General features: G+C 38.5%; 24 protein-coding genes, 2 long non-coding RNA genes and 1 other non-coding gene across 39 annotated transcripts; 13 read left to right on the top strand and 14 right to left on the bottom strand.

The window, feature by feature from the left end:
* Positions 1-9,735: 9,735 nt before the first annotated feature.
* LOC108083922 (calcyphosin-like protein) lies at positions 9,736-12,606 on the top strand. Its single transcript, XM_070287188.1, has 5 exons — positions 9,736-9,890; positions 9,984-10,132; positions 11,866-11,985; positions 12,059-12,116; positions 12,173-12,606. The coding sequence occupies exons 1-5, from the start codon at positions 9,873-9,875 to the stop codon at positions 12,485-12,487; spliced, it is 660 nt and encodes a 219-aa protein (XP_070143289.1). The 5' UTR covers positions 9,736-9,872; the 3' UTR covers positions 12,488-12,606.
* A 29,526-nt stretch (positions 12,607-42,132) lies between these two features.
* beat-Vc (beaten path Vc) lies at positions 42,133-86,300 on the top strand. Of its 2 annotated transcripts, XM_070286924.1 has the most exons (8): positions 42,133-42,277; positions 47,293-47,376; positions 47,457-48,019; positions 75,419-75,578; positions 77,847-78,055; positions 84,707-84,840; positions 85,372-85,648; positions 85,748-86,300. In XM_070286924.1, the coding sequence occupies exons 3-8, from the start codon at positions 47,971-47,973 to the stop codon at positions 85,810-85,812; spliced, it is 894 nt and encodes a 297-aa protein (XP_070143025.1). In that variant the 5' UTR covers positions 42,133-42,277; positions 47,293-47,376; positions 47,457-47,970; the 3' UTR covers positions 85,813-86,300. The 2 variants fall into 2 exon arrangements, with proteins under 2 accessions (XP_070143025.1, XP_017035401.1); XM_017179912.3 differs by having other exon boundaries at positions 47,293-48,019.
* LOC138928806 (uncharacterized) lies at positions 58,110-59,196 on the bottom strand. Its single transcript, XM_070286863.1, has 2 exons — positions 58,463-59,196; positions 58,110-58,402 (listed from the first exon to the last, which is right to left on the bottom strand). The coding sequence occupies exons 1-2, from the start codon at positions 59,077-59,079 to the stop codon at positions 58,300-58,302; spliced, it is 720 nt and encodes a 239-aa protein (XP_070142964.1). The 5' UTR covers positions 59,080-59,196; the 3' UTR covers positions 58,110-58,299.
* A 7,021-nt stretch (positions 86,301-93,321) lies between the features above and the next one.
* On the bottom strand, positions 93,322-94,901 carry LOC108083925 (C-type lectin 37Db-like). The gene is made up of 3 exons (XM_017179923.3): positions 94,685-94,901; positions 93,889-94,069; positions 93,322-93,825 (listed from the first exon to the last, which is right to left on the bottom strand). Exons 2-3 carry the CDS (start codon positions 93,956-93,958, stop codon positions 93,371-93,373), a joined length of 525 nt encoding a protein of 174 aa, XP_017035412.1. The 5' UTR covers positions 93,959-94,069; positions 94,685-94,901; the 3' UTR covers positions 93,322-93,370.
* Positions 94,902-100,124: 5,223 nt separating this feature from the next.
* On the top strand, positions 100,125-100,709 carry LOC138928719 (C-type lectin 37Db-like). Its single transcript, XM_070286234.1, has 2 exons — positions 100,125-100,194; positions 100,258-100,709. Exons 1-2 carry the CDS (start codon positions 100,125-100,127, stop codon positions 100,707-100,709), a joined length of 522 nt encoding a protein of 173 aa, XP_070142335.1.
* An 11,961-nt stretch (positions 100,710-112,670) lies between these two features.
* Positions 112,671-123,286, top strand: Men (Malic enzyme). Of its 3 annotated transcripts, none has more exons than XM_017179943.3 (4): positions 112,671-112,812; positions 115,736-116,465; positions 121,239-122,167; positions 122,229-123,286. In XM_017179943.3, exons 1-4 carry the CDS (start codon positions 112,751-112,753, stop codon positions 122,902-122,904), a joined length of 2,397 nt encoding a protein of 798 aa, XP_017035432.1. In that variant the 5' UTR covers positions 112,671-112,750; the 3' UTR covers positions 122,905-123,286. The 3 variants fall into 3 exon arrangements, with proteins under 3 accessions (XP_017035432.1, XP_070142740.1, XP_070142741.1); XM_070286639.1 differs by lacking the exon at positions 112,671-112,812 and adding an exon at positions 114,817-114,960; XM_070286640.1 differs by lacking the exon at positions 112,671-112,812 and adding an exon at positions 115,393-115,445.
* A 785-nt stretch (positions 123,287-124,071) lies between these two features.
* Positions 124,072-126,499, top strand: dind (diamond). The gene is made up of 5 exons (XM_017179933.3): positions 124,072-124,209; positions 124,265-124,312; positions 124,389-124,789; positions 124,846-125,047; positions 125,104-126,499. Exons 1-5 carry the CDS (start codon positions 124,195-124,197, stop codon positions 126,220-126,222), a joined length of 1,785 nt encoding a protein of 594 aa, XP_017035422.1. The 5' UTR covers positions 124,072-124,194; the 3' UTR covers positions 126,223-126,499.
* A 38-nt stretch (positions 126,500-126,537) lies between these two features.
* Positions 126,538-131,914, bottom strand: LOC108083933 (leucine-rich repeat-containing protein 70). The gene is made up of 3 exons (XM_017179936.3): positions 131,454-131,914; positions 129,552-129,812; positions 126,538-128,446 (listed from the first exon to the last, which is right to left on the bottom strand). The coding sequence occupies exons 2-3, from the start codon at positions 129,573-129,575 to the stop codon at positions 126,851-126,853; spliced, it is 1,620 nt and encodes a 539-aa protein (XP_017035425.1). The 5' UTR covers positions 129,576-129,812; positions 131,454-131,914; the 3' UTR covers positions 126,538-126,850.
* On the bottom strand, positions 128,801-129,532 carry LOC138928777 (uncharacterized). The gene is made up of 2 exons (XR_011445126.1): positions 129,042-129,532; positions 128,801-128,962 (listed from the first exon to the last, which is right to left on the bottom strand). It is a non-coding gene; the product is annotated as an uncharacterized lncRNA (long non-coding RNA).
* Positions 131,915-132,129: 215 nt separating the features above from the next.
* Positions 132,130-133,179, bottom strand: LOC108083920 (mitochondrial import inner membrane translocase subunit Tim22). Its single transcript, XM_017179915.3, has 3 exons — positions 132,810-133,179; positions 132,539-132,732; positions 132,130-132,329 (listed from the first exon to the last, which is right to left on the bottom strand). The coding sequence occupies exons 1-3, from the start codon at positions 133,057-133,059 to the stop codon at positions 132,174-132,176; spliced, it is 600 nt and encodes a 199-aa protein (XP_017035404.1). The 5' UTR covers positions 133,060-133,179; the 3' UTR covers positions 132,130-132,173.
* A 187-nt stretch (positions 133,180-133,366) lies between these two features.
* Positions 133,367-135,734, bottom strand: LOC108083940 (myosin-9). Its single transcript, XM_017179946.3, has 3 exons — positions 134,040-135,734; positions 133,877-133,973; positions 133,367-133,825 (listed from the first exon to the last, which is right to left on the bottom strand). The coding sequence occupies exons 1-3, from the start codon at positions 135,627-135,629 to the stop codon at positions 133,422-133,424; spliced, it is 2,091 nt and encodes a 696-aa protein (XP_017035435.1). The 5' UTR covers positions 135,630-135,734; the 3' UTR covers positions 133,367-133,421.
* Positions 135,735-135,775: 41 nt separating this feature from the next.
* On the bottom strand, positions 135,776-137,253 carry Gos28 (golgi SNAP receptor complex member Gos28). Its single transcript, XM_017179947.3, has 4 exons — positions 137,113-137,253; positions 136,827-137,035; positions 136,325-136,713; positions 135,776-136,026 (listed from the first exon to the last, which is right to left on the bottom strand). The coding sequence occupies exons 1-4, from the start codon at positions 137,132-137,134 to the stop codon at positions 135,924-135,926; spliced, it is 723 nt and encodes a 240-aa protein (XP_017035436.1). The 5' UTR covers positions 137,135-137,253; the 3' UTR covers positions 135,776-135,923.
* Positions 137,254-137,361: 108 nt separating this feature from the next.
* Cpsf73 (cleavage and polyadenylation specificity factor 73) lies at positions 137,362-139,834 on the top strand. The gene is made up of 5 exons (XM_017179944.3): positions 137,362-137,566; positions 137,636-137,797; positions 137,860-139,151; positions 139,206-139,648; positions 139,710-139,834. The coding sequence occupies exons 1-5, from the start codon at positions 137,499-137,501 to the stop codon at positions 139,797-139,799; spliced, it is 2,055 nt and encodes a 684-aa protein (XP_017035433.1). The 5' UTR covers positions 137,362-137,498; the 3' UTR covers positions 139,800-139,834.
* On the bottom strand, positions 139,826-141,317 carry CstF64 (cleavage stimulation factor subunit 2 CstF64). The gene is made up of 2 exons (XM_017179945.3): positions 141,073-141,317; positions 139,826-141,010 (listed from the first exon to the last, which is right to left on the bottom strand). The coding sequence occupies exons 1-2, from the start codon at positions 141,207-141,209 to the stop codon at positions 139,873-139,875; spliced, it is 1,275 nt and encodes a 424-aa protein (XP_017035434.1). The 5' UTR covers positions 141,210-141,317; the 3' UTR covers positions 139,826-139,872.
* A 523-nt stretch (positions 141,318-141,840) lies between these two features.
* On the top strand, positions 141,841-151,643 carry LOC108083927 (uncharacterized). 4 transcript variants are annotated; one of them, XM_017179927.3, is made up of 6 exons: positions 141,841-141,888; positions 144,214-145,209; positions 145,274-148,027; positions 148,089-148,213; positions 148,774-149,783; positions 149,842-151,643. In XM_017179927.3, the coding sequence occupies exons 2-6, from the start codon at positions 144,418-144,420 to the stop codon at positions 150,618-150,620; spliced, it is 5,460 nt and encodes a 1,819-aa protein (XP_017035416.1). In that variant the 5' UTR covers positions 141,841-141,888; positions 144,214-144,417; the 3' UTR covers positions 150,621-151,643. The 4 variants fall into 4 exon arrangements, with proteins under 4 accessions (XP_017035416.1, XP_017035414.1, XP_070142674.1 ...); XM_017179925.3 differs by having other exon boundaries at positions 141,862-142,297; XM_070286573.1 differs by having other exon boundaries at positions 141,868-141,991.
* Positions 151,644-153,295: 1,652 nt separating this feature from the next.
* LOC121502124 (tudor domain-containing protein 1-like) lies at positions 153,296-157,093 on the bottom strand. 3 transcript variants are annotated; one of them, XM_070287247.1, is made up of 2 exons: positions 156,955-157,093; positions 153,296-154,179 (listed from the first exon to the last, which is right to left on the bottom strand). In XM_070287247.1, exon 2 carries the CDS (start codon positions 154,174-154,176, stop codon positions 153,475-153,477), a length of 702 nt encoding a protein of 233 aa, XP_070143348.1. In that variant the 5' UTR covers positions 154,177-154,179; positions 156,955-157,093; the 3' UTR covers positions 153,296-153,474. The 3 variants fall into 3 exon arrangements, with proteins under 3 accessions (XP_070143348.1, XP_041630952.1, XP_070143347.1); XM_041775018.2 differs by having other exon boundaries at positions 156,936-157,079; XM_070287246.1 differs by having other exon boundaries at positions 156,683-157,069.
* Positions 157,094-158,341: 1,248 nt separating this feature from the next.
* Positions 158,342-232,262, bottom strand: qin. Of its 2 annotated transcripts, XM_017179924.2 has the most exons (10): positions 231,989-232,262; positions 230,679-231,286; positions 230,518-230,598; positions 167,424-167,627; positions 167,225-167,358; positions 166,409-167,134; positions 166,214-166,351; positions 165,713-166,155; positions 163,212-165,655; positions 158,342-159,225 (listed from the first exon to the last, which is right to left on the bottom strand). In XM_017179924.2, the coding sequence occupies exons 1-10, from the start codon at positions 232,101-232,103 to the stop codon at positions 158,521-158,523; spliced, it is 5,598 nt and encodes a 1,865-aa protein (XP_017035413.1). In that variant the 5' UTR covers positions 232,104-232,262; the 3' UTR covers positions 158,342-158,520. The 2 variants fall into 2 exon arrangements, with proteins under 2 accessions (XP_017035413.1, XP_070142819.1); XM_070286718.1 differs by lacking the exons at positions 230,518-230,598; positions 230,679-231,286; positions 231,989-232,262 and adding an exon at positions 167,759-167,938.
* On the top strand, positions 171,759-186,406 carry LOC108083929 (uncharacterized). The gene is made up of 4 exons (XM_070286721.1): positions 171,759-172,489; positions 184,548-184,742; positions 185,584-185,694; positions 185,762-186,406. The coding sequence occupies exons 1-4, from the start codon at positions 172,432-172,434 to the stop codon at positions 185,986-185,988; spliced, it is 591 nt and encodes a 196-aa protein (XP_070142822.1). The 5' UTR covers positions 171,759-172,431; the 3' UTR covers positions 185,989-186,406.
* On the top strand, positions 187,552-187,623 carry TRNAP-UGG (transfer RNA proline (anticodon UGG)). Its single transcript has one exon. It is a non-coding gene; the product is annotated as a tRNA-Pro (tRNA).
* Positions 197,154-230,512, top strand: LOC108083931 (uncharacterized). 2 transcript variants are annotated; one of them, XM_070286719.1, is made up of 8 exons: positions 197,154-197,232; positions 224,127-224,662; positions 225,425-226,002; positions 227,621-228,172; positions 228,324-229,132; positions 229,190-229,395; positions 229,545-229,687; positions 229,747-230,512. In XM_070286719.1, the coding sequence occupies exons 1-8, from the start codon at positions 197,175-197,177 to the stop codon at positions 230,318-230,320; spliced, it is 3,456 nt and encodes a 1,151-aa protein (XP_070142820.1). In that variant the 5' UTR covers positions 197,154-197,174; the 3' UTR covers positions 230,321-230,512. The 2 variants fall into 2 exon arrangements, with proteins under 2 accessions (XP_070142820.1, XP_070142821.1); XM_070286720.1 differs by lacking the exon at positions 227,621-228,172.
* Positions 201,910-202,507, top strand: LOC108083930 (U-Kazal-Dg21.2). The gene is made up of 2 exons (XM_017179931.3): positions 201,910-202,307; positions 202,372-202,507. The coding sequence occupies exons 1-2, from the start codon at positions 201,923-201,925 to the stop codon at positions 202,419-202,421; spliced, it is 435 nt and encodes a 144-aa protein (XP_017035420.1). The 5' UTR covers positions 201,910-201,922; the 3' UTR covers positions 202,422-202,507.
* Positions 222,577-223,927, bottom strand: Tssk (Testis-specific serine/threonine kinase). The gene is made up of 2 exons (XM_017179929.3): positions 223,786-223,927; positions 222,577-223,719 (listed from the first exon to the last, which is right to left on the bottom strand). Exon 2 carries the CDS (start codon positions 223,674-223,676, stop codon positions 222,774-222,776), a length of 903 nt encoding a protein of 300 aa, XP_017035418.1. The 5' UTR covers positions 223,677-223,719; positions 223,786-223,927; the 3' UTR covers positions 222,577-222,773.
* A 641-nt stretch (positions 232,263-232,903) lies between the features above and the next one.
* Positions 232,904-252,591, bottom strand: LOC108083936 (E3 ubiquitin-protein ligase RNF181 homolog). Of its 2 annotated transcripts, XM_017179942.2 has the most exons (4): positions 252,438-252,591; positions 247,779-247,796; positions 233,293-233,609; positions 232,904-233,151 (listed from the first exon to the last, which is right to left on the bottom strand). In XM_017179942.2, exons 3-4 carry the CDS (start codon positions 233,599-233,601, stop codon positions 233,017-233,019), a joined length of 444 nt encoding a protein of 147 aa, XP_017035431.1. In that variant the 5' UTR covers positions 233,602-233,609; positions 247,779-247,796; positions 252,438-252,591; the 3' UTR covers positions 232,904-233,016. The 2 variants fall into 2 exon arrangements, with proteins under 2 accessions (XP_017035431.1, XP_041632041.1); XM_041776107.2 differs by lacking the exons at positions 247,779-247,796; positions 252,438-252,591 and having other exon boundaries at positions 233,293-233,692.
* fray (oxidative stress responsive kinase frayed) lies at positions 234,511-252,724 on the bottom strand. Of its 2 annotated transcripts, XM_041776104.2 has the most exons (3): positions 252,590-252,724; positions 247,779-247,796; positions 234,511-237,911 (listed from the first exon to the last, which is right to left on the bottom strand). In XM_041776104.2, the coding sequence occupies exon 3, from the start codon at positions 237,466-237,468 to the stop codon at positions 235,801-235,803; it is 1,668 nt and encodes a 555-aa protein (XP_041632038.1). In that variant the 5' UTR covers positions 237,469-237,911; positions 247,779-247,796; positions 252,590-252,724; the 3' UTR covers positions 234,511-235,800. The 2 variants fall into 2 exon arrangements, with proteins under 2 accessions (XP_041632038.1, XP_017035429.2); XM_017179940.3 differs by lacking the exons at positions 247,779-247,796; positions 252,590-252,724 and adding an exon at positions 243,385-243,611.
* An 11,201-nt stretch (positions 252,725-263,925) lies between these two features.
* On the top strand, positions 263,926-265,050 carry LOC108083923 (uncharacterized). The gene is made up of 2 exons (XM_017179921.3): positions 263,926-264,062; positions 264,170-265,050. The coding sequence occupies exons 1-2, from the start codon at positions 264,055-264,057 to the stop codon at positions 264,357-264,359; spliced, it is 198 nt and encodes a 65-aa protein (XP_017035410.1). The 5' UTR covers positions 263,926-264,054; the 3' UTR covers positions 264,360-265,050.
* Positions 265,051-268,464: 3,414 nt separating this feature from the next.
* Positions 268,465-269,823, bottom strand: LOC108083914 (uncharacterized). Its single transcript, XM_041774683.2, has 3 exons — positions 269,685-269,823; positions 268,993-269,623; positions 268,465-268,666 (listed from the first exon to the last, which is right to left on the bottom strand). Exons 1-3 carry the CDS (start codon positions 269,758-269,760, stop codon positions 268,507-268,509), a joined length of 867 nt encoding a protein of 288 aa, XP_041630617.1. The 5' UTR covers positions 269,761-269,823; the 3' UTR covers positions 268,465-268,506.
* A 4,855-nt stretch (positions 269,824-274,678) lies between these two features.
* LOC138928865 (uncharacterized) lies at positions 274,679-275,424 on the top strand. Its single transcript, XR_011445266.1, has 2 exons — positions 274,679-274,901; positions 274,963-275,424. It is a non-coding gene; the product is annotated as an uncharacterized lncRNA (long non-coding RNA).
* Positions 275,425-285,223: the final 9,799 nt, after the last annotated feature.

Below are 285,223 nucleotides of genomic sequence, written 5' to 3'. Positions count from 1 at the left end.
TAAAAAACGGCTATGAAATTGTATTCGCATGTCGACTTCCCGGTCCACATCTATAACGTCCGCTATTAAAGTCCCGCTCTCGTTTGAAATTTATTGTTGCAGATGCCCGGACTGGGATCCTGTTCCCATGTGTGGCGCATATGTTTCGCCTTTTTTGCATGCAATATTCTATTGAAATATTTGCAAATTACTCGGGGATCTCACCATCGTTGCCGTCGTTGTCGTCGTCCTGACAACGACGTTGACGCCCTGCCAGGACAATGGACAATTTGCGCCACAGAATCAGGTATTTAAAATGTGCACTTCATGTGGCTCTAGTTAGGCAGATTTAAGAACACATATAGGCACCACCCAGTAGAGACAATGCCTGGCCGGCAGCTAGCAGGAGGAGCTGTCTGTGGCCATAATTTATTACAAGGAACAAAGTTATTTTAGGCGCTGCACACGCACATGTACATCAGCACACAGAGTGAAATATTGCTTAAAAATTACAAGTTTCCATAGATAATACAGAGGAAATATGTAAATATTGCACAACTGTAAGCAATTTAAGGAAAATTACTAATTATTCGACTTTTTAAAGATTGTAATAATACGAAAAGATATAGATACTATATAGAAAAGAAAAAATCTTATTTTAATATATCTTAAAGTAATAAAATTTTCAATAAATCATTTCTTGCTGATACTGTATCTCAAAATGTTCTCAGTGCAAGTGACAAGACCATATCCTGTGTCCTGCCGAGCCGGAACATTCATTAAATAAAATAAAGTTAGCTTGTAGTAATTGTCAACGACAGTTTGATGTTTTTGTGAAATATTACAAGTAAATTGTTTTGCCGGCAGCTCCTTCGATCCATGCAGATTCCCAATAAGAAAATATATTCAGGGCAGGTCCTTTATGGACAGTGTTGCAATTTGCCAAATTCGATTACCTCATGCATATGAAAGGGCCTGCCAAGCTGGCCATGATGTATGAGCCGATTCGTCCGCTTTGGCCATGATTAATGATTCGCCGTGTGATTGTTGCCAAAGCAACGGAATTATGCGAACAGAAGAGTCCTCAATTAAGTATGCGGCAAGGTCAAAAACCAGAGCAAACTCAATTAATATAAGCGGCGGGTCAACAAGCAACAAAACCGCGACATTTCCACTTTTCCACCGACCCGCCGGGCAGGATTTTCCTTTCAAAGGCCATAAAACGCGGCTTTAAAGCCAGCTTATGTCCTTGGCTCGTCGCTGTTATTGCACCAATGGGCGGTGGGCGAAGGGGGCCATGGGTCGGTGGGGTCGCCATTTCACTAATTAAGCAAATATTTACTGACCGCTCTCCGCGGCGGGGCCTTCGCTTCGATTCTAGTGGCAAGTTATCTGGAAATTTCAGAAGGCAAAAGCTGGAGTCGCCGCCTATCCTCTGGCTACCACAATGGGGACTAAGAATAATTCCATGTCAACACACTCATAAATAATGGACTGAGGGCTGGACCAGCTCCCCATCCCCAGACCCATATCCAGCCCCATCATCATCAGCATTGTCAGATTCAAGTGGCCAGGTACAGACAAAGGCAGCACAGTATTTATCATAAGCAGGATGAAAAATTTAAGGGGCACTATTGGATACCTTAGACCTAGACCCCTTTTGAAATTAATAAAATAAATAAAACTGAAATGAAAAATACAGAATCTAGACATTAACTATTAAATCAAAATAACTTTTTGCTGCTGCTGAATCACTAAACGATACGCTCTTGAAAAGAGATATAATTTTAAAAATTAACTATATAATATTAAAATTTACTGCTTTATTTTCTCTATAAAAAGTACTCTTTTTAAGGGCATCTGAAATCTTGTAGAGTAATTTTAATAGACGACAAAATTTATCAGTGCCACAAAATGAGTTTCACTGACGAAGTCTCCTCCTCTCCCCGCAGCACAGCTTCCACCATTTCCACCTGGCGACGATTTGTCATCTTTTAAATACAACAACTTCGCAGAATGGCTTTGGAGGGAAAGAGAGGCGGGACGAAGGACAAAGGACAAGGCAATAATGCGTCGCAGCATAAATTTTATTTATTTTATAAGCGCATAAAGCTCTTGCCATGGCCAAGAAAAGAGGTGGGCTACACGCAAAGAAATCAACAATGAATCTAAACGGAATTTCTAGAAAGATTTTATACCAATTTCAAGCTGAAACTTTAATTTATATTTTATAGTATATAAAATTAATAATGTATTTGAATAACAAAAGGCTAAGCAACACCTCCATTTAAATTTTTGATTTTTTTTTCAGTTCCCTAAAAGGACAAATAGTACACACCCACCCTCGCCTTTTTACGCCCGATGGCTGGCAACTTTGTTTGTCTAATACCTGGGATGCTTGGCCAACACTTTGTTGCCGTGGCGCGGTATTCAAAATAGGTTTTTAGTAGACTGTCCTGCTGAAAGTGGAGTGCCGTGACGGTAGCCGCAGGAGCAGGAGTGCCACACCCGCTCCTTGTGAATGGCCAGGCCCGCCCCCCCCACTGCGACTGTGTGTGACTGTGCGTGATATGAGCAGCAGCCAGGCATCGCTGGATCTCAGGATCTCAGCTACTTCATGTCAGGCTTTGGGCGTAATTTTTCTTGGGAAAAATAACTTGAGCAGCGTCACTAAACGAGCTTTTTACGCTGTCCTTGTTATAAAAAAAAAATGAAAGAAAGGGGAAGGGGTGCTGAAGTAGGGGCCGGGTCGCTGATGTCGTGGCAACGACGCGCTTGTAAAAGTTGAAAGATTTGCATAAGTAATTTGACAAAATGTAGTTGACAGTAAAAAGCAGCGAGCCATGCACACATGCACAACACACCGAAGAATTTCTCTGGCAAAATGATATGTCGCGGGGTGTAGGGGAAGCTGATGACAGCGGTTGGCCAACGGGAAGGCGCCAATCCCCCCTTCCACCACATCATGAGGCTATTTTTCTTACTTATAAAACCCAAGAAGGGGGAGCAGGAGTCGTTTCATTACCCCAAATGAGAAATGCGACCAAGGCACTGACAGACGGGATATTAAAATATAGAAAAATTGCTTTAAAGTTTACATAATATTACTAAAGGGTTAGAGAAAAACAGAGTTTGTTTTAGAAAATTTACTTATGTAGACAGTTTTTTAAAGGGATTTTCAAGCATTTAATGTATAAAAATACTTTGATTTTAATACAATCAAAATAATTTATTTATATACTCTTGAATTCTATATTTATATTCCAAAACAGGTATTGATTAATGGTTAATAACTTTAAAAGCTATCAATACAATTCACAAGTTTTATGGCAATACCTTTACCTCGTTTTTTATTCCAAAACACTTGTTTGTCATATTAAAAATAAAGCACACTGACATACAATAAACCCCTGGGAATTATTCTTATATTAAATTTATATATAAAGAATGGACTTACCTAGTTTAATGGTAGTAAGAATTCTCTTTCAAATGAATTACTACATCGAACTTTATATTTCCAAACACTAAGTAATAGAAAACCAGTCAAGATTCATACTCCACAAACCACAAGTTATAAATCTTATAATTCCTAAAACATCCCTAACTAAATTTATTTAAAATATTATACATTAAATTTGTATTTTATTATCAATTCAATCTGTTCGCTTATGCAAATTAATGGACTCCTTAAAAGAGTATTCGAAATATAAGTAAAATACAACTCATAAAGCGCACATCAATTTGACATAACGGAAGCATGATATGCGCGCATAAATTTTATGCACTTCAACACCACAAAAAGCGGTAATGATAATGCCATGTCGCGTCATAAAAATGTGATACACCCGATGCCACCCTCCTGGGCAGAAAAAATAAAAGGTGAGCACCCCAATAATAACCGGAAAAGAGGAGCCGAAAGAATGTACCTAAACAAAGTGCGACAACAAGCCACAAAAGCTCTCGTAAAAATGTATCTATGCATCCGTTGGCGATTGGCAAGGAAATAAGTGTGTTGCTAAGCTTTCCTTACCCTACACTGCGAGAATAAAGAACAAAGTAGCTGAATAACTATAGGTCTCCCTCCATGAACATTTGGTATTGATTCAACATAAACTTTGATATCGCAATCTAATCTTATTTTTTGCAATATAAATAGTTGATAAAATTACACTTTTCTAAAGGTTTTAATAAATATTTCCAATATCTTGTATAAACTTAAATCAAATCAAAAAGGATAACAAAATTGAAAAATCCTTTTAAATTCAATAAATAGGTACATAATTATTTAACTAAATCATTTTATACATTAATAATTCAACCTTTTCCTATTCTCCCTGTGCATCTGCTAGTTGGGTAAGGACGCCGCTTATGGTAATGGGTGTGGTGTGGTGTAGTGTGGGTGGGAAGGTGGGTGGCTTGACAGCGGGAAACTATCCACAGCTGCAACGGGTGAGTGGCTGCCCCGGAGGTGGTGGCTTTTCCTCATTCGTTGCCAACGCTCTGCTCACGCGACACGTGCGTGGAAAACTCGACTCCGTATTGTTGCGACATTGTGCATTGTGTTGTGAAAAGTTGGAGCTGTTGAAACTGGAATAAAATAATAATAGACACCGAGTGTCAGCAGCTGCCGGGAAAGGTAAAAAGTGTGGCAAAGAAATAATCGACATGTCTGTTAATTATGGTGAAAGTTTTCCGCACACACGTCGCTCCTTTTGCTGAGCTGACTTTTCCTTTTCCGTCTTGTCTCTTTATATTTTCTCTTTATTTTTTCATTTCCCTTTTTTTTTTGAGCGACAGCTGGCGGTGTCAGTAGCCGATACTCGTACTTTTGCTTGTTAGCGAAACAAGCGTCCCGTCATCGCGTCTCTATGTATAGTATCTGCAGCAGTATCCCCGAATCTGGTCGGTGTCATAAAGACACGCACAAATCATGCTTAAACTCGGCCTGCTCCAGGGTCCCTTTGCCGGCTTTTAGCGCTGTCCTGGCTGCCTTTTGCTTAACTCGCAATTTATGGTTAATCGATGTTGTCTTTGAACGTGACCTATTTGCTTTATTTGCCATAGGTCTTCAGCCGTTGTCCTGTGAGTCCCTGTATCCTGTGTCACCAGTGCCTCCAGTGTCTCTGTATGTGCCGCCATTATCCCTGTCGCACTCGGCGTCCTGCTGACGTGTTAAATCGTCTTTTTGTTTACCCTTACCCTCAATAAAGCCATAATTTATTTTTCATGTTCTATCGCAGTTCGTTAGCATCTCCCTCCTTCGTCCTCCCCATTTCCTTTTGCCTTCTACTCGTTAGCTGTCGCTTCGCTTTTTGCATACGTGGCGTATGCGCTATATTCGGTGTGCAGGGAACATCTCAAAAGAGAACCTGGGCCAAATCGATACTACGGACGACCTTGACTTCCACCGAGGATGCTGCAGTTCGCCAGTTCCGGTGCAACATTTGTTGCCAAGGCCCGGGAAATCCCCGCTGGCAAAGCTTTGCAGTTTGGCAAGCTTTGGAAAATTTAAAACAGCTGGGCTTCCCAGTGCCTCTAAAATTTGGGAATAATAATTTAAATACTTGATATTTAGAATCAAAGAATTCTTTTTGCTTAAAATATAAACCCCTTAAATAATTACCTTTCCAAATGATGTCATGCTTATAGTATGCCAATTTAGTTTTTGGTATGGGATTTAAATTTATTTTTTCCTCTGCGACCTCTGACTAGACCTGCGTGTGCCATCTAAGGACACCAAAGTGCCACCTGGGGCTCTTAATTAGAGCACCATTCACTACTCAGGCCGTATTAGTCGTGACTGTCTAACAGTCTATTTAACGGGGTCATCAGCACAGGGAGTCCCAGCAGATATATATAATTATATATACATGTGCACATAAAAAGTTGGAATAAAAGCTTTGTGAGGTTGTTCGACATGCCAGTTATTCAAATCACATAAATCGATGTAATTTCGTCCTCGAAAGGCTTTCTCGCAGTCAAGGCCCAGTTGCTCTCCGATTCCGTGTGTTCGTTTGCCTTCTGAATAGCCAAATCAATGTTATTGATTCGAAAGACAAACATTTGACAATTCAGGGCTGTTTACTTCATTACCGACGATGACTACACGAAATCAAACGAAATTGGGAAATTAGTCGCCTGGGTCGGGGCATAATTTCAATCAAAATGATATAGAAATATTTTGTTCTTTGTCAAAGCAGCCACTACGAAGTCAAAGGAAATGCATAAATAAAAAGAATAATAAAATAATATACTCCTTGCTAAAGTCATAAGTCAGGAGTTTTCTGGAATACACCGTGTCAGGACCATGCTTAGATTACAAGTAGGTATTTAATAATATAAACAAATTGTGATTTTCAATAAAAGCTATTAATACAATTTAAAACAAGAAAGGAAGCTAACTTCGGCACGCCGAAGTTTGTATACCCTTGCAGATTGGTTTTCATATTTATATCATAAATTATAATGCCGAAAACAGACACTAAACAGAGTTTCATAACATTTTACCTATACTTATTATGTTTACAGTTTGAAAGTTACAGTTATACATTCCCAGCTTTACATTTTCTCTACATCTACGGATCGCTTCTATGGCAGCTATATGATATAGTTGTCCGATTTTCATAATATTGTTACCAAAATTCTGAAATAAGCTCATGTCTTAAAGTAAATGAAAATACGTTGAAAAACAACGAAGTTATAATTTTGTCTATTACTTTCCCTATCGTTCCTATGGCAGCTATAAGATATAGTCGTCCGATTTTCATAAAATTTATACCAAAATTCTGATAAAATACCAGAAGCTCATGTCTCAAATTAGATTTAAAATTTTTTTCTAATATTTTAACATATTTTTTTAGATTTTTAAAATTTTTTTAGAATTTAAAAAAATTTTTTAAATATTTTAACTGCAAAATTTGAATTTGAATTTAACTGTCAAATTTGAATTTAGCGACGATCAGTTTCAGTGTGCCCAGGTGCAGTTGTAAAATAACACCTAAATTTGGATTCAAAAGGTTTGAGTCTCCGCTTACTTCCGCCGGCTCCGAAATGGTTTGAAACTTGGACTTTTTATAACAGTTTATACCAGTTTTCAGTTGCTTGCTGCTGGTTTCTGTTCGCCTGTTACCCCAGTTTGGAAAGCGGCCAAATCGAATGAAAAAATTTGCTCACTTGCATCAGTGATGCTCATCTCCATCAGTGATGCTCACTTCCATCAGTGATGCTCAATTCCTTCAGTGATGCTCACTTCCATCAGTGATGCTCACTTCCATCAGTGATGCTCATCTGCATCAGTGATGCTCATCTGCATCAGTGATGCTCATCTGCATCAGTGATGCTCATCTGCATCAGTGATGCTCATCTGCATCAGTGATGCTCATCTGCATCAGTGATGCTCATCTAGCTATATTGCAATATTGGGAGGCTATAAAATCGGGCTTAATGGCAGTGATGCTCATCTGGCTATATTGCAATATTGGGAGGCTATAAAATCAGACTTTGCATCAGTGATGCTCATGTAGCTATTTTGCAATATTGGGAGGCAATATATCAGGCGTAATAGCAGTGATGCCCATCTAGCTATATTTCTTTATTGGGACAAAATAGATAGATGAGCATCACTGATGCAAAGTCAGATTCAGTGTGCCCAGGTGCATTTAAGCAACATTTTAGCCAAAAAATGTACAATATGGTCACATCTGGTTTGAGTCTTCGCTTACTCCAAGATCAATGGTTCGAAACTTGGACTTTTTATAACAGTTTATACCAGTTTTCAGTTGCTTGCTGCTGGTTTCTGTTCGCCTGTTATCCCAATTTGGGAAACGGGCAATTTGCATGGAAAATTTCAGAAATTTGTATGGACTGCTGCAGGGATGTTGTTGTAAAGGGGTTGTTGTTGCCATCAAGCTGTTGTTGTCGGCAACAAATAGGTATAAATGCATAAAATGAAATATAACAGTTTATACCAATTATTATATTTGCACAAAAGTTTTTATAACAGTTTATACCAGTTTTCAGTTGCTTGCTGCTGGTTTCTGTTCGCCTGTTATCCCAGTGTGGAAAGCGGCCAAATTGAATGAAAAATTTTGCTCACTTGCATCTGTGATGCTCATTAGCATTATTATAAAATTAAAGCATACTTTTGGGGTTTTCTATTAAAAACGTGGCATCTTTTAGGCGGAAGTTCAGATTACAGTTTGATAAGCACTGGTCCAAGTGAGATTCAACTTTTACAGTTTGACAAGCACTTTTCGGATAATATAAAATGGCCATATCTAAAAAATGGTGCAAAAATGTTGAAAAACAGCTAAGTTATAATTTTTTTTCTAAAAATTTATCGAACATTTGTATGGGAGCTATATGATATAGTCGTCCGATCCGGCCCGTTCCGACATATATAGCAGTGAGAGTATATAGAAGACTATATGCAAAGTTTCATTCAGATAGCTTTAAAACTGAGGGACTAGTTTGCGTAGAAACAGACAGACGGACAGACGGACAGATGGACAGACGGACAGACGGACATGGCTAGATCGACTCGGCTGTTGATGCTGATCAAGAATATATATACTTTATAGGGTCGGAAAGGTCTCCTTCACTGCGTTGCAAACTTCTGACTGAAATTATAATACCCTGCAAGGGTATAAAAACAAGCATTCAACATTATTTCTGTGCTTTCTATATTTATGTTATCTTCTTTTCTTATCTGATGAAATTTACAAACTTGAAGGCCAATGTAATCCCTTATTAAATCCATGACTTTCTAAATGAGGCGTCCTAATGTTAATTAAATGCTTACAAAGCTTGGTGGGCAAATTTTGTCATCGCTCATACATATATGTAGGTGAATCTGGCATTATTGTGATGTCATGCGTGAAATATTGAGGTGAGTGCACACACTTGCACCCGCCCGCCAAATTGAGTGCTAATCAAACTAGTTTGGACCCCGAGTCGTCACAGTTCATTGAGCCAAGTGCCACCTGGCCAGAGTTGATCCCCCGCCCGTGTGGGTGGCAGCTCAATGGAGATTGCGGCCCAAATTAGAGGTGTGTTTTTCCACACAGCGAGAAATGACAGAAAATACGTTCACTATCAAGAATATATTATAATTTTAGAGCTTTCTTATATAATTTGTTCATTATCTACCCAAAGTTCAATTAATCTAAACGAGTTCTCAGTACTTGAAGTGTTCTCTTAAGGTTAAGCTCCTGAGACAATATTTATTTTCTTCAAATCCACATTTAAGAATTTTAAATTAAAATAGCGAACAACTGGCAAGCCTTTGAGTGATGTGAAGCGTAAACTCGATGTGCCATAAGTGGCTGGCAAGTCATATTTGGCCAGATTAATTTAAAATGCAAATCAACTCGGTAAATTACAGTGCGTACTTTGGTTTCCTGGAGATCGGGCATAATTAGGCGCCTTTGAGCTAAAGTAAATCAATTCCGGGTGTAGTTGCCCGCGGTCATGGCTGTCATAGCCCTGGAAACCGACGCCATCGCAATTGCCGGTGTAAAGTAAAAGTATTTGCCGTGCTGACAATTATTGTGGCAGCTTAAAAACAGAAATTAAATATCAAACAAATTCTTGTTAATCGCCCTGGGCCATTGACGGCTCTTAAGTCAGCTTACAGAGAGGGAGGGAGGAGGGGAATAATAATTAAATCCACACAAAAATAGATAAAGGAATGGTAAACAGTTTTCCTTTCATTGACAATATTGAAGTTTTGCCTTAAAGGTTTCTTTGAGTCTTGATATTTTTAGTTGGCAGTGTCATACATGTCAGATTTCCATTGGGAAAGTATTGGTTCATTTCAAAAGTTTGTTTTTAGTGCCATTTAAATATCCAGTTATAATTTTTATATTTTTACCAGAAATTTCAATTGGACAAACATGGCTCCCTCTTCAACAGTATATAAAATTATATTTGGCTCTCATTGCTTTATTAAAACTAACATCAAATGAAGTGCTGGTCGGTTTTAAATCAATTTGTTTCTTCCGCAGATGCAACGTGAGAGCGCCTACTCGAAGGAGGCCGCCCTGATAAACTCGGCCAAGCGCGAGTTGGCCAATGGCCTCGACAAGGATCCAATTTACAAATTGCGCCTCCAGTGCCTCAGTCGCGGCGCCACTGGCATCTTGGGCCTGGCCAGGTGAGTTACCGAAAACCACGACATCCGTTCGTTTCCCCCTCCCTTTCGATAGGTTAACTTGATCAAGGGTTAGGTGAGCTCGTTCTGTTTGCATAATGTTCGAGAGAACTGTAGGGTTAGTGGACTGTTTGCTATTTGTTTCTTATCAGCACACTTGTTGGGAGTGGCTCTGATTGGATAGCAGAGATAATACCCTTTAATCTTGTTTATGAAGATAAAAATTATATCGAATTTAACCAAGTTAGGATACTCGAATTTTGTCCAATTTATCCCCCGTTCGTGTGGCCAAGATGCATACATATTTCCCAAAAAAATACTCCCTGCTCTGATGAGCCTCTCGTGAAGCGCAACATGGCCGGGATGGTGTATTAAAATGATGAAATTGTTGAGTGTCCGACAAGTGACGAGAACGGGAGCAAGAACACATAGTATAGCGAGGTGTAGGGTAGGTGAAGATGGTCGGTGGCAAATAAAACTGAAACTTTGCGGGGTCTGCCTGGTGCTGCCCCTGATCCTGCCGCCGCTGCTGCTGATGATGATGTTAAGTTCAGGCTCGCCTAGGCGCATGTAAATACGAGCCTGCCGAGAGTTCGAGTGCATGTTGAACTAACATTCTCGAAAGCGCTTTCAAGTGTGTGCAGGCCGGGCAGGAAAAAACACAGGGAAACTGCATAGAAAAAAATAGAGAAAAAAAAACTATAACTATGATGCTGGCAGTGAGACTGAAGCGAAGGCTGAGTGCGAGTGGCAAAAATCGCTGACTGAATGCAAACAAACATAATTGGATTTCTCTAGTTGCTGGTGAGTAAAGCCACACTCGAAGAAAATCTATGAATTAAATAGTACAATTGGTGTAGGAAACAAATATTAGCAAATCAAGATTAATAAGTTTTGAGTTCACTTTAAAAGATTTTACGAAGATTAATATTTATTTTAATGGTATATTTGAGGAAAGAAAGTACAATTGTTATACATTTTATCAGGAAATATGTATTCTTTTGGCCCAGTTAAAATAAGATTTAAGTTTTGCATTTATTTTAAATAATATGGCTTAGAACACACAAAAATCAATAATGAAATCTTAAAATTATAAAGAAATATTGAACATTAAGTTCAAGTAATTAAAGGTCGATCTCAGGATCCAGGATTCAGGATTCAGTTTTTCTGACAGTGCAGCTACATATGTGCCCACAATCCACACAGTATGGGGATCGGCCCACTGTTAGTTTTTATTTCAATTTGAGCTCCGAGGAGCCAACCGCACCCACCTGCCTGCCACCTGCCCCTCCATTTTCCGCTATACCGTCCTGGCCGTCCCGCTGTCTGCTAACAAATTTCCGTTTTGAATATATAGACATTTTGTACAAAATCCTCGCATCTGCAACATATGTACGGCGCGGCGTGTGCACTTGTTTGTTTGTTGGTCGGATGGTGGCTGCGCCTATTGGCCTCGTCCTCGTGAGCGCGCATTTTCATTTGTATTTATGCAATTTGTTTGTTTGCCAGCCGGAAAATTCAATGCATCGAATGCATAGCTGAATGAGCTCGCCTCCCACAGCCGCCCACACTTTTCTGAGCATCTATCAATGGCATATTCTTATCCGGCGCTCTTTGTCCCGCGGCAATAATAGGAATATATTTCCATTTCGCCAGCCATATTGAGAATTATTTTTGTGGTCTTCGATTCGCCTCGTTATGGTGGTATGATCTTTTTTCTATTTTCAATTTTCCAGGACATTTCGAGTGATGGACGATGATGGCAGCAAGAGCCTCAATGCGGAGGAGTTCAAGAAGGGAGTCTCTGATATCGGCCTGGAGTTGAGTGACTCTGAAATTCAGCAGATGTTCAGCAGGTTGGTATTTTACCCCATTTCCTATTTATAAATATTTTTAAAGAATTTAATAAATATTTATTGTACTTTACAGCTTCGATACTGATGGAAGCGGCACCATCAATATGACCGAATTTTTGGTACAATTAAGGGTAAGGATGCTAATAAAAACCAAGAGTTAAATGTATTCAAATATTGTCCTTTACAGCCTCCCATGAATAAAACCCGAATTGCTTTAATCGAAAAGGCATTCGCCAAGATGGATGTCAACGGGGATGGCCAAATAACTGCTGTCGACTTGAAGAATGTCTATTCGGTGCGGGACCATCCTAAGTATCAAAGCGGCGAGATGACAGAGAACGAGATTTTCACATCCTTTCTCAAGAACTTTGAGGCTGGTGCTCCCAATCCGGATGGCATCGTGACCAAGGAGGAGTTCATCAACTACTATGCCACAATCAGCGCCTCGATTGACAACGACGCCTACTTCGATCTGGTGATGCGACACGCCTACAAATTATAGATTGTGTTCCTCTTAGAGTTCCAAATTTAACGTCCATTTGCCGTCTTTAAAGCTTGATCAGCGCACGAGAATAATAACTAAAAGCCAATGTTTTAATTAAATTAACTAGTAATGTTGAATGCCTAGTTGTTTTATTTAAAAGAAAGTATTTACTACATTGAAAAATGTTGCTCTTGTCTATACTTAAAAATGTACCCAAAGCCAGTAGTTTCCATATTTCAAATCTATTTAAAATCTAATGCCCATTTTAATTTTTTTCATGATTCCCGACAGCTGTTATTTTCGGCTTTAAACCGCTTTAACTAACCTAATCTTTGGCTTTGCCCAGCGATTTGCGAAATGACAACGCAAATCAGTCGAGCCGTAAACATTCGATGTCCACCTCCTTCTCGCGACCGAGTTGCGTGTAGTTTTGGCCAAATAATGCGCTATAATAATTTATTAAATTAAAGCCGCGTGCTAATTAGCATAAAACTAATTAGATTACTTGTACATTGTGAAGCCGCAAAGCACGGCGTAACACTCGCTGAGCAGCGTGACAGGATTGGGGTTTGGATTTGGTTGTGGGTGTTGGTGTTGGTGTTGGTGTTGGCGCGGCATATGCGGCGTATGCGCAATCGTTAGCCGTGTTTTTGTCGCTTTTAATAAAAGTCAGTTTGGCAAAAAGTCAGACCAGCTAACACAGACAAAACAAATAAGCCTGATTAGCTGGTATTTACATGTGTGGGGCTGTCTATAGCTGCGTTTATGCGATCTATAAAATGCTGTTGAAAATTCAACTCTTATATTGGGAGTTAAGATTATTTTACAGAAAAATACAAAATATACTATATTTATGGCCCAAAAACTACTTTAAATTCTTTATAAAATATTTTAAATATACTTTTTTTATTCTCATTACATCTTTAACATAGAATGTCCTTAGTGTGAAGGCATAAACCTGTTCTTGAAAAAGGCAAGTGAGAAAATGTTGGTTGACAAACTGGATTCCTGTAAAGCGGTTAGATACACTTATCCGAAATTCTGGCCCCCAGGGAGAAAACCTACAGGCCTGGCCAAATGCTTAATTAGAGGGTTATTAGGCCATGGCGTCGGCGGCAATTGGCAAACTCTAATTACATTCATTTCGCATCAGTGATAAGAATACCACATCTGATTATAAGCCGGGTAAACATGACGCAACCTACACCGATATCGATAACAGCTCGGCAAACGTCTTTTCGGCCTGATTACGCAGTCAAGTTTTTGTATGCCATGTAGGCAATGTTAAAAGTTTGCCTAAGTAATTAAATCACTTCGATCTTTGCTAATTACAAGCCAAGGAACATACAGTTAGTGTGTGTGCGCGTGCCTCCTTAGCTGTGCTCCGTCTGCCCGTCTGCGGGTGTATCTGTGAGCAGCTTGTTAGACAAAGCCCGCCAACGCCGACATCCTACATCCTACATCCTACAGCCAACAGCCGACATCCTCATCAGGCCAAAGGGGCCAACAGCGCTGGGCAACAACAACAATGTTGACAAGTTACCTGCCAAATTAATGCAAACATGAAACGTGCGGCAACGGGAATATTAATTAACTAACTACCTGGGACACACACACACACTCGCGCATACATACACGTAACACTGTCAAGTGCACTGAAGAAAATAATAAGGATTAGGATTATATAACAAATATTGTTTCTAGGCTTCCAGGCTTTTATAAATAAATAAAAATATATATTAAAATAATGATAATTAGGTAAATTAAATGATTAAAATGTTCCCAAAAATTACTGATTATTATTTTGTTAACATTTCTTAAAGTGCAATTCAAGGCTCTCAGCTCTGTCTGTGTGCGACTGTGTTTCCCTCGTGTTGGCAGTTGGCACTTGGCATTGTCAGATTTGAAGGCACATTCCCGGTTACGTTGTGCCAGCTCTGCTAACTAACTTGATCCCTGGCCCCATATCCAAAATAATTTCGAGGCTGAGCCAGCAGCCCGGCGCTGCCAAGTGGCGTATGATTAATGAACGTTTCATTAGCGCCACTCGCATTACAAACAGGGCAAAAGGTAGCATTGGAGTATTTGCATTTCCGCAGGTTGCCGAACGTGATCACAATATTATCTCTTCATCAGCAGCCTGTCCGGTGCCTCGGAAGAATGTGGAAAACTGTGGGAAAATGCAAAGAGTTTGCTATCCGCTTTTCCTACCAGCCATCAGTGATGGCACAGGGTCGTCTTAGTCGAGCAAACCGAGGTTCTTATTCAAGGAAGCTATCAATTATTTAATGTAATTTTTTTAAGTTTAAAAATAAATTATAGACTTATTTTATGGATGATATTTATTGAATAATGGATAACATACTTATTCATAAATTTTATAATTCCAACAAATCAGTATAAAAAATTTTAATTAATTAAAATGCACACTGTATCTCTAATTAGGCTTAAAAGTGATACCTTTTCCCTTCACTAAATGCCCAAGAGCTTGAGCTATCCTCTTTTTTTTTGGCATGACTTTCAGCCATCTCTGCTATCCTTGCTATGTTCAACTCGCTTTTTGCCAGGTAAGCCCATGTGTAGTTGTTTTTCTTTGGCTCCATGTCGATGGTTGGCAAGTTACCTGGCAGCAGCGTTAACGAGTTACAATGATTTTCGTGCTAATTAAAATGGTTTTTGCATTTAGCTTACCGCATTAGCATTGCGTTTAGCAGTTGAGCAAGCACCTGCAACATCAATTACGCATACGCAGCGTTGGCCAGAAGTCTCTATGTGTCGCCTAACGAACTCTCATCTCTTTTGTCACATTTTCTCCCACCTTTTAACCCACAAATGTGTATGCATGTGGAGCTATCCATTTCAGATTCTCTGCACTTTACAATGCAGCCTAATTAGATGTTTGAGATGGTTTGACAATCTCGGCTGGCTGGGATAGAACTCGTTAGTGGTTTTCAATTTCTCGACGAAATGAAGCTTTTATCCTTTGAAAATGTATTATTATCCAAACTCTGAAAAAATTAGTACTTAAATAGGAAAATGTCTAACATTAGCTATCTAATAGTAATTAACTGAATTAAATATAAGATTTTCTTTTGAAATTACACATACCCGACTTACCTTCTCGTATACATTCCTATCACTGAACGAGTTATCTCCAAGTGCAGGCCACAAATATGGACCGAGTACTCGTTTAATATCAAAATCCAACTTGACTAAACTGCTGCCACTTATGGCCCAATCTAAGTGAAGTTATACTTTCGAAAAATGGCTTACTCGATGCTCCGGGCACATGCCGTAACACGTGTTGCAAACTTTCTGGCAATTCGGATAAAGTTATTTTTTGGCCAACAATAAGCAAATGCGGGAAATGCTACCAAGTATTTTCATAGCTCCTAATGCAGGCATTTTATTGTTGCCGCACACACATATACACACACACACCCAGAGAGATAGTCGGGGCTCCGAGATGCGAGATCCAAGAACTGGCAACTCGCATGCCGGACACGTGTAAAAGTTCGGTTTTAAACACTTGCAAACAGCAAAATGTTTTCGATTTTTGAAGCGTTTCTCGCTTTTGTTTTATGAATCACAGCAGCCGAGCAGAGAAATCCCCAGAGCAGGAAAAAACTTTTAGTTTCGTATCGCCCACGTTTACTGTCAATAAAACTTTGCTTGAGCCGGCAAAATGAAAAGGGAACGAACGGAAAATCCCTTTTAAAAAATAAATCGTACATGGTGTGGGTGAAACAAACACAAAAGGAGTAGCACGGACTCTGCTGGAGCGACAGAGATAGACGGTGGGCAGAGAGATGTCTTATAAAACATGCAAATGCAATGAAATTACACGTTACGTATACGCCCCGTGCTGCAGTCAGAGAATGTTAAGAAAACAGCTACAGCAAGTAAAGCAAACTCCATACACCAAAGGATTATGCAAAATTATGCAAAAAAAAAGGAAGGAAAGCAGAGAAATGCGAAAAGCAAAATCCACGCACATTAAATTAAAGTGCTTTCAATAAAGTCAAATCGTGACTTTGGCGCTAATGACGAGGACAAAGGACAAGCCGGCAAATCTCTTTTGGCGCTTGACAAATTGACTTGCAAATCTCTTTTCACTTTTTTTTTTCTTTATTATTATTATTATTCTGATTATTATTATAATATCTTTGATTTGGCGCAAGTATTTCATAATTTTCGATGGGCGTAGCCAAAGCGGATGCCGCACTAAAAGCGCACTCAGCTCAAAGACAACCAGCGGAAATAGTTGGAAAAGCGGGCTGGCAAAAGGAGAACAGCATACACTGAACAAAAATCCCCAGTCACTTAATATAACCATCTATTTTAACACTAAATCTTTATCTTTAACTGAAGTTAGAAATGTTTATTTTTTATAAATTTCGAGATTTAAAATAGATTTTAATGTCCTGCTTCGCTCAGTGTGTACGTGCCATGGGCCATACAAAACACGCGACCTAGACGAGTCATAAGCAGCTGAAAATCAGGATCCGAGGCGGATCGGGCTGAGGAGGCCTGAGCCATTTCGGTGGCCGACAATGACCCGGGACCGTGCAACCGTGAAGCCGTGGGACAGGGCCGAGGGGTAAAAACGAAAGCCGCAGCCAGACGACCGCCATTTATAGCGAATGGATTCGGATTTTTCGGATTTGCGCACAAGATAATGTGCAGCCTTAGCCCCTCTACCAACTCCCATATATCCCTTACCCCTTTCCCGATCGCCGAGTTGCATGCGAGAGGGCTAAGCAGCAGCTCGAATGCAACGGAAATAGTTTTGTGTGAGATTTATTGCCACTCTGGAGAGTCATAAAACGGAAATTGTACACAAAATCCTTTCGGATGCTCGTTTAAGTTGCCAGCTGACCCCCAGCCCCCCTCTGCAGTGACTGTGTGTGTGTGTGTGGTGTGTTTGAGCATTTTTATGTGTTGTGTCATTTTTGTTTACTTTTCTCTGCTGTTAGCTTGTCCAAATGTTTATGTAAGTCATCGCTTCGTTTATTCGATGACCCCCAGCCGCCCTTCCCCGGTTTGCTATTTCGGAATTATATTTTTGCCCATTTTGTGGAAAAATGCTTCTGATTTTCTGCTGGCTAAAAACTCTTTGGCCTGCAATTGCAATTGCAGTTTATTTAGTTTATTTACCACCCTTTTGAGTGGGTCAAATGCATTGTCCACTTGCTTCCCCCTCCTTCCATAAATTTACCCTGGCAGAGACACAGATTAAAATGCCCACTTTGCTGAATTGGTTTAGAGTTCAGAAATAAATAAAAAATAAAGCAGAGCCGGAAAGCGCTTTGTCAGGGGCAATATGGAAAAGTGCATAAAACTTTTAATAAGGTAACAACTCTGCAGAGTTCTAAATGAAGAACCTAAATCAAAGGAGTACCAGTTTTCTCTATGTACAAATATTTGTTCTTTAAGTTTGTCGTTTATTATTTGATTTTCTGGTTAAGATAAAATATCCCAAAATACGAATAAAGCAAATTGTAAATTGAAAGCCAAAATGTAAATTCGATTGGGTTTTGAGTACTTTGCCGTTGCAGTCATTACGAATTTGCCAGCGTAGCAAAAGCTAAAACTCGTAGTTCTTCATTCATTTTAATTCCAAATCAGCTCCGCCAGTCCCTCTCCTGTTCGTTTTGCTCCTGCCCGATCCGAAAACAGTTTCGAGTAATTTGGCTGAAAACCAAAATCCCTGCCAGAGAGTCGAAGACTTTGCGACCGATGTCTGGCAGACGCTGGCTTTTTGATGACAACCCAAAGATATCGCGCTGGAAAAGTGGCTGGCCAAGTTACGCAGTGAAAACGCTTTTCTATGGCCACCGAGGAGGAGGCCATTACCATATATCTAACGGTGAACTTATAGACAAACGAGTAGTTGCCCCCCCCAGCTGCAGCTCCTTTGTCATCTTGCGTAAACAGCAGAATTTTCTCGGATAAAAGCGGGAAAATCGAGGGGCGATGTGATGCGAGGTCCCCACCATCTCGGTGCTAACGGGATTTTGGACCAGGAGAGCCCAGTCTCCAGTCTCCAGTCTGGTCTCGGCCTGGTCATTTCCATTTCCGTGGTTGACAACATTTTTGGCAAACGATTTTCTGCTTATTTGCCACAAAAGGAAGCGAATCAAATAAGAGCTAGAGATGGAAACGAAATTCATTTTGTGGTCCAGTACCAAGTAAAGAATTTTGTATTAGTATCCGTATCCTGTATCTTAATTGTTTTATGTATAGCTCTGACATGAAAGTATTTATATGCTTCTTATTCAAATAAAGTAATAATTATTTATACAAGTTCCCTTGATAAGTTTAAGCTTTATGAAATGGGAAAGATTTCTTGGTGTTTTCTTGGACGCCTTCAGTGAAACTGTATAACCTGAGGGGATGTCCCGTGTAATACAAGCTTTCTTATATCTTCAGGTGTTTTTTTTTAACTTATCTGCATGACCATCTCTAGCCAAATTCATTTATCTCCCTTTAATAGAGTTGGCCAGACCCGGCTGCTTAGCACGACGGACGAAGGCAGCAAGAACCGTGGACTGGGGATTGTTGAGCTGGCACTGCAGACAGCCCGGCAGGATAATCATTTTTTCATAAAGTCATTATTGTTGTGGTTGCAGTTGGAGCCGCGTTTCCCCTCCTGCTTGCCGCTCATTTTCTCCCCTGGCAACTATTGTTCTCAAGTGTTTGTCGCTTGTGCGATTGTGGCAAGACGAGAGAAATTATGTAGCCGATGGCCAAGACAGCCGCAGAAAACAATTTCCATTTAGTACATTCCTTTTGCAAGTAAACACGTTTCGTTCTTCTTTTTACCTACTATTTCAAGGTTCTGGAGGGGATATAAAGGTATATTTAATTGCATTACTATAACAAATTTAAGGGATACTAAAATTATATCTCTGATCTGTTTCCATTGATATATTTAAATGGTATATACAATATCTAAACCCACTTTAATAGGGTATCTTGAAGTTGGAAAACCCTCAATGCTTTCCCCAAGAATGTGCTGGCATTCTGAGTTTGCTTTTCCACTCTGTTCATCTCGATGCTGCGGTGATGAAACTGGCGACAGCCGCAAAGTAAATGAATAGAAATTGGTAAGGGTAAAGGTTCAGAGGGGATTCGGATTGAGATTGGGATTGGGATGAAGATGGGGATGGAAAACGGCCACGAGGACGCCTGGCACTGTTTTCTTTTCCATCGCTGCTGTCGCATTGGCAATTAGCCCCTCTATATCTCCAAGGCTTAGCCCTCAAAATTAATTGATCGAGCCGCTCTGGCTGAGTAACCATATCACATTTCAGGCAATTAGCCAGGCGCTTAAATTCGCACTCCCGGCCAAACTAAATATTCATTTTGAGTCATTTGCCGCAGTCAAATTCTAATAGGGTCAACTGCAATAATATCATTAGGAAAATTAAACACGAGCCGGGGAAATGGAAAATAGAGGGGCGGGCGGCAAGGGCGTGGGGTGTGGACAGGCGACTGAGGAGGCCGCAAAGTTTTAGCCGTCGAGCAACGACACCCGGCCAAGTCGAGCGTATTATGCCTAATTGGGCGCTGCCAGTACCAGGGAAAAGATGCTGGAGCACCTAGCTGTCGCCTGTTTTCCACTTTTCCGCCGGAAAATCCCAGCCCAACGTGTTTCCCCCCCCCCCATTCCCCGTTCCATCGCCATCGCCTTGGCTTTTGCACGTTTTGTCTACGCGAGTAATTAACTTTAATTGCGGCCATTAAAATAAATTGGCAGATACCTTTAAATATTGTTATTGTTGCATGCTTAGGCCAAGGGAAGGCGACGGTGGTGCCATGTCCCGTTTCATATTAGCACCGTTGGAGGAGGCCACCAAGGACTGGGCGGAAAATGGGGGATTTACCCAAGAGCGAGGATGAAAAAATGAAATTAAAAATACGCCCTGCTGTCTCTTGACCAGAGGAGTGCAATTCTGTGGGCCATTTAGAGAGGGAGAATGTCTTGGGAAACGCTTTAAAAATGTAATAGTTCTGGCTTTAATAGCGGAATTGAAAGAATTATATAATAAAATATGGGAGAATGATTATAATGATCAACCAATACGAAATGAACAGAATTTCATTGATGTTTATGATTATAAACTAATAAATAAATCTATGAAAATAAGGGATAAATAGCTAAAAGTATAGCAAGTCTGGGTGATAATTGAAAGTTAAATGTTTGTCATATTTAAATTCCCTTTCTGTGGAAACAGAATCTCAGGCTGGTCTTAAAATTACCTTCCTGCTGCCTTATCGCTGCACACTTGCAGTGACACTCGCAATCAGCAATTGAATATGCATGAGCCTGTTGTTCTCGGAAAAGCCAAATATTTTGCCGCATACTTTTCGGCGTTGCCTATGATGGCTTTGCCATTCCGCCTCACTTGGCAAAAATGCAAAATATATTCCGTGTTCCGTTGTTCGCCTTCTGTGTTACTTTCTGTTGTGTGTGTCAGGGGACGGAAAGCGGAGACAAATTGCAAACGCAAAACTTCTTTAATTTTGTTGAAACGCTGCACTATGGGGTTTTTGACCAGTTTTTGTGGCATTAATTAATAACTCGATCAGTTTTGAAGATATCGACATGAAGCTTTACCAATCATCATTATTTGTCCCTAGGCACATATAGTATGAAAATCGTTCGGATCAGGAAACTATATCCTATAGCTCCCATAGGAACGATCGGGTAAAAGTAAAGATAAATTAATGAAATTTAAGGAGCTTATATTTGTTGCTATTTTAACACGATATAGCAATTTTGAACAAAATCGGACAACGCTTTCCCTAGGAACCAAAATAACCAAAATACCGGAAATCAGGGTTTTTCCATACAAACAGCTACCAAATTGGCTCTGAAAACAGTGAGGTTATCTGAGAAAAATTCAAATTGCTACAAAAGTGCGGAAAAGTGCACGATAAGACTAACTGCTTTTTGCTCAGAATTGACAACGCTACAACATACACTTGGACGCATTGAAAACTAATGCGAACTTCTATTTCAAAACTCTTCCCAAAGTTTAAATTTGTTTCTCAAAATTCAGCTTAAGGTGCATTTATAAAATGACAAAATGTCAGTATAAACACGCACAATTTAAACAATTAATACCTTTAACATGTAGTTAAAACCTGTGAAATCAGTGTCCATTAGTTTTTTCCTTTGCAAATTGTGTCTTACACGAATAGTTTAATTTCAAAGATCACTTCGTAAAAATTACAAACTTAGCAGACGTGCTTTCGGATGCAACAGCTGACTTTACAGCTCTGTTGCTAACATATGCTGTTAAGTATTAACATTTTGAGTATGAGGCATAACAGTTCGATGTTTTGTTAATACAATCCCACTATTTTTTTTTTAATTTAAGAACTTTTAAAAAATGATTAAATGCCACAAAAAGTGGTCAAAAACCCCATAGTGCGCTGTAAGCAAAGACTCGGCTCGGCAGACAGTGGAAACTGAAAATGTTTGGCCTACGGCAATAAATGTCAAACAAAGTTTTCAGCGCAGTTTTTTCAATTAGAACTATTCATGGCAGCCGACAGAGATATGAAGAATTTGTTATGCTCTTCTAGTATTTTTAAATATTTTTTAAAGCAGTTTTATTTCGTTTTCCCTTCTTAATAAAGCCTTAGCAGAAAGCCATGAACTTTGTCATAGTTTTATAAGGCGTTTTTGATAGTATACAAAATGAATTTTAGATTGTCATCCAACTCTACCTCGTGAGCGTTTAAAAGTGCTAACAAATCTTTATAATATAGGCCTTGACATGCCTTTGGTCACACTATTCATAAGTCATTTTTAATTCCTGGCAACTACTTTCTAGCAAAAATCGAACTAAAAACAAGATGATGCCGATCCAGACATCTAATCTAGTCATAAAACAGGATAAACCCGAGGATGACGAATTGCGTCTACAGGCCGCCAGGGTGGAGCGGCAAAGGAACGAAGTAGCGGCGATCCAGAAGCCAAAGATTCACATCCAGCTAACGCCAAAACCCCAAGTTTCTGGCGAGCCGGCCTGCTTCGGACGCTTTGGCTGGGCGGAGCTGGAACCGACAGACCCCTTTCACTCAGGGCCCAATCTGAGGGTGATTCCCTACCTTTACCGCGACTCTGAGAAGGTCTGTTGTGAGCGCATGATCCAGCTGAAGCTCAGGAAATACCCCCTGCACCCGGACATCGGCAGATGCAGCTCCAACGTGCTTCAGTTCAAGATCTTCACAACAGAGATTCGGCTGCTCAACGAAATCAATTTCGAGCACTGCGACAGACAATTCGGCGGAGAGTTTACTCAAAACGATCGGATGATAAGCCTCAGAGACGCCTTGGATTGTTACCAGTTCCATGCGGAATGCCATCGGATGTTGGCCTTCTCCAATACCCCTGAATCGAAGAAGTGTGGCTTCTTGAGGATAAATGATGAGAATACGGTGCCCTTCGTTGTGAGCAATGGGCTAACTCTGGTGCCTGTTTTTTATTTTCATAACATTCCTGAGGAATTTATGGCCAAGAAACAGGTGCTTAGTGGCTGGGATTTGGCATATCTTAAATTTTGCTGCACAGTGCAGGGCATTCACCCTAAATACTTTCATAACGATTTTGTAATTGTAATCTCGTTGGATGTGATCAAGCAGGGGATCGTGGCATTCAAGTATTGCTGGCCCACCTTCGGGAAGACCTCGGCGTTCCTTACTGGCTTGACTAACTCGCAATGCTATTAAAATGGACCGAGTTGATACATATATTATGAAATGTATTTATTAAGAAAATTATCAAACACAGTTTCCATTTATTGTATACAATAAACACAAAATATAGAAAATGAAATAAACTAAAGTTCTTTCTCAAAGGGTATACAGTCAGAAAAAATGGCACAGGGAGCCAGTGAATAGAATATATATATAGAGTGACAACTGAACCATGCACACACCATATTTGTACATATATATACACATGTGCACTGTGACATCAGAGTTAGAGGCGGCAAAGGGCATGCAAATAACTAAAAGCCAAAAACAAAAGCCAAGCTGCCCCCACCGGGAACCGGAGACTGATATATCAGACGCCAAGCACTTTGATATATAGAAACTTCTGGGCGAAATGGAATCTCAGCCATTATTTGTTTTGTGCCCCAGACAGAGCGAATGTGAAGGAAAAGGTAGCCAGTGAGCTGCAAAAAGCAAATACGAATCCGCATCCGAATTCGAATTGCTATTGGAAATACGCAGCGCACGCACAAAATTCGCCGTTCGATGGCAAACTTCCGTTTCCGCTTTTAGTTTCTAGCTGTTCCCCGAGTGGAGAGCCGCAGGCGTTAACTTGATATTTACTTTGTTGCTGTTTACCTATACCATCCAGCCCGCCGCCCATCAAAGTTTTCTTGGCTCACTTCCGTCCGGTGTCCATTGTCCGCTGTCCGTCCTGCAAACGCGTCCATCAAACTTACGGAAAAACCCCCGACCACGCTTGACCAGCAAACTACTCGCCATCACCATCGCTCCGAAAATGTTTTCGTTGATGAAAAAACTTTGCCTGCCTTCAACACTTCTCAACTTTTGTGTAGTTTTGTCCCTTCTGTCTCTCTCTCTCTCTCTCTGTCCTTCCTATACTTATATATATATATATATATATATGTTTTTTTTATATATACCATAAGCCTATCCGTTGGTGTTTTCTTGACCCCGCCCTGGCCATGATTCGCTTCATCATTTCGGTGTTAATTGTTTTCGTTTTCATCACAAAACATATATCGAAGGGCCATTAATGGGTCGCCGCCCAATACGCATACGCCGTGTGGATCGTCTCGGTTCCAGTTTGGCGCCACCAATAAACTCGAGATGAGCTTCCGCTGGCACTCAAGCTGGGTACACTTAAAAAAAGGAGAAAAGTAAAGTATAACTTGAGATATTTATGGAATTTTAATCAAGATATTTAGCAAAGAAAGAAGCATTCCCCTTTTAGTATTAGATTATTATTTTTTCAAACAAACATTAAATTAAACTCGCGAAATTTACCCCAGTGTCCGGTTCTTCTAACCGCCATTGTGTGTCTCTGTGTGTGTAGAGCAAATGCGCTTAATCACTTCAAGGATACTCGCAGGAAAATAGGGTCGGTCACCAAGTAACCGAATAAGCACAGGCCAGGCAAATGGGGGAAAACAGTCCCTTCGATGATGAGGATCCCACAGCGAGTGTATGTTTGCTTGTGCAGCCCAAGATTGTGAAACTATGCGCATAGAAATTGAGAGAGACACTAATTGCTTTTCTTTGCAACCAACTCTTTTCTTTTCTAATTACTATATGCATGTGACTGCGGTGGGGTGGGGCCGGGATGGGGACGGACTGCTGGCGACTGTCGGCACACATTCTCCTAAGTAGGAAAATGATAGTTTGAATGCTTTCAGACGGGGCGAGGGGGGAGAGCAAAGGGAACTGGGGCCGCAGACGGAGACAACGACTTGGACGCATTTAAAGCACATAATTCGGTTTTGATTATGTTTTGGTCTTAGCCGCCATGGCTCCTCGTACTCTTGCACAGCCATTGCCGGCGCACTTCAGAAGTTAGCAACTTCATTATGGCTAAAACCCAAATGTGTTGATATTGCGGTCGGTCGGACGGAGTGAATGGCATTGGGAGTGGCTCGCATGGCGGAGGTAGTGGCCCCCCCCCTGCCAGGGACTTTGCCTAAATGAGTGGGCCACTGGGCTTGTGGGCAAATATGAGCGTTTGTGATTATTTGCAGCTTAATCCATGTTTACCGGCAGATAACAGGAGCCCGTCCTGAAAGAGTTTTTCCCAAGCATACTCGCTTACAGGCACTGGACGAAAAGAGTGAGTAAAATTAGGAATTTGGTTTTTTAAAAAGAGAAATAAAATAAAAATATTTAGGTACTGTATTAAGTGTAAAAAGAAATGGTTAATTAGTTAAATAATTTAAATATTTTAAGGTATTCATAGATATATAGCAAATCGTTATTTCCATTATGGTTTTGAACAACTTGTGAGAGATATATTAATATTTAGATAGGTTTAATTACTTCTTTTTCTTTTCTTTCTATAAATAAACATGCACTTTCATTTCTCTAAGTGTACTTCCACTGAAAGCCACAATGAATCTGTCAATATGGGAGTAACTAAGAGGAGGCAACTCCAATCCGAATTTCGGTAAATGGAACTTCTTTGTATGGCGGTCATCAGTTCGCTTCCCTTTGAAAAAGGGTTATTGACTGTTTTTGTTGAGCCAGGGCACCATTCAGACTCTCGACTAATTACTTTTGGCTGTAAAGCTAACTGCGTTTTGCAGAACCAATCTAAGTTCCCTACCCTTACCCAATATCTGCGTGCAAGTATCAAACTTATATGTTTTAGGGGTTTGAAAAGAAATTACTTAAAGTTAAACAAAAAATATATCTCTCTATTTATAATTATTTCAAATGTTTAGTACATCTACACCATATTTTAGGTTTTTTTTAGTAAATATATTTCGCCTAAACAATTATATTGAACTTTAAAGTTGACTTCCTGCCTGAATTTCCCTTATTACTTAAGCCCCTTTGCAGTCACATAATTTAAGCTGTTTATGCGCAACCTTCCCTATAAATTATGTACTAAAAGCCTAAGCGTAAATCAGCACATCATTTCGGTTACACGAGGCTCCCCGAACGGGGGATTCCCCTCGAGAGCCGGGAGGCTCCCTCGACGGAAGTGCGTAAAAGTCGTGCAGGAAATCGGCGTAAACAAAAAACACCGAACAACAGGAAAAAGGTTAGCGCCATAATTTTGGGAGAGAAAAAAATAAAATGTTACAGAAACCAGAGTCGCGGGCAGATGCTAAATGAAAAGCTGTCATAGGCGTGGGAACAGGGCACGCCAAGGGATTGCGGAAGAAGGTAGGGGAAAGGAGGCTCTAGCTGGGGGATCTGAAGGCCAAAAAGCAACAAAAAAAAGGGTAGCGTACAACTGTAATAATCAGAGCCACGCGAGATTTTAAATATTTTATGCCTCTCAAATTGGCGGCCAACTGAAAATAGCCGGCAAAAATGTGGCAATGGAGATAATGCCAGGCAGAAATACAGATCGACTACAAAAGTTACTTAATTATATAGATTGAAACATAAATATATGAAAATATTTAACTACAATTTTTACTGAAATTTATTTAAGATATGCCTTTAAATTATCTTAAACTCAAGGCTTTTTGCTTATAGTATTTATTATCATAATACAAAATATTCCATTAATTCCAACCTATTGTTTTATGTTTTCTCTGATAATTTTCCTATTTTCCAACCGCCAATCAATGGCTTTCAACTTTGGTCCAATATCCTTTCGGTCCATCCAATACCGCGATGAGGGAAAAAAGGGCCAGAAAAGCGAAGCAACAGGCACGTGCTAAGCTGAAGGCGGGGTAAAAATCGCTGGTGACATGTACGAGGCGGGTGGGGGTGTTTTCCGGAGTTTTCCGGGGCTCGCTGGCAACTTGAGCCACTTTGATTTTTGCTCAAGCGTAATTACAAGTTAAATGAGGCCAGGACCGCGGCTGGGACTTGGGACTGAAACTGGGAAAAACCAGGGGAAAATGGAAAATGCGGAAAATGGTTAGGGGTACGGTAGTATAAGAGTGTGAGAGAAGGGGTGACCGGGAGCCTGGGATACTGGGATACTGGCAGCGGTTATGGTGGCCGCCAAAAACAGTGTCATCATGCGGAAGGATGCGCGGCTGGCAATGAAACGGAAGGAAGGAAGGAAAGACGAGCCAGCGGAGGAGGACAAGCAGATAGACCAGCGGATGATGTACAGGCGGCGATTGCAGGACACCATCCCGGAATGGCAAGGACCAAAGGGACACAGGACACGGGACAGTGGCCAGAGACAGTGCAGCCCCATGAAGATGGCAAAATGTTGCCAAATCATGAAAAGAAAAATAGGAAATGGAATTTTTAAATATATTTAAGAAGAAACTTTTGAAAAATATAAATTAAATAGATAAATTCGAAATTCCTTGGCTGATTTTTGACTTGTGAATGAATTTATAGATATTTTAAAATATTATTTTCTGAACTACGAAATTTCCCAGATTTTTGTCCAGATGGCGTGGCCGAGCTGCCACCACTGGCCAGGACAACGCCATGCTGCATGCAACCAAAGCACTGGTAATGAATGGGTGGCATTGTCCTTTGCCCATGTCCTTTCGCCCATCCTGGGCCCAGAATGAAAAATTGCGCCTGGCGACTCAAGCTTGTTTGGCATCCTGGCCGCGTAGTGACGTTGTTTGTTTTCTGCTGAAAAGCGCCGCTCGAAGGAAGTATGCAGAAAGCGGAAAACAGAATAAAGGGCAGAAGGCAGGGATAGCTGAGCAGAACTTAAAACAAAACAAGAAATAACGAAGCGCAAAACAAAAATTGCGAAAACAAACCGCATTAGTGAGAAGATAGGCCAGCACCACAAAAAAAAAAAGAACAACATTTATTGTCTTATTTTAAAAAGGTTCTTAAAGGGAAATTGATGACCATTAAATACACTTCTTTTCAAAATATCAAAGGTAAATCTCTCTAATCTTTTAATAGTTTGATTAATACCATAATTTTTTGCAGTGTGGCCACCACGATAGAGATGAAAGTGGAGCCGGGAAGGGAGCCAGCGCTGGGGCCATGAAATGTCCGCTGATGGAACGTCACGTCAGGCCAGCCAACAGCGGACAATGGCGACAACGAAAGTGATGAGTCCGCGGGCCCAGGACCGGCTGCAGGATGGTGCTGAAAACATTGTCATCGCAGGGATCCATTCCGGATTGCCCAGGAAACGGCAGCTGCTATTTGCCCAAGCCTCAGTGGCAGTTCCAGTTCCAGTGGCAGTCGCAGTCCCCGAGTCTCTGGCTCCAAGAAGTTCATTTTGCAGTCATTAACAAATTGTAAAAAAAAAGAGAGACTGAGAGAGAGAGGGCGCCTGGCCAGCTGGCAGTGCATTTTCGCCGGCCAAGTTTGTTTGAGCGTAAGAAATTATAGATGCTGATGCCCCGATCCCGATGCCAATCCCCAGCCGCCCACTTCCTTGATGATAGTCAATTGCAAAAGTTCGCTTGACTATTAATATTTTATCCCGTTTCACTTCGTCCTCCATGGCCGGTCCATTGTCATCGGCACTTGTTGGGTTTGTCAAGTTAAAACTTTTGCACAACTTCAAAAAATAGCAGCAGAGGAGAAGGGCTATGGCTATGGCTATGGCTATGGATGGAACTGCAAGTGGAACTGATGTCTGCAAATGGAAGTTATTACAAGCAGCAAGCCAAGTTTTGATTAGTTTCCCAGCCGTTGCGACTCGAGTCGGCGATTTGTGCAATTATCATAGAAATTGTGTGGAAAATAATTCCCACTCGGGTTTCTTTCTGAAATGAAATCTATAATTTAGGAGCTGGCAGAACCTTAATTTTGTAGAGAGGTTTTGCAGCAATTATTTCAGATAAATATTCTTTTTGGCAGGCCTTCTAGAGCCTTCTAGAGTGTCAACTTTGCCACTACCTTGGGCCTTCTTGAGGGTTCCATAATTAAGCGACAAGTTGCTTGCTGGCGGGTAAATAAAAAAAGGGGGTGTACCAGTGAAAAGGCGGTAAGCCCTGAGAAAAGGTGGCATGCAAAAAAGGCGCAGCCAAATGGCAAATGACAGCAGCCGTCAGCTTCGCGCGTTCACACTCCATTCACATTCTGCTGGTTTTTCCTCGGGTTTTTTCTTGGCTTTCTCCTGCCAGTGTGCTGCACATGTGGCAGCAGTGAGCAGTCTGCTGTGTGCTGTGTGCAACTTGCAACGTGCAACATGCAACACGAGACATCGGCTGTGACAACGCCGCAAAAGCCATGTCAACAAAAGCGGCAGCAGAAAAGATGCCAAACTGCCGGAGAGTTGGAAGCTGCAATTCTGACACGAGCCCGCAGTCGTTGGAGTCGGTGGAGGTCTGGTCTGGGAGCTCAAGGGCTCGAGGGCGCTCTTCCTGGCCAAATCCCGTCCTGATGCTGACAGACACTACTTGGCATCTCGACTTTAATGCCGAGTGGCTCTCTGTTTATGAGGGCTTGCCAGTACAACGGACAGTTACTTGGCCAGATTTCCACAAATTAACATAATGCATTGTGTGCGGATCAACAAAAGCCGCAACATTTGCGACTGACATGGAGAGGTGTTGAACTGAAGGGCGGTCTTTGTGGTCAAGTTCTTCGGATGCAGTGGAAAGTCGGAAAAGTGCTCTAATTAAGATGAAAATTCTCGGAAATATGGTAGTTGAAACTTGATTATTTTGAACAGGGCAACAGGAACTTGTTTAAATGCTAAAGGTGATATAAATAGTTTAATTCTCAGCATTCTAAAATTAATTAAAAATTATATGTAAAAATTAAACATTCAATAGTTTATTTACTTAAAATATAAGTAGGTTTGGCCCGAACATTTTCCCGTAATTTAACTGATTTTTTTCTTATTTATTGTGAGTCAAACATGGCAAAGGAGTCGCCAAAGTTGCAGCAGAAAGTTTTCCCCCAGACACTCGCACCGTGGATCGCTGGCTATTTGTTTTGCTCTCCGCCACTTAGGCACTTGTGTCACCCACTGTGCCACTGCCGCCAATTTGCATGGCTCGTCACTTCGGCGAAACGCGAAATCTTCGCGCATTTTGCATTTTAGTTGTTTCGCTTCGTTGCATAAATAACTGCAAGCAGCCGCCGCCCCCTTTTCAGTCAGTCAGCCGCGCCCTTTTTATTGTTTCAATGCGCCATTTGCATGTATGAGAGAGCAGCCTTGCCCCCGGTTTTCCCTGCATTTTCCACCCTCCTTTTCCCCACCCCCGAAAAACTCCCGTTTCACAGTTCTAAGCGCAAACAGATTTTTGTTTGCAGAAACTTTATGGAAAACGAGGGGGCCAAAACGGGAAAATAAGACTCCCGAGTGCAGCAGCTTTTGCAGAATTTTTCTGCTTGACTCGGCAAAAGTGTCGTAAATTTTTGATTTCATTAAAATGCGTGCCCAGCAAACAGACCCCATCTACAGAGGGAAAATGGGTATAAAATATTTTTAATTAGTTATGAAATTTGGGAATTTAGGTAGGTAATGCTGGAATGTATAGTTATTTCAATTAGAATGAAACACAATTTCCTAATTCTATAATTATTTGTATCCTTTTGAGATACAATAGTAATTGCAATATAAGCCTGTTTTAATATTCATGTTTATAATACAATAATTTATACCCTTAGATAATCTTTTGCATTCATTAGCAAATCCAAAATAAATGTATAGCTAAAAGAAGTACCTATTCCATAAGTAGAACCCCATTTTCTTGCAGTGCTTAGCCCCAGCTTAGAAGCCAATTGGAGCATAAAACGAATACTCTCATCTCCTGGCCCCGAGTCAAATTCGAACTCTATCCAATAGAACTGCATAATTAAGACAATAATTTGATTCGAACAGTCGAGCCGGGACGTCTTTAAGGTCCCCCCCGATATATAAATCATCCATCCTGGGCTCATAAATTTGTCAATTACGAACACAGTCCGGCTGCAGTGGCCTGGAACGCGTCCTGCGAGTCGAGTGAAAAGTCGGGGCAGATAACAGATTTGCCAAAAATCCTTTTGGCACTGGCTCAAAAGTCTCGCCAGAATCGCCGCAGCTGGTTAATCGGGAAATGTACGGCAAAAGAGCGAAGCGGAGAGCAAGCAAAATGCCGCAGAAAATCAACTGGAGGAATCATCTTTGAGCCAGTTTTCGTTATGGTCGCCTTGCCAACTGATTTGCACTCGCTTATCGGAGGCTTTTCCAACGATTTTTCGCCGGCAAAAATATGCCAAGCGCCACGCCCCAGGGAAAACCCCTGAATGACGCCCACTTTGCTGCTGTTGCTGTTTGGCCAGCCAAGTGCAATGGCTTCGATAAAGATTGACGGCGCTGTAAATTCTCTGATTCTGTCACTTCGGAAATTGGTAAAATTTCCGCCAAAAGGCAAAACTGCCGACTGGGGGGAATGCGTGTCGTCAATAAATAGTACTTAAATATGATGTAAATAGGGGAAATATACTCAGAGTTATGGGTTTTGGAATAATTCTTGGAAACGGTATTAACTGCCAAGAGGATCAAGAAACATGATGCTATATTTTAAAGCCTTGCAATTATTATTTTCTTTCGATAAAAAAACATTTGCCTGCAAATTGAAATTTTTTTGTGCACTTGGTGGTGGCGTTGCCCCGGGCGAAGATCATGAAATATTTAAAAATCTTTCACCGATACAAATGCGGGCAAAAAAGCAAGACACAAGAAACAGCCAGCAACAAAATGGCAACGACAATGGGGAAAATAGAGGATGGCCGGACGGGACGGAGGGGGTGGCAAATGGACGACGGGGAATCCCCAAAAGGAAACGAGAGCTAACGTATGTTCCAGCTTGTCGTTTGTTTTGCGGACAGGGCGAAAGGCGTCGAGTGTTTGCACCAAAGTGCAAATAGAACACCAACAATAACAATTGGAAAGAATTTAAATTTGCATTTTGCGCAGAATTGTAAGAGGCTGTCCGTCCCTCGATTCTCGTCCTCGTCCCTCTCTGGTAGTTGGAAATGTCGTCATTAAAGCGAAGAGGTCCGGCTTGGGTCTAGTCTAGAATTTTACATTTGTATCACTTTTTTTTATCGCCATTTAAATGTAAATTGTTACCGTTCAGGGGGCCCCACCCGGGCGAGGGGCGGTCGGGTCGCAGTTTATGTGAGTGCGACGACTTCCGACCGCAATTGAATTTTTTAAAAGCGCTGAGCATTGATAACCAAAACAATAAAAGCGGGGACACCGCACACTCGGGCACACACCACACACACACGGAAAAAAGGAGAGTAACGAATGTTTTAAAATCGCTTAAATATGCAACAAGCTTGTGCTACAATTGCGGTCAAAAAAGCAGCTCTCGAGGTGAAAGGGTTAAAAAAAAAATGACTTGTATATAGGATACATGTTTGTCTTTTATTTTAACTAAGAAATGTTAATCTAAAGTAAATGAAACCATTATTTATAATTAAGAAGGATTCATTTTTAATTATTTGTTTTAAATTAGTATTCAAAATCTCTTTATTTTTAATGGTTTTATTTAAATTTGTTTTCAAAAAAATTATAAGAACATTACTTTTAATTTGGAAAAACATTCTTTCACCATAAATGCTTATAAAAATGTTTAAAATATTTTTAAGAGGTCTATATAAACTATTTATTATTATTTATTAATTTTATTTCACAAATCAATTTAAATCTCTTTAAAGTTTTCGTTCTATTCTTATCTACTCAACTATAAGTCCAAAAAGGGCAACCAGAAAGATACGTCGCAAAGGCACAAAGCTCAAATCGGCCTATAACAAAATATGTGTGTTTGCCTACAATATGTCCTTTTCCCCTGTCTGTGCTTCTGCGGGTTCCTTTTTTTATCATTTTCACAAAGCCGCCTTCTGCCTCCCACTTTGTCGATCCGTTTTACCACCCACTTGGACAGCCCCAAAAAAATACATGGGTTTTCGGTTGTGTCTGCGCCATTGTGAGGAGCCGTTAAATTTTATATGCATTTTGCAAAAATTTTTAGAAATTAACAATGAAACGTGACCGGGCAAAAATTTCGGACAAAAGTCAATTGAATATTTAATACGTTTATATACACATTCAGATCGATTGCTTAAATTTACGTTTTAAATTTATTGATTTCGATAGTTACTTTAACAAAATAGAAATCCGTTTATTTGCTTTTATTTAGATTCATTTATGAATTTCACAGATTTTAAAAATCTATATAAATTACCAAATAATTTGTTAACTCGTAAATAATAGCATCAGGGATTAGTAAGCAACTCGGGGAAAGCAAATTATTCACTTTAAGGCGGGGATAAAAAGTGATTTAAAAAATAATTTCATTTTGCACTCGCAAAGCCCCAAATATAATTCGCGTTACAAATCTGAGGCAATAAATAAGCTGCCAAAAATAATTATTATTAATTATCAGAGGCCATAATTATGCATTAAAGCCGCCGAAAACCATGTAAAAGCCCGCAAATGTGCATTAAGCTCAGCACGGAACTCGCGCATTCTTTATTCTTTTTTATTTTCACCACATTCAATTCTATGAAAACTGAAATTATAAAATTACTGCAATGGGTTTTGTTTAGCTTGGCATTTAATGCGCCATAAATAATAAAACTGCAGCCCCGGGAGGCCGGGCCGGGCCTTCTGCAAATGTCAGCAGGCATTACGCTTTAAATATGCTAATTTGCATTCATTAAGTTTTCGGTTATTTTGTTTAAATAGTTTTTATATGGTTTTTTATATCGTTCGACAAATAAGTACAACTAGCGGCTTACTGATGAACACCAGCAATTTGCAGGAATCCATTTAATTTAAATAAATGGAAAGAAATGATTTATATAAACAGGGAAAAGCCAGTTGAAGCTCAAATATGTTAGTTTGTTTGATAATTATTTTGTAAATATTTTACATAACTTTAAATAATACAAACTAATAATACCCATTTATTTATATGCCTAAAGATATTGGTTTTTTATAGCCAAATTAAATCACTTTCCAAGACCTAAAGCCTCTAGACAGGGCTAGTGAAATTGAAGCACGCCTCTTCTAATTGTTTTCGACCATTATAATAGGGCTTCCCGCACTGATTCAGAATTCATTCGGCACAGGGCCAATCATGAAGCTGGTTAATACCCAACTGTCCAGTGTATCTGTATCTGCATCTGCAGCATTTGAAAGCTGTCTGCGTATTTTACGCTCCTTAACAATAGACGGACATCCCGTACGTGGCCTGTGAATGAAATGAAATAAAATGAAGTGAAATGACAGGACAGGACAGGACTGAGCTGAATAACAGGACAGAGCTGAGCGGCAAAAGAACAACCCTGTTGCGTCCTCAGTGGCAATGTTAATTGCTTATCTACGTGATTTCTTACCAAATTAATTTGAGCAAATTGCAAATGGAGAGTGGCGAACGGAGCATAAATCAGTTAAGTTGCTGTATTAACATTGAATACATTTACCTAATTTAATCAAGACCAACTCGGTTGAAAAGCTTTTCTTTTAATTGGAAAACTAAGGGTGTTACTTATATTCAGGATTATTAATAGAGAAAAGAGCAAGTTTCATTTCTTCAACAGAACAAAATAAGGCATTTAAGATAGAAATATTGATGGCAAATCTGATTTCCTTTTTCTATCTTTCACTGTATATATTGTGACCCCTGTCGGCACTCGACTTTGTTTTCCTTTTATGATTCTGTTTAACTGAATTGAAACGACACATGCGCGCATAAAATGCAAAGACAGCAAAACTAACATTAAAATCAACATCAATCTGCGCCCTCCAGCTTCCACAAAAAATAAAGAAGGCACCGCCGTACTCTTGTTTAGATAGGGTTAGCTGTATGGAGCCGGGGCATCTGGGTAATTTGTTTGGAACATATTACGCATATGAACAGCAACAGAGACAGTCAGGGGCCAATGAAAATAGGCAACTCTCTCGTCCTGACAGGACATGCCATCCATATGAATGCCGCCTGATGTTGACAAAACATCTAGTAAAAACATTTAGTCCACCTAGGATCGAAAAGGGAAAGCCCGGATGCCAGTGATGGCAGCTGACAGATATGACTTTAAATAGCTAGAATAGCTGGAAATAAATTATTTTTTAAAATATAAAAAATTGTTTGACAAGTATATAAATAATACCAAAACTATGCCTTCATTTTATTATTTGATCATTTATAAACAAGGTATTTTCAAGTTGTAAAAAATAATGCAGTTTATCAAGTATACGCCTTAATGCTAAGTTACTCTCTAGTTTCTTAATATTACACACTGAAAATGTATTTAAATAAATATTTTAAATTAATTTATTCACCCCATATTTAGGCTAAAAAAAGGCCGAGTTGCTGGCACTGAGAAAAGGAAACACAAACAGCACACGCGGAGAGCCGGCGGGAAAAATAAACAAAAACATTGCAGCGAAATTATTTTGTTATCGTTATGCGACATCAAAACAATCCGTCGAGTGGCATATGAGTTTTCTGATTACTCGCTTCGTTGGCAGCGCCGTGATTTATGCGTTTATTAAGGCTCGCCCAATCATCGGTCTGCCAATAAATTCTTGCCACTGCACTGGCACTGGCCAAGAAAATGCAACAGTTCCCGGTGCTCGGTGCTCTGTGCTCGGCCCCTTGGGTAAGTAGATCAAGTGGCTGCTCCATTTCCCTCGTCCCGGCTACAATGGCTACAATAATATAGCAATCTCATTCTTCTGGGCTCTCTCCTCTCTCTCTCTCTCTGTGGCCCATCAAATGCTTAACCCATTCAGCGCCACTCCCTGCACAATGCGATTTCTGTAGCATACTTTAGCGCAGCTCTTGACACTGATAACACATGTCGTCTGGGAGACTGAGAGACGGAGGGACTAGGAGTCCGACGAGGTCCAAAGTCCACTGTCCGAAGTCTAAAGTCCTGGCACATTAACCAGACAAAAGGTTCTGGGACACGGGGGCTTGACATTATGCAGCCAGTTATCCCTCTCCTGGCACCGTGAGGTGAGCTTGCCTCAACTCGCAGCTAATTAAGTCACTTGTGATGGAAAGGCTTATCAAATAAAACTTATACTAAAGTAATGCATAGAGTTTAGAGCTTTTTAAGATAACAAAAATTATATTATAACCGTTACAAAATCTTTAAAATTAATTAAGTAAAACCTATAATCTATTGAAGCCTTTGAACTTTGTTGAATAGTTTAATGTTCTAAAAGGAAGTCATTATTTTAATCATTTGTATTCGATGCTGAACAACTTTAGTTGACTTTTTCAAATTTAGATATCAATATCTATCTTCTTATAACTATTATATAACTAGAATTAACTTTAAATACAATCAGAAATGTATCTTAAATTAAATTAAAATTAAATATATTCAATTTAACTCATTATAATTGTATACCAATTATTTATAACCTATGTAGGGACCAACTTCCATGTCTTATAAGTAAGTTTATTCTTCATATAAGCAATTAAAACCCAACCTGTGTGAGATGTCAGCTGGCGTGTCACTGTGCCAAGTAGCAATTGAGGTCCTTTTTCCTTTAGCCTTCCTGTCACATTGTGCTCGACTTGTTTGTCCTGTCCCAAGTCCTTCGTCTCTCGTCTCTCGTTCCTCTTCCTCCCCGTCCAGCTGGGGAAGTGTCTCTCTGTCTTTTCTTTTTTAGCCGCCTTTGTCCCGATGTTGCATTCAGCTGGCATTCAGCAACGAGTATTTACTTTACTCACAGCATTTGCATGGCATTGTACAGCGCGACTGCGGCTGTAACCTAATTTTGTGCACTTAATTGTTTCATTATGGCGCCGCATCAACAAAGGGACCGGGCCGAGAGTGCTCCAGTGGAAATGGTGGAAATGTCGAAAGAAAAATGGCCGGCAAAGTGCAAGAGAAGATTTGAAAATAACGTAACGTGTAATGTGGCTTTGACTTGATTGGGCGGCCTTTTGTGTTGTCGTCGTTGCAGGGCAACCGCATGCAACCTACTTTGTGCGGCCATTGTTTGTTTTTAATTAGCCGCAATAAACGCACACAAACACAGAGCGGAGAGAGAATCACACACACACACACATACACACCACACGCACATTTACGTGCAATGGGCCCACTTAAAATAAACAATCGCAAATTCCATTGCACTAAGCAATTGAATTGGAGCCAAGGCCTTGAAACAATTTGTGCACAAAATGCGAGCAGTCTGTGGTTATTGTTGGTGTTGTAAATGCACTGGCAGAAAATAGGGGTGTCTCTTTATAATCTAGAAATATTCTTCAATCAATTAAAAATCTAAAAATATGATCAAGCTTGAAAAGAAAGAATACTTACCATATATTCCATCTCTTACAATATTTTTAGCATAAGAACATAGTTTTCAATTATAGTTTTTAATTAACTAAATATCCTTTTCCCTTGGTGTATTCTCTCTCCCGTCTGTTTGTGTTAATTAACTTGCACAACATGTCCCTAACTTTGAATCCATTTCCATTTAAATGCGCTGCCCCCGCCTCTTTTTCTCCTTCTCCGCTGTGTGTGTGCGGTCTCAAAATCAAATTAGTCCGATGGCGCGTAGTCGAGAGAAATATAAATCTGCTGATTTACACAGAAATACGGCCAAAGTCGACCGCTTTCGGGGGCCATAAAAGCAAATTAAGCCAAAATGTTAAATAAACAAGTTGCGTTGAACCCGCTGACAGACATAAGCCAGCGGCTGTCTTCTGCTCGGCCCAATAGAGACAAAAGTTATCTTATTAATTCTCCACTCGCCACATTTCACGCACTTTTCCCCTTGATGGGGAGGCGATTTTCCCTCCCCAGAAAGAGTTTTCCCTGTCATCACGCCCCACTAAACTTGCCGTTAATACGCACAATCAAATGTGATAAATATAACGGAATATTGTAGCATAATTTTGGGGCCAAACTAAGCCGACAGAAATAACACTTGAGCAAATATTAGATCAGCCTTGGCTCACAATTTTAGCCATCTTCTTGGCCACTCCACTGCGTTCAGTCACTCACTCCCCCTAGCCCTTTTCATTGGACACACACATTTCGTTTTTCCATTTGCCAGCACTCGAAGAAAAACTATTTGCAGGAAATGCTAAAGAGAACATTTGTATTTCTGAAATATTGAAAAATATTTTAATGGTTTTTAGAATCAGGAATTTAATATATATGTTCTATGATTTATAAATTTATAATTTTCGACAAATTTTTAAGTGTTTTATCTATACCATTTACATAGTTTTATGTATTTTATCTCATATTTTAAACATGTTATTTTTAAAACAAGAATTTCTATTCTGAAAGTTGAAATTTCAGTGTACCTATTAGGCAGTGTTTGTTGTGGCAATTTCTGTTTTCGCAAAAAAAGCGGGGAAAGGGGCCAGGCTTGTGGACGGGGGAGTCATCTATGTATGAGTAATCGCTTTCATGCTTGATGACCGAAATGATTAATGGATTTTGGGGAAATCGAGCCAAGTCCAAGATTAAACGCAACAGTTTCCAGAATTGATCATTTGTTACGTCCTACACAAAAACATCTATCCAATTCGAGGAATTTTTTTCAGATAGAGCCTGTGCTCAGCCCTTAAGCCTTTAAGTGGCCCTTAGAAGCTTTAGTACCACTTACAATGGTTCTGTATAAACTCTCATAGATTTTCCTTTGAAAGTGTAATCTAAATTACTTAGCTTTATGAATGCAAGTCAACAAAATAATAGAACTATTTAAAGAGCCTTAAAGATGCGTTGAATATATATACTAAATTGTAATCGTATAGCCATAGCTCTCTTCGAAATTCACCAGGTCTTAGTCAGGCCAGGTTTAAACATTCATAATTGTCGGGCTGAGTATTGGGCATTGTTGCATTTGAATAATTTGCACTTTGCAGGCGGCAGGCAAATGCAACTATGGCTCCTTATTCCATGAAAGGATCAGTAGGCCATAAACAAGCCAAATGGGAAAGGCAAAAAGGACTCTGTCTTTGGCCTTCTGGTTCCTGCGTCCGTCTTTCTAGCTTTCCCTAGACCAGTTTTTCAGCATTTCCCAGCCGGCTCACAGCAGTGGTGGCATTTCGGTTCTGATTTTTGGCGCTCCGTTGTTTTGGGCCACTGGTTTTGTCATTGTTTTTGGCTTGGCATTTGCTTGCCGCTGCTATCTCAGTCTGCAAGGATTAATGGGGTCAATTTGCCAGTGACACGCACCCCCAGCCACCCACTTTCACCATCGGCGTCACCAGCAGAGCTGCAAATGCAACTGGCTCATAAAACATACACCGAAAGAAATACTATGCTTATGAATTACAATTTTTCAGTGCTCTTTTGAGCTTGATCAGTTACACAACATTTGTATTTACCCATACGCTTATTATTAATGATTTTTATAACAAATTTTAATTTAAATAAATGTTTATAAGAGCTTTTGACCGTGTAGATGCAGCTCATTTCACTCTAGTGGCGAATGCACTTGGCATCAAAAGCAAAAGCCTGGCCAACAAGCCGTCGACTGAGCCAAAGACGAGGATTCCGTTTCAATTTTCTTTTTTAAATTGCAAACTTTTGCGACAAGTTAAAGCCGCCACACACACACATACACACACAAAGCCGCCACCCACATAGAGATACATTTTTTGGAAAAGAGAAAAACAAACATTTTCAGGACTTACACACACGCACAGCGCCAATAGCACGCAACAAGAGAAATGTGAGAAGAAAGTTGAAAAACGAACCCAACGGAAAAGCGACAAATTCAACATGTCCAGCATTAGAGAGAGACGGCTAGAGAGCGAGAGCGAGATGGGAGATGGAGAACTGTCACGAAGATGAAACTATTATCCACGGAAATTAGCGAGTTCCAATGACAAAAACACATGAAATGCAAAAACTTTCAGCCCTTCGCTTCAAGCTCAATTTCCAAATTGTTGACGACATAGTTCCTTGGGTTTTTGGCCAGGATCCTGTTGCTTTAGCCGCCTTGTTGTTTACCCATAAGAGGTCTTGTCTCTCCAGGAAACTTCCTAAAGCGAATGTGAGTACATCCCAGGACCTGAAGTATCCTTTTGCATATTTGCCACATAACACCAAGTAATGGAATATAACCTAATAGTTTGAAACAAAAGCTATTAATTATATCACAAGACTAGTTTTGAGTTGAAGGAAAAGACAGTAGAATGTTCAAGTAAAAAGGTAACTTAAATGCCCTTATTTATAGCTTATATTTACTTACTTAGCTTTAGTATTTTTCATAGCTATGGCTCATATTTTAAACCATTATTCCCTTCTTTATGGGGCAAACATTTACTTTTACGGCCCAAATAAGTGCTGCTCCTTTATCGAACCCTTAGCAGGTCATGATGCCACATATTTAACTAGAAATAATTGCTGCCGCACTCAATCGTTTCCCATTTGCCAAAGCCAACCTCTTTAAAGTTCGTTTTATATTTATAAGTACATATATGTATTTCTGCTGGGCTATTTTGTATCTTTATTTGTGAGTACATCTCGAACGACACGAGAATTGCCCGGAAGGCTGTTTCCCTTTGACTTTGAGGCCATAAAACGGCCAAAAGGCAAAGACAACCGAGGGGAGCGAAAAAAAGTCAAGACAAAAAAAACAAAACGGAAAACGAAGGCACATAAAATATGCGTAAAATATATGCGCAAAAATAGTTGGGTCATCTAATGGCTGAACCAAGTCCAAGACCAAGATAATTGCGCACTCCCCGAATCTGTCCTTCTTGCTTTGCATTTTCCACTTGGAAATCTCCAGCTCCAGCAGATACACTCAAAATTTTTACGACCCCAAATGGCATTAAATATCCAAACGTACTTGACGCGACTTTCTTGGCTACGTGGAGTTCTCAGCTCCACGCTTTGCCTTCTTTGTTTCTTCTTTTTTTTGGCTACATCTGGGTTAGTTTTCCCAGTTGCAAGTGAAAGGGCCAGGAGTTGGAGGAAGGAGGTCCTGTAGGGTGGGCCCTCTTTTATTGCCGGCCATCAAAAAATGTTAAAAGCCCCGATTTCCATGCCCATTGTCTGGAGTCTGTAATTGCTTTGGCTCTGGTCCACTGAGTGCCGGCTTAGAGGGAGTTTGAGTTAGCAGGAGGAACCCATCGCCATTCTCTTTGGCATAAAACTAATTTCAACGTATATGGGTACTACTTTTTATGGGCCTGAACAGCATATGGCCAGCCAGCTGAAAGAACCAATGGAATAATAGGTATTTGATGAAAAGATTTTTTCAATGTGTTAAATAGCCAATATTTTTTTATTTAGTTCTAGATTTAATTCCCAAACAAGCTTTATGCTTTCCTGTAACCGAAAAGTATTGAAAATCTAGAGCTTTAAATTGTTTGTTATATTAAAACTATTCTTTGTTGCCGAAATTGTGAATAAAAGTTGAACATTTACATAACTCTGTTATTTGTCTCTGCTAGGAACGTCTGTTAAAGCATCACTGTTATACTCCTGTTAAGTTACCCTAACATTTTGGAGACTTTTGCTTAGCAGTGGGCTAACATACTTACCAGTTAAAAGCTACTTAACAGAGCAGAACAGGCATGTTATTAAAATTTAACTAAAAATAATAAAAGTTAAGAAAACTATAATTTAAAACACATTAACCAAAATAGCAACTAAAAAAATAAATAAAATAATCTTAAAACTTGAAAATTTTATTTAAAAACATTACAAGCTTACCATTTAAGCGGGCCAAGTGACCCAGAAACGAGCGACGCGCCTAAGAGAGACACCGGCGACAGAGCGACAGAAGAGTGGCCGGCACTCTTGATTCCGTCACGAAGTGCTTAACTTCGTCCTTGATTTCGTCAGCATCAGAATGCTGGCCTGCGACAATATGTTGGACTCACTATATGGCCGCTTGGCTGGCCCCTCAGCTTACTTCTTCGTGCGGCAAAGGACGAAGGACCTATGCTCATGACATCAGCGCTGCCGCTGCCGCTGCGCTGCTCCGAATCGAATCGAAGTACGGGAATCGCAGCCGGAGTATCGCAGCATCGTGGCGGCATCGGTGCTTCAGTCTCGAAAGGCCTGCTGTGCGTGCAGGGGTTTTCAGCGCGCTACATACGCGGCGTATACGTAACGCGGCCAAGTAATCAAATAGCCAAAAAGACGAAACATTTTGTGCGGGACCCGAAAAACATCGGAGCGCAAACAAAAATATATCGAGTCGTGCCCCAAGAATGTGTGAGTGTTTCGGCCTTTTTCCCCATTTTATCGTTTGCCGGCTACCGGTTTTACCATCTGCAATGAACCATGCCAAAGGCATTGAACTGTGGCCAGTTGTTGTTGTTGTGTGCACAGAGCGAAAATGAATAAGAATTGGGAAATTATATTTGATTACATGTGATGTATATTTTATAGAAATGCATATTTGAAATGTTACAAATTACCAACTCTTTCTCTAAATAATTGCAATGACAAAAGTACTAAAAAGTATTGTCACTTATTTTCTTTAAACATCATTTAATCATTCTTTGATTTATTGAACTACATAATAATAATATAATAATATTTTATTTTAAATAAAAACCACTTAACAAAGTTGCTTATTTTTCCAACGTTTTTTTTTTTCTGTGTCGGGTCTTTTTTATAAATAATTTTTACTGATTGCGACTGTGTGTCAAGGACTTATTTCGAATGCTGACACAATTAAAATAAAGTGGCTTCTTCTATTTTTAACACAAAATTATTTATAAAAAATTTTTTCAAAAAACTGAATTAATTATCTTTAAGGAAAAGATATTCCTCTTCTGAATTCTGAACACATTTTAATCCCAGTGCCAAGGAATGGAATGAGAATCGAAATCGATGCCCATCGAAAATTCTTAACAAGTGTTAAGGACAAAGGTGGGCTTAACCCTCGCATCGAATGCTTCTGACAGTTTTGGCCGCCTTTCACATTTATTTTTTCATTTCTTTTTGAGCGGCCGTGTTCACTTGTCTTCTCGAGTGTCGGCAAATTAATTAACATGACAATGACGAAGGTGAATTGCGTGTTTTGCAAATGCTCCAATCAGCTTCCGACAAAACATTTCGCCGTTTTAAATGCGCCAGCCTTTTAACTTCCTCCTTTTTTTATTTTCCATCGTGTCGATCCCTGACAAGACTCTCGTATTTTCTGAGGCGTTTACAAGTTTTTAATTAGACCCTTTGACAAATTACCGTGCAGAACACGGCACAATGGCCGGTAATTAAATGTTTATTGTCGTCGATTTTTTTTGGGTTCGGTAAACGTGATTTCGAGGTGGTTCACGATGGGCGGGCTTAATTGTCGGTTTGGATAATGGTGGATAAGTGAACCACTCGAAGGGGACTTCATCAGGGGCTCGATGAAGGGTGGATTATTCGTAGGGTGGAGAAGTACTTGAGGTCTTAGGACCTCTGTTTATTATACTTATACCCTATAAATTATCAAAATATTTAAACTACAATGGCATACTAGCAATTAAAGGCAATCCTCCTACAGAAGTCACTTGAGTTCATCAATTTTTAGACCCTAAGGAATACCACAATTTTCTTCTTCCGCAAAATTAAATTTCTAGCAAAACGTTAAAGAATAAAACCTTAAATGCTGGACTTGGCTCACACAACAAAGCAAAATTTTTGCGTGAAACATTATTTATGGAATATCGAAATCAATATCACATTAAATTTTCATCCTATTGCTGGTTCCGCTTTGCACTGCCCCCAGGACTCGCCACGCTTTAAACTTGCTTCTCCCTGGCAACGGGGAGAAGTTTCCTGTCATGCCCCATTCCTCCCACACTCCCAAATCTTGTCCCATTCCATCGTAGCTCTCATATTTGTCTAGAGTTTGGGGATGAGGACTTGAACTGCTGCTGCTGCTGCTGCTGATTCTCCTGGTTCAAGTGTAGCCACTTAAACCCTTTTGACAATGTCAGCCATCAGGCTCAGATGATGATGACGATGATGATGGCTGTGGCGATGACGATGACAAAGTGGATGATGATGATGTGGCTCAATTCAAAACAGCCGTCGCACGAGCTTGATACAAAAAAAAAAAGGAGCAAAAATACAGGCTGCTTCCATGCATGGAAAGAACATTAAAAAACGAGTGGGAAAAAAGTGGCTGGCTGGTCCAAATATATCCTCGAAACGGCTCAAGGAACAGAAGATATGCGGATGGTTTCCACTCACTTTAGCTTCACTTGAGCCCCGGTTGCCTTGGCTTTGTTAGCCCGAATTGTGCAGATTTTCAAGCATTTGGCTAATTTATTTTGCCAGCGAAAAACTCATTAACTCAGACATTTTTGAGGCAAACAATGCACACACGCACATTTTGCTCTCAGAACTCAAGTGGTATTCGCTTAGAGAGCGGAGCCGGGGGCCCGAGTGTTTTGCAATAATAATTTATAAATGAATGAATAAAGGGCGCACAGCAGCGGCAGAGGCAAAGGCAGCCCAAGGCAAATAAAAATAAATAAATAAAAATGGCAATGCGGCATAAAATGTGCCGAGAAGCCGAGTTGAGCCGCTGCCATTCCATACTGTTCTATTTTTTGGTCTGAGTCGAGCCGGAAATGTAACTGCGACGCGTTTATTTTATTGCGTATACGCGGCGCAGCAAAGTAGGCAACAATTTCTGCCCCGCTCCGAATGTGCTCATGTGTGCGTGTATTACTGGTGTGCTGTGTGAGTGTGTGTGTGTGTGTTATATGGCCGCCACAGCAGCGGCTTAACTTATTTTCCACAAAATTAAACCATCAAAAATTTGCCAACAACAATGCTGGGGTAATTTATTTGACTCATGTGCTGCTGTTAGCTCGCCTGTTGTTTGGCCATAGAAAGCCGCAGCAGAAGCAAAAGCAACAGCAACAGCGGAATATCAAAAGAGCACACAAACTTGGATGCACTGGGGGAAAAATCAAGGGGTTTAGGCATTTATAGGAAGATACATTTAGCAGTTAATGAAGAACTGAAGATGCACTGAAGACTTACCAATAAAAACTATTTGAAAATACACATTGAAATTGAAGTATGTTTTATTTTATATACATTTTTTTAAGAGTGTACACCCAACACTCTCACAGGGAAGCCGCTGGCGTTAGTTGTGGCTATGCTGGTGACGCTGCCACAGCCGCAATGGCTAACACGAACACAAACAGAGAAGAACTAACACATATTACAGTGCATTTTCCTTAGAAGTAACATAATAATGCTGAGATGGTATAGGAAAATTACAAAATGTATCGAAAGTAGACAGAAAATTAACTGGAAACACTAAAAATATAAAACGAAATTATCTTCATAAAAGAATTATAAATTGCACATAATCTAGGAACTAAAAATAATTAGAAATATAAATCCAATAAATTAAATATCTGTTGCTTTCGGTGTATGCTTCTGTTTCACTGTACCAAGTGTTCTCTGTAGTTCATACATATACTAAAGACTCGGTCCAACTCAGTCACTTCTTTATTTTTTGCTGTCGAAATTAAATAAACAGAACCGCATCACAAGCAGCTAAACGCCCTCATCCCTTATTCTTTAGAGACCTTCACCCCCTTGCCACGCCCCTTATCCCACCTCTTACGCCCCCTGTGATGATGAATTGATGATAATGCCGCCTGGGGACTTAGGCAAAATAATGCACAAAACTCGTTGCTTCTTCCTATAAACGTATATACATATTTACTGCTTTTTTTTTTGCCCCACGAACTTGGCTTTGAAAAGAGTTAAGCGTTTATTTATTTACATACATTTTCGGTGCTTTTTTTCCGGCTCGTGCAGCCCGGCGGGCTCAGTTTATTAAGTCTCAAGTGGTGGATCCCGTACTCCGCCGAATGCCGAGCAAACTCGGCTCACTCCATGTACACTGGAGAAAAGTACATACGTAAATAGTGTTAATAAATATTGGGACTAATGCTGGGATAGGTTTATATGATATTATATATTTGTTTTCATATTAAAAGAATATTACAGGACTAGAGGCTTAACTTGTAAATATTTAGCTGATTCACTTTTAAATTGATTTTAAATTTAATGTAATATTTAGTGAATTTACTCATTCAACATATGTAATTTTAGAAATATTTTAAAGCTTAGAATTCCATTTCAATAATAATATTTTGATTTCTAGCAGTGTCCTAGACTAAGTCCAAGTCAAAGCCGGCATTGTTGCCATTGCCGTTGGCTTAAACACAGCCAATTTCATGCAAAGTTGAATGCGCCCCATTCCGCTTCCTCCCCTGATCCGTTGGTGACCTGCTCCTCCTGCTCCTGCTCTACATCCTTGATGGATGACTTTTGACGCCAGCCAACGTTTGGCGGCCAATTTGATTTGGTCCGCTCGGAAGGTGGGAAGGGAAAATGGGAAGGGAACAGGTCCTTTGGCTGGGCCTGCAGCGTACAACTGTCGATTTGTCAGACGCTTGGCGTGCGCCCCGATGCCGGGGCCAAAGTGACACGGGAAAGCGGCGCAGACAGAGCCCAGGCCCATGGAGCCAAGTAGCCGGCAGTGTATTACAGATTGAGTTTTGAATCGCTGGCATTCCTGTGTGCTGGAGCCGAAGCGATGAGACGGCACAAGATGAATGTTCTGGGAGCCTGACACAAAACGGAGCGATAATATAGCAACTGGGTCCGTTTAAGGTCCAAGTCCTTGGCTATTGCCAATCTAAAAATAAATACTTGAATTAAATAAATAGTCGCTCCTGTTTAAAATTTCCCTCATTTGTTTTTTTGTAAATCCCAGGACAACTGTGTGAATCACCCTTAAATTGCCACATACTCTGAGATTTACCCTTCCGCTTGCATTCGCTCACTTCGTGGTCGCTCACATGGCACAAAACAGAATCCGCATGACGTATACGCCACATGGGTCACGGGTGTCACGGTAACTGGGGACTGGTCTCAGGGATTCTGGGTTATGGGATCCTGGGAATGGCAGGTTCTCCCTCCAACCTTCTTCGCATGCCCCGTCTCGACTTTAAGCCAAGGCTAAAACAGCCCAAAGCCAGCGTCTGAAAGTCAGGCAACGTCGGGACAGACGCTAAATTCCGAGAACGCAACAGTGTACACAGCGAGAAACTACAGGGGCGAAAAATAAACAAGAAATAGCTCTTAAAACACTTATAATTTCCCAGGGAAATGCAATAATTTAGAAAATAACCTTGTAAATATGCTTTTAAAATAAATTAAAATTTATTTAAACACTTTCTTTCTCTTTTATTTTGCAGTGCAACCATAAAGGCATAAAACAACAACACAAACCCTGGCGTGGAGACCAGAAACGATAAATCTTTAGCGTGGATTTCATGCATGTAAGCTAGCAAAAGTCTCCCAGCCAGGAGATGATGCATGTGCCAAGTGCCAGCGGGATTAATATGCAAACTCCTTAAAGGCGCAGCTTCGCCAGCAGTGAAAGTGCAGCCGCGCCGTTAATTTGCCCAATAAAATGCAAGCAGCCAGGAGGGGCAACTAACGTGGCCATAAATATCATCAGCCAACTGAGCGACGGCGAGCAATGAAACCAGAATTCTCCGGATTCAAGACAAAGGAAAACCAGGGGGGGAAATCATTGGGAAAAGCCGGCAGAAACGACACCCAGCGGGTGGTGCGCCGCATTTAAAGCCAGGCAAACTGGCAGCCATCGGGCGCAGTGCTTCCTGCGCTAAAGATTCTCATCCCGAATCTGAATCCGTGTGCGACTCCGATTCCGAGTCGGAGCCAGCTTCTGCCACCCGACTACCTGCTCTGGCTCCTGCTCCAGCTGCTGCTCCCGCCTCCTTGAGCCGAGTACTTCCGCTTCTTATCGCGGCAATGTAAACGCGTTTCCGGCGACGACTCAATCCCAGTCTCATTTCTTAGCTAGCAGCTCGGCGCTGGATTACAAGTAAATTGGAAAGGATTTGAAGATGAGCCTGCTGCGCCTGCTTGGTGCCCTGCTGCTGGCTACGCTCAATGGTGAGTACACCCCTGGGAAAATATTTTATTTGGGTGAAGACTTTACTGGGTGTTTTACATGTATATACAAGAAGATATTATGTTATTATTTATTTTTTATATTTTAATATTTATTTTAAGTAAAGAGACCCTTGGCAATACCCCATTAAAGTAAAAACCAGCAATATTAATACGGAAGGTTAAAGGAAATAATAAGAGGAATAACTAAAGTAATTCAAAATCAGGCTCTCTAGGAATATATTAATATATTTATTAAGTTTTTTGAGTAATTACAGACAATACGGATATTATTCATAATGCCAAGGTCGTTAGTCGATATCTTAGTACTGCGATACATGTGCGATATCGATTAATAACATTTTCTGATATTTGTGTTCATTATATTTCATTATTTTCAAATATACATACCTAGTACGAGTTTAACATATATTTTATAAAACAAATAATTTAAAATGATCGATAAACGTTCATAATATGTAACACGAATATCTAAATAACCGATAATTTCTCGATAAAAATTAATAATACAAATACCACAAATATTTTATCTTCAGAATTTTACAAAATGCTTTTATCATTACGACTTTTCTTGAGCTCTTTTCAACATCCCGCAATCCACAAATTTTCTTTCCATGCAGATGAAAGAGTTACCCAAAATTTATGAACCCGATTAACGATAAACCCCTCCAGCTCTACCCAAAAGTGTCATAAACGCTCGGCTATCGCCTGCGAGCTGCGATTTATTTGCGCTCGCAATTTATTTGCACAACTATTTACGAGCGCCAACATTGGCAGCGGCATCGCCATTGGCAGTCATAATAACAGCAGCAACAATTCAATAAATGTTGCAATTTGCATCGACAACAACAATAAATTTATCTTAAATGAACAAACATTTTTCTTGCAGCTTTGCCGCCTGGCTGGCAGGGCTTATCGATGCCACAAAAGGCTGTGCCTGGCCGTGTAGTGCCGGCAGCAACAATAAGCACGAGTAATAACCAAAGCTGCACACAAATTACACTATGGGAGAACCCTCGACTCGACGGCACTCACAATGCATTTCAATTTGTTAAAACACTCACTCACTCACTCACTGACTCACATCCATACTCCGCAAAAAAGATCCAATAAAAACGGTTGGAAAAAAAAGAGATACGAGACTTGGGCAAATGTTCAGCATGTAAATTACGGAATTCTGTCAAGCATATTTGTCCAAATAAAACACATGTGTGTGTGTGTGCACTCGGGATTTTCGTATTTGGCTTTGAAGTTTTTGCTAACAAAAAACAGGGCAAAGGGTCAGAAGGAGAGATAGAGAGATCCCCAATCGAAATATTTATCTGAAATATTTCGATTAAATTGCAAGATAATCTTGAGGCAAAATGTTCAAAGAATTTTATTCGGTTTTTCACCAAATCAAAAATGACAATTTATTGACAACTATTATTTGAGGGAAAATAATTGTTATTTTCAAAAAGCTAACTGCTTCGAAAGGTTTTTGATTTCATTCAAAAACTGAAGTCAAAAGGGAAGCAAATTTTAGGCGAAACTTAAAGTATGTATTACGATTTAAAAATAAGTATAGTTGGTTATTATGTTTTAAATTCTCTTAGTTAAATACATTAACAATGAGTAAAAGTATATACCAATATTATCGAGTCTGATTTCCTAATAGAATTCATAAATAAAGAATCTTTTCCCCATCAACTTGGCTTCTGTTTAACAATAAAACAACGAATATTAATGGCATTAAATAAGCCCAATGCAAAGAGATTTTTCTGATGATTATATGGCCCAATATGCTGCGTCTGCGTCCCGAACCAATATCACAATATTTGCATGTTGAATAAAGTATTTTGATTTCTCTTGGCTCCATAAAAATATATGTCAAATGCAAATTATGCACATAAATACGAGTAAATATATGAATCAACAAATAAATATGTCGCATAACCACGAGATTCGAGTGTGTGCGTTCGGCACCCGCATCTTTGTGTAAAAGTCAATTTGCTGAAAGTCGAAGCTCGCAACTCGCAACTCGCAACTCGCAGCTCGAAACTCACAACTCGAAACGCGAGAGTCGAGGGTCGCCATAAACATGGCGAAATGTGCGTGAGACCGCAGCGCCGCAGCAAACGCCATCTGCGAATAAATAAAAATAAAATCGAGCGCGAGAGCGGAAAATGCAAAATAATTGCATATTTATGTATGCCCGGCCACCGAGCCAAAGGAGCTGGAAAAGCCCGGCTGCAGCCATAAATCCCGAGCGGCCTGCTCGCTTTTAATACTCATACAGCGATTCCAGAATCCCAGAAATGCGCAAATGTCTGACTGCTCGTAATATTGCGTATTCGCCGGCCCAGACAGCCGTCAAATTTCGCGGCTGGGGGCGTAAATTATTTCCAATTAAATATTTGTGCAGTTCCAGATTTTCACTTGGCAGAGGCCATGTCGCTTTCAGCGAATCCATCATCTTGCTAGCAAGGTCGGACTTAATTAAGGCACCTAAAGGGAATATTTTAAAAACAAAAAATGTATATTTTTAAGATTGTAGGATTTAAAATTATTAAATACATTTTTTTCATGAAGACTGGTCTCTTAATACTTGTTTTATGGGTCAGTGTCTTTTAATAATATCCTTATTATGTAAACAAAATACCTCCAAAATATTTTTGATAAATGTTTCAAGGAAGAAAACGTTTACAAAAAATATATTAATTATAATTTATATAACTGTGTTATATTTTAAAGACATATATGTACCTTTGACCCTCTTTTTCTTGAATTATTTATTGTAAACTAAGTAGACAAAAACTTTTATTAAAGCAAGGACACCCTTGTCTTAATATTAAAGAACATACTCCCTAAATTAGCAGTTGATTGCACAATAAAGCCCCTTACTCAGTGTCCCTTATCCTGAAACACAAAGCCAATGAAATTAACTAAAAATCAGTCAAGAGCATGAATGGCCGCGTTTTATCTGGCCGCTTGTCTTTCGACCATTATCTTTGCGCTTTGTGCGGCGGAAGAGGAAGCGCGTTTGATGATAATGATAATCATAATAATAATAATAATAATAATGCCAACACTTGGCCATTGTTTTAGACCAAAAAGCAAAAGCAGCAGCAACAAGATGACACTTTAATAGCACAAATGCGGAACTAAACAAAACCAAAATCAGGGAAAAATGGGTGTGGAAGGCGACTCCCGCCAGCTGTCATAATGAAACTGTCAAGGACAATGGGGGGGGGGGGCTAACGGAAATATAAAGTGTACGTGTGCCCCACTGGAAAACACCATGCCCCCTCACCCAGTTTCCCGCCATCCGCCGCCACTTTCCGGTTTTCGGCGATAAAAGCGACAAACGAAATTCTGTCTGACGGGGCAGAGGCCATTTATAAGAGCATCAGTTACAATAACACTGCAGGACGGGGACTGGAATGGGCGTGGCGCTCACAAAGGCCGGAGCCATTGTCATAAATTAAAAATGAGGAAGTGTATGAAAATAAACAAAAAGCCCAACGGCCCGGCCAGCAAGCCGCAGCGGAAATACAAAAAGCGTTGATAAATAAATTTCTAACAAAACCCAACGCTCTAAGAGAGAAAGAGCCAAATCTTAACAACTAAATAGTCAAACTGAAAGGGACAAGAAATGTCAGAATACCATTTGCATTAACTAGGTCAGGAGTTGGCAATCAAAGTTGAAGATATTTTTCAAAAGCGATGAAGATTTCAAGCTTTTAAATGGCTTGAAAAATAAATCTAAAATTGTACAACCAAGAAATGTAATGATTTATATTTTATTTAAGTAAATGTACCAATTATTATCCTTTGCAAGAAATTTAAATACAAGTACACAATAGCACAGGTCAATATCGGATTCCTAAACTTAAAGCTCTGCCAGTTGGGGGCGATAACAGAATTCAACGCGTGCCACAAATTTCGCAGGAAGCACTTAATGTGTCGCAGCACTCACCCACTACCACTACCACTACCCTCACATCCCGTTTCCCGGACAATTCCTTACGTGCCACTGCAACAGCAGCAACATCGCAGCACCATAGCATCGCAACAACATTGGCCAAAAGGCTCTGGGGCGCAGTGGCCAACAGCAAGGTCCAAAGCCGCAGCGGCTTTGATGGAATTTGCGAAAATACTGCACAAGCAAGTCTAGCCCCAACAAATAAGTACATTTTTGTAAAGCAAGTCGATTTGGAGATGCTCTTAAAATGTAAAACTTAAAGCAAGACCCCAAATAACCAAACCTAGTCTAGTTTTATCTACTACTAAGTAGAGAACTCTAAGCTTTAATTAACTAAAAGTTTTAATTGAAAGGAATTTATTGATTCTTGTGTAGCAAGCCCCAAAAGTTTTTCCCCAGAATTTTTAATTTAGAGCCACAACTTATTCATTTGATAAACTCTCCCTCAGTCCAAACAGTCCCAAGGTAAACGCTTTAATACCCCGCAGCTCAGATAAGCCAGAACGCTTTAAGAGGAGCTGCTGCTATATAGGGTTGTAGCCCCCACTCCGCCATTCCGTCCATTCGACGACAGTTTCCGCTCGGCTTTTAAACCCCAACCGTTTTGGCCATATCCCAACGTTTTATTTTATATTATATACAACATTTTTGCTTCCATTTTTTGTGGCTTATTTGGCTCGCACGACACGTCCAGTTTTAGTTTTCGGCTTGGGTGCAGATTCTCGTTGGGCTTTATTTCTGGCTTTCGGCATTTGTTTAAATTAAAGATTATGCACAAGTGAAAAAGTGGCCGGATGAACGTGAGGCAGGGCGGGCGGGGCCGGTCTATTTGAAATTTAAATAAGCGAACAAAGCACGACCTTGGGCCACGTGGCGTATGATGGATTTGGGACCCGGTGACGTCAATGCCAGAAAAATCTGTCGTTACACTGAGCGCTCTCTCTCTCTCTCTCTCTCTCTCTCGCTTGTCGTGTAAACAAGCAAATTACTTTCAATTGCACCAAGTACAATGGGCACAATAACTGTAATCGTAATAAGCCACTTAGCACTCGGTCTCTGCACTCGCCCAGCCTTTGCATGTATATTTATAATTCAGACTCATATTGTTAATTCTTTGGGCACCCCTTTAGCACCCCCCCGGCGAGGGGTAGCTGCCATAAAAGCATCATAAACATTTTACAGCAGTTGCAGTTGCTGCAGGAAACGGAAACAGTGCCGCCCCCGTCCCCGTCACCGTTCCCTTTTCCCTGGTTGCACCCCCGTAATTGCAGCCAGCCATTTCGCATTTCACATTTTGGCCTAGTCCCGGAAAAGTGGGAAAAGCGGGTAGCCGGGAATTAGGATGGCTTTATCGTTGTAGGGAAAACGGGGTTTTTTAAGCTTTTAAGCTGCCTGTTTTATTTATAATATCAAGCGCTTGATATGTCAGATATTTAATGTAAAGAAATTGAGGCAGTCTTATATCTTTCCTTTTTTTATAAATAATTTTCAAGAAATGCAAAACAATTTTTGTAAAATTATTTTTGAATAACAATTATATTTAATTATTTCCTCTTGGAAATTTATTTGTTTGTGTGTTTGAAGGGTGAGTAGGTGAAGGATTTTTTAAACTCTTAATAAGGCTATTTCAATATTGTAGAGCCTGATAAGGGATTTATATACAAAAAACTCGTGCCCAATTAGTATGTTTAAAGGATTTAAAAATATAATCAGAGCTGTGTGGTAGCAAAGGGAAGTCAATGGACAATGACATGTTTTACATCTACAAAGGCAGGGCTTTTTAAAACGAAATTTTAATTTAAATATATATTTTTTTGTCAATTGAGTAAGCATCTCTATTGACTTATGCAATTTTTTTACAGAAAGCATAAAGCTAAATGTTTCCTAGAATACTAAAGTTTAATTAAATACAGAATAATATTCACAGAATTTTAGCACTACTTGCTCTAATTAAAATGCGTAATGGTAATAAGTGTCTAAAACTATAAGAAAAATTTCCTACAAAAAAACCAAAAAGGCCTTGGTCAGTTTCTAGAATATTCTAAACTTAGCCAATTTCATCTCAGCACAACATTAACTCCCCTGTGTGGGGCTTTCAACAACTTGTGATTGGCCGCATCCAAACTTGTATAACGACCCTCGCGGCTCGCATTGTTCAACTGCTTGTTGGCCTCAGGTGTAAATTACAAATCTGAGCGGCGCATAATGAATGAAGGAGGCCCACGGAGTCCATGGAGCGGCAAAGGAGGCGACTAAATGAAATGAAATCGCAGTGAAAACGCTTTCATTAAACATGCCAGAATGGGAGGTGCAAAAGTTTTCCCCTCCCTCCGCGCCGAGACAAAGGCGACTGGGCTGGTAAAAGCGGGAAAGCGCGACAAACTGCGGCCAAGTTGATTAGAAAGCCGAACGGAAAGTCTCGCCTGGGACTGGCAGGCAGCCTAATGAAAAACTTGGAAATTTACGGTCAACGAGTTGTCAAAGCGGCACCAGCAGAGTGTGGAAATGGGGGGAAAATCTGGGGGGGGGGGGGAAATGGGAAATGCTGCCCATAGTTTCAGAGGCGACGCCAAGTCAAACAATTAAGCCCAGCGTTGTTCGAATGGCCAAGAGGGGCTGGGGGGGCGGTAAGAGCGACAGGCGGTTTAAATAAATAATTGCCATCGAAATTAAGCAATGGGCAGTGCGGCGGACAGGGGCACTTGCTGATGGCCACTGGGAACACAGTTCCACTGAGGGAATTCGGTTTCTTTAACAAGTTTTTAAAATTGTGAAAAAAATAATATAATATTTAAATAACAACATAAAATGAATACCAAACATTTATTGACGAATTTTATGCTTGAAAACCAAAAAAAAACATCGAATTTATTAACAGTTTTGCTCTCAGTGTGACTCCTGTAATCTCGCGGTCCCAGGACAGTTGAGCAAAGGAGCGAAAATGCGACGACATCGGGGCCCAAAGCGGAAAGGGCGCGGCTGGGTGGGGCAGAACGACAAGGACGACAAGGTAATGCACGGACACGGAAGCAGGGAGGCTGGTGCGGGGACGATAGCACGAGTAATGACAGGAAGTCCCGATAAAGGAGACAAAGAAAACGCATGCATTAACACAGATAACAGGCCATGGGAAAAGTCGACATTCGGCGAGCAGCGGGAGGCGTTGTGGCGGGGTCAGGGGTCAGCTTGGCAAAAAGTTCATTAGCGCCGATCAAGAGGCTACCCGGAAGTGAGAGAGGCCGTTCTGCATTTCAGCTGGACCATGGCCAAAAACAGGGCCCCACATGGCCCATTAAATACTATGTAAATTTACCAACTCATTAATAATGCCAACCCCCGACGCCCCAACCCCACCAGGAAATGGTTTGCGGCTGATTCCGCCAAATAGAAAATATTAAATTGCAATATTGCCTAAATTTTAATAGAAGCCACAAAAAACCTTTTAGGCCTCCGAAACCCCAAATGCGAATGACAAAAGTTAATGCTAATGTGGCAAATGTGAAAATAAAAAGAGATAAGCTACGAAAATGTAGTGGCGAGTTCGTGTTAATATTGATCCAACTATGCATATAAAATGTATATAATTAGGTGATAAAATGTTGAATAATCACATAAATATATGCGACATTTTTAAAATTAATAATAAATAATAACAATCATAGGAGTGTGGGCTTTATAAAGTTTCATTAAGGCCGCGCGCACACTACGAGCTGAAAGCGGAGCTGAGAGTAGCGAGCTGAGAAATTTGCACTGAAATTTCTCAGCTCAGCTCCGCTTTCAGTGTGCGCGCTCTCATACAAGTAGTGTGTTTGTTTCAGAGAGCTGAAAGCAGAACTGAGATAAGCGAGCTGATAATTTCAGTGCAAATTTCTAAGCTCAGCTCCGCTCTCGGTGTGCGCGCTCTCATACAAGTAGTGTGTTTGTTTCAGAGAGCTGATAAGCCGTCAGCCGTCAGCTCCGCTTTCAGCTCGTAGTGTGCGAGCGGCCTAAGAGTTTAACTTCAGTTTTATATATTTTTTGGCTTTAATATATTTTGTTTTTTTCTATTTCTCCTCGATCGCTACTTCTAAAATATCCCGATTTTACTATTTCCACAAATTGAGCCTAAAATCCTTTTACATTTCAAAACCCTCACACACCAAACCTGGGGTCAAAGGCTAATTGCCAGACCCTCGCCATAGTTTTCGTGACAATCGCACTGGTCACGTGCTCCTCGCTAGTTCGCACACCCAGAGAAATGGGGGGTGGGTTTGTGTGCCGGCCATTTTGGCGACCCAATCTTGATGCTATCATCAATTGTCAAATAACCAACTGTGTGCGATTTGCGCACCAGCTGTGGCCAGAAGCGTTGAAGCATTCATGGCGCTGCAAATCAACGAATACGAAAAATGCACCCACACAACCGAAGCCAGCTGTACATACACTGAGATAAAAATACTGTTCAATACTTTTTAATTTTTATAGAAACGTTAAAACTAACAAATTTATTCAGAATAATAATATATACCAAGTTATAACAGCTAACATTATGGTACTTTTCCAAGTTCAAGATTTAAGTTTTTCAAACTGTTTTTGAGCAGTGCACACCTACGCACATGGGGATTCCCCCCTGAACAACTCACTTTGTGGGTTATTTGTTTTGGTCATACGCTCATTTCGTTTCTGCTAAGGAAAATCGAATGCCAGACCAACCCAAAAGCTCAGGGAGAAGCAAAACAGAATATGGGAAAAGGAAAATGTGGGGGAAAGAGCTAAAAGGGAAAAGCCGAAAAGCAGAAAAGGTTCGACTAAACGATTCAGGGATTCAAGCACAAAAATCAAGAGCAGCGGCAGAGTAAACAAACGAAAGGGGAACCGCAAATGTACAACCGGCAACAAGCACCCAAAATCGAATCCCCTCCTCCATTGTATCCCAACTACTGGTCCTGGGTCCTGTTTGTGCTGCCAAAAAAAAACAAAAAAAAGGGGGGAAAAAAAGGAATAAGAACCGAAAAACCCAACCCGAAACCAAAACTCAAACGACGAGCAACGAGCTGAGCAATCGTAAATCTTCTTATGTGCAGCAGCATTTTAACGATAATTTGCTTTATTGAAGCAGTTTAGATTTGGCCAGCAGAGCGTCCACCCCGAGTCTGGACCACAAGTCAAACGACAACTAGAGCGTACCCATGTGTCCAAGCTGGAACCCAGTCCAAGTTCCTATTCGCCCTGGATTGCACTTTGAAAAATATCTATTGGTAAACTATGTATACCTTATATTACGTATACGTAATATTAATATAACTTACTTGACAAACTAATAGTTTTGTGTCTACTTGAAAAAATCCTAAATCTTGATTATCCAGTATTCTAATAGCTTATTTTATTTAAAGAACTATTTATATATTATATTTTTGAACAGTGCACATCTTGGCAACGTTTCCCCTTTGAATGTTTGAACCGTTTCCGTTTAAATGGTTTTTATAGCAAATTTATGTAGAGGAAAACACTTTTAAGGTTGACCAAAAGGACATACGCAGAAATCCATAAAAATAGCTCACCAAACACATGCGACCCGAAGCTAAATCGAATCGAATCGGTTGGTGCCTTTTTTCCCTGTACCCTTTCCCGTCCAGAGGTGTGAACAAAGATTTGCCACTTTTGCCGCTCGTTTGACCGGACCGGCGACTGGACTCTGGACTCTGGACTCTGGACCCTGGTAACCGTTCCTCCGGTCTCAATATGTGCCATGAATAATGGCCGGGCAAATTGCTCAGCAGCTTTCCGGCTAACTGGATTGGATTGCAGCAAATTGGCCGGCTGGCTGCTGCAGTCAGACATCCTGTTAATGTTTTGTCGATCCCGATCCCACCCCCAACCTCCTTGGCCGTGTCGTGTTGTAAAAATGTTACCACATCATTGGAAGTAATTACTGTGTCATTTGCCAATTGACTTTGGATTGCTATATGGCCGTCGTTGAGCTGTTGGCCTGACAGTTTAAGTAATTAGCTTTTAACTGTATTAAGTGTGTGTTAAATGTCAGAGGTTAACTTGCTAGCTTTTCCATTTGAATGCCAATGATTATCAAAGGTGTCAGGAGAGAAGGAATTAATCTTGAAATGGCAAAGCATTTAAGCCCAAGTCTCTCGGTGACAGCATTCGACCGCATTTAATTAAAATGTTTAAAATGTTTATAATAAATGTTATAGAAGAGACTAGTTTATCACAATACTGGTGCTGGGCAGCTTATCTTTACGCTGTTGGACGCTGTTGGGCGAGCCTCGGATTACCCTGTCGTATTGCTGCCAAAGCCTTAGACTCAGTCGCCCAGGTAGACGGGACATTTGGCGAACTGGAACTGGAAAATCTTGTCGAGCCTTTTCCGGTCGAAGGCCTTGCGTTCTCTTTGCAACTTGTCAATTCTAAAATGTGCAAATACATATGTAAGCCACCTGACATGGATATATGTGCAAGACACTTACTGGCTTTGGAGGATTCTCCGCTCATCATCCAATCTCTCTTGCTGACGCGCAATTTTCCACTTAAGGTTTTCAACATAGCCGTCCCTGGCATATTCGCATCTGTCGATGCCTAGCTTCATGGAAATGTAATTCACCTTAGGATGGATCTCCTCGTTTTTGGAACTACAGGCAGCAACATCCTCATCCGAGCTATTATTATAAATCACTTCGATCACTTCGTTGAAGAGCTGTGGTTTCGGTTCGTTCAAACTGCAAATTGTGCGATCGGGCTCCAGTGCTAGTGATTCCTCAGGAATGGGTTGTCCATTGATGGGGTTCTCTGAAGAACACATCTCTTCCACGCGCAAGATATCCGAATAAACGAGCTGTGAACGCATTTCCATTGAAGCGGTACTGTCAGGTGAATTGATCGTCGGATTGATTTCCACACGACGGTACTTGGCCAGTGATGGTTCATCGTCAGGGTGGAATCTGTCCGGTGGTTTGACCTGGTTGGATATCCATTTTCGAGGCATTTCCCTGGTTCGTTTAAGGCGTTTGAGCTGCTGGACGCGCTCTTTTTCTGGTCCTTCCAAGAATGTTGACATGTTGGTTAGCGATGGATTCGGATGTGACATAGTGGGTAGCTGGATACAGACTAGATGCTCCGAACTTGGTTTTCGTCAATGACAAGCAGAAAAAAGCAGAAAGTTGTAATTTTGACATCTAGTGCTAAAGTGACCAGTCGTACAGAAGTACAAAAAAAACAACACTAAAGCTCGGTGGAAGTAATAATTGAGAATCATAAATTCAGGACAAAAAAAATATAAATATACATTACTTCAACCTTTTGCCTGCCTCTGCCTTTTGGCCTGTCCATTATTTAATTATATATTACAGTGTTACATGAAGCCAAAAAGAGAATGCCAAGTGGATTTAAGTCTTATTCCGCATTTATTCAACTCCCGAGTCTCGACAGTCGTTGCAGGATGCAATTTAACCGCTGACAAAAGGAATGCCAAAAAGGATGATTGAGTGGAATTTGTAGCTGAGCTGTTGAAATATATATTTATTACTCGCTTGTCCTTTATCTTGTACAATCAGTTAATTATTTGATTTATATTTTGCGTTTGCATTTGAGAAAATCGTTTATTACTTATTTTTTTAGTAAGCATTATAAAGAATTCTTTTTTTAAGGAACTTAAGCTCTTTTTCTTGAGCAGTCTTTGTATTAATTTAATTTTTTTCAAGTTATTTTTAAACAATTTAATTGCTAAATTAAAATTGAAGAGTGTGACCAGAACAAATTTCTTCCAACAAACTTTAAAGTACAAATTTTGAAAATTAAATTACAGTTTTAATCGAGAGAGAATAGAAAAAGGGTCAATGTAAAATGTATGTTCGGGTTTTTCGCAATTCAACGGATAAGTAACCTGCATGCTGAGACTTTTTTGTGAAACTTTGAATTAAAATTTAAATTTAAATGTAAACTTATCGTGCAAGTGGTTTTATTTCATGAATTGTTCTCAATATCCCATTTAATTTAATGATTTACTGAATTTACCAAAACTTCATACTCAAGAGCTCTGGAATCCTCAATGTGAGCTGCTTACACTGTTGATATTCCGTTCATAATAAAGAAATTTCCCGTATTTACCAGGAAGCCATATAAGAATGTTTATGCAGTTATATGTAAATTTTATATATACATTTCCCTGTTCTTCTGCAGTTGCAGGCAAGTTTGCCATTGGATTGCATTATGTAAAGCATTGTGCCACAAGTAGGTAATTTTTTTTCTCTCACAATTTCATACTTATATTCGCAACGAGAAGAGGTTAGTTTGTACTGCGGTTTCTAGTAATAAGAAATAATAAATCTAGTAATTTTAAGAAATAAACTATGACTATAAACATAATAGATAACTTTTATAAAACATAACTATTGCTGTTATTATTATAACGTCTTTCTTGGAAGTTTAAAAGCTGCCCTTGGACTCCAGTCACTATCCCGTATTGCCGCTGGCCTGCATTTCCCATAGTTCCTCTCTGCTGCTGTTTCTGTCCCAGCCTGCATGGCTTAACCTACACTTTAAAAAATACTAAGTGATCAACATTTTCATTATTAATTGTTGTATAAATTGTATAAATTTCTTTAAGCCAGCTTAGAAGTGGGCCACAGTTTTGGCATTCTCCCTCAGCCTGTTTTCTCCGAGTGCACTTCCTGGTCTAAGCCTCGTCTGGTGGGCAGAAGGGCGTGCCTGGCATGTGACATTCGCCGGCATAAATGTCAACAACTGTTTGTTATTGTTGTTGTTGTTGTTGTGCTGCTGGCGCTTGTTTGTGTATATGTTTGGGCCCTGTTGTTGTTGGTGTCAGCATTGCTGGTGTTGTTGCACTTGCTGTGGGAAGTGTGACTGCGGCTTTGGCTGTCAACAATGGCTGATGCCAACAATGTGACCGTCATGCCATGGGCACTTTCCAGCGCCAAGACTTTGCCACCGAGAGCCACTCAAACTTGGGCAAACACACACACTCAGGAGCAGAAGCAGCAGAAGCAGCTGGGGTCCCTCGTCCCCTCATGTTGCGTATACGCCGCGTGGTAATTGTAATTATTCTCGCCATTCAGCCAGATTTGTTAGGCCATTAGGCAACAGGTTGGCATCCATATTAATGCCGCCTTCGCCTCCATCGTCCCCCAGCACATCATATTCGGTGTTTCCTGCTCGCCCGGGAATTCCGGAATAATTAAATTCATTTATGCGAGACCTCCGAATGTAGCGCCAACTTTGGCCATAAAAACCCGAAAATAACCATAATAATGATAATAATATCAATAACAGCGAGGATTACTCGGCAATAGTTGAGTGCGCTTCATAAAAACCAGCTGTTAATGTTTTTCCATTTTCACATCAATGTATAGATAAACAAGGCAAAAAAAATAAAAACAAAGAAAAATAGGAAAAATGAGCAATGAAAATGAAAGAATGGAAAAATGCTTTCCGTCGGCGGCGCCATAAACTGCACATCAAGCCAATGTTAATGACCGCATAAAGAATTTAACCCTCCGTTTAACGAGCCATCTATTGCAAATTGATTCATAAACAATTAGTTGATAGGAATATATTTGGTTGTGTCTTAAATAAGGGAAAACAAATGGAAAAGGGGAATCTTTAAGCTGTTTGAATTATTTAAAATTATTTAATTATAATAAAAAAGAGTCTTTGTCAGATTTAAAATGTTTATAATTTCCTAATTTAGTTGAAAATAAAAACTTGTATTATCAATTAGGAACTAATCAGCTTAGGAAAATAAATAATAAATTAATATTCTGCTTCGACTTAAATGCTTAAAAGAATTAACTTAAAAATACTTGCAAGTGTTTGTCTTGGTAGTAAAAAATTTATATTATTAAAAGACAAAATAAAATACCATTGTTGTCTAATTTTTAAGCATTACAACAAGGCCCGCAGCTGATTTTCTTAGCTCATTAATATTTAAATAAAATTTATTGGCCATTCAATTTCTCTTAAAGACATCCAACATTTAAATGCAAATATTTCCCGACCGCTTGATGCTTGTTTTGTATTGGCCACTTGTTTTTCTTCTTTCTTTGGTAAATCATTGTTACACGTCTCCGCTTAAAGTTGATCCTTTCCATTTATGAATGGCAGCTCCTTGAAGCACTCTTGCTGCGAAATATGATTTATGTGTCCCGCAGCGCTTGGCTGACTACTCACTCCACCGCCGCCCACGAATTTCCTCAACATTTTCACCCCCCCCCCCAACCCGCCCCACCTCGAGGCCGTTTGAACTGTCGAAAGTTGTAAGTGTTGCCAAAGCAGCTTGCCGCTGTTGCTACTAAACGAAACGAAAATGAAATCGAAATCGAATGCCATCGTAATGGCCTTTGGGCAGACAACGGGCATAATTTTACACGCAGACTTTCAGACACAAGGACGAGGGCGAAAGGCCAACGGCTCGTTTGTCTGGCTCAACTTTGGCTAAACAGAGAGAAACAGAGAAGCAATATTAATCCTATATACTATATTGGATACCAATATTAAACAGAAAGTAATTTAGTTATTTAGAAATGTTTTCATAAATGGTTACTTACCAAATAATCTGAGGAGATTAATTTATATTTGCTATGAAAATTCTTAAGAAAACATAATTGTAATCGTTAGAATTATTTTAATTAAATTTAAATAAAAAACGAAAATTATTAAGCTAAAAAAATATTTAAAATATCACAGTGCTTTAGAAAAGTATAAAATATTTCTAATCAATCTAAAAACTTCCATTTGAATATTCATATCAAAACCTTAATTGCGATCTCTCCCAATTTAAAAATATATATTATATAATCCCAACACTTGTTCCATTTTAAACTTCAACTAGTTTCCCTCGGTGTACTCTCTTATTAGCTGGCAGGATGAAAATTTGAAATTATAATGCCATCCGGCCAGGCGGCAAACTTCTTTTGGCCAGGCAGTCAGCCAGCCGTCTGATGTCCTGGCGCCGAACCATAAATATAAATTTGATTTTGTTCTTTTTTTTTATACGGCACTTTGATATGTGCAACACCAACACTTTGGCGAACTTTTAGCATCTCATTCGATTTGGGATCCTTTACAGCTGTCAAAAACTAACCAAAAAACACACACAAGTCGTTCGGTGCCGAAGGAAAGCTTTAAATGCCGCTCAAGTTTCATTTGCATCATTTCGATTTGCATTAGTGGCCATAAAATATTTGTTCAAACTTTGGCAGTAAAATCAAATGGTTTAATTTAAAAAGTCGTTAATTTTATTCACTTCTCCTTAATGGCGGCCCATAAATAGAATGATTGTTTCAACGCCTCGTGGGTTTATTTTGAGGAGTAGTTAAGCATACTTTAATGTTTCTTGGAAATTGATTTAAGTTGTGTGCGTGACATAATTTAAAAACAAATACTTTCAGAGAAAGGTCTTATAATTATCAATTGATTCCATTTAAATTAAGTTCTGAACTTAAAGTTATGAAAAGGCAAACTTAGCAACCATTTGAAGTCTCTGGTAAGCAGCTTATCGCCTTGAATCAATTATTCGCTGGGGGCCACCTGTCGTATGCGCAATAATTAAATTTATTTAATCTCATCAAGACTATACACACACATATAAATGTATATATCTACGGAATGCTGTATATATTTCGCCGAAAGCACAATGCATTGTGCTCAAACTCAGCATGTCAATAGCCGTGAATTTTGATTATGTGCCTGAGCTACGGCTACGACTGCCATTGACAGTGATTTGCGTTTGGCAAAAACTTTTGCACCATTTTCGCCGCAAGTCGGAAAAATGTCAGAAAAATACCCGGCCCATCCATATGCGTGCTGAGTAGATGCTTTTTGAGGCTGAGGTTGGCCAAAATGCAGAGTGCAGAGGGAGCAGAGCTCAAACTTTTTCATTACGCAATTTTTGCGCTTCGCCTGATATGTACGCACCTAGCCGGGGCATAGTGAGAGGGACTTTTTATCAAAATCCCACTCATATATATATATTCAGCTTTGCTTAAAAACTTTTCTAATTCCATTAACGTTACGCACATGCTCAGGCATCCCATTTCCCTCCGCCAGCGTCCCTTCGGCGGTGCTTTTGTGGTCGATGAAGTTTTGCGGCCACGTGCATTCGGACCTGGACAAAAGACCGAGGACACTGGGCGAAAAGGATGGCAACTAAGCTTATTAAAATTCTCTAAAATATATTTAAGTATATATAACATCTCTTTTAACTACCAGTTAATCTGCTCTTGTTCTGAAGAACATTTTTCTTGTTGTGCACAGACTTTGCCATGACTTTACACTCTGGCTCTTCTTTAAAGTAAAGTAAACAAACAGGATATTGTAGCAGCAGGACAGCGTCTATAATGAGCTGTAGTTGCGAACAGATTTTTCCGGGTCCGTTCCCGGCCCCGCCTCCTTTGGCCGCAAGTCATTTCCAGCTCGAGGGATAAGTTTGGCTTTGCGGTGCTCTTTAATTGTGTTACGAAATTTAAATATACTTTTTTTTTGTTTGTTTTCGCATCCCATTTCTCAGCCTGATTGCCATGGCAAGTTCGTTTCTCTTTTTTGGAGGGGCTATAATTTGACTTAATTTTTGTTAATAATTATTTTCGCATTTTCAGCATTGCTTGCGGTTGATGGCAGCGAACGTTGCCCGGGCGAGGGATCAGAGTTAATTAGTTTGTAATTATTATAAATTGAGGATGAATGCTTGTGGCAAGTTTAATTGGATATTTGATGTTTTTAAATTACCCAAAACTGAGCGTGAAGTATTAGTGCGGAGCTAGTTGAGCTCTATATCCGTCTTCTGTCTCTATCTGGCTCCATATTCTCCTCGCTGTAAGCCAGTCCTGGCCGGGGGTAAATTAATTTTTAATGCCTTGGCTTTGTCACTCGGCTCCATATTTATGTGCTGAGCCAAAGCAGCTGCCTCATGCCCGGGATGCATGCTTTTTTCCTTTCTTTTTTTTTTTTTTGTGCCATCAACCGCGCTTGTGTCATACGTGTCACGCCCACAGGACCGCCCAGTACAGTGGAGACTTGAAAGAAATAGCAAGTAATTTTGTGTTTTATTTAGCAAAGTATTTTTTAAACAATTTTTTACACTATTATAAAATCCCCAGAGATGTGAATCTAATTACAGCAAAGATGGTTCTAAGACCCTTTTTTTAACCTTAGAAAAATGTTATTTTCCTAAAGATCTACTGTAGATTGAAAGCGGGTGGGCCACGGTATGTTCGGCTCGCAGAGAGGGCCCCGGACAATTAATCATAATCTCGTGTAGTTGCGCACACAGCCAAGTGCCTGGGCCACGTTCGCAGCAGTTTTTCATAGTGGCGAACAATAAATTTTAGAGCCGCCGGCCGCGCGTCTTGAGCAGTCATAACTTTGAATCAAGAAAGCCACGTACCCTTGCACACTCTCCCTCATACACCCTCATACACCCCATACACACCCCCAAAAGAACAACCCAAGATACCGGCAGCAACAGCAACTCCCAGCTGAGGGCAAAAATATGTTTAAATTTTACTTTAGTTTGCCCCAATCCTGTTATTGTATTATCATTTTCCCTATGTGTGCCACCGAGCCACGTACATTTGTAATAATTTAGCATGAAATATGCTTCGGAGGCGGTGGGACAATGATAAAGTCGTTCGCTTTATTTATCCCCCATTGCTAATTCAATAAGGTGGCCAAATGGTAAAATTGCAAGAGGGGAGCCACTGAATGCGTGCCAAACTATTTTGCAGCTGGTAATGAATACTCAATTAAGAGCTATAAGTGCTTATTTTAATGGATTCATTTTTAAAAATTTTTTTTGTAATATATAATACCCATTTACATTTGAATTTGCTTGCAAATAGTTCATACCTATAATTGATCGAATAACGAAAAATTAAAATGTTTTAGGCAGATTTTTAAATAGTCTTTTCCTTCGAGTTCTCATTTTCCAATTTTGCAATTTTCCTTCACAAAATCCTGGAAACGAAAATCAAAACATTGTCTTTAATTTATTATGGTGCCTTATTCCTGGAGTACTGACGCATTAACAATGCTTAAATTTTTTGTTTTGGACCTTATAATACATATAAGTTTTAAGATATTTCCCTGAGTCTTCATACATGTACTGACCACACGTTGTCCCCTAAGTACGCATCTGTATGCAAAAAGTACACAAGTTTGGTTGAAAAACTTGAACCTTCGGTGTTTGTTTTATGGCCAATGATACACAATAGTTGCTGTGTCCTGCCACAGAGACAAACTCCCATAGTTTTCATTCACATTCACATTTTCTCTTCCATTTCCATTTCCATCTGCTGCCTGGCCCTGGCTCCCATCACCATTACCCAGTTGTTTGCCTTTGGACGCCCAAATTGATTCTATTGGCTTTGTTGTGATAAGGTCAAAAGTTAATGTAAATGTTGTGGCCCAGTGCACTGAGACAGTTTGCTGGGGGTCCCGGTCTCGGGTTTCCAAATTAAAACTTCCAACTTTACTATGCTGTTTGATGTGGCCGAAGGGTCTCCGGGTCTCTGATAAATACTGATCAAAGTAAACGTACGCCAGGGAGTTGATCTGCTAGAAAGATATGTCACTGGAAGGGGCACATGAGCTGGATGCTGGAAAAAACAAGAAGATGTCTCAAACTGATACAAAAGTGACAGTTTTGGGAGGATTATTATGGAGTTTTACAGAAAAATCCGAATTTTAAAAATTCTATTTAGGTTCTAGGAAATTTGAAATTTAAAATAATTGTTTTAAGAAATCACTGAACTTTGTGGATTATTCTACAATGATTGAGGTTTTCTACTTCCTTCGTCATTTTAACTTCAATTTAATTATTTAGAAAACACCTTAAAATTTGTTTAAATTAAATCGTTAGCCTCTCTGAATAAGAAAATCATTCCAAGCTCTGGTAAACTGCAAAAGCACACTCTTCTAGAAAACTATTTAAACCTAATAGTCACTGCTCTGACTATTGCCTTGATTGTCCCATAAATCTTTAATAATTTTCTCCATTTTATTGTTAAAGACCTGCCATAAAGTCTTTCCTGCTGTGTGTATGGGAACCTCCGAGGCGAGGTTAAGTTTAAAGAGTTAATTTCCTCTTTGGTCGTGGCCCACAACCACATACCATTGGAAGCGACTTCTGCAGATCGGCGGGGGGTGGGTGGGTGGATGGTTCCGGGAGCCACACTGAGGCAGCTAACTGACAGCGAAGCCGTGTCGATGTCGATGTCGAAGGCATCCATTCTCCATTCAATCTGCCCGAGAAGCTCCGCTCTCCTCCCCACTGTACCATAAAAAGCAATGCCTGCGCCTTGAAGACTCCTTCACCTCCTCCTTTCCTTTTCTCTGGGCATGATGCCTCTGTCTCTGTCAGAGTCTCGGCGGTTGGCTTTGGCAAAGTTTTGTGCGTAACATGAAAAACTTCGATAAATTCACAGTTGAAACAATTACCATGAATTTTATCAGAAATGATACGCGCCGTTCGTATCCGACCATGCAGCAACAATATTTTTTAATGCACTTTGGGGGAAAATGAAACGCAAGAAGGATGCCGGGGCAGCTGCTCGGGATAAAGATCTGCGGCAGTAGCTGGTGGTGAGCTGGGGGCAAGCCCAGTGAAAAGCCAGTGGAAAGGCGGGGAAAAGCCAAGAGGAAGCCCGGGTGAAAACCGAAGGAAGTGCCTGACAGATAGACCAGGAGCTGCTGCTCCTCCGTAAAATGTAAGCGCAAAATTGCTTGAGAAAACTTTCTCAACTTTTCAGCTAATATTTGACTTTGGCAAAATAAGCAGACGATGTGGAAAAAACAACGCAGCGACATTGCATCGAATGGGAAAAATATATATTTTCTTAAACATTAAGCGACGGCATTTGCGCTGATGTGAAAGTATCTTACGGATGCAGTATCCTGCGGATCTCCTCCCTCCCCCTCCCCCTCCCCATGCATACGGAAACATATGCAGCGGCAAGCCAATGTTTCCCTTCGACATTTATGGCTGCAAAATAATATATAAAAAAAAAGAAAGACGGAGAAAAAATGTTGAAAAAATATTTATGCCAGCAGCGTAAACTTTTTCCGCCCCTAAACGCTGCAATTGAAAATGTACATTAAAATTGATATTGGCCCGCAAGGCGGACAACTTTAATGGGTGTCAATTGCAGGCGAGTGTGCAAAGTTTTTCCTCTGTCTTTTCCCATTTTCTACTATTTTTTACCCGCTAGAATTTGTGTAAACTTAATATTTAGTTATTCGTTTTGCAAAAGTGTCCAATGGATTTTATTCTATTGCAAAAAGTCGCTGCCAACGTCGGCAACTCAAATAGATTTTGAGTAGCTTTTCAGTTTGAGTCGACGTTAAATGAGAAAAGTTTCCTCGAGTGTTTGTTGCAGTTTTTCGTGTAAGTTGGCCGCTACTCCTTCGTGGCAGGTGAAGTGTCCTTGTTTCTCCTTTTATTTTGCTTTCGCGCCCCTTGTCGTCTGGCCAGCCGTTAATGATCTTTTGGCCAACAGTTTAGCTTTGGCTTACTCCAAAAAAAAGGGAGAATTTAAGAAAAAGGTAAAACTATGACTAATTTTAAATCCTTAATTTTAAGAAAATTTCTGTTTATAAATTCTTTAGAATAGGATTTAAAAACCACACTTATATATATCATTTTTGAGTAAAACATATATTTTAAGCGAAAACCTCAAAATAAATTTAAATAATTTAAAATTTAAATATATAATGATAATACATTAAGTTTTAAAATCCTAAAATATAATTTATATAAGCCAAATCCCCAAAATAAAAATGTATATTATATTTATTTTTAATAATTTCTAATTCAAACATGAAAACACCCTTAAAAATGTATTTTTAAGACGCATAAAAAATGTTACAAAATAATTCTATCATATTTAATATAAATAATTTTATGAAAACAAAAAAAAAGTATGCTCAGTTTGAATAGTACAATGTTTGCAACTTTTTGCAATAGTTCACTTCTCGTTTGAGGACTTTTCCAACTTGTTCCCTTTCCCGAACTCAAGTAACTCTTACTTTTCTGTGATGCTGGCCTTAAAAGGGACCCTTGAATTGCAATTAGTACAACAAAAAAATTTTAAGATTGAAATATGCCAGTCTGCTGGGCAATTCTTCAATTTCCGCCCCATAACTTGTGCAATTGGCATAGTTTCCCGGCCGCTGCTGTTTTCCCTTTTTTCATTTATAGGCCACCGCCATCGCCACATCACACTCGCAACTCTCGGCTCTCCGGCTAGTTTACTAATTTTAGTTTTGCAACTTTTTGTTGTCCAAAAAGGAACTGGCCCGCACATACACACACCCAATAAATAAACCCCAGCGTCTGTAGGGACCAAACTATGGGACGTGGGAAATATACGGGAAGCAAACCACGCCGAAAAAAGGGAAAACTCTAAAAATTGAGGAGAGGATGTGCAACAACAAAAATATATATATACATGGAAAGAAACGGAGGAAAATTAAGAGCAAACAAAAAGGCAAGCGTCGCTTTCCCAGAGCCAGAGCATATTGTATTGAGAGTTCGTTTTAATTAAAAGCAAAAGAAACGTCAAGAATGGCAGCCACAGATTGCAGATTGAAAAAGGTTGCTCCAGCGGCGGCGCTGAATTTATAAAAATGATTAAAAAAGTTGCAAAATGCAAAATGCAAAATGCAAAAGGCAGAACAAACAATCACGCAAAAATTGCACCGAGCGGAAACACATTTTGAGGCAAAAACAAATTTGTCAGACAGCGAAAAAAAGCGGCGCACAAAAGTAGTGAAAATAGGATAGGAAAATACAAAATATATATATGTATAAAAATATGAACGAGTCAGAAGCATAAACAATGCATTGCGGAATATATTTGCATTGCGTATACGCCGTGTAATAAATAAAAGAGGAAGTGGGAAAAATGTCTAGAGGGGAGTGGCTGCCACTTGAGCCCTTTTCTGTTGCCGTTTCTGCCACAGCCACTAGAACTTGGCACTGGCAAACAGTTTCCAACCGAATGGCTTTATATCCAGCGACTCGAAATCGCATTCGCCACAGCTGCCAAGGATCTGGGGGCATCCTTGTGGAGTTGGAGTCTCCTTCTATTACTCCACCTTCTCTACTCTTATACCCTTTAGCAGGGCATAATAGCTAACCCAAAATGAGTAATCTTTGAGATACAACTAATAGATAAATTATGTTTATATTGAGCTGAAATCTTTGACCTATTTCCAGTTTAATATTTTCATTTTCTTTACTTAAAGTATTCTTATGCAAGGGTATTTCAAAATTCGTCCTAGCTCTCTTTCTTTTTTTTATATATTTTTTTTCTATACCATCATCATCGTCATTTTCTTCTGCATTCAACTTGCAGCTCGTTTGTACCAGTTTTGCTCGTTTACAGGCTTTTACCTGAAACTATTACCTACTTGCCGGCTCAGCCGGTCGATCCCTGCCACGCCCCACTCCCTTTTCCTGACGAGTGTCCTTCCTCTGCAATCAAGTGTCGACTCGCTGCATCTTATAGTTGCAAGTATGCAGTTGCTAAGCATCTGCAGGAACTTGTTCGCCTGATTACATATTTATTTGCAATTTATGCATAATGCTATAGCAGTTGAGTTCATTCTGGACTCGCTTTAATCAGCACAAGGGTCCCTCCCCTTCGAAATCGAAGGCGTGCTACGAAAAAAAATGGAAGCTGGCCCAGGGCAATCCATCAACGCATATCATGCGCAGAAAAACTCCCCAAAAACTAAACCCCAGCGATTCCCCAGTGTATAAAACTGTCAGGAACTAACACACACACTGGCACACACAAAAGAAACAATTTACCAGCCGATACACACAGAGTTAAAGCCAAGCTTAAAGTCTTTTAGAAAAAATGTATTAAAAATACAAAGAATCTGAAATGACCTTACAGTATAAATGTGTCCTTAAAATAAAATGCAAACTTGTGCTTTACCTTCTAGACTAATTATTTCTCTGAGTGTAACAAAAAAAGATGATGAATCTTTTGTTGTTTCCCCACTACGAAAGCCACTAAAAATGTTAACTAAAATACGAGCAGAATATATGGCCTCGCACAAGCACAAACACAAAAAAAAATACGAAAAACATAGAAGGAAAAAGGGAAAGTAAATGTAACCAAGATGAAATGTGCTCCACATTCTCAGGGCTCCGCCAGAACCAGCAATAACATGTTGAGCAAAAAATTATGATGGAAATGGAGGGGAGCAGATGGAAATGGAAATGGGGACACGGGAGAGTCCCGGGACCAAGGAACTGAAGGCATTGACAAGCACAAAATATAGTCCAGGCTGTGGCTCAGCATAAAAACTAACAAGGAAATTTTCAAGGAATGCATTTCCATTCTGGGCGTAACGAATCATGTAACTCAGCTCTCACTTTTCGTTTTCTTTAAAATTACGAAAACTAGAAGCAACTGTCGGCTGCCAAATGAGGATTGGGCGCAGGAAATGCTTTTAGGGAAATGTTAATCAAACAGGAAGTGTCTGTGGGAAATTGTACACTTGAAATTGGAGTTTTCTAAATGAAGACTGGATTTCTCATTGCTGGGGTTTGAAATTGTATTTTTAAATGCTTGATGAGCTTAAAAATTAAATCAGAAAGTTGATCGTGAATGTTGATTAATAATACTTTATAGTAACTTTAGAGGTAGTTAAAAATTCAGGTGATTTTTTATTATTATAAAATGAATATATTAAAAATTAGGAACCATTAAAGTATAAACATTAAAAATATTATAAATTAATACAACACAAAGATTTGTACTGCTTCTCCTTCTAAGTCTAATTTATCCCAATATCCTACCACCTTTCTTGAGTCAATAACACTTCTCCACTATACACTTACCGTATTAATACATCAGAAAAAAGAGAGAAAAAAGCCCGCACCACATGTCACTGTCAACGGCGATGACAAAGATAAATTTACCTTAGGAAAAATCGTTGGCCCCAGCAATGGCTATTAAAATTTAAATTAGCAAATAGTCGTTTCGGGGGCTGCTCAGCTTTCTTTAAATTTCAAATTATCTTTTTGAATTTAATGCGCTGTTGTTGGCAGTGGAGAAAAGCGCACAAATGGCGCCAGATTCCGTACGGCAATCAACTAAATTCAAAGCAAATTGTCCGCACAATGGCCCAAACCAAAGGCCGTTGTCCTTTGGGGCGGCCATCATGAGATTGTCCCCGAGGATACGGGGATTCGAGGCAAGCCAAATGCTTAATGCTCATTATTTTGCGCTCGAGAAATTTCTGTCTCGTCACTAATTCATCATTGTTTCGGCACATTAAATCCTTGAACGTCAACGCATTCATTATCTCATCGCATGTGAGCCTAGCCAGGGGGCTAGGGGACTACTGAGAGGACCCGGCTTTTGGCCAACTCATCGCCGGGCTCACATGGTCAGCTGTCTGTCTGTCATCGAGGCATCGTCGCCACGGCATGCTTGAGTGATATTAACTGACCGACAATCAGTCAAGGGCAACTGGAGCACCAGCTCCTTCTGTCCTGGCCAAAAGCAGAGTTGGCCCAAAGAGGCTTAGGCCAGATTTCCGGGTTTCAGAGGGGCGGGCGAAAAAGGAGACGCATTCATGCGGCTGGCAAGTTGACCACAAATGGCCAACGTTATTTTTTGCCATACAGATATAGACCACTTAACCCACGTGTGCCGCAATAATATTTATATACGAAGAATAAGCAATAAACAAATATTTATTTAATTTTTTGTATACTATATTGAGTATACTATAATATAAATAAAAACGTAAATTATTTCTCAACATACAATCTCTCTCTTGAATGTTCTTACTTTTGTTAAAACATCTTATGTGTATTGAGTAAGAAAACTTAATAGTTGGTTGCCAGAGGGTTAATTTCCCCCTCAAAGGATGCCTGTGCGCGCCTTGCATGTTAATTGCTTTCCAGGCTAATCGAATTTTTTGCCCGTCATTATGAGTAATGTGTCTGGGATGCGCACATAAAGCAATTTGTCGAGAAGATTGCGCCGAGTGGCAAATTGCTCTAAGCGCTTGGCAATTTAAACTATTTGGGGCCTGGCATTTACCGACATTCTGACGCAAACAATAAAAGCGTTTAATATAATCCACCGTTGAATCAGCAGAACCCTGAACAAAAAAAAAAATAGTAAGCCAAATATTATGCAAACCCAACGTAATCGCACATGTCATCTGGCCTTAATTTCGCATGCAAACAAAACATCATTACAAATGGCCAACGAGCAGGGCAAAAAAGCAGTTAACAGCTTTAAAAAAAGAAAATACTGATGTACAAAAATATGCAAATATTTAAAAAAGCGAAAGTCAGATTCCCTTGCGGGTTAAATAATTTATCTCTAAATAACATTTAGAATTATACCTTTTGCAATTCCAGAAACATTAAGCGCGCACACATTTTATTTACATATTTATTTATCAATTTGTTGGTTAAGTGAAGAAGTAAATAAAATAATGCACAGAAAAACGGGGTGAATTTAAATCTCCTTTAAATTGAGATTTTCTGAAATTAAAACCCAGTTGACAGACTTGAATTCATAGCTGAAAAGTTCAGGAAAAGTTGCTATATCTTTTTCCTAAGGTTTCATGAAGGATTTAATATATATTATTCTTTTATCTTATTAAACTATGGCTGCAAACCGATATCAGTTACCTATAACTAACGAGTATTACTTCAGGCTTAAGGCTTCCTTAGTCTTGATTATTTACCTGCCACATGTATTACGTAACTTATGCTTTCCCATGTCCTATAACACAATACTCGTAAGCTACACATTTTGTTATTATTATTGTTGTTATTTGAAATGCGAACTGTGTCACGCAGATTAGTCATCGTTCCGTCTCCTTGGGGACGAGCGAGCATCAGCCCGTTGGCTGGGCAATAAATTCAGGACATCCTGGGTACGATGCCGAGAAAAAAGTCATATTACATCGCTAATTTATGTAGCACATAAGTTAATTTCTGTTTGTCTGCTCTCTGTTATTTGTTGTAATTAGTCGACGTTCAAGCCGTTGTCCCAGGGGCCATTAAAACTCGTCCCTGGTAAAATAAGCGCCGGAAAAGCGCCAGGACATAAACAAACGAAAAACTGTTGCTTCCGCTACTTACTATAGCGGGTAAGCGAGGGAGAGAACGTAGTAGTCCGGGCTAATTATTTTGTCGGTCAGCCAAAGTTCATAGTTCACATGCCACAACAGCCAAGATAGCACAAGAGCCACGAGATGAAGGGGATCGGTAGGGATACCTCCAGAGATACACGCAGCACGCCCACGCCCACTCGTCCTGGCTCTGTTTGTACATATAATTTTTATTATCAGGCCAAAAGTAATATAAACTTAATTAATACCCGCGTCGGCCGTCGGGTTGGCCATTTGATTCATGGCCTGCATTTGCCGGCCGCGGCTTAAATGCAATAATGAATGTGGCGACGCGGAATAAAAATGGAAATAAAAATGCGAGTGAATGTATAAAACTGTGCACACCCAGAAGTGTGAAGGCGGAAAGCTCAAGAACGGGTCAGCACCCAAAGTCAAGGCATTAACGATGGCGACCTTTTTGGCACCTCGACTCTCGAAAAAAAAAGGGTTCTGTCCTCGACACAGTGTGGCCAAGAGGGGTCATAAAAATGAATTAAGGAATATAAGGATCTTAATATTTATAAAATATATAAACTTAACTAAAGAATTTATTATAAATAAGCACTTTAAATATTTTACAATCCAATAATAGTTATAGATAGCTTTTATATAAAAATAATAGTTTGTTATATTCTAAAATTATAAACAATTATTTAATAAAATTTCATATGACTTTATGGACTCTGTGACTCATCTTCCGAATATTTTCACACCTCTTGAATTGCACTTTATTCAAATAACAAAAAAAATTACTTATAAACACCTCTCGGATATCGAAACAAAATCTATTATTTTAAGTTCTTTATGGTTAAAGTCAGACCTTTCTTTACTTCACATCCAAAATTCATCCGCCACGTGAGCTCGCACTTATAAGCAGCTTACCATATAATGCCAATCGAATCGCTTTATGTTCTGATTCCACACTTTACAGAAGTGAGACCTGCGCGGGTTTTAAGCCAATTTTTACAAAGAAATTAAACAAAGTTTGAGAAAATTAAATATAATAAATTACATTTCAAGTATAATATTTGTAATATTTAATTTAGTATATTTTTAAATATAAAAACTATCTAAGATCAATATCAAAAGTTATGCTTAAAAACCAAACACAACTATATGTATTTTTAATAAATATATTTGATTTTCTCCAAGAAAGTTATAAATTTTCCAATGAAATCAACTTTTATCACTCGATTAAATTTCGCCTTTAAAAAAAAAACCCGAGTTGACAACACTGTTGCCCCTCTTTCGTTTTGCAGGAATGGCGCCCGTGCCCGCCGAGGGACTGCACCTGTCCAACCTCTCAGTGCCGCGGATCATCGACGTGGCCCAAAAGGCGAAGCTCTTCTGCAGCTATGCGATGGGCAATCGGACGCTGAACTCTGTCAAATGGTACAAGGATGGCCTCGAGTTTTTCAGGTGAGCCAACTCCGGCTGCGGCCGTAAAGCAAATAAAAGCGGTGGTAGGTCCACGCGCCGCCGAACCATAAAAATATTTTTCGGCATTCAGTTTGAAATAATAAAACGTTGCCGGGGAGTTGGAAGTCGGAGTTGGAGTTGGGCTTGGAGGATGGCATTCGGGAGATTGCGAAATGTGCCGGCGCATTCATGCAGATTTTATGGCGCAAATTGAAAACGTCATGAAACTGCAACAAAGTGAAGCCGAAATGAAACAACACCAACAACAAAAAAATAAACTAGAGTGGGTTGAAAGTGTCGCAACTAATTTAAATGCTTAATTGAAATGGATTTTATGGGCGCCTGCAATTGCGGCCAGGTGGCGCAGCCATATCGTGCCCAAATATGTGCGAAGAGCGCTTTTTATTTAACTGGCTTAATTGTTGCACTCCGCATACCACCATACCAGCAGCCCGGTTGAGGAGTCCAAATCCGAGTCCCATGGCCAGGATTCATGCTCTTCATCCCGAGGCTTAATCGAGCGAGAAATTTTTAACAAAGGTGTGCGCTTGGGCATTACATTCACTTACTTTTTGTTGCCATGTTTTCGTTATTGATTTTTAAGGCCGTGCAACAAATATGTGTTGGACCCCAACCAAAAAAATGATTATTTATGACAAATATCAGAACCATTTAAGGGGTTACGGGCTTTGCCAAATGGACTGACTCGATGACTTGGGAAAAAACATGTGACAAATAAAAGTGATTTAATAAACAAGAATATGCTCTGGATATTTGGGAATGATCAGCTTTATTGGAATTAAAAAAAAATTATTTTAAATAAATTAAGAATACTTAATTTCATTATTTTAATTTATATATGTGGGACACTTCATTACTATGGTTCTTACAAGCCTTAAAAGTGTGTGCAAAACAATGCTAAAAATGTATATTATCTAGAAAATTTAATTGCATACTTTGGGTTAATATTTAAAGATTTATGAAATCCTAGAGATTTCTCTGAAACATCCAAAATCGATTTATTTCGATATCTTAAAGTTCCTTAAGCTTCTTCTATTACAAGTAAATAATTCCTAAATCCTAAATCATATTTTCAATTTCCAATTTCCATTTGAAATAACATTTTAGAGCTCAGTGCTTTTGGGTCTGCAGCCACACCCCCACTTTTGCCACAATGTTGCATGTAAATTTGAAGCATTTTTGCAACCACATTCGATCTGAAATTATTGTTTTTGACACATACGCGGAGGCGTGGAATTTCGGCAAGGGGGCTGAATTCTGAAGCTGGCTGCCCAGTAATTTACTGCCATAGACAGAGTTGGCTTTTATCAATTACGCTTTTGTGTGAACGCTTTTGATTGTGCGGTCTGCACTCGGCTTCAATTATTCATGTACATTTGACACTGCGGTTGCTTCCATTCGCAGTACAGAAAAAAAGTCACAAAAGATACACGCATTTCGAGTGTAATTCTGAATTTGTTAGACCGCGCTTTTCTATTTGTTAAATTGAGTGTTTTGCCAAATGTAAATTGACCTTATCTTTTATGTATAAACATGCATATATTTTGCTTTTACTTTTCACTAAGAAAATGTATAGAAAACCCAGGTAATTGTGGTTGTTAAGGAACAATAATAATTATTATAATATAAGAAAGGTTTAAAAATAAAATTCATTGTTGGTTATAATCAATTTATTTAATTTTGGCTAATGTGTTTATTTTTAGAAAAGCTAAAGATACATTATGTATGAAAAATGAACATGGTTTTTCCCTTGGTCTAATTATGCTTCAATTTATTAAAAAAAAAATAACTTAAAGGCTTAAGAAAATATTGACAAATGAAGACAAATGTTGACAATGTTCACTATTCAAAGTAATTTTCAATATTGAGATTCTTTAATCGAAAAGTAGAAAAGTACTTCGCTCCGAACACCACGCTAATTGCTTTAGTCAAATGCAACATTTCCCACACACAAACGTACAGAAATGAATGGAATTTAAATTCTTTTCAAATTTGAATTTCATTTGTGCTCTGAAGTGGATGCAGAGCTGAACTGGGAACTGCATAATATTCATAATAAAATCGACAGCTCTGCCAAATAGTAGATACAACTCGACGCAGGAACTGAAATGGAGACTAGAAAAAAAAAAAGAAGAACTCCTATATATATGTATATATAGTTTTTTGCATGATTCCCTCATCAATATTTCATGGCTTCGATTTTGGCGCAGCACTCGACTCTATCTCTGTCCGCCTCTATCTTTTCAGATATTCGCCACTAACGCCGCCGACAACAAATTGGTTCCCCGTTAAAGGTGTCACCATTGCCGACGGTTCGCCGCATTGCAATCAATTCATCTGCAACGTGGAGCTGGAGAAGCTCAATGCCCATTCCTCGGGCCAATACCGCTGCGAGGTGTCCGGCGACGCGCCCGAGTTCAAGCTGATCGATCAGACGGCCAATATGACAGTCGGAGGTAGGTTTCCATTCCCATTATATTTTTCATATTTCGCTGGTTGTTTCCTCGAGCATCTAAGCTTATACAGTGGAAAGAATCTGCTGATAAACTGGGAGGAAATAACTTCCAGAAAAGACCATTAAATAACCGGGCCTCAATGAATACAACAAACATTGCATACTTTTTGGCAGTAAGCTTGATTATCTCATATTTGTATTGAGTACTTGACTGACTTCCAGGCCACATATTTTAAACGCTTTTTATACCGAAACTTAATATATATAATAATATATATATAATTCCCCTAAAATCCTCTCACACACTTCCCACTGTCACAAAATGGCCTCATTTTCGGTCCAGTGTGTACTTGCTGTGTGTAATTTTTGTTGGCTGTCTTTGATTTATGTTTTGCAACAGAAAGACAACAAATTATGTGCAATTTTGCAAACACTTAATAAAATTATAAATGGTCTTTGCAAGGCCACCGAACCCGTAGATTTTTCGGGTGAACGGCAACTCCCTTCCATTTATCAATGCCACACCGGCGGAGTGTTTTCCGGGCGGATTGCGGAAGAGCGAATCACGGATTACCAGATAGCCCGAGGGGCATGGCGGAGCGAGGAGCGATCGGTGGCTGGGGTCGCGAACCTAGGGCAGTAGGCAGTTCAAAAGGGCGTCGCATAAATGCTGGAAAATTGTGACACGCGTCAGCCATTTGTATGAGTAATGATTGTTAATAAATCCTGGCAGCCAGCCTCTCTCCGCCACCACTCCCATCGGCCGTACAGTGGGCGCCCCCTGCGACGCCCCGCTGCGCCACCTGCCGCACTGGTGAACAAATTCAACTCAATTGTGAGTTTTGTGCGAATCAATTTATAATCTACAATGCGCGGTCGTTTGCCGTTGTCACGTGCTGTGCCCGGCCTAAACAACAACAACAGCAGGAACGACAGCGACAATGGGCACGGTGAGGGTATGTAGTGGCAGTGGCAAAGGCTCCAACAAATATACCAGAAATCCCGGGACCAACTCGTTTGCGGCACTTGTAGTTCGGTTTGTTAACGTCAACGCCGCACCGCCGAAAGCGACTGGCAACGCAACGCATCGCATCGCCCACCATTTTGATTTCGCTTTGATTGGCAGCGTACATGACGATGATTTCGCCCAGCACCCAACACTCTGGATTACACAGCCACAAAATATTGTATTTTGGTAAAGGGTTTTATTTTATATTTGTTTTTCTCATATACAAGGAAAAGCAGAAAACATAGCATACTTTTTGGAGTCTGTGTAAGGAATCATAGAAAACATAGCATAGTTTTTGGAGTCTGTGTAAGGAAGCATAGAAAATATAGCCTACTTCTTAGAGTCTGAATTAGGGTTGCCGGAATATTTTTCCCCGTGTAACAAAGGCCCTTTCCAGCGTTTTGTGGTTGATTGCGGCCAGGAGGAACCGAACCGCCACAGAGACAGACACTCAGTCAGTCAGTCAGTCAGACTTTTGGTCGCGCGGGATGGCGTGGTCTCGGTCTCTACTTTGAAATTCAAATCAATTGATTTCGGTCCAACGTCATTGCGAGGCAAATGGAAATGGCCTGCTTATGTCTTTTGTTTCTAGTTTCTATGCGGCTCAAAATGATTTATTTGTCGCAATTTCGCCGCTCAGCGATTTGTTTCCTTTTGTAGCTGGCAGAGCAAGGATATACATATATATAGGAGGCAGAGTTTGGTTCGGTTTGCGGGCGTCTTATTTATTGACGTTACTTTAAGAGATATTGATTTGCATAATGCGCACTTAAGCATTTGTTTACGCGTAACAATCAAATTTGAATTCGCATTTTCGTATTTGTATTGCGTCTTTAATTGGATGTTCGAAGGCAGAAGCAGAGGGCACTCTGTTTGTGTGCTCGCTATTTGCATGTCAATTTGACTTTTATCTATTCTGCGTACTCAAATAGACAAAGTAAGCCATGCTCAAGTTGTTGTACACGAAGGAAATCCCTCTGGCAAGATTAAGAGCCAGTCAGAAAACGTAGAGAGTTTGCCATTACCCACGACTTTCCTCGATACGCTTTTCCCTTGCTTTCCTGCTGCCACAATGGCAAGAGCTATCGATTATTAGTTGGCTTTTATTTATGACTTCCTGATTTATGGTGATTGATTTGAAATTGTAAAATACTGAAATAAGTGCAGATGCAAAACTGCATAAATGTGGTCATTATTGTGGGTAACACAATTAATATTTGTAAATAGAGATGAATATTTGTGGGACGTTAGTAGGGCTAATTTAATAATAAATCTTTGGTAATAACATTTAAACTTGACAATAGAAAGAGTATTTTGTGGAATTGAAGGTTAGCCAGCATTATTAAAACAAATAAATCAAATATGTGTGCCATATATTTCAGACTTTTATTGAGTCATAATCACCTAAAAAAGCGCCTTTTGGTCTTTGGAATTTGTGAAAAAATATTGAGGTTTATATATATATCCAATTTCTTCTGAAATCGTCTTAAAAACATGAAATTATAACAATGATATTTATGTGTAAAGAGTTGTTTTATTTACAAATATATTACCACAAATTTAAAGCCTGAAATTAACAAAGATTTTCTCTAGATAATTTTTTAACTCTGCACAAAAGATTATTAAGGAAATACTTATCTAAAGAATGCTCTCCAATTCCATATTTTAAATACATTTTACCACATTTTTTCCTAAACTTCTACTCCAGCTTAGCCTAACAGTGTATGCAATATGCAAATAAAAATTTGGATTATACATATTCGCATATAATCATAGTGGCTACATTGTCCGCGGAAAGTGGAGTGCCTTTGGCATATGCCAGCGCCAGTGGCCAGTTGGCTTCGTCATTTTAATTTATATATATACCGTATATATACCCTCACAAATCCGAAGAATAAGCTGTAAAAAAAATACAATGCCTCGAGGAGGACGGCCAAACAAAACAAAGCCAACCAGCCATGGCATCAAAGTTCATCAACGAGATAGCGGCAAAGTTTAAAGTCCTCTTTTGCCAGAACAATGTGTCCGTGTGCGGAACACTGGGCGAAAAACTAGGGGGGAACTAGTGTTGGGTTAAGTGTGGTTTCAGGGATGGTCCAGGATGCACGTAGTTTTAGCTGGTATTTGTAGCTGGTGTCGCCCCGTTTTTTGTTTCAATAAAGGGCGAAGCGAAGCTGTTGACAGACCAACAATCGACTTGGGAATTTCGTCACTAAAGTGCCATCGCCATCGTAACCACCTTAAAAACTTTGTCACAACAACATCAGGCGTTCGCTCTGTCTCTCGATTTTCAAACAGCAATATCCCAGTACACTTTGATGATGCCTGAAACAGGAACAGAAAGAGGACCAGGACCAGGACCAGGACCAGGACCAGAGCAGGGAAAAACAGGATCTGGCTTGGGGGGCTTGAGGTTTGCTTCAAACTTTGGACGGGCAAATATTTTGTCGCTTAGCTGCGTGCCGTGTGTCATCACACTGATTAACTTTGCCAAGTTTGCACAGCTCAGCAGTCGGTCGGAGAATGCCAGGATCTGGCAGGATATGCCCGAGCCGAGTGTGTCCAAGCACTGGCCATAAAACGGCGACTGAGCCGCACTTAATTACTTCGGAGATTTGTCGCATTTTCAGAACAAGCTGGTTACAGTTTTTTTTCTGTATTTCTCTGAAGAATAAATACTTAAAACATAACATTTTTAAGTAATAATATAATTTAAATGAACAGGATAATACACTGCGCGTCACCAGATTAGCGCCCCCCTTGGTGCTCGCGTTTGAAGTAAAGTATTATCAAAACTATTAAAGATTGAACTGTACAATTATTATCCAATATAATTCGATTAATTCTCTAAATAAAAACATATATTAGAACGCAGTTGGTATTTGCATAGAATTGTATTAAATTAAAAACTAAAGAAACACGTTTATTTGGAAGAAAAAACTGCGTCATCAGATTAGCGCCCCCAAAATATAAATTTAAACATCTTTCTTAACTTGCTGAGCACAGCAACTATTTTTTTTTTGCTGTTAAATTAAACATTTTTCTTCAATTTGACATACAATATGGGCAGAGGAACAATCTTATCTTCGGAGGAAAAATCGAAAATCGAAGCGTTTAATGAATGTGGACTTTCTCTTCACAAAATCGTCGAAAAAACGAGAAGACATCGCAAAACCATTGCAAATTTTCTTCAAAATAAGAAAAGCTATGGAAAAAATTACAAAGGAGGTAATAACAGTGTTATTAGTTCCGCAGATCGCAGTGCTATACTTCGAGAGGCGTGTAACTCCCACGACTCTACCGCCAAAATAATAGAAAAAACTTGTGTTAAGACAATAAAATCGACTTTTTTAAAGGTGATCAAGAAAGCTGACCCTTTAAAGAAGCTAAAACTAAAAAAAAAAAACCACCCCTTAACCAAGTGCGAACAGAAATCCGCCTAAAGTTTGCTCACACGCATATGACATGATCCAATGAGAGGCATAATGTCGTATTTTCAGACGAAAAAAATGTAACCTAGGGGGTCCTGACGGATATAATTATTATTTCCACTATTTACGCAAGGAAGAGCATCATCTGGATCGCTTACATAGTCGGGTTGGAGGAGTAATGGTATGGGGAGCCATATCCTATTATGGCAACTGCGAACTGCAGTTTTTAACCCCAAAGATGAACGCGGAAAATTACAATTGCGTTCTAAAAACAGCATTTCCCGTTTTTAAAAACTTATTTCGAAATCTGAAATAGCATTTTCAGCACGACTAAGCCCCAATCCACAGAGCCCGGTCCGTAAAACTATGGAATCAAAAGGAAAATGTCAGTGTCCTGGAGTGGCCCCCATACTCCCCAGACCTGAACATAATAGAAAACGTCTGAGGATGGTTAGCTAGGAAGGTGTACGAGGGTGGCAAGCAATATGCTACCAAGGAGGATTTAATTCACAGTATAAAACAGGGCTGGTCAACAATAACGTTGGAATATTTCAAAAACTTGTATGACTCTCTCCCCAATCGAGTTTGTGAAGTCCTTGTAAACAAGGGAGGGGCAACCCATTATTAAATTTCCTTAAAAATGATTAAACTTAATCATAAAATTGTTAAAGATAGTATTTTGTAAGAACTTTATCAAAAAAAGTTAAGTTAATGTAGGTGGCGCTAATCTGATGACGCAGTTTTTTCTTCCAAATAAACGTGTTTCTTTAGTTTTTAATTTAATACAATTCTATGCAAATACCAACTGCGTTCTAATATATGTTTTTATTTAGAGAATTAATCGAATTATATTGGATAATAATTGTACAGTTCAATCTTTAATAGTTTTGATAATATTTTACTTCAAACGCGAGCACCAAGGGGGGCGCTAATCTGGTGACGCGCAGTGTATAAGTAAATTAGTAATACAAAAAATTTGAAATATCAACAAAGCTTTTATAACAATTGTAATTGGCCATAATTTCTTGTATAATTTCTTATTTGCAAACATTGTTTTATAATTTCTTTAGTGACTTTTGTGTTTTATTTCTTTTTATAAATATAACCTACCCTGATTTGAGGTCAGTCAATGGTTGCACCTGTCCAGTTTCGAAATCCTCCACCTGATTTTGGGCTCGTTTAGCATTCCCAGCAACAATACTAAAAAAAACTGATTTTGCTTTTGTTTTTTGTTGTTTTTATGAGGTGGGGCTTGGGGTTTGGTATTTCTCCCACTGTGGGTATATTTTTTCAATCTTGTTTTTTTGGTTGCTTTACTGGTACTTGGGCGGCACTACATTGCCATTTTTGGTTTATTTACCCTAGTTGATTGCTTTGTTTTCGTTGAATTTTCATTTTTGCCGCTTTTGTTTTGCCGCCCGCAATGCAAGTCACACAATTCGAGAGGCCAATAGGTGGGGCGATGGCCAGGGGGGAGCACAGCATGGCCGCAATCATCAACTCAACTTCAACTCTGGACTCCGTCCAGAGCCCGTGAGTCTCCACCCCGTAGGTTGTACTTGAAACAGGTCAGAAACTTTCCACCAAAGTGGTTTGTATTAAGTCAATTAAAAAGTTTACTGCCGACTGCCTGACTTTTGATGCCCCCCAACCCACAGAGCTAGTGCCCCATTGCTCCATTGTCTCCCGGGTAGGACCTTGGGGTCCTTAGCATATTTCACAAATTTACAGCAACAACATTCATTCGAATCCCAGGATTTGTTGTTTTTACTCAGCGGTGGCAGTCGCCATAAACTAAATTACGCTTGTTTTCATCAAAAAACTTTGTCCTGGGCAATTATTTGTTAAGATTAATTAACACTTCAAATAAATATTTGGCCTTGGCGTGTCGGTAATTGTCTAAGTGCTGGACGCACTTTACCATATAACATCCATTTCTATGGCAACTCGGCTCGGATTTCGGTAGCTCTCATTTTGCAGCTCTCTAATTGGGATAAGTTGTGTGCCCGAAATAAATTCCGTAAGGATTTGGGCCCAGAATTTTAGTTGCTCTGCAAAACTGTGAACGAAAATGTAACTTTGCATGCACTTTTGCCAAATGGACAATGATTCATTTTGGTCCAAGACCTTTAATTGGAGTTGGAGAGTAGAGCATAGACATGCTCTTGCAATTTGAGGAATTTTTAATAACTAATTTCTTACATCATTTTAGTGCTGCCCAAGTACGAACCGTTCATTTCCGGCGTGCGACTTGCCTACAAATATCATGACTACCTTGTGGCCAACTGCAGCTCTGAGTGGTCGAGTCCTGCGGCCAAATTGATGTGGTATATCAACAATAAGACGGTAAGTAAAAGCAAACCAATGCGATCAGAAAGCCATATATGATGAGTAATTACGCACTGTGGGAAATAAAAGAAACTAATTGTTTTTAAAACGTTTAAAGACAAACATTTTACGTTTCAAAAATTCATTCTTAGCAAAGTTTTGAGAGCTGTTTTATGCTTTGTCGATTAAAAAAACCATAATCTAACCTTACGAAAGGCCCAAGAAAATGTAACTAGTCACATATACTGTTATTCTCAAGCTCCTCGCTTGTTTTTCTCAGTGCATTGATCAACCTCATTGCATATTTAAGGGGTGTCAGGGACGTGGTTTGTCACCGCCGCAAGGCCCAGACACATGTCGCACATCAGTCAGTCGGTCAGTCCCCAGTCCTGGTCATCGAATTTGTCCAAATGTTGACAGAGGACGACTGCAACTGGAAATGGAAATGGGACTGGCACCTGCCACCTGGTGCAGGTCACGCCCGCATGTGGTCCGAGATTTGGCTTTAACGCTCCCCTCTCTTCCCTTTCCATTTTTGCATCCTCACAGGCGCCTGGGCACAGCCTGCTGCCGCAAGTCAATGAGGTCACCCGCCACGCCGACGGCTTCCACCTGTTCAGCAGCCACCTGCAACTGCGCCTGCACCTGGACGACCAGCGGTTCATCAGCAAGAGCGAGGTGCTCCAGCTGAGCTGCTCCGCGGACATCATGGGCATTGCGAGCGTGCGGCGGGAGAGCCGCGTGGAGACCACTATTCTGGCGCTGAAGGATGCCGGCACCAATCAGCGACTCACCGAGAACGGGTCCTGCATCACCGGCCAGCCAGGTGAGTGTATCGATTGATTCATGGGCTTCACTCAGCAGGATCGCAGGAGTGAATTTTGTTTCTTAAATTTTAATCAAATTTATATATATATATTTTTAGCCTCCCTGGCCGCCTGGCTTCTAAGTCTCGTCCACTTTTTGCGCTGGCACGGCACCCAGAGTTAGTGGCTGGCCTTGACGGGCGTCCTTTTTGTAGCCTAAGTTCGCAGGATTCGTCTGTAAGAAATAGTATTGTGTGACAGAGACGGGAGGCGTCCAAGCAAGTGGAACCCTTGCACCATTTCGAGCCAAGTGAATAGTTAACAAGCCAAGGCAGCAGCAACAGTTGAATTTGTATATAGTCGAAATCGAATTAGTCTAGGTCCGAGCAGGAATCCCAGCCATCCCCCTCATGAGTGTAACGATACATTGTTTATTTATGCCGAAAAATCAACGCGGAATGTGTACTATGGAATATAAATTCGAATATAAGTATCTAAACGTAATATTTGCTACCAAATACGATTATATGTCAGAATTATTTCATAATGGAGGCGGACAATTTGAATATCAACAAATTTACACATGAATATTTGAGCACAGAAAAATAAAAGAGGAACACACACAATCAATGGCAAGTAAACTTAATTATTGTATGTGAATTGTTAATTGTATTAAATGATGTATGGGAAATAAATAAATAAAATATTAATACAAATTAAGGTAACATTTAACAAGGTACACAAAGTATGGAAAATTTGATTTGTAAGGTAAGTATGAAATTAATTTAAAGATTGAAAAGCCACCTTTTGTTGGAGAAAACATACCACTAGAAGGTATAAGATTTATTTTAGATTTTAAGAGGCTTAAATGTGAAGTAAAGAAACATAACAGGAACCATTTATTAGGAAACCCTTTCAGTTATAATTTTACAAATTGTGCCAACATATCTGCTACTAACTTAACACCATAATTCTCTATTTACCAACTAGCAGATCTAAAACAAACTAAAATTTCTGTTTATTAGTCTGACAATTTGTAGACAGAGCTTCCATCAATTTGGTAAATTAATAAATATTCTTTAATCTTTTAAGTGCTTCTCGATTCTGGGAAAACTTTCCTAGATGCCTTTTAAGATCCGACACAAGAACCCTTAACTCTCATCCTTGTTGGCCCAAAAGGGACCCTCAACCTAACGCCACTTCCTCTCAATTCCCAAAACCAAATAGGGAGAAAAAAAACACCGCTTATGCCCCTCATTTCCTTTCCTGCAGTCGTTTACCTAACTTATGGCAAACAGATACAAGCAAACAAAAACACAGCGAAATTGAAAGGAAAATGCCAACAAGGAGAAATTCGATTTAGCATCCCCTAAAATAAAACCAAACACTTTACAAGGCAGTGAAAAATATTCAACGCATTAGGACAAATCCGGGCTAAAATATGCAATGGCCAATGGCCGCCGCAGGTAAAAATGTCGCTGGCAAAAAAATAACAGGTACAAAAACTGTCAGGCATTGACCGAAAATTATGCATAATATTGCCTGGGGCTAAAAGGAAATACAGCAACAGCGAAATGGGAGCAAACAAAGATAAGTTCCGGCGTCTGTTGGTTTGGGTTCGACTTGAGTTCCAGCTCCGGTCCGGATCCGGATTCCCCCACACAGATTCGCCGCGGGCCCATTAAATGACGGAAGTAAATAAGCTTGACAAATTTCCACTCATCATTTTTGCATTAATTCTGCCTCCTTTTTTGGCCAAAGCGACAAAACCAGCCAAGAGACACGGGCGCTGCAGCAAAAACAAAAAAAAAAAAAATGTCCTTTGATTAATCAAAAAATTTACCACGGCCAATGGAATGGGAAGGAACAACAAAAACAAAAGCAACAGCAGCAGCAGCCACCAACAAAAAGCAAACACAACAAATTGCCAAAGAGGCGCCGGCGGTGCTCTGGCATTTTTTTTTGAGTCCAGGACGAGGCGCCAAAGCAAGCCCCAACTCAAGCAAAGTAGCACTCTCTGGAGTTGCTCAGGAGTATGCACTGGGAGAAAAATTCTTCAAAATAATTTGCTGAGAATTATAAGGAAATGCAGAAAAAGCGAACTATAAATAAAACTTATACCGCTTTAATGGGATAAACACGGGTTCAGTTGGCAATCTCTTAATATTTATAAAAGTGCTCATTTTAAGAAGGTTTCATTGACAAATCCTACTTTCTAGTTATACCTTAGTTTATATTAGATTATAATAAAAAAACAAATAGAATAAAGCCTAGAATTTATTTAAATTTGTATATAATATAGATATTATTTATATAGACACAATAAAAAATCTTATAAAATATAACTGACCTTACCTAAAAATATTTACCATCATCTTTAATATCTAAAGTTAATAAATAATGTCTTAATATACATTTTTTCTCTGTGTAAAGTATAGAACCCTGCTCTGAAGCTCTGGAATACACAGATAGAGATGGGAGCTGACGAAGATTTCACAGATTTTTGCACGCGATTTGTCAGCCCGACATTTCCGGCGACATCACCCAGGGCGGGAATAGAATTTGAGGTTCTTTTTTTTTCTGTTTCTGTGTGTGTTTTTTTTTTAGGATTCCCACTTCTTATTCCTGTATTTTTGGCTGCCACAAAGCGAGCGACAGTCCAAGTTGATTTAGTAAGTCACGTGGCCGCGTAACTGTAAATTGCCTCATCCGGGGTTTTGGGTTGTTCCAGGTGTGGGCTCCACCGGGAAGCGTGTGCCACAAAGTGTCACCGTGGTTATACGCCCTGGCTTTTATTTTCTCAGCTCTGTTTTCCGTCGCTTTCCCTTCCAGTCTCTCTGGCCAAATGTTTTTACACTGAATTTGGCTGAAGAAATACACACTTTTGACCGCAGGCTCAACGCAGAAAACGTACAAAAAGCACATGCTCTTATTTTTGGATGATTCAAGATAAAAGAAACCAACCTGAGCACCAATCTTGGCTTTAAAATGCCACAACAATTGTATTCTAATTCAAAATTAAAGTAAAAGATTTTAAAATGTATTTAAATTGAAGATGAGTACAGTTTTCTTAATGGTTAACAAGTAAATTTTATGTCAAGACATGGCATTTTGAAACTTTACAACTAATTTTCCAGTGCAAGGCACTAGTTTCCCTGAGGGAACTAACAAAATTATATCAAAAAATCAAACATTTCATTACATGCCGCATTTTAAGGCACTTAGTTTGCCTTGGTGGCTGTTGGATGATGGCTCAACGCTAGATGCGTTTTGTAATTTAGGCAAAGAAAATGTTTTAAATGAAATGAAAACACGTAAGAGCCTCCCCTCCCACCGACATCTTCTCTGGGTGGGTTGGGGGCAGGCGGCGGCTTCCGTGTAGTTTCTGGCAAATGAAACAAAAGCAAAAACATGCGCATAAGAGTCGCTTCTCAGGTGGTAACATGTAGCAAGGATTGTTTTCCTACCACTCCCCCCTGCCAGTCCTTGATTAATTTTCTCCCTGCTCCAATTTGCAGTTTTTCCCGGCAACGGCTCGCCTCCTGTCCACCGACAATTTAAAGTGATAACAAGAGCGAGGCGAGATTTTAAATTAATTTAATTTCATTACGTTTTTGTTGCATTTGCGTCCCGGAGCTGTGTTTTTTTATTTAACCGGCTTACAATTGGCCCGATCAGTGTCACATCCATCCTCGTCAGCCGGTTCGCCTAATGGCCAGTGACACTGATTTAAATTAAATATTTGACCGGTCCGAGTCCGACTCTGTCACTCTGTCAACACGGGATTCAAATAAACATGAACTGTTTTTCACATTGTTCCGGTTGCTGTTATCCTTTCTCCTGTTTCCCTCTTTTTTCTCTTTATTTTTTTGTCGTTTTTTTTATTATTTAATTTTAAAATAACTGGCTAAAACAAAGTTGATTTTTTGAAACCAATGACAGGACGGTCTAATAACAGGACTTAGGGTGGAATTGCGAGTGATGGAATTTAAAGTGACCTATAAAATAATGTAATTGGTTTTAATATATGATTATAATTATAAAAATGCTTCGCCTAAACAATAAATATAAGGAAAAAACCTTATTCATTAGTTTTCTCTGCCTCAAAATTATTTAAAAATATTTATTAGAAATTCAAACAAATTCTAGGTACCATTTCCTGAATCTAAATTATGCTTAAATTGTTAAAATCCAGAAAAATCCATCACCCTTAGATAAGCTTTGCAAAATCAGTCAAGTCAGTGTCAGCAAAAGGAGTTTTTCCCCTTTTTTTTTCTCACAAGTGAGCATTGATTTTACATTTTGAGCCGAGGCTGTCAGTCAACGCGTTGCGAGGTCATGACTCGTGAGTCCTGACTCCTGATTCCTGACAAGGCAACTGGACCCGACATGCGTTCGACGCGATGATGGCAATTTAAGCACAAAGTCCCTCTGCATTGCTCCTTTTCGGGGAGTTAGAAATGCTGATGATCGTGTTTTAGACACTGTGCAAAAAAAAGTTGTATAAGACTCCCAAAGTAAGATTAATTTAAAGCTGTAAGGCATTAAATATATTATTTAAGGCCCTTTTTAATGACGGCTTGCTTTGTTAGTATATTCCTATGAACTGCAAATTTTTTCCCAGTGTTGTTTCTGTTGTAATTAAATGGGAAATCGTCAAAGGTGGGCCAAATGACAGATGTGCAGCCCCAGTGCCATTGTGATTCCTTTTGGAAAGAACTGCCAGAGGCAGCAGTCGTCTTGTCCGTTGAATTTTGACTGCTGGCAGTTTTGGGGAAAATCTAGTGGAACCCAAGTGGGGGGAGGTTTTTCACACAGCCTGCTGTATCATTGGCAAATTGCATTGACATATTGTTGCTATCGGCTATCCGGGGCCTTCTTCGGTCCCTGGGAAATGTCAAAATGTCGCGTCACGATACCCGGACTACACCCTACTCCACCCACTCCCCTCCGAATCCGACCAAAGGCAATCGAAATTGCCAATCCATATCCCGAAGCCAACCCGCGACCCGTCCGCCACCTTCTGCCAGGACATGAAGCCTATAAAGCCTTTGGCTTTACGCTCGGCATTAAGTGGACTTATAATTAAACGATTTGCTCATTTAATCGCGTCCGTTTATCGTTCGCTGAGAGGCGAGCATGAAAACGAATTTCCCTTTGCTGCAGGACATGTCGGAAAATGTCGACTGTATGTGCTATGTCCTTGTTGTTGTCAGTTAATGTTGTTGGCCCTTCTGATTCCACACTCGCCATTGGCTCCAAGATAAAGTGTTTCCTTAAAGGGCAAATACTTGAGCAAAACATTAAAGTTTACTTAGAAACAAAGGAGGAGAGAGGAAGTTAGCTTCTGCTAAAGTATCCTTAAAAAAATCTGCAAAAAAAAATCGATCAAGCTTCTTAAAAAGTCTTTTTAAACACCTTGTGGAAATTTCTTGTAATTATTAAATTAAATTTTATGTTTTGCTAATTTAAAAGACTTCCAAGTTTGTAAATAATTTCAACTATATATTTTGTACCTTTATTATTGGTGTGATTTTTTAAGTTATAATAATATCTAAAGTTACCAATTATCTTAAAAAAAAAAAACTAGAAGAAGGCTGAGAAAAAGTTTGAAATGTCAACTAGGATGGTCGACCTTCAAACACGGGTAATATCCCACATGGGTGCCATTTAAGCAATCTGTCATATGCCCGCCAAGATGCTTAACTTTTCCCCCACCGCGACTCAGGGCTTTTCCTTCGCTTTTTTTTATGACAGGGCACGACAAGCGAGCGACAATAACAACGATAACAACAGCAGGAAAAATAAATGGGCAACCGAAGAGGCGTGTGAAGTCCTATATAATACACAGCAAGAAAAAACTAATTTCATATTTTAATTCTATGATTATAATATAACATTCTTAACATTTTCATAACAAAATCTCAAAGAACAAAATTGTATAAATATTTGTGATAAAATTTCAAGATCAGTATCAATAATAGAAATTGTGTAAATTTAAGTAAATTACTTTAGCAACATAATTTCTTAGGCAATACCTTTTTCTTCGCGTGCCTTGAAGGCCCAACCGAAACCGGGGACTGGGGAAGTGGATGAGTCGCTGCCGTGTAGTTATAAAAATGGTTATCTTAAAGCTCCTGTCAGTTGGCTGGCATTCCCCTCCAGGTTCTCCGGCTGTCTGCTGATGAAAACGAACTTGACAATACGAATGAGTTTCTTATAACAACAGCCGGAAAAGCGGCGGGCGGCTAAGGGCAAGTGGAGGGGCGGATACAAACTGAAGCGACAGCAAAAAGTGCGAACGTGCCGCCAAATCAAAAAAAAAGAAAAAACCCCAAGCTGAGGGGAGTAAACAGCAAAATCGAAATGGAAACTTTTGGCTCGGATTGAGTTCCTTGGCTTGTCCTAGGTTTCATGGATAGTAAATCTCGCCAACAAAAAAAAAATGACAGAAAGCAAAATAGCTTCTGTCCGTGTTGTATCTCTTTGCTTTGTTTTACGGGGGAGTTTAATAAATCAAAATTATTTCACAATTCGAATATATTCACAAGATGTTTGCATGGATTTTACAGCTTGTTATAACACTACATGCTTAAGATTTTTTAAAAGATTTTTTCCTTAAAAAGGGCATGGAAAGAACCCCGAATTATGAAAGCATAAATGTAGTGTAATAACCTCATACAATAGAAATAATTGGTGTTAAAAATGTATTTAAGAATTGTTATTTTTAATAATTATTTTAGTTTGTTCTTTTTAATTTAAAAAGTAAACATTTTTCCATTTTAAAAGATTTTAATAACATTTTGTATCATTTTTTTATGATCCCACAATGGAAATATACCTTCCACAAGGGTATGACAATGTCTTTTAATTTCACTCCCGAGTTCAGGGCTTATGTCGTTGGAGGGGTGGAAGCGGGGTGTTGGCAGGATAACACCAATTTCGCTTATGACAGTTATTACAAATGCTGCTTGTCTGTGCGCCAGATAAAATGAGCAGCAGCCAGAATCGCTCCCACATCTCGTTTATCCCTCAAATGAAAAGATATTGTTCCGCAGCTCCCTTGGCGCTCTTTTAAGCCCCCAAACCAGGTTGTTATTGAAGTTTTTGGGAATCAATTGAGCCCACTTGAAGAGCAGAGAGGGGAAAAAATCACAAATATTGTATTAATGAAGTCAAAAGTCAACTATGAGATATGCTGACTTATCAGTCTATATACAGTAATAAAAACAGTCATAAATGAAATAAAATAAAATATATGCAAATACATTCTATCTATTATTTAAATATATATTTTTTAAATTAATACAAATTAATAAAACACTTAATTTGGTTGACGATTCATATAAAAACAATTTAATGAAGCAACAAATTAACAATTATTTTCTAAAATAAATGGTACTCACTTATCAATTATCGTCTTATTTTATTTCGGGTGCACAAGTTCAAGGCTAGTGCAATCGCAGGGGAATACTTTTTAAACGAAGATTAAATTTCCTTATCTTTTGACATTATTTATGCTCTTGCTGAAATGAAATTATAAGAAAAGATCAAGTTGGAAAGCTACTGTTCAGTGTAACTGACTATGAGATACCCGTTATCCAAAGTATTCTGGGTTAAAACAAAGGACTTGACTTAATTTATTTAATTATTTTATTTATTTATTTTCTAATTATTTCATATTAATGGAAAACTGAAATTTAAATGTGCCAAAAATTACAACTTTTCACACAATTGGTATGTTAGTTACAATTCCCATTTTGATGCCCGTATTGACAACATTTTTGGGGAAAGAAATACGTCCTTTGCTGGCATAAGGCTCGGAGGTTTACATTGCAATTGTTGTCGTTCATTCCGTACTGGCCATTCCTCTTCCAAATTTGAACGCAGTGCTCAACGCCTCCAGCGTTATCTGGCTGTCCATGAGTCCAACCAGATGTGGTCAGAAGCTGGCCCGTGGCTATCGAGTGGAACAGACCCTGAGCTCTGCCGAGGTCCCAGTATGACACCCAAAACAGATCATTGGATTCGGAATTATAGCCGTGTTGAATCAAAAAGTTGGATACCGCTTCTAGATCGGCAATGGAGTCGAAGGTTGCCAGGTCAGCGCCATGTGCAATGCAATGATCGCGGGCGGCAAAGAAATTTGTTTTTATCGGCGATATGTAGTAGTTCTTTGGGCCACTGCGGAAAAAATCTGTTTTATAAAATGAAACAAAAATTACATTTTAATTAAAATTGTTTAACAAAGACATCTCACCATTTCGCACAGCTCGAACGCTGACGATCAAGATGCTGATCAAAATATAGACCGTTGCTCGATTATACATCTCACTTTTATTGTTTCTACCGGACTGTTTCACAAATCGGGAGTGTTTCTATTTTATAGCCAGCTCTCCCTTGTTTGTGTTAGTCTTATCTTGAATAAGCTAAGCACCTGTCTATATTTATACAGATTAAATTTTAAGAGGGGAATGGAACAGTGAAAACGAAAAATTAATTGTGTTTTTCGTTCTTTCTTGAAAAAAGGTTGTTCTATATACTGGGGAGAAGTAAAAGAGTTGGATCGTCAAGTCTATATTTCCCCTTTCACATCCCACGAAATTAAATTGTGCTTTGCTGTTGATTAAACATTATGGCTTTGCCTTCAAATTGACACATGACTAAAAAGTAGCCAAGCCGGCCTTATTTTTAATAATTTTTTTATTTCTAATTAAAAAAAATCTATAAAAAAATCGTTTAAGTTACATTATAAAATACCTTCCTCAAAAAAATTATATAAAATATTATCTTCTTAACGGAACTTTAACATATTTTAAACTGAAATAGACTCTTCAATTCACATCCGTAGACTTTGATGGTTAGATGAAAAAGATAGTACCTAGTTTCTGGTGGAAATCGGCTTTGCCTTTCTTTTTGATGCCCTTCGAACATCTCTGCTGGGAACATAACAAAAAATTATGGTACATGAATATTTGGGAGTGATTATTGTTCACCGATAATTTCCTAGACTGCCACAAGATCATTATATTTTATTGTCGACTTTTGGGGCTTACGGCTTTTGAGGTGTGTACCATAAATACTGCATGCAGATCGACAATTTTAAAAAATTGATATTTATTATAAGCCAAAAAAGAAATACAAATTCCTTAAATGTTTTTACAATTTTTTCCACAAAAATCATTTAATTGTTAATAAAATTTACTTGGATTCACAAACTAATACTTAAAAGATTTTAAATTTATTTAAGCTTAAGTTTTGACTTTTAATTTGATTAGACTAGATCTTGGAAGTGACAAGTAGACAAAGGGAGCCTTTACTATAGGCTTACTATTTACAAATTACAATGAAATTTGAAATTTAAGTACAAAAACACCTTATTCATTATTGCTTCTTAGTCTTTAAATTAATACAAATCGAAATTTCCAGTCTTAATATGCATAAATCTTTTAGCATATTCCAAGAAATACAAAGCCCCAACTCACTGCTTAAATTCCTTTTATTTAATTTAATACTTTGTTTTCCCATTCGATTTAGGCATCCATGCCAAAGACTTGCTTAAAATAGACAGACATTTGCATTATAATTTGCAGGGAGTAGCAGAGTCGCTGGCTGAATATACATATATAGTATGTATACAATAAGGTGTCAAAGGCCTTTTGTTCGCCTGTCAATGACAAGCTGGCAGAAGTGTGCCAAAAGAGTCGGCAAAAGACTTTGTTAACCCCAAAAAACGACAGCGACATCGGCTTTGTCAGCTGAGAAAATTGTGTGCAAAATTCAAATCTCTCCCCTTTTTTTTTTTGCTTGGACCAACTCGACGGCCGGTCGACGGCCGCTGTCGTTGGCAGCCAGCCCTTTTAGACCCGCTGCCATGTCTAACATAATTTAAAGCCGTAGAAAATTGTCGAAGTCTGGGCATTTGGGGGCCATAAGCTAAGCGCTGTCAGGCCTGCCAGTTGACCCTGACGAGCAGTCGAGCAATCGATTTGCCAAAGACCCAACGACTTTTACAAGCCTGTCACTTGACTTGGTCCTCGGTCCTTGGTCCTTAGTCCTCGGTCCTTGGTCCTTGGTCCTCGCTCCCTTTGTTGGCCGATTTTATGCGGCTACATAGTCGAGGAGGGCCCACATCGACGTGTGGTAATCGGGTCTGGAGCACGGGCGATCCTAAGTCGGATTAGTGACACGCCCCCACGCACGCAAACACACGGAGGCCATAAAAATTAAATGTTTGGCACTCTGAAAAACAAGGTATGCAATTTTTAGAAATAGGAATGGAAAAAGATCATTGAAATCAGAGGCTGAATAAAGAAAATTAGGCCTAAATATTGCCAAATTGTAGATCTTACAATTGAGAGAATTTATTTATAGTTACTCTTAAAGTATATATAAAGTGTAAAATATATGATAATCTTAACTATAATATAATATAATATAAATATACATAAATTAAATTTTCTAGTTTTATTGTAATCAAAATGTTCCTCTCAGTGCCGCACATTTTGCATTGTCTCTGGTGCAGGCCGTATCTTGGATTTCAATTAAACGTTCTCCGCCCTCTAATCGAATGAGGAGAAAGCCATAACTCAGTCAAGGCTGCTCCTGCAAGCCGCGAGTGTCCTGCGATTCAATTATACTACCCTCAGACCCCATCACCATCCCCTCATCCGGCCCCAAAACTAATCGTAATTGAAGACAGCGCCGCGTCCTTCGCCATCTCAGGTGTGCGTCTGTACTGGTCTCATTATTTATGGATTTGTTAGTGCAATTTGGCTTAATTAAGGTGTTTGGACGTCGTCAGATCTCGAATTGTGTGCAAGGAAGGACGTCCAGAGGTTTACCGAGCACTCGGCAACCCTCTGAATAGAGCATCGCAGAAGATTTAATATGGTTTTAAAGTGAAACCCCTAAAGTTTAGGTAAGCAATTAGGCTTACATTTCACTACTTTCGGTTTTAATTTTGGTTTTTTAAATTTAAAATGCATTAAGGTTATTATTTTCTTCTCTAAAAATACAGAGAAATATATATTATTTTAATAACAAACCAATTTACCTGCTCTACTGTTTTCATTGCGCAATTTAAGGTAATTTTTCATTGCGATTTTCTGGCCATTGAGGGGCATAAATGCCATAACACACATATGTATATATTTTTAATTCTATGGCCGAGAGTGTGCGCTGCACTTATCCTTTCACTTGATGCGCATAATGAAGAGCACTTTGCGCTTATAAAAGCAATGGCTAAAAACAGGCAACAAAACAAACTGTGATGCAAACAAACAAACACAGAATCGTCAACGGGCGTGCGATTCGCATAAAAAAGCCTGTTGGTTCAAATGAAAGGTTGCATTTAGCCAACTTGAGATCCCACCCACACATGCAGAGCCATGCGCGTGCGAAGGACACGACCAGTGACTGCAAAAACTGAAAGTCGTAGCGAGGGAAGTTTAAATAAATTCTTAATGCAAAAGGATAAAATATTAAGCCTTTATCGAGTCGAACTTTAAATATATTTCTTACTTTCTTAGTATTATTTATTAAAATTAAAGCTTGCAAAAGGAATACATAAAGATTGAACCCATTTCAAAAGCTCTGATGAATATTTAATATTTGTTTAATATAAAAATATTAATTGTAATTGTAGTTTTTAATCCTGTATCATTTCAAATATCAGCTAAACCCTCGCTGCTGCCTTTTTTAAAGCCTTTTTCCTTGGCAAATTGAATGCAAACATACGAGGAGAAGAGGGCACAGCACATTTCTTGCCGCCCGCTGTCAATTGACGACCACGCCTCCTTTTTTTTCTGTTGAAGGGGGAACTTAGTTTTTAATTTCACTTTCGCTGCCAGAGACGCCCCCTGCGGCCTCGTTCACATTTTTGCTCATTTAATACGTGCGTTGGCCGCAAGGACACTCCACAGCTTCAGTCCTCCTACAGCTTTCTACCGGTTTTCTATGCACTTTCGGCGGGCATTTTAGTTCTTAAAACTAACCGAAGGTGTTTTTAACGGCTTATTACTGCATAAATAATCTATGTTAAATATTTTTTGGTTTATTTAAGAATTCTAATTTAAGCAAGACCTCGAAAAATGCTGGCTATTAAAGCTAGATAAGTCTGTTAGGGTATCTTAAGCTTCGTCCACAGCAAAAGTCCTATCTTTCTCCCTTTTTTTTTCTTATTTGAGGTTTTGATGTGTTTATGTATTTACAGCACACACACATAAATCACACACATGCACACACATAGTATATACTGGCACCCGCACCCGTTGGCATGGGCATAAGTGGCTTTAGCCGAGCGTGGAGGGGCCAACAGTAAACAGCTGCGAGATAAATTGCTCATCTGTTCGACCTCGCCTTCCTCTCCTCTTGGACGCCTCGGAAAGCCTGGACTCAGTGTCATCGCTTCGCAGGGCTCTGAGCTGAAGTGTTAAGTACATAAAACCCACATACATTGCGTTTATCCATAATGATGACCTAACTTATGACTCGTCCGGCCACGCGGCGTATACGTAATGCGCCTCAGAAGCGGAAAACGGAAACGAAAACGCGTTGCTTTGCTGGAATAAAAAAAAGATAAAGCCGATATTGCCGGGAAATTTCTTTGGGCTTTCGACATAAAGACTGGATTTTATTTTACGACAGATATTCTTAAATATACAATTTTATTTCACAATGAAAGTGCATTGATAGGGTTAAGGACATTGAAATCTAATTGATTACATTGTTAAGGAAATACCAATTTCACGAAGCAATCGTGCAATGTTTTGTTTAGCCATCCGATGCACATATTCCGCCATCACCTAGTTTCTGAATGACTCCGGATGCTTTGTCCGTGAATCGTGTCCTCTGACCCCGTGTGCTCCCTTTTGGCACTCCTGGTGGACCAGGAATCGGCAGCCACAGGGCCAATGGGGAGCACTTTGCCACTCAAGTGCCAAACAATTTCAAAAATCAACACCACACTCAGTCGGAACGAAAAGGTAGAGGGAGAGGAGACTAAAAGGAAACCGGAGGTGGCTGGGAAAAGGAAGGAAAACCAATTCATTTGGAAATGCGGAGAGCAGTACAGCTCGTATTGCAATGTCACTGGCAAAAGCCAACCAATCTGGGCGCTCAATTAATTAACTTGGCCAAAAGGTAACGCCGCTCCTGGCCCTAATGAATACCAAATGAGCATATCAGCATGTGTACCCCGCCGCGACAGCTCGCGATTTATTTTGAGTAATAAATTCGCTAAAAAAGTGTCACAAATTTATGGAACCGCCGACGTTTCAGGGACGCGGATGACAGATTGCCCGGGATGCGAATGAACAGAGATTTCCTGGGGTTCAGTTGGGGGGGGGTTCTCTGTTTTCCTCATTCCCTCGGATTTATGTGGTAGTAGTCTCTGTGTCGAGGCACTTGACTAACCCTGAACGATACGGATCCATATGTCCCTGTCGCCGTGGCATCACCATCCGCCATCCGCCGCCAACCCGCTTAGTCATTCGTGCTAATGTACATTTTTTATGCCCACCGCTGATAAGAGAATCCAAATCCATCTCACAGTCGGCCTCATTCGGGAAACGGTCCTTCGTTTCAATTTACATATGCCCTTGCCTTGTATATGCACTGAGAAAAACGAGTTTTCAAAGCTTTTTCACTTGTTTGTAATTGAAAAATTCAAGAAATGTTATGTTTAAGTTATCGATTAGTTATCTAATGTTTCAAATGCTTCCTATATTTCCTATATTTTTAGATTTTATTAAATATTTCTTTCAAGTGCACATCCTGCGGGCCACATATAAATGATGTGTCAGTCTGCGTTGCCGGTTGCGTTTTTACATCCAACTCGCTTTCACTCATTTTACGCTTCACCGCCGTTCTGTTCGCCTCTTGGTCTTGGTCTCGGTCTTGGCCTCCTCCGGATAAATGCTTAGCCAGGTGGGCTGGTGGACAGGTGGTGCCAAATGGGTGGTAGCTTGGCGTGCGCGCGAGTGCAAAAACAGATTACAGCTCGGAACATGTTTTGATAAGCAGCAATTTAAAACGTGATGCTATTTTGGGCTTACGAAATCCAAGAAAATTCGCCACACAAAATCAATGTTGACTGCAAACCCAACAAAAAGCCGGAGATTGAAATTAAAAAAAGATGAATTGCAGATAGGTCAAAAAATCTCTGGATGGCTTAATAAATAAATCGTTTTCTTAAGAATTTTGATTAGAATATTTATACCTATATTTTCTAAGAAAGTCAGATTCAAGTGATTGAAAAAGAAGAACAATTCTTGCGAAAATAGGGGCATTAATGTTTACCTATTCATTTTGTTTATTTTTTTATTGATAAACTTTGATCTTGGCTTTTTACCGCTGTCTTGAAAGTTCTTAAAAAACGTAAGGTGAAGCGTTTTAGTATAAGAAAATAAAAAATAAAGAGATGGCAGGAATATATAAATACTAATGCAAGCCGGTGCGGCGTAGCTTTCACTGAAGATCGATCGCAGAAGTAACATGTATTCTCTGATTTTGATATTTACCCTCACCTTCATTATAAGTTGTAGTGGCCGTAGTGTGAACGATGGTAAGAAATCTCTTTCTATTTATTTAAAAAATTTGAGATTTACTAAATATTAATTCTTTGCAGATGTAATTTTTAAAATTGGAAACAAAAATTACTTCGTAAGTCTCACTAAAACCAATTTCTTTGCCGCTCGCGATTCGTGCATTCAAAACAATGGCGACTTGGCCACGTTTGGATCAAATTCTGATCTGGATGACGTATTGAATTATTTCAACAACAAGGAAAAATTGAATGGCGAGACTCAGTTTTGGACTTCATATTTCGATTTGGGCAGAGCCAAAGGACTGTTTTATTCGATCGCCACGGGCACGCCTTTGACCACATTCGGATGGCTCGAAGGTCAGCCAAATAATTGGCATAATGACGAGCACTGTGTGAACATCTGGAGTCAGAACGGAAAATATGGACTTAATGACGCAGGCTGTATGGAGACCTTCAGGGCCCTGTGCGAGAAAACCCCACAATGGGAGCTACAACCATATATTCCTATCTTCTACGCTTTGAAGCCAGTTTAAACGGTACCAATGTTTTGAAATAAAAGAAAGTCATTAACATTTATATTTCTTAAATAAAAAATTTAAATAAATAATCTATGTGTTTATATTGTAATCAAAAACTCTTAAGAAGATTCTGAATTAGTAAACCACAGTTTGGCTCTTAATAAAAATATGTATTTTTACTTGTTTCCCAATATGTTTGCATTGAGAAACAGAGAAGATGAATATAGATCAGGGAAAGCTGGTTTATAATTAACTCATTTCTAGCTTTGTGAAAAGGTTCGAAGGAAATAATAGAATTTCTTTGCGTTTTGAGTGTCTTACTGGGACCTCAACAGACTTCAGGGAATGTTCCATTCCATAACCAAAGGCAAGCTATGACCACATCTGGTTGGATTGATTCACTGATGGAATACCGTATAATTACGGAGGTACGGAGCACTGCATCCACATTGTGACAAGGAATGGAAAGTACAGAATGAACGACTACAACTGCAACATGAGCCTCAGAGCCTAGTGCGGAATAAGTTTTAATTTTTACACTCCTATACCTTAAAATTAAATTCACTTCATTGCTCAATAATAAAAGGTTTGTTTTAAGGCTTTCATTGCCAAGATACTGAGATATCCTTTTGGGGTTATTAAAAAATCCATTTACCTAACGCTTCGCATTTGGATATCATTAAGTGGCACCTGAAGCCATTTGTGCACATAGATCACAGCCAGGGATATTCATCAGAAATTAATAAGATGACATAATAAGATTCGCCATCAAGCCCAACCAAAAGCCGTAGATTGGAATCTATGGGAGACACTCAGGCTTAATAAGTAAGTTAATTAATAATTTTAAAAATTTTGATTTATTTTAATAGTATATTTGTACATATATTTTCTAAGGAAAATTTAAAACAGAAAATAAATGGGAATTAATGTTTACCTATTTATTTTTACTGATAAACTTTGGTCTTGGTTCTTTCTTGCTCTCTTGCAAGTTCCACAGAAAAACGTCACTGATATGAGCTCTAATCGTCTTGTTCAAGCGTTTTAGTATAAAAAAAATAAAAATAAAGAGATGGCAGGAATATATAAATACTGATGGAAATCGCTGAAGAGTAGCATTCACTGAAGGTCGATCGCAGAAGTAATATGTATTCTCCGGTATTGATAGTATTTACCCTCGCCTTTATTATAGGTTGTAGTAGCCGTAATATTAACGATGGTAAGAAATTTCTTCATATTTTAATAATTCGAAATTTACAAAATATTAATTATTGGCAGATGGAATTTTTCGAATTGGAAACACAAATTACTTCATAAGTCCCGTTAAAACCAATTTCTTTGCCGCTCGCGATTTGTGCCTGCAAAGAGATGGCGACATGGCTGCTTTTGAGTCAAGTGCCGATCTGGAAGCTGTTTTGGATTATTTAATCAACAACGAAGATAAATTAAATGGCGAGCATAAATTTTGGACCTCATATTTCGATTTGGGCAGACCCACGGGAATGTTTTATTCGATCGCCACGGGCATGCCTTTAACTTCATCCGGATGGCAGCCGGGTGAGCCAAATAATTCGAGGAATGACGAGCATTGCGTGCACATATGGAATTATAACAAAAAATATGGACTTAATGACGTCAACTGTATGAGCACCTTCAGGGCCCTGTGCAAGAAAAACACACAATTAAATGTGTCACCCTTTTACTCTTTCTACGTTAACTCAACATTCCCTGGTACCGTTGTTTCAAATTAAGAAGAAAAATTTATAAAATTTTACATTTTGAATTAATAAACCCCTGTTTTGCTCTTAATAAATATGTCTGTTTGCTTGATTAACATTGTTCTTGCATTGAAAAATAGATAAGAACAATACAGATCAGAGGAAGCTGGCTTAAAATTTATTCAATAGCTTTATGAAACGGTCCGGAAGATGAAATTTAACTAAGGTGTATAATCCAAAAGCGATTTGTATTTTGTTTAGCATCTTAATTGTCAGCATTTGAGCAACGGTAGGTCTTGTCCGTAGCATTGCTGTCAACTATTGTTTATTTGAAAGACTACACTAACCGAAAAAATTGTACTTTTTGGCAGCTTAATCAACTGAATACATTTTAATGCTGAGCTTTATTTGGATGTGCTTTCTTTCGCTCCACCTTCAGTGAATAAATTATTATAGAAAAGCATGAAAAAGCAAAGTCTTTAAAAATAGTTATCTTTATATTAATATAAGTTTTAATACTAACACTCTTTCCTTTTGAATTCACTTCATGTCACAATATAGGAAGGACGTCTCTATATCTTCCATTTGCAGAAAGTACTCGAAAGACAGTGATATCCTTTCCAAAAACCCATTTAACTATCCCAAATTCATTTGAAACTGACTTGATAAGATCAATATTCCTACGTTTTGCAATTGGATATCATTGTGTGGCAACTGGTAATTTATATGCAAGGATCACAGCCAGGGAAATATTTTGATAAACAGCAATTTAAAACGTTGATATTTTGGGCCTACGAAGTCCAAGAAGATTTGCCACAAAACCAAACAAAAAGCCGTAGATTGGAATTCAAAATGAGCCGCAGACACGTCAGGTAATCTATGAGAAACACTCAGGTTTAAAAAATAATTCGTTTTCTTAATAATTTTGATGAATTTTAAAAGTATATTTATAAATATGTTTTCTAAGTAAGGAATGCGATTAAAAAGAAAAAGCCATTCTTGCGAAAATATTGACATTAAAGTTTACCTATAACCTTTATTAGGTTTGATTTATTTTAATTGATAAACTTTGATCTTGGTTCCTTTTTATTCTCTTGCCAGTTCCTCAGAAAAACGTCACTGATATGAGCTCTAATCGTCTTGTTAAAGTGTTTTAGTATAAAAAAAAAATAAAAATAAAGAGATGGCAGGAATATATAAATACTGATGCAAATCGCTGAAGAGTAGCATTCACTGAAGGTCGGTCGCAGAAGTAACATGTATTCTCTGATTTTGATATTTACCCTCGCCTTTATTATAAGTTGTAGTGGTAATAATGTGAACGATGGTAAGAAATCTCTTCTGAAAATAAATAATTTTAACATTAGTAATTACATTTTTTTTACAGATGGATTTTTTCAAATTGGAACCAAAAATTACTTCATAAGTCCCATTAAAACCAATTTCTTTGCCGCTCGCGATTTGTGCATTCAAAATAATGGCGACTTGGCTACGTTTGGGTCAAAAGCCAATCTGGATGATGTATTGGATTATCTAGTCAAAAACAAGGAAGAATTGAATGGCGACATTCATTTTTGGACTTCATACTTCGATTTGGGCAGAGCCAAAGGAATGTTTTATTCGATCGCCACGGGCAGGCCCTTAAACGTATTCGGATGGCTGCCGAATGAGCCAAATAGTTCGGGAAATGACGAGCACTGCGTGAACATCTGGACTAAAAACGAAAAATATGGACTTAATGACGCCAACTGTATGCTGGCGTTCAGAGTCCTGTGCGAGGAAACCAAACCACAATGGATGCAACAACCCATTTACTCGCTTTAACATTTTTAACGCTTTTACGCTTTAACGCAACGTTAAATGGTTGCATTGTTTCAATGTCCTTATATAACAAAAAATTACAGTACATAACTATGTTTACATTGTAATCACGAAACTCTAAATAAGATGATTATTAATAAATAAACCTCTTTGCTTTTAATAATTGTAACATCATCATTGTAACATCAATATATCAATTATTTCTTATAAAATTAAATTATAAATGTTGCAGTGAAAGAGGGTCTTCTTCCAGAAAGCTTCCATTTCCAGAAAGTAGTCAAGAGTCTAAGATATCTTTTTGGGGTTATTCAAAAACCCATTTAGCCATTTCGAATCCAATTTAAACGGACCTGATGAGCACCATATTCTAGCGATTACATTTGGATATCATTGTGTGGCAGCTGAAGGCCAATTAAATGCTAGAGTTACGCCCGGCAATTTATGCGCATAAATACTCGGTACATTCGAGTTTTTTTTATGTTTTTATTCAGCCTAAACATGTATGTAACTGGCGTACCGGTCTTGGCGATGTGTGTACCTAACATGCGGATATGTAAATGTTAGCAGTCTAAAAGAAAAACAATCATTTCGCCATAATAAGCACTAAATATGCAGGACGCAGCCAGCCAAACAATTTCGCTCTGTACCTGGGCCAAATCGTTTGCCGCAACTCGTATTGATAAATATTAGTTAAAATATGAATAAATTTATATGTGTGGTGCGTGTGTGTCGGGGTGTGTGTGTGTGTGTCTGGGCCGACAATTCGGCGAACGTTTGGTAAACATAACGAGCTGAGTAAATTGATTGCATGACGCAATGAAGCGCGTCCTGTAAAACCACTTAAAACATGCCTCAGTACATGCCATAAACCCAAAGGCGGAAGAATCTCTCGCGAAGGATGTGGGTGCACACATCCTCATCCCTCATCCCCCCGAAAACCGCGCTCCTTTTATTTAATGCCAAAGGAAAGTCGCTACCATCGCCGTCGCACAAATACACATGCAAAACCGGCAAACATTTAACCAGCGGCTATGAAATTCGATAAATATCGACAAAGTTTGGCGCTTATTGGCGCTCGGCAGCCAAAGTCGAGGAAGAGGACGAGGATGAGGGCGAGGACTCGAGTCCTCCAGTCGGCGCGCGGGTTTATTAGCAACAGGATTCGAGGATTCTCGGCAGACTCCACTCTTCGAGATGACACAGGGGCACAGTGAAGTGGAGTCTTAAGAAAAGACAGCTAAATGCGAATGTGCAATAGAAATAGTCAGGAAAAATGATCGCAGTATCATTTTGTATTGTAAATTACGAAAACTTAGATATATGCATTGTTTAAATATTGAATAATATCGAATATATATATTTTACGTTAAACGACGTTTTCAAAAAAATTAACTGAACTGTTTCTTTGTTTTTCTTTTATTCCTTCAATGTATCAAACAGAATATCGATTTATCGCTAATATGTATATCGCACAAATTAAATACTTCGATATATAAATATTTTCTGGCAGTCCTAGAAACGACTAACAGAAAGCATATAAAAATTAGTTGGTTCTTGTTGTCATTTCTTTAAATTTTTCTTGATTCTTGTACATTTTTAGATTCTTAATAATATGTTTTATTTTTAGGTTTCTAAGTAATAAAATTTATTTATCAAAATAAGCTGAAAAACACCTTTTCCCTGGCTTACAGCTCACAGTACCCGCTACCATTTGACTGGAGTTTGCGAAAAAAAAAAGGCGCAACTTTCGCATAAATATGCATTCGCCACACCGCCCCCTTCTCATCATCCTTGTTCCGATTTCCTCGTTCCATCCCACTTATCCTGGTTCCAGGACTCGACGGAGTTCAATTACGCTCGCTCTCCACCGCCCCCGATATGTCGTGGCCCCGAGGGATTATCGCTTACATTTTCAGTCAAGTGCGTTCGTTATTGTGCGAAAGTTCAGTGTGTTTCGGTTGGGTTCACTGTACAAAAAAGCTGTAACCAGAAAGAGATTTTAAGATAAAGAAAAATAATGTATTTAAGTAATTAAAAATATTTATTTAACTATGAGATATGAAATATTATATGCATATTAAATTATGTACTTATTGAATTTTAATAGAAATATAACAACACTTAGTAAGCAATATTTTAGTTACAAATATTAGCTCACTACTTTACTTATTTTTCGGAATTTTCGGAATTTTTCAATAAATTTCAGAATATTTTCTTCAGTGTATTAATTTCGTCCCCTTTTTCTTCGCTTGCCAGTGAGTTTTTCGAGGATATTGTTTCGCTAGGAAAAGGCGCGATTTCGAGGTGGAGGCGCTTGACTTTTATGAGGTAAAAGTGAAAGGCGAGTTGTCGTCGCAACGTTCGTTGATTTGAAAATGTCATAGGCACAATATATGTATATTCACGAGCACATATGTATGTACCAATTTGCATGTCGGGATTTGCCGGAGGGTCTGGAATCCGGATCCTCTTTTCCCCCTTGTAAGTAGACTTATGAGTTATGCGAATCATTTTCGTGTTTTCAAAGAGCGCAAATACAGGAATATATATCTTTCACGTTTTTCCCCTTCGCCACGGATACGTATGTAAATTGAAAAAAAAAAATTGCATTCAAGCATTATGTTTATGTAATAGGAAGTATAAGAAATGGGGCCAGATCCGTATTACATTTATATTATAATAGCTAACAGAGGAAAAGGGAAGTAATTTGCATTTCGATTTCAGTTTCCTTCACCTTCCTACATTTTTAACATCTTTTCAATGATCTTTCAATGGGGACTTATGGCGGATATTTAGCAAATCAATACGAGTACATAAAGGAGTCGTTTTTCTGTGGGTTTTAATTTGTTGAAAATTCGTAATTTGGCTTACAATGAATAGGTTGTTTTTATGTCAAGCTCTGAGCGCGGAAAAGCTGTCGTTTATAAGGCACTTAATCCGCTTATTTAAACAATAAAAAACCGATTTACAAACAAATAAATACACTGGATTTAAGAAAAAACATTAGGATATTAAGATTAATAATTATAAAATGGATAATAAATGAATAAATTATACTCTTCTTTCACAAAATTCTAAAAATTATTGCATAAATTTAAGAATAATATGGTAGCTTAACATAAAAATATCTAACAAATATCTGCACAAAAATTATTACAAAACTATAATATATAGACTTAAGATTAAATAAGAATAATAATTAAAAAACATGATAATAAATAAATCTATTTTTATAAACCAATAATTTTATTAACTTATATATTAAATGTAAATATATTTCTACAAATAAATATCAAAATCTTTCCAAAATAAAAAAGGTTCCTCTTCATATAAAAATGATAAATGCAATTTAAGAACCATTTTTGCTTAGAATATTTTGAATATTTTGTAGGCTCTTGCCTTTGTCATTTCCACCATTGAAGGTCAGATATTAAATTTTAATATTCGATATTTTTTGTTCCTGTCGTGTCAGGGATTTTTCATTTTTCCATTGTTTCGCTGTTCATGGTGTTAATTTTTTTTTTTTTTTTTTGCCATGTCAGAGGAGAGGCGTGACATTAGCAGCTGTCGCCACCGCGGGGCTTCTTTTTCGGCTGCCGCTGCAACATGAAACCCAATCCAATCCAATACCCTCACTTTCACCCTTCGTTTCCGGAATTTCTTCCTGATGGATAACATGCAACTGCCATTGTGTTTGGCTTTTTCATCAGTGAACAGATTTCCTTTTTCACAGTTTTTTTTATGCTTTTTTTTTTGTTTGTTACAACAGTTGCTTTAAAGCAACCAGCAACAGCGTAAACTTTTTAATTAATATCAAATATGAAACGTTGCCATATCGGCGAGCAGCAACACAAAAACAAAAAAAATTTGGTCGTCCCAAAAGCCTAACCGGGAGAAAGTGAAATGAGGCAAAGCTTGTTAAAAGTTTTAATTAAATTGATTGTCGCTCCTTTGTTTTCATTTTCACATTATTTCTTCTAAGGAAGAGCAATGAAAATTAATTCCAATAAATAAACAGTACTCAAAATATGAAGAAAAACAATATGTTTACAAGTTAAATTCAAAATTTGTGGAAAATAAAATTTAAAAATATAAAGGTTTGCTAGTGAATAATTTAAAATATATAAAGTTTACTCCTTTCCTCATATAATTATAATCAAGTGGCCAAAATTACAAGCCTCAAACACCGACGGTGATGATATTCCGGCCATATGTTGTCCACAGGCACTATGCTATAGTATATATATATATATTTATATATAAGTGTAGCTCCCTGTTGCCTCTGCAGCCCATTTAATGTAGTTGTAAAATCATAATGAGACGGACGGAGTGCCTTTCACATGGATGAGCCACCACCAGCCTTTTTTAAAGCGATTTTAAATGAGCGAAAAATATTTTTTCAATAAATACCCGTTAATATATATTCTTGAATTCGCTTTATGCCACGCATCAATACTGGATGCAAGCCTTTTTTTCGGCACTGTGTCTACCCCGTTATTTTTTTTATTGACTGCATTTTATATTATTATTTAAAAATTAATTATACGCCACGTTGGCTCGTTTGGGTTTTTGCCGCATTACTTCGTCGTATTTTTACCGGTCGTTGCCGTTTTTAATTTAAATATAAAATATTGACTTGTGCCCGACACCGTCACCCGACACCATCGTCAGGGCCATATATTAAAAAATAGTTATCACATATTAATTTAAATATACTTTCCGTCGATGCCAACCCCTTCCGTCCGGCAAGAGAACTCAATGATAGCCTGATGGCTTTAAAATTAATAAGCCACATTGCCTTTTTGCCCAGCTTTTCAGACATCTAAACGGATTGAAGGAAAAGTTTCTTGGCTATTTCTTGTTCCACATACTCTGTTAGTTTGGGGTATACTTAAAGTTTGTAGAAGCTAATAAAGCATTTTGTAGTTAAGGAATAATTCTTTTAAAATGATATCTACAAGTAGCTAGTTATATTATATTAATAATTATTTTTAAATAAGTCAAGCATTATAATTTCTAGGTTGTATGTTTTTAGAGTGTCCCCAAGTTTAAGGCTTTCGCTTCAGTTTGGCATTTCCGGCATGGAAGCACCAGCAATAGCGAGACCAAAGCCCAAGACCAACTGAGATCGTGTGCGCGAGACTCATAAAATTGCCGGCTATTTGAACGGTTTTTTGTGCTAGCCAAAGCCAAGGCATTGAAAAATAAAACGCGGTCGGGGGAGAGTCCTGAAAGGAGCGGGTGGAAAATAGAGCAAAGTCAAGCGCTTGGCTGGAATTTCATACCGTTGGTATGGCAGGCAGCTCCTGCTCCAGCGACGACGATGACGACGACGACTGCTAGCTAGTGTGAGTGTGTTATCCTTTGACAAGGAGCATAGATGCTGCACCATCCTCCCTCGTACCTTCTTCCGGCTGCTGTCCACGATGTCGATGTGTTGGCCATTTTATTATATTTGCTAGCAGACATTTTTGCTCTAATACGAAAATGGGATTTTAGGATATAAAAATTATGATAGATTACCGTTGCACTCCCATACAGAGACCATCACACCAGAGTACAATTTTTTTCTACCAGGACACCATTCCGTCGTCCTTATATGCACTGTAATAAACTTTTTAGAAATGAAAGGAAAGATGTTAATTTGTTTAAATAATAATATATAATAATAATAATAAATAATTGTTATAAAATGTAATTTTTTATATTATTTAAAACATATATTTGTATTTTTTAGTTAGTCTTGTGGGCTTTGTATCGATAAGAGGTATATCTCATCGATTTGTCAAATAAGATACATCCCTAAAATATTTTATATATATTTTCTTTCAGTGAACATCTCCGTGGAAATTGCACCGGCTTAGTTGGGTAAAATCATTTGATGATAAAAGTGGCCCTCGATTGCTTTGTTGCTTGTTGCACGTTGCTGCCGTCGTCTCCTTCTTTCCGCTCTCGTCTCCTCGTTATTAAATTGGAAAGCCGGTGGAAAGGCGAAAAACATGCGAGCCGCAAGGATGCGGCTGCTGCTACATATACACACACAATGGATCCATCTAAAGTAACAATCATAACTCATTATGTTCACTGGTAAATTATAATGTCGAATATATATGGGATTTTGATTCACTTTGGGTTATCGTCATTGACTGACAAAGGGTTTACTCGTTTGTAAACTGGAATGTTGTTGTACTTGGAATTTTTTTATTTTTCCGTATTATTTTTTTTTTACTATTCTTTTAAAAAGAGGTTTGTTGATTAGTAAGATAATATTTACACAAATAATTAAATAAAAACAGAAAATTCTATCTTAAAACTTATCTTTATTTAACAAATTTAATACTTAGGAAGAAAAGATAATCGTTATTCACACTATTAACATTTTTTCAATTTAACAAATTTTTTAAATAAATTTATTTTCTGTCTTTATATTTAAATACTGTAAAAACGGGCATTTCTGCAACCACAAATTGCGCCATCTATCGTTTACTCAGTAAACTTAAAAAAACAAAAGCTTTGACAAGCTTTTTTGAGTTTCTACAAATAAAATATGTATTTTATTATAAGAAATTACTAGAATAAAATATATACTAAGTTCACTTTAACAGAAAAAAAAATAATTAGGGCATCCTAATTTTTGGTATACTGTCTGCGGTTTCTGTGGTTTTATAATCTAAATAAATAGTAAACAATGCTAAATTTCCTTGGCCCAAATTTATTTTAGTTTTATGAAAATCACATAGTTTTTTAATAAAACACAAACATCAAATAATGTATATACGCCTAGTTTTGGCTATTTAATTTAAACCAACTGAATCAACTAAGTTTAAAGAAATATCAATAATGATGGAAAAACACTAAGAATGATGAAAACTCGAATACTTTAGCAATATTTATCATTGGTTTCGTTCTTTTTTATTGCTATTACATCTGTTTGTCTACGAATTTAATGGAAATTACATTTGACCCTGACAACACAACTCAAAGCGTGTGGCAATTTTTTATGTTGTGACACTTTCGCAAAAAGCTAAACTTAAAAACAATGAAAAGAAAACATGAAAAACACGAATTCTGCTTACACTAACAATCATTGATTCTGCAATTAATTTGTGTCATATTTGCACAGCCGAAACAAGAGCTTAAATTATGCGTTTCGGTTTTATATTTTGATGTTAAAATCCAAGTGCCACCCAAGTACAATTGAAGCCACGGTTAAATCATTAGGTGATAAAATCTGATGAACAAAAACAAAAATGTTAAAGCCAAAAGATTCGGCCAAGCCGACTATCCCATGAGCTGCACAAATGTTATGCCTGACTGATTCTTAATTGACCCGGAATCCATAGTGTTTATATATCCATTAGGTTTTTCTTTGGCTGCCAAGTGCAGCCGACTGGGACGCGATGGTCAGCCAAGCAGTTGCCTTCTCTAAAATCTGAAGTTATTATTATTATGATTTTTTTTTTTAATTTTTAATTAGGCAGCAACAAATTGCTTCATGCAGTTGTGTGCGCCTCAAAAGGTCGTTGCGATTGGCCAACCGCTCGAGTTTTGTGTGACTTCAAATGAAGTCCGACTCAACGCCGAAGCGTCGTCTCTAAGGCTGCAACGATTAATCACCCACAGTGAAACCTGGATATATATAAAAACGACTTAATTGAAAACATATTTTATTAATATAATATTAATATATTATGCAGGAAGCGCAACATATTTTCATGTTTTAAATAGCAATATATTTTTATCTCAAAAATTTATATTTATAATTAAATAATATTAAATATATTAATTATGACAACCTGCAATCCATTAGAATAAATTTATAAATAATTTTTTTCTTAGTTTTTTTTCTTTTTGATTTGCACAATGATAAATATAGTGATATATACGTTTTTATTAATGATAACTAATTTTCGGTTTAAATAATACATTTATTAAATACAATTTAAGAAATATTTAAACCTTAAGAATCTTTAAACGTAATTTATTTATGTTTAAATAATTAAAATCTTCAATAAGTGATGCTAATGTAAGCGATACACCTCTTTTTAGGCTTAAAAATTCTATAAATATAATATATTTTGGCACCTGTATATGTCCCTTCCTCAGAGGCTCCACTGTGGCCGTCTGGGGCCACCGAAATGACTCAAATGTCGCGTGCTGCCTGCGTGTGTGAGCGAGTGAGGGAGAGGACAATCGCCTTTGGGCCGCCCCACTCGCTAACAAGTGGCCTCCGGCGAGGCGGCAATTCAGGCGCTAGTTCAGTTTTTGATTCAGTTTCAGGCGGTTCACAGTCGGCCGAGTCCAGCGCAATTGGCAAAACGCTGTTTTTAATTTCGTTTTTAGCCGCCCCCTGAATTATTTAGCAAACTTTCGTGTGGACACAAGCTTAATTTCGCGTGTGAAAAGTTCTCCTTCGTCCACTGTTTTTTTCCCACGGTCTATGGACATCTGTTGAGTTTTCAAGTGCACCTGTTCTTTTAATTTCGATAGCTTATTAAATTGAGAAAATCAAAATACAAAATGGGTAATTCCAGCTCCATTTGCACCGATCGCAATGCCATAAGGAATTATGATGAAAATGGGTAAGGAAAGGGAAAGCCCAAAGTGCCGAGTTAAAGGCAAAAGCAAACAGAACAGAGATTTGGGCAGTGCGAGAGATGGTTGAAAAGTTTTGAAAATTATTTAGCAATTGCCAAAATTCTAACATTAAAAAATATAATAGATCCTTAAGGGTGTTAACATTATATAACATTTCGAAATATTTAAAAGAAAATTATAAATAAATTTGTTTTCATATTTTGTTCCTTTTGGAAAGTTTTACAAAATGTTAACCTTTAAATTTGTGTTGTTTTTGTACTTATTTATTTTTTTTATAAATTATTAATTAAATGAAAAATAAATAATACCGAAATCATTAAGAAATAAAACTTAGATTATAAACATTTTGCTTAAATTTTTATATAACCTTTTATTTAATTAAAATTTGTATATAAGTAAACCTTATTTTTTATATATTCTAAACATAACTTTAAATCAATCTTAAACTGAAACTTAAACTAGACAAAATCTATTTTAAACCAAACAAAAAACACTCTATTCCCATACTCAAAGCGTGTCTAATTCCCCCATTAGAATCTTCCCAAACTTGTAGCTAAGACCTGCAATTACCTGGCTTTTCTAGATTGCACACCCAGCGCAAACCCAACTCCCACGACCACGCCTCCTTTAATAAATCTAGCTCTTCAGGTGTCATTAGTGCGGTTTATTAGTGTTTTATCAGCGATTTACGAGCAACTCATCGAAATGCGATCAAAAAACTAACTCTTGGCACACGACACACCGCCCATCGATAGCTTCAGTACACATTTTACCTATAATTACCAATTTTCGATGTGAAGCTAGAAAGAAAACAAAAACCAAGCGACAGGTGTGTTTTGCTGATGAAAATCCTTGTCCAAAAAAAAGTAAAACTGAATTCGAAATTAAGCACAGCTGAAGTAAATTGTTAATATTTATGAAGGTTACTCGAAAACTCGCATATGTGCTATATTCCAATTTATTGGCTTGCCGTGTTTTACTTTCAATTTTTGTGTAATAAATGAATGTGAGTATGTACAAAACTTCGGGGCAAATGCGGTCCGGACCCACAGGGCGTATGATTGACTCAAGTGCAAGGCAAGCCGGATCGGGACAGGTTAAGGTTAAGGTTTTTATTTCGGCCGTCTCGTAATTAGGTTTCTGTCTTTGGACAAGTCTGCCTTAGCCGTAAATAATTTATAGCAGAGACGTGTGGCATGAGTGCGATATATAATTGGACAGTCGAAACTAATACCCTTTCGAGCCACAGAAAAAGTTAATTAGTACTTATTTGTTTAAGGAACGCAGTAATAGATACTTTATTAATAAATTCATATATTTTTCATTATATTAATTGTAAAATAAACACCCAAAGATTTGTTTATTAACTTGTCTTGTTTAGATTATTAGTTAAACCAACTATATATTTTCATAAAGCTCCATATCGTTATATATATTTTCATTGCAAATTCATATATTTTTGTAAATGATTTTTATACCAGAAATAAAAACCGTCACATTATAAGCAAAAACCTTGTTGTAGTTTACAACAAAGTTAAGAAAAACAATTTAATACACAACAATATAAACTCTGTAAACCTTTGATCACTACCAGTCAATTCTACTTTAAATAGGAAATAATTTATTAATAGTTTTTTGCTTCTTTGTCTTATTATTTCCACCTCTGCTGTTCTCCCGGAATATTTTTTCTCATGCTTTTCACGCCTCAGCGTAATGTTTTCTTCGTCCCAGACAAATGATTGTACTCGTCATTATTGTTGTTATTATACGACATGAGTGGGGCTATATAGCATATGCGTTTGTACCGCCTTATCAGTCAGCTGCTTTACCCCCGCCCGCCCATGATCGATCCAACTAATCACAGAGAGAGAGAGAGAAAGAGTGCGGAAAAACTAACAAAATAGCAATAATGTAAAATGTAAAAGAGAAAAGAGACTGGGCGACAGAACAAATCCAATTTTGCAGCTCAGTTTAGCGCGAATTGTGCAGGGCAGCAGACAAAAATCAAAAGGCGGTATCAGGAATATATATATAGTACATATATAGGACACATATAGGACACTGGCAGCATCCACAGCCATGTATTCGGTTCTCCGGCGCTGTTCCGGCTTCAGAAAAACCTTTGGACGGCTGTGAGTGATTAAGTAAAAACAAGTAATTAATAATTATAATATGGCGCTATACTATGGCAGCACAGTATCGCCTGAGTGCACTTGGGTTATGGAACATACATACCATAAGTGGGTGTGTTTTTTTGTGGATCGGCGCTAATCAGTGGCACTTTGTCACCGCTTATCGCTACCCATCTCGAAGGCCTGTCTGTCAGAGAATCACCTGTTCACTGGGTTCAATGGAGCTGAAAAGTATTGCATTCAGTACATGCGGGATATATATGCAAATCAAGGGCCTTTGTAAGCTAGCTAAGGGCACCGAAACCATAAATACACTTCAGGATTTATAAGACATAGGTTTAAACTTTAAAGGAGACATTCAGAAAACTAGTTCCTAAAATATGTCAAAATAAAAAGAAATATATTTTTGAGTAAAATCGATAGAGTACAAAAATCAATAATCCCTAAATGTTGAGCCCTTGGAAGCTTTTACAGCTGTTAGCCAAGTGCGTAATAGCCCTCGAAGAAGAGTATCCATGAAGTCACCGAGAAAGTTGCCAATGCCGTTTATTGTCACTCCCGCATTGACATTCATTCACACTCGATGCGCTCAGAGCTTTATTTGAATTACAGAGAATTACAGAGAACATATCTCGCATTCCCAAGCACATTTCCGTTATAGTCTCCCTCTCTGTGTGTGCTCTCCCATGTGCCACCCACCCCCAGCCTCACTCTCTTCTCCCCACTTAGTCACTCACCCCGTGTCTTGTGTTCTCTCTGCCTCTCTCGCCCTTAGCACGCCGGTATATCCCACTGCCAACAATTCCCAGAGTCCTTCGAATGGACAAATAACTCCATACCACCACCACCACCATGCACACAGCCAGGAGAAGGATGGCGGCGGTTACTACAAGACCACAATTCCCGTTGGCAGCTCTCAGAGCGGCAGCGGCGACACAGCCGGAGAGAGCAACAGTTGCGCTCAGTGCCAAACAGCTGATGTGTCGCGCTCCTCTCCCACGAACAACAATCACGCACACACCCAAAGCTGCTGTTGTACTAGTAGTCGTGTGTGCTCCAATCATACGACTACAACCACAACGACACTCGAATACGAACTTTCCAATTTCGCAAAACTAACGACACGAATCACAACGAAAAGCGCCGCCGAAGGGGCAGCATCGACGGAACAGTGTGACATTGAAAAAGCTCATACAGGCAGCACTCCCGACTTGCCACAGGCCGCAGGACTACCGTTATCCTCGCGACATCACTGGAATCAGCTGCAGCGCAGTTTGCACGCTCTACACTATCAACAGCAACAGGAACAACAACGTGCTTACAGCTCCTCTTCCTGCTCCAAAAACAATAATAATAATAACGTAGCCGACATGAGTATAAACAAGCAGGTGAGCTTGGAGAAATACGCTCCGCGGGATCGCCATGGAGTCTGGGGCACTGGCGACAACGAAGTCTTGGGCAGCATCTCCGGATTCGATCGTCTCTACGACAAGCGCTACTCAAAGGTGAGTTCTATCTATTTCCTGGCCATTCGCTTGAATTCTCTTGCTCGCGACGCCTAAAGTATAGTGGAAAAGTACCAGGCAAAGGTTTTAGGGTGGGTTTTTATGGTTATTTTGTGCTTGGGCTTCGGGGAAGTCTTCCAGAAGGAATTAGCATTAGAAATCGTCTCTTAAATATTATTTTATTTTATAAATAGTACTTTATAACAAACTTTAAAAGTATCTAAGAGAAATTTTCTGTAGTATTTCATTAAAATGAATAAATGTATTCATTATAAAATCATAATTCTCAAGAAACAATCTATGTATATTAATATGAAATTTTCTCAGTTTAGGGATTTTTCCACCGCACGAGCTATTCTTTGAAAGCTAATTTTCAAAATCTCTTGTTTTTAAGGGTCATGCGGTCGATTTCTGTATCTTTTTGTAGGCCACTTGCTATTTTTAAAGCCAACACGAGCATAAAAAATTCCAATTCATAAATACATAAATAACTATTAAGCGGAAACGTCAGCTGGTGATTGCCAGCAAAAAAAAGAAAGACACTTTTTGGCAGTGGCTTCATTTTCGGCAAGTGGTGTGGGTGACCTTTAGATGACATAGAGCGCGACAGGGACAGCAACAAAACGTCCAGTTTGAACCAAAAAAAAAAAAATAATAATTATACACGCGCCACACTGGAACACCAAAGCTCACCGATTTTTGTTGCTGCTGGCTTTTTCAGTTAATTATTTTTATGGTTGCTGTCAAAAAATCGATAGCCAACTTTTATAATTGAACCAATTGACTGGATGTCAAATAGCAAAAAGTAGGGCATCAGGCGGCTATAGTGAAATGCGCAGCCAGAATTTGTATAAAAGTTGATATCTTGAATTGCATTTTCAAGTTCAATGCTGTTGTTTTGGGATTTTTGTTTTGCATGCTAGCGTTTTTCCGCTATTTTCCCACAGAGGCATGGGAGAGCTAATGCACGAATTGCTGCTGAAAATATTAGAGAGCACTTCAAAGAGACACCGCGCATGGGCTTTGCGTATTTTTCGCCTTTTTTATTTTGATTTTTGAAGCAGAGAAAAAAATACATTAGATTCTGAAAAATATTTTAACATTCTTTAAATACAGTTTAAATTAACTAATATGGATTTTATAAGTAAATGTTCTCAAGTTTAAAGTGCAAATTGCTTCTTAAATTCTTCTAAAAATTATTTAATTATATTTTCAAAATAAGAATTACTTCTTATTCTCAAATACCTTGATTTATCATTCACTTTCTAGTTTTAAGAGTAAAAAATGACATTTTTAGAGGAAAAAACCCTTTAATACACCATTTATTTTGCAACCAAAGCATTGGAATTTTTTCCCCCTGTTTGCCACTTAAACACAGGCTAAAAGGGGATTTATCTGGCCATGTAAACAGAAGCCATGTTAAGAATAATGGAGTGGGCCACTCCAGAAAAAAGTTCCTCCCTCTCCCAGCTAAAAAGCAATAATAATAAAGTTTTTTCCCGTCTTACGTCAGACCGCAATCTTTTGGATTTTGGCAGGCTGAAAATTAATAATTTAACCAGAAATTATCTTGGCAAGTAGTTTTCTTATCAGGAGCGCCAGCCTCTTGTGTTCTACAGTTTGTTATTACTTCTGACACGCTCCGCTCAAGTGACAATTGTTTATCGCAAACTTCTTCCCCGAACAGCTGATGAATGTTTTCATTTCCTTATACGTATTTCCTTGTGGAAAGTTTTCAAGTTCTTATCGCTTCAAAAAGAAAAAAGAAGTGGACGAAAGAAAATAAGACAACCGCAAAACCAGCGAAAACTGACCTACATCAAGTCATCAATTTAACTTTGTTTCAAAGAGCCAAATGACGATAATCCACATAATCAGACATACATAAGTATGTATATATCTGTGAGTTTGTTCACACCAGATACTGTGGGGGCATAGCAAACAATTTGCATTTGTACGCTTTGGATTGTTTTTTTGTTTTGCTATTTTGCCACTGTTTGTATTGTTATTTATCGCTGCGCCAAGGAAATTAAAAATTTAAACAAATTCAAACGTTCAATGGGATGAAAGAGCAAAGTGTTTGCAGCTTGTTGAAATAGTTGAATTATTCCAATGTTTACCCAATGACTTATTAGGTATTGATTGTTTATATTGGACTTAATGGTGGCGATAATGTAAATGATTAGATTAATTAATTTTAGGGGAGCCTTGGTAGCAGTTTTGTTTTAAAAAAAAATACAAAAAAGTATACCAACCTTTATTTGTACATATATATTTCCTTTGCTTAAATATTCCACTGTGACTCATGCACCCCCATGTTTTATTTCCGGCTGAGCAACAAGCTTCTCTCAGAGTTCCCCCATTTTCTGGGACATCCCATCCACATTCACATCCTTTCATCATTCCACCTGCCTGACCCACAAAGGACACAAGCGTCCAGGGTAAATATGTACCTTTTCCTTGGCTCACCTTTTTGGCAGAGGAAACACTTTGTTTGAAATTGCCTGTTATGTCTGTCTGGCCACCTCGACTCATGCTGATTAAAGCGACGCTTTCGTCATTCGAAATGTATTCAAAGTTTGCCGCTAGACGCTCCGGCCAGTGATAATGATTGAGGTGATCATGATCACGATCGTGATGATGATCGAACTGGTCGCCCCAGACAGCGCATAAAAAAAAATCAGCTGAGCGCTAATTTGTGTTTTGGTTCGGATTTTGGTCGATTTTTGTGGGTATTTTTTTGCAAATTCATTTGAAATGCGTATGCGTAATCTCTGAGTTGCCCATTACGTATACGCATGGCTCTGAAATTCGTTATACACAAGCGGATAATATATTGGTAATATATTTGAGTAATTTCAGTAAATATTTCAAAATAATTAACTGTTCCTCTTATTTTTTTTTATATTTAAATATGGTGAATATTTTTAAATCATTATTAATAATAACTAATGTATTACTAATGGCTTTCCCTTTGATGTACGTCCAATTGCAGTGTCAAACCCCATTATTTTCTAGGTTTATTATATTTGAATACAAATCTGTAAGTGATTATATAGCTCGAATGTTTGAAGCGGCTGATTCAGGGAATGATCAGGGGAAAGGGGAGACTTGTTGCCAGGCGGCTTGTAAACACTTTCGCACGCTTATCGCCGGGGCGTGCGTCGCTTTCAATGTCAACGGTGTCGTTCCCTCAATAGTTTTTATTTCTTTTTTTTTTGTGATGACGTAGCCATACGATAAGGGTAATTTCGAGCCTCTGCAGGCAGTAAATTTTTGTTTATGGGGATCACTCGAGTGTTTTATTGTTTGAGCTACAAGCAACAGAACAAATTCAATTTAATTCAAACGAATAACTTGATTTAAGCCTTTATTAGATTAAATTTTGCTTTTATTTTAAGCATCTTGTTTTTGGCACACTGGTATTTTACAGTTTAACATCAGGGTGATAATTTTCTTTTGAAATTTAAGCATTTATAAATGGAGAAACTTTCTGGTTATTTCAACGCGCCCCCAAAAAATCAATAAAACATTTGTGGCGAGCAAAGTTTTAAAAGTAAAAGCTTTCCTTATAATTACCTCTCATGATGAGTGAGCATAAATTCAAATAAATCCATGTCATTTATCTTAAACTAGCTTGTGGTTAAACGGGAAATTCATTACTAAAGATGACTCTTTCAAAAATAGATAAAACAACCAAGTTGCAGTGAATTAAATTATTAGGAAAATTTAAAAACTACTACAAATAATAGGTTAATGAACCAATATATAAAAATATTGCGTGACTACAAAAATGTAAATGTAAATCAAAGTTGAAATTGTTTATTAAGTGATTGATGGCCTGCTAAATATAATTTTGAGTAATTATTAAAATTGACAGACGAATAACAAATTAAATTTAAATTTAACCTAAACTAAGCTTACCGCCTTCAAGGCCATAGAAATTATACAAATTGAGAAAATTGAAAAATTTAAAAGCATTTTCCAAACAAAACAGGTTATAATTAAGACTTACAAATATGCCATAATCAAGGCTCAAAACAAATTAGCTAACCACAGAAGTTTGTAATAAACTTTGGCATTTCAAACAGCCTTTGTGTGGTCACGATTACAAAAAAAAAAATACAGCTGGCACTCAAAGCTCGAGTAATTATTCCCTAATGTGCATATTAGCAGGTACATCCGCAACTCAAGTCCCCACATAATCCAATCTGTTTATATGCCACCTTGCACGTAAGTTTTTATCTATCTATGTGACCTAGTCAAAGTTTCTAGCAACGCCCCCAAACGAAATATCAGCTTATGTTGTCCATTTCGAAAATAATATAATAACCATAGCAATTACGTAGCGAAAAACTTTCAAAAACTTAACAGCATTGTGCGTGTGAAACGAGGCCGCAGCTGAGTCACTTCCCCTCAAATAGTATAGCTTTGATTGCAACTCAAATGGCGACTGTATGTTCCAGTTCTCTTGCTTGACTTTGAACTTGAAACCCGACTCGTGCCTCGGCCAGTGAGAGATCTTCTGAGATCCGTGAAGGTCGGGTGATCCAGGCAACTTGTCTAAGTGATACTGCGGCGCGTGCTCAGGTCGTGGGGTCATCACCGATAAGAGGGAACAAACTTTCCACCGTTCGGGTTCCACTTTTGTTTTGTTTGAACGGTTTCATAACCATAGCTCAGTGAGATGATCAGGCCACTCAAATCGGGCGATCGCAAACATTTTTTATACCTAATAATAATTTACCTAATATATATCCTTCTGCCTTCTAGGGCCTGGCCTTTACGCATGAGGAACGTCAACAGCTGGGCATCCATGGCCTGCTGCCCTATGTGGTGCGCAGTGAGAAGGACCAAGTGGACCACTGTCGCACTCTGCTGGATCGCCTGGAGCAGAGCCTGGACAAGTACATGTACCTGATCGGTCTGTCCGAACGCAACGAGCGGCTGTTCTACAAGGTTTTGGCCTCCGACATCGCCCACATGATGCCTCTGGTGTACACGCCCACCGTGGGATTGGCCTGCCAGCGCTACAGCCTGATCCACATGAACCAAAAGGGCATGTACATCTCCATCAAGGACAAGGGACACGTCTACGATGTTCTGAAGAACTGGCCGGAAACGGACGTCCGTGCGATCGTGGTGACAGACGGCGAACGGATTCTGGGACTGGGAGATCTGGGTGCCAATGGCATGGGCATTCCCGTTGGCAAACTGTCGCTGTACACAGCTCTGGCCGGCATTAAGCCGTCGCAGTGCCTGCCCATCACCCTGGATGTCGGCACAAATACCGAATCCATTCTGGCGGATCCCCTGTACATCGGTTTGCGCGAGAAGCGTACCACTGGTGAAGCCTATGACGAATTCGTCGACGAATTTATGCACGCCTGCGTACGTCGCTTTGGCCAGAACTGTCTGATCCAGTTCGAGGACTTTGCCAATGCCAACGCCTTCCGTCTGCTGGCCAAGTACCGGGACTCGTTCTGCACCTTTAACGACGACATCCAGGGAACCGCTTCGGTGGCCGTGGCTGGTCTGTTGGCCTCCCTGAAGATCAAGAAGACCCAGCTGAAGGACAATGTCCTGCTGTTCTTGGGCGCCGGAGAGGCTGCTCTGGGTATTGCCAACCTCTGTGTGATGGCCATGAGGGCCGAGGGTCTGACTGACGAGGAAGCCAAGTCCCGCATCTGGTTGGTGGACAGGTAACTAAAACTCTGAAATCTTTAGCCTAATGCAATACTAATTATGTTGTCCTGATTTCAGCCGTGGTGTGATCATTCGCGATCGCCCAAGGGGTGGACTCACCGAGCACAAATTACACTTCGCCCAGGTCCACGACCCCATCGATACTCTGTCGGAGGCAGTGCGCAAGTTGCGTCCGAATGTTCTGATCGGAGCTGCTGCCCAGGGTGGTGCCTTCACCCAGGAGATCCTCGAGCTGATGGCCGAGATCAACGAGACCCCGATTATCTTTGCCCTGTCCAACCCAACCGTTAAGGCGGAGTGCACTGCCGAGGAGGCGTACACCCACACCAAGGGTCGCTGCATCTTCGCCAGCGGCTCGCCCTTCGACCCCGTGACGTACAACGGACAGAAGTTCTATCCGGGTCAGGGAAATAACTCATATATTTTCCCTGGAGTGGCATTGGGAGTCCTTTGCGCCGGCATGCTAACCATTCCCGAGCAGGTCTTCTTGGTGGCTGCAGAACGCTTGGCGGAGCTGGTCTCCAAGGAGGACTTGAATAAGGGTAGCCTGTATCCACCTCTTAACTCCATTGTCAATTGCTCGGTGGCCATCGCCGATGCGATTGTGGAATACGCCTATAAGAACGGATTGGCCAGCATCCGTCCGGAGCCGGCCAACAAGGTCGCCTTCATCAAGGCCCAGATGTACGATTTGGACTATCCGCGCTCCGTGCCCGCCACCTATAAGATGTAGGATGGAGATCCATTCCGTCTGCCCTCCAACAACAAAATGGAGTGGCCACCTCTGATATTCGGCACTGGCAGCGAGCAGTAACCATGTTATTTATTTTATAATGTCGCACATCTGTCGTCTAGCGTATAGCCAAGTTAGCAGCGCGCCTTACCTACCCCACTTATCCACTATCCACCCAACCAACTAGCCCCTGTTCGCAGCCCAAGAGATCATTATGGAGAGGGATGTGATGAAGGAAGAGAATGCAGCGAACCCTTTTTTATGATGTTGACTCTATGTAAATGGGATATTGATCTAATAGATATGTAAACAAATTCTATGTAATCTTGAACAACACAAACTACTCTAAGTATCTAAAAATAAAAATAAAAAAGAATTATAATCTTGAGTTTTATTGAGAAATCCCCTTTTAACAAGGTTTTTGTGGAAGTTTTTCCTATTTCTTGAAATAAATCGTAATGAATTTATTTTTTATTTATTTACATATTTGTAGTTTTTGTTGTATTTTAAAATTAAGCCAGCTCTTAAATCCTTCATCTAGTTGTATAAAAAGCTTATAAAATTAGTTTGAAAAATCGATATGTTGACTCATGTTAGCGCCGATATATTATTTAGAGATGGCAAAACAAATTATGGGTAGTGGAAACTTATACCTAATAAATTTATATATTATGATTTTCAATATAGTTTTATTTTATTATTATATTTTGTTTATAATTAACCACTTCAGTTATAATGGTAAAAATTAAATTTAATTTTATCACTCTAGGAATTTTAAAACATAATTCTTAATAACTAAATTGTAATTTCGCCAGTTATTTTATTATTGTTGCGCTCATATTATTTAGTCAAGGGAATATTTATAATAAATTATAGGAAGAAATCAAAGTTCTTGAAGCTTTCGATTATTTCAAATGGATGGAATACCCTTAGTGCGATAACAGCGTCACAAGACATATCGATAATCCTATCGGCTTGCAAATTTTTGTCGTAAACAGTGTTGTTAAAGTGTAATGTGTAAATGTAATAATAAATATAAAAGAGGAAATGGTAAAAAAAACAAGCTATCACCGAGAATGTATACATTATTACTTGCTTAAGTACATTTTTAAGGGGTGAATTTAATTTAATTATTTAAGTGTGGAATCGTACAGCATAAAAATACGACGTCTTCCAAATTATTCCGCCTTGTGCTTTTAAAACCCGCCAGATCTAGCGGGCAAATAGCTAATTTGCCAACGCTGGTGGTAAAATGCATGGAAAACCAAACTGAAAACAAAACGGCAAAAAATGCATGGGCTCAAGGTACGCCAGGAAGTAACTAATTAACTGATAATGTTAACGGTAATTATTTTTACAGCAACGTTTTGAGCTGCAACAGTTGGGGGACGACCTGAAGCAGAAGCAGGTGAGTGCCGTGCCGAAAATCAGATGCTATAAATAAATCACACACCTCGATTAATGTGCATAATAATCCGAAACAGGTAATCCAAGACAGACTGCTGCAGAAGATACTCTACTCCAAGCGCCTGCTCGTGGACCATGTGGAGGCACTGGAGCAGTGTATTCAGGAGTTGCAGGCGGCGGCTAATCTTGGCCGGCAATTGCTGACCACTCGGAATGCCTGCCTGATACTGGGTGGCACTGTGGTCGAGCATCTGATAACCCCACGCAGTGTTCGATACACCATGATCCCCTCGATCCTGATCAGTGGCACCTTTGCCGCTCTGTGTGCCGTTAAGAGCGTCTTTGTTTGCCGCAACAAAATCGTGGAGCGCAAGCTGGAGCAGCTGGTGAAGACCATCGATGAGTTCGGCAACTGCATTCGCCGGAATATGACTTACTTTCAGGAGATTATCATCATGAAGCAGGCGGAACTGATAGAGTAAGCTGCACCAAATGATGACCAATACGTAGTTGTTCATACCTTCCCACCTACAGATCCCGACAGATTGAGCGTGCCTGGGATTGCATAACAGCCGCCAAGGAGGTAACAGAGATCCTGTACGATGCGACACGCAAAATGGAGACGGACTATCCACTGCCGGCGAAGTATGGAGCTTATTATGTCGCCATGGAGGAGCTGCGGGAGTGCGAGTACTTCAAGAACAATGTCACGGACTACAGTCCCAAGCACATAAAGGTTAGTACAGATTCGGAATACAAATTAAACGCTTTTCTTACATATTATATTTTTAGGACTTTCACAACATCTTCGCCTATGTGCAGTCGCAGTATCTACTGCGCCTGGCCCTTACCATCACCACGCGTCCTTCGATCTCGCAGCTGAGCGAGGATCTCGTAAAGATCGACTGCCAAGTGCGGCAGCTGGTGCAGGAGGAGGAGCAGCACTTTAGCAATCTGGCCATGGCCATGCAGAACAGAAAGCAATTGGAATTGGCAGAGCTCAATGCGACTAAGGCGGAGCAGCAGCGGAGTGGACCCATCGCCGTGCTGCAGCATTCCTCGTTGAAGCTCAGCGCCTGCATGGTAGCCGTGGCCGGGGAGTGCCAAGCTCTGGATGTAACCCTGCAGCAGCTGACGGCCACGGAAGCGGCGAACAGGAACAACTCCAAGGAGCTGGTGGCTGTGGCCAGCAATATGCGTGGCATTGAGAACGCTCTGGCGGTGTGCTGTGACGACTTCCAGCGGCTGATGCTGGTGTACAACAAGTTTCTGCACAGTAAGCTGGACTTGGAGGGAGAATTGACGCCAAGGCCCAAAGAGGACTTGGGAGAAGAATTCCCGGAAAGCATACTCAGGGTGGAGTACTCGCAAAATGTCGATGCACCACAGCAAAAGGATGACTTCTATGCCTATATGTACGATGAGAACGAGGGGCTGGAACAGTTTGAGGCGGAGCAGCATGCGCCCTTCCCCACGCCCGAAAAGGAGCTTCTTAATTTCGAGAAGCGCATCACGAAGGGCAAATTTAAACCTGTCCTGAAACAACTCAAGGATCGCATTGATCCCATTCGTCAGGTGATGCTCGAAAAAGAGCGCGAGGTCCTCGCCTCCAAAGGCATCAATGTCGATGAGCTCTTTGGAAAGATCGAACAAGTTGAGCAGCAGCAGCAGCAGGACGACAATCGGCTGGCAGACACAACATCCTCGCCCACCTACGACTCAGCCTCCAACTCAGACTCGGACTCGGCCGACGAAGTGGCCTTCAAGCGACGCAGCAAGCAGCACAAGGAGCGTGATAACTTTGCCGAGATGCGGCAGTTTCTGGCCCAGAAGCAGGCCATTAATCTCTTCAAGCTTCCGCCACCACCGGCTGCAGCTGCTGATGAGGAGCTGCTTGAAAGCGAATGCTAGTCCATTCGGCTGTTCTTTCCGTTGGTCACATGCCTATGTACTATCTCCCTTGCTCTGGGTATTATCTGTTTAAGCATATATCGTTTATCTGGCCACCTGGGGACAGATAAGCTCCGCGCGCAAAGCGACGCTAACTCTTCGACGTACCGAACCCCAAAACCACATCCTGCCTTTTCGGTTGTTCCTGTGTTTGTGTTTCCTAGATTTCCTTCTTTTAATTCGTTACAAGCTTATAAACAATAAAGATTTTATGTAGATAAATATAGCATCTGGATAATGAGAGTGTTTTTTCTTAAAGATATATAGAAGACCAACTTTAGTTGTTTTATATATTTTTTATTACAAACTAATATGTTCGAAACTTAAGTACAATACACAAACATCGATGGCATCACTAAATACTAAGGGGTTAGGTTGATTTTTCGGGGATAAGGAATCGTGTGAAAGGAGAATCCACTCCTTTAAGGGGACCACTACTTATATACACTGATAGCTCGCACAGAAAGTCTTTTTTTTTCGGTAGGGGATTTGCTTGCAAGTGGCTGGAACACTTTCGTGGACACATCTTTGGCTCGAAACTTGTGCTGCTAACTCGGAACTGGAACTGGGAATCCGACAGGAATCCCAATCAGGCATTGGCTGCGCCTGTCGTTGCACCATTGCTGGCACCGGCATGGGCATTATTAAATTTACTGGCCACCGAGGCGGGTTGCAAATTCGAAAACTGCGACAAATTGCTGCCCCTTACGCTGGTGTAGCGGATGGGCTGCACTCCATAATCACTGCCCTTGAGCCGCCGGCGCACGCAGACCACAATGAATCCAATGACCAGGCCTATTACCAGCACCACGCTGGCAATGATGGCGGTGAGTATTATGTAACGACGGCGCAGGAATCGCGGTGGCTCCTCGTCTACGGCACGATATTTTTTGGGTATCACCATGTTGCAGATGTGCTCGGCCGTCAGGTTGGAGAGCGGAGCTCCAGCCAGGAGATAGGGGGTATCGCAGCGGGCCTCGGTGCCATCAGCTTCCTGTTCGATGTGGGAGAGGCCGGACAGCTCCAGTGCCTTAAAGAGTTCGCAGCTGCAGTACCAGGGATTCCCGGAGATACTCAGGCGGCGAAGTCGTGGCCAGGGCTCTTGGATAGTACGGTTGCTGCTGGCGGAGGCACTGTTGTTATTTTCCTTGAGAACCAAGGTGGTCAAAGCATTCCGCGACAAATCCAACTGCGACAAATTACGACTGCTTAGCAAGTCACCCAGTTCCACATTCTCCAGTTTGGGATTCCTGGAGCAGTCCAGCTGTTCCACGGCTGGCAGGATCAAAGCCCCCTTTTCCACGCTTCGTAAAGCAGGCAAACTGCTGATATTGAGGCGTTTTAAGGCCACCAAGCCTTTGAAACTGTTCTCCTTTAAGCTGGGAAACTGATTCCCCGCCAGATTCAAATGGACCAGAGACTTGCCCAATTGCTGGAGGCTCGCAGGAACCACGGTGAACTCATTGCCGGACACATCGAGGATACGTAGACTGCGTAGTTTTGGGAAAAGCTCCGCAGGCAGGGACATCAAACCATTGTGGGAGAGATCCAGACGCTGCAATGTGGTCACCGATCCCACGGCGGCCGTCGTGGCAGCATCCAGGATACTGAGCTTATTGTAGGCCAGGTTCAACTTGACCAAATGCGGAGTATGCTCGAAGAGTAGACGTTCTAGCCTAGCTATCCTATTGTGGCTCAAGTCCAGATCCTTCAAGCCAATCGGCTCGTAGTTAGTATTGTTCCAGGGACCCCTAAAGAGACCTGGGTTCAAGACATTGTCGGTCAGCTCGTTCCAGCTCAGGTACAGCGCCTCCACATTGGGCGCATCCATGAAGAGCGGAGCCTGAAGATCCTGAAGACCGCAGTGTCGGCAGGAGAGCGTTAAACTGGCATTCGTGGCCGGCAGTTGTTGGAGCAACCTGATCCGATTGCCCGAATACGAGACGACGATCTCTGTGGATGCTCCACCAGCCACTGCCTGGCTACCGAACTCCTCCGGCCAGCGGGCGAGAATGTGCTCAAAGTTCCTCACCGAACAGTCTAGGTTGAAGTGTGTCCTGTGATCACTGTCCTGGCTGCTCAGGCACATGCACGTCTGGCAGATATTGGCTACAGGCTGGTATGGAATGTCCTCATGTTGACTGTGGACTCCAGTGGCCAGGAGCAGTGATATCCCAGCAAGGAGCTGTAGATAAAAGAAAGTTTAATTTATTTTTAAGAAAATAAATGTTTAAAATTAATTTTTAAAATCTAACAATAAATTGCTAATATTAATTAAAAGTTAAGGAATTTATAAGATCATTGTTCTGAGGTTTTTATTATTATCAGGAAATCCGGAGACAATTTCTGATTACAATCTAAAGAAAGCATTAATGCCTGATTACACCGCAAGGTTATTGCCATTTTTTTGGGTTCATGTACTTCCTTGGTTATTTTTGGTAGAAAAATATAAACAAAAAACCAAATAGAATGCGCTGACTAAGACCTTATTTCAGGCAAACTTTTCCCGGAAAACCAAACCGAGTAATTCGCACGTGTCTATGGTTTGATGTGTGTTTTTATTGCATTGACTTTTCACGACTAATGTAATATCTGATTACGATTTCGAGCACTTTCCCATATGTCACGATTAACCAGAAGTTCAAGTGGTCAGACAGAGACAGTCATTTTAGAGATCGGTGACGCCAACCTTGGATGAAAGCTGAGTATGGGAAGCCAATGTTTGTATTTCTTTTAAATTATTATGTTCACAACATATTGAAATATAATTTAAGGTATACATATAATATATCTGATCAGCTTAGGTTATATATCTCCCTCTGTTGTTTCTTCCACGGTGTCCACTTCAAAGAATATAAAATCAAGTAGGAGGATCTCAAGTTCAGCCAGCCAACAGAGACAAAATATATGCTGGGCTAGCCTTTTACAGCCCTTCAGGGCTTTCAAATAAATTATATTCGGGTAATTTTTCATTTTACATTCTATATTCTGAAGGAAAACTCAAACGGAGTGGTTTGAAATAAATAGTAAAATCAAATATGACTCACATTGATTGACTCATAGAGATCGCTGATAACCTATGACATCCTACTGATACTTTTCAGGCACTAATTGCGTGTCCAGAAGGAGGTCACCATAATAAAAAGGTCTTCCCACACTCTTCAGTGGTTCCAATGGGAGAAGCCATATTGAACACACACTCCCTTCCCAGCACTATCTGGGCCCAAAAGTATGTGCGATAAGATAACGATAATGTTTTGAAAAGACTGAAATATATACTTTTTACTCACCAACAGCAAAAATTTGTACTTCATTGTAGTTGCAGTATCGGTATCGGTTTCGGTTTTGGTTTTTTCTCTGTTCTAACCGCCTCGTGTTCGGATAGTAACTTTATCTGTATCTGTTGCCGTGTTTCTTCGAAGTGCACTTTGTGTTTTGGCTTAGGTTGTTTTTTGTTTGTAATTTTTTTGTTGTCTTCAACTCGTTTTTCTTTATTATTGTTATTTTTTGTAGCGCGGAGCGGATCACACCGCTTGCTTCGGAAAATGGAACTAAATTAATGAATCAAGCCGCCATGGGCATTATTTTGTTTTTGATTAGATATCGGCAGGACTGAGAAAGAGAGAGCGCCTCTCTATTTAATTCTCATTCTCCAGCGGGATCTTGCACTCTCCGATTCTCCCAGCGTCGCCGTGGACTTTGTTATCTGAGAAGAATCATTCAAGTAAAAGTGAATTCTAATTGAGTCATCGACATCTCAAGTCTACTGTTTTTCGGTCTCTCCAATATCTTCTCAGCAAGGTCGTCTATACGTCTTAACGGGCTTTCTTTCTTTCACCTGAACTTATTGGACAGTAGCTATTGCACATAGCTCTTTAAACAGAGAACATCATATACAGTCGTACTTCCCAAGTGGGATTTTCTGAATATATAATATACCTTTTTAATCTATAACTTTTAAAAGATTATGGAAGTTAAAAATATTTTTCTATATTTTAACTTGAAGAAATAACAAGAAGTATGACTTATGACAAAGGTAGAATTGGAAACTAATGATATAGCTTAATCTTTGACATAATTATACAATATTCAATGAATCCTGTAACTTTATAAGGGTGATCTCATTAGAAAATTAAAAAAATATACATAAATATGAGTGATGAAAAACATAAAATCAGAGACTAAAGAGATTACAGCTAAATCCTTTTCAGACTGTTCTATATTCAATAAAACCTATAAATTGCAAGTGTAATTTTCATTAATTAATAACATTTAAAGGGAAGATTTAAAGAAGAAAGAATAAAAACCTTGCCAAGGTTTGTTTTTAATGTAAACATTTCCTGGAAGCTTCTATCACATTTTCTAAATTCTCTTAAATTATTCTCTTTATAGAAGTAAGACTGTATTGTATTTAAGCCAGCAGATGATTGTTTATAGATAAGATATTATTACTTTGTCTCTCGATGTGGCAACAAATGGCGTTGAAAGCCAAAAGAAACGTTGACTCAACCGAGAGAGCTGCTGATTCTCTTTTTCGAACACTTTTGATTCACTTGCTGGGGCAGCGAGGGGAGGATCGGATCCAATTAGATGCCATCGCAATTATTATTGCAAGTGTCACTTGGTTTCATTGAACTTGCCCCTCCTCTCCGCTGGCGAAGGGCGAGAATGGAGAATTGAGCTGTTCGCAGCTGCCGACGATGAGAAAGGCAAACAAGAGATGTTTTGTGGCCTGGAATTGGTTGCATAAACAAGCGGACAGACGACGAAGGCGACGGACCACAGCCACACCAGACCAACATTGCCCAGACACTTGTGAGTCACGATTGCGCCGTTGTTGATGTACAGTGGATACTTTTTGGCAGGGAAAACCATTGAAAATTCACAAATTAAAGACATTAGACTTTCAAGTAATTATTTTCGTCTTAAAAATATGTAATATTCTTGAGGAAAAATATGGCCAAGTCTTTAAAAGTTTTCTTAATAAAAAATAATAAAAATAAAAACAAATCCAAAACTATATTTAGGATATAGCTGAGATCCCTGAACATGTATCCACCGTAGATCTTCCACTCGCAAGAGATTTGATCTCCGTCGCCTCTCCAACAATTGGATTTCTTTCAACAAGCCGCAAGAGCCCAGCATGAGGATGAGATCGAGACGCGCGGTTTGGGACTCCTTCATGTGCTTACTAGTCGTTAGTCTGTGTTTAATTTAATGATTAAGGCCTTTTGCATACTCCGTGAACTGCACGCGACCCAACCGCACATGCAACCACACAGCACCGACTGCAAAATGAAACCCGTTTTTGTGTGGCTGCGGTTACGGATGATGTTGATGTTGATGTTGCTGCTGCTGCGGCGGATGTTCCTACTGTTGTTGCACTTTTGCAGCTGCCGCCACAATGATGCTCATCCTCGTCTCGGGGACCACGCGCGAAGGCTGAGACCGAAACCGAAAGCGGAAATTCTCCAAAGAAGCAGCGAACGAACGATGTCTACCTGCCTGCCGCTCGAATCGAACTGAACGAATGAACACAAACCGAAACTGGATATTTGCTGCTGCTGCTGGATCGAGATTCCCGTTCCCGTTCCCATTCCCAGTCCCACAAAATGGACACAGATCTACCTCCCGTTCCCCCCTCGAAGCAAATAAACCGGTCGGGGGCTCGCTGGCCGAATTTGAAATCCAAACTGCGGCACATTGTTTATGCCACACAGTGCTTTCTGATGGGGGCAATATTAATGGCTGGCAGCTGCACTTCTCTCTCTCTCTAAATGTCATGACTCCAAACGGAAATCAAGTCGTGCTCCAGTCATTTCCTCCACAGTGCGGCAGTTTACAAACATTAAAGAGACGCAATACGCATTGGTTAAAGACAAACACATTTATAACTGAAAGAAAAACAGAGCCTATCTAGAATGCATATAGTAGTCGATGGCCGTGGAGAAGGCGGCGAATCCCAGTCCTCCAATAATGCCCGCCTTGATGCCAGCTCGCAGGCCAATTAGTCCTCCAGTGATGCCTCCGGCAATGGTGCCATTCTTCCAATCCGTCACAGCTCGATGCTGCAAGATCGCAAAACAGAAGAAAGTAATATTAAATACATTTTTGAGGCTTAATTATGTTTTAAAGAAAGCTTAAAAAGTAGTAAAATATATTAAAAATAATAAATAAGACCAAAATGGTTCCTAATTTTCTAATTTTAATATTTACGACTTTTTTACTTATATTTTAATTTAAAAAAAGTCCTTGAAAACAACAAAAGTTAACTCACACTCTCGATGGTGCACTCGACGGCGGAAAACATCATTCCGATCAGGGCGAAATTCTTGGCGTAGGAGTGGGTGGTGCCCCGCATTTCACGGAAAACCTCGCGGGCCGTCTGTTTCTTTGTATTGGCAAAGGGATCTGCCATGCTGGGATTAACAGAGGCACTGAACAGGCCCAAGGCAGCACCAAGACCATAGCCTGGAAAAACGATACAAATAATATAATGATTATTCCAAAACTCAAATTAAAAAGAATTGGACCGTCCAAAAACCCACCCATAACACAGGCCATGGCGCACTTGAAGCCACAGCTCTCCACCCCCGTCTCGATGAGCTTCTCCTCATTGGTCTTGATCTTCACCGGGCCGTTGCTCGAGGGGATTACGATGTTCTCGCGGTAGCGATGCAAATTGCCCACAAACTGCATGGCCAAATGGTCCAGAGCTGCATCGTCGAACATCCGTGGCTTCTGGGCTGGCGCCTGAGGAGTTTCCTGCAGGATTTCGGCGTTGGGCGTGAAGGACATCTTTGCCGAAAGGCTTTTACTTTAATTTCTATTCAGAATAACAGTTTTTACGGGTCAAACGTGTTTTGGTAAAAAAAAAAACCGAAATTATTATCACATCGCCGAACAGCTGTTTCCAGGGACGGTCTAACACACCTTCGACTTTTTATCGATAGGCAGAAAAATACCGAAAAAACGAGTGTGGTATTTTCAAAAATGATTATCGCCGGGAATCCCCTTTTAAAATTTATAGTTTTTAGTTTATAGTTTTCCTTAATTTACCTAGGGCCTTTACAATTCCAAAAATGTTATTTATAACATGCAAACCAATATATTTTTTTGTTTTGAATATAGGGAAAATACAAAACTACAAATGTTGGCAGCTAATAAATATGGACAACCGCCTTACTGGACGCTCGAATGTCCTTTTCCATTATTACGACCCGTTTGGACATTTCGGCGTTCAAAGCCTTCAACTTTTTGACACTCTTGCGCTTTTCCTCGACAAAGTCCATACACTTGTCGTAGTCGTACATCAGAGAGACCTTGAAGAGCAGACCACCTTTGACCTCCAGCCGGGCGCGCTGGGCCTTCAGCTGGGCATGCTCCCACTGGAGTTTGGTGAGCTCCTCCCGCAACTGATTACGTCGCTTTAACCTTTCATCATACTTTAACTTGGCCTTTGCCAACGAATATGAGATCATGTCCCGCTTCTCGCGGGCGCAGGTCTCCTCGATCATTGACTTTTTGTAGTTTGACTGCATGAACAACACATCCTTGCTTTTTTCTGTTGGCGACCATTAAAGGATGTATTATATTTAGGATGTATTATATTTACCTTCTAATTGTTTTCCCAAATGTATAATGGACTCATTGGCGCAAAGCATTTGAGAAATGGTCAAGGTGTCAGTGATCATTTCAAATTTCGCAACTTTCTAAAGTTCATACAAAGAAATTAAGTTATGTACTTTACATATGAGATTCTAGAGGACAGCACCCACCTGATCCACAAAGGCCAAATTGTGGAGGTTCAAATTGAGTTCGTAGCGCTTCTCGCTGACCTGATTCCGCATATCCTGCATGCGTCTGAGCTCGTTGTCCAGAATCCGCCTCAGCCGTTCCATATCCCGGCGGACGAGGGTCCTGCGCATTAATCCCTCCAGCCGCTGCTCCTCGTTGAAGGAGAGCACAGTCAGCGAGCTTAGCTCTATCATCGCCTTGTGCGTGTTGGTGCCATAATTGATTTTCATAAGCTTCACACGTTCCCTTAGGCTATCGACCACATTGAGGGCTTGGTGGAAGCGCAGGCGCTCTTTGGCAGCATCCTCTGGCGTTAAAACCAAGAATGGCGATTTCTTGTGGTTGCGGCGGAAGTACTCGCTGATAATGCCGTTAATCTGGGTGTTTAGGCAATGCTCATATAAGTAGTTGTCCACATCTTCAGCAAGTCTCCAAAGCATCTTGTTCTTGTCCAGTGTTTGTTCCGATAATGCAGCTTTTTCAAGTTTTTCCACCACCGTAGCGATGAGATTCTCCACGAAGTCGGCGGTAAGCCGATACCAGAAGGGCTCTTCGGCCACAACCACGTTTTCAACAAAATCGCTAGGAACCGCCTCCAATGCATCCGTAAACATGGCCATGGTGTCGTCTTCTTCCTCTTTAATGACAACACGTTTCTCGGTAACCTCCTGATCATCCGGTATGTCGTCTATAAGTGAATTCTCCGACTCGCTTTCTTCCTCGACACCAGCTATTCCGGCATTCGCTGTGTTTTGGTCGGATGACGAGCCCTCGGACTCGTCCTCGCCATCGAAAGCGTCTCCTTTCACAAAGTGTCCTTCATCCTTCTCTTCAGTGGCTTTCTTCTGGTCATCGGGTATGGGCTCTGCCTCCTCAAACGATATGTCTAGGGATATGTCCGAAATGCTGGGCAAGCTCTCGAACTCGCGGAGAAACGTGCCCTTGATCGATTTCTGCAGTCTTGGCCGAGGTGTATCCTCGCTGGAGACAGACTCCGCATCCTCTTCTTCACCACCTACCGACCCTGTTGGTTCCATATCATCCAACTCGTTGAGCACGGCCTTAAGATCAGCGAACTCGTCAGAGGACTGTGCGCCTTCATCGGATCCTAACAAGTGGTAGATTTCGTGGGAGCCTTCTTCCTCCTCCTCTCTGGCTTCCTTCGCTGCCTCTGCTTCTGCAGCCTCTAGGGCTTCTCTCATTGCCGCCTTTTCCTGGTCAAGCATTTTCTTAATCTTTTCGAGCTTCTGGCGCTTTCGTTCACTGGCGGTCACGGGACCCGTGGCTTTTACTTCAGGCTCCTGACCATCCTCCAATGGCTGCTCTTCACCTTCTCCGACCATTTCCACTGGCTGTTCCTCTCCTTCGGCTGGGAGGTGTTCCTCAATGGCCTCGACTATTTCGTTTTCTACTAGAATTTCGGCTGTCTCTTCTGTACGAATTGCCTCTGGCAAAGGAGCTTCTTCGGGAGCTGCAACCTCGTCAGGAGGCGCTGCAACCACGTCAGCAGGCGCTGCAACCTCGTCAGCAGGCGCTGCTGGCGGTACCTCCTCGGTCGGGTTATCAGCCATTTTTGTATGGTTTAGAGTTGAATTCAAAATATATATATATATATATATATACTATATTGCTGCTTTTTTGGTAGTTATGTATGTGCTACTTGGGACTAGAACGAATAATGACTACAGACCGATGTAAAAGGCCAAGGCTGCTGGAGTCGTCTTATATAATACATTTTATTGCTATCACAAGTTAATCATACACATATACCACGTCGAATAAAAACAAAAGAATGTTGCAATTGTCTGTAATGGAGTTGAATGCAAGCTCTATATATCTTTGGCCAAATCTCGGCTGGGGCGGCGCTAGTTGAAGGCATAGAGCAGCAACAGGATCACACAGAAACCAATTACGGCGCCCAGGATCAGCGAATCGCGCCGCTTCTTGATATTAATGCGCTGAATGAGACTGAAATGTTAAAAAAAAAAAAAAATTAATATAAATAAAGATAAGAACTTACTTTCGTAACAAATAAAATATCATCGAAAGCAGATCCTTTTTTATTGGCTCCTCTAAACAAACAAAACTGGATAAGCTATGCTTAAAAGATTTTTGGCAAAGAAAAATCGTTGTTATTTACGAGCTCCGGATATCGAGAGACTGATAAAAGGCAAATGAGTCATATTGGAAATATGGTGTCATTACGAGGGGCGGATTTATAGAAATCTTAAACCAGTTGTTGTGCTCCTTAATGTTCTCTTCTTACCTGGAAATCAGCGGGAACCGATTAGAGATATCGTTGAAGCGCGTCTGCAGCCTTTTAAAGGCCTGTCGCTGGGCATGCAGGTGATCCCGCGTTTCGATAGCAATGTTGATCTGATCGTTTACCAGGTGACTGGCGCTATTCAGGTGACCGCTCTCCTTCAGGTACATTTCACGTCGACTCAGACCCGAAATGGAGGGGCTGCCGGAGCTGGTGGCCAGCCCAGAGCCGCGGAGCAGCTCCTCTCGTTCAATGCGCATCGTGTGATTGGCGCAGATTTTGTTGAACTCTTGCCGATAGCCCTGGAGGATCTCCCGGTGTCTTTGGAGGGTGTGCATGGCGGCAGCTCCTGAAGCGGGAAGGTCCGACATGGCCTCGTTTAGCGAAGATAACTGGAAACGGAGAGTTTTGTTTAAATTGCAATTAATTGTTTTTGTAAAGAAAATCAAAGAGGTGAACCTGTTCCATCTGGAGAACAGAACTAGCCCAGAGGTCCATAGCCCACCTTATCCAGCATCTGTTCGATCTCCTCTGAGAGCGAGTCGAAGACATGCTCGCCCAGGAGCGGTGATGTGTCAATGGCACCACTGCTACCTCCCAGACCACCGCTGCCGCCACTGCTACCGCCTCCGCCGCTGCCAGCTCCGATTTTGCTGAAAGCCACCAGCTTCAGGTCGATCTCATTTTCTAGGCTTCTGGCGCTCTTACGCAAAACTGTGCGGGAGAATTGAAGGTGGGGTGTCGATCATGGGTGAGTAATGTTACAGGTGTACCATCATTCCAGGGCTTACCATCATAGCTGGATGCTCCCATTTGTCCAAAAGTTTTCCTTTATTTGTCCGACTTTCGTGTGGCAAACAGTGTGGCCAGATCACAGGCGGGGACAAACAACGCAGGTGCTGAATTTTGAACTAATTTAGCTTATTTGTTTTTAGCAAATAAATGTATATTTTGAATGTGCATTTGTATTTTTTTATTACTATATATTTTTATCCTTGTTGCCGTTTTGCGTTTTATTTTAAGAAAATATTCTAGTTAGCAATTAAATACCAAGCCCTACCATTTATCGATAACAACCGATTGCTGTGCTGCATCGGTCACACTGTTGCGCGTTGCCTTTTGTTGCCGGCGAATTTTTTAACTTTGTTTAGCTCTTTATTTCGGTCTTTTTAGCACCATGTCACAGGCCACAAACGATGTACGCGTGCCGGACGAAGAAAGCGATCTTCTGCAGATCAAGCCACTGTAAGAAAGACTTGGTTTGGATGGATCAAGGCAAAGAAACTGAGTGGTGAAATGTGCTCTTTTTTTCAGTGGAGCTGGCCAGGAAGTGGGACGCTCCTGCATAATGCTGGAGTTCAAAGGCAAAAAGATCATGCTCGACTGCGGCATACACCCGGGACTGTCCGGCATGGATGCCCTGCCTTATGTGGATCTCATAGAGGCGGACGAGATCGACCTGCTGTTCATTTCACAGTGCGTATTACCTTAGATTGTCATTATCTCCGGTGTTTATAGAAGATTGTTTTCAATGACAGCTTCCACTTGGACCACTGCGGCGCCCTGCCCTGGTTCCTGATGAAGACCAGCTTCAAGGGTCGCTGCTTCATGACCCATGCCACCAAGGCCATCTACCGCTGGATGTTGTCCGACTACATCAAGATCAGCAATATATCCACCGAACAGATGCTATACACGGAGGCGGACTTGGAGGCCTCCATGGAGAAGATCGAGACAATCAACTTTCACGAGGAGCGGGACGTAATGGGCGTCCGTTTTTGCGCCTATAATGCTGGTCATGTCCTGGGAGCTGCCATGTTCATGATCGAAATTGCTGGCATTAAGATCCTGTACACAGGAGACTTCTCGCGACAGGAGGATCGCCATTTAATGGCCGCAGAAGTGCCGCCCATGAAGCCAGACGTACTGATCACAGAGTCCACCTACGGCACTCACATCCACGAGAAGCGCGAGGATCGGGAGAACCGCTTTACCTCCCTGGTGCAAAAGACAGTGCAGCAGGGCGGCCGGTGCCTGATTCCTGTCTTCGCGTTGGGTCGTGCCCAGGAGCTGCTGCTCATCCTGGATGAGTTCTGGTCTCAAAACCCAGAGCTGCACGAGATTCCCATCTACTACGCCTCCTCGCTGGCCAAGAAGTGCATGGCTGTCTACCAGACCTACATCAATGCCATGAACGATCGCATTCGCCGGCAGATAGCTGTAAACAATCCGTTCGTTTTCAGGCATATCTCCAACTTGAAGGGCATTGATCACTTCGAGGACATCGGTCCCTGTGTCATTATGGCCTCGCCTGGTATGATGCAGTCGGGATTGTCGCGCGAGCTCTTCGAGAGCTGGTGCACGGATCCCAAGAACGGAGTCATCATCGCTGGCTACTGTGTGGAAGGAACTCTGGCCAAGACCATACTGTCCGAGCCGGAGGAGATCACAACGCTGTCGGGACAGAAGCTGCCGCTCAACATGTCCGTGGACTATATCTCATTTTCGGCTCACACGGACTACCAGCAGACCAGCGAGTTCATCCGCTTGCTCAAGCCCACACATGTTGTGCTCGTCCATGGCGAGCAGAACGAGATGTCGCGCCTGAAGTTGGCCCTGCAACGGGAATACGAGGCGGATGCCAGCACCGACATCAAGTTCTACAATCCGCGCAACACACACGCCGTCGATCTTTACTTCCGGGGCGAGAAGACCGCCAAGGTGATGGGCAACCTAGCTGCCAAGAATCCCGAAGTGGGCAGCAAGCTGTCCGGTGTACTGGTTAAGCGAGACTTTAAGTACCATTTGCTGGCTCCCTCCGATCTGGGCAGTAAGTACTCCCATAATCCCTACAATCCAGAGTCTCCTAATAACTCCTTTGCAGAATACACGGACATGAGCATGTCGGTGGTCACCCAGCGCCAGTCGATCCCCTGGGGCAGCTCCCTGGCCACCCTGGAGATTCTTTTGGATCGAATCGGAGCCGGATGCGTGGAAACAGTGGAGGCAGATCGCAAGTTGCGTGTCTTTGGCTGCATCGAGCTGACTGTGGAGCAGAAGATCATAGTCATGGAGTGGCAGGCGACGCATGTGAACGATGTCTACGCGGACGCTGTCCTCGCCTGCATCATGCAATCGGAACTCGGCGGCACGAACCTTAAGGGGGCCACCAAGCAGACCAAGTCGGAGGACTCAATGTTCCGGGACTGCCTAATCGAGACCCTGCAGGATACCTTCGGCGACACCTGTGTGCCCAAGATGTTCAAGGGCGATTTGCTGCCGGTGACGGTGAGCGGCAAGCGGGCTGAGATCAATCTGGAAACTTTGGTGAGTGTCCTCGAAAAAGCGACTCAAGTTAGGTCGTTCTCTATTTCTGTCCTACTTTCAGGCTGTTCATTGCGCCGAGGACGACGTACTACGGCAAATGCTTAACACAACCGTGCAGAAGCTGCACCAGACCCTCGTCTCCGCCCACTGATTGCGCCATTCCAAAAATATACCTGCTGATGTGAAGATGTTCGCTTTATTGTTTGATTTCCAGAAATATATAATTAACGCTGGGTGCTCTTGGCAATCTGTTCCTTGAGCATCAGGATGCTGGCCCTTTGCTCGGACGGCAGCTGGGCGATCTGCTCGTCGGACAGCTGCAGCACCTGCATGATAAGAGCGGCCTTGTCCTGATCAGAGGCATCGGAGGGCAGAACTCCGTGTGCGCCCAAACGACTCTGCAGCTGCTGGGCAGCAGCCTGTTGCTGTTGTGTCGGCGGCGGCGCCTGAGGAAGCACCTGCGGAGGCTGCTGTGGCGGCCCAGGTCCGGCCCTCAGGCGTGGATCCATGGGGCGTTGACGCGGATCGCTGGGATAGGGAGCAGGTGGGGCCTGCGGAGGACCCTGCTGCTGCTGGTTGGGCATCTGGGCTCGGGTCCGGGGATCCATTAGCGGGGGCGGCACTGGATTCGGCATCACTCCTCGTAAGTCCTGGTCCATGCCACGACCCATCATCCTGGGATCTAGCGGCATGGGTCCGCCCGGCACCATGCGCAGGTCGATGTCGTTGGAGTGCACGTTGGTGGGGAAGCCAGGTCCGGGCACGGGCATGGGCGGTGGGGGTGCCGATTGTTGCATTTGCTGCTGCGGAATCTGCACCTGTGGCGGCATCTGGACCTGTTGCTGCTGCTGCTGGCCCATCATGGATAATCCGCCGGATCCCTGGTGTGGATTGCCGCCTAGCACGGGCGGCATCTGGTTGGCCTTAAAGAGCATGCCCAGCGCCTGTTGCGGGTCCACGATTCGCATGACCACCATGGCCTGGAGCAGGGCATACGCCAGCTGTGGATTCAGCATAAGCATCTGGCGAGCCTCCGACGGATTGCTGACGATACACAGCTTCATTTGCTTCATCAGCTCGTACATCTGCTCTGGCGGTAGCGAGGCCACCGTCTTGGTGATCAGCTCGGGGGCGTCCTCGGGCTCACACGGCTCGCCGTACGGATTCTCCACCTGGGGACCCTGCAGCAGCTGCTGCATCTCCATGCGCGACTTCTCCGTACAGGCGTTGTCCACCCGCAGCGTCCGGCCGCCGATCTCATACCCGTTGAGGTTTCGCATTGCACTCAGAGCCGTCTCCTGGTCCTTGTACTCGCAGAAGCCGAATCCCTTGGGCTTCCCGCTTTCCCGGTCGAACACCAGCCTGCAAGGATAACATTTTAGTCGAGTACTATCAGCAGCCTCTCCTGGGCTTGCGGAACTCACTTGAGCGAGAGCACCGGGCCCACTTCGCTGAAGATCTCCTTGAGCTTCTCCTCGGTGGCCTCGTAGGGTATGTTGCCCACGAACACCGACCGCATGGACTTGTCCATGATACTCTGTTCCTGCGCCTTATCTGCCATCGTGTCTATTTGTTATTATTAAATGCACAAAACACAGCAAACGTTGGCTCCCTAAATTAAATTTCCCTGAAAAGCGGCGCGTTCTGCTTCTTCCTGCCCGAAAATGTCCCAAACCAGGGCAGCAGCGTAAATATGGCTAGGGCTAAAAATATCGATATATCGATTAATTTTAATTAAACTTGTTAAAATAAGATTTGCTTTTTAATTAAATAAATAAACAAGAAAGGAACGTTAAAGTTTATATACAAACTTGAATTGGATCATTAACAATCGATTAAAAACTACTAGGGATATATAAAATATATATTTATTTACCATTTTTTATTTTTAAATTTCAAAAACATTAATTTTATATTGAATATTTTTAATTTGAAATATTTAATAACATTTAAATTATAAATATATATATGATGAACAAAAACAAAGTAATATTAACTTTCAACTGTACTTACAAATAAATATATTTACCGTTTTACAGCTACTGCAAGGATATCAATTTTATATATTTTTATATATTTCTATATTTTAAATATTTATATATTTTATATTATAAAAATACCCAGCATCTCGCCTGAAATGAATTTATCGATGTATCGTCTTTTTTAAAAACATCGTTACGCGATAGCAACATCGATAACATTTGCAGCTCTATTGGTGTTGTAATTTTTCTTGTCGCAAGGTGAAAACGAATAAACTGTTTTTAACCAGTGAAAATTTTAACAAAATGCTCGATTTGCATGCCAAATTGTAGTTTAAGGAGACCTGCATCCGGTTTCGTGGCGGTAGTAGTGAAAATCTGACCCAAGTGCAAGAAAAACGTGCTTGAAAATTTTACTTTGTGTGTAGCCGAGGCACTCGCAGTCATGCACACATACGCGTACGCACTCCAACACACGCTCACGCACACACACAGAGGGAGATAAACGCAGCGATGGCCTCGCAGTTGTACTCGCACATATAAAAGCTCGCTTGTATATTGGAGAAGGAGCGTACAAAGCAGAAGACGAGAGGAAAGATTTCTGTGTCATTGAACGAGGCGACGACCAGAAAGAGAGCCAGGAGTCCCTACTCCTCTCCAGCGGCTGCAGGTGCATACTCATTTCAAGGATACCCCCACACATCTATAGGGGCTCTCTCCCAGAGCAGCTCGTCTGCTCTCTGCCTCTGTCTCTCTCTCTCACTCTCTTCTCCCTCGATCGATACTGGTAATTAGCTGGCGTCCTCTCCTCGGGAATTGTGGTTCGTTCCATGGACGAAATCGATTCCAATGGGTGGCGAACAAAAGCGGAAATATGTGCATTTTTAATTCGCGTGTGCGTCTGTGTAATAATAAGCATAATAAGCACAAACAGCAGTGAAAAGCGTTAAAAAAAAGAAGAACAAAATCGGACAATAAGTGGCAAGATCAGCAACATTAACGCACACACACACTGCCAGACACACGCACAGCGAAAAAAGGTTTGCTGTTGTTGGAATTAACATTTAACTTGAACCCAAAATTAAATGCAACGCACTTTCTGTTCTTTTATGTTTTTTTCGGTGTTTGTGTGTGTGCTTAGGTGTAGGTGTTGTGTTTGTGTGTGCGAGTGTGCCGGTGTGTGTGTAACCTTTGCAAAGGAAAAATCAATAGCAACAGACGTAGACATTTGTTTGCCGCTGTTTATACACGATGTACATGTGCAGCCCTCCTATCATCCTGTCCTGCTCTCATCTTTGCCCATCTCCGTCAGGAAGAGCAACCCTTGCAGACCCCAAGTTCAGCCAGTTAGCCAGCAGACCCAAAAATAAGAAATAAAAACGAAAAAAAGCTAGCAAATATTGTACTATAAATAAAAGCAAGAGTTGGCTGAACCAGCAGCCGCAGCAAAAGGCGAAACAAAAAAGCCAATAACTCGTCATCGGGCTGGGTCGTTGCCTCCGCTTCCGATATTTCCTGTGACTCTTGCGAGTCGCCCTTTTCCAGCGAATAAAAAAGCTGCTCCAGAAGTGGTCGCCCTCCTCTCGGGGCCGGCATTCCAATCCGCCATTGCTCCCTGGGCGATTAATGACCATTCCACTAATGATATTCCGCGACATCCTTTCTTTACAATATTGCTTAGTCGTATAGTTATAATTATTCGTTATTACAAAAAGCTACTTTTAAACAAATCAAGTTTGATATTGTAATTTAAAAAATGTTAATCCTAACCGAATTTAATGGTGTGATAGGATGTCTAGATATTTTTTTTTTAATTTTAATTTCGTCTTGAATTATAATATTTTATAGAGTCAATTCAATTCCATTAAGGTTCTTACAACCTTTTAGTTTTTATGCAAAAATTAATTGTTCTAAGTTATTCATCAATTTTGTATTTACATACTGTTTTTTTAACAGGACTTAGTTAAAAGTAATCAAAGTTAAGATAATTTAAGTGAAATTAATTGAATTAATCAATAAAATAATTAAAATTCAAATCAATGCATTTAGAAGGACGAATATATGTTTTAAAAAGTTTTAATTTCGTCTTAAATGTATACTTATTTATTTCATATTAAATTTTGGATATAGAAATAGTTTCTCTCAGAATCTTGCAACCTTTAAATTAATTATTTATTTTTTTTATTTAGTCTTTTAATAGACCTTCGTTAAAAGCAATCATAGTTCAGGTAATTGGAGTGAAATAAATTTAAATAATCAATAAAATAATGAGAATTCCAAAGAAGAAGGATTTCTTCTGCCCCAAATATTTAATTATGATACCAGATCAAATTATTTAATAATTTATAATCCTTTCCATTCGCTCCTCCGCCCCTTTAAACTTTTATTGGTTTTGGTGAACGCCCAGTTTGTGTAAAGATTACGCTGCACGCATTCCTCGGATAACCGAACGGCGCATTCTTCGTGTATCAGCTTACCTACCGGGGGCGCTGATATCAGAGCGCGGATTAGAGCTCTGGGCCAGGCGGCAACGAGAACGTCTGGCACTCATATACTGACATTCCTTTTTTTCATTCTCCATTGCAGCTTGCCCGAGTCGGATCACCAGAGGATTGAGCACGATGGCCACTAAGCCAAGAGAACACACTGTTTTATGACTCTGAGCGGCAGTCCATCCAGACAACCGTCGCACTAGAGCGCAAAGGTAGCCATCCAGGGAACAGGACCTGCCAGAGAGAGCGAATAGCTACCGAGAGAGAGCCAGACAAAGGTCAATCAAAAGCCGTCAACATGGTGGACAACAGCGTTCAGTGCCCCGTGTGCACCCTGTACCTGCATGCGGGTATGAATCTCTCCGATCACTTGGAGACTCATCCCAAGGAACAGGTGATCAAGGCGCTGGTCCAGATGACGATTGTCGGTGGCGGTGGCAACAACAGCATGGGAAGCGCCCTGGCGGCCGCTATGATGTCAGGAGGCGGAGGAGGCGGTGGGTCTGATGGCGGAGAAGCCAGCCTGGCAGATGATAAGTCTGCCTTCACATTGTCACCACCCTGTGGCGATGTGAAACCAGTTGTGGCCACCAGCCCGCCAGCGATGTCCAAAACCATATCAGCTGCAATGCCCGTAGTGCCGCCAGCACCACCGTTGCCGCCGCTCTCCTCCGCCAATGCTGCACCCTCCTGCACATCCCCTTCTGCAAGTAGCAGCACTAGCAGCAGCAGCAATCTGAGCAATCCACCGATGAAAGCACTGAAATGCGCACCGCCCACGACTGAGGCGCGAGCCAACACATCCGCACATCCCACCATAAGCAGCGTATCCACACAGTATCAGCCGTCGCTGGTCGCTCCGGATTATCGCTTTAATCACCAGCAGCAGCAGCAGCAGTCGGGCTTTGGGCGTGGTGTTGCTGGCACCAACGCAGCCACGCTGGTAATACCGCAGGTTGCGCAGCAGCACTTCCTTGGCAGCCATCAGCAGCAGGCCCACTTTACGCATCAGCAGCAGCAGCAACAACAACAGCAGCAGTCGCCCCTAAAGTTTACCTATGCCGCTTTGCCGCCGCCACCGCCGTTGCAGGTGAGTTTTAGCTGTTATAAAATGAAATCAATCAAAGGACTTTCCGACTTTCCTACCTTTGCAGCTATTTACGCAACAGCAGCAGCAGCAGCCGACGGCAGCTTCAACGCAGCCTCACCAGAAACCACCTCCCGCCTACGGAGCCGCCATCAGTCAAATACGATCTCAGCACAACCAAATCAAGCAGCAGCCACATCAACAGCAGCTGCAGCAGCAGTCACAGCCACCCCACATGGCCGGGCAGCACAACCTAACCCTGGCACCACCGACACCAACAACAGAAGTAGCTGGAAAGCAGCCCAGCAAGGCGCATGCGGAAGTATTTCTGAATCCCCCACCACCACCACCACCGCCGTCACAGGCACAGGCCACGGTATCGATCCACAGCATGGGACAGAATCATCAGAGTCATCCTCATTTGCAACAGCAGATTCACCAGCAGCAGTTGGCCACATCACCATCCTCCAGATTACAGCAGCAGCAGTCACTAAGCTTGCAGACCTACGGACCGGTCTCAGTGAGCAGCAGCTGTAGCTCCAGCTCTGCTTCCAACTCTGGATCTGCTGCTGCGTCTGGTAGTAGGAGCAGTCGGCAAACCAACTCACCATTTGGGGCTCTGCTCAACGCAGCGGCGGCTGTGGCCTGCGCCTCGCCAGCCTCGACCAATGCCTGCTCGTCGGTTCTGCGCTTTGCGGAATCACCGGTGGCCCACTATCTTGAGCGGGACAATGGTGACTTTATTGTCCAGGAAACGCCCAAGCATATTGTGGAGTGTGTGGAGAAGGAGGACGGTGAGTTCTCTGTGATCGAACGCATTTACCAATCCCCGCCGAGTGTCTTGCACATACACGATGACGATGAAGACGAAGAGGATGAGGAGGAGGAGGAGGAGGTGGTCGACGACGACCGCGAGGCTCAGCCAGAGGAGGAGGTAGACGGGGACGATGAGCGGGATGAGAATAGCCGCAGTCGCAGCCGAAATAAGACAACGAAAAAATCGCGGAAGGCCAAGCCTAAGCGAAGTTCCAAGCGCGTCTCGGATGAGGAGGAGGAGTTTATGAGCATTAGCAGCGGCTGCGAGAGTGACCCGGAAACGGAGCGCAAACCCGAGTCAATGTCCACGACGTCCACAGCTCCACCTCCGCTTTGCTCAGGTCCCTCTACCAGCTCTGCTGCAGCCGCCGCCGGCGCCTCCACGTCCAGCAATCTGGTGGATATCCATTCCAATTCGGCCTCCAATTCAGCCTCAAACTCCACCTCCACCACGACCAAGTCCAAAAAGAACCGGATCACAGTGCTTAGCGATGTGCCGCTCAATATGAATGAGTATCTCGATTTGATGGGTAACATAGTGGCCTCCAGTCGCATCGGGGCAGGGCGTCCCTTTGCCGCTGTGGTCCCCATTCCCCTCGTTAAGGTGGAGAAGGAGGAGCCCCTCGACGAGTACGACGACCCCGAGGCAGCGCAGCAGCTGGAGCAGAAGCCAAGCTTGGAGCACGGCACCACCAGTGTCATTCGCATGGCCAGCACAGTAACAGCGACGGCAACGTCGACACCGGTGACTGAAGAAGCCTCCGCCGAGGACCCCAACGAGCCGCCACTCATGAAGGTCGAGGTGGAGCCCAACACGATGCTGCTCCCGCAGCGCTTCTCCACTCCTGCCCAGAGTCGCGGGCCCAAGAAATTAGTCATCAAACCAAAGGCAACGGCATCAGCAGCAACGACGGAGACGGCAACAAAAAAGACTGACACCACACCATCTTCCTCCTCCTCCTCCTCCTCCAGCAGCAACCCATCCATATCAAGAGATCTGGGCCAGGTGCAGGTTAAAAGTGAGACTCTGGAGGCTCCGGCGGCAAGCATTCTGGAAAAGCACCTAACCACCAGTCGCAGCCAGAGCCAGCACCACCATTCGGCGGTCAACGATGACGATGCCCGAGTGCTGCTGGAGTTTGCCAACTCCAAGCAGCCGCCCCCGCTGGCAGCGTCCAGTACCACGTTCGTGGTGAATGCCAGCACGGGATTCCCATCGGCAGGGTCTGTTTTTGCCAGCAGCAGCAGCTCCAAGACCCCATCAAAGCCTGGCGAGGAATACATTCTGCCGGACAACACCAACCTGGATGTGGATGAGATTGTGATATCCTCGTCGTCTTCCTACGCCTCCTCAGCGGCGGCCCAGGTGCAAGCAGCGCTGCAGCCTCCGGACTTTAACTTCCTTTACCACCAGACCACAAGCACGACCACTGCGGCTACCTATCCTTTTAATGCCTTCGCACGGCAACACCAGCAGCAGCCACCACACGGTGTGAGTGATGCCACCAATGCGGCCACTTTGGCCTCCTCTTCCAGCAATTCCATGGACCATGACTCTATGAATGCCTCCTTCCGGGTGGCCAAGACACAGTCGCTGCAGTGGTACCAGCAGGAACAGGAGAATGATCCACAGATTCAGGCAGAAGGAGCCGGAGCGTCGGGGGTCTCCTCCAACCATAGCCACACCGATGTGGTCAGCCACCAGCCCACCAACTTCAATGCCGCCCTGGCGGCCGTCGATTGCAGCAGCGTTGCAGCAACGCTGGACGAGGAAGCCAAGTATCTGGATTTGGACACCTGCAAGCGGGAGCAGCTAAGCAGCAGCAGCAACCTGCCCTCGGTCTCCGCCTCGACATCCACCACCTCGTCCTCGTTCGCCGGTGCTGCCACGGAGAGCAGTTTGGTGGGTGGACTCAACATTCGCACCGATGAAAAGATGCCCGCCAAGGGTGAAATCTCCGAGCAGGAGAGCAACTGTGACATTGAAAACTCGTGGAGTGAATCGGTAGGTGAAACGGCTTTACCAGGTTTTTGGTTATAAATTTAAAACATATTATATGCTACAGGTTTATGGGGACATTTCGCAGAGGTTTTTCAGAAACCAGTTCTCTGGAGGCTACAACCCCGATTGGCGACAGGACTACTACCCGGCTCAGGATCTCAGCAGCGCTCAGCAGAGGGAGCATAAGCGGTGGGTATTACAACTGGAAATAAATCGAATTTCAGTTGATCGATTTTTTCTATAAATAAACCGGTTAAAATTTTTTATTTTAGTTGGTTTAATTTTAAATTATTTTTAAAACAAATTTGGATTTTTTTTTTAGCAAACATCTAAAAATAAACCAATTAAAATCAAATATAAAAAAATTAAAAAAAAATATATTTTAATTTTCGATTTTAATCGGTTTTTTTTCGATTTTTATCGGTTTATTTTTTTAGAAAATTCTATGAACACATAGATTTGTAATTTTATTGTTCTACACATTTTATTTTTGGATTCTTAAAAGAATACAATCTATAATTTAATAAACTCTTTCACGAATTTGTTCGATTAAATCGATTCTAAAAATTTAAATCAAATGTATCGCATAATTGAAAAAAAACCGATTAATCGATTATAGAATCGATTTTATTTCTGGCTCTCATATATCATAGCCACACAAACATTTAATCTATATCTATAAATTAAAAATTTAATTAAAATATGTAAAAATAAATTTCTAAATGAGATTCTTCATCAAACAATTGCAGCTTCGACTTCAATGCGATTGATGATGAGGCCTCATCCAGCTCTAGGAAGAGCCAGCTGACGGATATCGTCCCCAATGTGGCCACCTCCTCCACTTCCACGTCATCGGCTTTGCTGGCGGGTCCACCAATAGCTTCGACATCTAGGGCTGCCGCTGAGGCGGCAGCGGAGGCGGCGGCTGCTCTTGCCCAGCGAAGGCCACATCGCCGCAAGCTTTACAAGTGCCCCCATTGCGATTCCATCTTCGAGAAGCTCAAGGAGCGGAATGCCCACATGATAAGCGACCATAACTATGTGCGTCAGAATCGAAGGCTCATCTGTACCCAGCCGCCGGTCAGTGAACCAATGCTGCCCCCGCAGCAGCAGCATGCCCAGTTGCTGCTGCAAACCGACGACGCTGTGCAGGAGGACTCAAAAGATGGCATTGTGAAGATCAAGCAGGAGCAGTGTTTGGAAAAACCGGAAGTCGAACAACTGCACCACGCTAATTCGGCTGAGCTGCTGTCGGATGTCAAGGACTCGGAGCTTCTGGGTATCGGCGGCGAGGGCGATGCGGATTTAGATGGCGATATTAAGCCACCTAGCCAGCTATTTGAGAAGTCGTCGTCCACACTGCCGCCGCTGGCCATGACCACGCCGGCAGCAAAGCTGGCGGCCCTCTATCGCATGCTTATCGCCTACAATGAATCGAAGCTGGGCCAGGAGCGCAACAACCTTAGCGAACTGGAGCAGAAGGCGATGGAGAAGTCCATCTTTTTGTGCTACGTCTGCCGCACCGACTTTCCCTCCGTGAAGCTTTACGACGCCCATCTAACCGAGCACCCGGCCGAGTGTTTCACCTGCGGCAAGAAGTTCTACCGCTGGAAGAACTTCTCCCTGCACCTGAAGCGGCACCTGGGCTGGAAAGAGTTCGGCTGTTACGTGTGCGACAAGAAGTTTGTGGTACGGAGCGCCCTAGTCGAGCACATGCGGATGCACACGGGTCAGACGCCGCTCAAGTGCAAGATATGCGGTATGTATACTCGAATCAAAACAAGAAGCATTCACCAACTCATCTTTCTCTCTCATAGGGAAAAAGTTCAAGCGCTACTCGAATCTGACGCAACACCGCAAGCGACACACCAAGGTGATGGTGCGAAAGAAGGAGTACGTGTGCCACTGTGGCGAGGTTCTGCCCTCAAAGGCGCGCTTCCTCTGGCACAAGGAGACCCACGACCTGAAGCCGAAATGCTGCCCGTATTGCTGTGACCGATTTGTGCACGCCAACTCGCTGCGCCGGCACATCCGGCTGGCGCACTCAGACAAGTTTGACTACGCCGAGCCGATGGAGTGCCCCATGTGCAAGCAGATCTTCGCCAAGACATCAATCAAGGCCCACATGGCCACGCACTCGACGGAGCCGCAGTACGATTGCGCCATTTGCAACAAGAGCTTCTCCACCAAATGGAATCTCAAGATCCACTCGTGGGTCCACGCCAATCGGACGGCCAAGCCCTTCAAGTGCGAGTACTGCCCGAAGGCGTTTGTGCGTGAGCTGGACTTCAAGAACCACATCAATGCCCACAAGCAAATCAAGCCGTATACGTGCGAGTACTGTGGCTGCAAGTTTATCCGCAAGTACAACTACATGCGGCATCGTCGCGAGCACCACGGCACCAAGAAGTTCACCTGCGATCAGTGCGACAAGTCCTTCCATCGGCACTACTATCTGATCGAGCACCGACGCATGCATACCGGTGAGCGACCCTTCACCTGCACCATTTGCGGCAAGAGCTCCACCACCAAGACCAACCACAACAAGCATCTGAAGATCCATCACTCGCGCGACCCCTTCACGGTGGAGGTCTAAGAGCGTGCGTGTGGGGATTGGTAATCGAACTAAAGTTTAATATAATCATTAACCTAGGTAGTTGTTCATTGACTCTTCTCTGTGTGTAATAATGTGTGTCTGTCTGTGGTTATAACGACAAAGGAAAACAAAAAACAAAACAAAACAAATTAGTATTACTTATCGAACTATATGCGAATGCCAACAGACGAGAAACAACAAATATCACAATGAATATGAACATTTTACTAATCATACATTTTTGGATGTGGTTTAAGAACGTAGCTAAATGTGAAAGTGTTGCCCCTCTTTACCCCCCGCCCAATTTTAATCCCATTTAGTTTTTAGATTTTATTTAGTGAAATGGCATGCATACCTAGTTCAGTGCAATATACATCGATTAATATACCTACTTTATATGCCGCGATATAATTTTTATTTCCGTAGTTCTTAGTTTGCATTAAGCCCATTATTTTATGTACGCATGCGTGCTAGTTAATCTAAGTTAGCCACAATTGGTTTTACAACTTTCGAGCACATTCTAAGCAAAGGACAAACACACAAATACACACACATTGCGCAGACAAACAAAACGAAGGCCCATCTGAGAAACTTGTTATATAATTTGTATTTTTCTAATTGAACAACAGCAATCGAACGTAAGCGAACACAACTGTCATATTGGGATAAACAATTTCGATGTACGTAGCGTATTTTCATTTATCGTAGTTGCAACTTCTCTAGGCTATATTTAAAAACAAAAAACAAAAAAGAAAAACAAAGATTGTTTCAATGGTTTAATGCAGCAATTAGTTAAAATTTCTAGCATTAAGTGAACACAACATTAAGTATAAATGAAATTTCATAATACATTCAAGCATTATTATAATAATAATAATAATAATAATAACGAAACAAATGAAAACAAACACAATTTTAAAATATTTACAACTTACAATACAACAAATTTCAATGAGAACTAATGGAATGAAACAAACATTCTATGGAGGAAATAAATTCAATTTATGGATAATTACAAAACAATTATGGATTTCTATCTGGCATTATTCATTTGTCTTTTGGGTTTTCCGGGGTGCGGAATCAATAGAATCGATTTCTCAATGTGAAATCAGCCTAAGACCGACGATGCGCTGATCTGTGCTACGTGCCAGAGAAACTGTTATAATATTCCTTAAACGGTAAATTTTTTGCTGATTTTAGGGAAATTAATGTTGGATTTGTGAAAATGTACAAATCTATGTTCTTGTTATAGGAAAAACTTATAATTACATTTGCCATACAAACTTGCCAAATTTATTGATTTTGTGCTCTAGGAGCATTAATTTTGATTACTTTTGAAGCACACTTTTATTATATTTTCCCGTTTAAGATTTTCAAAAACAAATTTTTAAAGATGCTAAAAATTTACAGGCCTGCTCCGGTAATAGTAAAAAATTTTCGATTTCTTTTTGAGCTGCTCCGGTTTTTGACAAATTTATAAAATCGATTTATAAATCGATTAAAATCGAAAATTGAAATAATAACAAGAAAGAAAGCTAACTTTGGCCAGCCAAAGTTTGTATACCCTTGCAGGTAACAATTAAAATATATCATAACTAAGCCAAAAATGCATTAATTTCGATTCGGAAAGCAGTTTTGTGTTAGTTTTTATTAATTTAAAAAAACTGCATATCAAATTTAAAATTTTAAGAAATCCAAATTTTTGGCCATTTTTGCAAATTTTAATGATGTAACCCCTTATCAAATTTCGCAAAAATGGCCAAAAAATCGATTTCTTCCGGACATTTCTAGAAAGATTTGCATGTTAATGCTGATCAAGAATATATATGGTTTATGGGGTCGGAAATGATTCCTTGACTTAGAAAAATATTATTTTGTATTATAAAAACTTGATTTTTTTTTAAATTAAAAATATCATAACTCGGCCAAAAGAGCATTAATTTTAAATCGGAAAAGTGTTCTGTGCAAGATTTTCTAGTTAATAAATCTGCATACTTCATTTAAAAATTTTGAAAATTCAATTTTTTATCAAAATCAAAAATTTTAATGATGTAACCCCTTTTAAAATTTCGCAAAAATGGCCCAAAAATCGATTTCTTCCGGACATATCTAAAAAGATTCCCCTGTTGATGCTGATTAAGAATATATATGGTTTATGGGGTCGGAAATGATTCCTTGACTTAGAAAAATATTATTTTGTCTTATAAAATCTTGATTTTTTTTTAAATTAAAAATATCATAACTCGGCCAAAAGAGCATTAATTTTAAATCGGAAAAGTGTTCTGTGCAAGATTTTCTAGTTAATACATCTGCATACTTCATTTAAAAATTTTGAAAATTCAATTTTTTATCAAAATCAAAAATTTTAATGATGTAACCCCTTTTAAAATTTCGCAAAAATGGCTCCTTCACTGCGTTGCAAACTTCTGACTGAAATTATAATACCCTGCAAGGGTATAAAGATTACATATTTATATGCATAATAGATTTGTAATTTGATTGTTCTTTACATTTGATCTGTTAATATTTGTATTTAAATTAATTTGTACCTAACTTTTTCACAAGGTAACTTTTTCGTATAAATTGATTCCAAAAATTAAAATCGATAATAGAATCAATTTTATTTCCAACTCTACTACTTACCACAGCCCATTCATACTGTAAAATCAATAAAATATAGTAACTGAAGCTTATTGTTTATTTGTCAAAGAGAAAATGAAATTAAAAATAAGACTGGGCTACATATTCAATTATGTAAAACAATGTAATGAGTGAAATCAAAGCGCGCATTTTCTAAACGCAGATAATGGATATAATAAGATAATAGTTTTTGTGACTCGTCACACTTTTAGTTCTATTTCTTGGGTATCAACATCCAATTGTCGATGAGCGACTGGTAGGCAAGCTTCTTTTTATGCCTGTTCTCGAACAGTTCCACCTCGATGAGATCAAACTTTCCGACCTCCGAATGATCGCCGTTGTTGGCATGGTAGTTAAACGGATAATGGACTCGGGCATAGACCTTCGAGTAGTTGCAGAGGCAAGTTCGTAGGCTTTGGAGCACTTTCTTGTCCTCATAGTTCTGGTTCCTCTTCACGCCGTGCAACTTGACGCGGAAGGAGCGCTGCGGGAACATGAACAATTGATTTGGCATCTCCTTGAGGTTAGTGTAGGACACCCGCTCGGTGTCATGAAAATCAATGTAGAATACGGTGGCTTGCTCAATTCTCTCCTGGATCTCCTTGACGATGGCCCGATACCACCGCCTATCCTTCGAGTAGCGGGCCAGGCATAAGTCGTTGATCTTGGGACTCGTCAGAGCAGCCGCTTCCTTGATTAAAAGACTTGTCTCTTTGATCAGCGTAATTTCGTGCTTGGTGAACTCGGAGAGACAAGGAGCTATCTGCAGCTCCAAAGCCGAAAGCACATTGTTCACTGTGCACAGGAACTCCTTCACGCCAGTGGGAAGACTGAGCGTCTTGAAGCTGGTGCTGCCATCAAAGTTGGATTTCACCGAAGATGTGTCCATTGGCGAGAAGCTAACGTTTTCTTTCATATCCTGTTTGGGAAAGAGAATATTAAAATATAATATAAATTTATATTTTATTAAATACTTATTTATATTAAAACATTAAATATTATATTGATATATTTATTTTTTAAAAATTAAAATATTAAATATTTAAATATTATAATTAAATACTTATTTATATTTGTTATTGATATATTGTTATATTAAAATAAAAATACCTAAATATTATTATTAAAAAGTTATTTATGTTTATTTTTAAAATATTAAAAACATTAAATATTATTATTAAATACTTAGTTATATTTATTTTTTAATATAACAATATAAAATATTTCAATATTAATATGAAAAAACTATTTATGTTTATTTTTTAAATATTAAAACATTAAATATTATTTTGAAGTATTTATTTTTATTTATTTTTTAAATATTGAAAAATTGAATATTTAAATATTATTATTAAATACTTATATTTATTTTTTTAAATATTTATTATATAAAAATATAACATATTTCAATATTATTAATTAAATTAATTTTTTAAAATAAATATAAATACTTGATAATATTATTTTTATATTTTATATTTTAATATTTTTATATTTTAATATTTTAATATTTTAATATTTTAATATTTTAATATTTTAATATTTTAATATTTTAATATTTTAATATTTTAATATTTTAATATTTTAATATTTTAATATTTTAATATTTTAATATTTTAATATTTTAATATTTTAATATTTTAATATTTTAATATTTTAATATTTTAATATTTTAATATTTTAATATTTTAATATTTTAATATTTTAATATTTTAATATTTTAATATTTTAATATTTTAATATTTTAATATTTTAATATTTTAATATTTTAATATTTTAATATTTTAATATTTTAATATTTTAATATTTTAATATTTTAATATTTTAATATTTTAATATTTTAATATTTTAATATTTTAATATTTTAATATTTTAATATTTTAATATTTTAATATTTTAATATTTTAATATTTTAATATTTTAATATTTTAATATTTTAATATTTTAATATTTTAATATTTTAATATTTTAATATTTTAATATTTTAATATTTTAATATTTTAATATTTTAATATTTTAATATTTTAATATTTTAATATTTTAATATTTTAATATTTTAATATTTTAATATTTTAATATTTTAATATTTTAATATTTTAATATTTTAATATTTTAATATTTTAATATTTTAATATTTTAATATTTTAATATTTTAATATTTTAATATTTTAATATTTTAATATTTTAATATTTTAATATTTTAATATTTTAATATTTTAATATTTTAATATTTTAATATTTTAATATTTTAATATTTTAATATTTTAATATTTTAATATTTTAATATTTTAATATTTTAATATTTTAATATTTTAATATTTTAATATTTTAATACTTTAATATTTTAATATTTTAATATTTTAATATTTTAATATTTTAATATTTTAATATTTTAATATTTTAATATTTTAATATTTTAATATTTTAATATTTTAATATTTTAATATTTTAATATTTTAATATTTTAATATTTTAATATTTTAATATTTTAATATTTTAATATTTTAATATTTTAATATTTTAATATTTTAAAACAAAAAACAAAACAAAACAAATTAGTATTACTTATCGAACTATATGCGAATGCCAACAGACGAGAAACAACAAATATCACAATGAATATGAACATTTTACTAATCATACATTTTTGGATGTGGTTTAAGAACGTAGCTAAATGTGAAAGTGTTGCCCCTCTTTACCCCCCGCCCAATTTTAATCCCATTTAGTTTTTAGATTTTATTTAGTGAAATGGCATGCATACCTAGTTCAGTGCAATATACATCGATTAATATACCTACTTTATATGCCGCGATATAATTTTTATTTCCGTAGTTCTTAGTTTGCATTAAGCCCATTATTTTATGTACGCATGCGTGCTAGTTAATCTAAGTTAGCCACAATTGGTTTTACAACTTTCGAGCACATTCTAAGCAAAGGACAAACACACAAATACACACACATTGCGCAGACAAACAAAACGAAGGCCCATCTGAGAAACTTGTTATATAATTTGTATTTTTCTAATTGAACAACAGCAATCGAACGTAAGCGAACACAACTGTCATATTGGGATAAACAATTTCGATGTACGTAGCGTATTTTCATTTATCGTAGTTGCAACTTCTCTAGGCTATATTTAAAAACAAAAAACAAAAAAGAAAAACAAAGATTGTTTCAATGGTTTAATGCAGCAATTAGTTAAAATTTCTAGCATTAAGTGAACACAACATTAAGTATAAATGAAATTTCATAATACATTCAAGCATTATTATAATAATAATAATAATAATAATAACGAAACAAATGAAAACAAACACAATTTTAAAATATTTACAACTTACAATACAACAAATTTCAATGAGAACTAATGGAATGAAACAAACATTCTATGGAGGAAATAAATTCAATTTATGGATAATTACAAAACAATTATGGATTTCTATCTGGCATTATTCATTTGTCTTTTGGGTTTTCCGGGGTGCGGAATCAATAGAATCGATTTCTCAATGTGAAATCAGCCTAAGACCGACGATGCGCTGATCTGTGCTACGTGCCAGAGAAACTGTTATAATATTCCTTAAACGGTAAATTTTTTGCTGATTTTAGGGAAATTAATGTTGGATTTGTGAAAATGTACAAATCTATGTTCTTGTTATAGGAAAAACTTATAATTACATTTGCCATACAAACTTGCCAAATTTATTGATTTTGTGCTCTAGGAGCATTAATTTTGATTACTTTTGAAGCACACTTTTATTATATTTTCCCGTTTAAGATTTTCAAAAACAAATTTTTAAAGATGCTAAAAATTTACAGGCCTGCTCCGGTAATAGTAAAAAATTTTCGATTTCTTTTTGAGCTGCTCCGGTTTTTGACAAATTTATAAAATCGATTTATAAATCGATTAAAATCGAAAATTGAAATAATAACAAGAAAGAAAGCTAACTTTGGCCAGCCAAAGTTTGTATACCCTTGCAGGTAACAATTAAAATATATCATAACTAAGCCAAAAATGCATTAATTTCGATTCGGAAAGCAGTTTTGTGTTAGTTTTTATTAATTTAAAAAAACTGCATATCAAATTTAAAATTTTAAGAAATCCAAATTTTTGGCCATTTTTGCAAATTTTAATGATGTAACCCCTTATCAAATTTCGCAAAAATGGCCAAAAAATCGATTTCTTCCGGACATTTCTAGAAAGATTTGCATGTTAATGCTGATCAAGAATATATATGGTTTATGGGGTCGGAAATGATTCCTTGACTTAGAAAAATATTATTTTGTATTATAAAAACTTGATTTTTTTTTAAATTAAAAATATCATAACTCGGCCAAAAGAGCATTAATTTTAAATCGGAAAAGTGTTCTGTGCAAGATTTTCTAGTTAATAAATCTGCATACTTCATTTAAAAATTTTGAAAATTCAATTTTTTATCAAAATCAAAAATTTTAATGATGTAACCCCTTTTAAAATTTCGCAAAAATGGCCCAAAAATCGATTTCTTCCGGACATATCTAAAAAGATTCCCCTGTTGATGCTGATTAAGAATATATATGGTTTATGGGGTCGGAAATGATTCCTTGACTTAGAAAAATATTATTTTGTCTTATAAAATCTTGATTTTTTTTTAAATTAAAAATATCATAACTCGGCCAAAAGAGCATTAATTTTAAATCGGAAAAGTGTTCTGTGCAAGATTTTCTAGTTAATACATCTGCATACTTCATTTAAAAATTTTGAAAATTCAATTTTTTATCAAAATCAAAAATTTTAATGATGTAACCCCTTTTAAAATTTCGCAAAAATGGCTCCTTCACTGCGTTGCAAACTTCTGACTGAAATTATAATACCCTGCAAGGGTATAAAGATTACATATTTATATGCATAATAGATTTGTAATTTGATTGTTCTTTACATTTGATCTGTTAATATTTGTATTTAAATTAATTTGTACCTAACTTTTTCACAAGGTAACTTTTTCGTATAAATTGATTCCAAAAATTAAAATCGATAATAGAATCAATTTTATTTCCAACTCTACTACTTACCACAGCCCATTCATACTGTAAAATCAATAAAATATAGTAACTGAAGCTTATTGTTTATTTGTCAAAGAGAAAATGAAATTAAAAATAAGACTGGGCTACATATTCAATTATGTAAAACAATGTAATGAGTGAAATCAAAGCGCGCATTTTCTAAACGCAGATAATGGATATAATAAGATAATAGTTTTTGTGACTCGTCACACTTTTAGTTCTATTTCTTGGGTATCAACATCCAATTGTCGATGAGCGACTGGTAGGCAAGCTTCTTTTTATGCCTGTTCTCGAACAGTTCCACCTCGATGAGATCAAACTTTCCGACCTCCGAATGATCGCCGTTGTTGGCATGGTAGTTAAACGGATAATGGACTCGGGCATAGACCTTCGAGTAGTTGCAGAGGCAAGTTCGTAGGCTTTGGAGCACTTTCTTGTCCTCATAGTTCTGGTTCCTCTTCACGCCGTGCAACTTGACGCGGAAGGAGCGCTGCGGGAACATGAACAATTGATTTGGCATCTCCTTGAGGTTAGTGTAGGACACCCGCTCGGTGTCATGAAAATCAATGTAGAATACGGTGGCTTGCTCAATTCTCTCCTGGATCTCCTTGACGATGGCCCGATACCACCGCCTATCCTTCGAGTAGCGGGCCAGGCATAAGTCGTTGATCTTGGGACTCGTCAGAGCAGCCGCTTCCTTGATTAAAAGACTTGTCTCTTTGATCAGCGTAATTTCGTGCTTGGTGAACTCGGAGAGACAAGGAGCTATCTGCAGCTCCAAAGCCGAAAGCACATTGTTCACTGTGCACAGGAACTCCTTCACGCCAGTGGGAAGACTGAGCGTCTTGAAGCTGGTGCTGCCATCAAAGTTGGATTTCACCGAAGATGTGTCCATTGGCGAGAAGCTAACGTTTTCTTTCATATCCTGTTTGGGAAAGAGAATATTAAAATATAATATAAATTTATATTTTATTAAAGACTTATTTATATTATCACATTAAATATTATATTGATATATTTATTTTTTAAAAATTAAAATATTAAATATTTAAATATTATAATTAAATACTTATTTATATTTGTTATTGATATATTGTTATATTAAAATAAAAATACCTAAACATTATTATTAAAAAGTTATTTATGTTTATTTTTAAAATATTAAAAACATTAAATATTATTATTAAATACTTAGTTATATTTATTTTTTAATATAACAATATAAAATATTTCAATATTAATATGAAAAAACTATTTATGTTTATTTTTTAAATATTAAAACATTAAATATTATTTTGAAGTATTTATTTTTATTTATTTTTTAAATATTGAAAAATTGAATATTTAAATATTATTATTAAATACTTATATTTATTTTTTTAAATATTTATTATATAAAAATATAACATATTTCAATATTATTAATTAAATTAATTTTTTAAAATAAATATAAATACTTGATAATATTATTTTTATATTTTATATTTTAATATTTTTATATTTTAATATTTTAATATTTTAATATTTTAATATTTTAATATTTTAATATTTTAATATTTTAATATTTTAATATTTTAATATTTTAATATTTTAATATTTTAATATTTTAATATTTTAATATTTTAATATTTTAATATTTTAATATTTTAATATTTTAATATTTTAATATTTTAATATTTTAATATTTTAATATTTTAATATTTTAATATTTTAATATTTTAATATTTTAATGTTTTAATATTTTAATATTTTAATATTTTAATATCTTAATATTTTAATATTTTAATATTTTAATATTTTAATATTTTAATATTTTAATATTTTAATATTTTAATATTTTAATATTTTAATATTTTAATATTTTAATATTTTAATATTTTAATATTTTAATATTTTAATATTTTAATATTTTAATATTTTAATATTTTAATATTTTAATATTTTAATATTTTAATATTTTAATATTTTAATATTTTAATATTTTAATATTTTAATATTTTAATATTTTAATATTTTAATATTTTAATATTTTAATATTTTAATATTTTAATATTTTAATATTTTAATATTTTAATATTTTAATATTTTAATATTTTAATATTTTAATATTTTAATATTTTAATATTTTAATATTTTAATATTTTAATATTTTAATATTTTAATATTTTAATATTTTAATATTTTAATATTTTAATATTTTAATATTTTAATATTTTAATATTTTAATATTTTAATATTTTAATATTTTAATATTTTAATATTTTAATATTTTAATATTTTAATATTTTAATATTTTAATATTTTAATATTTTAATATTTTAATATTTTAATATTTTAATATTTTAATATTTTAATATTTTAATATTTTAATATTTTAATATTTTAATATTTTAATATTTTAATATTTTAATATTTTAATATTTTAATATTTTAATATTTTAATATTTTAATATTTTAATATTTTAATATTCTAATATTTTAATATTTTAATATTTTAATATTTTAATATTTTAATATTTTAATATTTTAATATTTTAATATTTTAACATTTTAATATTTTAATATTTTAATATTTTAATATTTTAATATTTTAATATTTTAATATTTTAATATTTTAATATTTTAATATTTTAATATTTTAATATTTTAATATTTTAATATTTTAATATTTTAATATTTTAATATTTTAATATTTTAATATTTTAATATTTTAATATTTTAATATTTTAATATTTTAATATTTTAATATTTTAATATTTTAATATTTTAATATTTTAATATTTTAATATTTTAATATTTTAATATTTTAATATTTTAATATTTTAATATTTTAATATTTTAATATTTTAATATTTTAATATTTTAATATTTTAATATTTTAATATTTTAATATTTTAATATTTTAATATTTTAATATTTTAATATTTTAATATTTTAATATTTTAATATTTTAATATTTTAATATTTTAATATTTTAATATTTTAATATTTTAATATTTTAATATTTTAATATTTTAATATTTTAATATTTTAATATTTTAATATTTTAATATTTTAATATTTTAATATTTTAATATTTTAATATTTTAATATTTTAATATTTTAATATTTTAATATTTTAATATTTTAATATTTTAATATTTTAATATTTTAATATTTTAATATTTTAATATTTTAATATTTTAATATTTTAATATTTTAATATTTTAATATTTTAATATTTTAATATTTTAATATTTTAATATTTTAATATTTTAATATTTTAATATTTTAATATTTTAATATTTTAATATTTTAATATTTTAATATTTTAATATTTTAATATTTTAATATTTTAATATTTTAATATTTTAATATTTTAATATTTTAATATTTTAATATTTTAATATTTTAATATTTTAATATTTTAATATTTTAATATTTTAATATTTTAATATTTTAATATTTTAATATTTTAATATTTTAATATTTTAATATTTTAATATTTTAATATTTTAATATTTTAATATTTTAATATTTTAATATTTTAATATTTTAATATTTTAATATTTTAATATTTTAATATTTTAATATTTTAATATTTTAATATTTTATTATTTTAATATTTTAATATTTTAATATTTTAATATTTTAATATTTTAATATTTTAATATTTTAATATTTTAACATTTTAATATTTTAATATTTTAATATTTTAATATTTTAATATTTTAATATTTTAATATTTTAATATTTTAATATTTTAATATTTTAATATTTTAATATTTTAATATTTTAATATTTTAATATTTTAATATTTTAATATTTTAATATTTTAATATTTTAATATTTTAATATTTTAATATTTATATTTTAATATTTATATTTTAATATTAAATATGAAATATTTTAATTATTTTTAAATATTTATTTTTAAAATACTAAATTGAAACTAGGATTTATTTATTTAAAAAATTATTTATGTTTATTTTTAAAATATTAAAAACATTTAATATTATTATTAAATACTTAGTTATATTTATTTTTTAATATAACAATATAAAATATTTAAATATTAATATGAAAAAACTATTTATGTTTATTTTTTAAATATTAAAATATTAAATATTATTTTGAAATATTTATTTTTATTTATTTTTTTAAATATTGAAGAATTGAATATTTAAATATTATTATTAAATACTTATATTTATTTTTTTAAATATTAAAATATAACATATTTCAATATTATTATTTAAATTAATTTTTTAAAATAAATTTAAATACTTGATAATATTATTTTTATATTTTATATTTATATATTTTAATATTTATATTTTAATATTAAATATTAAATATTTTAATTATTTTTAAATATTTATTTTTAAAATATTAAAAACATTTAATATTATTATTAAATACTTAGTTATATTTATTTTGTAATATAACAATATAAAATATTTAAATATTAATATGAAAAAACTATTTATGTTTATTTTTTATATATTAAAACATTAAATATTATTTTGAAATAATTATTTTTACTTTTTTTTAAATATTGAAAAATTGAATATTTAAATATTATTATTAAATACTTATATTTATTTTTTTAAATATTAAAATATATATATATTATATAATATATTTTATATATATATATAAATATTACTTTTAATAAGTTATTTTTGTTTATTTTTAAAAAATAATAAATATTTCAATATTATTTAAATTAATTTTTTAAAATAAATATATATAAATACTTGATAATATTATTTTTATATTTTAATATTTAATATTTTAATATTTATATTTTAATATTTAATATTTTTATATTCTGTATATTTTAATATTAAATAAGAAATATTTTACATATTTTTAAATATTTATTTTTAAAATATTAAATTGAATCAGAAGCTAGAATTTGGCACTCACCTTGTGGCGCAGTTCGATGCGACGCTGCAATTGATCGGCGGCCGAAATGCTTAGCGGCTTCATTTCATCGCTGGAGCTATCGCTGCTGGAAGAATCTTCACCATCAATATTGATGTCCATTTCGTGAAGGCAATGGTCTCTGCCCAGCTCAATCTCCTCATCGTCTGCGATAGTGACATCTGCCGCCTGAAGTTCTCCCGAACAACCATCTGAATCGGCGCAATCGTAGCTGTTGTCGAGGCCCATCTCCTGCGCTGCCTGCTGGCAATCGAAATCCTGGTCCTTTTCGAAGCGATTCACCTCCTTGGTGTTCAACAGATACATTTTCTTAACCGGCGGCTGATTTACAGACGAATCAGTTTCGTTTCTATGATGAGATTGGCCGCCTAGACGGCGCTGCTGTGTGGCGCCCAGAGTTTCCAGTTCGTCAAAGACCCTGAAAGCCTCGAGTTCTTTCTTCTGTAAAGTGAATTTCAGACTGTTCTTTTGGTTTTTGGCTTCCACTGGAATAGCCATGCCGCAGTCTATCATCATGGTGGCCATGTCTACGTGGCCCACCTTGATGTTGCACGTGGGCAGTTTACTGGTCCCCACTCCCCTCGGCTCCACCACATGCACACTGCTCAGCTTCATCACCAGTTGCTGATGCACTGTATCCATCTGCTTGTCGGTATACTTTCCGCCCTTTGGTCGTACTCCGTGAATGTTAACCAGCCAGCACATGGCATTCAGCTGCGGGAAGGGGGCATATGGCAGCATCTCATCCGCCTTGACCTTTTCCAAGTTACCATAGTCAACGTAGTACACCGTGTACTCATCGTGATTGTTAGGCAGACGCTGCACTATGCCGCGATAAAGCAGGTTGTCCATGTGATAGGTGACCAGCACCGGTTGGCCCACCCCGTAGGTGTAGCAGCGATTCTTCTGCTGCTGTCTGTTCATCAAAGGCTTGTAGTGGTACTCCAGCAGCTTGCGCATGTACTCCAAGTAGGGTTTGTCACTGCCCAAAGTCAAATAGATGCTGCACTCGTAGTTCACGTTCGTGGCAATGGCCGTGAATATGGTTTTGTCGCTTTTGCGAGGCGTAGACCAACCAGGAGGCGGCACAGTTTGGCCAGTGGTCTTTTGGCCCTTTGCCAAATCATCAAGCAGTTCCATTGGCGGCATGTCCTCATTGTGCTCGAAGCCGCGCACAGTCCTGCCACCTGGCACTTCAATAAGGTTTGTAAAGATCCTGGATTCATCGATCTTATCCAGCCACGTTTGCACTGGCTCCTTGTCGTTGGAGATGGTGGTTCCGGTGGAGGAAAAGCTATCGAAAAACAGCATCGAGTTCTGGGTATCGTTTATATCGTCTATATTCTTTACGGCCAAGTTCTTCCTCAAAAGCTCCTTGTTTATATTCACATAAATGGTGTGAGCGGGCGAGAAGGGTCCACTGACCACGGTGTGTGCGCCATAGAGGATCACGCTCACGGAGTTGGACGTCTTGCCCTGACTCGTCGTATAGACCTGGTCGTAGGCCTGCACCTGGTCCTTGAAGTAGTCTATGGCCTCGGTACTCCACTCGGTGCCCACAGGTTTGATGCCGCACAAGTGGCAACGCAAGGCGCTGCTGGTAATTTTCATCAGGGACTCGTCGGCATTGGCCATGCTACTGGTGGGCACATTTTCGACCACCTGGCCGATGTCCCGCAGCTGGATATGGTAGCGGAATGAGGAGTTCACCTGCGTCACCACGCCACGGTGCCAAAGGGTGTCCAGGTCGGAATCAGCCTGGACCCTGACTAAGCACAAATCGCCCACTTTCCAATCTGTCTGGAGCACCTGATTCTGATACATTGCCTCCGCCGCCATCTGCACAGACTGCTGCATTCTCTCGATGGCCGACTGGAAGTGAGGCAGGGTCACATAGAACTCACCAGGCTGACGGATGTAGAGTATTTTCACATTTGACCGCTCGTTTCGGTCCTCGGTTCCTGCCTCTGGCTTTCGAAAGGGTGTCAGCGCCACCGCTTGCACCTTCTGCTGATCCAAGAATCTGCGAGTGTCGTCATCGAGGCGAGCGGATCGTTGCGAAGCCTGTGCATTGCTAAACATTCGGCTGCTCTCCCCAGTGGATGTACAGTGTCGCTGGGCAACCATTTGCACTGCCACGTTTGTTGTCTCTGAAGTGCCACGCGTAAATTTCAGCGCCACATAGACCACATCCTCGGTGAAGTTGATTACTTCAATGTACAGCTTGGGATTCGAGGTGAGCTGCTTAAAGAAAGCCGTTGCCTCGGTAGTCCACACGTACGACAAATCCTGCAGGGTCTCCACATCCGCTAGGCTGCACCTGATAGTTCGTTCCGGTTCCCAGAACTCCGCCGGCAGCACAAATAACTCGTCCCAGTAAACCGTCTGGGTGGGGCCATCGTCCACCAGGCGAACAACAACGTATCCTAAAACAAAACCCCCATCAAAAATATATATATATTTCCCAAAGACTTTACACTCACCATCAGGCAATATCTGCTCGATGCTGGCTCGCTTCCATAGGCCATCCAACTGTAGCACGCAGCCGAGATGCAGGCGTCCCAGAAAGATACTTTCCAGCTTGTTGAGGCTCAGGCGATCCATGTGTCTCTGCAAGCTGCTCTGCATCTGGCAGCGCTCGGACTCAAGGTCGTGGCGCATAACATAAAACTCTTGCGGATGCTCCACATGCATCATTTGGATCATGAAGATATCGCCAAACTGGAGTTTAGGTCTGGGCAAACGGTGTTTGGAAGGTGGAAGGTTCAGACTAACGGCCGGCGGAAGGCCGCAGCGAGAGCGGGCCAGGCCAGAATATAAAAAGGAGTCGCGCACGGAGATGCTAGTTTTGTAGTTGCTGCTGATAAGGTCCACCTCGTGCAGGTCATGGGACAAAGCCTTCTTGACAATCAGGCGAACGGGATTGCTGCAATTGGAAAGGAGGATACGTGTCAAGAGAACAAGTTGAGCCAGGAGTTACTTACTTTTTAATTATCTGCTTGAGAAAGGTGATGGCCTTGGGACCCCACTCTGAATCGGCGCCACTTGTGGGCATAAGTTCCAGGCTGCAGTGCATGGCTGAGTATGGGAGATGGGACAGGCGCTCTGGCATCTCTCGGAAGCTGAAGTTAAAGATATTTTATTTTTATCGTTTACTTGTACCCCAACAAAAGACTCACTGGCTAGTGTGCATCTCGTGGAAGACACCAGTGTCCGGAAAGAAGACCTTGCAGGTGTCCTGTGTGGCCATCTTCTGGGTGACCATGGCCCGATAGTAGCGATGCTGATCTTTGACATAGATGATATAATGCTGGCCCACCTCAATATCCGGGGGAGCGAGGATGCCCGTCAGCGACTGTGCAAATGTGTCTATCTCGTTGCGTACCCGCTGGGCCGCATTAGTGTCCTGTACGTAGAAGTCCTCTGGTGATTTAATGGAGCGAATGTTTACCACTGCATCGGTCTTAAACCAGTCCGCCTTTTCTGCCATCCCTGTGGCGGGCTTGGTAATGTCCATGGTCGAGAAGTTGCGCACAAAGTCCTGCTGCTGATGATGATTCCTTGGCTGAAAACTATCGATTGTGGCCGCAGTAGAGTTGAGGCTTGATTTGGTCGACTTTTTGGCATGATTTTTTTGAGAACTAGACATCGAATTGATATTGGATTTCTGGCTGAGTAGCTGGTGCTGGTTCTGCTGCCCAGGTCCCTGGCTATTGGACCGGCAAGTGTTCTCTTTGTCACTGCTGAAGCTCATGGAGAATGTGTTGTCTGCATTGTTGATGCTGCAGATGCTGCGTTCACGCTCAAAATCGGTTTTGAAGCTAACTTTAATATTGGGATTCACGAATGTGCAGTTGAACTTTTTGTCGATTATGCTGAGTATATCAATGTGTTCACTGTAGATGCTAAAAGGTTGTAGGAAATAATGATTATTATATATAACAATAATCATAATAATGCCTTTCCTTATATATGAAAAATCTCCATGTACTCACCGATAAGGATTCATCTTGATCTGGCTGACCTGCACTGTGCTGGGTATCCTTTTCAGGTGCTTGGTGGACTGCTGAATGAGCTCCTTTAGCCAGATATTCTTGGGCACACCATTATCCAGATATTGCATCATGTGCTATCAGCGAGGTAAAAAGAAATGTTAGTTGGTAAATATTTAAATAGTATTACCAGCACTCCCACCTTGATCAATTCTTCGTAGCCATTCAGCTGACCCATGGCTTCGTTGAGCTCCATTTGGGGCGGCAGACTGGACTCGCGCAGCTTCTCGACAATCTGTAGCTCGGCCACCTGAAGCAGGCCGTGCAGGTGGCAAAAGTGTTTGGATATGCTGGCCAGGGTCTCGGAGGCATAGTCGCTCAGCTTCTGTTTGGCCGCGCGCACCACCTGCCAGGGAGTAGGGGGGGAAATACCAGAAAGTGGTTAGCAGTGGATGATGATGATGATAGCCATGCAGATGAATATGCTGTACATTCTAATGATTTCGCCGCCGCAGTGGCCACCTAACCCGACCTCACCTATCCACCTTGCCAGGTGAATGGCTTTGCGAGCAATCGCGCGCGCGCGCCATCCTCTCGAGTTTTAATTGTACATTTCCCAATCGCAGGCAATCGGTGGCTACCTTCTTCTCAGTGCTGTTAATTTAGCTTTTAAACTGGATTTTCCAGCATTAAATATGGTTGAAATCATTTAAAGATTACAAATTAAACGTATATGTTATTTTAAATATTTTTTCAAAAGTGAAAAATATAATAAACAAGTAGAAAAGTTACAGTCGAGTGTGGCCGACTATGAGATATCCTGTTCCCAAAATATATAGTGGGTGAAATTAAAAGGAAAATGCTAAAATTTGTTAAAAATGTAAAATTTAACAGGGCGAAAAAAAGAAACTAAAGCCAAATGTTGCTGGGAAACACCAAAATAACGCAAATGTTGCTAGGAACATGTTGAGCAACATGAACTGGTGTAATGTAAATGTTGCAGAACTTCTACATACACAGAAACAATATTGTCTAGTCCCAATGGTCCCAATGGACTTTTCAGCATTTGAAAACGTTTAAAAATGAAACTTAAAAAGTTTATATTTTTTATATATATATTTTGTATTTATACTAAATTTTATACTAATTTTACTAAAAAATCCCAACCAGAAACTGCAGCATCCTCTCTGTTGGTCTCGTTTCCAATCTTCTTCATCGCTATGTCGAGTGGCAATGATCATTATCAAAGACTCTTTGGCGTTAGTTGGGTTTTTCGAAAGTGATTGTAAAAATCACGGAAAAAGCTGGCTTGGCTCGGATCGGGCTTATGACAGCTGATTTGTAGCAGATGACAGGCAAGTTCGCGCCAACGGGCCACGTTAGTTCTGCCATAAAAGGGCATCCACATCCACAGCCATCCATCTATCGAGCGATCCAATCTCAAGAGTTGTCGTGTAAATGAAACCATGTTGGAGCCCCGAATCTGGCACATCATTAAAACGAAACTCGGAGATCGTTTTGTCCGCCGCCTCGGGCGATGCGAGATCAATTCACTTGACCTTGTCAAGGGTTCCGTTTGGTCTACAGAGTCTAATATATATCTCGGCATAGACATTTCCATTGTTTACCTTGTCTATCAAAGTCCGCACAGCCCAATTCATATTCACATCCACATTCACAGGCACAATCCTCCGCCAATTAGTTTTAATGGCCACGAAAAATACTTTTCAATAATCCGCAATCGCTGAGCCCATTTTTAAATTATCGCAACCGGCCGATGGACTGACAGACACAGAGACTGACTTCCTACACACAACAAACATGCTTTTTTTTTATTGGCAATACTAAAACAGAACTCTGCGAGTGGCCAATAATAGTAATAATAACAATAATAAGCAGAACCTGCTTCCTTTTAATTTGGTAAAAAAGCAAGCAAATAATAAGGAATTTTCATAAACGAATTTCAAACTCCCTGGATTAGGGGTCCTGGATTTTGAAAATTTAAAATAAAGCTATAAATACTATGATTTCCTTTCCTAAATTTAATTTCCAATTTTGCCTTAAAATTTATCAGTTTAAAAATTCGGAGGAATAAAAGTATTATTCATTTTTAAAACTATTGTATATGCCCCGATAAAATGTAGAAAAGTACATTATAAACCTATGAATTATGATCATAAATATAATTAAGAAGCATTAAGGTAGCCTCCGGACGATCGTAACTTGACTTAATATTAATCATTCTGCGATGCTTTATAGACTCTTGGAGCTAAAAGCTGTCATAACTTGATCAACACAGCTGACTTAATACTGCTTTGGAGATCATTATAATCGGACAGGAAAACATTTAATAGATCTTTCGGCAGTTCTACTGAAAACTTTACTAACCAAAACTATTAGTGTGCAATTAAAGTTACAGAAAAAGTGAGTTAAGTAAATAACAAATGTGATTATTAAACGCAATTTTTGAAATTGGAGTAAACATAAATTTTTGTTTAATAAACTCTGCGGTAAATAAGCCAGAGACGCCAGTCGATCATAAGACTTGGACAGTCGGTCGGTCGGTAAGTCGGTTCATTTTGGCCAGTTTATCAATTACAGACAATCGGACGCTCGACCGGACACGCAATTTGGTGGCGTTTTGTGCCGCCTCGTTAGCCAGCTTTTCGACTTCGTAATGCCCCAGCCCCAGAAGCCATAACCGACTGACTGACTGTCTTGGCTTTTGCCATTAATAATTGTTTCTCGCTTTATATAATACATAATTTGTGTACGCTTTTCTTGTATTTATTTTTGCAATTAACCACGGGGAAGCAGCGAACGAACAGAGGTTTCTGCACGCGGCGGCCAGCTAATGTGATTATGATTTATGTGGGAGGCCTTGAGGAACTGCCTACCGCCATCACCCATTGGATCAGAGTCCGATTTGACTGACTGCTGCTGGCAGCCGCAGTTCGGTTTCATCTGGACAGGGCTAATTGCGAATGCTGGTCGGCTTGGCACCGGCACCAAATAAATCAGCGGCCCCCCCTCTCTCTCTCTCTCTAGCTCCTCCTTGGCGTCTCCATTAAATGCGTTTAAATGCAGGACCAGACCAAAACCAGAAAGAAGACTCTTGGTGGAGCCGATGATGCCTCGGCCAAGTCACATTCTGTGACAGCCAAAGACTTCCAATGCAAGGTCAACTGCAAAACTGACTGCATTCAAGATGCGCTAGGCTGTAGGCACTGGCAGAAATAGTTATGAATACTATTAACACTAGTTATACCGAAAGTCTTGAAAGATTCTAATTAAAAATGAATAGTACTTTATAAATAAAAAATACAATTAACTACAAAAATTAGAGTATTTGGATAATAACAATAAAATTATAAAACAATAACTTAGCTTAGTATTTTGAGCCTTTGCAACATCAATGTTGCTTCACACATTCCTAGCAACATTTGCCTAGCAACATTTTTCTTGTGCATTCGGCCATGTTAGATATAATTTTTTATAACCAGTACCAGTATAATTAAAAGGGATTTGGCTCTTTTAGAGCACAGGAAATTGGATTGGAGATGCCAAAAAATATTTATATATTTATCGAAAGTCTGAATATTTTACGATATATGTGCTATAAATTGATATTTTGTTGATATAAAGGAATAATGAAATCAGAGGGAGAAAAATAAATTAATAATAAAATTAAATGCAGTCCAGATATATTTTTAAAATATTGATTATTTAACGTTATATGCAATAGTTTCGATATTTGAAATTCGATATATCAAAGTATTTTCGATACAATAAATTTCAATACAACTTTGTTTGATATATTAACATAAGGAATATTTACAACAATTTTTTTATTTTTATTTTATTTTTTTTAACAGAAATCGTTTGATTATTAATTTTGTAAAAACAATTTGAAACGACTTTCCATCTTTTATTTGCTTTTTCTGTAAGTGAAGCTTCCACTTTAGTGGCTAGAAAACAAAAAACAAACCAACAGAAACCTCCAAAAAAATGAAAGGCCTCCAAAAGGCAACATAGTGACACATTGTACAGACTTTTCCAAGCTTCAAGCCAAAAAATAGGAAATATGAAATGAAAAACTTAATTACATGATTAATTAGAAGCTGCGGCGCGGCTTGGGCATGATTTTTTTTCTGTTCTTTTGTTTCAAGTTTTTCCAGCTGGCTTTGAGATTTTCTCAAGTGGCGAAGGTTGCCCAAAATAGGGTTCGGGGAACTTTTTCGTGATTCATCGGGCAGCCAATTGGCCATTGCGTAAGAGATCAGAGCGGAGCAGATCGAGCTAGTTAGTACAATTAAAAGTAAGCTAGCTAGCTGGCCAGCTTCGAGTGCTCGAGAGTTGAACGTATATTTTTTTTTTGGAGGCACGACAAACGAGTTCAGCTCCCAGCGCCAAGAAGAAACCCACTCAAATCCGAGTCGGAGAGCGTTGGATTGGAGTGGATCTTGCGGCTGGCCAGATCTCGCAGTGCCAGGCATATTCAACCACAACGCTTGCAGTCAGTCGAGGTTGAAGCGTCTGGTTGAACGGTTGGCACACCTACCTACCTATAGTAATAACTTTCAAGTGAAACAAGAAGTGTGTCTACTGTACGAGCGATTCGCCACATTATCATTTGTGTTGTGCCATATTCGTGTGGCCCATTGTCTCGGGGAAAAGACAGTAGCAGCAGCAGCAACAACCCATTGACTTGAAAATTGCAACTGCAACATCAGCAACATTGGCAACATTAGCACAACTGGAGCTCTTTTTACCCGCCCGCTATTTTGGCGGTTTCTTGGGCAATCGCCGCACATAGTACGACTGAACCGCTTTATATATAGGCCAATGCAAATTTTCCACCTGGGGAAAATGCAATGAAATAAAAATAAATAAATAAGGCAAATGAAACGAGTGCAAACGGCTAATAAAAACGGATTGAAAGTAATTGTTTCTCAACAGCGAAATTTAACGAGTCGTTGAGTCGCGGTTGCCTTTGCCTTGTCGATCGTTCGATCAGTTTCAAGTGCATGAAAGTAAGTGCGAGTGTCTAGTTTTTTCTTGCTAAACAAACAAATTAATAAACAAATAAACAAACAAAAAAACACAAAAAAAAAAAAGGTCAAAACATAATAAACCCATAAATCAAAATCAAAAGGAATTGCATCCAACCAAAACTTGGACCAGCAGCAGCCAGCACACACAGCAGCAACATGTTGCCGAGGATAACTTTTGTGTTCATCATCATTTGTGGATATTTATTATTTACTGGTAAGCTGCGAAGACAGACAATCCCCCAGCCATAAATCATAAATTCCCACAATATTTATGCGACTCGCATGCCAAAGTAGAGGGAGTTTACTTGCGATTCTATCAACGAAGTTTAAAATACCCTTTAAGAACTTTTGATAGCATAAAGAGTCTAAGGGAAAGTCACTTCGATTTATTTTATTTATCAAATTTGAAATCTCAATTACCCAAATGTCTTGCATAAATGCCATCATTTGCATATCAATCATTATGCTTTGCCTATGATTGAGTGCAATTTTGATAATTTGATTAAGTACTAGATGGTCTGGGGAGATATTCATTTGATGTATCGGTTTATCGTGGAACTTCGCATCTAGGGTATTTGCAAACTGTTGTTTAAATGGTCACACACCACACAAGGTTGTACTGGCACAAGTAGCTTTTGGCTTGCATTTTGTTTAAATCGAATTAAACACACACACAAAAATGCCAGTTAAGCGCAATCAATTCTAGCAGATTACACGACAGTGCCTCCAAATTGATGTACAAATTTACAGAAATGTATTTAAGAATATGTGGGTACAAGTACATATTAGTCATTGAATAAATTTCTATAAGAATTAAGACCTTTTTTCTGTTTTAATTTTCTCAAAAATCCTAATAAAAGTAAATAGAATATTCTATATAATTTATTTTAATCAACAAAGCCTCATCTTCAATGCTTTGTACTTTGCTTATTTGGTTACAATTTATTTAAAATTTGAAATAAAATAGTTTTCGCTGTTCTTACTTTGTAAGGATCACGTAATATTCCTTTAAGTTTAAGCTAATATCAGATCTTTTATTCTGAAGTACATCAATAAATACGGGTTGCAACTTTGTCTATGACGCTTAAACTTAATTTTAGGATTAGGATATGTCCATGTCCATGATTATGAACTAAAGAGGCTTTAAAGTTAGTTTTACTACCCTTTATTTTATGGTTTTTTGAACCAAGAATCCTAAAAGTTTACACATTTGTAGTGTTCACTGTACTTTGGTATATTTTTGGAGGCGGAGGTGGGCGCCCGACCGCCTGCCTTGAAGTGTCAACGCCGGCTGACAAAACCGCAAGCCTAAAAAAAATAAAATAAAATAAAAACTGCGTTCAAAACGGCGTTGCATTTTATTTTATTTCTATTTTTTTGGTCTGTTTTTCCCGTCGGGTGGCTAAATCCATTTGGCCACTTTGGCGCATGCGTAACTTTTTGCTGGGAAGAGCTTGAGCTGAGGCAGTTGCAAAATCCGCAGAGCAACACGACACCATACGAAATATTTGTATGTTTTATTAAACAGGCAGGTTGGGAGGCTGCCAAGCTGCGCCAAAGTTCAGTTTATTTATGAGTCCGTATTGCATTAACTAAAGATGTTGCCGCCTGTGAAGACTTTCTAGCCAGACACCTGGAAATATCATTGGGGTATTCCTAGAGCTTGCTCTTTCAGGCAGGAAAGTTCTATTTGCCATTTGACATTTTAGTCTGCGATTTGAAGGTTGCCCAAGTCCGCACCCCGAAAAAAATATATACATGCATAAAAAAATGCTGCACGACATTTTGTGTGGCAAATGCAAAAAAGGAGAAACAATAAAAAACGAAATTAAGAGACCAAGACGAAGGCTATGCGAACCGATCCGCCTTCCGATGATTTTTGCCCATTTGCCATTTCAATGAGGTGCGATTTGTGCTCGCCTCTAATTAACATTCGCTCTGGCATTGTGTTCAATTATTAGTGGGATTTTTTTTATTATTTTTTATTTAAATAAATAATAAATAAATGAACCTCTCGTGTCAGCAGTAGTTGTTGCCCACACTTAGAAATGCAAAAAGATACTTGAGACAAGGCAAATGTCAAAGGGACAATTGACAATTGTTAAAGGTACCCTGTAAATACTTAATAAGAGGGTTTACTTAAAGAAGAGGTAAGGTGAAAATTAAAAAATAATACAAAAATTATAGGTTTACGAACTGCTTTCCGTGTTGATTTAATGGTTAAAAAAACCGAAGAAAATCGAAGATTAATGAAGAGCATTTTGGAAGTAAGTTTATGCTTCATAAAACAAAGAGTTTGGGGTTATAATTACCTAATCTTAAAAACCATAATTTTAAATCAAATAATAACACAAATTTAGAAAATAAAAAGAAAATGCCACACTAGTGTTTTTTTTGAGGAGATCTTTTCCCATAATCTTAAAATCAGTTTTCAGTAGAACCTATCGCATTTGAAAGAACCCACCAAGAAGGAGTCTTGGTTCCTTCTAAATCAACTGCCGCCGAACTACAATCTAAAATTTGAAAGTTGCTAGTAATATATGCCTTTGCCTTTGCTTCATTTTATGATTTTATGTTTCCGAAGAGACTCTAAAAGAATGCAACTCCGCCGCCACCGCCATAGGCCCTCGAGTTAAGGCCCATCATCATCATCATCACAATCATTGCAACGAATGGATGGCTTCCCACTCACATTAGCATTAGCATCAGCATTAACCAAGCTAGAGAGCGGTGGCTGAGGCCAACGCGGCGTATACGTAATGCATGCAACTAACAAACTCACTTACGGGCAGCAAATAACCTTTCGGCTGCCGTTCAGCACATCCGCTTTAGGCAGACACTGTTGTCGACAGACAGTCAGCAATGTTTTTAGCCAAACCATTTGCCATTCGAATGCAAATGATTTTCAATTATTGCCAGCGACAGGCGAAATATGTATTTATGTGTATGGGAAAACAAAAATGATTATTTTCGATATCCACTCGATATGCGAAGCGGAAACTTTTATGATAAAAATCAAGCAGAGGAATGTACAGGTGCAGTGGGAATAAGAGTATATAGAAATGAATTAAACTGCTTGTCTAGGGTTTCTTTTTCTGTAAACAAATAATTCTTTTGGAAACATTGGGGTACCGAAACAAAAAGTGGTACATTATCGATAACATATCGAAAATTTCATAAACTTTGTTTTATTGAATTTAAAAATTAAAAAAAAAATATCTTTATTCGAGTGTTATTTAATTTAGTGGTTTGTTTGTTTGTATTCTTCTGATTTATGGCAACGTTAAAATATATATTCACTTATCGATAGTTCTAATTTGCGATATATAAATTGATTTTTTCTTCTTTTTATTGTATTTTTTTTAATTTGTAGAAATCATTAGGGTTATGATATGGTATATTAACACAAATTTCAGGCTGAATATCATATCAAAAAGAATATACACTTTGAAACATTGAACTTGATAAACAAAAAAAAAACGATAATTCGAGTTATCGCAAATATCCTTGATCGCGTTAAATATTGATACAGTTTTAGTTTAGTTTATGTATAATTTTTAACATTCTTAGGAACATGCTTTTATATATATATATATATATATTTGACATTTTTTTGCTTAAGTTTTAAATTATACTTGCTTTTTATGTGTCTGGCTTGGGTCTTTCTATACATACAACATTTTAAAAGGTTTTCTTGCAATTTCCATTATCTTGAATAGATAAATTCGTTATTAACCTTATTATTATCCCTGTCAGTGCGCACCTGCGTTGACCATTGCCGGGGAAATCACTGCCATGTGGGCTGAAAGCCGCCAAATAGTTGCGAATTGCCAGGTGGAGGAAATAACTGCGCCTCAACAACGCACACTGCACGCAATTCCCCCAAAACTTTTTGCATTTGCATGCTCAAATTAATTGATTTATATATGCAATGGCTAAAAACAACAACAAATACAAATGCTCTGGCGGAAAACACAAAAATAAAGACCCAACACAAAAAATATTTGACCCAATCCAAAGCACACACAAAAGATTTACCTGCGCAAACATTTTTGCGCGTAAGTCAAACATTTGGCACACACATGAGAAAACAATTTATGCGGCTGTCAGCCAACACATCGGACCTGGCCAACAAACAGCAACAACAACAACACTGCGGAACGGACCCCCCAGCTGACACATGCAAATCGGCTGGCCAAGTCAATGGCCAACAAAGCGATAAGTTTGGCAAAGCCAAAAAAAGAAAAATATAGTAGAATGTCAAGCTCCAAATCCGATTGAGATTTTCACCAAACATGCTTGACAATTTGTCAGATATTTTAGAAGAAAACTAAAAATAGATTCCATCAAGACAACAAAATTTACTATTTTAGCAGTAAATATTATATTTAAACTAATTACTTTATAAACTAAATTTTTGGTTTTTCCTATATTTCTATCATTCTTATTATTATATTTATAATCTTTCAAATAATTTCCAAATAAAAGTCTATAATTATATACCAAGTTCAACGGCATCATAGGCCAAATCCTGAACAGAATTCATTAACTCACGCGTCTCATGTTAATGCTCTGTGGCATATTATACCCTTGCAGGGTATTATAATTTCAGTCAGAAGTTTGCAACGCAGTGAAGGAGACGTTTCCGACCCTATAAAGTATATATATTCTTGATCAGCATCAACAGCCGAGTCGATCTAGCCATGTCCGTCTGTCCGTCTGTCCGTCTGTCCACCTGTCCGTTTCTACGCAAACTAGTCCCTCAGTTTTAAAGCTATCTGAATGAAACTTTGCACATAGTCTTCTATATACTCTCACTGCTATATATGTCGGAACGGGCCGGATCGGACGACTATATCATATAGCTGCCATACAAATGATCGATAAATTTTTAGAAAAAAAATTATAACTTGGATGTTTTTTAACATTTTTGCACCATTTTTTAGATATGGCCATTTTATTTTATTTCTGAATTTTGGTAAAAATTTCACGAAAATCGGACGACTATATCTTATAGCTGCCATAGGAACGATCGGGAAATTAATAGGAAAAAAAATGATAACTTCGTTGTTTTTCAACGTATTTTCATCTACTTTGAGATATAAGCTTATTTTATTATTTTAGAATTTTGGTATAAATTTCATAAAAATCGGACAACTATATCATATAGCTGCCATAGAAACGATCGATAGATGTAGAGAAAATGTAAGGCTGGGAATGTAAAACTGTAACTGTCAAACTGTAAACATAATAAGTATAGGTAAAATGTAATGAAATGATATCTGCAAGGGTATACAAACTTCGGCGTGCCGAAGTTAGCTTCCTTTCTTGTTTTCAATTAAAATTAAATTTGTTTTGTGTGCGACAAATTGCGGAAAAATGCAGTCATTTATATTTATGAGATATATGCGAAATGAAAAACTGTCCTCTCCTTGTTTGCCCAGGAAATATATATAATGTGAAATATTTGAGCGGTGGGAAACTGTGGGAATCAGTCGACGACTTTCAATGCAATTAACGTGGAAAAAATTCATAATTACATATAAAAGCTTATTATTAAACTGATTTTGTAGCAGACAACGATGATCAGGTCTTTTGGGTGCTGGTTGGTTGATAATACATATATTTTTAATGGCTTAAATCAGGTGAAATTCAGTTGGAACAAACGAAAAAATAATAAGGGATTTTGGAGGAATCATTACAATGTTTTTAAAACTCTATAACATAATAAGAAGATAAGCATAGAAACAACATACAATTTCTGCTTTAGAATATATGATTTCTTAAATAAATCTTATTTATTACTTCACTGATTTGGCCAAGCCTTGAGGTTTTTTATTCAGAGGTCTACATGCACATAAGCGAACCAAAGTAATAATCCATAAACCATAACCGCAAAGTAACCCTATGATTTCCCCAAAAATATTGATCATATAACTGCCTTTCAGTAACTTAAAAACCCTTCCTCGAGCCAAATTCCTAACGCCGCCCACACCCGAATGCAAATTTTTCGTTGTAATGAGCCAACCAACAGCAGCTCAACAAGCCGAAAACTTATGTAAGAAGTTTACAAATTAATCGTATCCAAGGAGTTTGTGTTTTGTATATTTGCGCTGCAATCTGAGACCACCGCCACCTCCTATGGAATCCTAGCCCCAAGCAGTTATTGGCTCATTTATGTATTGGTACAGAGAAATAAATATACTTATTTGTCTATGAAAACTCCTAAAAGTTTACTTGAATATTATGATAAAAATTACAAAAGAAAATATCTAGCAAAAGGCTTAATTTTCGAGAATAAAATGAATAGGAATTGCATAAAAATACTAATATCAATTATGTTTTTAAGCAATAAATATTTGGCAAACAATCTTTTTAAATTTAAATTACTACCAAAATCTTAATAAATATTTACGCCACTCCATTTTGTTTTTAAATGAAAAATCCAAATGTACGTTTCTGTTATTAAAAATCTCTAGAAAACCAGGTTAATTTCTTCCTGTGCCCAAACTAAGCATTAAGCCAAGCAGTTGCAGTTAACTGAAAATTGGTGGGTGTCTTATGGCCAAGAGATTAAAATCAGGAGACAACAACGAGAGCGGTTCTAACTGTATTTTTCGTATTAAATTTTATTTGGCAACTTGAACCGAACCGAAAGTTCTTTGTGCCGGCGAATAAAACTAGTTGGGGTTTTGGGCATAGCCAAGCGTATAGATTTTACTTTTTCGTTGTTTTTTTTTGGTTGCGTTCATAATTTAACCATGCAACAGGGAGTGGGGATTTCCAGGTGGCAGGCAGGCAGGAGTGGGGCTTCAGATGGAGGTGGATTTTTGATACTGGCTAGACAAAGCGCCTTTGAGCTATTTGCGGCCATTGAAAGCGCTGCTGCTGTTGTTGCTGCACGAAAACTGCCGAACTGCCGGCGAAACTGAACTCGTTCGTTTTGTGGCATTGTTTTAGGTCTCTCTGCTCAGAGGTTTGGCCAGCCAGCCGACGGACTAACCAACCAACCAACAAACCGACCGACTGACGGTTTATGCAATGCATTTAGTCAATAGATTAAGGAGGCCTGTGACTACACACATCTAGATTTATATGTATTTGCCCGAGTGTGTGTAACAAATCGTGACTGCATGAGGCTGCCGTTAAAATATACGAAGACTGGCGATCGAGCGGCAGGCATAAAAAACAATTTTAGCTCAGCTTTTTGTCCCCATTTTTTAAGGTGGAGCCCGCGACAATTTTTTCTCGTCGTAGGCCTTAAAGATGGCAATTGCATTGATTATGGCCGACAGTAATCTGTACAAACGATGGGATATATCGGGGGGGCTTTTGAATACATTTTGTAGCTTCAGTTTTTGCATTTTATAACCTCGTTTCTTTAATATATTGTTATTACCATTAGAATATATATTTAAAGTCTCTTAAAGAACATGGCCATAAGAAATAACCTTATATTTATTGATAATTTTTTAAGGCTAACCATGCTCAATTTGACTGTGGCAGTATCGCCACCACCTGGCAGATTTATGGAAATGTCGCTGTGCCGGGCCGATGGCACCACCCATCACCACCGCATCGACGCATGCAACAGGAAATTCATTTACATAATTTTTGCGTTTGGCCATTTCGCATCCTTTGCGCTTGACTGGGCGTTATCCTTTTAATAAGCGGGTGGGCACCTGGCAGGAGGTGAATGGTGCGGACCAACCCATCGATGGCCAGGCAAGCCGTGTGGATAATCAGCCTATCAAGGATTCAATTATATAATGAGCTTAATTTATTTTGCGCCGCTTTACGGGCGACAACAACAAGGACAACGACGACGACGACGGCCTGGCATGGGTCCGCCGTTGATGTTCATCATGGCAACTGAATTATCCTCGTTAATGCATGTTGTCCTGAATGTTTTTTTTTTTTTGCCTCCTCGCGCTAGCCGCTTTCCATGACATGGAAGGATATGCCATGAATTCGTCTTTCTCCTTTGTTTTTTGTTTTTGTTTTTCTGTATTTTACCAATGATTTATTCAGTCTTTATACAACTTGGCACTTCCCGGCTTGGCTTTTTGAACCCTTTAACCGATTATGGCCAAGAAGAATGCGTACGGTTGGCTCTTAATGGTTGACATTAAGCGGCAAATTTATGCCAGATATTCTTCATAATTCAAGGGCTTAAAAAAATGTATTTACAAGGACTTGAATTGCTTAAATCCCCTCAGGAACTTGCTATAACTTTACCCAAACAACTGTGAATAAATCAGAAAATATCTGATTTTAATTGGAAGTGAAAAGGACAAAGCCTAATTAAGATGCTAAAACAATTTCCGTCATTTAACCAATTGAGTTTTCCCCAACTCGAACCTCAACAATAACAGAGAAAACATTAATAATCCCAGTTAGATAAAAGTCGAAGTCACAAAACAGTTTAATGCAAACGAACTTCAGCAGCACCAGTAAACCACCAAATAAATAGAGAGTCCCTGTTCGGAATCCGTATTCCCTGGGCTTAATCATTAGACGACCGGCCCAAAAGTGAGAGATGTGCCCACTCTGATAAAAGTTTCGTGGCAATTTGATTTATTTGGCCAGGGAACAAGGGGATTATTATCAATCGGCGGTGTGGGGACTGCTGAAAAAGGTGCCAAATTCAACGCAAAACCAAGCACACACAACAATTACAATTGTGAAATGCGTTGTGCAGTGGGTCTGGCCTGGCCTGGTCTGTTGCTATTTAATTTTGCCCCAGCTGCTGACGACTGACTCAATTTCGCGCACACAACGAAAGGCAATTACTTTAATTATGCGACTGCACCGCACTGAAACAAAACCAAACCGAAAAACAAAACCCAATCACAGGGGCGACGACAAGCCACCGAACAAACCGAAACGAACCCAACCAAAGCGAGCCAAATCATCAGATTGGATGGAGCAACACATGAAGGATGCCGGTCCGGGCCGGCCAGGGGATCCGGAGGAGTGTGCTCCAACGTCCGTTTGGATCGGTTTTGGGTTAGGTAACCCACAGTGCGCACAGTCAGCTACAGCGCCTGACGTGGCAAAGGGGTGTGCCCCCAGACGACGACGAGCACGACGCACTCCCCATCCGTTGGGCCAAAAACACAAAAAAATCGAATCTTTTTATGGGCATTTTTAATACCCTTGCAGAGGGCATTCTCATTTGTTCTCAGATTAGTTATGCAAATTAGGCAATTAGTTAACAGAGGAGTTCTTACAGAAAGTTGGGTTAATAAATACCTTAAAAGTGGATTTAAGATATTTTTTCAATTACTAATTCAAGTGAATTTTATTCTATTATCTGTAAAAGCTTCCAAATAAATATATTCCGAATATCTCAGATATTTATGGTATTTTCAAAACAATTTATAATTTTACAGCCCTATTTTTGAGGTTTTTTAAATCTTTAGAGACGTCTGCCCTGTATATAAATACTTTATAAATATATAAAATATATAATAAATGTCAATTTCAAGTATTACATATTTTAGTATTTATTTTAGAAATGGTTTAAATATTTAAAATAATAAATGAGGGCGAACAAATTAATCAAATATGATTGTAAAAATATTTATGAGTCCAAGGATATTCTAAATTGTCTGTTTTTACGTGTGATATACAAATATACAACTATATTTTTTAATAAATAGTTTTCAACGATTGGAAGGGCATCCAAAAAATGTTATTTATTTACCAATTTACACTCTGTTTTCCTTTTTTTCTCACGCACAAAACTCTTTGACATAAGGCCTCCCCTCACAACAAATGCGTGGCTAATGGACTTGGCTACAGTAGATATAGATATCGAGATTTATGCTCGGACGTGGGACATGTGCATGTGTGAATAACCGAGCAGTTTTTACAATTTGTCGCCGCCGCAATTGCACCTCAGAGGTTGCGAGCTCTCGCGCCAGCCTAATTACAATTTGATTGTTTTTCTTTTTCGCAGTAATTATTTGCAATTGTAATAAATTTCGCTGGCATTTTTGCGAAATATAATTTTGCAATTTTGTCGGCGTCCCCCCAACTACTTATGCATGTGCCTAATAATTTCATTTTTAATTTTATGCTTTCTGCACTCGGCCAATCGGTTGTTTGCTGCGTGGGAGAGGCGGCGGCTGGCCAAAATCCAGCCTAATTGGTTTCTGCTTTTCGAGGCGTGTTCACTCTGTGTTTGCACAGTTAATTTGTTCGAGCTAAATAATTAGCTAACCTGTGGCTAACTAATGACCGCCGCTTGCTGAATTGAATATATAAATGCTTTTATGGTTTATGCTACCAATTTTGGGTTGGGCTTTTAGAGGAAGGGTTGCAGGTGAAGCAACAAGATTTAAGAGGGTTTTAATACCTTTTGTTTTTTAAGAAAAATTGTCTGGAAGAAACTATAACACATAAGGAGAAAGCTACAGTTGTTAATTTATAAAAACAACTTTATCTAAAACATTTTATGGCCAAATTTGGTAGCCCTAGCTCTTGTTTTCTCTAAAATCGAATGGCTAACTCGACTCGCCTGGTGATGCTCACCAAAACTCAACCACATCTCGACCTGCCACAACACCTCTCACTCCAAATAGAGACGACATTGATTCGTTATCTCCTCGGAAGTTTCAATTAAAATCGTAGATGGATCGTTAGATGCGATTACTCATCGCAACTCTCGATATAAACGGTTGCAGCTGCACTGTGTTGAGTTCGCCTTCCCTTGTCGATAGTCTAACGACTAGGCCCACACTCGGAATCGCCAGACTGATCATTGGCCAGGTTGTGCCTATGGCCAGAGGGGGCCCCACACAAACATTCAACTCAATTACACAACCGAAATCGCCGGCAAACAAACTGAGAACTGAACTGAGATACATTTAAAAAAAAAAAGACAAAAAGTGAACACTGAAAACCGACAACTGCGGAACAAGGTTAAGGTCAATTACAACAGGCAAAAGCAGCGACAACTGCCAGCGATCTGAATAAATTACGCGTGAAATGTAGAATTTAAAATTAAGAACAAGTTTGTTTGTCTGCTTCCAGTTGCAGCAACAGCAGAAAGGCATGCAAAATGTAAATAAATAAACTCAAGAGGTTCACTTGAAAGTGTTATGTAAAATATTAGTAGGCAAGGAGTTACCCATTTTTTTTAAATAATTTCATTTCTTGAAAAATCCTTAATTTAATGTTCAAAGAACCTTTCCTTTATATCTCAAAAAACGACCAAATCTTATACTTTGTTATTTACTTACACAAAAAAATATACACCATATGCCCTCGTTTTCAATGATTACTGGGTGCAAAATAAGCAACTTCCAAGGCAACTTCAAATTACTGTTGGGGCTGGGAAGGAAGCAGAGCAGAATCACAGACGCAAATGAATCAAGCTTATGTACAACAACAAATCAAGCTAATGAGCCGCATAACCAACTTATGCAAAGGCAGAGGAAAAACAAGAAAACTAACAAAAAATGAATGCAAATTAATATTGAGCAATTACCGCAAAGTTCTGCAGGCGAATATATACATATATTTTTTCCCACTGCCAAAGAAGCGGCAAGGTCAGTCGCAAAATATGGCAACCGCACGAAACTTGTCATCAGAAGCAGCATTAACAAAATCTACACAAAAAAAACAAACGACTGCAGATAAAGAAATCTAAATAAAACAAAATAATCAGATAAGAAATAAAAAAACTTTTAAAATTTATTAAAAACTTGAATTAAACAAAAAGACAGAAGAAAATGTTGCTAAAAGCTAGGAACATATTGCGCAACTTCCAAATAAAGACAAATGTTGCTAAGGAAATGTTGAGCAACACCCAATGTTAGGAAGTAATTTATATTTAATAGGTTACTTTACTACTTGTTTATGATTAAGGTTCAACTTGGTTTCTCATAAATTTAAAAAATATTACAAAATAAATAAAAAACCTACAACATTTTTAAAATTTTGTATAAAGCTACCATTAATTTTTCCAAGTGTAAGAGAACAAATGTTGCACAATTGTTTGCGACGCCACCAGCAAGTCTTAGAAGCGGGTCAGACACATCTGAGGTTAAAGTTAACTCGGCTACCGACTCATTAACTGGGTTAGGGAGTGGCGGTCTAATCCGATTTGTATCTTGACATTAAAGCCAACGGTTCGGCACCGCCATGAACTATAGTGCCCAGACTTTAATGTATTTCCCCTCGCGGAAACCTTGAACTTTGCAGTTTTTAAGGTTTGGCCAATTCGAGTAATTATTTTCCATTTATTTTCTATTTGCTTGCAGATTGCCGCGAAACGGTTCGCTCAAAGCGAGCTAAGCGCCCACGCGCCCCGGAACCGGTCAACTTTGAACCAGAGCCGCAACAGGATTTGGAGAACGATGAGAGCAGCAGCCAGGAGAAGGATCTGCCGGAGATACCCGAAAACTTTCTCAGTCCCTCGGTGCGGGAGTATCTCGAGTTGGGCAAATCTATTCCTGGTAAGATATCTTAATGTGGATGTTTTAAGGGGATTAAGAAACTTTATATATATTAGGGAATGTGTTCGTGACCATTTTGGAGTGCAATCCCTAGTTAATTACTGCATAAATATAACACAAAATTTATAAAATAAGCTTTGTTTTAAATATTGAAATTGTTATTACAATATTGTTTACAATTTCCTTACTAAAAGCTTCTGTCTTGTTAGCATTTGTTGATGCAATTGACATGCCAATTGAAATTCAGGCAGCATCATTAAGTATGCCACAAACCTCGATGATAAAAAAGTCTCCTCTGAATGAGGGTATTGAGGGGGCATCCGCCATTGCCAAAATATATGTATTTTTTCGGGCTTTTCCAGGCAACGAAGCTGAAGATGGGGCTGTGAAAATGCATTTCGGGCCATCAACCACAGGCCCGAAAAAAGTGCACGATTTTAAATTATTTTTTCGGCAAACGGAATGAATATTTGGCACAGAAGTGCATCTACTCGTAAATTCATTTATTAGTGCCAGAGAGGCCAGAGACTGTGGATCCGGGTGTGTCCGGGGATTTGTTTATGTCGCGTTTATTTTGGATTCTCCCCAGTTTCCTTTTTTTTATTGTATTTTGGTGACCCCGGGGGCAGCGCCTGCAGTTGACACTACTGGGAGGGAAAGCAGGGGATTTTTTTCTGCGGCAGGTTTCTTTCAAGTAAGGTTTCGAATGAAGTGAAATTGATTGGAAACCACCGGACGACGGCGTGACATGCACTTTGTTTTGGTTTCGGTTTTATAGGCTGGGTTTATTTTGCGGAAACAGCATTGCTAATTGCAATAACAAAATCAAAATCATTTGCAGGTCGCCCCGGCGTTGACTATCCCATTCTGTCGGCCGTGCCCTACACCAATTTTTACTGCGACGAGCAGGAGTATCCGGGATTCTTTGCCGACATGGAGACCCGGTGCCAGGGTGAGTTTAACGCTTTGATCTAGTATTTTGTTATATATTTAATTTATTGGAATTTATTTCCCTGCAGGCTGGCACTATTGCGACATCGATGGACGGCAGGCCTCGTTCCTCTGCCCGAATGGCACCCAATTCTCACAGGCGGTCTTCGTCTGCGACTGGTGGTTCAACGTCCGCTGCGATCTCTCGCCCCGGCTGTATGCCATCAATGCCCGGCTCTATCAACGGCCCAAGGTTAATCCCACCCGGCCTCACCGCATCATCACCAAGCAACTGGTCGACGACATTTTCACCTGAACCACGAGTGATCCACCCTCCTGTATCATGTAGCCTAAGTTTGCCGATGCCTATTAGTTTGTAGCTTAGTTCTTATTAGAGATTGGATAGTTCTCATCAAGCTGACAACTTAATCAGCGAAAGAAGCACCATTGCAAGGAATAGTTAATCGAAAATAATTATGCAAATCGGTTCATTATAATACTTATGTATAAGTTGTAGATTAAGTTCTTTTAGCTCTTGTACAAACTTTAGTTTAAAGAATTTAATGCCCCTTCTGAAAGATCCCCAGGGTAGCATTTATTTCTGGGATAATTAACTAATAAAATTCTGCAAAATAATTCGAGGTAACTATTATAATAGTAATTTACGGTATATATATCTAATAAACAACATTAAATAGCATTTTCAATAAGTAGTTTCCCCAGTTTTATTTTAAAAAGCAACCCCTATTTTTATTTTCTATTAGTTTAATAAGAATTAAGGTTTTGTAAAATATTCAAATAAGATTTGTACATACTTGAAATTTTTCAATTAAAATTTAAATAAAAATTATTCTTAAGCGAAAAACACAGTATTTTTTATGGGTATATATAGATATTAAATGAATTATATTCATTAGAAATGGCAAACAAATTTCGTTATATCGAAACTGTATCGATATTTGTATGATAAATCCATATTTTGTTTAATATATCGGATTCTAGAGAGAGAAATAAATTTTACAACATTTTTGTATGATAAATCGATGCTTTGTTTGGTGTATCATGTATCACAAGAGTAAAACAAATAATTGTTTTCTTTAATATCGATTTTTTAACGTTAACTACGATATTTGTCGAGACTGAAAATTCGATATATTAAAGGGTACGATAATTTCGATATAATATTTAGCCAGATGTTTTGGCTTCTATTAATTAACAGCCATAATGTTCACATAAACTAAAAACAAATTTTTAAAAGCATTTCCAGAATTAAATGATATAATTTATTTATAAAGATACAATTTTAATCAAATTGTATAATCAAAATTGTTTTTAGTTTAGCAAAGATACATTTAGTATACCAAATCACAGTATAGTTATTTCCATTTGCGGGCTGTATAGAACGATTTATATATTTCTTAGATAATATTCAGGAAAATATTTGAAGAAAAAATGACCCTCATATGCTTGATTCGCCCTTTCTAAATTATCTTTTGTTTTCCAGGAGACTCCAAACCTTAGCTAACTACCTTAAGTTAACCTCCTCATTTTGCTATTTCGTACTGCATTGAATTCCAGCTAAAAGAAATCAGCTTTCCTTAGCACAAGCTTAGGCGCTCGCCAAAAGTAACTTACTGAGCAGTTGGCTGTTGCATACTTTGCGCCACATATGCCATAAATAGGCTAAAACACGACTAAGGCCCATCCGAGTGGGCCAACAAAACACTTCAGCAGCAGCAGAGGCACCAGTAGCGCAGCAGCATCAACGTCAGCAAAAGCATCGACGAAAGCATCACGAAAGCCCAAAAACAAAAAAAAGTAAAAAACAAACTGCAAAGGCAAGAGCCAAAACCGTCTGGTGACCAGATGCTCGTCAGGCGGCTCAATGGTCTAGGGGTATGATTCTCGCTTTGGGTGCGAGAGGTCCCGGGTTCAAATCCCGGTTGAGCCCGGCTTACAATTATTTTTGTATACACTTAATGGCCACGGCCCCCAAGAGTTAATTAAATAAACAAAAACTAAGAGCTAGGCGAAGTGAAGCGTTGATGTGAAAATGCAGATATCCAAGGCATTTTTCGGCCAACAAATAAAACGAACGTTGCACCGATGGCAATGCGTTGATTGGATGGAAAATAAAGTGAAGTAGCTAGCAGCTTACTGGAGGTTCAGTTCAGTGTTGGGAATTATTAGGTAAGTTGTACCTGGGGTACATTTTAGGTACTGTGTTGTAATAAAAATACAAGGTACAAAATAGGTTTGTTTTTATTTATTTTATCAGGAAATAAATGTATAACTAAAGCATTATTGTTAGGTCTCACTATATTATCTGTCAAGTTGAGTTTAATAAAATTATAAAGAAACGTGTACCTAAGGTAAATGTTAGGTACTTTTTTGTAGTACAGATAAAAGATGTAATATAGAATTTTTTGTATTTATTTAACCAATAATAAATGTGTAATTTAAGCAGAAATAAACTATTAAAATATATAGGTACTTCTCTCCATATCAGTCCAATATAAGCTTTTAAATAGGTACTTCTTAACCCTCTAAGACCCAAGAGTGCCTCAAGGCACTTATTATATAATTTGTATTATCTAAAAAACGAGGAGCCTTTTAAATTTTTTAATTACACTAGTCAATTCACAATAAACATGTGAACTTATGAGTAGAAGGTTTCAAAGCTCTCTTAAGCTTTATAACGGGACTTTTTTCGTGTTATTTACATGCATCATGCATTCGCGCGCAAAAATTTTTGTGTGCTTCATTTAGTGTTTTTTTGTCTATCAATAAAAGTGAAATATCTTCAAAATCAGCCAAATAAAAATTATTGTTCTAGAAGGTAAGATATTATATAATACAAATCAAGTTGCATATTTGCAATTTTATAGAAATAGTGCGTTGCAGCAGTGATTTACCTTATTTACACCTGTTCGATTTACAGGTAAACTACAATTAGTACACACTTTTTGAGGTCATTTTTGAAATTAAAAGCTACCATTTACCCCAAAAAATATAATTCAACTTCGTTTTTTTTAATATTTCTTCGCTTGGGGCTTAGAGGGTTAAGTACCCCAAATAAATCGATACAAAATAATACATTTCTTATGAAATACTATAATTAATCCATGTATCACCCTAGTATTTTTTCTTCTTCAGCTGGTAGTACCTTTCCCATCACTGCTACTGCAACGAAAGGTAACCCCTCTCGATGGCTTTTGGCTAATACTCGTATTACTACCAACATTTAAGCCAAGCCACACAGCACATGCAACTTGTTTGGAGCATTTACGATTGACTTGGCCGATAAGTCATTGTGTGTTTTATCGCCGACAATTGGAAAATTGAACAATGAGTGTCGCTTGGCTGCTGACTGAAAAACTCTCCAGCTCGAGCTCGATCGGAAAGTGTGAAAGACTTTTTGGGGCTGCAGCCGAAAGTTCGAACTAGTCGTGAATATGATGTAACCCCCCACAAAACAGACTTAATCTATGGCATAATTTCTCTGTTTATTTAAACGGTAACAAAAGCCATCTGCCATCTTTCGGCCATAAATATGTTTTTTCTGCCTAAAGAATAGAGCCATCATATTTTGTAATGGGCTTACACGGCTATCGCATCGAATTATTACCCAATCCAAAGTCAGCCAATGCAGCACCAAATGAGGGGAACAAAAAACTACTTTCACTAGCCGTGGTTGCAGTCGCATCGGAATTAAAATCACCCAGCAATATGCAAGTTTTTTGATCCGACAAAAAGTGCGGAGACTGGCGATCGATGGCCTTCGCGTCGGGGCGAGATGCTCGGATCAGCAGCTGCCGCCGGGGACATGACAAGATGGCAACAAGTGCGTCTAAAGCCAAGTTAGAGCCACATAACCAGCATGCAGCAGGCCGAATTTTATGGCTAAATGTTTGCCTGATTCAGGCTACAGTTAAGAGCCAGAGCAAGAGTTAGATGTAGAGCTAGATCCATGCCAGATCAGACCAGCAGCTGCTCATTCGAGGTGGGCCAAGTGGGGAAAACCAAACTTGGACGATTGTCACAATCACTTTATAAAATTAGTTTATTAGTTCAACCTAAACAAGTCCAACTACCACGGCAGGAAGTCTTCAAAGTTTTTTATAATATTAAAAATAAATTAATAAAACTTATAAGATATTTTTAAACGAGTTTTTTAGCTTCCATAATAATTTTAGCAAGCTAAGAAACAACAATTATATTGCCTTTAGAATGTAACATAAATAATACAATTTTTTTATTGTTTCAATTCAATATAATTGTTACGTTTTCTATTAGTTCAACATAATTGATTTAGGTATGGCAAAAACGTATTTTTAGCAACAAAAAAGCTAAACAATTTTATCAAAAAGTGAAGGAGCGCATAATTGTTGAATTCCTGCTTCTGAAAAATATATTTTCAATTGAGATTTTTGTGGCTAACACACGTTGCCATCACTATTTGACATTCCGACCGACAGGCACTGGACAGATTTCGAATGCAACGAACAGGGAAAATATGACAAACTGCTGCGGAATAATTTGGAATTCTTGCCACAACTTTGCTTCTATGTTGCAGCGTTTATATACATATATATTTTTTGTGCAACCTGACACGAACCGAAATCAATCGCAAATGCAGTTGAACAAATCACGAGCACAACAAGAAGTCTTAACAAGATCGAGCCAGACCAGATCGGCTAATGATTCGGTTTAGCGGCGGACGGATGGATGGATGGAGGCCGAGGCAGGTGCGGTTCCATAACTGTTAATGACTTTCGGTGGCGGCCCCAAAGTGCAATGGAAACACATTTAATGAGCGCCACAGACACATAACTGATCAATTGCCTGATGCCAGTTGCAAGTGAATGTCATTGGCTATATTGAAAGTGAATGTTCATTGCCCCCCTGGGTGAAAGGATCGGCTTTTGGGATGGCCGCTAATGAGGCGAAGGCGGGCATTCTTCAGTACCGTTCATCTGCCATTTGCTGTTGCAAGAGATGCACTTGTACAAATAAAATTAAAAATACTTGTCCATTTTTTGAAACAAATTTTAGATGATTTTTGTATTACCTAAAACTCTTTTGTAATATTTATTAAGATCATATTTTAAATGCTAAGCTAATAACTCTTTCATTTTCCTTTCTAGTCACTAAAATTAGGTTACTATATATCTTTAAGTGCACTCACTTTGAGCTGCAATTGTGAAACCGGGCCGTCAGCCCTTAATTTGCCTATCAATGCTCTTTTTTTTTTTCTTTTTCAATTTACCTGACGGATTGCTGCATCTCGTAGCTTTGAAATATGAGAACCGACCGCTTCAAGTCACGCAATTCAAGTGTAAAATTACATTTTCTTCATTCATAAAATGCAACATGTTGCAGTCTGGAGATGCACAGAAAAGCGTGAGCATTTCCCCCTCTGTAATGAGGCAACCACAATGCTGTTGTTGCGGGTGCCATGGAATTTGGTAGGCAAGGGGATGAGTGGAGCTAAAGGTAACCACAAGTCTGGCCATAGATGTAATACCAGGAGGCGTGAAAAGTCGGTTATTTGGTCAGTAGGAGTAGTAGTAGCCACTGGACACCCACAGACATCTTTCAATTGTATAATTAACCAGGTTTGTTATGGATTTTCGCTACCTTACAACCTTTTTGGAAAAAGAAAACAAGAGTCTTAATATTTATAAACTTGTTAATATTTTTATATCTAAGAAAAGGCAAAATCTATACAACTACAGCAGTTTTTTAATGTATATACCATCAAACCATTCTACATCACCTCTTCTAAACCACTTCAAAGCCATTTATTTATAATATTTATCCCATAAATAAACCTAATGCATTCAAGACACCTCTACACAGACCAGTAAATATAAATAGGTATTTGGTTTAAAAGCCCAAGGAGCACCAAATCATCTTGGAGAGCCAAGAAACTAACAAGATACAAGAAAGGACTCCCTCCTTTCTTAAGATATTCTGTGGCAAACACTGCCTGCCATAATTGTTGATGTATGTGGCCAACAAACCATTACACGCACTGTCAAATTAAGTGTAAATAACTTGGGGTTGTATCAACAAATAAATCATGCCATTCAACATAGAAAAACTCCTGGGGGCGTAGCAGAGAGTCACTCAACTGAAGAGTTCAAAACATGAGGCGAGGTTGCTAAATTGAACTCATAACGATGGATGGAAAGGGGGTATATGTATGAGAGAGGATAAAGTGCATTTGCATAATGACAATGCAATTTGAAATAAACGTAGGACACATGTCAACGAATAAATTAATTTACTCTAAAATTATTTATGCAGCAAATAAAGTGCAAAGGAAGCATGGCACTGGGCAAAAATCTATCTATTAATACATATACTTATTTTATGTAAAGCTATTTCTGCGATACAATTTAACTAGTTACAAATATTTTGGTTTAAATAAGAAAGTAATACAATGATTTCTTAGATATAATATTAAAATTTTTAAAGAGAATTCCTAAGAGATAATATTCTTGAAAGTTCCCCTACTGCAAGATAATATTCCTTATTATATTAACCTCAGTGCACAGCGATGATCCGAGCCGACACGTAGACGACATACAACAGACTCCAGAGGACAGATTGGTCGCTCGTTTGGCCAGGGACTAAGGCTGGGAGTTTGGAAATGCAAAATGGGCTCTGGCATGAGCCTAATGAAGGAAGTATTATTTGGAGTCTGCTGCTGCTGCAGCACCTGCACACCTGTGCCGAACGGACGCCTACATGGAATGGATGCAATCTGGTTTGGCTCGGCATCGTCACCTGCATTAATTGTATGGCTATGCCATGATGGGGCAGGCTGCGGCTCCAGCTTCAGCTCTGATGGCTATGGCTCTATTTGCCTAAACTGCCGGTGAGACCAAAACTTAAATAGCCAGCAGTTTGCCTCGATTTCTTCACTCTCTGCCGGGTGAGTGAGTAGAGTGTGTAGATGGATGGTTGGGATGCCTTCCATACCATTTGTTGGCGGCCACTTTTCAATTATAACAAAAACTCTCAAACCCTCAAACGAATGGCAAACGCAGTGTGCCGCCACACTCAAAGGCGTGCAATTTGAAATGCCAATTGATTTTGCCCCGGAATAAAAAAAAAAAACAAAAAAGAAATATGTACATTTCTGCCGGCAATCCCGGCGACTTGTTAGTTGCTGGCACCACCGACCGAGCAAAAACGTAAAAACTAAAACGAAAAAAATAAGGCAGCAATTGAAACACAAAATAAAATAAAAGTGGCGAATGATAATGGTCAACTGTCAACCTGCACGAAGCTGTAATACCCTTGGGAGTCCAATTTAAGTAGAAAACCATTAAGATTCAAGAAGAAACAAAAATAATTTAAAATAATTATGAGTTTACATTAACAAAAATACTAATAAATTATAAATCTTATAGATAGTTTACCGGAATTGAATAGATGGAATTTATTTAATCTTTCTTCTTTCGACGATAAAATATTCCATAAAAAATATATGAACCACTAATTAGTAGAGTTATTGTTAAATAATAATTGCTGATTAAATAATAATCAAAAAACTTCAAACAGTAATTGTTTGAATAATTTTATATCAGTTACTAACATTTAACATTTATTTAATAAGGATAAATTATTTAAAATGTGAGAAATGCGGACGTTATCCGGCTCTAAGGATTAGTTTCTGTTGGTGAACATATCACGTTAAATAATTTACTATTAATTATTTATTAATTATTAAAATTACTTTTAATTCAAATTTTTTTAAAACACACGAGCTTAATTGAGATTAATTTTATTTCATATATATTTCATGCTAGCTTCAATAATATTTAAATGGTATCAAAAGGATTCAAAAATATAAGAAAAGTAGACCTAATCCGGCTCGTAGGACCAAATTATTGTTTCTATAATAATTTTATCCTAAGAATCAAAGCATTTTTTTCAGAGACCTAGCAAACTTGAAACTTTAATAAAATCACTTCATTCACCTTCAGTTTAACATAGAACCAATACCCTTCATGTTCATAAATGGAGCTAGCTAGGACATAACAAGCCCCTGACCCAAAAGAACCAACCCGGCATTCAAAGTCAGACGACGAGGAACAATCCCAACTACTTTTCCTCTCTCACTCCGTTGGAGTTCCATTCAATTGCGCTTTGTACGATTCATGGCGCGTGATTTTTGCAACTTGTGTTCGCGGCTTTTTGCCAGGCACTATTTTTACCCAGGCTTCCTCCTGCAGCATGGCAGCACCAGAAGCAGCATCTCTCCACCGACCACAAACATTTTAGCCAGGAGCCGCAGCTACAATGTTGACAACGTCAACCCGTGTCCGTGTCCATGTCCCTGCCTGCCGCCGCCTGCATTTCCATGTCGCCCAATGTTTGTCCACAATTCAAAATCATTTAAGCGCGCTTTCTGCTTTTTCTAACTGCGAAAAAAATAGCCCCCTTTGTGGGTTTCCTTCTGCTCGTGGTTTTCCTTCATTTGTTTTTCCTTTTCATGGATTATTTTCACGCCTTTGGCGTTTTGCAATTTGCCTTTTTTTTTTGCTGGTCACATTTTCCTATGCTATAGGGGGATAAAAAAGAAGCAAAGCGAAAAATATCGGCTAGCATACTTCTTTATAATTGAAAATCCCACAAAGGTGTTGTCGTTGCTTTGTGACTAAATTGAATTTAGTAATCGCTTTTTTATCGACAATTTCCAGCTAAAAGGACACACACCCACAGATTGGGTCTCTGGGTAAGTTTTCTTCTTTATTTTCTACCATAAAGTGGCTTTAGGCACTTTATGAAGTCTGTATTGGCACGTGCACTGGACTCACTGTTCCTATTTCAAAGGTTTCCTCTGTGACTGCCATGGGGTGCCACTGACAATCACCTGAATTATGCACATATAATATTTGTTAATATTCATATTTTTTCATATTTATCTTCTTTCTATTTACATAATTAACCCTGAAACACTTATCACGCGATTTAATGGTCACACTTTCATTCGATTGGCTTGTGGGGTTAATTAAATATTTATGGGTGAAAATACGAACTCCTTAATTCAGTTCATTCAACAAATTAATTTGAAATCACGTCGCTTGCAGTTTTCTGAACTTGAAGTACTGGCGAATTATGTAAATGATAAAATAAATAAAAACGAAAGGAGACCAGCACAAGTTGAGATTCATAGATGAGGGTGAGTGGAAACTAAGGCAAGTCAGTGGGTAAAAACTAGTGCGTGTAATGCTGGAATTTCACCGGGTAATTAATAACTTTACTTTTTAATTAAATTGTATGATAGTTGAAATGTGGGAGTGGTAAGCCAGCTTTTAAACTTATTTTCGGGGAGGATAGAAAAAAAGTTTGAGAATAAAAGAGAATCTCACAGACTCTTTAAGTCATTTATAAAAGTTATAATTAAATTTTAAATAGGAAATTTCAAATTTGTGGAACTATTATTATCAATAATTACAAATAAAACCATTTATTTCTAAACTGTATAATTAAAAGATAATATTTTTACAATATACATATTTAACCCGAAGCAAAAAACGAAATAATACCTAGTTTTTATAGGGTAGGAGTCCCACACCCAACCCGATCGCGTGGCTAGCCAAAATTGAATTGTAAACTTTCGGGTAAATAATTATGTGGGATGAGCTGATCATATTTTGTGGTTAATTTCCGAGTGATAGAAAGTGCAAAGGTGAAACGCGAATGGGTGAAAGGACTGAGCAGAAATAAAAGTCCAGCTGGCCAAGTAGAATCAGTCCACAATCCGAGGCAATATCAATTTAAACGTAATAAGATGGTCACCCTGGTAATTGTCTGTTAATGGCTTCATTACAAGCCGCAAGGCAAGTTGTCGACGAATACGGTAGTTAAAGGCAAGGGAGAAACCAAAAAGGCACAGTGAACACTGGATAAAGCGAAGCAATGAAAGCTAATGGTTGTTCCAAGAGGATAGGTAAAATATAAAAACTAATTAGTATTTATTTTCATGTATGTATTTATAAAATAAGCTGTTTTGTTATAATAGATTGTGTGTCTGTATTATTTATTATCACGAAATATATATAATGTAAAAATTACCAGAAATCTATGTGATGAATTTATTATGAAAATCAAATAAAAAAATATTTAATAATAATATATATTATTCTATTAATGAAATATATCTTTAACTAAAAATATTATAAAATTATTTTAAAAGTCCATAAACCATAAAGTTCACTTTTGGGAGCTTCCGCTGTATAAAGTATAAACAAAGCAGACCTGGGACCTGACCTAAGGCAATATAAACAATCAGACGGTTTCCCCTTGTGAATTCCCCCCATCATCACCATCATCATCATCATAATCATCATCATGAGTCACAACAGAGCACGCGACTTGTGGTAGCCGTTGGAAAGAAACAGCTGAGAAAAAGAGAAAAATCGCTGATTCGAGAAAAACAAGAGAGAGAGAGAGAGAATCTCAGAGAGAAACCCGGCGCCAGCGGATCCAATAAACAAACGCGCAGCCGCCAAACCACATTCAGTTTCAATTGGAACGTTGCGCGTGCGCCGTGCATAAAATTTCGCGCACTCTGGCGTCTTGGCTTCGCTTTTTTATAACCGTTTTTCGGTTCGTTTCGTTTGTTGTTACAAATCATACGAAATTTCGTTTTCCTTTTTTAAAAACAATAAAGAAAAATACCGCAAATGACAAATCGTTTAAATTATGAACTGTCAACATTAGTTACCAATTTATAAACCCGTTGGGTGTTTGAGAAATATTTCGAGGGCATGTGAAAGTGGGGCAAAAACAAGAAATTATAATTCTGATGACAAAAATTTGCATACGGTGTAAAATGTGACAGAAAAAAACCAAAATAATAAATTGTGAAACTTATGAAAAGTGAAGTAGAATACCCTTAAACAAAAAGTATACAAAACAATGCCTGAAAATAAATATTTTGTGACCCCAACAAAAGAAAACAAATGACCCTTTCAAATGTATCTAGATCTGTGTCCCCATTTTGGGCCTTTATTGTAAATCATAGGAGATGTGTGCTGTGTAGAGGCTGTAGAAAATATTGCACACTGAACAAAGAAATCTATGTTAATTGAGGATTTGGATTTCACCCGAAAATAAAAGAAAACCTTTCGATTCCAGAACACTTTCGTGGACTGGTTTGCCCACTTATTTAAATTGCGCTACAATAAAAAACAAACAGATTAAACTGTTTCTTAAAACAAAAAGCATTCTTTTCTTTGTCCCAACTAATTTATGCACAAGATAAGAAGCCAACGCCCCTTTTCTACTTAACACTTTAAATATAAACAAAATATTTTCTATGCTAATTTCGTTTTTGGTCGTTGACAAAATCAATCCAATTATTTAAATGTTATCTCTGGCGTATGATAAATACTTTCAGTTTGCTTGACAAATATGCTACACTAACCAACCTGAAATTCGAGTAATAAACATTTCTACGACAAAATAAAAGTGTTCGAAATGCGGATCCCCAAGGGAAGACTGACCAGCAGCGGCTGGCTTCTGTCATTGGCATTTGGTAAGTGCAAATCTTTAAATTACCCAAAACCAACATAGTTAGAATCGAAGGAGAAACCAGTTTGTCGTCGGTCCCATTCCGTTTTTTTTCTTGCTGATTGGGTGACTGAACGGGAGCAAGGTCGTTCGAGTTGCAATGCCGTTTTGAGTTTACGTACCAAAAATATTACAGATTATGCAACACTTGCTGAGAATCCATTCAAACTCCCCCTCAAAAATCAGTTGCCTTACGAAATGTCAACAATTGCGTGCTCGATATCTGCGGGGCTTTGACCACCAATTGTCGCTGACGATATGAAAATGAAGTTTAAATACCTGGAGATCCGACAAAGTCCGAAATCCCAAATACGTGCGCAAAGTTGCATTTATGTATATTTGTGTATTGGAGCAAAAGTACGCGACGGAACCATCGCGGATTCGCAATGTGTCCTCATCCACGTCCACGTCTGGCACTCGTCGGATAATCCGCACGGTGGATCTCAGGTTTCACGCATTTATAGATTAATTGTACTGATTCCATTTATGTTGTATTTAAAAAACAGCTATCAAACCAAGCTGAATAGTTCTGAGTAAATAAGAATTGAAATCCTTCAAAAACTGACCTGAAACTACGGTCACACTGATTTAAAAAGAATTTACTGCTATTGTAGTTCATGTTAGTTTATTCTAGAGACCGCGGTCTAAGCAATGTAGTTAAATAATAAATTTACAAAAAATTAAAACATATTTGTAGTTGTCTCTTTTAAGATTCTAAAAAAAATCTAATTATGACAGTGTCATATCTGCATTAAGGGGTTATCCGGGTTTTGAAATTTCAAAAAATGCATTTTTTTCAAACTTTTTTATATAATAGTACAAAGTGTCAGGAATGTTGTCCGAAAATTTCAAGTCGATCGAAGCAAAACTGTAGGAATGGGAGAAATTTAAAGTCCAGCGCGTCGTATGAGTCACAACTGGCAATTAAAACTTTAAACGCGTTTTTCTCGAAACCACTTTCTTGAAGTCGGTAGTCAAGATTTCTCGAAAACTACTGGACCGATCGACTTCAGATTTTCCACACTTCTTCTAGACATGTTTTTCTTGTCTCTGAACGAAGGATTTTTTATATCTTCAATTAGAACCGATTTTATAACCCCAAATATGGCCAAAATTTCCGTAAAAAGTGTAATTTTTCATGAAAAACGCTCCCAAAAATTCAATTTTTAATTTTTTTAAAAATCCTTCGTTCAGAGACAAGCCAGACACATAAGCTAACAGAAAAATTTTGGTTTTTTGATTTCAAATAAAAATTGACGGAGAAATCCTGCCTACCGCAAGGACATAATTTTTTTTAGGGTTAAGTTCAACCCTCCCTCAACGGCTCATTTGTGAATATTTCTTGTTCAAAATTTTACAGAATTTAGTTCAAACCTTATGTATTAATGTAGAATAAATGAAATTTGCAAAATTGTCATAGGATCTTTTAAAAAAGTTCTGGAAAATAGGCCTTTTTTTGTGGTTCTAAACCCGGATAACCCCTTAAGGAATATGTTAAGGTTTTAACACCTGTTTTCCAACCTGTGGAAGTTCTAATGGACTGCTTTTTCAAATCATACTTTTTCATTCTGAAGTCCTCTCCGGACAATCAATAAAATTGAAAAATAAATATACAATTATTAAAAAAAAACATTAATTGCCTCTTTAAGGCTCTAATAAAAATCTGGATTAATAAAATTTAATGTATATTGAATACAGTGCCATAGCTTCATCAAAAAGGATTTTCCTGACCTCTTAAAAAAAATCTATTGGTATTATAATTTTATTTATCATTTGAAATTCACAAAATATCACGTAAATGCCACTGTCCAGGCCGTGGAAAGCCTTTTATTGATGGAATGGCATACAAATTATTATCGCCATCAACCTGAACATCACCATTGACGGTGCATTACAACGCCAAGTGGATATCTAAACTGGACGGCGACCTGGGAATGCGAAATGGGGATAGATGGGATGGATGGCACGGATGAATATTTCATAGTTGGGAGCCAGCCAGGAGGCAGTGTTGAGGTAAACGTGCTCCACTTCGAGTGCGCGGCATTTGCAGTGGAAAATGCAATTTCCCAAAGGGGGGAGAGCCAGGAATGTGTGCATTTGTCTGGCAGTGACTTCGTGGGAGATTGGGCAGATGGCCCCGCCGGAATGCTGCCTGCATCCCATGTAAAAATATTCCAACCAACATGAAGTCACAGTATTTTCGTTGCAATCTCCTCTAAAAGAAACCGCGCAGCAATTACGTTAATAACTTCCTAAAACCGAATGACTTTCCCAATGCTGCCCAAAATCCAATTACAGTCATCACTGTCACTCATTTAACACCCAAAAAAAGAAATAAAAAAAGGAAAATTTAGCCCAACCAAGTTGACTAATTGCCGGCAACAGTTTGCATTTTACATAATTTGCAAGTTTTGTCAACTTTCTGCGGCGGCGTTTTAATAGTCGTAGTCGTCGTTGCAGACCCACAATTTGAAGGTCCATAAATTTGCTTCGGGCCAGACACAACCGACCAACCAGCTGCGGATGTTGAATGTTTTTTAATGTATTTATGTATGTCCACGGCAGCAAACAAGATTTTTCACTTGCATTTCCACCACATGGGAAGGAAAGCGAACGCCAAGGAGGGGGAGTTAAGGGGCGTGAAAAGAAAAAGTAAAATGTTTGCCGAAAAAAAAAAAGAAAAACCAAATGTAAGCACTCGTTGGCGGACACTCGGTGTGTGTCAATGACTTTGAAATGATTTCAGCGCGAATTTCTCGTTTCTCGCTTACACATTTCACTGATCGCTGATCCACAACACCGCAGGTCAGCGCCGTACGTGGACTTTATTAGCAATTGGATAATTGACATAATAAGATGTTCAAATGGATAGAAAGCAGCCAGTAGTGCTCCGTGGTGGTGGGCATGATCTGTCTGAGCCACTTTCATTACCTGGATCGGAGTCACACGATCTGGTTACACTAAAATTGAACTCGTTTTTAACAGGAGTTTTTCGGGGAAACCCCAAATAAGCATTTCAATAAGAATAAAAAAAAGGAAATACTACTACGAGTTAAAAATCTGTGTTTTATTCAAAGAAAACTAAGAACCCTATTAGAAAAATCCTCTACTAGGGCCTCCGATGCACACGATCACGATATTTTTTTTAGTTTTATATATTTCTTTTATTTTTATACCCTTGCAGGGTATTATAATTTCAGTCAGAAGTTTGCAACGCAGTGAAGGAGACGTTTCCGACCCTATAAAGTATATATATTCTTGATCAGCATCAACAGCCGAGTCAATCTAGCCATGTCCGTCTGTCCGTCCGTCCGTCTGTCCGTTTCTACGCAAACTAGTCCCTCAGTTATCTGTTATCTATCTGAATGAAACTTTGCATATAGTCTTCTATATACTCTCACTGCTATATATGTCGGAACGGGCCGGATCGGACGACTATATCATATAGCTGCCATACAAATGTTCGATAAATTTTTAGAAAAAAAATTATAACTTTGCTGTTTTTCAATATTTTTGCATCATTCTTGAGATATAGCCATTTTATATTATTTCAGAATTTTGGTAAAAATTTTATGAAAATCGGACGACTATATCTTATAGCTGCCATAGGAACGATCGGCAAATGAATAGGAAAAAAATTATAACTTCGTTGTTTTTCAACATATTCTTATCTACTTTTAGATATACGCTTTTTTTATTATTTCAGAATTTTGGTAAAAATTTTATAAAAATCGGACAACTGTATCATATAGCTGCCATATAAACGATCGGTAAATGTAGAGAAAATGTAAAGCTGGGAATGTAAAACTGTAACTGTCAAACTGTAAACATAATAAGTATAGGTAAAATGTAATGAAACTCTGTTTTGTGTGTGTTTTCAGCATTTAAATCTATAATATAAACATCAAAACCACATTTATACTTATACAAATGCAATTCTAAAGTCTATATATTGGTGGTCTAGATCACAGTTTTACATCTGTTTTTTTTTTTTTTTTTTTTTGTATTTGTTTTAATGAATGATTGGCTAACCCCTAAAGTAATTAATCCTATCTAACAAATATTTCCCATCCAATTTTGTGCAGCAGATAACATTCAATACGAAATGCACAATGAAATCATTGAAAACTAAGCTTTCAAGCTCAGCTTGTGCATATTTCAAAGAATATTTAGCAAGTCAGAGGGGTTTTTGGTTATCTTAGATCTCAATTGCGGGCTATAAAAATATATACGATCTAGCCTATACAAAATAAGCTGGGTTTCAACAACAATTCATATTGTTTGCCTTTAATAATACTATACAAATTATATAGATATATGTATATATATACCTTATACCTTAACACTCTGTTGGCATAGTAATAGAACTTTAATTTAAAAAAAAATAAAGAACAATTCCCTAAAGATTAATTAATGAATTTATTTAACAGAATTTTTTGTTAGAGAAGAAGGGCTATGAAAAGTTACCTCCACTCTAAAATTTTGTATTACTATTTCCTGGAAAAGTTTAAATAAATGTATAACAAAATAGGGTCTAAAATAACCCTAGACAACTAGTAACAGGTTAAACTTGACAATTGTTAGGACAACACCTATAAATATTGTCAGAACCGGGAGAGAGGTTCTCAGTTTCCATTGATCACTCACCGCACGAGATGCACGGAGGCAGCTTTCTGACTTTAGCTTTGGCCCTGGCCCTTTTGCTACTATATCCGGGTTACATACAGACTCAAGAGGGTAACCTCTTTCGGTGCAATGTTCAGTACAAGTGCTCCGCCGAAAAGGAATTGGTCTGGGCCATGGCCGATGAGCGGTGTCATGTGTTCCACAATCGGTGCCTGCTCTTGGTAGAGCAATGCGCCCGAAAAAATAGTGGACAATCGGAGCTTATCGAATCGACCAAGGAGATTTGCAAGCCGAAATGTGTGAAAAAGTGTCTGGATGCCTATGATCCTGTGTGTGCTCAGATTTTCCAGGAGGAGTATATAACCTTTAGCAATGAGTGTGAGATGCGTAATTATATATGCACCAATGAGCGACGTGAGTGTCTATTTGAAGGGTTAGTTTTTTTTAATTTTGACTAATGGTTTCTATTTCGATACAGCTTACTCCTACTTTGCCATTGGAGAATGCGTTGAGCAACCAGCTGGATAAAGTACTTATTATAACTTGTATTATTCTTAATATTCTTGGGTTTAATCCTTTGACATTTAGACAATAAAAAGCATACATTATACGAATTTTGTAGTGAGTAAAAAATATCAAAAGAGCATAAACAGTGTCTCGTTCATAGCTCCGACTCTTGAATCACAAAATTTCTTAGCCAGCTCTGAGATATATTAAGATTTCCTTTAATCATTAAGCTTTGCCTTTCGGAAGCCCTTTGAGCTTACTCTTAAGGATAACTTCTTCTAACAGCTAAACTAGCCATCACACCAACTATTCAGTTTAAATAAATATTTTTAGATAAAGACTTAAAAACCATTTAAACTTCAAATGGCACTCAAACATAAAACTGGATTTGGTTTGGAGCCGAGGAAATGACACGTACTATTCGGTCCCTAAATGAATTTTAACCCAATTATTTTGGAACGCCTTGACCAAAACAGGATTTGCAATGTTGCCATGGCTGCCGTAGATAAATAAAACTTGAAATAAAATAAAATGAAATAAAAGCAAAACTTGTACAGAGGTTTTGCAATCCGCCTCTTTAGAGCTTAAGCTGTTGCACAACTTTTACGCAGCAACTTTGGCCGGCGCGTTTCAAGTTCAATGTTGCCTGGCTTTTGCCAGCTTCCCGCTTCCTGATTAACAGCGATTGATCGGATTTAATTAAGGAAATTTTTTTTTCTTTTACAACTTGCCATATGCAAAACTCATTTGAGAAACAATCTTCGGCGCTGAGCCAATGTCCTCGGGGCTGTTTTGCAATTACGCGACGTCCGAGAGAGCCGGTTGCAACATAACATTTTCCTTTCCTTTGGATTCCCCCCGATCCAGGGGTTCCAGTTCCAGCCCACGGATTTGCTTTCATTTGAATTACCTTGGGTATTTTCTCATTTTACCCTACATATGAGGGTATTAATCGTTGGTGGAAAGACTTGGAGTCCAAATATTTATAGAGAAAAATTATTTTTGTATCTTTAAACATTTCTTTTTACGTAATTTAATTTAATATCAATCAACCAGTAGTGAGCTAGATTTGTTAAAGCCAAGAAATCTAAAGAAACATTAGATGTTGGTTATCTAAAATCTGTATTCATCACTTAAAATATAGTTTTATTAATAATTAATATCATAATTTATCTCAAAAGAGGGTATTTCATATATCGGGCTTATCAACATTTCTTTCATGCATTTTCCATTGAATTTGCATTTATTGTAAAGTCTCTCATCCACTTTTCACCCAATGGATTTGATTGTTTTATGGCCTTTGGCAAATTTACACAATTCCAAGCCGAATAGTTATCAACTTGTCCAAGGAGTCAAGTGCCTTTTTCACAGGCGGAAGACATACTCTGTGTGTATATATACTTTTCCCTGATCGATCGATTCCAGACAAATGCAAATTTCCTTGGCTAGAAACAAGCTCAACGCCTTGTTCAACGCCTTCGATAATAACTTAATTGATTTATCGCTCTCTCTGTCTGTTTTTTTGTGGCTAACAAAATATTTAGATGGTCCCGTTTTTGGCCATTGTCATTGTGCGGGGGCACAAAACCGGTGCCAAGAATTGGTTTTTAATTTCGCTTTGATAACTTCAGGTCATTAAGTTTTGATTGTCTCATCTCTCTCCACTAATGACATGAAATTTGAAAGTCAAAAGATGCCATATTCGAAACTCATTTGTTGCGCTCTTTAATTAACAAACAAAGAAGTTCACGTCTTACATTAAAGCTTCAAGTAAAATCGCAAATGAAAATTGCATAAGAAAAGCAAAGAAAATATAACAAAAAGTAAGTTCAGAGGAAAATTAAGCGCTTCGTTGACTCAGAAAGAGTCAGAAAGCAAAAATGTTTTCGCCGAAAAGAAATTAGGGACAAATTCGTTTTAAATTATGGAAAATTTTTGAATAAATTAAGGTAGCAAAATATGAAGTGAATGTCTAAATGTTTAGGAAATATTTTAGAGAACATATTAATAATTTTAAAATTTCCCAAATTTATTTTGAATAATACGACACAGCAAACCTTTGTTTTATTATTCTTATGCACAGTCTACGCTTTAAAAATAAGTCTTTAAAGAACGTTAACAAACTATACCTATAAAGAACGATTTTATGGATATGGATATGGATTTTATGGAAAAATATATACCTTTTAAAACCAATTTGAAAGTTGTTTTCTCAAAGAATCTAAATTTAGCGCCTTTGTAGACAATAAACATTGTTCATTCTCTTCTCAGATTAGTCTCTTTTTTGGATATTTTTAATTCAATGACCAATTTATTAAACTAAATTTTATTTAAATCGTTGCAATGTGGCCACCACCACATTGAATCATAAACAAAAACATTGAATAAGCCAACCCGCAGCGATTCCAAGCCAAATCTAAATTACCTCACACGACCATAAAAACTGGGCTAAAAGCAAAAGCCACAAAATAATAAGAAGCGAGCAAAAATTGCATGAGCAAAGATGCCTTTACCGGCAGGGAGTACAGCGAAAAAAAAATATATATACTGTGGTGGCTAAGGTGTAAACTGTGTGAATATTTTTCGGTTATTACACGCATTTTGTTATTATTTTTTGGCAAGCAACAAACACGAAGCCTTTGGCCAAATAAAGCCTTAAATGAAAAATGTCAACACATGGGGCGATGTTTTTTCATGATTATTAAAACGAGCAAGTGAAGAGAGAGGCATAGGGTGGGGTGGTGGCTTTACTAGTAGATGATGTGTAATGCCAACAAAACGCCGCATTTGGTAAGAGACATTCCATTGTTATTGCCATTGTTATTGTTATTGTTGACTCTGCAACTGTAACTGTAACTGAGCCTAAGAGCCACCTCAGAAATTGCTGGCTGATATACTTAGTGCAATGATGACGGGCTCGTGCGTAACTTAAGCTAAAAAGCCCATTAACTTGGTCAACTCGAAGGCTAAATACCCTGGTTTAGTGTGAGTAAATTGTTATAACTACAATATGAATAAAAATTTATGAAAATTGTAGAATAAAGAATAAGAAATTGTCATTAAAAAGGATCTTAAAGGTGTCTTTTATAAATGAATAACATTTTATTACAAAATGGAAACATATTAGAGTTGATCAGCTTTCAAAAACTATTTATTCACATTTGATTTTTAATTGCATAACTTAACATAATTTTTAATTTAATTAATTTAAAAACCTTCTCTTTTTGAAGGCGAATATAAATAATAAAATTTCATAATAAAACAAAATTTCCAAGATTAATAAATTCCCCAAAAAATTTAAAATATTACCTGAAGTATATACAAACCAAAATACCCCCTCTTAAGATTCAAACATATATATTCACCCGATGACAGTTGACAGCGTGACATAATTGGGTATTGTTATTGCTGAAGTTTCGGGTTCGGGGCTTAGTAAAATTATGTGTCCCACCTGGCGCTTTTGGGCCAAGAAGTGTCGGCATTCGGGTTTAATTAGTGGTCTAATTATCAAGCAAGTGATATATGTATGAGGAGCCCGCCCAAGTGAAAGTTTCACCGGCTGCTGCAACCAAAACTATTTGTTTTTGTAGGCCAGGTGACGCGTGTTGAATTAAAGCCACAAAAGACTTAAAAATCCCAACGCCTGCATAGATGAAATGACTTGGATTAGAGCCAGGAGGCAAAATCGGGGGTTGACAAATATGGCTATAACCGACTGAACCTGTCTCTCTATAGGCTAGGCTACAGTGCACTTGTTGCAACTGATTGCACATACATAATACATGGCGGCAGAGTTGAAATCGTTCGCTTTATAGCAAATAAATTATATATCATCATCATCATTGGGGATGCGACTTGGGAAAGGAACAGGTTGATTGGTTGGTTAGGCTTCAATCAAATGTGGAATTTCCTTTCATTCATTGGATGAGTGAAGTGCCTTGTGGATCTTCCTTAATGGAGGGTAAATGTAAGAAATTGGTAAAATTTGTACCTTTTAAATTGTAAAGGATGTTTGTTAAATTATAAATCAATTATTAAATTATGCTTTTAGGAGGTTCTGGGTATTAAAACTTAAATTTAACATGCCGGAGGGTACAAGAACATGTTGATGCAAGAATGTTGCCAAGAAAATGTTGGTCAAAATATGTTGATGCAAGAATGTTGCCAAGAAAATGTTCCTAAGATCATGTAACACATTGATATTTCTCAAGATATTTCTAATTTAATTATAATAACTACATACATATGTCCAAAGATTTTACTACTTAAGTCTGAAGATAATATGTATATTTATCACCATTAAATTTTAGGCTAACATGGCAAAATTATTAAGAAAATGTGGCTATGCCAAATGTTTCCAAAACCATGTTTAGCAACAATCATAGTTGCTAGAAACACGAAGCTCTTGCCCAACATAATCAATATTCAAGGAATAAAACAATATAAACTAAAATTAAACTTGAATTAACAATTTCAAATAATGTGAGCTCAAGTGATTAATCCCCATTTACAAACACATTTATGTAAAGAGTGGTAACACTGGTTAGCGGCAGGCACACACTTGCAGTGTGGCCAGAGTTTGTGGAACCCAAAAACACCACAGAACGAAAGGCGACAAGAGATAGCAGCGTTAGAAGGAGGTTGGTCACACTTGAAGTCGTCGATCGTGAGAAGTTGCAGCAGAAAGTCGAAAAATAAGTTGTCGCAGTTGTTCACAATTAAACATCATTTTCTATCATTGTTAATAATATAATACTAAACATACTTTTAATAATAAATACTCTACATTTGGGGGCTCGCCGGTCCAATGAACTAGAAGGTGATTTGTGAAAAGAAAACAGTTGGAAAGTGGCAGAAAAAGCTGAAAGTTGTCGGAGCCAATTAATTCGTTAATTTTTCCATTAAGTTGTGAAGTTGATCAGTCGGGAAATTATTAATCGAATTCTATTAACCGAACAGTCGTAAAAGTTGCCAAAAAAGTTGGAAACGAAGTTGCAAAGCTGAGTACAGTTCCAGTGAATTTTAGAATTCTCGGAAAGTGTGAGTGCACAAATCCATTCGCAGAAAAAGCCGAGCGTCGTTGTGAAATTCTGTTGCGGGAAGTTGCAAAGTTGAGTACAGTTCCAGTGAATTTCAGAATTCTCAGTAAGGATCGTGCAAATACGTAGACAGAAGCGTGCGTCGTTGTGAAATTTGTTGGCGTAAAGGAGTGCACAAATACATTCGTAGAAAAAAACCGAGCGTCGTTGTGAAATTCGTTGGCGTGAAAGAGACGGCAAATACGTAGACAGAAGCGAGCGTCGTTGTGAAATTCATTCTTGGAATATTCACGTTTAAACAAGATCGTTTGTGAGTTGTATTGTGAAAAAAGGCATGACGCGAACAAGGCGAACACCAGCCAAGAACAATCAAGTTAAAGCTGACGAAGAAGAAGACAACCAACTTAATTTGCTGGATATTGAAGTGCCAGACGAAGAGGGCAGCAAAATAATGGCGGCAAACAAAAGTAGTGAGGTGAAAGTGACAAATAACAGCGGTGCAAGTGACCAATTGCAGCAGTTAATTCAACTGTTGGCATTAAAAATCGAAGTTGATGAGCGCAAAGAAGATCGCAGCACCGGAAAAATCTCTGTAGACAGTTTCGAAAAAATTATCAATGAATTTGACGGTTTTTCGGTTCCTGTTGATAAGTGGTTTGAAATTTTTGAGCGCAATGCGGATGCGTACGAGTTGTCGGACAAACAAAAATATGTGCATGCCAGAGGAAAAATGTGCGGAGCTGCCAAACTTTTCCTAGAATCCGAGTGCGTGTGCGATTTTGAGGAACTGAAGACCAAATTAAGCGTCGAGTTCAAATGCAGTCGAAACAGTGCCGATATTCACCAGTTGTTGCGCGAACGTAAAAAGAAAAAGTCGGAATCATTTCATGAGTATTTGCTTCAAATGAAGAAGATCGCGAACATCGGTAGCGTGGAAGAATCTGCTTTAATACGGCATGTTGTGAATGGGCTACAAATAAAGAACGAATATAAAGTTGCTATGTATCGTTGCCATTCTCTGAAAGCGCTAAAAGAAGAGTACGACATTTTCGAGTTGGTACAAGATTCGGATGAAAAAAGCTGTGAAAAAAGCAAAGTTAACGCGAGTGTCAAGCCGAAAGTGTTTGAGAAGAAGAAGGACTTCTGTTTTAATTGTGGCTCTGCGGAGCACAAAAGAAAAGACTGCCAGTCGCAAACAAAATGCTTTCGTTGCAACGAGTTTGGACATATTTCACGGGAGTGTAAAAAACAACAGGAAAACACAGTTCGGGTTGTGACAAGCAGCAGCCGCCTCAAGAACATTACAATAAATGGCGTTGATGTTGAGTGCCTAGTCGACACGGGTTCAGATGTCTCGATAGTCAGAAAAAGCGTGCTTCAGAACTTAAAAAACGTAAAAATGATGGAAAGCGAGTCGGTTTTGCGAGGCCTGGGTAACAAAAGCACCAAGCCAATCGGATTTTTCAACGCTAGCGTAGTCGTTGATCAGCTGCAGACTGATCACAAGTTTCTGGTCGTAGACAACTTTACAATGGACTGTAATGCGCTTCTGGGCTACGATTTTCTTCAAAAGTTCAAGTTTTCGGCCGACTCCAGTGGTTTTCTTTTTCAATACCTTGAGCAAGAAACTGAATCAGTAGGTGAGTGTGATGCAGATGTTTACAGCGTATTTGAGAGCCAGCATGTAGTCTCCGCTCCTCCCGAGTTTCAAAAGAGCGTGGAACAGTTGATTGAAAAAAGCTATGAGAGTCCCGTAGAGCGATTCCAATGTCCTATCGAGTTGAAGATTATTCCGGATGGAGTCGTCAAACCGTTTCGCCAATCACCAAGTCGCCATTCTGCAGAAGAAGCAGAAGCTGTAAAGAAACAAGTTGAGCAGTGGCTCCAGCAGGGCATTGTTACCAAATCTTCGTCGTACGTAGCAAGCCGAGTCGTCGTTGTCAAGAAGAAGGATCAATCACTCAGAGTTTGCGTGGACTATAGAAAGCTGAACAGTATGGTGCTTCCAGATTGTTTTCCAGTTCCCATGGTCGAGGAAGTTCTCGAAAAGCTTCAAGCAGCGAAGTTTTTTACAGTTTTGGATTTGGAAAATGGATTCTTTCACGTGCCAGTTGAGAAAAGTAGTCGTGCTTATACAGCATTCGTTACGCGTGAAGGTCTCTTCGAGTTTAATAGAGCTCCGTTTGGTTTTCGAAACTCTCCAGCTGCTTTCATACGATTTGTAAGCCACATTTTCCAAGGCCTGATAAACGAAGACATCATGCAGCTTTACATGGACGACATAATTGTGTACGCAGTCTCCGAAGAGGAATGTTTGCAGAAGACTCAGCAGGTTTTGGAAACAGCTGCCAAATACAATTTGAAAATGAAGTGGAAAAAGTGCAGTTTTCTTCAGCAGCGAATATCTTTTTTGGGTCATTTCGTCGAGAATGGTAGAATTTGGCCGGGAACGGAGAAAACCACTGCAGTAAGCCGCTTCCGTATGCCCAAAAACATCAAAGCAGTCCAATCTTTCCTGGGTCTGACCGGATTTTTCAGAAAGTTTATGCCGAATTATGCCCAAATCGCTCGTCCACTTACGAACCTGTTGAAGAAAGACGTCGAATTCAAGATCGGACCAGAAGAAGTACAGGCGATAGATCAGCTGAAAAGTTTGCTCACAAGGGAGCCAGTCCTTCATATATATTCACGAAGTGCCCCAACTGAATTGCACACTGATGCGTCGAAGGAAGGTTATGGAGCCATATTGTTGCAGAGTTTCGAGGGAAAGTTGCATCCTATTTACTTCTGGAGCAAGAAGACTTCGGCAGCAGAATCCAAGCAGCACAGTTACATCTTAGAAGTGAAAGCAGCATATCTGGCGTTGAAGAAGTTCCGTCACTATCTTCTTGGAATCCGTTTTAAGCTGGTCACAGATTGTATTGCGTTCAAACAAACTACAACAAAGCAAGATGTACCAAGAGAAGTTGCACAGTGGGTCCTCTATCTACAGGATTTCAGCATTGACATGGAACACCGATCAGGAAGCAGTATCAAACACGTCGATCACCTGAGCAGATATCCCTTGAACGTGTTTCTGGTTGCGTCAGAAATCACCACACGGCTGAAGAAAGCACAGCAAGCAGACGAACAGATTAAAGCGATTATAAAAATTCTTGAAAATTCGCCTGTTGATAACTACAAGCTCAAAGGTGGGATGCTCTTCAAAGAAGCAGAAGGCAATGAACTGATAGTAGTCCCAAGACTGATGGAGCGGGAAATAATAGTTAGCGCTCACGAAGCAGGTCATCCAGCAGCTCGTAAGACTATGCATAACATCCAGCAGCAGTTTTACATTCCACACCTTGAAGGAAAAGTAGCCAGAGTGATTTCCAATTGTGTCAGTTGTATTATCCACAACAAAAAGTTGGGTAAACAAGAAGGTTTACTGCATTGCATCGACAAGGGAGACGTTCCTCTGCACACATTGCACATCGATCACCTCGGACCGATGGAAGCCTCAGCAAAGCAGTATAAGTTCATTCTAGCTGCTGTAGACGCGTTCTCAAAGTTCGTCTGGCTGTTCCCAACAAAGACAACGGGACAAGAAGAAGTTATCAGAAAGCTGGGTGAATGGGTAGACATATTTGGTTACCCAAAACGAATCATAAGTGACAGAGGCTCTGCGTTCACATCCAATGCTTTCGCGGACTTTGTGAAAACAAATATGATCGAGCACGTATGGGTCACGACGGGTGTTGCAAGAGGCAATGGGCAAGTCGAGAGAGTCAATCGGTCGATTGTCTCCATTCTGTCGAAATTATCCTCAGATGAGCCGAGCAAGTGGTACAAATACGTCCCACAAGTACAGAGGGCACTAAATTCACAAGTGCATTCGACAACGAAGTCATCACCATTCGAGTTGATGTTTGGAACAAAAATGTTCACCAAAGCTGAGGATCGACTCCTAGAAGTAATCAACGAAGAGATTGTCCAACAGTTCAACGTCGAACGCGCCGAGATGCGTGACACAGCCAAGAAGAACATTCAAAAAGCTCAGATGACCTATAAACGAAATCACGACAAGAAACGAAAGCCCGATTTTGAGTACAAAATAGGAGATCTGGTTGCTATTAAGAGGACACAGTTTGTTGCCGGGCGAAAACTTGCATCCTGCTACTTGGGTCCTTACGAAGTAACTAAAGCAAAGAGAAACGGCCGCTATGATGTACGCAAAGCTGCAGACACCGAAGGACCTGATAAAACATGTACCAGTTCAGACAATATGAAGCTGTGGAGGTATATTGCCGAAAACGACGAGCTATTATCATCTGGGTCAGATGATGAAGATCAGGAGGGCCGAATGTAAAGAGTGGTAACACTGGTTAGCGGCAGGCACACACTTGCAGTGTGGCCAGAGTTTGTGGAACCCAAAAACACCACAGAACGAAAGGCGACAAGAGATAGCAGCGTTAGAAGGAGGTTGGTCACACTTGAAGTCGTCGATCGTGAGAAGTTGCAGCAGAAAGTCGAAAAATAAGTTGTCGCAGTTGTTCACAATTAAACATCATTTTCTATCATTGTTAATAATATAATACTAAACATACTTTTAATAATAAATACTCTACATTTATGTAGTCGAACAGGAAAATCAAATCAAAAGTTGGTTTAGCAATTTTCAATTACATTTTCCGTTGCATTGCACATCATGACGAATTGAACACGCCAGCTCTAATAGGATATAGTAATATAGAGCTACCAGCTCTTGTTGCTTCAAAGAAATCGCATTGACCAATAAATCAATTAAAATGTCAGAAAATAAAGTAGAACAAATGTGATGCCAAAATCTAGATCAATCTTATAGTCTCTTTTGTTGATATCCGCTGATTACTGGCTTTGTAGGCGGTGGAAATGAATATCCGATTGTCTCCAATTTGTCGATTCTGCTGCTCATTTGTTAACCAACAGTCAAGGTTGATATCTTGCGGTTAGCGGGTGATAATTTATAGCCACTTTTACTCAAATATTTGTACAGCTAGCTCCCAGCGGGTTATTCATTAGCCCAATTAAGGTAAAATCAAAACTCAGCTGACCCCTTTTGCGCTGACCTTAGCTTAATTAATGTCTCACTCATTCGACTTCTCTTTGTATTTCCCTGGAGAAAACGTTACCGTGTAATTAATAAAAATAGGCTTGGAACGGTATGATTATCGTGCAGTAAAGTTGCAAACATTTACATTAATTAACTACAATTAAAAGTGGCCATTGGCCAAACGCATATTTATCGACATGATTTGGCTAATTGATCAAGTTGAAGGCCGCTGTCCGGATAAGTTAATTAATATGTACGGATTACTGGATTAGCAAACACATTTTTTTTGCTTGCCTTTTGTTTTCTGGGTGGCTAACTACCCAGAATTCACGTTCTAAAACAGCCAAAAAATTGTTTCTACATTTTTTTTTTGTTTGGCTATAAACCAACATGCAAACACGATTGTTAACACCTTAAAAAAAAAAACAGCCAACAGGTAAGCTTAGCTAAGCTTCCAAATTAAGCCAATTAATTTGGCCAGCCGAGACAACAATCGCTTGGCATGAGCCATAGCCGCAACGATCTCGAATAAACAATTACCCGGATTGGCTTCTGATATTTAGCAACGTGAAGAATGCAAAAACTAACCAAAAATGGGCTCGCTATAAATTGTTTTTTAAACTCCAAAAGTGATTAATTAAAGTGCTTCGCGAAATTGTCAAACTTTTTGACTTTGAGCTCAGGAAATTACTATTTATGGTCGGTCTTTCGTCTGTGAGTCAGCTCTAATCCCAACCTCTTTCTCCATTGTCTGCGGGAGATTTTCACAGGCGAAAAGTGCACAGGGTCAGAAGTATTTTGTATTTTTTTTCTCATTTTTGTGGTTGGTCATTTCGTGATGGTCAGTCAAAGTTACTTGATTTTCGTTTCATTGGAAAAACGCCCTTGACCATCGTCTCGGGTCGCAGAGCACTTGGAGTTCTTCAATTTGTTCACGCACAACATGAAAATGTATTTTTTTCAAATTGATTATCAAGGGAATCCCCGAGCTAAGTTGCATTATAATAGCTTCCTGCTTAAACCATGAATAGGAATTCAGCTACCGAAGCTTTTATAATTATAAGTTGTCTGACTGCGAAATTTATGAGTGAGTTAGCATGAAGTTTATTTATAAATTCAGCTTAAAGTCATGTTTTTTTTTTATAAATTAACTAATGACATCATTTAAATTTCACACTTCTAAAGTAGGTCATTTTTTGTTGGCAAACTCAAGAGAAAGTAAAGCTTGATATACGAGTATTTCTTACTTTTTCTGTATATTATACAAAAATAGAATACTTTTTCTATAAAAAGTTCTTTGATAGAACCAAAATTCAAAGACTATATTTATCTAAAAACTTTGCTATTTCATTCAAGGATAATTCTCTTTTCTTGCTTTGCCTTAAATCATTTTTCAAAGTTTACCCTTTTGTGTTTAAAGACCACGCTTTTAACTCGTACAACTTCGTGATACAGATTATGACAGATTTTCCAGAAACCATATTAGTTATAGATTTCATTGGTCAGCCCAACCCAGACCCAGTGGCAGGGCAGCCCAGAAAACCCAAGGAAACGTGACCAACAATGTCGGTCTAATTAACCAGATTTACGTTTTTATGTTTCTTTGTTTTTTATATATTGGTTTTTTCTGCTCGATTTGCTTCGGTTTCGAAGCAAACCACAAAGGCAACTACTAATTCTAGTAGTTACTGATTAATTCTGTCTGCGGGGTTGCGATTAATTGCCATTTAGTAATCGTTGTAGCGGCGGCCTCGTCATGTATTCAATGCTTTGACTCTAACCTCAGCACCCAATTTCCGCTTTCAATGATATTACTTAACAGAGTTCTTAGAACAACAAGCAAACAACAAATCATCAAGGTATGTAGTTTTTTTTTAACCAAAGAATGAATTTTCTGGTAGAGGTTATTACCAATTTATTCAGTTATTAAAAGTGCAAAGAGTCTAGACCACAAACATAACCTGATTTCCTTCTAGCTCAGTTATATCCTAAAAAATCTTAGTTTATTGGAAATCTTCCTTAATTAATTTATGAGAAATATAATAATGGAAATACTGTAAGAGTATATAAAATTGTATATAGCTCGCTTTATTCTCATGTATAATTCTAAAGAATCGATGGCGGATCTATGCGGTGAACCACATTTAGCAGCAGCAGCAACAGCTGGACGACCTTGCAGGCCGATTCGATCTTAGGCGATCTCTTTTCACAACAGATCGATCGATTTGCTTGATTTGTGCTTTAGTGCCGCAAATCGATCCATCGAAACCGTGGCCATAAAACAACTAAATTGAAGTTGTGCAGTCTCTCTGTTGTTTAATTTATGCAATGTTACCGTTTCCATTTCTGTTGCTGGCTGGGGCCTTTATGAGTTTTATTTGTGGCCTTTGTCTTGGCTGTAAGTGAATTTTTAGTTAAATTTGCTTTGCCTGGCTGGGCTGAGCGCGCGCTTTTGGGGTGATAACAATCAGCTTCGAGCCATTTGCCTCTGCCAGGCTTTGGTTGTTGCTTTTACTTCGTTGCATGCACAAATAAATTACATTTAATTTGCGTAATCATTTTTCAATGGCAAACAAATGGAGATATTATATTGTTGTGCCTAGAAGTTCATTGCATAATTATTGCAGAGAAGCCAGAATCTCTCAACTCTCAACTCTATCGATTGTCCCATAAAAAGCCTTCATAATAAATAACTAAAACCACTCGGAATCGTGCTTCATACACCCCGTGTATCGCAGTGGGCCTGGGGTTTTCCTTTTCTTTTTTTTTACTTCCAAAGTTTGGGTCAAACGTTGGGGTCACCCACCAAGGCAGAAAAAAAACGGAGGCAATGTGATTGTCTGGAGAACGTGTGATAGACAAATTTATGGCCTTAAATTTAAGCAGCCTTGGGGTTACAAGGAAGAAAAGTTGAACATAAATTAATGTCTTACTTTTGGAAAATTTAAATAAAATATATAAAATAAAGATAAAAGCTCTTAGTAACTATATAGTAAGCTACCAATATAAATACAAGTAATTTGATCGTAAATATTTATACATCCAAGGCGGATGTCAGTAAATTCTTTAACACACTTAATGAGCTCGTAAATGAACAAAGATTTTTATCTAAAGTGTTCTTATTTTATGTTCATTAGGGTCTGGAAAAGATAAACCAATAAATTCACCCACTTGTTTTGAACATTCGCTCTTTTTTTTATAATCAACCAATTAGCATACACCCTATAAAATAATGTTAAAAAAATTAATTAAATTTTCAAATACCATTTCTTTGAGGAAACACATCATTTGCGTATGAGGAAGCACTTTTGCAGGGTTTTTTCTCTTTTCTTTTCGTTGCCAAGCTGGCCGTGAAATGTAAATCTTATAATGAGATGCAACTGGCCGATGGAAGGCGGAATGAGTTTGCAAATTTCGTTAACTAAATGCACAGGCAGAAAGTGTAACAATCATTTTCCATTTCCATACAATTAACGGTCGGGCCAATGATAACAATTACTCTGCCAAACATTTCCATGGATCGCTGGACGGGACTGAAATTGGAGTGACTGGAAGTGAAGTGGAAGTGAGTGAGTGGGAGCGGTTGTCGGTGGATAAAGGAGTTGAATCCCAAGACATGGCTACAAATCGCCATTGCTGGCTTGAAACTCAAACCGAGCTACCTGGAGAAGGCTATATGGCTATATTATGGTATATGTTTTCTTGTTTTTTTAAGATAAACATGAATTTTGGAAAGTTAGAAAGTCCTGGATCATTGTTTGAGGAATTTTAACATAATCTTTTACTTGTTTTTATATATATGTATTACTCCCTCTCTCTACATATATCAGTGAGGGTAAAGCTGGCAAAAATAATTTAAAATTCATTTGCGGGATGAATGCACTATGACTTATAAATAAAAATAAATTAAATTAGCTTTGAAAGCTGAACTAAAAACCACATCGGGTTTTCCCAATTCTGCATTTTGGCCTTCTAAAGGTATGACAGAAAAGTTCGATATATCTATAATATATCGATAAGTGACGCATAAGCCAAAATAAAAATAGATAATTTAACGTAACGATATATATATATTTAACGTAACGATACATGTGCGATAAATAGAAATTCTAATGTATCGGTGCATTAAAATCAAAATAAGAGAGAAATAAATTCATTAAATTTATCAGATATTTAGCGATAACTATATTTTAACATTAAATGCTATATCATTCGACATCTAAAAAATCGACGTATCGAAATTTACAATGTTATCTATATAAAAAGGAGATCGATATCTTTGTTAATATATCGTAAGGGGAAAAACCATGTTTTTTTTTTGTTTATCGATATCTAAAAACTCGATATACAAAAAGTTTACGATATTTAAAACGCAATATATTTGTCGATATATCATAACGGAAAAGAGACATAAAATAAATAATTTTTGGATAAGAACTTGCAATGCTCCTTCAGACTTAAGGTCAAGTCAAGTCAAATCAAACCTTAAATGTTTTCTATATAATATTGAGGGCGATATCTTTGGCTATGCATCAAAACATCGAGAGGACTAAGCCTGAATAGTCTTTAAATGTATTTCAAAATCTTGTAGATTACCAAACTAATTCCGCAAAACTTTGACAACGTTGACAACGTCCCCGTCGACCATTTTGACTTTTGATGAAGGCAGATTGATTTGAGAGATCAAACCAAGACGAAAACGTTTTTTTGGGGTGGAGTGTCCCATTCAATGTTGATTTAATGGGCGGCTAATTTTTTGTTCGTATTTCTGCAATGTCCGACCGCCAGACGTCAACACACAGTTCAAATGCTTATAATGGGTGCCAGTGCCAGATTGCGACATTTGCAAACGAACTGTGGCGATAGCCTCCGATTGGAGGAATGGAAGGAAAACCCATTCACTTTTCTGTTTCTGTCCGCCGGTTTAGTTTTATTTGTATTTTTTTTTTTTTTTTTTTTTTGCTGGCGCAATTGTCGTCTCCGACAAGCGGAAAGCGTGGAAAATAACAATATAGTTTTAGCCACAACAAAAAAGTTTACATTTTTCATTTTATTTTAAACAATTTATTTTGATAGGAAATGCAGCCCGATCCAGTTACAGCTTCGCCCCTAGGCGGATGTTTGTTCTGGCAGGAAAGTAAAGTTCGATGATCGTTTAGGAAACCGAGTATTATTGGTCAAGTTCTCAGCAATTTGCTGGAATGTTGCTGCCAAGACAATAGACTATATATCAAACACTGGAGGCAGTTCGAAAAGGCTAAGGTTTTGGGTGTGAACGGCTGACAATCGCGAATTACCGCGATTGGTGTGGCTAGAATATCATGAAGTTAACATTTTATTTAGCTTTGATTGGTGTGAACCAAATTAAATTGGATTTGTATCGGTATTTGAACCTATCCGTTTGATAAATGTATAAGGGATTGTTGCTAAACGAAGCTAAATAATGATGTATTTATTTGTATTGATTGAAACATTACACCCCTCTTAAAATCTCTAGATACCCAACACCTTTTTATGGTAATTAAGCCATATATATTGTTGGAAAAATTGGTTCCTAACACCATTCACATAATAAAACAGAAGTTAAGCCAACAATTTAGTTCGCACTTTAAGTTGGCTAATATTTGGACCACCCGAAATTGGTCGATTTTGGCTTATTGCATTTTTACGGCCTCTATAATTTGTCTTCTGGCCAAAAAGATCGCAAGTGAAGGCAAATCTCTATGGCCAAGCTATATCTTTTCCTTTTTTTTTTTTTTGTTTTGTTTTTCATTTTGGACAGCCAGCAATTTGAGCTTGACTTCTGGGACCTGGCTGGCTCGTGTAATGCCTGCTTTACAGATGTGGAGTTTATAGTTTAATGGCTTACATGGGCGAGTTGGCAATTTGGACCATAAATGGCCAAAGGCGCGAGCTGAGTCGCGGGCCGAGTGGCACAATAATCGGATCCGGGGGATCCAGTGAGCGGCGTACACAATTCGATAACCTCCGGCGCCAGTTGATGATGAGATGACCACCGCAAGTGTTTCAAAACAAGCGCAAAAATATATATATAAATTAGGATGATCAATGGAAATGGGGAAATGGAACATGGCAGCTATGACAAAATTAAAATTCATTCACGCTCAAGTAAATATTTACGCAATAAATTTGCATTTAATTGCATACCAGAGGCGGCGGCCACAAAATCAAATCAAATTAGAAAACAATCCACCAAAAGCGGGCGGAACGAGCACAGAGCCCAGAGTGCACTCCAAAAATTCCACCGAAAACGAGTGACCGAAAACAATTTGTTCGTCGTATCGAAATCTAATCAAATTATGCGCCAGAAATGTCAAAAAAGCGTGAAATGTTTGGCTTCGGGGAGAGTGAATTGACCCCCCAGGGGCAGGTGCAGGTGAGTGTACACTGGACCACTGGACACTCTTACTCCTCCGACATGTCTAGTGCACCTGTGATACCCCATTATCGCATCATCATCTGCATCCCCCCCGCCGGAAATCGCAGCACCATCAAAATTGCACAAAATAAGAAGCGCTCGCTCAACAAATCATTTGCAAATTTTATGCAAAATACATGCAAAAGTGCTTGGCAAATATGGCCTGATCAGTATCCGAATCTGTGTCCGTATCTCCCCCATCTCCATCTGATTCGGACCACGCACATTTTTGGAGCGCTGCTCTCGAAATGAACTAGAATTTGGCGTGCGTGGGGGCGACTGAGGGGTTAAAACAACAACGAATGTGATGTGACTGCGGCTAAAATGTTTTTATGCAGTTCGCTTAATGTGTTTTGGCCATAAACCAACTGACAACTGGGCAAAACACAGCTAAAAATCCATGGATTTCGGCGTGAAAATTCCGGAGAGTGGCAGAGTGAGTCCCAAATGGCAACGATAACAAGTGAAAATTCCCCGGGGGCTTGTTTCTTCTTCTTCTCCTCTCCCACAAAATTAGGAATCATTCTCAAAACTTTTGTCACTGCCCCGCGTTTATTTGTTTTGTGGCCGCCTAATTGCATTTTCAACATTCGCCTGCACACTCCCGTATTTATATTGTAATTGAAATCGCATTGGGGTCGGTGTTGCCACGGCTTTGGCCATGACGACTTTATTTGGGAGAGGCACTTCCTCTCCTTCATGTTCTCGGTTCTTTTTTTGTTTTGCAGGCTAGAAAATCAAGTCGAGTTGTTTTAGCCATCTATTTTTATGGGAAACTATTGCATTGAGTAATGAGTGTCATGAATGAAAAAAAGAGTTCAACTTGAGCCATTATAAAAAGCTGTAAGACAAGTCATGTTCATTTGTCAGAGACTTTTGCATGGTTAACTATATTTTAATTACATTACCACATGCAAGCCAGCACATGGGAAAAAAGCATTATAAATAATCTGCAGAATGGATTCTTAAAGTTATAAATATTTTAATAATTATCATAAAATCAGAATATATCTCTAAAGAACTTTAAAATTACGTAAACGTATCTTATTGCTAAAAATGATGCTTTCCCCTCAGTGTGATTGGAAATTCAATTTCCATCTCGAGTTTCTAGAAAATCCCAAAGCTTATGGTAACATAAAATTATTACCCATGTGCAAGTGGTCAATAAGAACATTTTTCAAAGGATTTATAAAGCCCAAAGTTGGAAGGCAGATCTAATAAGCCTTCAGTAGCTCCGGATGGGACGACAGTATAAATCTGACACGTTGTTGTCCCAAAATTAATTCCGTACGAGCCACTTGGGTGCAAGACTCTCTGACTGGAAATTGGCCACAGCAACAGCGGCCAGATGGCAGATGAGCCATGGCAAAACATTTTAGTGCCCCGCAGGGGGGATAGGATGCAGCACACACAGACAACTTATATTAATTAATGCAAAATTGCATTACGCATACGCACAGGTGTGCAAAGCGAGCAAGAGACTCCTGTGCCTGTTGTTGTGGTTGCCCAAAACATAAAAAAGAGTCGTAAAATAAAAACAAGACAACTTTTTTGACAATATAGAAAGCAACAAGCTAGTGGAAAAATAAACAAAACTATATCATAGAGAGGTGGAGAAAAGGTAATAAAAAATCTACCTAACGAAAGGAATTGTAATTATCAGAAGTATATTTAAAATTTCTTTAATAAATTTAATGTAATTAATTGATATAAAAATAAAAATATTTAAAATAATATATAAAGAAATATTTTTCATCCCTGCCTTGGCTGCCCTGCCCAAACAACTAGACCTTCCCTGCATCCATGTTGCCACTTAAGTCCGACCCGCTCTCCCATGCAAATTATCTGCCCCACAGCTCTGATTTGGCCCGTACTTTCAGACACTTATTGTGCGACTGTCGATGTCGTGGCCCGAGCTCCCAAAGTCTGGCAGAGATTTCTGGTCGACATGACAACCGGCTACTTGCAACTAGCAACTTGCAACACATGCCGCCGCACAGGACACGAAAGCGATGCTAAGACCGAGACAAACCAATCCCAAAACAGGCCAGGAATGGCGAAATCGAACAAATCACACAATTACCAATATTCCATGCCAGTGATTAGTCCCATGGCAAAGGCTTATTCCAAAGACTAACACAAAATTAATTCCCCCTGAAATTATAACTCATATTGATGAGTGCTGGGCTGTGACTCTGACTCCTTTCTAAAAACAATCCTTTGGCTGGCTTTATTAATTTCAAATGCTTTCCGGGCTTGACTTTTAGAATATTCTGAATGGAAATCAAGACCATAAAAGGTTATAAAGTAGACTGCAAATTTGAATAAAGAGATATGAAAGGCGAAGGATTAGAAACCAGTATTAAGTTTTCAAAAGACACTTCTATAATAGAACCTAATCCAAGAATGATAAAGCTGGAAGATTTGGTTATTTTAGGAACAATTATGTTCCATGTTTCACTAAATAAACAATTTCTAAAAATGTTTTTTCTTACCATAATTTATTGCCCACAAAAATCGATCAAATACATATATATATATTGTATTATCTATCATGTACAAAAAATAGTCACTGCTTTTGTAAATGTAAGTAAATCCAAATGATATAATTTCACGTCTTGTCAAATAACTTTAATTTTGAGTAGGCTTTTTTCTACATTTTATTAAAGGAAACATAAAAAGCACACTCTTGATAAAATCCGTTAAGGCTTTAAATGTTTATTTGGCTTTAAGCTGCTTTTACTAGAGTTCAACGACTTGAGGCGTCATACAACGAAACCTAATCCGCAAAGTCGCTAAAAATCATTACGAATTTGGTTTATGCTAACGAAAAGAGATTGAAGGCTAAATTTTAGTAAAGAGAAGGAAAGAACCCACGGATACGGCTTGTAAAATAAATATTTCAAAATTATGAATTAGATGTTAGATGTCTTTAAATAATTAAGATCGAATTTAGTTTGGGAATGTCTAGAAACACTTGCTCTAAAACTGACTCACTCTCTCAGGCAGGGTTGAGTGGGCATCACTACAGTCTTTCTAGGTATTTTTGTGTGCCTCTGCCGTCGACTGCCTATCTCGGCTCACTAAACACGGCCAACAGAGGCGGAGAGTGTGGCCAACAATGCACACGATAAAATAACAACAAAAACAAACGGTGCTTGGCCATATGCAGCAGGGAAAAAGCTAGATGCAAACAAAAAAAATTTGTTTGAAAATTTACCTAATGCTATTTTATAATAGTTTTTCTTTTTTTAACGGTTATGACAGCGCATACTTTGTTTCTGTGGTCAGGCTTCGCTGGGTCTCGGCTACAAGACTTTTCTTATTAATTGCGATTGCACAATATCGACTTTATTGGATGGGAATGTCGTTTAATTTTGAATGGGAATAGTACAATTTACCTAAAATATTTAAATTGTTTCATTTAAATTCGTTAAATAGCTCTCAGCAACTTTGTTTTCTCAACTGAACTTTTCTTTTTAAGCTCTTTTTACAACTCATTGAAAACTCGCGCACATTGAATGCCCAGAACAAAAGTGATAGAGTTTAATCACATATCCTGAGGATTGATTTTAATTCCCTGCATTCATAAATCGAGTCCGAATAGTAAATAAAAAAAAAGACGAATTGGACTTGTTGATACAAAATTGCTATATAAATATGGGGAGTGTTTCAGACATTCATCTGAAATGTACTAGTGAATTTCTGCGATAACTTCAATTTACATCTATCAGTGAAACCATCGCACGCCACGACTCTTTTCATTCTACTTTTAATGGATGGCGGTGTGGTTCCTCGGCATGATGACATGATCAAGAACCCCCTTAGGGCGTTGCTGGCTGAGGCTGCTCGGTGCATCGCAGCCAGGCGCAGTTGCAGATCTCGCGCAAATTCCAGCGGGCATGCGCCTCTGGCTCCAGCAGCACCGAAACCGTAGCCTTTGCCTGCATCGAAATCACATCCTGCAGCTTGCGGCGGAAGGCGAATTTGCGATTGCGCTGGGCCTCCAGCAACTTGGTCAGGTTGCTGTCATCGAACGGCATCTTGGCATTTATCATGATGAACAGTATGACGCCCAGGGACCAGGCATCGGCCGATTTGGGGTCATAGGGTCGTCCGCACACAACCTCTGGTGCGGCATAGGCCGCCGATCCGCAGTACGTCTCCGACTTCATCTCCCGACCGCCATCGTCGCGGCAGAAGCGAGCGAACCCAAAGTCGGCCAGCTTGATGTTGAGACGCTTGGAGAGCAGTATATTCTCGCACTTGAGATCCCGGTGGGCAATGTCAATGCTGTGCAGATACTTCAGGGCCTTGGACATCTGCAGGAACCAGATCTTGCACTGCTTCTCCTCAATGGGGCCGTTCTTCTTGATGTGCGACAGCAGGTCTCCGTGCTCGGCGTAACGCATGAAGATGAAGATCTTGGGGCCGCGCTGCAGGATGCTGTGGATCTGTATGATGTTCTCGTGATCGATCTTGGTGAGGATATCCAGTTCGCGCGGAAAGAACTTGTTCACAAAGTCCGCGGGCGCCTTGGCCTTGTCGATGATCTTGCAGGCCAAGTGTACGCCGTGTCCGGCATCATCGGCATATCCGGCTGTGATAACCGTGGCGTACGATCCTTCGCCGATCTTGTGACCGACATTATAGCCTCGCTGAGCCAGCGCGTCCACATCGGAGCTGCGCGTGATCAGCTGGCGATTCCCAGAGCTTAATTTGGACATGTTGGGCAGAGTTGACGTGCGTGCTTGCGTGTAGTGTGTCCAACTGGTGGATGGTGTGGGCCACATTAACGATCAATGGCCGTTATTCGAAAGACGGGAGAATATTTACCTTTTACTTTGGATGATTTCTCAAACTATAATTTACAGATACTCTATTTCACTGAATCTACTTAATTTTGACAAGCCCTCAAATCATACAAAGTGAAAAATATACAAATGCCTTGGGAACTGTTGTGACAAGGAATTTTTTCTTGCAATAAACAAGGAATACTGAGGTCTTACAAAGCAAACAAAAACTTTGAATTACTAAAATAACTGGAATTTGACTAGTTTTTAACAGTTTTCGAATTATTAAATTGAATATAGGTCCCTTAAAATATAATATAATATATATTAATCCCTTCAAGTATAAACAAAATCCACTAAACTTTTATATCTTATAAATTACAGTTTCCAACCTACTGGTCTTTGGCCAAGCTTCCACTGGTTCCCCTGAACTTGGCAGGAAACCACGCGGCAGCCACAACACCAGCATCATCAGCGACTCAGATCTAAGCGCTTCGGAGCGAAGTCGTCGCCTGATACCCTATATGGCCTTTTATTTGCCCGCCCCCGAATTGCCCATCAATCAGCAATATGCAAGCACCAAGCACTCATCGTCAGCTGGCGGGGCACAGCTTCAGGCACCGCCGCCGGGACCAGGAAGGATCCCAGTACCGGTGGCCTATATGCCGCAGCAGCAAAAGCATCATCCCCATCACCTTGGACCGCCACATCCGCCGCCTGCAACGCACTATCAGTCGGGAGCAGCCGAGGTGTACCACAGCATGGCCATTGGCAGCCACCAGCAGTCACATTCACATCCGCATTCGCATCCATATCCCCACTCACATCCTCCACCTGGCCAAGTCAAGGAGCAGCAGCCGCCTCTAACCGATTCGGGTGCCACTTTTATTGCCTACAAGCCATTGAACCCATCGCACAAGGCAAGTCAATAACCAATTTTACACTTTCCAAAGAGTAGCTTGAGTTTGTTAAACCTTTTACTTTTAGGGAAAGTATTATAAGATTATTTTTGAAGTCCTTTTCCTAACATAATTTTAGCTAAAAACCAACAAGATATTTTTGGCAAGGGGTTCTTGCGAAGTAGGTTAGTTCAAAGAACACTTAAGAAGAATATAGCATGCCTTAAAATTCCCAACTGGAAAGTTGGAGACCCTCAAAATCCTAATTTTTAATTTTGAAAAAACATCTCACTTAAAATCCTAGCAAAAATACCATTTATGAAAACTTTTATATTTAAAAATATCTCTTTTAATATTCCAATATTTCCAAATTTTACTTAGTTTTCCTTTTTTTTCATATAAGTTTGATATATCAAACAGAATATTGATTTATAGAAATTTATCGCAACGTTTAAAAAGGATTTTTCTGTCATCACTAATTTTGTACTGATTTTTACAAAACACCAGAAAAAAACACATTTAAACGTTAGCTTTTTGTCTATTTTTGGTTAAGTTAGCTTATGATGAAAGAATAAATGAATTAGTCATACAGATATTGTATTTAAACAAGTATTTTTCTACTAATATAACAACAAGTTGGTTATATTCTTACTAAACTATCAGCGAGAGTATTAAACAAGTTACGCGACGACTATCACTTTTAGTCTTTCTCTATTACAATGCAGTTCATAGATCATAAATAAGCATAAGTAATCACGAAATTCATAATTTACACGCACACAGCACAAGACGGTGCAGCATTTCCCGCCACTGCCGCCGCCAAAGGAGCAAGTGCAGCAGCAACCACAGCAGCACCACCTTCTTCTCCAGCACCACCACCATCAGCAACACCACCACCAACAACAACAACAGCCACAACAATTTGAGATGCTATCACCGGGTTTGGTGGCATCATCCCAGTTGCAGCGTCAGCGTGGCAAACAATCAAAAATCAATTTAACGCCATTTACAGCAAAGAACACATTGCCGGGACAGTTTATACCCATTATTTATACGCCAGTGAGCAGCAAGCCCGGCTCCGGCAGTCCCATCAATTACAATAACATCAATAATGGCAACCTGAAGCAGCCAGAAATCGTCTACCAAGCAGCAGTGCCGCATAAAAATTCCCATCAAACACAAATCGTTGGAGTTCTTGCCTCAGCCGAGCAGCAGCCGCAGCCGCCGTCACCATCCGCATCTTCCGAGGAGGAAAAGAGTGTGGAAGCGGAGGAGGAGCAGCAGCAACAGCAGCAGGAGGATCATAGAGGCTCCGAAGAGGCAGTGGAGGGGGAGGAGCAAAAGCAGCAGCCAACTCCAAGGTAAGATTTATTAGCAAATACTTGTGATGCGAAAGCTCAAATGTAAGTCAATCTGCGATCATATGGGTATATACTACTCCTCGTAGTAGTTCTCACAGCCACGCCCACTTATATAGCGTGAGGTGCCCCACTGTCAATTGCAATATTGCATGTAGTGTATAGTGTAATTAAAAGTGTTGCTACCATTGTCAGCTTCATAACCGATTTATGTCATCGACACAGCAACGACTTTGGCCAAGCATCCGAAGCGAGTGTCTCACATATTCATAACAACATTTATATCATTTTTTAAATTACCAAAAGTAACTTAAATTATAAATTATTACTTTGAAATTCTTTAAAAGGGTTTAATTTAAGCTTGAACAGAACCCTTTTTTTTCATATTTGGAATATTCAGAAGTTCTATTATGTGAACATATAGGGGTATCGAAGTTTATGAGTATAGTTTCCTTTTTTTATACGAATTTAACATTTGAACTGGAAATAAATCCATTTCCACTGAATCAAGTTGATCTAAAAAAATAATCCAAAATAAACCGATTTACATCGAAAATTGAAATATTTAAAATTCTAAATTTATTTTCATCATAGATTTGTGAACTTACTTATGTTAAAACAGTTCAACTTTAAACTTAACTTTTCAACGAGTTCAAATACGCATAGAACTTTTTCGATTAAATCGAATCTAAAAATTTAAACCCATGTATCGCATAATTAAGAAAAAACGATTAATCGATTATATAATCGAATTTATTTCCAGCTCTATTCAACGATTGAAACAGTATTTTAAAATTGTAAAAATTTAAAATTTCTGAAATTGTAAAATGTTTTTTACCTACGCGATAAAGAAACTTTAAATTATTGCATTGAAGTAAATCTTGAAACGAAACTCGGTCTGAGTCTGGGGCAGATACTGTTGCATGCACAACATACCCTTGGGCAGAAAAATCAATTGCACTTAATGCACTGGACTCAATCCACAATCTCCTTCTCCAGCTTCGGCTGCTCTTCTCCAACAAGCTCCCAATCTGGGCCTTCCTCCTTCGTCACCATCTTTGCAGCCGCCGACAACGGAGGTGACGTAAGATCCATGACGACATCGAATTGCGACTGGAATTGCAGTTCGATGTACACAGGAGGCACTGCCAGTGGGCATAAAGTGGGCAGAGATGCGACCTGGACAATGTCTCATATACATATATACCTCTGCCCCCTGTGTTCTTGTAGTAATTGTCAAATTGCAAATTCATGTCATAAATAGCCAAAGGGGTTCAGGTCAAAAATCTGTCATACAATTATTGGCCAGGAGAAGGGTAGCAACAAAAGCATTCAGAGAAGATTTTTACAACCACCCTGATGTCTGCCTTGGTGAATCACACTCTTGTTTTCACTCTTGTTTCGATTTAAGTGGTTAAATTAATTATTTATCAAGTAGTAGAGTACCTATATTTCGGTCAATTAATCAACTTTCTCATAGGAGAAATCATTCCGAAATAAAAATTTATAAGGAAAGTCAGTCAAGCAACAGGACTACAAATATACAAATTAATCTCTCATATCATATTTGTGCTTACATTCAACTCCATAACTGCTTTGCATGATGATGACCCACCCACAGCATTGGCTATGCTTCCGTGTCGGTACCCGATACAAGTTCAGTTACCACCGCCACCACATCTAGCAAAACCGCCTTGATACTACATCAAAAATCGCCGACATTTGGCGGGCATGTGAGTAAATACGAGAGTTACTTCAACATGGCCCCGCCCACACATTCGCAGCATCCGCACCTGACGCCTCAGGAGAAATACGTGCTTTACTTACAACAGCGCATGAAACACCAAAAGCATCAGCAGCAACTGCAGCAGCAGCAGCAGCACCAGAATTACGACTTTCCACATCCGGTGGTGGTGCCAGCACAAAGCAGTAATACACTGGCCGGTAGCCACCATCCTGCAAACACCCATCTGCATCAACCCCATCAGCAGCAAACACCTCATCATCCCCAGACACAGATCCATCATCCAAACAAGTACGACGATGCCCTGTATGTGCGGCCGGATGCAACTGCTGGCCAACAGGTGCTGCACATTCCGTTGCGCGCCCTCATGGCCCACGTCCAAGAGCAGACGCATTCGGAGTCGCAATATGCCAAGGATGAGACGCTGGGGTAAGCCACTGGATATCCAGAGGAAAGGGATCTGATTCAAATCAAGATATCAATTTTGTTTTCAATAAACTCTTCACAGTCTCTAATTTTCATCATGCCTAAAACTGAATAACAAAACTAAACTAATTTGCTGAAATTATTACTTCTTCAGCTCCCCAGCACCGGCGCAGTTTATTGATTATCTGATTGACGGCCCTCGACAGTCGCTGGATGAAGACCAGCAGCAGCAGCAGCAGCATCAACAGCAGCACGAGCGTCCTTCGGTCCATCATCCTTCGCCCCAGCATGCTTACATTTTGGTGACCACAACAGCTCCTCATATTGAACACCAACCTGCGCCACAGATTCACCCGGAGATTTCCTCCACCCCAAGGCCTCAAATTTTGTACAAGCAACAGCCCACACTTCGATTACAGCCAGTGCATACCTACAAGGCCACCCGACGTCCCATTTACGTGACCGCACCCCCGCCAGCTGGTCCTCCCACGCCTAGTCACACAGTGGAGATTACTCCAAAATATGTTTATGTTTCAGGAAAGCCACCAAGTGGCTCAGAGGTGGCGCAGCGGGAACCCTCGACAGTGACACCCATTAAATTAAAGCCCGTTTTCAAGTACGCTCACGAGCGTCCTCCATTAACGCCCGCATATGTTCACGGAAATGAGGATGATCAGTTGCCCGATATTCGTACCTCATCGCTGGCCGAGATCTTGCACAAGCTTCAAGCGAGCAATCATCTCCCACAAACACTGACACCCGACAATATAGACAACTCCATTAAGACCCTGATACGGATATTGCAAAACCTAAAGCAAACCCAAACGATTGTGGCAAATCCACCGCAGCATCACGAGCAAGAGGATCACAAATCCCAGGACTATGACTACAACAGCGAAGATGATCACCATACAACGTCGACGGGATCCGAGGAGGAGACAGTTTCCAAACTAAAGGGGCCAAGTGGGTATATATTTTAGACAAAATAATACTTAATATAATAATTTTAATTATAAATAGATAAGCATCCTGGACCAAGTACAGGAAGGCCAGGTATCGATTATCCCAACTACGCAGAGATCCCCAAGACAAGCTTCGAGTGCACCCAGCAACGCTACAAGGGATTCTTTGGGGATCCAGATACCAACTGCCAAGTCTGGCACTATTGCGATCTCAATGGCGGCAAGGCATCGTTCCTGTGCCCCAATGGAACCATATTCAGTCAGGTGGGAGAACTTTCTAGAACTGGAACTATACTGGATTATACTATAAAACAGGTTCTTGGAACCAAGAAACGGAATAGTTTTTGTTGCGCTGAACTCAAATAATAATAATATAATCGCTACAACTTTTAAAACTTTTTTCCTTCTTTCAGATTGCTCTGACTTGCGACTGGTGGTTCAATGTGAAATGTTCCACTACTTCTCAACTTTATGTGCTAAATGAGCGACTCTACAAGTACATACTGCCCTTTAATCCCAAGTTTCCCGAGGACTACAATGGACCCATTGTAGATAAGTAAGATTTTGACAAAAATCAATATATAAATTCATATAAATAACCTGATTTATATGCAGATACCTGGCCATGAAGTTTCAGGAAATGGAAGAGAAAATGCGGCAGGAGAAGCAACGCAAGGCTGCTCAGCAGGCGGAGAAACCAGTCGAGGTCTCATCGTCTACTCCATCCCTGCCCAAAAACCATAAGCCAGAACCCAAACATATTGGCAGTGGAATTAACGCTCAGGTGTATGAACAAAGCTCGGAGCGAAATCTATTAATTGATGACGAGATTGATGACATTTCGGAGCGTGGCAGCTACGACACCTTTGAACAATCGCAACCAACCACTATAATGGCTCCTACAAGCACACAGGAAGATACAAAATCCTATGTCCTCAAGCCAATTGTGGTGTCATCTACACCGCAACCGGTGCCACAAATCGATTTCGAAGTGGAACCCACAGCACCGGAAAGCAGCGAAGAAGAGGATAAGCTGCAGAGTTTAAGGGAGACTAAGGAGGCCGAAAAGAAACTGGGGCGAGAGACGACTAAAGTTAGCGTGGAAAAGCTGGAGGTTATTGAGATTAAGACCGATGGAAATACCGGACAACTGATGCCCATCAAGCGTAGCAGCAGCAGTAGCAAATGAGCAGCAATCAGTGGAAGGGAAGTAAGGAAGAGCTTGCCATATTTGTAATGAAAAATTCGTCCCTAAATTATTGTTTAGCGAGCAAGTACTGTAAATAGCTAGCCGTAAATGCAACTGTATACATATACCTACCTATAGCTATAGTTGAAATAAATAAATCTGACTAGTAAGTAAAAGAAATCGAAGATAGGACTCACCTCCTGGCCATTTTGGATGTTCATCAGAGCTAACTTTAACGACTGCAAGGTGCTAGGTATTTCCGACTGCAAGCGTTGATTCTAGAGGAAAAGGTACATTTTATAAAGTTGTGGCAAATTATTAGTATCGATTCTTATTCCCAGCTCTAAATTTCACTCACCTTCTGGTACAGCGGCTGCGTTTTATGACTATTGTGATGTACACTCGAACACTTCGCGCAATGGCAGCGTTTACAATTGAAACAGAATACATTCATGGGCAGGCTATGCAAATGACATTCCCTCTGAACCGGCATGTTGAACATTTGGTTGCCTATAAAAAATCCTTTCAGCGGTCCGTTGCTCAACTTCTGGAATTTGTGCGTTTGCAGCACACGACTGTGCTTATGGATACTCGCGAAGCAGAGGCTGCAATAGAAGGCATTGCATTCCAAACACTCGCCCATGTCGTCGCCATTACGGCATTCACTGCACAAGGTGGCCTGGCTGATCACTTCGTTGGCCAAACTGTGGGTCAGCGTTTCGTTGACCGGCTCTGTGTCCAAGCTACGGAATGAAATGAGACTGCTGGCCTCTCCCAGCACATGATAGTTGAGTTCGTAGAAGTCGCACACACGCACGCGGAAGCTGCTTGCAGCCAAGTTTTTGGCATTGATCAATGGAGGAGCTGGCTCCTGGCACACGGCACATGTCAAATGTTGGAGGTCCTTTGACAAACAGTTCTCGCACAGGCTATGGCCACATGGCAAAAGGAAGGGACGATGATTCTCTGGGGAATTCGAGAGAAGGTAAATCGTCAGACAATAAATACTAAAATGCAATTTGAATTTAATGTTTGTATTTGTAGATTTATCAATATTTTGATCTACTCTTTAAAGCTCTATTTACTTATATTTTTATTGATTTTTAATCCTTAAACCACTTACATATGGTACTTAAAAATAAATAAACGTACATATATACTGAATACGCCACGTTTCCTTAATTTTTAATAATTTTTGTATTTTTTAAACACATGTATTTATGAATGTACGTATGTTTGTGTGCATGGAAATCGTCAATGTTTAGAAGATGTTGTGAAAGAGAACTGGAAAAAAACTATGGAGGAACATGATCCGTTATGTAGAAAATTAGAGATGCGAAATTTTATTTCAAAAGAAAAGGATATAATATTATATTTTAATATATTAAATCAGTAGTTAATGATAAGTAAATCATTAATTCTAGTTATTTGTGTAAATATTTAGTTAATATTTCATTGGCTAACTGTGTTTAACTCTTTCTCTTTCTCATCTTGCATGCGAACACTAGCATACCCACACACAAACATAGTCACACGTATGAGCATGCAAAAAAAAAAACAGGCTTGCGCCCGAAAAGTCTCAAAATGTTCACAAATCGAAACATTCAATGAAAACTGCACAAGTTTTGTATTTTATAAATTAAACTAAATGAGGTTAATTGTACTTACGATCTCCCTGGGAATTTGTGTAGTTTTTCGAGCATTTGGGACAGTGCAGCAGATTCTTCAAATTGGACGCCACAAATTTACGATCGAAATGCTTTACACCGCGGAGGTCCGCCATTATTCCGATCGTAGTTCAGCTATATATCTATGTATAGTCTCTAGTTTAAGCTAATCTAAAGCGTATTTTTGTTACTTTTTACAACTTATTCGCGAAAACGACTCGGCGAAAAGCGTTTTCCTTGCGACGAAGGAGGACGCCAGTGTTGCTAAACGAAAATGTGGTCTTCTTCCTAAAAAATACCGAAATTTTGACATTTCAAGGTGTCCTCCAAAATTCAAAAATCGATTAATCGGAAGAATAACAACGATATATTATGCGATTATAAAGCTATGAATTAATTAAACTATAAAAAAATATGTGGGATAAATTATTAACATGGTTTGGTTTAAAAATTTATTAAAATTTATTTATATAAAAAACTAATACAATGTGATTCATATATCTTCGTGCAGAAATGGCTTTTTTCGATAAGCTTTTGCACTGCCAACCAAACAATGGCTGATTGATTTGACACTTCGTGGTGCTGCCACTTTTATTGAAGCTGTTTTTAAACTTTTCGAGGGTTTAGTAAAATAAACGCGTAAATTAAAGACGAATTCGGTCTTTTCCACAGTTAAATATCATTTCCTTATTATATATTATATTTTAGGACTGTAAAATACATTAAGCGAGCCAGAATCTTCACGGGTTTCCTCTAGAAATGCATTTTTTCAATAGATTTGATCAATAAGGTAGAATTTAAAGTTTAAATTTTAAACTTTAGTCCAAGTCGGGCAGCGCAGGAAGTTATATGGGACGGTGGTAACAATACTTAACTAATACTTACTTTCCTCATTTGAATAAAATTTGCAATCAAATAAAATCCATCTCACAATACCTTTATTAAAACATATACCATACAATTTAAGCCCCAAACCATTTTTATCCAACAAAAAAATGTTTTGTTAATGTTTCGATTGAAACTCCATAATTATCCGAACATGGAATCCATAATGGTATTCTGGCGCTGGCGACGATTGGATTCGTCCTGTTTGTACCTGCGCAGCTCCTCGTAGACCTCATCATCCGTTTCCAATTCGTAGCGACACAAAGGACATGAGTTGGTCTGAAGAGTTAAGAATTAAATAATAAGAACATATATAACAATTTAACATGTAATTTAATATAAAATAAAAAATTAAATCTTTTTAAATTCAATTAAAATTGTACCTATTCCCCCGACCGTTATTACTATCCAAGGACTTACTTTCTTTAGCCAAAGCAGGATGCACTCCTCATGAAACTCGTGCTTGCATGGCAAAATCTTGTATTTCTCGCCCGCTGTTGCAGGCTCCTTGCACACGGAACACTCCAGCTCACCACCCTCCTCCGATTCCAGGATCACGTGGACAGGAAGCTCTGCAATCGCTCGCCTGGATGCCTCCGGCACCTCGATCTCCACATCGATCCCGTGCATGACGGCTAGGACCTGTAGACGCTTATAGTTTCGGTCAAAGTCATTGGCACCCTCCGGACCGGTGGGTTCGTGTCCCAGTTCTTCGAAATAGTCAGACATGGTGATTGCTGTAAATGTCGTAGCATAAAGAGCGAAGTTGATAACTTTGGACAGTAATATCCCTAGATCCTAGATGTTTTTGCCGGAATTTTAATCTTGATAAGGTTGATATCTCTATCTAAAATATGTATCGATGCTAGCGGATTTGGTTTCGCCTTGGCAGAAATCGAAGGAATTTTGTTTCCAGACCCCAAAATTTGACTTTCGGTGCTGTAAATCAAAATTATAATACAAAACCATCCCATAATCTAGTTTGATTTCAGCAACACTTTAGTTCTTTTAGGAGCCAAACGTGATTTTTATTTCAAACTCGAGTTTCTCGTATACAATTGATAACAAATCAATCTGGGCTAAGGACTCCATAATACAATAAACTTTATAGATTCAGTGTTATGGCTAAGTATCTAAGAGGTCTTTTTTTGCATTTAAAACGTTTGCAAATAGTGTTTTTTATCCTTTTTCGTTTTCTAAGACTAGAAATACTAGCTCTAGTTGCAGTTAAAAAGTCTAAAATTACAGGCATATACTGGCTTTCTCGTTTAAGTGAGCTTAGTTAGGCATATAGACCACACAGTTGGGCTTGTCAATGTTCTACTCAGGAGGAGCTTACTGTACCATTTAATAATAATATCTTAGAGCTTTCAAGCTATGAGGATAATTTTTTGTTGAGCTTCATAAAGATGAAAAGTTGCAGAAAGTTCTTGTTTTCCTTAAGTTGGAAATTTTTAGAATTAAAAGTTGAAAGCCCCAACACATTTAAACTATTTTACCAACTCTGTTGGTGAAACTTAATAATTATTTTTAATATATTAATAAATAATAATTTACTTTTGTGTTTAGTATAATTATTTCCCCAACCAATTTCCATTACCAACATAAAGAGCAGCCAATAAAAACACAAAATGTTAATTCCTTTTTCGTTTCTTTTTTTTGTGGTGTTCTTCTTTACTAATATGTTTTTAAATAATATTCATTGTATTTTAAAGTAATTGATTTACGATTTACTTCAAGGTAGTTGTTACAGAGCTTGAATTTTAATTTCTACTTTTTTTTTCTCTGCCCTCCTCTGCGATCTTAACCAAAGATATATAGAGCAGAAAGGTAAAATATAATAAAGTAAAATAATAAAATAATAAGAGTAAAACAAAAACAAGACTTAGGCGCTAGGCTTTACAAATTAGTAGTTTACGATTGCTAGAGAATAAATTAAAGGCGCCTGGCGGGGATACATAGGTGCGATTGGTAGTAAATGATGTATTATATAGAGGCAGGACTACATCAGGATCTATCTACTGATTTCTTTCTATAGATATATATGTGTGTTTTGGGTGTATATGTACAGGAGCTACTTAAAGACAAACGAAAACGAATAAGTACACGATTCTTTTAATTACTTTAGCTACTTTAGTGGGGGGCGAGGAGGAGGAAAAGGGTCGGTTGGGCACATGGACTTAATTACAATGCGCATTTAGGATTTCTGTTTTTTAGAAGGTAAGGCAATTTATATATAAAACTTTAGGCCGAGGTCGATTTTCAGTGGTTGAAACATAATATTAGGAACAGAAAGTAGCCGATTTAATCGCTCTAAGGTTTATATCCAGAACATACAAATCAATACATATGCTTAGACTTTCTTTTTTCATTAAAAACCTTTCGCTATTAAAATATATTTCATTTAAAGAATATTTGTAGTAAGAAAATTAAATTCAAATTATATTCCAAACCATTCTAATTAAATTAGAAATGGGGCTGACATTTTAAAAGGGGGAGGCAAATATATATATTTATATATATAGTAGCTTATTTTAAACCAAAATTTCCTTTCCGCTCCTAACCCAAGTCGTTGTCAACCGGAAATCGACGCATCCTATTAAATCCATAACATATATGTGTTTATGGAGTTTTCTCTATATATAGTAAACGATCGGGGCTCGTGTTAAGATCTATCACTAGCATATACAGTTAGTTCTAGAGTCTAGTGCTAAAAGCAGCAGCAGTTGGGAGAATCCAGATCCCGCCGAACCCTCCTGGCCTGGCCTTACGTATCATCATCAGACTGGCTTGTTTGTTTTCTTTTTTTTTCCTAACAGAGATGGTGCTGTGTGAAGGTTTTGTTGGGGGTTGCTGTTGTGATGGATTGGGGTTGGCCTTCATCCGTGATCCTTGGCTCCATTAACCACGGCTAATATTTAATCACTATTAGTCTGTAATGGAAATTTGCGCATAGCCCACCAATGATCGTTCGTCGGGCACTTCGCCCGGCTGCACGCCGGAACTTAATTGGAAAGTAATCGTTTTCATCGTGGCACTGGCGGCTATCAGTTGATCCAGATGCTGGGCCATTGGTTGGGTATCCAATGCGTCCACTAAGCCGGCATCTACCAGCTCTGTGGCTATACCTTCGGCAGTGTCCTTGCCCACCACAAATTCGAACCGAATGTCGTGGAGCTCGCGTCGCAAGTTGCGCATGCGCAGGACAAGATTGACGGGTGGTGCCTCACCGGCCGACTCGCTGGGCATTGGTAATTGAGCCAGGCCAGCTGTCACCTCCTGGGTGGCTGGGATAGCAGCAGCAGCAGCAGCAGCTCCTGGTGTCATTGTGGCGGAGGAAACGCTGTGCGTTATCTCTGGCGACGGTTCTTCCCTATCGCTGTCCGAGGAATCTGCTCTCTCCAAACGGTTGATGGGCCTGTCCTCCGAATCAGAGTCCGAAGATGGCTGTTTTCTACCACCACCCGAGCCTGAACCGGAGCCGGCAGAGCCACCGTTATCCTCCTCTTCGCTGGACCAAACCCATTCGCCGGTCACAGTGCGATGGAGGCGACCCGAGGCACCGGGCTGTCTTTTCGCCGCCTTGTGCACCCTGGTCTCCATGCTGGGTCCGGACTGCAGCAGGGTCTGGGTGAGATACTTGCGATCCTTGGCCTTCTTGAAGAAGGCATGCTTCAGCAGTTCACTGGCCGTTGGCCTCTTCGATGGCTCCTTCTGCAAACACTCGACGATCATCTTGCGGAATGTCTTGCCGTAGGCCTTATACTGGTCCTTGTCGTCCGCACCCGTGTCCAAAGTGGGCGGATCGTTTTGCAGGGTCAGCATTAGCACTTTCATTGGGGGATACTTGTGGTAGGGTGCCGTTCCGGTGGCCATTTCAATAGCCGTGATTCCAAAGGACCAGATGTCCGCCTTGAAGTCATAGCCATGATCCTGCTCCATCACCTCGGGCGCCATCCAACAGGGAGTGCCTACAAATGTGTGACGCACCTTCTGCCTGGACAGATCTCGGCCAGTGGCCAACCAAGCGCTCACACCAAAATCTGCGATTTGAATGGTGCCATCATCGCCAATTAGGATATTTCCGGCCTTAATGTCCCGATGGATTTGTCCGTTTGAGTGGAAGTACTCAAGTCCTTTGAGCACCTCCTTGAGAACCGTGGCAATGGTGGCTTCATCGAAGACCCCCTGTTTGCAATTGGACGTCCGCATCTTGTGCTTGATGATGTCCAACAGGGAGCCACCCTCGAGGAGTCTCAGGACCAGCCAGAGTTCCTCCCTCACCACAAACGAGGTGTGATAGGTCACAACATTCTCGTGATTGCACGAGGACATCGCCTGGATCTCCTTGAGCAGCTCGTCCATCGATGTGTTCCACTTTTCCAGGTTGATGCGCTTAATGGCGCACTTCTCATTTCGCGGAATACAGTAGGCGCCATGGACAACGGCTGTGGCTCCCACGCCAATAACATCTCTCAGCTCGTAGTCGTCTTTGGAGTTGGGCCACGGCTGTTTCTCGGGCACTGCCGCAGCTCCCGGCATGGTAGCTGCTCCGGCCACATTATTGCTGGATAGATTGGCAGGTATGGAGGTCATGCTCCTGCTTCCAGTTCCGTTTCCAGCGGTGGTGGTGTTGGTGGTGTGTGGCGGCGGGGTACCTGGTCGTCGTCGGTTATTGATAGCCGGCTGACTCTGCGATCTCTGAGTATTCCGCGGTCTCGGTTGCTTGGATATGGGCGGTGTTATTCTTTGGCGTTCCTCCTTCTTTATCGGATGAAACTCCTCGTCCTGCTGTCGGTAAGTGGATGGATATCCCTCGATCTGTCTTTGTTGCTCCTGCTCCTTTTGTTGGACTTTATAGGTGCCAGAGTTAGAACTATCTCGTAGTTCTGATGCCTTATTGGTTTTTTGTTTCTGCTGGTGATCTTCCTTCTTGGCAAAGCAACCAAAGATCCCTGTTGTATCTCTAGGATCTCTTTCGTTGGATTCTTTGCTTTGGCTGTTGCCTTTGTTGTTGTTGTTGGAGATGTGTGTCACCTCTGCAAGTGGAGAAAAATCAGAATATGGATATAAAGTAGGGGCCTTTCCTTGAATAATCTTTAACAAAGAAAGCAACTGAACTACGGGAATATGATAAAATCGGATTTGGAGATTTGGGTGGAAACAGGGAAAATCTAGTGAAAATTAACGAAACAAGATATGGAACCGTGTTGAAGTTGCACAGGAAAGCGCCAAGGGAGTCTAATATTAGAATACGAAACAGCAACGAGTAAGACATGACTTCAAACCAGGATTAATTGAGATTGGTAAATGGAGAATTAAGTTAGTATTTGTTAGTATGAGGTGCTTATCCCCAATAATGTGCTTAGTTCTAAATAATAATTTTAAAATTACTAAAGTAAATAAAAACTAAATATTTATGTAACACCTTACAATTTTGTCATGAAAAATCTTAAAATCTCAGATTTGGTTATTACAAACGAAATTCGTATGGGAGTATATTAAATCCCAAAACAGATTGCCATTTTGTTGTTGTCGGCGGAATTACCCTCACACGTTTTGGCATAAAAAGCAAACAAACAGTTTAACGCTCGCCACATGTCGTGTACTGGGAATTCATTGATTCCCCTCCCTATCTTTCCCCTCAGCCACCCTCATTATGCTAAATTTTTCCACGTTTCTGCTGATAAGGTTTTTGTTTTATGAATAAAATCTCCCTCTAGTGTGGGTACAACGTTTGAGGCCACCACTGTGTGGGGATTGTTCAACCATTTCTATCCACGACTGTAGGAGTGCCTCTTTTATTCTCTTTCTTTTTGTATTGAGATCTGGCTCTCTTTGCTCCATGCAGCATAAAAAAAAAGTTCAATCGCATGGAATGAATGGCAGAAAGAGAGAGGACGAGAGGGCGAAGTGTGCGAGCGGGACCAATGACCGCATTGTGCTATTTATAGAAACAAAAAATAACAACAAAAAACAGCAGCAAAGATAATGTGTGGAAATTGTAATTAAGTTTTCAGCTAAAATGTATGCGTTTACTTTGTTTTACTGTCTTCTTTTTTATGTAATCAGAAGAGCGATAAGCCTTGCAGGTTCGATAACTGTGACAGGAGCGATAAAGAAGTTCGTTTCCAGTTATCGGCGTGTCATGTGCCACATAATTAAACTCACTAACTTTGGCCAACTAACTTTTTAAACTAACAAAAACGACCTGGCAAATTTCGCAATTTAACACTTGGACCGAATAACAAAGAGAAAAAACTCAATGTTTACAAAACAAACAAAACACGCAAAGTAAGAAAGAGACACAAAATTGATTTTTAAAATAATCTCTTGGCAACAAAAAAAGCAAAGACAGCGAGCTAAATAAAGAAATAAAAGAACAAAAACAAACCAAAGAGCAAACATTTCAATATGTATTTAAATTAACCAGAGTACTATTTTCAAAGCTAAAAGAATTTGAACAAATAAACTTATTATTACTTCTGCCGCTAAATTTCTAATTAAATCAATACCAAGAGAAAAGGGGACGAAAGAGCGAAAGATAACTAAAGTCACACGATCATGTGCAACTGATAAGAAATGTCACACGACTTCGTTTCATCACACCCACACGCACACACACTCACTATTGGTTCAATAAATATACATTTGTGCTTTATTGATTTCACGCCAAAAGAAATCAAAACAATTTACGCAAAAAGATGAAGAATTATTAATTACACGTTCTTGTTGCGGTTTCGGCCTATTCTTCCTCTTCCTTCTCCTCTGCTACTCCACGCACGCGCGCGTTTCTCCTGAACTTCTTTTTCAGTTTCTTATAGCTGTTTCTGTTCCCGTTTCGTTTCGTTCGCGATCTTCGCGAAGCGTTCGGTTCAAAAGCGGCGCAACAAATGAGAATGAGCGTACAAAACGCAGATAAACAACCGCAAAACCAAAAGCCAGACAGCGCAGTCCAGTGTTGCACGTTTAGCTTATTTCAGGCTAGATCTACCGTATCTGAAAGGTGAAAGCTTATCCACATTGCAAATATCTTACAGCCTTAAATATTTTTAAGTTTATCGAACATATAATAATTGTGAGGAAAATGGTTTCACTTAATGGAAATAGTTTTAATTAATTTAATAATAGTTACCAAAATGTAATAAATGATTACTCAAATTGACAGCAGACGGATCGAAGCATACTGATTCTTTTGTAATTTTGCAACTTATTTAATGCTTTTCGATTGGTTTTTCTTTTTTGATATTAAAATTATTTAGACAAATTAATTATTTTAACTTTTCATAATGGTGTCAAAAAAAAAAAAACAATTCATATTTATTACTTAAGAAAATAATAATCTCTCACATTTTTGTTCAGCTTATTCTTGCTCAGAATCTAGCTTATAGGTGCGGTCAACACTGAAGGCAAATAACAAAAAAGAAACATAAAAAACACAGAAACAGAAAGCAAGAACAACATTAAGCATTTGCTAGAAAATACAAAAATAAATGTTTTGAGCAAATATCAACAACAAAAACGTCGTTGCACGAAGAAAACGAGAATAAGAGAGAGAGGGGATAGTAAGAGAAGTCAAGGAGAGAGCACCAGAAAGAGCGGGTTAGGCTACCGCACAGTGGGTGTCGTGGATCTGTGCACAGCTTTTCAGAAGCAAAATTACCCGACAACCGTAGTTTAAGTATCTTTTTTAAGTGATATGATTATTTAAATTGTTTTTAATATTATTAAAAAATTCAAAATAAAAAACGAATGATATATTTTAGATTTATATTCTATATGTAGTAGTTTTCTAAAACCTTAAAAAACATTTGTATATTTTTCGTTTTCATAATTGTTTCATGTTTCTGATATTCTAAAAATATTAACAAACATTTAAATTATATTCCAAAATTTGGACTTTCTCCTCCATTTCCAATTTCACCATTTGTAAGGTTTTATTTTTTGTTTGCCTCCACGTATTGCGCCGTCCTGTGTACTCGGATTTTATCAGCTCTGACGCGCACGATAAGTTAAAAACGTTTCCAGCGGCAATAATAACAACAAACGAAAACAATTAGCAACAATAAAGACCCAAAGTCCCAAAAAAAGTAGAGCATAGATACAACAGACGTATGTATTTTCCATACCGCACCCAGATACAAATTGAGAATCCAGTATCTCTCACTCTTTCTCCCATATTTCTACTTGGCTATCTCCGGGGGTTAGATAAGTGTGTCAACATAATGGAAAGGGGGTTAATTTGTGGGGGGAAGCCCAAATAAAAATAAAAAAAGTGCCTACAGTCATCATGGAAAATTCGTAATTGCAGCAAGTTGTTTTTGTCTAAATATGTATATGGAAATCTATTGCAGACAGATACGCAAGAATGACGTATATTTAAGAATATTGTATATCTGCAGCACATAAATAAAATATATAATTTTATATTGGAAACATATGTAAGTTAAGAGAATTTATGGAAGCAAAAGTACAATAAGTAATAAACAATTTCTCAACAGTATCTGTTCCGAAATCAGTAACTCATGCACCATGCCCATTAAAAAACCTTCAAAGTATCGCAGCTGTATGGAAATGTATGGCAGGCCAACCTATAGATACAAATGTATCTAAGTATCAATAGAGAGATTATGGGATCGGTGGTAGTCTGCATTGGCCATAGCGTTAAATTCTGTTCTGCTGTGCATAAAAATGCGCAATCGTCGGACCGATGACTTATAAAAATAAGAATTGGCACACACACAATACTGATTTTTGCGTGGTGTGTTTTATTTTTAGAATGTCTCCGTCTGTGTCGTCTGCTATTTGCATATAATTTCCAATGCAGTTCGGTGGCCATGGCAAAAAAGTGGGTGGACTTAGGGGGGATTTGGCGGATGGCAAAAGCAAAAGGTGATCGTCATCGACATTGTGCGTGAAAATCAAGAGATTTGGAAAATCAAAAGAATCTTTAGAGGGTTCCCTTGATTAGTTTTTGTACATTTTTATGTTAGTAGTTAAAACTTTCAAATAAAATAGCTAATTGTTTCTGAACTTGAAATATTTATTATATTTTTAGTTTACCAAAGCAAGTTATTGAATATTTTGAACTATGAATACATCAAACTCCCTATATTTCGTATATCTATCTTTCTCATACAAACAATAACAATTTAGCAAGACTATAAAAAGCACATGAACTGCCGCCTAATTACCTGACACCTTGCCCACCAAGTCAGGTAGACAAATATACATAAATATTTCATCCGACTGCGTTCGCTGTTAACACAATTTTCGTGTATTGCACTCGGCGTCTGCATATACGCGACAACTTAATTATAGAAGAACGAAATAAATTACAAAATATGTGTATGCATTTTGAAAATTTCGTTGTTGAAATTAATTTAACGCCATAATTTAAATATTGACACATTAACGAGCACGACGCTTGCCACAGTTGCTTGAACTCAGCCATATTGCAGTTGCAATATCGTTTCGCATTAATTATTGACACAATTCGGACTGCAATCGCCCGCCAAGAACAAAATACTCATATCGCTCTCACAATCGACTCGATATAATACTGTATACATTGTATACTATACAATATCGGATGAATACTATGAGTACTACTGGGCAGTGCCAAGTGTCCAAGTAAGACTGTGGGTTTAGATTAGATCTCTGGTTTTGTCTGCGTCATGCAAAAGAGTAATTGATTTCTCGTCTAAGTTGCTGCTGTTGCGATTTCAACACATATTTTGCACTGGCATTGATAAATGCAACCTAAGCATATTCATTAAGATCTTTTTCGTGTTTTAAACTTGGCTATATGTTTGAACGATCAATCAGAAAGTAGCACAAAGATTTAAAATAGTTTTGAGGGCATGGTCAATTTTTTCCATTGAATTTAATAATTATTATTTTAAGTAAGAAATATTTTCTATTACAAAATACTTTTTTTTTTCTAATTATTTCCTTTAAAATTTAATAGATTTTAGACCGAGGATACCCCTAAAATTATTATTAAATATCTTAAAATGTAAATATTAATATTGAACCCTTTTTAATAAAAGCTTTAGTACGACTTTGTTTAATATACATTTAAAATTTAATCCACTCCCTGCTGCTCTCAAATGTAAATTATAAATCACTTTTTGACATGTTTATTAGCTTTTTGTGCAATTATTTTTTAATTTAATTATCCCAAACTCGACTAGAAATAAATCACAGGCAGTGTGTGGGGGAATTTCCAGTGTCCCGAAAAATGTTGTACAATTTAAGTCGGTAGGTAAGCCAATAGATATGAACATTATTACACACATTTAAATATACAGTACTTCCTATCTATCAAACTGGTATCTCATATATTTAGCTATTTGCATTCAGCTATATGCATGCATTATTTTCGGTTTATAAAATGATAAATGTGGTGCATATGAGACATGTATTTTTTAGCGATAAAATATAAATTTATATTAGTAGGTGGAATTTTTTAGAAATCTGAACATAACACAAACGAGAAGTTTAACCCACTTTGCTTAAGGCATCCTAAATTAAGTAACTGCATTTTGACGATCACTTTTTAAAATTTAATGTTCTTTTTTGTTCAGTTTTATGTCTTATATAGGCTGAGATGCCTTCACACGCGACACTTGAGATTGACTTGAGTTATCAAGGGAACTGCGGCGATTGGGATTCGATCCGATTGCAGTTCAGAATCGCATTGCTAGCGATCGCTGATTCGACCGCTCCTCCAGCGTGAAAATCACAAATTCGACTGAACTTCACAAATCGTTGTAATCAAACATTTAAAATGAAATTTTTTCCTTTTTTTTTCGTTTAGCAATAAACAACAATAAAAATTAAATGAGCTCTACAAATGGCGGAACACGACGAGCCATAACAGCGATGATACTATAGAAGCACCGTCGCCGATCGACGAAATAAATGTACGAAATGTGCGAAATTTTGCCGCCTCCATCAACGCGTCGGCGTTAGTTAGTGGTAGTTAGTAGTTCGGTGTATCCGCCTTTGTATCTGTATCTATACGCTATATATCGGTGCCTGTGTCGGGTTGCCTTTGGTTCGGATTTACCAGGCTTTATTGCCAAAGCCCAGCTGGTAAGTAATATGCATGAGTGATTGCTACTGATTCCAAATTTAAATACCAACAGCACGGGGACTTCCGTGGAGAATTTACTTGGAAGGTGAGTGGGGTTTCGTTCTCGTGGGTTCTATTTAAGTAAGTTCATTTGGTGGGTTTTCAGATATAGGTTTATATAATTTAAAAATTATAATAGTATATCTTCATGACAGGCACTGTCTTCTCTAAGTGCATCCTTGCATTTATTAATTAATAAATTAATTTGTGAAAATACGAATAACTTTCTAAGATTTCATCCTACAGATCTACATCTACAGATCCTCTATCCCTGGTTAATAGCATTCGCAGCTACGTCTTTCGTCGTATGTTTACATACTTTTTAGCAGTACTGTACCAGGGTAATTTTGACTTCTCCCAGCGACATGCGCATGTACCTTTGTCAGGTTGATGTTATTATTATTTTAGCAATTTGCATAAGGCTTATAGGTTGAGTATTTTTAAATTCTTGTTTATAGTCAAAAGGCGTCTCTTCTCCCCCATTTTTTTTCGGGGTTATCTTATTATTAACAAGGGAATTTGTTGTATCCAAGCCAATAAAATGTGTGAAATTCGTCGGCTGTGCAAATTGTATCTGTATTCCATATCTGTGTAAGGTGGCTTACTTTTTATGCGCACCGGCAATACGAGTCAAGTGATCGAACGCCCTCAAAAATTAACAACAAAAAAATAGGTTTTGACACACAAAGAGCGAGGGAAAGAAGCAGAAAACACTGCGATTTAATTAGCGACCAATGTTATTTGACACGTGTGTGTGGGCGGGCCAAAGGTTGATCGCTCCTGAACCTAGAATACTTCAGTTCGGTTCCTATATACTTTGTACTCGGGTCACTGATCGTTGCCAAGGCGTTGGTCAATAACTTTTGTGAAAATTGTCGGTTGCGTGACGTCGGCGACATCAAAATGAGGCTAAAAAGTCATGAATGGCCACCACGAGTCGAGGGCGAGCTATAATGAATGAACCTGAACAAGCCTATTTCGCATAGTAAAACTACAGTGGATATATAGGAACTGGCTATAGAAAAATAATGAAAATATACACTAGTGTTTGGGCTATTAAATACCTATTAATATAGCATTTTTAAAGCCTTAACATCGAATAAAATAAATAATCTTCAAAAATATTAGAGATATTTTGGAAAATTATAACAAAGAATAATTGTTTTTTTGAAGAGAAGCCTCGCCTGCTCATCAAATGTTTATAGTAAAAGTTTACTCAAGAAGATCTTATTGAAAATACCTTTCAAACGACTACTACCCTTTAAAATATATTTTTAAAAATATTTATGCCACCGATCGCGACGCTATGTTCGTGAAACTTTATACATTTTAATAAACAAATACGTATATATTTCCTCTAAAAAAAAAATGCCAAAAATTTGCCATGTGCCATAGCCCATCAGCAAAATCAAAGCTCACATGTTCGTTTCAATTTGCTGGTCAACATCTCATGTGATCTCTCTTCGTTGGTCTGTCAAGGCGAGGACGTTGGAGATTTTTGCACTCGCAAAAAACATTTTTGCTTTGAGAAAAATAAATTAAAAATCGCACGAGAAATAAATCAATATTCTTGAACGCAAAAGTCGAAGGTAATTCAGTTCAATGAGCTCAAAAAGCAATGCAAATAACAGGAAGTAAATGTTTAAGGCCAGAAAAGTATGACAAAAATAATAATGGCATAGTTAAGACCTTAAAACCGAAATGAAACGCTTTAATTGCTGTACTTTGTTTTAAATAAAGATTGCCAGGTATAATAATTGTAAATTAAAGAGGTGCACAATATATTTAATTTTGAAAACTTAACTGGGTTAATTATTTCCTTATAAAAGTAACGTTCCTATCTTTGCTTTATTGAAATTTTTAATATATTTTAAGAATACTACAACCTAACAAAGAGTTATTCATTTTTGAATTTAATAAAAATCAATTATTGTGAGAAACAATAAACAATTTAAATGCCAATTTCTCCCTTTGAAATCCATTAATTAAAATCACATTTTCACATGAGCACATGACGAAACCTAGATCAATTGAAATTAAGGTTTCTGATTTCGGAATCAATTAATTGAGATCACAAATGAGAGTCAACCCAGATTAATTGATTGCATTTCCAAGAACTTAACCAGAATATTAATATTTTGAAACGTTGTGAGCTTAGTTGACCCAAATATACAAATTTAAAATTGTTCAACATATGCATGTATCTCTTTTCCAAAGCTCATAAAGTTAATGTCGTTATACAATACAAGTTAACCTTGCTACAAACAAGAGATTTAATGCTGCTTTCCCTCAATATGCAAAAAAGAAAAGTATGAAAGCGAGGAATGTCGGGACTGGCGAGAGATGACAATGACTAAAAATAGCAATCACAATTGAAATGTCGTTCCATATTAAGACCCGGAGCCCAGTTATAGTTTCATTCTTTCTCTTGTCACTGTGGCTAAATTTAAAACGCCGAACGTCACGTTGAGTGGGTAGGAAATGGTGCACGAATCGGACAATACTATTATGCCATATAGTACTATACAATGGGGCAAGGCTCTCTTATTCTCGATCCCCTTTTCGTTTTGCAGAAATCGTAAATTACAGGCAAACAACGAGCAAGTTCAAAGTCAAAATAGCAATCGGGAGGAGGGAAAAAAACAGAGAAACAAGTCGGCCTGTCAGTCAGTTCAACATGATGATCATCATCATCATCATGTGATCATCATGTTTCTGTTGATCGTACAAGATCATTATGCCAATTTGTTGTTGCTTTTCCGCTCGACCGAGCATGCAAACAAATTAAGACTGAGGGCGCCGTGCCCCGAGTAGCGAAATTTAATTAGCATTGCCTCACTGTACTCGCTTTTCTCTGCACTACGAAAAAAAATCTTGAAAAACTGAAAAGTATTTTTTATGATTTTTAAAACAATTAAGAGTAATCTGCCCTTAAAAACCTTGTGTTTGCTCTAGACTTTGACATAAATTATTCATTTTAAGTAATGGTGGCGACATCTTACTTGGTGTTTTTTTTCCCCCAGTGTGTCGGTTGTCTGACTTTTTTTGGCCAGTGAAACGCTTTCGCATGCCCTCCCACACATTTCCGCGTGCTAGCTGTGAGGCAAATTGAGCGATTAGCGCCGAACAGAACGTGACCCAGCAGATAGGTCCCGGGTCCCCCCCTGTACCTACCCACAGAAGCAGCACACAACGACGATTTACCTATCTCAATTTAATTTCGATTTTAGATCACCATTAAGATTTGAGTTTTGCTGAATGCAATTTAGTTTAATGCGTTTTGTCTGCCCCATGAGCAGTGATTCCATCCAAGCGTGCTGCTGCCTCTGATGACTTTATTACAATTTTAAAATCCCCGATGACTAATTAGTGTAAATTTACATATTTGCAATATATTTAGAACACAAGCACAAGCACTAATTCAGATTAGGTGAATTACATCATTGATACAAGGTACAGTTTCCCTTTAAAAGGTGTATATACGGTCACATTGTTTAATACAGGAAAAATAAATTATAGAATCTTTTGGAAACACCTAAACTGGATTCTTCAATCTGCTATTTAACACACATTTGTGAGTACAGTGTCAAAGTCGGGCAAGTAAAAACAATCCCTTATATCAAAAGAACTAATTATATAAAACACCCCACCCAATATGACTCTTTTAAGGGATCTATACTTCTAACTAAAAAGCCAGATATGCTTGCAATTTTTAAACTATTTCTACAGATACGATATTATAGTTCACTTGCTATTTTTTACTTACCAGTTCGCCTTTTGATATCTGTAAAAATATTAAAAAATGAATTGGTTAATAAATGGTTTGTTGAGATAGCATTAAAATATATACTTTTATTATTATTATAAGCGAATAAAATAAAAAATGGTGTAATAAATAATAAGAGATAAGCACGGCATACAAATAATAATATAATATAATCGCAACAATCATGAAAATTCAATGAAAATCTATACCAACATGTAAGGGATTGGCAAAACTGAACTGAAAATCATATTAAAGAGATGGTGAAGGTGGTAGAGAATAAATAATAAATAATTAGAGCACATAAATTTTGATTTGTAAATGTGCGAATAATTTATTATACATTTTCCCTGGCATTTTTCGATGCCGATGGTGGATGAAAGGAAGGAGCCAAAAATAAATGAGTCTCGAATGTGTGGCCACAAAACTTATCTTCATGCCAATAAATATAAAACTTATCCCGCATGCATATAAATTATGAGCAGCCGATGGCCACCAATTTCTATGCCAAACGTGGCCATAATACTGTAGCGTACAAGGGGCTCTTTTAAATCGAGCAAAAGGGGGGTGCAGGTGTGGCACCTGTTGCCACAAATTAAGCAAATGGCGTTAAAAAAAAAGGAAATGCCAAAATAAATAGGGACATTTTTATCAAGATGCGGCCAAGGAAAATTCAAATGTAAATTCAACGCCAAAATAAATAGTAATTAATAGTGCAATCACCGGTTTTCTTTTTAAATTTTCCTTTCATTTTCTTTGGCTTGCGAATAAAATCCAGAAAATTACGCTAAAATTTAATTTATTGACGTCTGAGATATATTATTATATATTATATTATAAAAATCTTAGGTTTTAAAAGACTTGGAACCTTTATTTAGATTTATAGTTTAAAAATTTTATTCAACTATCAAGCATCTAGTTAAATATTTATGTTTTAAAATCAATTTGATCATATCTTCTAATATATTTAAACACTTTCTTTATTATTGTTTATTAAAATTGCATAAAAAATACCATTAACCAAAGCTCTATCACAAAATCTTTATGATCTGTGAATGCTTAAAAACAGCTTAATAATTATACGCACATAAAGGCTTTGTTGTGTATTTGAAAATACTTTCCATATAATAATATCAACAAAAAACAGACACAAATCGACAATAACAAACGGCACGTGCTGTAAAACCCATTAAAAATATTTTCCGTCTGCCTCTAACGAAAATAAACTAGAAAATTGTGAGCGTATTAAAATATGAAATCTTTGTGGACATCAAAATGGCATGCAAGACAAACAAATTGCGCTTAAATTTATGGCAGGCACTCGCATCTCAGCCGCTTTCCCGCCACAAACAAGTGTTCAAAATATGAAATGTGGTCAATGCAAAAATGGCAGTAAATTATTAAAATTGTTTTAGTGTGGAGAGCTGCAGAATTCGGAAGTATTTCGTTGGAGGGGCGGTCGTAATTGTTTAAAACTTTAATTAATAAATTAATAATTAATTTAAGTATTATATAGTCTATCCTAAAATATTTAATATAAATTATAGTTTATTCGTATTCTTAACATATTTTGTAGGGAAATTTTGTTTTCAGGGATTTTGTCCTCTTATTTTAAACCTTAAACCTTAAATAAGTTCATTTTAAATCTTATTAAATTGTTAATTCTATTGAATTTCCACTGTAAACACTCAATGCCTGCATTGGGATTAATCTTATCACTGTTAATTACTTCCACACACTTTTTTACACACGACCCCTACTACTAATCAGGCTTCAAGTGTAACTATATTTAGTACCAGCCAAGCCTGACCTCAAAGGGTCTCGAACTGGAATGTCCGGCACTCGAGTAATAATACACAAATAATATTCGTAAAGCCAAAAATGTATTGCAAAGAATGCAACTAAAGTTTCCAAGTACGAAGACAATTGCTCAAGAACCGATGAGAACTGATGAGGATTGTTGGTATCTCCGAAACAATGATATACTACAGCCCGGAGATTCTTGATTTATGATGATTAAAGCAGCCAAAGATGAAATCTTATCCAAAAAAGTTATTACTTTTGATATGGATCTTTGAAATACATAAAAAAAATCACTCTTTAAATAATGATACAACTTTCTTACAAACAGTAAAGATATACTATTCGTACATCTAATTAGACAATATCTCAGAAGATTCTATCTACCCATTAAATAAAGTTAATTTGTATTCTTAAAGATTTAAAGGTAATTAATAGTGGGGAAACAACCCCCAAGTGTTAATTGTGTAAATGGGCAATTAGAAAGGGCGACAATTGCACACGTGGTTGGTGCTATGTCACATGGTCGGTGGGCAATCGATGACTTATCTAAGCAATCATTGATGATGGGTAAGGCGTCGCATTCTGAGCATAAATTGCCAACGACGACGCCACGGGATGCAGCTAATTAGAAACGCAAATTGGGAATCGGCAATTGCCACTTGGCCGCACAGCACAGGTGTAAATGGCACGATTATGGGCATTATGTTTCTTCGCCTCCTTAGGCCCCCCGTTGATCAATCAAATTAGCAGCGGTTTCAAAATCCCTATTATTATAGCTTTTAGATGCTGTATTATTTATTTTGTTGCAGCCACGCGACTCTGGCGTGTGCCCAACTTGTGAAAGTCTTTACCAATTAGCCAGGAAGATATTTTTGTATGCGAGATAAATTTTCGATTTTGACAACACGGATCTCCACCTTGTTTTAGGTATTACGTACCGACTTTTACGATGGCTGATTAGAAAGTTTTTTTGGAATGCTTAAAAGAAGTTTCTATGAAATGTTGGTATTTACTTGATTAATTGATCCTTTAAATCATAATAATATGGAGTTATTACCTAAATTTACTTAAAACAGAAGTTAAAGATGACAAAATGCTACAAAATGTTGGAGTAACTGACGTTAATCGTCACAAATTTGTCTATTTGTTATTAAATACCAGTTAGCGTTTTCGCAAATAATATTTTTCTGTTTTTATAGTTTCCATTTACTTGTGCAATCATTATCTGACAATTAACGTATTGACGCAAAGACTGTACGATATTTACATACTTTACAAATCTCTGAATATATTGCATACAAATAAATCTGCGATTTGATTTTACTATTATATAAAATTTTCTGCGCCGTAGCTTAAGTTGTAACAAAGTGTGCATTATCTTTTTGTATACAAATTTTTAAGGTGGTTTTGTTCCTATTTAAATATTCCGCAAAGTTCCCTAACTCAATTTTTAGACCTTAAAAAATAATGGTTATCTTTAAGATATTATAGGTTTTCTTTTACCTTTGTGATATGCGCCGACACAAGATAATTTTAAAACTTATGTACATATTAGAACTTAAGCATTATGTTCATCATCAAATAAAATATCAGTGCTGTTCTTTTAAGTTAACGATAAAAGTAAGCTTGAGAAATTTAGTTTATACATAGATTTATGGACATTTTTTTTACAAAGTAAAGCTTGAAGGAACTTATAGATACTTTAAGCTGATTATGATAAGAACCGCCGTATTGGTAACCTCAATATATAGTCTATAAATATTCGTAATATTGATATTCTTAAAATGAGATTTTTAAAAACCCATCGCTTGTTGATAAAAGATATTTCCGCATATTTCGAAAATGCAATTTGGCCCCATAAACAAAATGATGGTTAACCTTCAGGAATTAGTGTGTGAAAATTAACCTCAGTGATGTGCACCGACAAAAACTAGTTGCAATAAAAGATGATAACACGCTAAATGAATGCATATTGCATAATATTTCGCCCTCTCTCCGGGCCGTCTTCTTCTTTCACCGACTGCAATTGAAAATGCAAATTGCGCGGGAATTTGAAAGAACAGCTGGTGCACCCACAACTGAGAAAATTTCCGAGTGAAATGGGAAAGCAGAAAAAATAAACGCCACTAATTGAGCGAGCGCCCGTCCATTTGAAGTTCGTATCAATTAAGCGAAATACAAGCAATTCAATCAACTGGATCATGGTGTCACAATATTTGTGGACTCGAGTGTGGAAAACAGTAGTACACGCGCGTGTTCCAATTCCAGGCGTACGCACTAGGAGGGGTTCGTAATGATAGCCCTTAACATTAATAATCCTTCCATATATTTAACAGAATATAGATATTTGAATATAATTTTGTACGAAAATAATCAAAGCAAGAATTAAGAATAAAAAAATTTTAAAAAAATTTTTAAGATCATAAATATATTGAATACTAAAAAAAAAACACTGCTCTATAAATATTTTTAATCCAATTTTCTTATTAACCAAATATTTATTTTTTGTTTGTATATTTGAATGACCCACATTGTATGTCCTATAATTTTGACCGCGACTGTGACACGCATAACCTCACACAACCACAGGCGCAGTCACTGAGTCACGCTCTCTTTTCTCTTTTGCTGCCTCTCTCTTTGCACAGATGACAACAAGCCGGTATTTTCATACATATTTCCGCAACGAATGAAATGCTAAAAGGCAGAAAACCAAAAGCCAACTTTAACACAACTAAAACAAACTAAGAACGAACAGAATAAGCAGCGTTGTTTGCTAGAACCAGTTACAAAAACCGAAATCAAAGAGAAAAGGGGGTGGGGGAGGGGCAAGACACACCAGAGAAAGGGAAGGCTACCAACCTGTTTTCCTTCTGCAAAATCGATGAAAAACCAATCGCCGAAAACGGAATTTCACCAGGAAACTTATCTTGCACACGACTTCAAATAGTATTATTCACTAATTGATTTTCTGATTTATTTTTCGCCTCTTCCTCGCTCGTTCGTTCGCTCACCCTCTGCAACTTTTAATTGTATTTGTTGCGAAAAAATTCCACTGCTCCTCTCTCTCTTTCTATCGTGACGAAACGTTTTTTGGTATTGTATTTGCTGGCGAAATTTCACTGATTCACTGGAATATATTCGCAATCCGGATAGTCCGCTATATCCCCAGTTGATATTTAACCAGATTTCGGTAATTACACGTAAAAATCGAAGCGTCTGCACGAAATAAACAACAAAAATTCAGCTGCCGCGTGTTCCGTTTCCATCCGTATCCAAAAAAGCTTGTGGGCGACAGTGATGCCATTTTGTTTGGGAAAAAAAGCTGGATTAAAAAATAAAAGCTGAAAAAACGGATTTCCGGAAAAGGCAAAGAAAAAATCAGATTTAAAAAAATTACATTTTATTTGTTTTTCCTATAGTTTTTAATAAGAAGCAATAACAGCACGGCACTCTGCCAATTCCAATAGAAGGGCATTGAGTAAAATAAAAACTGATAAATGTTGACAAATAACTTTTATATAAATTTTTAAAGAATCAAGATACATATATCAACCTATTTACTACCATTTTATTAAATATTTTTAGATGTGTGTATTTTACACATTTGCCTATATAATGCATTATGTATATTTTATATTTTTATTTCACATATGTTGCATATTTTATGCATATATGTTAAACCCTACAAATAGGCCGCTCAGTTTAACAATTTTAGTTTTATCTAAATTTGACGGGAAACAAGCGGTAATGACATCACTGGTGGGCAAGATAGAGAGACAGAGAGCGAGAAAGGGCGAGAGTGTTATGGCAGAGAGAGCTTATGTTTGGCGGGTGATTTGAATTTGACGGTAGGGGTTAGGGGTTACTTTTAAAGACAGAAAAGTTTTTGGTATTAAAAAATATAAATAGGAGTAATATAATAATAATAATTAATTATTATAATGTAAAAATATCTACTGTAACTTTGAACTTTGTACTATTCTGGAATCCAGGATCGGGATTTAGAATTAAATAGATCTGCAGTAGATTTTATACTTTAGCCCAAAAGACCTCTGTTTACTACATCTATTTGCAACTTTGGCAAAAATGTTTTAAGAGACAGATGGGCTTTTTGTGATTTATTTAAGCACCCGAGTTAAAAAATGTATTTAGGGCGCTGGGGATATTTTATTGCTTCATGAATTATTGGTTTATTGTTATTTTTGTTGCTGTTGTTGTAATAGACACTGCCCTCCTATTTCCATAGCTATATTGTAAAATAATTGGCCTATACATAGTCAAAACTACGAGTAATAATCAAATTCTATATTCATAATAGAACATTTTAAAAGAAATTTGCAGTTTTATACTAACCCAATGTTTTATTATTAAGAATTCCTTATATAAAGTTATAATTAAAATGTTTTTTATTATTCTTTTTAGAAAGCTTTGCCGAAACACCCTACCCGCTCAGCTTTGAAAGCGTTGAAGAAGCTCAGCGCTGTAAGCCCCAGCTCTATGTTAAGGTAATGTTACACCACCCCCCACCACCCATCGTTCGGTTATGTAAACCCGTGCGAATGGGTCTGGGTCAAGGTCGCAGGGGCCGGAGTACACGCCCTTGAAGCATCCGAACAGCATCCGAAGCAAGATTTATGTACCCCAGATTTTCCATTACAAATTATCGCTTATGTCACCACACAACTGGGAAAAATTAAAGCTGCTGGGAAAATCGAGGAGGAAACCCTAAGCTAATTATAATCACTGAGGTTCTAAGAAGAAGGAGGAAGCGACGGCGGCGGCTGCAAATGGCCGAAATCCAATCAGTCAACGCTGTGCGACAATTCTGACAGAAACCAATCAACTAAGTGTCTAAGCGCCAAGAATTAGCATAAGAAAGAAAGTCCGGCCGAGAGACGACCACGAGGACTGCAGGGATAATTCCGATGAAGAACTATGTACATACCAGAAGGGGACTGGGACTGGAACTGATGGCGTTTTGATGGTGGCTTTGGTCCAATGACCAGTGCTTCTGTGCCATGGGAAAGGCGTTCGTTTAGTTCGTAATGAAATTTTACAACCGAAGGGCGCTCGTAAAACGGCCACGTCAGCGGCCCGTTAGCAAGTGGCTGCTTTTACACAATAATAAAAAGCTTGGACTAACAATAAAAAAATAAATTATAATTTTATAGTTCTTAATATTGACTTGTAGGAATAAATAAATTTACAACCTTGGGAGCACTGAGCAAATTGATTTAAAAATCTTTTTAAAAGAGAAAAAGGTTGCAAGTAAAGATGACTGAAGAAGCCTAGTTAATGGTTACCTTTTTTTTTTATAAACCACACTTTATTTATTTTATAAAAGTCAAAAATTTTAATTTTTAAATTGATTACAATTATTAATTATTAAAGTCAGACTTTTCATCTCGACATATGTATGTACATCCCTTACTTAATTTCGTTTTAATTCATTATCTTTGATCATAATAATCTTCTGGTAATATTAAACAAATATTTTTTTCGAGTGTTGACCATTTTGCAGCACCTTTCCGTATTTCTACTTCACCTCAACCCCTCCCTGGGGCAGGCCAAAACCTCAAACTCCTCCGTCAATCCACAACCACTTGCCTCCGCTTCGGCACTTGTCTGGCAAGTTTGACTTAAGTGCAGTTTTAACGCTGCTTTGTCCGCACGAATACGGATACGGATACCGATACGGATACGGATCCGGGGCAGGAGTACGGGATTACGGCTACGGATCTGTTTGCTGCGCTCTGTAAGCACTGCGAACGTGTTAACTGCAGCTGTTTGGCATTTGAGTTACGTGCGCACGCAACAAATGCGGAAAAGTACGGGGCAGTAAGGGGGTTTTTCGGGGGTGTTATTTTCTTGAGGGGAGGGGAATAATCCAGCACAGCGGAGCATATGATTAAATGTCACCTGCTGGATGATGGGGATGCCCCTTTTTAGCCCAAAAAGTTATGGAAAATGCATGCATCGTAATTCATCAAAACAGGGGATTATCAGTAATGATGGGAGTGACACTTGGGGTGGGAAATTAATCATTGCAATGGATCTATTTTATATTGAATATAAATTAAATTTAAGTTTAAATAAATATCTATTAAATAAAACCACTTTTCAAGATTTTCACCAACCTTTTTGTGAAACATTTGATTTTTTTCTAGAGAAAACTACTTTTTTAAACCTACTACAGACTTGGCTAAGGACTATCTAGGGCTCATGTAGTCCAAAGAGAGCTCTCCTAAATCGCACAGAAATTAATTAGGATTCATTGCCGGTCATCAGGAGGGTTTAGGAGTCTCTAATAAGTGTCTCCCCTCGAAGCTGGACCCCAGCCAATGGCCCGGAACGTGGGAGCTCAGCCACGTAATTGCCAGAAGAGGACGAAGTGCGGCCCTTCGGTGACGAGTAGCATGTGGCACTCACTCACACTGTTGGCAAGCCATCAAGTGTCATCGCTTCAGCGACAGGGAAACACCAATTAAGGCTTCGGGATCATTGTTGTTGGCCGACAATTAAAATCGAGGCAGGAAAAGGGGGGCTCGCAACAGTGATGGGTTTGACCAGCAAACAAACAAACAGGACCAGAACAGGCACAGGAGTTGCAGTTCACTTGGTGTTTGGTGCAATATGTGGAACGTGCCGGTGCAACGCGTGGGACTCATAAGGCCACCGATGATGATGCACTTGTTGGGATCTGTGTTGTCCATCCAGGGTTAGCACAGGTTGCGTTCAACAGGAAGTGAGTACTAATTTTAAATATAAATTCTAGTGAACTCTGCTTTAATGCGAACTTAAAATAAAAGCAATTTCGTTTTCTATAAAATAAGAAAGTATTTTTAAGCATCTCAGCAATTTGAATGCCAAGGCCCTCTGTGGGACCCTATGCTGAAATGCAATCAGTTTGAGTGCTTTGATATATTGGCTAATGCCGCAAAGCATGGAAAGCGTTTCTTGCTCTCGGGGAAACTGATGAAATCTTGGACTGTACGCTGATGGTAAAAGCTGGTGCCAAGTGCCACTCGAATTTGCCTCATTTGGCAGCCACACACGTCCTGCAAACACAGCCCTCCTCCACTTCTCTGAAACCCCTAATCACCACACCCGCCACCGCTCAGACCAAATCCTCCCGAGGAATTTAATTTCAAGTCCGAGGCAAGTTAAGAAATAACCCGACAAATGTCATCGGCATCATACACCAAACAAAAAATTTTAAAAATATATTTTAGATAGTTGAAAAAAATTAACTTTATTGTGATATACTTTAAAATGTATTAAATATTAATTTATATTTTTATTTATTAAATATACTTAAGGAATTTATTAAACAAAACATACATTGTTACATGTGTCACGTATCTTTCCCTAAAATTCCCAACTGGTACTGGTTACACTTTCTTTAAACCCTTGAACATCCTTCTATAGGAAAGCCATATTTCTGCAGAAAATATACAATGTAATAGATAACTATATAATTCATTAAATATTCTAACATATATATAAATTCCTTGGGATATTCGGGTATAAGGAAGTCAGATTTGTGCTAGAAATATACTTTAAGTTTGGTTATAGATAAATTATTTAAATTAAATAATTAAGCTTGAACTAAAATAATGAAAACAAGAAAGGAAGCTAACTTCGGCACGCCGAAGTTTGTATACCCTTGCAGATATTATTTCATTACATTTTACCTATACTTATTATGTTTACAGTTTGACAGTTACAGTTTTGCATTCCCAGCTTTACATTTTGTATACATCTACCGATCGGTTTATATGGCAGCTATATGATATAGTTGTCCGATTTTTATGAAATTTATACCAAAATTCTAGAACAATAAAAAAAGCCTATATCTCAGAGTAGATACAAATACGTTGAAAAACAACGAAGCTATAATTTTTTTCCTATTAATTTCCCGATCGTTCCTATGGCAGCTATATCATATAGTCGTCCGATTTTCATAAAATTTTTACCAAAATTTAGAAATAATATAAAATGGCCATATCTAAAAAATGGTGCAAAAATATTGAAAAACAGCAAAGTAATAATTTTTTTTCTAAAAATTTAACGGACATTTGTATGGCAGCTATATGATATAGTCGTCCGATCCGGCCCGTTCCGACATATATAGCAGTGAGAGTATATAGAAGACTATATGCAAAGTTTCATTCAGATAGCTTTTAAACTGAGCGACTAGTTTGCGTAGAAACGGACAGGTGGACAGACGGACAGACGGACAGACGGACATGGCTAGATCGACTCGGCTGTTGATGCTGATCAAGAATATATATACTTTATAGGGTCGGAAACGTCTCCTTCACTGCGTTGCAAACTTCTGACTGAAATTATAATACCCTGCAAGGGTATAAAGATAATCTGTGTCGCTTGCCTTGCTCTAAAATTCTCCTGGTTTTGGTTGCAATTAGTTTAAGTTCATAACAAATCGTTGTATATCCAAGTTAGCTCAAATCTCTTGTCTCTTAAAGCTAATTATAATTAAAATGTTTTTTTTTTTTTTTTGGGTGTAAGAATAGCGAACCAGACCAAAGGTTCAAAGGAGTTGGCCAACACCTGAGGTGCACTTATGGCATTGGCATTGGAATTGGTCGTGGAAGTGGCATTAGCATTCCTTACAGCCAACCGGCAAGCCGGCAGATAACAAAAACATGCACAACAATTGCCTCGAGACGGGAATGATGATGCCGATTCCAGTGTCGATGGAGATGTCGATGTCGATGCCAATGCCAGTGGGAGGCTATACACGGCATAGGTATAGTACCTTGATGGGTGGTAAGATTGCGCCGCTTGCCAGCTTGTTTGCGTCGTCGTGGATGGATTCAGCGATTTTATGGCAGGCACTTGCTGCCTTGAATATGCGGATGCGAGTGCCGAGCTGCGAATGGGTGTGAGTGTGTGTCCCGGAAAATAAACACATTTTCAAGCTCAATGCCAGTGGTCGTCGTGGGGGCCAAAGGCGAAAGGGGCAGCAGCAGCAGCCGCCATGCAGACCGGCGAGAACAAAGCCAAACAGAAACAGCAACAGAAGCAGGCACAGAAATAGAAAATGGAAAAGAACTGGCCAGATCTAGGTGAAGTGAGGAGAGGGAGGTGAGTTGCTACCACCAGCTACTCCTGGTCAAACACTGAGAGAAAGTTACAAGGAATTAAAACGAATCTCTTATGCCATAGAATATTTTTGGAGAAGTAATAAAGTGACATACATCCATATTTTAGCGTTACGATATATTTGCGATATATTGTCAATGCAAAAAATATAAATTTTAACTCAAGTTTAATTTTAAAATCCCATTTAATTTTATTTCTATTCACTAATAAGCTTTTTCTTTTATTAACTTTTGGATATTTGTATATAAATTAATTTTTTTATTAAAAAAACAAATTTGTTTTGTTATGTTCGCTTTTCGCATAGTGTATTTGCTTTGGCTGCTGTCTGTCAACGGGCATATAATGAAGTTTCGCAATCTCACTGCAGCTACACACACGCTTTCAGGGGGTGTGGGTGAGTTTTCCGATGCGCCAGTGTGTGTCTGCTATAGTTTTCCCAACGGTTGTGTGTACGTGTATGGGTGGGCGAGGAGCTCAAGTGTGATTACATGGCCCATGTTCGTTGGCATCGAGTGTTTGTGGCATAATATTATTGTTTTTGTGCTCGCGTGTGAAATCAAACTCGATGCAAGGCAATGCGATGCATTGGCAAAAGGATTAAAAGGATACACCGTACACCCAGCCATAGGAGCAGGAGGACATGGTTCAGGGGCAGTGCACGTGCATGACGCTCTAGGATTGTTCGACCTTCTCATTTTCCATTTTCCACAGCTATCTGGAGTTCGATCTGGCAGCTTGTAAGTGTAAACAGATACATAAAACTGGGGGATATTATTACCAAGCTCAGACTATCGTGCAGGTGGAAATAGGAAAACTAAGGGTATATTTTAAAAATAAAATATTAAATACCTAAATTATTAAATATAAAAATTAAATAAAGTTTTCATGGCATATCACATCTAAGGGATTATTCTCTCATAAAGCTAATTACAAATTATATTTATAAAAATAAAAATCTAATAAATATTTACGTTTTGTGAAATTTGGCACATTAAATTAGTTGCTATAGCTCTTTATCCCTTAATCTCTTAATGTCTAACACCTGACATAATTTAGACATCTCCATGAAGGTGCTGCACCAGCGTAACCGAAACCATAACGAGTACCATCATTGTCGGCTGCCGGCAAGCAGGAGCATCCTGTCCTGTCCTGACTCCTCCCAAAGGGATTTATGCAGCAGGATGGTGGGAAGAGGGGGGTAAAGGAGCTACTCTTCGTAACTTTTGCAGACTCACTCGATGGCATCTGTTTCAGCAGTTGCCACAAAAACACCCCGAAACAATGGCAAAAACAATAACAACCGAAAGAGCAACAAGGCTAACTTGAAGGAACCAACGTACTACAGTTATTTGACTTTTAACTTTTATTGCTTTATGTAGTTTAGATAAACGTTTGCGGCATGCCATAAATATGCAGCATGTTGTTCTTTAGGGGCAGCAAAAATGAGCGGGAAAAATAAGGGGTTTCCAAGGATTGAAAGCAAAAATAGGAAAGGTTAGATCAGGTTTTAGTTGGGGATAAAATGCCCTTTATTGTATATATTGGTAACATAAAATATCGATATTTTGCTAATTCAATAAATAAATCTATAGTGGTGGTCATAAATCATGTTAAATATATCTTATATAATTTTTTATTTTAAATAAAATCTATAGATTAACGCAGAATCCTGTCTCGCTATTTAATATATCGATATATTATATTTAACCAATTTTTCGATTAAGTGCGATATTGCTTTCGATATCAGACTTTTCCCCTCGATAATTTCCTCTCAGTCTTAATCAGCACTACTAAAATTCCCTACAATATCCTATAACTTCTCAGGGAGAGTATAGTAACAGCAACTTGACTGGAGTAAATATTGGTTGCCACCGAACTCGACGCTTGTCTGCTGATGGCCTTCGATGATAGACAATCGGCAGACGTTCAATTGGACAAATGGGGCCGGTGGGCGGTGTTCGGTGCAAAACTATTTCTGATTTATGCTGTAAGTTGCAATCTGTAACTGGGGAACTTGCAACTCATGTACTTGCCACTTTTGCACTTGACTTTACGGCAATTTGTCTGAGAGATTCCCAAACTCCTGTTGCACGCTCCATCCACTATCCATCCCTTCCATTCATATGAGGGTTAAAGTTGATCTTTATTTACTTTTTCCTTTGCTAAAACTTTAAGCAGCGAAAGTTTTAATTAATTTAACACGCCTTGGAACTTAACTTGCGCATCTAATTACAGCGGCAAGGTGTAAATAAGGCGTTTGGCTTGGTGTGGGTGTGGGTGTGTTGCGCGTAATGTGTCTGTGGGCAACCATCATTATAGCGAGGTGCCTCATAAAATGCTGAAAGGAAAAGGCAAACAAACAGCAGCTGCAGCCACAAAGTATGCAACACGTTCAAGTACGATAAAAGAGGAGCTTGTGGCGACAGGAAGGAGGTTTTTTGGGGGTGGTGATTAGACGGTCAAAGTATTTTGAAAATGTAAACAAATATTTGCTTGCAATATTCAATGCGGGTAGAGGTGTAAAAGATATATGTATATTAAATTTTACAACAAAGGTAGGCTTAAAGCAGCGGGGCTTTAAATAATTACAAAAGTAATATAAGTAATATTTTGATGTAAATAATTGAATATTAGTTTTATAGAACTTACTCAAAAAAAAAAATATTTTAAAAAATCAATTTGTTTTAAGGTTTAATATATATGTACGTAGATGCAGTTTGATTATTATTATTATTATTTTCTAAGATTTGATGCAATTTGTATTTTAGAAAGATGTAAGACTGTAAGATACCCCATACCCACAGAAAATGGGTATTTAACTTAGTAAAATTTTGCTTAAATTTATAAAATCCTTAAATGAATTTTTGCTAAAGCCCGATAAAAGAGAAAATGTTGCTAGGGACATGTTGCGCAACATCCAGGTAAAGAAAAATGTTGCTAAGGGATTATTGAAATCTCCGAAATTAAAAGAATTCTTCAGATATGTTGATATATAATTAAATATAATTGAGATACTTAAATAAAAATATTTAATTTATTAATACATACTTTCTTTGAATGTGAAAGTATATAATGAAAGGTTTCCCATATTACATTTAGTTCTATTTACTTGGGAGAATTTGTTAAAAAATATGGTATTTATATTTAAGTGTGCCGATATAAAAAAATAGGGATTCTTAGCTTGTAAAAGCGTGAAAATGGTCTCCATTAATTTAATTAAAGAATTACAGAAATGTAGACATATATTCAGATTAACTTAAATATTTGCATAAATTTAGCCAGCAAATTAAGCTGCTAAACTAAAATAATAGATTCATAGTTCCTTTAATAACAATTCAATTCGCTTAGAAACTTTACCTATATTACCTTATCCTTTCTTCCTATCTGAACTGCGGTCCACAAAGTATCTGAGCAACTGCATCTGTGTCTCGCTGGTCCATTTGCACATTTCGGGATGCATTTGGAAATCCGCTTAAATGACGAACCCACGAACCACGTACGCCTCAAATCGACAAAGGCTTTCCCTCTCTCTTTCGAGGCAAACACACCTCCGACATGGAGTCAAACACCTGCGAAATTGAATGAGAAATATCCATTCTGTGTGCGTTGTGTGTTGTTACGCTTGCAAACTTATTCCCCTTACCCCCCTCAACTGGCCAATGGAACATAGTTGGCCAAAAACAATTTTATTTCATCGAAAGAATTTTAAGCAATACAAAAGGATTTCCAATGCGTGAAATGCAGCTTGTTTCCTTCTTTTTATTTTGGCTGCCAAAATATTTCAATCTATAGTTGTATTCTTTTATATAAAAAACATTCTGCGGCATCTTAAAGTTGGTCAAAGCCACGAAAAGCTTTAACGAAAGGAATTTTTATGCAGGAAATTTAAGAAGTTTAGGTTTCTAGGTTTTTTATTTAATTTAAATGTTTTATCTTAAATTTTATCTTAAATTTTTCCGTTTTTTAAAGACATATCTTAGAACCTTTTTAAGTCCAAAATTAAAAAAAAAGTGTTGACCTTTTCAGTGTCAAAAATTGTTAAATGAAATCCCAAAACTTTGCTCATCAGTCTGGTGGCGTGTGAGATGTTGTTGTGATTTGGCATATATCTATCTATTTTTCTGTTGGTTGTTTTTCGGTTTTTACTTCGTCATAAAGCATGAAATGTCAGGAGCAGCGTTGCAGTCAACAACAACGCACAATTTCAAAGTTTGAATTGAGTTGCGTCTGGAGTTGTATGTATATATATATATGTATATATGTTTATATAAATCATTTGTCTAGCGGTTTTGTTTGCGATAGTCGAAGTTATTCCCCAGATTTCAGTTCCCGGTCGCCAGTCCCCTGGCATCGTCATCAGCGGAACGAGGCGAAGGCAGCAATAATGCGATGGGAATTTAGCGGTTTACATGATTCATCCGACTTAAGTATGTGGATATTGAACGTACATTATACTCATAAATACACTGAGAAAGTGTATATATAGGAATGAAGTTAATTTGAATTTGTTGGACATTTTTAATATTAATTTTATTAGCTTTATATAATTTTTTATAATACATATATTTTCTTTAAGTTCAAAATTATTCATTTTGAGATTTTTTCCATTTCAAATATTTAAATTTAATAGATGATAAATATAATAATATATTTTATTAAATTTATAAAAATATTAATAGCTAAATTTCTTGGCTTAAGGAATTTTTAAATAATTATACCCGGTACCTAAGGATATCTGGGTATTAAGCAACATGTTTCCAGCAACATTTACATTCAGTTATCAACATTTTCTTTACCTTCCACCTTGTTTAATTTAAGTTTTTCCAACATAATTAGACACCCACTATGATATGGGTACCGGGTATTTCATAGTCAGTCAAACTCTATAACAGCTTTCTTTAATTTTTTCATAGCTTTTTTTTACAGCTTATAATTTTCGAACCTCATTCTTTCTGTGTATGTTTTGCGATAAATTTTTAAAATTTAAATGCAAAATAAGTTAATTTTTGTTCTTCCCACTTAGTTTGCATTTTTTGCTCGATGGTTGAGCATCGGTTGCGACATGGACTTAACTTTCTTAAAGACTCTAGAACTAAAGCTAGATCCCTTTCTACTAGTACCCTTCGGAGTAATGCTTTTGATAGCTCTACTGTGCTGTTGTTATCACTGTCATCAGTGTGTACGGGATCGCCAAAGAGCTCGGAACGAGAAGCGGGAACTGTCTCAGCCCCTGAATCGATTGTCGATTAGTCCCGGTTGTCCGATCATCGCCGGCATCAAGCAGACTCACTGCAACAACTCATCGGAGGAGTATTAACAGATACATAAGTGAAATAATTATCTCATAATGAATTAGTGAGTTGATTTTTCAAACTGTTTTTAGTTTCGAATTTTAATTCTTCCTGGTTTGATGGAAAATGATATCAGACTAAAATTACTAAGATAAATTTCTATTTTTTCAGCAACAACTTGCTTTTGGATATTGATAACATTCCCGTCAAATACTTTATCTCTGCGCCAGCGTTTATATTTGTGCTATTCATATTTTTTTACTACTGGTATCTGAGTGTCCGGGAGTGTCGAAGATCTCGGCTACGTGAGAGTACGCCTTTGTTAGGGCAACTCAGTGAAGATCAGTACCAAGTTTATTAAAAAAGCGTGTGAATCATGGAAGAGATAAAGTCACAAGGAAAATAAATATATATTCTGCGATTTATTTACAAATAAGATAAATACTTAAGTGGTAATGGGAAAACATCAAGACCAAGGCTGTGGTTCTTATCACTGTGGTCTGTCCACGTAGTGACGATGAGCACCAAGGGTGTGAGCAACGCTAAATAAATTACAAATTATTATTTTTATTTTTGCCACTATGCTGCTAAATATTTTATCTTAATATTACATGTAAAATTAAAATATAGCGTATTTCTAAAAATAAATTGAAGTGCCATCGTTACTTTTATCTTTCCTTGTTAATTATTTTTTTTGTTGATATAATTTATTCATAGCTGCAATGAATGTGATCTTTTTGTAAACATTTAATTTCCGATTTGGATAATGTTAATTAAAGTACAAAAGGCCGCTGAAAAGTAGGTTTTGTCTAAGGAAATGTGTACACCATTTTGTTGTTAATTCCTAATATATAATTAAGCTGTCATAATAGTAATAATGTACCAAAAATATAAGACCAATACTAGGAATATACCCAGAATCTGGCATATTTATTACATTAAATTACATATATTATATTACAAATTACATGAAATATGTATTGAAAGTTTAAACAGGTTAATATATTCCATATATTGTTTTATTAAAAATTTTACATATATGTACTATAGTACATACCCATTGTTTTTATTTGCCTTTCTTTAGATTTAAGCTATTAGTACAAATATTTACATAATTATTTAAATATTGGTTGTACTTATTTACAGGTTAATATAATTCATATTATGTTTATTAAATCTTTTATTAATTATTTATTTAGTACTTCCCCAATTTGTTTCCCTTAAAATCGCTTCTATACAATAATGTTTTCTATTTTACGGATGCCAAGGCAATAAAATATTTGATGAGTTCCTGCCAAGTACTTATACCTTTAAATACAACTTAAACTGAGGACGTGACGGTGTCGGTGCGGTGTTGTTGGTTGCTTACGACGGGCCATAAATTTGGCCAAAAACTTGGCTATGCGTCTTCTTTGCTGACATTTTCTTTCACGACCTGCAAAATTTAGAGCTGCACGGCGGTTTTTGATGGCCCTCGGTGGCAGGACGAGGAAGCACTAATAAATGACATTTTCATTCGCCTTCCTTTCGGCAGCCAAGTTGTGCCAGGTAATAAGCCAAAACTTAAATTAACTGAATTAAGTTGTTGAAAACTTTGAAACTGAACTTTAACCGGTTCTCATTTGATTCAATAATGGTGATTTAGGCAATTGATTAATTAATTAGAACGATGGGAAATTAAATTACGAGTTAAGTAATAAACATAATTTTATATAAATGCTTTTACAAATATAAAAATTATAATTTCTTAAGAATTTTAAGCTTATATTTAGATACAATGTTATATTTTTATTTCTATTTTATTTAATCGAATGCTTGGCTTTACTTTTAATCCAAATTAACCAGCTTATCGAGCTTTCTATTTATTTAGAATTCAGTTTCTGACAAAACACTCTTTCCCCAAAACACTGCAGAATACAAAATGCAAATCCAATTGAATTAGTCAACTTTATTTGCTCATCATTTTTGGGTAACTTTGAAGCGACAAATGCATATATATTCTCTTTATTATGGGACCCCGGACCAATGCCATCTCCCTTCTAGCCAAATTGAAACGCTAAAATAATTTACGGCTCAACTGACCGGCAACCGGCTCCTTCGGCTCTTTGGATCCTTGCAGCTGTATCCTGCCATCGCCTTGATGGCTGGCACGTTAAATGCCATCGAAATGCTCCCAGTTGGAAAATTAGTTTAAAAATACGTTCGTACGGGAAAAGGATGCCGTGGCTGCTTCTCGAATGATGTGGCTGCTGCTGCAGCTCATCTCGTTGCCCTTTTTAAAAGGGTTTATAGAATTTGTAATGTTTTTGTTATAAAATTAAGGAGATTTATATATTTTTTTTATTATGAAACCTAAAAAGATTTTAAAGGTTTGTTGTGACCCTTTTTGTTAATTTAAAAATATAGTAATATTTATTTTACATTGTCTTGTAAATTTGTATCTCTATTTATAATTTATTTTAATTATAATATTAAAATATATATACTTTTTTTATGTAGAATATATCTACATTATCTATTTAAAGGGTGTTTTAAATTTCAAACCCTAAAACTATTTTTTGTGTCTATTTTTTTGAGGCAGCAGCACGCGACTTGCGTTCAGGGTGGCGTAAAAATTCACTTAGTTCAACTTCCCGCCCACTCCTTTTATTTTCAGCCAAGTTATCCGTCGGATAACGATAAAAAAAAATATAAAAGGAGCAACGAAAATTCGGAAGACTTTTTTTCCCCAATAAAATAGCTCATGTTTTACAATTTTATTAGGTGACGCGGGCTTATCAAATATTTAAATAAAACGATACATTTGGAGCTCCGTCTTTCATTGTTCGTCTCCTTGCCTTTTTCATTTAAGTAATTGCATTTTAGTGGACACACACTTTACACACACACACACTGTGAAGGGAGGTGAGTTGGGTGGGGGTCCTTAAATCATTTCATGTTTATCTGGCGACCATAAATTAAGGCATTAGTCGTCGTCCTTCCGAATTGCATCGAACTGTTTGCATTGCGACCGTGCCACTTGGCCGTGCAGCTGCTGCCGCCAAATGTGGGATTTACACAGCGGCCGGGGTTAACCGCAATTGAAGTCGTCTCCTTAAAGAGATAGCATGTCCGTGCCCCTGCTTCCACAGGATCATTAATTGTCCAGAAGAAGTGTGTGTGCATGTGGCAAGAACTTTCGGGATGAAAATTAAACAGTGGCACTGTGACAATTGCAGTTAGGAAAATTGATATATTTTTATAATTTCTTTCTTTTTTTTGATTATAAATTGTGTGTAAAAGATATTTCAAGCTTATTTAATACTTGAAATAATATAAAGTAAATAAAATTTTGAATTTAAATTCATAAAAAGTCATCAAGAGAGTAGTATTTATATATTATTTTATAACTAATCAAATTTCTTTGCCGGGCTTCTGCTGGATACTGAAAATTTTCGTCAGCAATGTCACTGTAATGGTTGCAGGCCCATTTTTTCAAATTTAAAACTTTTCCCCAGTGTGCTCCTTGTTTTACCTTATCAAAATTATTGCCAGTGTTCTCCACACATCGACCATTGTTTGATTTAGTCGCTGAATCACTTTTGCACTTGGAACTTTTGAAAATTGAGCCAAATTGACGAGGCGGCGCGTAGACACTCCTGGGGAAATCGTTTTGGCTGTCCAAAGAAACGATTCCTGGCTCAACCCCCCCCCCCAACTCCTTGCCGCACTTTGTTTGCTAATGAGCCAATTTAGTTGCATTGAACGCAATCGCATCGGGTGTGCGTGTGTTTTGGTGGGTGTGTACACTTGGTCTGGGCCAAGCGATACTTGAAACTTTGCCAATACGTTTGGGCCAACTGACGTTCTGAGGCGGAGGCGTTTTGCTTTGAAATGTTAAGTGGATAGGCGACCAACGGAAAATGGCTGCTAGCCAGCCGAATGTGTCAGGTTGCTGTTGATAGCCTTAATGGTTTCCTCCATATCGCAATGGATCTATCAGTATCTTGATATTACAACTTAGTACTTCATAACTTGTTTGGCTTTAAGTTAAGAATCAAAGAAAGCTTTATAAATAAATGTATGCTAATGCAAATAATAATATTAAAAGTATAAAGAAGCAAAGCTTTGTTATTTTATAATCACTTTTAAAATTCGTATTTCTTCTTTATTTTATCATTTAAATCTTTAGTCTAATTCAAAGACAGTTTTTAGTAGTGTCATCACTGATTTTAGTGGCCAGATAAGGCTTCATTTGGGATTCAAAGTCCTGCTAAACTGTTTCTGCTGTGGAAACATTTCTCGCCAGACACATGAGTGCCATGTGCTGCCATTTGATCCTTGAGCTTGATGCTTAATAGCCCCATTTAGGGACTTAAGTGTAAGCCGTCGCGGCTTATAAGGCTTATGCCAGTAATTTATTTATATCCTAGACTGGATTTTGATCTCATAAAAGATTATTTAAATAAAACATCAATTTGTTTAAAAATTATGTAATAATATATTAAAAAACTAAGCATAATTGGGCTTCAGGACTTCCTGTGCATTGCGATCATCAGGTATTTGCGACAGGACTCTAATGTATGCCGATTTAAATATAAAATCTGATTGAAATACTTGCCACACTGCCCGCACTGATGCTCCCAATTATGGTGGCGCATTGAGCGCTGATGTGTGCGAAGATTGGATCTGTAAATATTTTTTATAATTAATAAATATAATATGTAAATATGTTAAATATTTAAATATTTAATTCGATTGCTTTTATACCTAGTTCCCCTTAGTGCTGTGGTACACTAGGCGTATACTTGATATACAGAAATAAATATTGAATATCAATAAATAAATAATAAATAGCTTCCTTATAAATATAAAAAAGTTAAAATTAGATTTATAAATATTTCGTTTACCATTTCTAGCCTACTTTTGTGTCAAGCTTATGTTGCTTTCAAATTAAAAACAAAACAAATAGAAATGTGTACATATCTTTTTTAAACCTGACATAAAACACTCACCGATCGGAGAAGGACTTTTGGCAATCCTGCTCGGGACACACAAAGGGTCGCTCGCCGGTATGGACGCGCATGTGAGCCACCAGCATCCAGGAGTGATTGAAGGTCCTGGAGCAGTTGCTGCAGGTCAACTGTTCGCCCTTCTGTTTGATATGACGTCGTTCCACTAATTTCTTTACCAAAGGTAAGGGTTCCTCCACCTTTAGTGGCTCTATTGCATCAGACTTGTCTGTTTGCCGAGCTATTATTTTAATTTTAGGTTTTCTACCACAACGCCTTTTGGGTAAGGCCACCGCTGTGATGATTCTCTCTTTGGTATTGCTGTAAATTTTGGGCCTTACTGGAATTTCATCCGGCATTTGCACCCTCCAGATGGTGTGACTAATCACTTGGTCCTCCGAGATCGGTTGGATCTCCATTAGCTGTTCGTTCAGTTGCTCCTCCATTTTCCTTCGAACTACAATGGGTATATTGTCACCCTGGCGCCAATCACTGCTGGGCTGTCTCTTGCCGTAATGAAAGGTGAATCTTTTGTTAAAATTGGATTCCAATTTGGTCATAGCCCTGGCCTTATGGCAGAGAGTAGAACGCGACTTCCGGCATCGGGGAGTGTTGGATATGTCCGAAAGTAAAGCTGAAATGGTTAATTACTATGAATTGTTATATTTTGAGTTTGATTTGTATTTAAAGCTTACCGTCATGGCGTTTGTTGAGGGTTTTCTGCTCGTCGTTGTAGCGATTCGATAGAAACCTGCTGAAACTGCGCGGCATATTTGCTGAATCCACCTGACTAACAAGCTAATGTCGATTTTTTTTCGATGTTACAGGCTCTGCTTAGTCAGTCAGCTGTAGACGACTGGCCTGCCTTGATTTTATATTGCCTTTGACCAACGAACTAGAAATTTAACTGACATGTAAGTAGGTTTCCAACCAGTTTTAAATGGGGTTTCTTATTTCAAGGTGAAAATTAAACAGTTAAAAATAAATTTTAAAGTAACAAGACCTCTTTAAGAGACGACCATCAGTCAATGGCTTCATCGGAACGCTCAAGACGAGACACTTGAACAATTTTCTTGTTAAATTTTTTTGCACACCAATCCAGGAAGAATTGTAGTAAAAGGCAGAGAAAGAGGAGGGTCCTAGAAGTAGTAGCCAGGCAATAAACAAGGCACGAATGTGTTGAGCAATAAAATTAGTTGGCCCGAGTGTCTGTGTGCTTGCTTAAGACATGCAAAGACGTTTTGCAATTTGCCTGTAATCCCAGCCAACCAGCCACCCCACCAGCCACCAGCTATATCCTTGAGCTCACTTTAAGGATCTTTCCGTTTTGCAGCTCCTTCAGTAAGCACTTAAGTCCCAGCGCTCCGTTGTGGGAAAGTTTTCAATTGTTCGGCAGTTCGCTGCGTTTATTTATTTGCATTTTTTTTTTATTTGCCCGTTTTTGAGTGTGTTTTGTAATAAAAGCCGGAAGAAGAAAACATTTATATGCACACACACCCTCTCTCCTCCCTTCCCCTCTAAAAACCTTGTTCCACAAAAACCCCAACCAATTGCGAATTCGACAACGACTTGTTCCAAACAGCTTTATTGCATTTATTTGGCACTTTATTACCGCCAGCTCGTTGTTCGCCTGGTAAATGGCCAAAAGGACCACAAAATATTGGGCCAGCAAATTACTTGGGTCATTTCGGAAGTGCATCAATCTCGAGTACAGTGCGTTTCATAGCAAAAAAGTTGTGCTTTTTGTGACTTGTTTTTAATAGAAATTTGAAAAGAATATGAATTTTATATAAGGATAGGCTTTATTTTGTGTTTAAGATATTTTGGGATTTTAAAAACCCTTTAAAAAGTGCCTAAAAGTATGCAATGTAATTTTAAGGTACTGAATTCAGTATAAATTTATTAATTAAATTAAGTACAATTTATTAGCTTAATTTTGTACACTTTTTTATGGTACTTTAGAAATCATTCATAGGTTTTAAAAGTATTTAAATTCAGTGTTAATTTGTTAATTTGTGTTATCTATAAAGTTATATTTTCCAGACTAATTTTGTACAATCTGTTACGGTTTTAAAGACCCTATTTATTTTAAAATCTGGTTTTATATCCTTCACTCTAATTTTTAATAATATCTTTACATTAAAGTAATATTATTATTATTAAAATTTGAAAAATTACCAAACCCCATTTCACATCTGACAGCTACATATGTCTGTGAAACGCACTGCATTTGCCACTGGGGGACAAAAAGGGAGTCGAAAACAAAAGAAAATTGTTTCCAGTTAAACATTAATTCATTTCGACAACAGCAAATTTGCAGTGCTCACAACTCACTCTCTTTCTGTGCCCCATAAATACTTCATATCTTGTGTGTGGACCAAACAAATGACATTTTTCATAAACTTGTATTTGCAATGGCACACATGCAGCCGCCTCTCTGTATCTGTATCTGTATCTGCAGCTGTATCTATCTAATGCATTTGGGTGTATCTTCGTGTTTTGGTCCAACGACAAAATCGCATAAATGCTTCCGACTGCCAAACAAAAGGCTCTCCAGTACAAATGCAATGCCATTGAAAAGGAGCGGCAGTCCATGTTTATTTGTTTGTGTCAGTTGGACTATTAAAAATCTATTTCAAGTACACACAAGCAAAGCATCGAAATTGCGTTTGTCTGCAGGAGCCATCTTTATGGCAACTGGAACGCATTTTATTGCATACTCTTGGCTGGCCACTAAAGCTATAGCTATAGTAATATATACCCATGTTGGCGAATTAAAAATGCATGTACCACAAATGAGATTTCCGGTTTCCTTTTTTTTTAATTTTTTTTTTCCTGCTTTCCTTTTCCTGGGAGACACTTGTTTGTGTCAACAATGATCTACAAATGAGACTGTGCTGGCTAACTTGTTTATGTAATTAAAACTTTGCTGGTCAGGGGTTTTTTTTTCTAATTTAATTTAATAAAGAAGCAAAAAATGATAAGAAGAAAAGTGCAGAAACCTTAATTGAGGGAGGGTATTTCTATGTTGTTTACATTTATTACTATGACCTTACCATCTAAGCTAAGGGGAATATTTAGTCAACTCAAAATAAAGTTTCTATGGGTTTTTCAAATTTTTAAATATTTAGTTCAGATAGAAATTTTTTTTTTTGAATTTAATATTTATTTATTTTAATATTTTTTTTTAAATATAAAAATATATATTTAAAAAATATGATTGGGTTAAGTTACTTTGAACTTTCTTATTCCGATATTTTATTTAGAAAAATTATAGTAATGGGCTTTCTGGAGGTTTTTGACAGTTATTTAGATATATTTTTAGGTTACCAAATTATTTTGTTTTTAGTTTATAAATTACTTGATAATTTTCTTAATAGATTTACAATTTTTTCTTAAGAAATTCATTTAATGTAAGATTTAGTTACTGTATGTATTCCTTTCACAATAATTTTGTATACTAGATATACTTCCTGGGGATTCTTTTCTATTATTTACATATAATTTACGATATATTTATTTAAGATAGTAAATCATTTATTTTTCAATTTCAAAATTGATTACTAATTTACTTTATAACTGTAAGATTTTCTTTAATACATTTCTTAGGAAATTCCTTAGAAATTTGGTTAAGTTACTTTTGATATTCCATACTCCAAACATTTTTAATTTTTAATGTTTAGAAATAAGGATTTTTTATAAATTATTTAGATATTTATTTAAGATAGTTTAACATTCTTATTTTTATTATAAAACTGCTTGATGATTTGCTTGGTTTCTTTAAGATTTTATTTAGAAAGAAATATATTTCTTTACAAATTCCTTTATTTGGAATAATAGTATACATTTATATAGTATAGTTTAGTATAAGTGAGATATTTTTACTTGAATATTTTATTAAACAAAATGCTTTAAAAAATTGGCCAAGCCCTAGTTTAGTTCTTGGTCAAGTGCTATGGTAATGTTTGGATCTTTTGTGAAGACGATGACACTGCCAACTGGGTCATCAGTGCTAATGAATAACCTTGTCCGCCCCATTCGGCATCGCCTTTTATTTAGTTTTCCGACTAATCATGTGCTTCTTGGACCTTGATTTCAAAGAGCTTGGTAATGCCCTTTTGGAGCTGAGAAATATATATAAAATATTTGAAATAAATAATGTAAAAATATAAAAAGTAAGTATTTAAAGAAAAGTATAGAAGTAACAAAGAACAAGATGACCTTGGTCTCTTTTTCTCAGGCACAAAGATAAATATAAAATATTTGAAAATTATATACTGCCAAGAACTTAAAATTTGCCCAAAGCTTAAATTTATAATTAATACTTAACCTCTTTTTTCGTGTCTTTCTTTGCTATTGACTCAATGAGAACCAGAATTTCCTTTTTTACCATCACTTGTGCCACGTAAAATTTTCTCTGCCACTCGAAGTATTCGCTTTCATTGGCGGCGCCGTCCCAGAAGGCCAAGAAGCCTTAGATTGCTTTGCAAATTTTGTCATCAACATATAAATGAAGAACCATGAAGCACTAGATGTCAATCCTCAGAGGCTGTCACCAGGCCGGAAAGCGAGTCACGGGACGGCAGGATTTGGGATCCTTTGTGTAAAGACATGAATCACAATTTTGCCAATTTAAAATGTAATTATTTTTGTTTTGGTCGAATAAGAATATGGATTTTGGTTTTGGCTCGAGAAAAGCTCTCTCATAAATAAATGTTGGGATGAATTTAGTAAAAACATTTCTGCCATCATTTAAAATGCAACAAATCCTGAGCAAATAAAAATTCATAATTTAATCAAATACTCGTCGTTGCTGCAATGGCACGCCTTCAGGCATTTGGCAATTAAATTTGCATGCCGCAAAAAGTGTCAAAGCCCGCTCTACTTGTCCGGTTATTTACTAAAGAAAAACACAATTGTTTGCAGCATTTGCGGCCTGTCCCAGGCCACCACATCTCCTGCCTGCCCATTCTCAATATCCTTCCTATTTAATTCTATTCCCTAGCCCACCTAAGGCTACAGCATAAACAAACTGTGCGACATAGGCAAATAGAACTTTATTTCCGTGTGTTTGGCAAAATTTGTTAATTTGTGCAAAAGTTTGCATTGCATTTGCCCAGCCCGGTCTACGTGTCCGGCATAACAATTGGCAAAAAGAATGAATTTCGGTTTAGAAAACAGAGTGGATTTGTGGCCAAGAAAAGGGAAGGAGGGTTAGGTTCCGGGGGAGACCTGTTGGAACTGTCGGCAGGCTAACGATTTTAAAATTGCCTCTGATGAGTCAAAAGCAGGGAGCCACAGTAGGCAGAGGTTTCATAATATCCTCAAAAACCCTAGAACTCTATATAGTGTTTTTAAATATTTTTTTGTGGAGTGCTGATTAGTCGTTCTTTGATGTTTCAATAATATTTAGACGATAAATTATCAGAAACCTAAGAAAGAATATTTTTTAAATTAGTAAATATGTGTTTAACATTAGCTACATTTAAAAATAAATAAATATTATATGCATATACATATTGTAACGCCTGACGCAGAACCTCAAAGATACTTTCCTGGCGCCATCTAGGGGGTATTAGCGCAGCCCAAGTGTGGCAGAGGGAAAGGTGCAGAGCGGAGCTAATTGGCGAAATCCACCTCTAACGGGGGGTAAATGTCAGCGATCGGCTGCGACCCGAAGGAGGGGGAGAGTTAGTGAGAGGGTTCCCGCTGGATTCGAGGCGGGATTCGCTTGCATTTAATTCTTGGCGGCAGAGCGGACCAAATCGATCTCGGAGAAAAAATTAATAAAATTTTCGCGAGTGGAATATATTGGTTGTTTTTTTGTGCATTGGCGCTGGCCGAGATCCAGAGTTAAAAGAAGGCCAACGGGTTAATACCCATATCTCGAACAAGCGCTGAGTTCCCCTAGGGTGAGTTTTTCTGTGAAGAAAAGAAAAGTGACTCGTTGCTAAAAGGTGATAATTTATACAGGGCCCGGCGCTTTATAAAAAGCGGATTTTCCTTTTTGGTTGCGGCGGACACTAATTGTGCGAGAAGAGGAGGAATAGCGGGATTAGCGGACCGCCTAAAACGACGCTACAGCTTACCGCCAAGCGGCCACAGCATTGGCGTGCCGGCGCAAGAGAGCAGAAGAGCCCCTCAACCCCCTTGCCCCAAACTTCGCCCAGTTTTAACATTCGCTTTTTGGTTTCGGAACAGGCAAGGCAACCTAGGATAGGGAAATAGCCGCAAGACGTAAAGCGGGAGGAGCAGCGTCAAGCGGCGACTCTTTTCTTGATCGGTAGCCTATTTCTTTTCTCGCTTCCCGCTCCCCATTTCGAGAGCAGTTAGTTCGAATGTACCGCTCGATTAAGCGAGGAATAATTTTGCCGGGAGCGCGGAACAACCACGAAAAAATAGAATATTAAAAGAAAGCAAAGAAATAAAAAAAAATTTATATGTCGCGAAATAGTTAATGTAATTTAGTTTATATTTAGTGAAAAGTTTAAATTAGTGTTATATTTGTTTTTTTTATGTTTTTTTGTGGTGAGCCAACTAAAGAAGTGTAAAAAAAAAAAAAAAACAGTTGTGGCACCATCGCCTTTGCATATGAAATATCGGAAGTGTTAGGGCATTTATTTCTTTCCTCAGTTTCCCCCCCTCCTCTGCAGCTGGCCTCGTCGGAAGCGCTTTCGCCGATGGATTTGCGCCAAGGGTGAGTGTAAAGTTTGGATTGTCTTCGAAGAGTATAAATGCCAAATACTTCCGCATATCGAAAAGAGAATTAAAGAGGAAATAAAAAGGAAAAAAATAATGTTTTTATCAAGGCAATTGCCACCATTTTAATCGATTTGACCCACTGTGTTTAACTACCAATGACCAAACTAAATTTATTAAAACCAAAGTTTCATTGTTTTCTTTCGTGGCTTCACTAGGAAAAAAATATATAAAAGAAGAAAAGTAAAAGTAATTTAAATGCTGTTAAAGGCTTAAAAGTCCAAAATATAGTAATAGGAAATTTTGTAGTTTTATTGTCCAGCATTATATCATTTAATTTACGTTTGATGTTTCGTTTATATGTTTTTAATTTTTACTTAGGAAATAAATAATTTTTATAATGTTCTAAAAATCCTTAATTTTATTGCCTCCACCGGCATGTCGCCCCCGTAAGGCCTGTGATTGTTTTTTTTAGGGGCCATCAAAAGAAAATGGTTAGGTGTGGATGAGATGGCCAAGGCAGGGGGGGCAGATGAAGGACCTCAACAACAGCCGAGGATCCAAAGCCCGATATGTTGTGATGAGAGAAGAGTAGCCCGTCCTTAAATGTGTTGTGACGATTTGATTTCCCTTTCCCCTTTCTCGTCGCTGCACGCAAAAAAAATTAATAGTTACTGGTAGCAAAAGGCAAAAGCGAAATTCCGGCAAGACCACCACCACCATAGCCGACGAGCGAAGCCGAGCAAATCCGCGTGCGCCGGAGTTTTGCCTAAACATCTCGCCTGAATCATTACAATAATGATTATTAATATCAGTAAAATTATTATGGCGCCCAAACGTGTTGGCCAAATCAATGTTTGTTTTGAATTTAATGTTTAAAATGACGTCACATACATGTTTTTTTTAGTTTTGCTTTGTTTTTCTTGTTGTTAAATTAGACGCATAGGAATACCGGGATAAAAAAAATTATCAGTAATTTTAATCGGGCCACGGATAATTTAGGAATTAAGAGGACAAAAATATACTCCATTTTTTCGGGAACTCACACACTAAATTAAACTAGACGCATAGGAATACCGGGGCAATTAAAATTATTAGTAATTTTTACCGGGCCACGGATAGTTGAGTTTAGTAGAGATTCTGTCCAAATAAAAAAATTAGCGAAGCACATCCCGCTAATCAGTTGCATAGGAATTCAGTTCGATGTTTTTTATAAAATGAGTCGACTGACCACGGCTGATGGCGGAATTGATATGCCGCTCATAAATGTAGGGTGCGCTAAAGCCGCGAGATTTCAAGGCCAAGGCGCATTGTTGTTGTGCTAGGGAGCGAGATGACAAAGCAGAGGCTGCGATAGCGTCACGCTTATCAGTAAGCATAGCTCCCGAGTAGCAGCAGCATAACTTTTTTCTCTCTCTCTCTCATTGCATGGAATTTGGGTTTGTCAAAAACAAAGCTTTATCGGGGACGGCTGCTAGGTTGGATGGCAGTAATTGATACTTATATATTTCCGTTTATTTATTCATTATTTTTATTTTTATATTGATTGAAAATATTATTTATTCATTATTTATTCATATATCCATATTCTCATTTTTTATAAAGACATTTATTTAAAAATTAGTCGTAAAATTTTTACCGTATAAAACGAGCGAATATTCTCTCTCAAAGTTGAGCGACTACCATAGGAGTATAAGCGAGACAGCATCAGCGGCTGCAGATCTGAAGGTCGTTGACCGGCTGTTAGATAAGAACTCTCGTCAAGAAGTGAATGTAGGTCAGTGCCGAAGCGAAGAGAGTCGATCACCTGTTCGCCTGGCTGAGGTCGTTGACCGCGGCTGCGCCAAAGGAAAGCTTATTGCGAGAGGAGTTATTGAGGCAGGTCGGGAAACAAAGAGAGAGGATCAGCTGCTAAGTTGGTGCTCGCTCATTGAGAGCAAGCTGCTCTGTGTTTATCTTTGTTTACATTTTTAGATACTCGTTAGATTAAGGGATTTTGTTTACATTTCGGCGCTTAGAGATTTTTCGTTTTGCTCAAGTTTAAGAAAAAATGGCTGATTCTGAAAGGGAAGACGTTGCTCCTGAGCCAGAGTGCTCGCTATGCAGAAAACCTTTGTCCACAGGCACTGTGTTTAAAACCAAGTGCAATCATGAATTCCATAAAAACTGCGTAGCAAGTCACTCAAAAACAAACCAAAAGTGTCCAACTTGTGGAACTCTCTGCTTCGTAGCTCCCGCTGTGACTCCTGCTTCAAAGAGGACAGCGAGTGCGGATACGCCATCAGGCAGCAGAGAGGCAGTGACGTCGGCACAAGTTAGCAACATGGTGGCTCAGGCAATGCGAGGTATGCAAAATGAGATCCTAACGGAATTGTCTCAGCAGATGGCACAGCTAATACAAACAAATCTTGCTCCATATTTGCCAAGAAACACTCCGACTCCTGTCGATCAAAATGTAGGTCAGCTTCCAAGTACGCATCATACATTAGGAGAACAGAATTTTGGGCAGGCATGGCAGGATTCAGGCACAGCTCATAGGCGCGACTCAAATGGTTCGCATGCCAGATTGACTCCGGAAAGCATGGGGTCTGATCTGATGTATAGGCCGGATAAAGTAGGGAATATTATCAACAGCTGGAAGTTGCGCTTTAATGGCAACCGAGACGGAATAAGCGTGGATAATTTCATTTATCGCGTCGAGGTTCTGACAAAGCAAACTTTGGGAGGATTATTTTCAGTTCTGTGCAACAATGCAAGTATCCTATTCGAGGGAAAAGCCAGGGAGTTCTACTGGCGTTTTCATAAGTCGACTCGAGAGTGCACTTGGGATTTGCTTTGTCAAGCGTTGCGGAAGCAATTCCGAGATACTCGGACGGACGTAGACATCCGGGAGGCCATTAGAGACCGTAAACAAAAAGAAAAGGAAAGTTTCGACTCGTTCTGGGATGCGATAGTGGCGCTCATGGATGGGCTAGAGACACCTATGTCGGAAAGGTCGACGGTGGAAATCCTTCGCCGGAATTTAAGGCCAGAAATACGACATGAGTTGCTAAATGTGGAAATAGGCTCAGTCGATCAATTGAGGGAAATATGTAGAAAACGGGAAAGCTTTTTGGAGGATGTCAGGAAGAATTATGCCTATCAAAAGGTTGTGCCTTTCAAGAAGCAGGTAGCCGAAGTGGTAGAAGATTTTTTTCCGATGACGCCATCGAATTTTCCGATATTGAGGAAGTAGAAGAAGTCGGGGCCATTGCATTAATTTGTTGGAACTGCCGGAAGGAGGGACATCGATATCACGATTGTGATGGCAAGCGCAGAATCTTTTGCTACGGCTGCGGAGCCCCTAACGTCTACAAGCCGTCTTGCGCTAGGTGTTTAAAAAACGCGAAGGGGGACACGCAGCCTCGTCAACAGTCGGGTCCCCATCGTCCTCGTCCGACGAAGCCCGATGCAAAGCCATAAGCACGAGTTCAAATATTCCAGCTCCAAAAGATAGCAAGGCCGAGCCGATTGACGACTCAAATCGCTACCATCAGAGTTCAAACGAATCCAGAATAGAAAAATTAAAGCCACTAAAGTCTGAATCGCGCAATGCCAAGCGTTTAAGAGAGTACCAGAGAGCCGTAAAGCTAGTTAATGCTATAAGATACAAATCTGCAGACAATCGCCCTTATGCTGAGGTAGAAATCTTGGGTCGCCAGATTATGGGTCTGTTAGACACGGGAGCTGCAATCAGCGTAATAGGAGGAATGTTGGCCGAACAAATTATTAAAAACAGAGTTCCATTTAAAAAAGGAGGATCTTCGGTCAGTACGGCTGATGGCAAGAGTCAGGAGGTCATAGGCCGAATAAAGGTCCCCATCCGTTACAACGACCAAAACAAACCTATGGATTTTTATATAATTCCATCTCTTAAACAGGATTTGTATTTGGGAATCGATTTTTGGTCTTCATTTAATTTATTGCCACCAGAAATGGTAGTAGCAGAAATCCACTCTGATTCACACGAATTGTCAGCTCAGCAGAAGGAAACGTTGCAAGCAGTAATAGAAAAATTTCCATCTTTTGCTATTGTTGGGTTGGGAAAAACGTCTAAATTGTCACACTCCATAGATATCGGAGACGCCAAGCCAGTGAAACAGAGGCATTTCCCAGTCTCGCCGGCTGTAGAAAAGCTTCTATACGAAGAGGTGGATCGGATGTTAAAGCTGGGAGTTATAGAGGAATCCGATAGTGCCTGGTCGTCTCCGGTAGTGTTGGTCCAGAAGCCGGGTAAAGTTAGGCTTTGCTTAGATAGTCGCAAGTTAAATGCGGTTACCCGGAAGGACGCTTATCCGCTCCCGCAAATAGATGGGATTTTGGGCCGCCTCCCCAAGGCAGTGTACATTTCAAGTCTTGATCTCAAGGATGCCTATTGGCAAATTCCACTCGAGCCGGAATCCAGGGATAAGACTGCCTTTACCATACCAGGCAGGCCCTTATATCAGTACCGGGTAATGCCTTTTGGTCTCACAAATGCGTCGCAGACCATGACACGCCTCATGGACAAAGTCATCCCGGCAGAGTTGCGAAACGAGGTGTTCGTATATCTTGACGATTTGCTGATCGTGTCAGACAGTTTCGAGTCGCATATGAAGGTACTCGGGATTGTCTCGGGCCATATAAAGGCGGCTGGATTAACTTTAAATGTTGAGAAAAGCAAATTTTGTCGGAAATCGGTGAAATATTTGGGTCACATCGTTGGTGAGGGTGTCATTCGGACGGATCCGGAAAAGATTTCCGCGATGAAAGAATTCCCGTTGCCCAAGTCATTGAAAAGCCTGCGGAGATTCCTCGGCATGGTCGGTTGGTACCGAAAGTTTGTGGAAAACTTCGCATCAGTGGCAGCTCCGCTGACAGATCTGCTTAAACCGAAGCAAAAATTCACAATGACACAGGAAGCAGAGAAAGCCTTCGAGAATTTAAAGCAGAAGTTGTGCTCAGCTCCTGTGCTTCAAAGTCCCGATTTCTCAAAGCCGTTCTACGTGCATTGCGATGCAAGTAACACTGGTGTAGGAGGAGTGCTAGTGCAGAAAACTCCGGAGGGAGATGAGTATCCCATAGCCTTTGTTTCTAAGAAGCTAAACAAAGCGCAGAGGAATTATTCTGTAACGGAGCAGGAACTCTTGGCAGTTTTAGTTTGTATTAAAAGGTTTAGAGCATACGTTGAAGGACACCAATTTACAGTGATCACAGATCATGCTTCTTTAAAGTGGCTGATGTCGCAAACTGATCTGCATTCCAGATTGGCTCGTTGGGCATTAAAGCTCCAGGGATTCGATTTTAAAATCGAGCACCGAAGCGGAAGACTGAATGTCGTTCCCGACGCTTTGTCTAGGGTAAATGAGGAAAATATAGCTGCTTTAAGTGACGACCAGAATTTGATGGTGGATTTAGATTCAGCAGAGTTTAAGTCACCAGAATATTTAAGATTTCGAGAAGGAATCGAGGCAAACTTGGAGAAGCTGCCCGATCTTAAATTGGTGAATGATCTGGTCTATAAACGGATGGAGCATTGCACAGGGGAAGCATTTCACGACCAATTCAGTTGGAAGTTGTGGATCCCGCAAAACTTGGTCAATGACGTGCTGAGAAATGCACATGATCATCCTTTGGCATCGCATGGTGGAATCCACAAGACCTTGGAGCGCGTAAGGCGATATTATTACTGGCCGAGTCTAGTGAAGGATGTCAAGGCTTACGTTTTGGGTTGTGAAATTTGCAAGGGAACTAAAGCCCCGAATATGATCCAGAGACCACCTATGGGAAAGGCTCCGGAATCCGATAGATTTTTTCAAAGGTTATATGTGGACTTTTTAGGGCCCTATCCCCGCTCTAGAAGTGGCCATGTAGGTATTTTTATCGTCTTGGATCATTATACTAAGTTTGTATTCTTGAAGGCGATAAAGAAGCAAACGGCCGACGTCGTCACCAAGTATATGGAGCAGGAACTATTCCATACATTTGGGTTCCCGGAGACGATTATATCTGACAATGGGTCGCAATTCAAGTCGGATAATTTTCAAGACTTTCTCAGGAAGCACAAAATTGCTCATACTCTCACGGCGGTGTACTCGCCGCAGGCAAATGCGTCTGAACGAGTTAACCGGTCAGTGATTGCTGCAATTCGGTCGTACGTTCGTCCGGATCAAAAGGACTGGGACGAAAAACTAAGTAGCATTTGTTGTGCCCTGAGAACCAGTATCCATTCGGCAACAGGAGCGTCGCCGTATTATATGGTGTTTGGTCAGCAGTTTATGGGCTCTGGGGCTAGTTACAAATTGCTTAGGACCTTAGGACTGCTGGAGGACAAGGCCATGTCGTTCAATAAGGAAGACTCATTGGAGCTAGTGCGTGCTAAGGCTCGGGAGATACTGCAGAAACAAAATGAGAGAAATGAACGTTTATACAATCTCAGGTCCAGGGCAGTATCTTACGCGGATGGCCAAGAAGTTTTCAGGAAGAATTTTAAACAGAGCAACTTCCAGGCCGGGTATAATGCCAAGCTGGGCCCAGCCTTCGTAAAGGCGCGAATTCGTAGAAAACTTGGCAATTCGTATTATGAGTTGGAAGATCTGCAGGGTCGGCTGGTTGGTAAATATCACGCCAAGGACATAAAGCAGTGAACGGCTGCCTCAGGCTTTGGTTGGTATCAATCTTGGGAGTCTGACCCCCAAGTTTGATATTTAGCGGGGGGCATTTGTAACGCCTGACGCAGAACCTCAAAGATACTTTCCTGGCGCCATCTAGGGGGTATTAGCGCAGCCCAAGTGTGGCAGAGGGAAAGGTGCAGAGCGGAGCTAATTGGCGAAATCCACCTCCAACGGGGGGTAAATGTCAGCGATCGGCTGCGACCCGAAGGAGGGGGAGAGTTAGTGAGAGGGTTCCCGCTGGATTCGAGGCGGGATTCGCTTGCATTTAATTCTTGGCGGCAGAGCGGACCAAATCGATCTCGGAGAAAAAATTAATAAAATTTTCGCGAGTGGAATATATTGGTTGTTTTTTTGTGCATTGGCGCTGGCCGAGATCCAGAGTTAAAAGAAGGCCAACGGGTTAATACCCATATCTCGAACAAGCGCTGAGTTCCCCTAGGGTGAGTTTTTCTGTGAAGAAAAGAAAAGTGACTCGTTGCTAAAAGGTGATAATTTATACAGGGCCCGGCGCTTTATAAAAAGCGGATTTTCCTTTTTGGTTGCGGCGGACACTAATTGTGCGAGAAGAGGAGGAATAGCGGGATTAGCGGACCGCCTAAAACGACGCTACAGCTTACCGCCAAGCGGCCACAGCATTGGCGCGCCGGCGCAAGAGAGCAGAAGAGCCCCTCAACCCCCTTGCCCCAAACTTCGCCCAGTTTTAACATTCGCTTTTTGGTTTCGGAACAGGCAAGGCAACCTAGGATAGGGAAATAGCCGCAAGACGTAAAGCGGGAGGAGCAGCGTCAAGCGGCGACTCTTTTCTTGATCGGTAGCCTATTTCTTTTCTCGCTTCCCGCTCCCCATTTCGAGAGCAGTTAGTTCGAATGTACCGCTCGATTAAGCGAGGAATAATTTTGCCGGGAGCGCGGAACAACCACGAAAAAATAGAATATTAAAAGAAAGCAAAGAAATAAAAAAAAATTTATATGTCGCGAAATAGTTAATGTAATTTAGTTTATATTTAGTGAAAAGTTTAAATTAGTGTTATATTTGTTTTTTTTATGTTTTTTTGTGGTGAGCCAACTAAAGAAGTGTAAAAAAAAAAAAAAAACAGTTGTGGCACCATCGCCTTTGCATATGAAATATCGGAAGTGTTAGGGCATTTATTTCTTTCCTCAGTTTCCCCCCCTCCTCTGCAGCTGGCCTCGTCGGAAGCGCTTTCGCCGATGGATTTGCGCCAAGGGTGAGTGTAAAGTTTGGATTGTCTTCGAAGAGTATAAATGCCAAATACTTCCGCATATCGAAAAGAGAATTAAAGAGGAAATAAAAAGGAAAAAAATAATGTTTTTATCAAGGCAATTGCCACCATTTTAATCGATTTGACCCACTGTGTTTAACTACCAATGACCAAACTAAATTTATTAAAACCAAAGTTTCATTGTTTTCTTTCGTGGCTTCACTAGGAAAAAAATATATAAAAGAAGAAAAGTAAAAGTAATTTAAATGCTGTTAAAGGCTTAAAAGTCCAAAATATAGTAATAGGAAATTTTGTAGTTTTATTGTCCAGCATTATATCATTTAATTTACGTTTGATGTTTCGTTTATATGTTTTTAATTTTTACTTAGGAAATAAATAATTTTTATAATGTTCTAAAAATCCTTAATTTTATTGCCTCCACCGGCATGTCGCCCCCGTAAGGCCTGTGATTGTTTTTTTTAGGGGCCATCAAAAGAAAATGGTTAGGTGTGGATGAGATGGCCAAGGCAGGGGGGGCAGATGAAGGACCTCAACAACAGCCGAGGATCCAAAGCCCGATATGTTGTGATGAGAGAAGAGTAGCCCGTCCTTAAATGTGTTGTGACGATTTGATTTCCCTTTCCCCTTTCTCGTCGCTGCACGCAAAAAAAATTAATAGTTACTGGTAGCAAAAGGCAAAAGCGAAATTCCGGCAAGACCACCACCACCATAGCCGACGAGCGAAGCCGAGCAAATCCGCGTGCGCCGGAGTTTTGCCTAAACATCTCGCCTGAATCATTACAATATTAAAGCAACTGTAAATGCATTAAAATTGATTTGAGTAACCGAAAAAATACCCAACAATCCACCGGAAACACTCCTCGTTTGTTTAGTTAATAAATTAAATTTAAGCTGCTAACAAGCTGCAAATTTGGCAAACACGTCTCTCACTCATGGGACTATTACTTGGCCAGAAGTGCGGCATACGAGGTGGAAAATTTCTGCAGTGGAATTGTGCCCATAAATAAAATATGGCAGGCCACCGATGAAACCAAAGGAACCATTGGACCATGGAACCATGGAACCATGGGACCATTGCATTCGCTATCTCTGCGGTTAGTCCATAGATTTTTGCCGGCCATTGTCGCATGACAAATGCTGCTTGTTGCTTCTGTTCCGACTCCTTTTCGCAATTGTTATTATTGTTGGCCTTGTTGTACTTTCGGCCATTCAACGAGCCATTTGTATGCCGGCCGTGTTTGTTGGCCATGGCGATAAGTCATAGCTGGCACGTACCAAAATTTATTTGTTCAAGTTTGTTTGCTTAGCTGCGAACCCGTTCTCACAAAGGATATATGTATGTATGCCAAGTGACCTCGGGGACAATTGCATTAATCGCTTGATAATTTACACAGCAATAATAATAATAATAATAATAATAATGTTTACCATTGGCATAAATATATGGATATTTATTGAATTAACCAGCAAAAAAAGGAGACATTTCTTATCGCAGAATTGAATTATGTTTTACAAATTGGTGCGAGAAAAAAATGAAACATAATTGCTATATATTAACAGAGCCAGCATGAGGGGGGTGTATAACTTACAGTCATGTCCATTT

This window comes from Drosophila kikkawai, chromosome 3R (genome assembly GCF_030179895.1).
Source record: "Drosophila kikkawai strain 14028-0561.14 chromosome 3R, DkikHiC1v2, whole genome shotgun sequence".
Classification (NCBI taxonomy): domain Eukaryota; kingdom Metazoa; phylum Arthropoda; class Insecta; order Diptera; family Drosophilidae; genus Drosophila; species Drosophila kikkawai.
This window is presented reverse-complemented; position numbering and strand designations above follow the sequence as displayed.

What these genes read in the sequence shown, in the direction of transcription:
- LOC108083922 (XM_070287188.1), top strand. An exon ending in GGCATCTTGGGCCTGGCCAG is followed by an intron (nt 10,133 to 11,865) that starts GTGAGTTACCGA and finishes TCAATTTTCCAG; the next exon opens with GACATTTCGAGTGATGGACG. An exon ending in AATTTTTGGTACAATTAAGG is followed by an intron (nt 12,117 to 12,172) that starts GTAAGGATGCTA and finishes TGTCCTTTACAG; the next exon opens with CCTCCCATGAATAAAACCCG.
- Tssk (XM_017179929.3), bottom strand. Translation starts at nt 223,676, where the DNA reads ATGTCCAAATTAAGCTCTGGGAATCGCCAGCTGATCACGCGCAGCTCC.
- LOC138928719 (XM_070286234.1), top strand. Translation starts at nt 100,125, where the DNA reads ATGTATTCTCTGATTTTGATATTTACCCTCACCTTCATTATAAGTTGT. An exon ending in TGGCCGTAGTGTGAACGATG is followed by an intron (nt 100,195 to 100,257) that starts GTAAGAAATCTC and finishes AATTCTTTGCAG; the next exon opens with ATGTAATTTTTAAAATTGGA.
- beat-Vc (XM_070286924.1), top strand. Translation starts at nt 47,971, where the DNA reads ATGAGCCTGCTGCGCCTGCTTGGTGCCCTGCTGCTGGCTACGCTCAAT. An exon ending in GCTGCTGGCTACGCTCAATG is followed by an intron (nt 48,020 to 75,418) that starts GTGAGTACACCC and finishes TTCGTTTTGCAG; the next exon opens with GAATGGCGCCCGTGCCCGCC. An exon ending in CTGCATCACCGGCCAGCCAG is followed by an intron (nt 85,649 to 85,747) that starts GTGAGTGTATCG and finishes ATATATTTTTAG; the next exon opens with CCTCCCTGGCCGCCTGGCTT.
- LOC108083925 (XM_017179923.3), bottom strand. Translation starts at nt 93,958, where the DNA reads ATGTATAATCGAGCAACGGTCTATATTTTGATCAGCATCTTGATCGTC. An exon ending in CGTTCGAGCTGTGCGAAATG is followed by an intron (nt 93,826 to 93,888) that starts GTGAGATGTCTT and finishes TTTATAAAACAG; the next exon opens with ATTTTTTCCGCAGTGGCCCA.
- LOC108083931 (XM_070286719.1), top strand. Translation starts at nt 197,175, where the DNA reads ATGCGGATCCCCAAGGGAAGACTGACCAGCAGCGGCTGGCTTCTGTCA. An exon ending in GCCAAGGATGAGACGCTGGG is followed by an intron (nt 228,173 to 228,323) that starts GTAAGCCACTGG and finishes TTACTTCTTCAG; the next exon opens with CTCCCCAGCACCGGCGCAGT. An exon ending in TTCCAAACTAAAGGGGCCAA is followed by an intron (nt 229,133 to 229,189) that starts GTGGGTATATAT and finishes AATTATAAATAG; the next exon opens with ATAAGCATCCTGGACCAAGT.
- fray (XM_017179940.3), bottom strand. Translation starts at nt 243,418, where the DNA reads ATGCAGTTACTTAATTTAGGATGCCTTAAGCAAA. An exon ending in TTTAGGATGCCTTAAGCAAA is followed by an intron (nt 237,912 to 243,384) that starts GTGGGTTAAACT and finishes CTCCACTTGCAG; the next exon opens with AGGTGACACACATCTCCAAC.
- LOC108083936 (XM_017179942.2), bottom strand. Translation starts at nt 233,601, where the DNA reads ATGTCTGACTATTTCGAAGAACTGGGACACGAACCCACCGGTCCGGAG. An exon ending in TCCTGCTTTGGCTAAAGAAA is followed by an intron (nt 233,152 to 233,292) that starts GTAAGTCCTTGG and finishes TTAACTCTTCAG; the next exon opens with ACCAACTCATGTCCTTTGTG.
- LOC108083920 (XM_017179915.3), bottom strand. Translation starts at nt 133,059, where the DNA reads ATGTCCTTCACGCCCAACGCCGAAATCCTGCAGGAAACTCCTCAGGCG. An exon ending in CGCCATGGCCTGTGTTATGG is followed by an intron (nt 132,733 to 132,809) that starts GTGGGTTTTTGG and finishes TCGTTTTTCCAG; the next exon opens with GCTATGGTCTTGGTGCTGCC. An exon ending in TCGAGTGCACCATCGAGAGT is followed by an intron (nt 132,330 to 132,538) that starts GTGAGTTAACTT and finishes GCGATCTTGCAG; the next exon opens with CATCGAGCTGTGACGGATTG.
- LOC108083930 (XM_017179931.3), top strand. Translation starts at nt 201,923, where the DNA reads ATGCACGGAGGCAGCTTTCTGACTTTAGCTTTGGCCCTGGCCCTTTTG. An exon ending in TATATGCACCAATGAGCGAC is followed by an intron (nt 202,308 to 202,371) that starts GTGAGTGTCTAT and finishes ATTTCGATACAG; the next exon opens with CTTACTCCTACTTTGCCATT.
- dind (XM_017179933.3), top strand. An exon ending in ACGACCTGAAGCAGAAGCAG is followed by an intron (nt 124,313 to 124,388) that starts GTGAGTGCCGTG and finishes AATCCGAAACAG; the next exon opens with GTAATCCAAGACAGACTGCT. An exon ending in ACAGTCCCAAGCACATAAAG is followed by an intron (nt 125,048 to 125,103) that starts GTTAGTACAGAT and finishes TTATATTTTTAG; the next exon opens with GACTTTCACAACATCTTCGC.
- LOC138928806 (XM_070286863.1), bottom strand. Translation starts at nt 59,079, where the DNA reads ATGTCACATCCGAATCCATCGCTAACCAACATGTCAACATTCTTGGAA. An exon ending in CGGAGAATCCTCCAAAGCCA is followed by an intron (nt 58,403 to 58,462) that starts GTAAGTGTCTTG and finishes TGCACATTTTAG; the next exon opens with AATTGACAAGTTGCAAAGAG.
- Gos28 (XM_017179947.3), bottom strand. Translation starts at nt 137,134, where the DNA reads ATGGGAGCATCCAGCTATGATG. An exon ending in GGGAGCATCCAGCTATGATG is followed by an intron (nt 137,036 to 137,112) that starts GTAAGCCCTGGA and finishes TCTCCCGCACAG; the next exon opens with TTTTGCGTAAGAGCGCCAGA. An exon ending in CGGTTCCCGCTGATTTCCAG is followed by an intron (nt 136,027 to 136,324) that starts GTAAGAAGAGAA and finishes TTAACATTTCAG; the next exon opens with TCTCATTCAGCGCATTAATA.
- LOC108083929 (XM_070286721.1), top strand. Translation starts at nt 172,432, where the DNA reads ATGTTGCCGAGGATAACTTTTGTGTTCATCATCATTTGTGGATATTTA. An exon ending in TGGATATTTATTATTTACTG is followed by an intron (nt 172,490 to 184,547) that starts GTAAGCTGCGAA and finishes ATTTGCTTGCAG; the next exon opens with ATTGCCGCGAAACGGTTCGC. An exon ending in GTTGGGCAAATCTATTCCTG is followed by an intron (nt 184,743 to 185,583) that starts GTAAGATATCTT and finishes AATCATTTGCAG; the next exon opens with GTCGCCCCGGCGTTGACTAT.
- qin (XM_017179924.2), bottom strand. Translation starts at nt 232,103, where the DNA reads ATGGCGGACCTCCGCGGTGTAAAGCATTTCGATCGTAAATTTGTGGCG. An exon ending in CACAAATTCCCAGGGAGATC is followed by an intron (nt 231,287 to 231,988) that starts GTAAGTACAATT and finishes CGAATTCCCCAG; the next exon opens with AGAATCATCGTCCCTTCCTT. An exon ending in GCATCGAACTGCGCCACAAG is followed by an intron (nt 159,226 to 163,211) that starts GTGAGTGCCAAA and finishes TTTCCCAAACAG; the next exon opens with GATATGAAAGAAAACGTTAG.
- LOC108083940 (XM_017179946.3), bottom strand. Translation starts at nt 135,629, where the DNA reads ATGGCTGATAACCCGACCGAGGAGGTACCGCCAGCAGCGCCTGCTGAC. An exon ending in ATTTGGCCTTTGTGGATCAG is followed by an intron (nt 133,974 to 134,039) that starts GTGGGTGCTGTC and finishes TATGAACTTTAG; the next exon opens with AAAGTTGCGAAATTTGAAAT. An exon ending in TTTGGGAAAACAATTAGAAG is followed by an intron (nt 133,826 to 133,876) that starts GTAAATATAATA and finishes GGTCGCCAACAG; the next exon opens with AAAAAAGCAAGGATGTGTTG.
- Men (XM_017179943.3), top strand. Translation starts at nt 112,751, where the DNA reads ATGGGTAATTCCAGCTCCATTTGCACCGATCGCAATGCCATAAGGAAT. An exon ending in AGGAATTATGATGAAAATGG is followed by an intron (nt 112,813 to 115,735) that starts GTAAGGAAAGGG and finishes TCTCGCCCTTAG; the next exon opens with CACGCCGGTATATCCCACTG. An exon ending in ACGACAAGCGCTACTCAAAG is followed by an intron (nt 116,466 to 121,238) that starts GTGAGTTCTATC and finishes TCTGCCTTCTAG; the next exon opens with GGCCTGGCCTTTACGCATGA.
- LOC108083927 (XM_017179927.3), top strand. Translation starts at nt 144,418, where the DNA reads ATGGTGGACAACAGCGTTCAGTGCCCCGTGTGCACCCTGTACCTGCAT. An exon ending in AAAACTCGTGGAGTGAATCG is followed by an intron (nt 148,028 to 148,088) that starts GTAGGTGAAACG and finishes TATATGCTACAG; the next exon opens with GTTTATGGGGACATTTCGCA. An exon ending in CAGCAGAGGGAGCATAAGCG is followed by an intron (nt 148,214 to 148,773) that starts GTGGGTATTACA and finishes AAACAATTGCAG; the next exon opens with CTTCGACTTCAATGCGATTG.
- CstF64 (XM_017179945.3), bottom strand. Translation starts at nt 141,209, where the DNA reads ATGGCAGATAAGGCGCAGGAACAGAGTATCATGGACAAGTCCATGCGG. An exon ending in GGCCCGGTGCTCTCGCTCAA is followed by an intron (nt 141,011 to 141,072) that starts GTGAGTTCCGCA and finishes TTATCCTTGCAG; the next exon opens with GCTGGTGTTCGACCGGGAAA.
- LOC108083933 (XM_017179936.3), bottom strand. Translation starts at nt 129,575, where the DNA reads ATGAAGTACAAATTTTTGCTGTTG. An exon ending in AGTACAAATTTTTGCTGTTG is followed by an intron (nt 128,447 to 129,551) that starts GTGAGTAAAAAG and finishes TTTTATCTACAG; the next exon opens with CTCCTTGCTGGGATATCACT.
- LOC108083914 (XM_041774683.2), bottom strand. Translation starts at nt 269,760, where the DNA reads ATGCCGCGCAGTTTCAGCAGGTTTCTATCGAATCGCTACAACGACGAG. An exon ending in CCTCAACAAACGCCATGACG is followed by an intron (nt 269,624 to 269,684) that starts GTAAGCTTTAAA and finishes TAACCATTTCAG; the next exon opens with CTTTACTTTCGGACATATCC. An exon ending in CAAAAGTCCTTCTCCGATCG is followed by an intron (nt 268,667 to 268,992) that starts GTGAGTGTTTTA and finishes AAATATTTACAG; the next exon opens with ATCCAATCTTCGCACACATC.
- Cpsf73 (XM_017179944.3), top strand. Translation starts at nt 137,499, where the DNA reads ATGTCACAGGCCACAAACGATGTACGCGTGCCGGACGAAGAAAGCGAT. An exon ending in GACCTGCTGTTCATTTCACA is followed by an intron (nt 137,798 to 137,859) that starts GTGCGTATTACC and finishes TTTCAATGACAG; the next exon opens with CTTCCACTTGGACCACTGCG. An exon ending in GGCTCCCTCCGATCTGGGCA is followed by an intron (nt 139,152 to 139,205) that starts GTAAGTACTCCC and finishes ACTCCTTTGCAG; the next exon opens with AATACACGGACATGAGCATG.